This window comes from Triturus cristatus, chromosome 8 (genome assembly GCF_964204655.1).
Source record: "Triturus cristatus chromosome 8, aTriCri1.1, whole genome shotgun sequence".
In the NCBI taxonomy this organism is placed as follows: domain Eukaryota; kingdom Metazoa; phylum Chordata; class Amphibia; order Caudata; family Salamandridae; genus Triturus; species Triturus cristatus.
The window spans coordinates 455,326,560-455,614,917 of NC_140591.1; the positions used below are offsets into that span (position 1 = coordinate 455,326,560).

Here is a 288,358-nt window from a genome sequence, read left to right on the forward strand (position 1 = left end):
TAGTTCGGGCTGGACTGTTCCCTTGAGGCACAGGGTTAGACTGATTTGCATATGGCCATGTCTGAACTGGGGTGGCAGAGTGGGCTAAAGAACGGTGATGGATCAAACCCAGATCTGTTGACTGGGTGTGAGTGTTTGATTGGTTCTGATGCTCCGTCCATCACCACCCCTTTTTGTACCGCTTTGTTCGCCATCAGTTGGCAGGGTATGCTCAGACGTGAGTCCCTTGCTCACTTTGCTACTGGATTCAAGCAAGCCTGGGTGAAGACGGCTGAAATGCCAGAAACCGGTCCTAGGAAGCTTTTTTCCGGTCCAGGGAAGGCATGGCTTGGTAGTTCGGGCTGGACTGTTCCCTTGAGGCACAGGGTCAGACTGATTTGCATATGGCCATGTCTGAACTAGGGTGGCAGAGTGGGCTAAAGAACGGTGATGGATCAAACCCAGATCTGTTGACTGGGTGTGAGTGTTTGATTGGTTCTGATGCTCCGTCCATCACCACCCCGTTTTGTACCGCTTTGTTCACCATAAGTTGGCAGGGTATGCTCAGACGTGAGTCCCTTGCTCACTTTGCTACTGGATTCAAGCAAGCCTGGCTGAAGACGGCTGAAATGCCAGAAACCGGTCCTAGGAAGCTTGTTTCCGGTCCAGGGAATGCATGGCTTGGTAGTTCGGGCTGGACTGTTCCCTTGAGGCACAGGGTCAGACTGATTTGGATATGGCCATGTCTGAACTGGGGTGGCAGAGTGGGCTAAAGAACGGTGATGGATCAAACCCAGATCTGTTGACTGGGTGTGAGTGTTTGATTGGTTCTGATGCTCCGTCCATCACCACCCCTTTTTGTACGGCTTTGTTCGCCATAAATTGGCAGGGTATGCTCAGACGTGAGTCCCTTGCTCACTTTGCTACTGGATTAAAGCAAGCCTGGCTGAAGACGGCTGAAATGCCAGAAACCGGTCCTAGGAAGCTTGTTTCCGGTCCAGGGAAGGCATGGCTTGGTAGTTCGGGCTGGACTGTTCCCTTGAGGCACAGGGTCAGACTGATTTGCATATGGCCATGTCTGAACTGGGGCGGCAGAGTGGGCTAAAGAACGGTGATGGATCAAACCCAGATCTGTTGACTGGGTGTGAGTGTTTGATTGGTTCTGATGCTCCGTCCATCACCACCCCTTTTTGTACCGCTTTGTTCGCCATAAGTTGGCAGGGTATGCTCAGACGTGAGTCCCTTGCTCACTTTGCTACTGGATTCAAGCAAGCCTGGCTGAAGACGGCTGAAATGCCAGAAACCGGTCCTAGGAAGCTTGTTTCCGGTCCAGGGAAGGCATGGCTTGGTAGTTCGGGCTGGACTGTTCCCTTGCGGCACAGGGTCAGACTGATTTGCATATGGCCATGTCTGAACTGGGGCGGCAGAGTGGGCTAAAGAACGGTGATGGATCAAACCCAGATCTGTTGACTGGGTGTGAGTGTTTGATTGGTTCTGATGCTCCGTCCATCACCACCCCTTTTTGTACCGCTTTGTTCGCCATAAGTTGGCAGGGTATGCTCAGACGTGAGTCCCTTGCTCACTTTGCTACTGGATTCAAGCAAGCCTGGCTGAAGACGGCTGAAATGCCAGAAACCGGTCCTAGGAAGCTTGTTTCCGGTCCAGGGAAGGCATGGCTTGGTAGTTCGGGCTGGACTGTTCCCTTGAGGCACAGGGTCAGACTGATTTGCATATGGCCATGTCTGAACTGGGGTGGCAGAGTGGGCTAAAGAACGGTGATGGATCAAACCCAGATCTGTTGACTGGGTGTGAGTGTTTGATTGGTTCTGATGCTCTGTCCATCACCACCCCTTTTTGTACCGCTTTGTTCGCCATAAGTTGGCAGTGTATGCTCAGACGTGAGTCCGTTGCTCACTTTGCTACTGGATTCAAGCAAGCCTGGCTGAAGACGGCTGAAATGCCAGAAACCGGTCCTAGGAAGCTTGTTTCCGGTCCAGGGAAGGCATGGCTTGGTAGTTCGGGCTGGACTGTTCCCTTGAGGCACAGGGTCAGACTGATTTGCATATGGCCATGTCTGAACTGGGGTGGCAGAGTGGGCTAAAGAACGGTGATGGATCAAACCCAGATCTGTTGACTGGGTGTGAGTGTTTGATTGGTTCTGATGCTCCGTCCATCACCACCCCTTTTTGTACCGCTTTGTTCGCCATAAGTTGGCAGGGTATGCTCAGACGTGAGTCCCTTGCTCACTTTGCTACTGGATTCAAGCAAGCCTGGCTGAAGACGGCTGAAATGCCAGAAACCGGTCCTAGGAAGCTTGTTTCCGGTCCAGGGAAGGCATGGCTTGGTAGTTCGGGCTGGACTGTTCCCTTGAGGCACAGGGTCAGACTGATTTGCATATGGCCATGTCTGAACTGGGGTGGCAGAGTGGGCTAAAGAACGGTGATGGATCAAACCCAGATCTGTTGACTGGGTGTGAGTGTTTGATTGGTTCTGATGCTCCGTCCATCACCACCCCTTTTTGTACCGCTTTGCTCGCCATAAGTTGGCAGGGTATGCTCAGACGTGAGTCCGTTGCTCACTTTGCTACTGGATTCAAGCAAGCCTGGCTGAAGACGGCTGAAATGCCAGAAACCGGTCCTAGGAAGCTTGTTTCCGGTCCAGGGAAGGCATGGCTTGGTAGTTCGGGCTGGACTGTTCCCTTGAGGCACAGGGTCAGACTGATTTGCATATGGCCATGTCTGAACTGGGGTGGCAGAGTGGGCTAAAGAACGGTGATGGATCAAACCCAGATCTGTTGACTGGGTGTGAGTGTTTGATTGGTTCTGATGCTCCGTCCATCACCACCCCTTTTTGTACCGCTTTGTTCGCCATAAGTTGGCAGGGTATGCTCAGACGTGAGTCCCTTGCTCACTTTGCTACTGGATTCAAGCAAGCCTGGCTGAATACGGCTGAAATGCCAGAAACCGGTCCTAGGAAGTTTGTTTTCGGTCCAGGGAATGCATGGCTTGGTAGTTCGGGCTGGACTGTTCCCTTGAGGCACAGGGTCAGACTGATTTGCATATGGCCATGTCTGAACTGGGGTGGCAGAGTGGGCTAAAGAACGGTGATGGATCAAACCCAGATCTGTTGACTGGGTGTGAGTGTTTGATTGGTTCTGATGCTCCGTCCATCACCACCCCTTTTTGTACCGCTTTCTTCGCCATAAGTTGGCAGGGTATGCTCAGACGTGAGTCCCTTGCTCACTTTGCTACTGGATTCAAGCAAGCCTGGCTGAAGACGGCTGAAATGCCAGAAACCGGTCCTAGGAAGCTTGTTTCCGGTCCAGGGAAGGCATGGCTTGGTAGTTCGGGCTGGACTGTTCCCTTGAGGCACAGGGTCAGACTGATTTGCATATGGCCATGTCTGAACTGGGGTGGCAGAGTGGGCTAAAGAACGGTGATGGATCAAACCCAGATCTGTTGACTGGGTGTGAGTGTTTGATTGGTTCTGATGCTCCGTCCATCACCACCCCTTTTTGTACCGCTTTGTTCGCCATAAGTTGGCAGGGTATGCTGAGACGTGAGTCCCTTGCTCACTTTGCTACTGGATTCAAGCAAGCCTGGCTGAAGACGGCTGAAATGCCAGGAACCGGTCCTAGGAAGATTGTTTCCGGTCCAGGGAAGGCATGGCTTGGTAGTTCGGTCTGGACTGTTCCCTTGAGGCACAGGGTCAGACTGATTTGCATATGGCCATGTCTGAACTGGGGTGGCAGAGTGGGCTAAAGAACGGTGATGGATCAAACCCAGATCTGTTGACTGGGTGTGAGTGTTTGATTGGTTCTGATGCTCCGTCCATCACCACCCCTTTTTGTACCGCTTTGTTCGCCATAAGTTGGCAGGGTATGCTCAGACGTGAGTCCGTTGCTCACTTTGCTAGTGGATTCAAGCAAGCCTGGCTGAAGACGGCTGAAATGCCAGAAACCGGTCCTAGGAAGCTTGTTTCCGGTCCAGGGAAGGCATGGCTTGGTAGTTCGGGCTGGACTGTTCCCTTGAGGCACAGGGTCAGACTGATTTGCATATGGCCATGTCTGAACTGGGGTGGCAGAGTGGGCTAAAGAACGGTGATGGATCAAACCCAGATCTGTTGACTGGGTGTGAGTGTTTGATTGGTTCTGATGCTCCGTCCATCACCACCCCTTTTTGTACCGCTTTGTTCTCCATAAGTTGGCAGGGTATGCTCAGACGTGAGTCCCTTGCTCACATTGCTACTGGATTCAAGCAAGCCTGGCTGAATACGGCTGAAATGCCAGAAACCGGTCCTAGGAAGTTTGTTTTCGGTCCAGGGAATGCATGGCTTGGTAGTTCGGGCTGGACTGTTCCCTTGAGGCACAGGGTCAGACTGATTTGCATATGGCCATGTCTGAACTGGGGTGGCAGAGTGGGCTAAAGAACGGTGATGGATCAAACCCAGATCTGTTGACTGGGTGTGAGTGTTTGATTGGTTCTGATGCTCCGTCCATCACCACCCCTTTTTGTACCGCTTTCTTCGCCATAAGTTGGCAGGGTATGCTCAGACGTGAGTCCCTTGCTCACTTTGCTACTGGATTCAAGCAAGCCTGGCTGAAGACGGCTGAAATGCCAGAAACCGGTCCTAGGAAGCTTGTTTCCGGTCCAGGGAAGGCATGGCTTGGTAGTTCGGGCTGGACTGTTCCCTTGAGGCACAGGGTCACACTGATTTGCATATGGCCATGTCTGAACTGGGGTGGCAGAGTGGGCTAAAGAACGGTGATGGATCAAACCCAGATCTGTTGACTGGGTGTGAGTGTTTGATTGGTTCTGATGCTCCGTCCATCACCACCCCTTTTTGTACCGCTTTGTTTGCCATAAGTTGGCAGGGTATGCTCAGACGTGAGCCGCTTGCTCACTTTGCTACTGGATTCAAGCAAGCCTGGCTGAAGACGGCTGAAATGCCAGAAACCGGTCCTAGGAAGCTTGTTTCCGGTCCAGGGAAGGCATGGCTTGGTAGTTCGGGCTGGACTGTTCCCTTGAGGCACAGGGTCAGACTGATTTGCATATGGCCATGTCTGAACTGGGGTGGCAGAGTGGGCTAAAGAATGGTGATGGATCAAACCCAGATCTGTTGACTGGGTGTGAGTGTTTGATTGGTTCTGATGCTCCGTCCATCACCAACCCCTTTTTGTACCGCTTTGTTCGCCATAAGTTGGCAGGGTATGCTGAGACGTGAGTCCCTTGCTCACTTTGCTACTGGATTCAAGCAAGCCTGGCTGAAGACGGCTGAAATGCCAGAAACCGGTCCTAGGAAGCTTGTTTCCGGTCCAGGGAAGGCATGGCTTGGTAGTTCGGGCTGGACTGTTCCCTTGAGGCACAGGGTCAGACTGATTTGCATATGGCCATGTCTGAACTGGGGTGGCAGAGTGGGCTAAAGAACGGTGATGGATCAAACCCAGATCTGTTGACTGGGTGTGAGTGTTTGATTGGTTCTGATGCTCCGTCCATCACCAACCCCTTTTTGTACCGCTTTGTTCGCCATAAGTTGGCAGGGTATGCTGAGACGTGAGTCCCTTGCTCACTTTGCTACTGGATTCAAGCAAGCCTGGCTGAAGACGGCTGAAATGCCAGAAACCGGTCCTAGGAAGATTGTTTCCGGTCCAGGGAAGGCATGGCTTGGTAGTTCGGTCTGGACTGTTCCCTTGAGGCACAGGGTCAGACTGATTTGCATATGGCCATGTCTGAACTGGGGTGGCAGAGTGGGCTAAAGAACGGTGATGGATCAAGCAAGCCTGGCTGAAGACGGCTGAAATGCCAGAAACCGGTCCTAGGAAGATTGTTTCCGGTCCAGGGAAGGCATGGCTTGGTAGTTCGCGCTGGACTGTTCCCTTGAGGCACAGGGTCAGACTGATTTGCATATGGCCATGTCTGAACTGGGGTGGCAGAGTGGGCTAAAGAACGGTGATGGATCAAACCCAGATATGTTGACTGGGTGTGAGTGTTTGATTGGTTCTGATGCTCCGTCCATCACCAACCCTTTTTGTACCGCTTTGTTCGCCATAAGTTGGCAGGGTATGCTCAGACGTGAGTCCCTTGCTCACTTTGCTACTGGATTCAAGCAAGCCTGGCTGAAGACGGCTGAAATGCCAGAAACCGGTCCTAGGAAGATTGTTTCCGGTCCAGGGAAGGCATGGCTTGGTAGTTCGGGCTGGACTGTTCCCTTGAGGCACAGGGTCAGAATGATTTGCATATGGCCATGTCTGAACTGGGGTGGCAGAGTGGGCTAAAGAACGGTGATGGACCAAACCCAGATCTGTTGACTGGGTGTGAGTGTTTGATTGGTTCTGATGCTCCGTCCATCACCAACCCTTTTTGTACCGCTTTGTTCGCCATAAGTTGGCAGGGTATGCTCAGACGTAAGTCCCTTGCTCACTTTGCTACTGGATTCAAGCAAGCCTGGCTGAAGACGGCTGAAATGCCAGAAATCGGTCCTAGGAAGCTTGTTTCCGGTCCAGGGAAGGCATGGCTTGGTAGTTCGGGCTGGACTGTTCCCTTGAGGCACAGGGTCAGACTGATTTGCATATGGCCATGTCTGAACTGGGGTGGCAGAGTGGGCTAAAGAACGGTGATGGATCAAACCCAGATCTGTTGACTGGGTGTGAGTGTTTGATTGGTTCTGATGCTCCGTCCATCACCAACCCCTTTTTGTACCGCTTTGTTCGCCATAAGTTGGCAGGGTATGCTGAGACGTGAGTCCCTTGCTCACTTTGCTAGTGGATTCAAGCAAGCCTGGCTGAAGACGGCTGAAATGCCAGAAACCGGTCCTAGGAAGATTGTTTCCGGTCCAGGGAAGGCATGGCTTGGTAGTTCGGTCTGGACTGTTCCCTTGAGGCACAGGGTCAGACTGATTTGCATATGGCCATGTCTGAACTGGGGTGGCAGAGTGGGCTAAAGAACGGTGATGGATCAAGAAAGCCTGGCTGAAGACGGCTGAAATGCCAGAAACCGGTCCTAGGAAGATTGTTTCCGGTCCAGGGAAGGCATGGCTTGGTAGTTCGGGCTGGACTGTTCCCTTGAGGCACAGGGTCAGACTGATTTGCATATGGCCATGTCTGAACTGGGGTGGCAGAGTGGGCTAAAGAACGGTGATGGATCAAACCCAGATCTGTTGACTGGGTGTGAGTGTTTGATTGGTTCTGATGCTCCGTCCATCACCAACCCTTTTTGTACCGCTTTGTTCGCCATAAGTTGGCAGGGTATGCTCAGACGTGAGTCCCTTGCTCACTTTGCTACTGGATTCAAGCAAGCCTGGCTGAAGACGGCTGAAATGCCAGAAACCGGTCCTAGGAAGATTGTTTCCGGTCCAGGGAAGGCATGGCTTGGTAGTTCGGGCTGGACTGTTCCCTTGAGGCACAGGGTCAGACTGATTTGCATATGGCCATGTCTGAACTGGGGTGGCAGAGTGGGCTAAAGAACGGTGATGGATCAAACCCAGATCTGTTGACTGGGTGTGAGTGTTTGATTGGTTCTGATGCTCCGTCCATTACCAACCCTTTTTGTACCGCTTTGTTCGCCATAAGTTGGCAGGGTATGCTCAGACGTAAGTCCCTTGCTCACTTTGCTACTGGATTCAAGCAAGCCTGGCTGAAGACGGCTGAAATGCCAGAAACCGGTCCTAGGAAGCTTGTTTCCGGTCCAGGGAAGGCATGGCTTGGTAGTTCGGGCTGGACTGTTCCCTTGAGGCACAGGGTCAGACTGATTTGCATATGGCCATGTCTGAACTGGGGTGGCAGAGTGGGCTAAAGAACGGTGATGGATCAAACCCAGATCTGTTGACTGGGTGTGAGTGTTTGATTGGTTCTGATGCTCCGTCCATCACCACCCCTTTTTGTACCGCTTTGTTCGCCATAAGTTGGCAGGGTATGCTCCGACGTGAGTCCCTTGCTCACTTTGCTACTGGATTCAAGCAAGCCTGGCTGAAGATGGCTAAAATGCCAGAAACCGGTCCTAGGAAGCTTGTTTCCGGTCCAGGGAAGGCATGGCTTGGTAGTTCGGGCTGGACTGTTCCCTTGAGGCACAGGGTCAGACTGATTTGCATATGGCCATGTCTGAACTGGGGTGGCAGAGTGGGCTAAAGAACGGTGATGGATCAAACCCAGATCTGTTGACTGGGTGTGAGTGTTTGATTGGTTCTGATGCTCCGTCCATCACCACCCCTTTTTGTACCGCGTTGTTCGCCATAAGTTGGCAGGGTATGCTCAGACGTGAGTCCCTTGCTAACTTAGCTACTGGATTCAAGCAAGCCTGGCTGAAGACGGCTGAAATGCCAGAAACCGGTCCTAGGAAGCTTGTTTCCGGTCCAGGGAAGGCATGGCTTGGTAGTTCGGGCTGGACTGTTCCCTTGAGGCACAGGGTCAGACTGATTTGCATATGGCCATGTCTGAACTGGGGCGGCAGAGTGGGCTAAAGAACGGTGATGGATCAAACCCAGATCTGTTGACTGGGTGTGAGTGTTTGATTGGTTCTGATGCTCCGTCCATCACCACCCCTTTTTGAACCGCTTTGTTCGCCATAAGTTGGCAGGGTATGCTCAGACGTGAGTCCCTTGCTCACTTTGCTACTGGATTCAAGCAAGCCTGGCTGAAGACGGCTGAAATGCCAGAAACCGGTCCTAGGAAGCTTGTTTCCGGTCCAGGGAAGGCATGGCTTGGTAGTTCGGGCTGGACTGTTCCCTTGAGGCACAGGGTCAGACTGATTTGCATATGGCCATGTCTGAATTGGGGCGGCAGAGTGGGCTAAAGAACGGTGATGGATCAAACCCAGATCTGTTGACTGGGTGTGAGTGTTTGATTGGTTCTGATGCTCCGTCCATCACCACCCCTTTTTGTACCGCTTTGTTCGCCATAAGTTGGCAGGGTATGCTCAGACGTGAGTCCCTTGCTCACTTTGCTACTGGATTCAAGCAAGCCTGGCTGAAGACGGCTGAAATGCCAGAAACCGGTCCTAGGAAGCTTGTTTCCGGTCCAGGGAAGGCATGGCTTGGTAGTTCGGGCTGGACTGTTCCCTTGAGGCACAGGGTCAGACTGATTTGCATATGGCCATGTCTGAACTGGGGTGGCAGAGTGGGCTAAAGAACGGTGATGGATCAAACCCAGATCTGTTGACTGGGTGTGAGTGTTTGATTGGTTCTGATGCTCCGTCCATCACCACCCCTTTTTGTACCGCTTTGTTCGCCATAAGTTGGCAGGGTATGCTCAGACGTGAGTCCCTTGCTCACTTTGCTACTGGATTCAAGCAAGCCTGGCTGAAGACGGCTGAAATGCCAGAAACCGGTCCTAGGAAGCTTGTTTCCGGTCCAGGGAAGGCATGGCTTGGTAGTTCGGGCTGGACTGTTCCCTTGAGGCACAGGGTCAGACTGATTTGCATATGGCCATGTCTGAACTGGGGTGGCAGAGTGGGCTAAAGAACGGTGATGGATCAAACCCAGATCTGTTGACTGGGTGTGAGTGTTTGATTGGTTCTGATGCTCCGTCCATCACCACCCCTTTTTGTACCGCTTTGTTCTCCATAAGTTGGCAGGGTATGCTCAGACGTGAGTCCCTTGCTCACATTGCTACTGGATTCAAGCAAGCCTGGCTGAATACGGCTGAAATGCCAGAAACCGGTCCTAGGAAGTTTGTTTTCGGTCCAGGGAATGCATGGCTTGGTAGTTCGGGCTGGACTGTTCCCTTGAGGCACAGGGTCAGACTGATTTGCATATGGCCATGTCTGAACTGGGGTGGCAGAGTGGGCTAAAGAACGGTGATGGATCAAACCCAGATCTGTTGACTGGGTGTGAGTGTTTGATTGGTTCTGATGCTCCGTCCATCACCACCCCTTTTTGTACCGCTTTCTTCGCCATAAGTTGGCAGGGTATGCTCAGACGTGAGTCCCTTGCTCACTTTGCTACTGGATTCAAGCAAGCCTGGCTGAAGACGGCTGAAATGCCAGAAACCGGTCCTAGGAAGCTTGTTTCCGGTCCAGGGAAGGCATGGCTTGGTAGTTCGGGCTGGACTGTTCCCTTGAGGCACAGGGTCAGACTGATTTGCATATGGCCATGTCTGAACTGGGGTGGCAGAGTGGGCTAAAGAACGGTGATGGATCAAACCCAGATCTGTTGACTGGGTGTGAGTGTTTGATTGGTTCTGATGCTCCGTCCATCACCACCCCTTTTTGTACCGCTTTGTTCGCCATAAGTTGGCAGGGTATGCTGAGACGTGAGTCCCTTGCTCACTTTGCTACTGGATTCAAGCAAGCCTGGCTGAAGACGGCTGAAATGCCAGAAACCGGTCCTAGGAAGATTGTTTCCGGTCCAGGGAAGGCATGGCTTGGTAGTTCGGTCTGGACTGTTCCCTTGAGGCACAGGGTCAGACTGATTTGCATATGGCCATGTCTGAACTGGGGTGGCAGAGTGGGCTAAAGAACGGTGATGGATCAAACCCAGATCTGTTGACTGGGTGTGAGTGTTTGATTGGTTCTGATGCTCCGTCCATCACCACCCCTTTTTGTACCGCTTTGTTCTCCATAAGTTGGCAGGGTATGCTCAGACGTGAGTCCCTTGCTCACATTGCTACTGGATTCAAGCAAGCCTGGCTGAATACGGCTGAAATGCCAGAAACCGGTCCTAGGAAGTTTGTTTTCGGTCCAGGGAATGCATGGCTTGGTAGTTCGGGCTGGACTGTTCCCTTGAGGCACAGGGTCAGACTGATTTGCATATGGCCATGTCTGAACTGGGGTGGCAGAGTGGGCTAAAGAACGGTGATGGATCAAACCCAGATCTGTTGACTGGGTGTGAGTGTTTGATTGGTTCTGATGCTCCGTCCATCACCACCCCTTTTTGTACCGCTTTCTTCGCCATAAGTTGGCAGGGTATGCTCAGACGTGAGTCCCTTGCTCACTTTGCTACTGGATTCAAGCAAGCCTGGCTGAAGACGGCTGAAATGCCAGAAACCGGTCCTAGGAAGCTTGTTTCCGGTCCAGGGAAGGCATGGCTTGGTAGTTCGGGCTGGACTGTTCCCTTGAGGCACAGGGTCACACTGATTTGCATATGGCCATGTCTGAACTGGGGTGGCAGAGTGGGCTAAAGAACGGTGATGGATCAAACCCAGATCTGTTGACTGGGTGTGAGTGTTTGATTGGTTCTGATGCTCCGTCCATCACCACCCCTTTTTGTACCGCTTTGTTTGCCATAAGTTGGCAGGGTATGCTCAGACGTGAGCCGCTTGCTCACTTTGCTACTGGATTCAAGCAAGCCTGGCTGAAGACGGCTGAAATGCCAGAAACCGGTCCTAGGAAGCTTGTTTCCGGTCCAGGGAAGGCATGGCTTGGTAGTTCGGGCTGGACTGTTCCCTTGAGGCACAGGGTCAGACTGATTTGCATATGGCCATGTCTGAACTGGGGTGGCAGAGTGGGCTAAAGAATGGTGATGGATCAAACCCAGATCTGTTGACTGGGTGTGAGTGTTTGATTGGTTCTGATGCTCCGTCCATCACCAACCCCTTTTTGTACCGCTTTGTTCGCCATAAGTTGGCAGGGTATGCTGAGACGTGAGTCCCTTGCTCACTTTGCTACTGGATTCAAGCAAGCCTGGCTGAAGACGGCTGAAATGCCAGAAACCGGTCCTAGGAAGCTTGTTTCCGGTCCAGGGAAGGCATGGCTTGGTAGTTCGGGCTGGACCGTTCCCTTGAGGCACAGGGTCAGACTGATTTGCATATGGCCATGTCTGAACTGGGGTGGCAGAGTGGGCTAAAGAACGGTGATGGATCAAACCCAGATCTGTTGACTGGGTGTGAGTGTTTGATTGGTTCTGATGCTCCGTCCATCACCAACCCCTTTTTGTACCGCTTTGTTCGCCATAAGTTGGCAGGGTATGCTGAGACGTGAGTCCCTTGCTCACTTTGCTACTGGATTCAAGCAAGCCTGGCTGAAGACGGCTGAAATGCCAGAAACCGGTCCTAGGAAGATTGTTTCCGGTCCAGGGAAGGCATGGCTTGGTAGTTCGGTCTGGACTGTTCCCTTGAGGCACAGGGTCAGACTGATTTGCATATGGCCATGTCTGAACTGGGGTGGCAGAGTGGGCTAAAGAACGGTGATGGATCAAGCAAGCCTGGCTGAAGACGGCTGAAATGCCAGAAACCGGTCCTAGGAAGATTGTTTCCGGTCCAGGGAAGGCATGGCTTGGTAGTTCGCGCTGGACTGTTCCCTTGAGGCACAGGGTCAGACTGATTTGCATATGGCCATGTCTGAACTGGGGTGGCAGAGTGGGCTAAAGAACGGTGATGGATCAAACCCAGATCTGTTGACTGGGTGTGAGTGTTTGATTGGTTCTGATGCTCCGTCCATCACCAACCCTTTTTGTACCGCTTTGTTCGCCATAAGTTGGCAGGGTATGCTCAGACGTGAGTCCCTTGCTCACTTTGCTACTGGATTCAAGCAAGCCTGGCTGAAGACGGCTGAAATGCCAGAAACCGGTCCTAGGAAGATTGTTTCCGGTCCAGGGAAGGCATGGCTTGGTAGTTCGGGCTGGACTGTTCCCTTGAGGCACAGGGTCAGAATGATTTGCATATGGCCATGTCTGAACTGGGGTGGCAGAGTGGGCTAAAGAACGGTGATGGATCAAACCCAGATCTGTTGACTGGGTGTGAGTGTTTGATTGGTTCTGATGCTCCGTCCATCACCAACCCTTTTTGTACCGCTTTGTTCGCCATAAGTTGGCAGGGTATGCTCAGACGTAAGTCCCTTGCTCACTTTGCTACTGGATTCAAGCAAGCCTGGCTGAAGACGGCTGAAATGCCAGAAACCGGTCCTAGGAAGCTTGTTTCCGGTCCAGGGAAGGCATGGCTTGGTAGTTCGGGCTGGACTGTTCCCTTGAGGCACAGGGTCAGACTGATTTGCATATGGCCATGTCTGAACTGGGGTGGCAGAGTGGGCTAAAGAACGGTGATGGATCAAACCCAGATCTGTTGACTGGGTGTGAGTGTTTGATTGGTTCTGATGCTCCGTCCATCACCAACCCCTTTTTGTACCGCTTTGTTCGCCATAAGTTGGCAGGGTATGCTGAGACGTGAGTCCCTTGCTCACTTTGCTAGTGGATTCAAGCAAGCCTGGCTGAAGACGGCTGAAATGCCAGAAACCGGTCCTAGGAAGATTGTTTCCGGTCCAGGGAAGGCATGGCTTGGTAGTTCGGTCTGGACTGTTCCCTTGAGGCACAGGGTCAGACTGATTTGCATATGGCCATGTCTGAACTGGGGTGGCAGAGTGGGCTAAAGAACGGTGATGGATCAAGAAAGCCTGGCTGAAGACGGCTGAAATGCCAGAAACCGGTCCTAGGAAGATTGTTTCCGGTCCAGGGAAGGCATGGCTTGGTAGTTCGGGCTGGACTGTTCCCTTGAGGCACAGGGTCAGACTGATTTGCATATGGCCATGTCTGAACTGGGGTGGCAGAGTGGGCTAAAGAACGGTGATGGATCAAACCCAGATCTGTTGACTGGGTGTGAGTGTTTGATTGGTTCTGATGCTCCGTCCATCACCAACCCTTTTTGTACCGCTTTGTTCGCCATAAGTTGGCAGGGTATGCTCAGACGTGAGTCCCTTGCTCACTTTGCTACTGGATTCAAGCAAGCCTGGCTGAAGACGGCTGAAATGCCAGAAACCGGTCCTAGGAAGATTGTTTCCGGTCCAGGGAAGGCATGGCTTGGTAGTTCGGGCTGGACTGTTCCCTTGAGGCACAGGGTCAGACTGATTTGCATATGGCCATGTCTGAACTGGGGTTGCAGAGTGGGCTAAAGAACGGTGATGGATCAAACCCAGATCTGTTGACTGGGTGTGAGTGTTTGATTGGTTCTGATGCTCCGTCCATTACCAACCCTTTTTGTACCGCTTTGTTCGCCATAAGTTGGCAGGGTATGCTCAGACGTAAGTCCCTTGCTCACTTTGCTACTGGATTCAAGCAAGCCTGGCTGAAGACGGCTGAAATGCCAGAAACCGGTCCTAGGAAGCTTGTTTCCGGTCCAGGGAAGGCATGGCTTGGTAGTTCGGGCTGGACTGTTCCCTTGAGGCACAGGGTCAGACTGATTTGCATATGGCCATGTCTGAACTGGGGTGGCAGAGTGGGCTAAAGAACGGTGATGGATCAAACCCAGATCTGTTGACTGGGTGTGAGTGTTTGATTGGTTCTGATGCTCCGTCCATCACCACCCCTTTTTGTACCGCTTTGTTCGCCATAAGTTGGCAGGGTATGCTCCGACTTGAGTCCCTTGCTCACTTTGCTACTGGATTCAAGCAAGCCTGGCTGAAGATGGCTAAAATGCCAGAAACCGGTCCTAGGAAGCTTGTTTCCGGTCCAGGGAAGGCATGGCTTGGTAGTTCGGGCTGGACTGTTCCCTTGAGGCACAGGGTCAGACTGATTTGCATATGGCCATGTCTGAACTGGGGTGGCAGAGTGGGCTAAAGAACGGTGATGGATCAAACCCAGATCTGTTGACTGGGTGTGAGTGTTTGATTGGTTCTGATGCTCCGTCCATCACCACCCCTTTTTGTACCGCGTTGTTCGCCATAAGTTGGCAGGGTATGCTCAGACGTGAGTCCCTTGCTAACTTAGCTACTGGATTCAAGCAAGCCTGGCTGAAGACGGCTGAAATGCCAGAAACCGGTCCTAGGAAGCTTGTTTCCGGTCCAGGGAAGGCATGGCTTGGTAGTTCGGGCTGGACTGTTCCCTTGAGGCACAGGGTTACACTGATTTGCATATGGCCATGTCTGAACTGGGGTGGCAGAGTGGGCTAAAGAACGGTGATGGATCAAACCCAGATCTGTTGACTGGGTGTGAGTGTTTGATTGGTTCTGATGCTCCGTCCATCACCACCCCTTTTTGTACCGCGTTGTTCGCCATAAGTTGGCAGGGTATGCTCAGACGTGAGTCCCTTGCTCACTTTGCTACTGGATTCAAGCAAGCCTGGCTGAAGACGGCTGAAATGCCAGAAACCGGTCCTAGGAAGCTTGTTTCCGGTCCAGGGAAGGCATGGCTTGGTAGTTCGGGCTGGACTGTTCCCTTGAGGCACAGGGTCAGACTGATTTGCATATGGCCATGTCTGAACTAGGGTGGCAGAGTGGGCTAAAGAACGGTGATGGATCAAACCCAGATCTGTTGACTGGGTGTGAGTGTTTGATTGGTTCTGATGCTCCGTCCATCACCACCCCGTTTTGTACCGCTTTGTTCACCATAAGTCGGCAGGGTATGCTCAGACGTGAGTCCCTTGCTCACTTTGCTACTGGATTCAAGCAAGCCTGGCTGAAGACGGCTGAAATGCCATAAACCGGTCCTAGGAAGCTTGTTTCCGGTCCAGGGAAGGCATGGCTTGGTAGTTCGGGCTGGACTGTTCCCTTGAGGCACAGGGTCAGACTGATTTGGATATGGCCATGTCTGAACTGGGGTGGCAGAGTGGGCTAAAGAACGGTGATGGATCAAACCCAGATCTGTTGACTGGGTGTGAGTGTTTGATTGGTTCTGATGCTCCGTCCATCACCACCCCTTTTTGTACCACTTTGTTCGCCATAAGTTGGCAGGGTATGCTCAGACGTGAGTCCCTTGCTCACTTTGCTACTGGATTCAAGCAAGCCTGGCTGAAGACAGCTGAAATGCCAGAAACCGGTCCTAGGAAGCTTGTTTCCGGTCCAGGGAAGGCATGGCTTGGTAGTTCGCGCTGGACTGTTCCCTTGAGGCACAGGGTCAGACTGATTTGCATATGGCCATGTCTGAACTGGGGCGGCAGAGTGGGCTAAAGAACGGTGATGGATCAAACCCAGATCTGTTGACTGGGTGTGAGTGTTTGATTGGTTCTGATGCTCCGTCCATCACCACCCCTTTTTGTACCGCTTTGTTCGCCATAAGTTGGCAGGGTATGCTCAGACGTGAGTCCCTTGCTCACTTTGCTACTGGATTCAAGCAAGCCTGGCTGAAGACGGCTGAAATGCCAGAAACCGGTCCTAGGAAGCTTGTTTCCGGTCCAGGGAAGGCATGGCTTGGTAGTTCGGGCTGGACTGTTCCCTTGAGGCACAGGGTCAGACTGATTTGCATATGGCCATGTCTGAACTGGGGTGGCAGAGTGGGCTAAAGAACGGTGATGGATCAAACCCAGATCTGTTGACTGGGTGTGAGTGTTTGATTGGTTCTGATGCTCCGTCCATCACCACCCCTTTTTGTACCGCTTTGTTCGCCATAAGTTGGCAGGGTATGCTCAGACATGAGTCCCTTGCTCACTTTGCTACTGGATTCAAGCAAGCCTGGCTGAAGACGGCTGAAATGCCAGAAACCGGTCCTAGGAAGCTTGTTTCCGGTCCAGGGAAGGCATGGCTTGGTAGTTCGGGCTGGACTGTTCCCTTGAGGCACAGGGTCAGACTGATTTGCATATGGCCATGTCTGAACTGGGGTGGCAGAGTGGGCTAAAGAACAGTGATGGTTCAAACCCAGATCTGTTGACTGGGTGTGAGTGTTTGATTGGTTCTGATGCTCCGTCCATCACCACCCCTTTTTGTACCGCTTTGTTCGCCATAAGTTGGCAGGGTATGCTCAGACGTGAGTCCCTTGCTCACTTTGCTACTGGATTCAAGCAAGCCTGGCTGAAGACGGCTGAAATGCCAGAAACCGGTCCTAGGAAGCTTGTTTCCAGTCCAGGGAAGGCATGGCTTGGTAGTTCGGGCTGGACTGTTCCCTTGAGGCACAGGGTCAGACTGATTTGCATATGGCCATGTCTGAACTGGGGTGGCAGAGTGGGCTAAAGAACGGTGATGGATCAAACCCAGATCTGTTGACTGGGTGTGAGTGTTTGATTGGTTCTGATGCTCCGTACATCACCGCCCATTTTTGTACCGCTTTGTTTGCCATAAGTTGGCAGGGTATGCTCAGACGTGAGTCCCTTGCTCACTTTGCTACTGGATTCAAGCAAGCCTGGCTGAAGACGGCTGAAATGCCAGAAACCGGTCCTAGGAAGCTTGTTTCCGGTCCAGGGAAGGCATGGCATGGTAGTTCGGGCTGGACTGTTCCCTTGAGGCACAGGGTCAGACTGATTTGCATATGGCCATGTCTGAACTGGGGTGGCAGAGTGGGCTAAAGAACGGTGATGGATCAAACCCAGATCTGTTGACTGGGTGTGAGTGTTTGATTGGTTCTGATGCTCCGTCCATCACCACTCCTTTTTGTACCGCTTTGTTCGCCATAAGTTGGCAGGGTATGCTCAGACGTGAGTCCCTTGCTCACATTGCTACTGGATTCAAGCAAGCCTGGCTGAATATGGCTGAAATGCCAGAAACCGGTCCTAGGAAGCTTGTTTTCGGTCCAGGGAATCCATGGCTTGGTAGTTCGGGCTGGACTGTTCCCTTGAGGCACAGGGTCATACTGATTTGCATATGGCCATGTCTGAACTGGGGTGGCAGAGTGGGCTAAAGAACGGTTATAGATCAAACCCAGATCTGTTGACTGGGTGTGAGTGTTTGATTGGTTCTGATGCTCCGTCCATCACCACCCCTTTTCGTACCGCTTTGTTCGCCATAAGTTGGCAGGGTATGCTCAGACGTGAGTCCCTTGCTCACTTTGCTACTGGATTCAAGCAAGCCTGGCTGAAGACGGCTGAAATGCCAGAAACCGGTCCTAGGAAGCTTGTTTCCGGTCCAGGGAAGGCATGGCTTGGTAGTTCGGGCTGGACTGTTCCCTTGAGGCACAGGGTCAGACTGATTTGCATATGGCCATGTCTGAACTGGGGTGGCAGAGTGGGCTAAAGAACGGTGATGGATCAAACCCAGATCTGTTGACTGGGTGTGAGTGTTTGATTGGTTCTGATGCTCCGTCCATCACCAACCCCTTTTTGTACCACTTTGTTCGCCATAAGTTGGCAGGGTATGCTGAGACGGGAGTCCCTTGCTCACTTTGCTACTGGATTCAAGCAAGCCTGGCTGAAGACGGCTGAAATGCCAGAAACCGGTCCTAGGAAGCTTGTTTCCGGTCCAGGGAAGGCATGGCTTGGTAGTTCGGGCTGGACTGTTCCCTTGAGGCACAGGGTCAGACTGATTTGCATATGGCCATGTCTGAACTGGGGTGGCAGAGTGGGCTAAAGAACGGTGATGGATCAAGCAAGCCTGGCTGAAGACGGCTGAAATGCCAGAAACCGGTCCTAGGAAGATTGTTTCCGGTCCAGGGAAGGCATGGCTTGGTAGTTCGGGCTGGACTGTTCCCTTGAGGCACAGGGTCAGACTGATTTGCATATGGCCATGTCTGAACTGGGGTGGCAGAGTGGGCTAAAGAACGGTGATGGATCAAACCCAGATCTGTTGACTGGGTGTGAGTGTTTGATTGGTTCTGATGCTCCGTCCATCACCAACCCTTTTTGTACCGCTTTGTTCGCCATAAGTTGGCAGGGTATGCTCAGACGTGAGTCCCTTGCTCACTTTGCTACTGGATTCAAGCAAGCCTGGCTGAAGACGGCTGAAATGCCAGAAACCGGTCCTAGGAAGATTGTTTCCGGTCCAGGGAAGGCATGGCTTGGTAGTTCGGACTGGACTGTTCCCTTGAGGCACAGGGTCAGACTGATTTGCATATGGCCATGTCTGAACTGGGGTGGCAGAGTGGGCTAAAGAACGGTGATGGATCAAGCAAGCCTGGCTGAAGTCGGCTGAAATGCCAGAAACCGGTCCTAGGAAGATTGTTTCCGGTCCAGGGAAGGCATGGCTTGGTAGTTCGGGCTGGACTGTTCCCTTGAGGCACAGGGTCAGACTGATTTGCATATGGCCATGTCTGAACTGGGGTGGCAGAGTAGGCTAAAGAACGGTGATGGATCAAACCTAGATCTGTTGACTGGGTGTGAGTGTTTGATTGGTTCTGATGCTCCGTCCATCACCAACCCTTTTTGTACCCCTTTGTTCGCCATAAGTTGGCAGGGTATGCTCAGACATGAGTCCCTTGCTCACTTTGCTACTGGATTCAAGCAAGCCTGGCTGAAGACGGCTGAAATGCCAGAAACCGGTCCTAGGAAGCTTGTTTCCAGTCCAGGGAAGGCATGGCTTGGTAGTTCGGGCTGGACTGTTCCCTTGAGGCACAGGGTCAGACTGATTTGCATATGGCCATGTCTGAACTGGGGTGGCAGAATGGGCTAAAGAACGGTGATGGATCAAACCCAGATCTGTTGACTGGGTGTGAGTGTTTGATTGGTTCTGATGCTCCGTCCATCACCACCCCTTTTTGTACCGCTTTGTTTGCCATAAGTTGGCAGGGTATGCTCAGACGTGAGTCCCTTGCTCACTTTGCTACTGGATTCAAGCAAGCCTGGCTGAAGACGGCTGAAATGCCAGAAACCGGTCCTAGGAAGCTTGTTTCCGGTCCAGGGAAGGCATGGCATGGTAGTTCGGGCTGGACTGTTCCCTTGAGGCACAGGGTCAGACTGATTTGCATATGGCCATGTCTGAACTGGGGTGGCAGACTGGGCTAAAGAACGGTGATGGATCAAACCCAGATCTGTTGACTGGGTGTGAGTGTTTGATTGGTTCTGATGCTCCGTCCATCACCACCCCTTTTTGTACCGCTTTGTTCGCCATAAGTTGGCAGGGTATGCTCAGACGTGAGTCCCTTGCTCACATTGCTACTGGATTCAAGCAAGCCTGGCTGAATACGGCTGAAATGCCAGAAACCGGTCCTAGGAAGCTTGTTTTCGGTCCAGGGAATCCATGGCTTGGTAGTTCGGGCTGGACTTTTCCCTTGAGGCACAGGGTCAGACTGATTTGCATATGGCCATGTCTGAACTGGGGTGGCAGAGTGGGCTAAAGAACGGTTATGGATCAAACCCAGATCTGTTGACTGGGTGTGAGTGTTTGATTGGTTCTGATGCTCCGTCCATCACCACCCCTTTTTGTACCGCTTTGTTTGCCATAAGTTGGCAGGGTATGCTCAGACGTGAGCCGCTTGCTCACTTTGCTACTGGATTCAAGCAAGCCTGGCTAAAGACGGCTGAAATGCCAGAAACCGGTCCTAGGAAGCTTGTTTCCGGTCCAGGGAAGGCATGGCTTGGTAGTTCGGGCTGGACTGTTCCCTTGAGGCACAGGGTCAGACTGATTTGCATATGGCCATGTCTGAACTGGGGTGGCAGAGTGGGCTAAAGAACGGTGATGGATCAAACCCAGATCTGTTGACTGGGTGTGAGTGTTTGATTGGTTCTGATGCTCCGTCCATCACCAACCCCTTTTTGTACCACTTTGTTCGCCATAAGTTGGCAGGGTATGCTGAGACGGGAGTCCCTTGCTCACTTTGCTACTGGATTCAAGCAAGCCTGGCTGAAGACGGCTGAAATGCCAGAAACCGGTCCTAGGAAGCTTGTTTCCGGTCCAGGGAAGGCATGGCTTGGTAGTTCGGGCTGGACTGTTCCCTTGAGGCACAGGGTCAGACTGATTTGCATATGGCCATGTCTGAACTGGGGTGGCAGAGTGGGCTAAAGAACGGTGATGGATCAAGCAAGCCTGGCTGAAGACGGCTGAAATGCCAGAAACCGGTCCTAGGAAGATTGTTTCCGGTCCAGGGAAGGCATGGCTTGGTAGTTCGGGCTGGACTGTTCCCTTGAGGCACAGGGTCAGACTGATTTGCATATGGCCATGTCTGAACTGGGGTGGCAGAGTGGGCTAAAGAACGGTGATGGATCAAACCCAGATCTGTTGACTGGGTGTGAGTGTTTGATTGGTTCTGATGCTCCGTCCATCACCAACCCTTTTTGTACCGCTTTGTTCGCCATAAGTTGGCAGGGTATGCTCAGACGTGAGTCCCTTGCTCACTTTGCTACTGGATTCAAGCAAGCCTGGCTGAAGACGGCTGAAATGCCAGAAACCGGTCCTAGGAAGATTGTTTCCGGTCCAGGGAAGGCATGGCTTGGTAGTTCGGACTGGACTGTTCCCTTGAGGCACAGGGTCAGACTGATTTGCATATGGCCATGTCTGAACTGGGGTGGCAGAGTGGGCTAAAGAACGGTGATGGATCAAGCAAGCCTGGCTGAAGTCGGCTGAAATGCCAGAAACCGGTCCTAGGAAGATTGTTTCCGGTCCAGGGAAGGCATGGCTTGGTAGTTCGGGCTGGACTGTTCCCTTGAGGCACAGGGTCAGACTGATTTGCATATGGCCATGTCTGAACTGGGGTGGCAGAGTGGGCTAAAGAACGGTGATGGATCAAACCCAGATCTGTTGACTGGGTGTGAGTGTTTGATTGGTTCTGATGCTCCGTCCATCACCAACCCTTTTTGTACCGCTTTGTTCGCCATAAGTTGGCAGGGTATGCTCAGACATGAGTCCCTTGCTCACTTTGCTACTGGATTCAAGCAAGCCTGGCTGAAGACGGCTGAAATGCCAGAAACCGGTCCTAGGAAGATTGTTTCCGGTCCAGGGAAGGCATGGCTTGGTAGTTCGGGCTGGACTGTTCCCTTGAGGCACAGGGTAAGACTGATTTGCATATGGCCATGTCTGAACTGGGGTGGCAGAGTGGGCTAAAGAACGGTGATGGATCAAACCCAGATCTATTGACTGGGTGTGAGTGTTTGATTGGTTCTGATGCTCCGTCCATCACCAACCCTTTTTGTACCGCTTTGTTAGCCATAAGTTGGCAGGGTATGCTCAGACGTAAGTCCCTTGCTCACTTTGCTACTGGATTCAAGCAAGCCTGGCTGAAGACGGCTGAAATGCCAGAAACCGGTCCTAGGAAGCTTGTTTCCGGTCCAGGGAAGGCATGGCTTGGTAGTTCGGGCTGGACTGTTCCCTTGAGGCACAGGGTCAGACTGATTTGCATATGGCCATGTCTGAACTGGGGTGGCAGAGTGGGCTAAAGAACGGTGATGGATCAAACCCAGATCTGTTGACTGGGTGTGAGTGTTTGATTGGTTCTGATGCTCCGTCCATCACCACCCCTTTTTGTACCGCTTTGTTCGCCATAAGTTGGCAGGGTATGCTCCGACGTGAGTCCCTTGCTCACTTTGCTACTGGATTCAAGCAAGCCTGGCTGAGGACGGCTGAAATGCCAGAAACCGGTCCTAGGCAGCTTGTTTCCGGTCCAGGGAAGGCATGGCTTGGTAGTTCGGGCTGGACTGTTCCCTTGAGGCACAGGGTCAGACTGATTTGCATATGGCCATGTCTGAACTGGGGTGGCAGAGTGGGCTAAAGAACGGTGATGGATCAAACCCAGATCTGTTGACTGGGTGTGAGTGTTTGATTGGTTCTGATGCTCCGTCCATCACCACCCCTTTTTGTACCGCTTTGTTCGCCATAAGTTGGCAGGGTATGCTCAGACGTGAGTCCCTTGCTCACTTTGCTACTGGATTCAAGCAAGCCTGGCTGAGGACGGCTGAAATGCCAGAAACTGGTCCTAGGCAGCTTGTTTCCGGTCCAGGGAAGGCATGGCTTGGTAGTTCGGGCTGGACTGTTCCCTTGAGGCACAGGGTCAGACTGATTTGCATATGGCCATGTCTGAACTGGGGTGGCAGAGTGGGCTAAAGAACGGTGATGGATCAAACCCAGATCTGTTGACTGGGTGTGAGTGTTTGATTGGTTCTGATGCTCCGTCCATCACCACCCCTTTTTGTACCGCGTTGTTTGCCATAAGTTGGCAGGGTATGCTCAGACGTGAGTCCCTTGCTAACTTTGCTACTGGATTCAAGCAAGCCTGGCTGAAGACGGCTGAAATGCCAGAAACCGGTCCTAGGAAGCTTGTTTCCGGTCCAGGGAAGGCATGGCTTGGTAGTTCGGGCTGGACTGTTCCCTTGAGGCACAGGGTTAGACTGATTTGCATATGGCCATGTCTGAACTGGGGTGGCAGAGTGGGCTAAAGAACGGTGATGGATCAAACCCAGATCTGTTGACTGGGTGTGAGTGTTTGATTGGTTCTGATGCTCCGTCCATCACCACCCCTTTTTGTACCGCTTTGTTCGCCATCAGTTGGCAGGGTATGCTCAGACGTGAGTCCCTTGCTCACTTTGCTACTGGATTCAAGCAAGCCTGGCTGAAGACGGCTGAAATGCCAGAGACCGGTCCTAGGAAGCTTGTTTCCGGTCCAGGGAAGGCATGGCTTGGTAGTTCGGGCTGGACTGTTCCCTTGAGGCACAGGGTCAGACTGATTTGCATATGGCCATGTCTGAACTAGGGTGGCAGAGTGGGCTAAAGAACGGTGATGGATCAAACCCAGATCTGTTGACTGGGTGTGAGTGTTTGATTGGTTCTGATGCTCTGTCCATCACCACCCCGTTTTGTACCGCTTTGTTCACCATAAGTTGGCAGGGTATGCTCAGACGTGAGTCCCTTGCTCACTTTGCTACTGGATTCAAGCAAGCCTGGCTGAAGGCGGCTGAAATGCCAGAAACCGGTCCTAGGAAGCTTGATTCCGGTCCAGGGAAGGCATGGCTTGGTAGTTCGGGCTGGACTGTTCCCTTGAGGCACAGGGTCAGACTGATTTGGATATGGCCATGTCTGAACTGGGGTGGCAGAGTGGGCTAAAGAACGGTGATGGATCAAACCCAGATCTGTTGACTGGGTGTGAGTGTTTGATTGGTTCTTATGCTCCGTCCATCACCACCCCTTTTTGTACCGCTTTGTTCGCCATAAGTTGGCATGGTATGCTCGGACGTGAGTCCCTTGCTCACTTTGCTACTGGATTCAAGCAAGCCTGGCTGAAGACGGCTGAAATGCCAGAAACCGGTCCTAGGAAGCATGTTTCCGGTCCAGGGAAGGCATGGCTTGGTAGTTCGGGCTGGACTGTTCCCTTGAGGCACAAGGTCAGACTGATTTGCATATGGCCATGTCTGAACTGGGGTGGCAGAGTGGGCTAAAGAACGGTGATGGATCAAACCCAGATCTGTTGACTGGGTGTGAGTGTTTGATTGGTTCTGATGCACCGTCCATCACCACCCCTTTTTGTACCGCTTTGTTCGCCATAAGTTGGCAGGGTATGCTCAGACGTGAGTCCCTTGCTCACTTTGCTACTGGATTCAAGCAAGCCTGGCTGAAGACGGCTGAAATGCCAGAAACCGGTCCTAGGAAGCTTGTTTCCGGTCCAGGGAAGGCATGGCTCGGTAGTTCGGGCTGGACTGTTCCCTTGAGGCACAGGGTCAGACTGATTTGCATATGGCCATGTCTGAACTGGGGTGGCAGAGTGGGCTAAAGAACGGTGATGGATCAAACCCAGATCTGTTGACTGGGTGTGAGTGTTTGATTGGTTCTGATGCTCCGTCCATCACCACCCCTTTTTGTACCGCTTTGTTTGCCATAAGTTGGCAGGGTATGCTCAGACGTGAGTCCCTTGCTCACTTTGCTACTGGATTCAAGCAAGCCTGGCTGAAGACGGCTGAAATGCCAGAAACCGGTCCTAGGAAGCTTGTTTCCGGTCCAGGGAAGGCATGGCATGGTAGTTCGGGCTGGACTGTTCCCTTGAGGCACAGGGTCAGACTGATTTGCATATGGCCATGTCTGAACTGGGGTGGCAGAGTGGGCTAAAGAACGGTGATGGATCAAACCCAGATCTGTTGACTGGGTGTGAGTGTTTGATTGGTTCTGATGCTCCGTCCATCACCACCCCTTTTTGTACCGCTTTGTTTGCCATAAGTTGGCAGGGTATGCTCAGACGTGAGCCGCTTGCTCACTTTGCTACTGGATTCAAGCAAGCCTGGCTGAAGACGGCTGAAATGCCAGAAACCGGTCCTAGGAAGCTTGTTTCCGGTCCAGGGAAGGCATGGCTTGGTAGTTCGGGCTGGACTGTTCCCTTGAGGCACAGGGTCAGACTGATTTGCATATGGCCATGTCTGAACTGGGGTGGCAGAGTGGGCTAAAAAACGGTGATGGATCAAACCCAGATCTGTTGACTGGGTGTGAGTGTTTGATTGGTTCTGATGCTCCGTCCATCACCACCCCTTTTTGTACCGCTTTGTTTGCCATAAGTTGGCAGGGTATGCTCAGACGTGAGTCCCTTGCTCACTTTGCTACTGGATTCAAGCAAGCCTGGCTGAAGACGGCTGAAATGCCAGAAACTGGTCCTAGGAAGCTTGTTTCCGGTCCAGGGAAGGCATGGCTTGGTAGTTCGGGCTGGACTGTTCCCTTGAGGCACAGGGTCAGACTGATTTGCATATGGCCATGTCTGAACTGGGGTGGCAGAGTGGGCTAAAGAACGGTGATGGATCAAACCCAGATCTGTTGACTGGGTGTGAGTGTTTGATTGGTTCTGATGCTCCGTCCATCACCAACCCCTTTTTGTACCACTTTGTTCGCCATAAGTTGGCAGGGTATGCTGAGACGGGAGTCCCTTGCTCACTTTGCTACTGGATTCAAGCAAGCCTGGCTGAAGACGGCTGAAATGCCAGAAACCGGTCCTAGGAAGCTTGTTTCCGGTCCAGGGAAGGCATGGCTTGGTAGTTCGGGCTGGACTGTTCCCTTGAGGCACAGGGTCAGACTGATTTGCATATGGCCATGTCTGAACTGGGGTGGCAGAGTGGGCTAAAGAACGGTGATGGATCAAGCAAGCCTGGCTGAAGACGGCTGAAATGCCAGAAACCGGTCCTAGGAAGATTGTTTCCGGTCCAGGGAAGGCATGGCTTGGTAGTTCGGGCTGGACTGTTCCCTTGAGGCACAGGGTCAGACTGATTTGCATATGGCCATGTCTGAACTGGGGTGGCAGAGTGGGCTAAAGAACGGTGATGGATCAAACCCAGATCTGTTGACTGGGTGTGAGTGTTTGATTGGTTCTGATGCTCCGTCCATCACCAACCCTTTTTGTACCGCTTTGTTAGCCATAAGTTGGCAGGGTATGCTCAGACGTAAGTCCCTTGCTCACTTTGCTACTGGATTCAAGCAAGCCTGGCTGAAGACCGCTGAAATGCCAGAAACCGGTCCTAGGAAGCTTGTTTCCGGTCCAGGGAAGGCATGGCTTGGTAGTTCGGGCTGGACTGTTCCCTTGAGGCACAGGGTCAGACTGATTTGCATATGGCCATGTCTGAACTGGGGTGGCAGAGTGGGCTAAAGAACGGTGATGGATCAAACCCAGATCTGTTGACTGGGTGTGAGTGTTTGATTGGTTCTGATGCTCCGTCCATCACCACCCCTTTTTGTACCGCTTTGTTTGCCATAAGTTGGCAGGGTATGCTCAGACGTGAGTCCCTTGCTCACTTTGCTACTGGATTCAAGCAAGCCTGGCTGAAGACGGCTGAAATGCCAGAAACCGGTCCTAGGAAGCTTGTTTCCGGTCCAGGGAAGGCATGGCATGGTAGTTCGGGCTGGACTGTTCCCTTGAGGCACAGGGTCAGACTGATTTGCATATGGCCATGTCTGAACTGGGGTGGCAGAGTGGGCTAAAGAACGGTGATGGATCAAACCCAGATCTGTTGACTGGGTGTGAGTGTTTGATTGGTTCTGATGCTCCGTCCATCACCACCCCTTTTTGTACCGCTTTGTTTGCCATAAGTTGGCAGGGTATGCTCAGACGTGAGCCGCTTGCTCACTTTGCTACTGGATTCAAGCAAGCCTGGCTGAAGACGGCTGAAATGCCAGAAACCGGTCCTAGGAAGCTTGTTTCCGGTCCAGGGAAGGCATGGCTTGGTAGTTCGGGCTGGACTGTTCCCTTGAGGCACAGGGTCAGACTGATTTGCATATGGCCATGTCTGAACTGGGGTGGCAGAGTGGGCTAAAAAACGGTGATGGATCAAACCCAGATCTGTTGACTGGGTGTGAGTGTTTGATTGGTTCTGATGCTCCGTCCATCACCACCCCTTTTTGTACCGCTTTGTTTGCCATAAGTTGGCAGGGTATGCTCAGACGTGAGTCCCTTGCTCACTTTGCTACTGGATTCAAGCAAGCCTGGCTGAAGACGGCTGAAATGCCAGAAACTGGTCCTAGGAAGCTTGTTTCCGGTCCAGGGAAGGCATGGCTTGGTAGTTCGGGCTGGACTGTTCCCTTGAGGCACAGGGTCAGACTGATTTGCATATGGCCATGTCTGAACTGGGGTGGCAGAGTGGGCTAAAGAACGGTGATGGATCAAACCCAGATCTGTTGACTGGGTGTGAGTGTTTGATTGGTTCTGATGCTCCGTCCATCACCAACCCCTTTTTGTACCACTTTGTTCGCCATAAGTTGGCAGGGTATGCTGAGACGGGAGTCCCTTGCTCACTTTGCTACTGGATTCAAGCAAGCCTGGCTGAAGACGGCTGAAATGCCAGAAACCGGTCCTAGGAAGCTTGTTTCCGGTCCAGGGAAGGCATGGCTTGGTAGTTCGGGCTGGACTGTTCCCTTGAGGCACAGGGTCAGACTGATTTGCATATGGCCATGTCTGAACTGGGGTGGCAGAGTGGGCTAAAGAACGGTGATGGATCAAGCAAGCCTGGCTGAAGACGGCTGAAATGCCAGAAACCGGTCCTAGGAAGATTGTTTCCGGTCCAGGGAAGGCATGGCTTGGTAGTTCGGGCTGGACTGTTCCCTTGAGGCACAGGGTCAGACTGATTTGCATATGGCCATGTCTGAACTGGGGTGGCAGAGTGGGCTAAAGAACGGTGATGGATCAAACCCAGATCTGTTGACTGGGTCTGAGTGTTTGATTGGTTCTGATGCTCCGTCCATCACCAACCCTTTTTGTACCGCTTTGTTAGCCATAAGTTGGCAGGGTATGCTCAGACGTAAGTCCCTTGCTCACTTTGCTACTGGATTCAAGCAAGCCTGGCTGAAGACCGCTGAAATGCCAGAAACCGGTCCTAGGAAGCTTGTTTCCGGTCCAGGGAAGGCATGGCTTGGTAGTTCGGGCTGGACTGTTCCCTTGAGGCACAGGGTCAGACTGATTTGCATATGGCCATGTCTGAACTGGGGTGGCAGAGTGGGCTAAAGAACGGTGATGGATCAAACCCAGATCTGTTGACTGGGTGTGAGTGTTTGATTGGTTCTGATGCTCCGTCCATCACCACCCCTTTTTGTACCGCTTTGTTCGCCATAAGTTGGCAGGGTATGCTCCGACGTGAGTCCCTTGCTCACTTTGCTACTGGATTCAAGCAAGCCTGGCTGAGGACGGCTGAAATGCCAGAAACCGGTCCTAGGCAGCTTGTTTCCGGTCCAGGGAAGGCATGGCTTGGTAGTTCGGGCTAGACTGTTCCCTTGAGGCACAGGGTCAGACTGATTTGCATATGGCCATGTCTGAACTGGGGTGGCAGAGTGGGCTAAAGAACGGGGATGGATCAAACCCAGATCTGTTGACTGGGTGTGAGTGTTTGATTGGTTCTGATGCTCCGTCCATCACCACCCCTTTTTGTACCGCATTGTTCGCCATAAGTTGGCAGGGTATGCTCAGACGTGAGTCCCTTGCTAACTTTGCTACTGGATTCAAGCAAGCCTGGCTGAAGACGGCTGAAATGCCAGAAACCGGTCCTAGGAAGCTTGTTTCCGGTCCAGGGAAGGCATGGCTTGGTAGTTCGGGCTGGAATGTTCCCTTGAAGCACAGGGTTAGACTGATTTGCATATGGCCATGTCTGAACTGGGGTGGCAGAGTGGGCTAAAGAACGGTGATGGATCAAACCCAGATCTGTTGACTGGGTGTGAGTGTTTGATTGGTTCTGATGCTCCGTCCATCACCACCCCTTTTTGTACCGCTTTGTTCGCCATCAGTTGGCAGGGTATGCTCAGACGTGAGTCCCTTGCTCACTTTGCTAATGGATTCAAGCAAGCCTGGCTGAAGACGGCTGAAATGCCAGAGACCGGTCCTAGGAAGCTTATTTCCGGTCCAGGGAAGGCATGGCTTGGTAGTTCGGGCTGGACTGTTCCCTTGAGGCACAGGGTCAGACTGATTTGCATATGGCCATGTCTGAACTAGGGTGGCAGAGTGGGCTAAAGAACGGTGATGGATCAAACCCAGATCTGTTGACTGGGTGTGAGTGTTTGATTGGTTCTGATGCTCCGTCCATCACCACCCCGTTTTGTACCGCTTTGTTCACCATAAGTTGGCAGGGTATGCTCAGACGTGAGTCCCTTGCTCACTTTGCTACTGGATTCAAGCAAGCCTGGCTGAAGGCGGCTGAAATGCCAGAAACCGGTCCTAGGAAGCTTGTTTCCGGTCCAGGGAAGGCATGGCTTGGTAGTTCGGGCTGGACTGTTCCCTTGAGGCACAGGGTCAGACTGATTTGGATATGGCCATGTCTGAACTGGGGTGGCAGAGTGGGCTAAAGAACGGTGATGGATCAAACCCAGATCTGTTGACTGGGTGTGAGTGTTTGATTGGTTCTGATGCTCCGTCCATCACCACCCCTTTTTGTACCGCTTTGTTCGCCATAAGTTGGCAGGGTATGCTCAGACGTGAGTCCCTTGCTCACTTTGCTACTGGATTCAAGCAAGCCTGGCTGAAGACGGCTGAAATGCCAGAAACCGGTCCTAGGAAGCATGTTTCCGGTCCAGGGAAGGCATGGCTTGGTAGTTCGGGCTGGACTGTTCCCTTGAGGCACAGGGTCAGACTGATTTGCATATGGCCATGTCTGAACTGGGGCGGCAGAGTGGGCTAAAGAACGGTGATGGATCAAACCCAGATCTGTTGACTGGGTGTGAGTGTTTGATTGGTTCTGATGCTCCGTCCATCACCACCCTTTTTTGTACCGCTTTGTTCGCCATAAGTTGGCAGGGTATGCTCAGACGTGAGTCCCTTGCTCACTTTGCTACTGGACTCAAGCAAGCCTGGCTGAAGACGGCTGAAATACCAGAAACCGGTCCTAGGAAGCTTGTTTCCGGTCCAGGGAAGGCATGGCTTGGTAGTTCGGGCTGGACTGTTCCCTTGAGGCACAAGGTCAGACTGATTTGCATATGGCCATGTCTGAACTGGGGTGGCAGAGTGGGCTAAAGAACGGTGATGGATCAAACCCAGATCTGTTGACTGGGTGTGAGTGTTTGATTGGTTCTGATGCTCCGTCCATCACCACCCCTTTTTGTACCGCTTTGTTCGCCATAAGTTGGCAGGGTATGCTCAGACGTGAGTCCCTTGCTCACTTTGCTACTGGATTCAAGCAAGCCTGGCTGAAGACGGCTGAAATGCCAGAAACCGGTCCTAGGAAGCTTGTTTCCGGTCCAGGGAAGGCATGGCTTGGTAGTTCGGGCTGGACTGTTCCCTTGAGGCACAGGGTCAGACTGATTTGCATATGGCCATGTCTGAACTGGGGTGGCAGAGTGGGCTAAAGAACGGTGATGGATCAAACCCAGATCTGTTGACTGGGTGTGAGTGTTTGATTGGTTCTGATGCTCCGTCCATCACCACCCCTTTTTGTACCGCTTTGTTCGCCATAAGTTGGCAGGGTATGCTCAGACGTGAGTCCCTTGCTCACTTTGCTACTGGATTCAAGCAAGCCTGGCTGAAGACGGCTGAAATGCCAGAAACCGGTCCTAGGAAGCTTGTTTCCGGTCCAGGGAAGGCATGGCTTGGTAGTTCGGGCTGGACTATTCCCTTGAGGCACAGGGTCAGACTGATTTGCATATGGCCATGTCTGAACTGGGGTGGCAGAGTGGGCTAAAGAACGGTGATGGATCAAACCCAGATCTGTTGACTGGGTGTGAGTGTTTGATTGGTTCTGATGCTCCGTCCATCACCACCCCTTTTTGTACCGCTTTGTTCGCCATAAGTTGGCAGGGTATGCTCAGACGTGAGTCCCTTGCTCACTTTGCTACTGGATTCAAGCAAGCCTGGCTGAAGACGGCTGAAATGCCAGAAACCGGTCCTAGGAAGCTTGTTTCCAGTCCAGGGAAGGCATGGCTTGGTAGTTCGGGCTGGACTGTTCCCTTGAGGCACAGGGTCAGACTGATTTGCATATGGCCATGTCTGAACTGGGGTGGCAGAGTGGGCTAAAGAACGGTGATGGATCAAACCCAGATCTGTTGACTGGGTGTGAGTGTTTGATTGGTTCTGATGCTCCGTCCATCACCACCCTTTTTTGTACCGCTTTGTTTGCCATAAGTTGGCAGGGTATGCTCAGACGTGAGTCCCTTGCTCACTTTGCTACTGGATTCAAGCAAGCCTGGCTGAAGACGGCTGAAATGCCAGAAACCGGTCCTAGGAAGCTTGTTTCCGGTCCAGGGAAGGCATGGCTTGGTAGTTCGGGCTGGACTGTTCCCTTGAGGCACAGGGTCAGACTGATTTGCATATGGCCATGTCTGAACTGGGGTGGCAGAGTGGGCTAAAGAACGGTGATGGATCAAACCCAGATCTGTTGACTGGGTGTGAGTGTTTGATTGGTTCTGATGCTCCGTCCATCACCAACCCTTTTTGTACCGCTTTGTTCGCCATAAGTTGGCAGGGTATGCTCAGACGTGAGTCCCTTGCTCACTTTGCTACTGGATTCAAGCAAGCCTGGCTGAAGACGGCTGAAATGCCAGAAACCGGTCCTAGGAAGATTGTTTCCGGTCCAGGGAAGGCATGGCTTGGTAGTTCGGACTGGACTGTTCCCTTGAGGCACAGGGTCAGACTGATTTGCATATGGCCATGTGTGAACTGGGGTGGCAGAGTGGGCTAAAGAACGGTGATGGATCAAGCAAGCCTGGCTGAAGTCGGCTGAAATGCCAGAAACCGGTCCTAGGAAGATTGTTTCCGGTCCAGGGAAGGCATGGCTTGGTAGTTCGGGCTGGACTGTTCCCTTGAGGTACAGGGTCAGACTGATTTGCATATGGCCATGTCTGAACTGGGGTGGCAGAGTGGGCTAAAGAACAGTGATGGATCAAACCCAGATCTGTTGACTGGGTGTGAGTGTTTGATTGGTTCTGATGCTCCGTCCATCACCAACCCTTTTTGTACCGCTTTGTTCGCCATAAGTTGGCAGGGTATGCTCAGACATGAGTCCCTTGCTCACTTTGCTACTGGATTCAAGCAAGCCTGGCTGAAGACGGCTGAAATGCCAGAAACCGGTCCTAGGAAGATTGTTTCCGGTCCAGGGAAGGCATGGCTTGGTAGTTCGGGCTGGACTGTTCCCTTGAGGCACAGGGTCAGACTGATTTGCATATGGCCATGTCTGAACTGGGGTGGCAGAGTGGGCTAAAGAACGGTGATGGATCAAACCCAGATCTGTTGACTGGGTGTGAGTGCTTGATTGGTTCTGATGCTCCGTCCATCACCAACCCTTTTTGTACCGCTTTGTTCGCCATAAGTTGGCAGGGTATGCTCCGACGTGAGTCCCTTGCTCACTTTGCTACTGGATTCAAGCAAGCCTGGCTGAGGACGGCTGAAATGCCAGAAACCGGTCCTAGGCATCTTGTTTCCGGTCCAGGGAAGGCATGGCTTGGTAGTTCGGGCTGGACTGTTCCCTTGAGGCACAGGGTCAGACTGATTTGCATATGGCCATGTCTGAACTGGGGTGGCAGAGTGGGCTAAAGAACGGTGATGGATCAAACCCAGATCTGTTGACTGGGTGTGAGTGTTTGATTGGTTCTGATGCTCCGTCCATCACCACCCCTTTTTGTACCGCATTGTTCGCCATAAGTTGGCAGGGTATGCTCAGACGTGAGTCTCTTGCTAACTTTGCTACTGGATTCAAGCAAGCCTGGCTGAAGACGGCTGAAATGCCAGAAACCGGTCCTAGGAAGCTTGTTTCCGGTCCAGGGAAGGCATGGCTTGGTAGTTCGGGCTGGAATGTTCCCTTGAGGCACAGGGTTAGACTGATTTGCATATGGCCATGTCTGAACTGGGGTGGCAGAGTGGGCTAAAGAACGGTGATGGATCAAACCCAGATCTGTTGACTGGGTGTGAGTGTTTGATTGGTTCTGATGCTCCGTCCATCACCACCCCTTTTTGTACCGCTTTGTTCGCCATCAGTTGGCAGGGTATGCTCAGACGTGAGTCCCTTGCTCACTTTGCTAATGGATTCAAGCAAGCCTGGCTGAAGACGGCTGAAATGCCAGAGACCGGTCCTAGGAAGCTTGTTTCCGGTCCAGGGAAGGCATGGCTTGGTAGTTCGGGCTGGACTGTTCCCTTGAGGCACAGGGTCAGACTGATTTGGATATGGCCATGTCTGAACTGGGGTGGCAGAGTGGGCTAAAGAACGGTGATGGATCAAACCCAGATCTGTTGACTGGGTGTGAGTGTTTGATTGGTTCTGATGCTCCGTCCATCACCACCCCTTTTTGTACCGCTTTGTTCGCCATAAGTTGGCAGGGTATGCTCAGACGTGAGTCCCTTGCTCACTTTGCTACTGGATTCAAGCAAGCCTGGCTGAAGACGGCTGAAATGCCAGAAACCGGTCCTAGGAAGCATGTTTCCGGTCCAGGGAAGGCATGGCTTGGTAGTTCGGGCTGGACTGTTCCCTTGAGGCACAGGGTCAGACTGATTTGCATATGGCCATGTCTGAACTGGGGCGGCAGAGTGGGCTAAAGAACGGTGATGGATCAAACCCAGATCTGTTGACTGAGTGTGAGTGTTTGATTGGTTCTGATGCTCCGTCCATCACCACCCTTTTTTGTACCGCTTTGTTCGCCATAAGTTGGCAGGGTATGCTCAGACGTGAGTCCCTTGCTCACTTTGCTACTGGACTCAAGCAAGCCTGGCTGAAGACGGCTGAAATGCCAGAAACCGGTCCTAGGAAGCTTGTTTCCGGTCCAGGGAAGGCATGGCTTGGTAGTTCGGGCTGGACTGTTCCCTTGAGGCACAAGGTCAGACTGATTTGCATATGGCCATGTCTGAACTGGGGTGGCAGAGTGGGCTAAAGAACGGTGATGGATCAAACCCAGATCTGTTGACTGGGTGTGAGTGTTTGATTGGTTCTGATGCTCCGTCCATCACCACCCCTTTTTGTACCGCTTTGTTCGCCATAAGTTGGCAGGGTATGCTCAGACGTGAGTCCCTTGCTCACTTTGCTACTGGATTCAAGCAAGCCTGGCTGAAGACGGCTGAAATGCCAGAAACCGGTCCTAGGAAGCTTGTTTCCGGTCCAGGGAAGGCATGGCTTGGTAGTTCGGGCTGGACTGTTCCCTTGAGGCACAGGGTCAGACTGATTTGCATATGGCCATGTCTGAACTGGGGTGGCAGAGTGGGCTAAAGAACGGTGATGGATCAAACCCAGATCTGTTGACTGGGTGTGAGTGTTTGATTGGTTCTGATGCTCCGTCCATCACCACCCCTTTTTGTACCGCTTTGTTCGCCATAAGTTGGCAGGGTATGCTCAGACGTGAGTCCCTTGCTCACTTTGCTACTGGATTCAAGCAAGCCTGGCTGAAGACGGCTGAAATGCCAGAAACCGGTCCTAGGAAGCTTGTTTCCGGTCCAGGGAAGGCATGGCTTGGTAGTTCGGGCTGGACTATTCCCTTGAGGCACAGGGTCAGACTGATTTGCATATGGCCATGTCTGAACTGGGGTGGCAGAGTGGGCTAAAGAACGGTGATGGATCAAACCCAGATCTGTTGACTGGGTGTGAGTGTTTGATTGGTTCTGATGCTCCGTCCATCACCACCCCTTTTTGTACCGCTTTGTTCGCCATAAGTTGGCAGGGTATGCTCAGACGTGAGTCCCTTGCTCACTTTGCTACTGGATTCAAGCAAGCCTGGCTGAAGACGGCTGAAATGCCAGAAACCGGTCCTAGGAAGCTTGTTTCCAGTCCAGGGAAGGCATGGCTTGGTAGTTCGGGCTGGACTGTTCCCTTGAGGCACAGGGTCAGACTGATTTGCATATGGCCATGTCTGAACTGGGGTGGCAGAGTGGGCTAAAGAACGGTGATGGATCAAACCCAGATCTGTTGACTGGGTGTGAGTGTTTGATTGGTTCTGATGCTCCGTCCATCACCACCCCTTTTTGTACCGCTTTGTTTGCCATAAGTTGGCAGGGTATGCTCAGACGTGAGTCCCTTGCTCACTTTGCTACTGGATTCAAGCAAGCCTGGCTGAAGACGGCTGAAATGCCAGAAACCGGTCCTAGGAAGCTTGTTTCCGGTCCAGGGAAGGCATGGCTTGGTAGTTCGGGCTGGACTGTTCCCTTGAGGCACAGGGTCAGACTGATTTGCATATGGCCATGTCTGAACTGGGGTGGCAGAGTGGGCTAAAGAACGGTGATGGATCAAACCCAGATCTGTTGACTGGGTGTGAGTGTTTGATTGGTTCTGATGCTCCGTCCATCACCACCCCTTTTTGTACCGCTTTGTTTGCCATAAGTTGGCAGGGTATGCTCAGACGTGAGCCGCTTGCTCACTTTGCTACTGGATTCAAGCAAGCCTGGCTGAAGACGGCTGAAATGCCAGAAACCGGTCCTAGGAAGCTTGTTTCCGGTCCAGGGAAGGCATGGCTTGGTAGTTCGGGCTGGACTGTTCCCTTGAGGCACAGGGTCAGACTGATTTGCATATGGCCATGTCTGAACTGGGGTGGCAGAGTGGGCTAAAGAACGGTGATGGATCAAACCCAGATCTGTTGACTGGGTGTGAGTGTTTGATTGGTTCTGATGCTCCGTCCATCACCAACCCCTTTTTGTACCGCTTTGTTCGCCATAAGTTGGCAGGGTATGCTGAGACGTGAGTCCCTTGCTCACTTTGCTACTGGATTCAAGCAAGCCTGGCTGAAGACGGCTGAAATGCCAGAAACCGGTCCTAGGAAGCTTGTTTCCGGTCCAGGGAAGGCATGGCTTGGAAGTTCGGGCTGGACTGTTCCCTTGAGGCACAGGGTCAGACTGATTTGCATATGGCCATATCTGAACTGTGGTGGCAGAGTGGGCTAAAGAACGGTGATGGATCAAACCCAGATCTGTTGACTGGGTGTGAGTGTTTGATTGGTTCTGATGCTCCGTCCATCACCACCCCTTTTTGTACCGCTTTGTTCGCCATAAGTTGGCAGGGTATGCTCAGACGTGAGTCCCTTGCTCACTTTGCTACTGGATTCAAGAAAGCCTGGCTGAAGACGGCTGAAATGCCAGAAACCGGTCCTAGGAAGCTTGTTTCCGGTCCAGGGAAGGCATGGCTTGGTAGTTCGGGCTGGACTGTTCCCTTGAGGCACAGGGTCAGACTGATTTGCATATGGCCATGTCTGAACTGGGGTGGCAGAGTGGGCTAAAGAACGGTGATGGATCAAGCAAGCCTGGCTGAAGACGGCTGAAATGCCAGAAACCGGTCCTAGGAAGATTGTTTCCGGTCCAGGGAAGGCATGGCTTGGTAGTTCGGGCTGGACTGTTCCCTTGAGGCACAGGGTCAGACTGATTTGCATATGGCCATGTCTGAACTGGGGTGGCAGAGTGGGCTAAAGAACGGTGATGGATCAAACCCAGATCTGTTGACTGGGTGTGAGTGTTTGATTGGTTCTGATGCTCCGTCCATCACCACCCCTTTTTGTACCGCATTGTTCGCCATAAGTTGGCAGGGTATGCTCAGACGTGAGTCCCTTGCTAACTTTGCTACTGGATTCAAGCAAGCCTGGCTGAAGACGGCTGAAATGCCAGAAACCGGTCCTAGGAAGCTTGTTTCCGGTCCAGGGAAGGCATGGCTTGGTAGTTCGGGCTGGAATGTTCCCTTGAGGCACAGGGTTAGACTGATTTGCATATGGCCATGTCTGAACTGGGGTGGCAGAGTGGGCTAAAGAACGGTGATGGATCAAACCCAGATCTGTTGACTGGGTGTGAGTGTTTGATTGGTTCTGATGCTCCGTCCATCACCACCCCTTTTTGTACCGCTTTGTTCGCCATCAGTTGGCAGGGTATGCTCAGACGTGAGTCCCTTGCTCACTTTGCTAATGGATTCAAGCAAGCCTGGCTGAAGACGGCTGAAATGCCAGAGACCGGTCCTAGGAAGCTTGTTTCCGGTCCAGGGAAGGCATGGCTTGGTAGTTCGGGCTGGACTGTTCCCTTGAGGCACAGGGTCAGACTGATTTGCATATGGCCATGTCTGAACTAGGGTGGCAGAGTGGGCTAAAGAACGGTGATGGATCAAACCCAGATCTGTTGACTGGGTGTGAGTGTTTGATTGGTTCTGATGCTCCGTCCATCACCACCCCGTTTTGTACCGCTTTGTTCACCATAAGTTGGCAGGGTATGCTCAGACGTGAGTCCCTTGCTCACTTTGCTACTGGATTCAAGCAAGCCTGGCTGAAGGCGGCTGAAATGCCAGAAACCGGTCCTAGGAAGCTTGTTTCCGGTCCAGGGAAGGCATGGCTTGGTAGTTCGGGCTGGACTGTTCCCTTGAGGCACAGGGTCAGACTGATTTGGATATGGCCATGTCTGAACTGGGGTGGCAGAGTGGGCTAAAGAACGGTGATGGATCAAACCCAGATCTGTTGACTGGGTGTGAGTGTTTGATTGGTTCTGATGCTCCGTCCATCACCACCCCTTTTTGTACCGCTTTGTTCGCCATAAGTTGGCAGGGTATGCTCAGACGTGAGTCCCTTGCTCACTTTGCTACTGGATTCAAGCAAGCCTGGCTGAAGACGGCTGAAATGCCAGAAACCGGTCCTAGGAAGCATGTTTCCGGTCCAGGGAAGGCATGGCTTGGTAGTTCGGGCTGGACTGTTCCCTTGAGGCACAGGGTCAGACTGATTTGCATATGGCCATGTCTGAACTGGGGCGGCAGAGTGGGCTAAAGAACGGTGATGGATCAAACCCAGATCTGTTGACTGGGTGTGAGTGTTTGATTGGTTCTTATGCTCCGTCCATCACCACCCTTTTTTGTACCGCTTTGTTCGCCATAAGTTGGCAGGGTATGCTCAGACGTGAGTCCCTTGCTCACTTTGCTACTGGACTCAAGCAAGCCTGGCTGAAGACGGCTGAAATGCCAGAAACCGGTCCTAGGAAGCTTGTTTCCGGTCCAGGGAAGGCATGGCTTGGTAGTTCGGGCTGGACTGTTCCCTTGAGGCACAAGGTCAGACTGATTTGCATATGGCCATGTCTGAACTGGGGTGGCAGAGTGGGCTAAAGAACGGTGATGGATCAAACCCAGATCTGTTGACTGGGTGTGAGTGTTTGATTGGTTCTGATGCTCCGTCCATCACCACCCCTTTTTGTACCGCTTTGTTCGCCATAAGTTGGCAGGGTATGCTCAGACGTGAGTCCCTTGCTCACTTTGCTACTGGATTCAAGCAAGCCTGGCTGAAGACGGCTGAAATGCCAGAAACCGGTCCTAGGAAGCTTGTTTCCGGTCCAGGGAAGGCATGGCTTGGTAGTTCGGGCTGGACTGTTCCCTTGAGGCACAGGGTCAGACTGATTTGCATATGGCCATGTCTGAACTGGGGTGGCAGAGTGGGCTAAAGAACGGTGATGGATCAAACCCAGATCTGTTGACTGGGTTGTGACTGTTTGATTGGTTCTGATGCTCCGTCCATCACCACCCCTTTTTGTACCGCTTTGTTCGCCATAAGTTGGCAGGGTATGCTCAGACGTGAGTCCCTTGCTCACTTTGCTACTGGATTCAAGCAAGCCTGGCTGAAGACGGCTGAAATGCCAGAAACCGGTCCTAGGAAGCTTGTTTCCGGTCCAGGGAAGGCATGGCTTGGTAGTTCGGGCTGGACTATTCCCTTGAGGCACAGGGTCAGACTGATTTGCATATGGCCATGTCTGAACTGGGGTGGCAGAGTGGGCTAAAGAACGGTGATGGATCAAACCCAGATCTGTTGACTGGGTGTGAGTGTTTGATTGGTTCTGATGCTCCGTCCATCACCACCCCTTTTTGTACCGCTTTGTTCGCCATAAGTTGGCAGGGTATGCTCAGACGTGAGTCCCTTGCTCACTTTGCTACTGGATTCAAGCAAGCCTGGCTGAAGACGGCTGAAATGCCAGAAACCGGTCCTAGGAAGCTTGTTTCCAGTCCAGGGAAGGCATGGCTTGGTAGTTCGGGCTGGACTGTTCCCTTGAGGCACAGGGTCAGACTGATTTGCATATGGCCATGTCTGAACTGGGGTGGCAGAGTGGGCTAAAGAACGGTGATGGATCAAACCCAGATCTGTTGACTGGGTGTGAGTGTTTGATTGGTTCTGATGCTCCGTCCATCACCACCCCTTTTTGTACCGCTTTGTTTGCCATAAGTTGGCAGGGTATGCTCAGACGTGAGTCCTTTGCTCACTTTGCTACTGGATTCAAGCAAGCCTGGCTGAAGACGGCTGAAATGCCAGAAACCGGTCCTAGGAAGCTTGTTTCCGGTCCAGGGAAGGCATGGCTTGGTAGTTCGGGCTGGACTGTTCCCTTGAGGCACAGGGTCAGACTGATTTGCATATGGCCATGTCTGAACTGGGGTGGCAGAGTGGGCTAAAGAACGGTGATGGATCAAACCCAGATCTGTTGACTGGGTGTGAGTGTTTGATTGGTTCTGATGCTCCGTCCATCACCACCCCTTTTTGTACCGCTTTGTTTGCCATAAGTTGGCAGGGTATGCTCAGACGTGAGCCGCTTGCTCACTTTGCTACTGGATTCAAGCAAGCCTGGCTGAAGACGGCTGAAATGCCAGAAACCGGTCCTAGGAAGCTTGTTTCCGGTCCAGGGAAGGCATGGCTTGGTAGTTCGGGCTGGACTGTTCCCTTGAGGCACAGGGTCAGACTGATTTGCATATGGCCATGTCTGAACTGGGGTGGCAGAGTGGGCTAAAGAACGGTGATGGATCAAACCCAGATCTGTTGACTGGGTGTGAGTGTTTGATTGGTTCTGATGCTCCGTCCATCACCAACCCCTTTTTGTACCGCTTTGTTCGCCATAAGTTGGCAGGGTATGCTGAGACGTGAGTCCCTTGCTCACTTTGCTACTGGATTCAAGCAAGCCTGGCTGAAGACGGCTGAAATGCCAGAAACCGGTCCTAGGAAGCTTGTTTCCGGTCCAGGGAAGGCATGGCTTGGTAGTTCGGGCTGGACTGTTCCCTTGAGGCACAGGGTCAGACTGATTTGCATATGGCCATATCTGAACTGTGGTGGCAGAGTGGGCTAAAGAACGGTGATGGATCAAACCCAGATCTGTTGACTGGGTGTGAGTGTTTGATTGGTTCTGATGCTCCGTCCATCACCAACCCTTTTTGTACCGCTTTGTTCGCCATAAGTTGGCAGGGTATGCTCAGACATGAGTCCCTTGCTCACTTTGCTACTGGATTCAAGCAAGCCTGGCTGAAGACGGCTGAAATGCCAGAAACCGGTCCTAGGAAGATTGTTTCCGGTCCAGGGAAGGCATGGCTTGGTAGTTCGGGCTGGACTGTTCCCTTGAGGCACAGGGTCAGACTGATTTGCATATGGCCATGTCTGAACTGGGGTGGCAGAGTGGGCTAAAGAACGGTGATGGATCAAACCCAGATCTGTTGACTGGGTGTGAGTGCTTGATTGGTTCTGATGCTCCGTCCATCACCACCCCTTTTTGTACCGCTTTGTTCGCCATAAGTTGGCAGGGTATGCTCCGACGTGAGTCCCTTGCTCACTTTGCTACTGGATTCAAGCAAGCCTGGCTGAGGACGGCTGAAATGCCAGAAACCGGTCCTAGGCAGCTTGTTTCCGGTCCAGGGAAGGCATGGCTTGGTAGTTCGGGCTGGACTGTTCCCTTGAGGCACAGGGTCAGACTGATTTGCATATGGCCATGTCTGAACTGGGGTGGCAGAGTGGGCTAAAGAACGGTGATGGATCAAACCCAGATCTGTTGACTGGGTGTGAGTGTTTGATTGGTTCTGATGCTCCGTCCATCACCACCCCTTTTTGTACCGCATTGTTCGCCATAAGTTGGCAGGGTATGCTCAGACGTGAGTCCCTTGCTAACTTTGCTACTGGATTCAAGCAAGCCTGGCTGAAGACGGCTGAAATGCCAGAAACCGGTCCTAGGAAGCTTGTTTCCGGTCCAGGGAAGGCATGGCTTGGTAGTTCGGGCTGGAATGTTCCCTTGAGGCACAGGGTTAGACTGATTTGCATATGGCCATGTCTGAACTGGGGTGGCAGAGTGGGCTAAAGAACGGTGATGGATCAAACCCAGATCTGTTGACTGGGTGTGAGTGTTTGATTGGTTCTGATGCTCCGTCCATCACCACCCCTTTTTGTACCGCTTTGTTCGCCATCAGTTGGCAGGGTATGCTCAGACGTGAGTCCCTTGCTCACTTTGCTAATGGATTCAAGCAAGCCTGGCTGAAGACGGCTGAAATGCCAGAGACCGGTCCTAGGAAGCTTGTTTCCGGTCCAGGGAAGGCATGGCTTGGTAGTTCGGGCTGGACTGTTCCCTTGAGGCACAGGGTCAGACTGATTTGCATATGGCCATGTCTGAACTAGGGTGGCAGAGTGGGCTAAAGAACGGTGATGGATCAAACCCAGATCTGTTGACTGGGTGTGAGTGTTTGATTGGTTCTGATGCTCCGTCCATCACCACCCCGTTTTGTACCGCTTTGTTCACCATAAGTTGGCAGGGTATGCTCAGACGTGAGTCCCTTGCTCACTTTGCTACTGGATTCAAGCAAGCCTGGCTGAAGGCGGCTGAAATGCCAGAAACCGGTCCTAGGAAGCTTGTTTCCGGTCCAGGGAAGGCATGGCTTGGTAGTTCGGGCTGGACTGTTCCCTTGAGGCACAGGGTCAGACTGATTTGGATATGGCCATGTCTGAACTGGGGTGGCAGAGTGGGCTAAAGAACGGTGATGGATCAAACCCAGATCTGTTGACTGGGTGTGAGTGTTTGATTGGTTCTGATGCTCCGTCCATCACCACCCCTTTTTGTACCGCTTTGTTCGCCATAAGTTGGCAGGGTATGCTCAGACGTGAGTCCCTTGCTCACTTTGCTACTGGATTCAAGCAAGCCTGGCTGAAGACGGCTGAAATGCCAGAAACCGGTCCTAGGAAGCATGTTTCCGGTCCAGGGAAGGCATGGCTTGGTAGTTCGGGCTGGACTGTTCCCTTGAGGCACAGGGTCAGACTGATTTGCATATGGCCATGTCTGAACTGGGGTGGCAGAGTGGGCTAAAGAACGGTGATGGATCAAACCCAGATCTGTTGACTGGGTGTGAGTGTTTGATTGGTTCTGATGCTCCGTCCATCACCACCCCTTTTTGTACCGCTTTGTTTGCCATAAGTTGGCAGGGTATGCTCAGACGTGAGTCCTTTGCTCACTTTGCTACTGGATTCAAGCAAGCCTGGCTGAAGACGGCTGAAATGCCAGAAACCGGTCCTAGGAAGCTTGTTTCCGGTCCAGGGAAGGCATGGCTTGGTAGTTCGGGCTGGACTGTTCCCTTGAGGCACAGGGTCAGACTGATTTGCATATGGCCATGTCTGAACTGGGGTGGCAGAGTGGGCTAAAGAACGGTGATGGATCAAACCCAGATCTGTTGACTGGGTGTGAGTGTTTGATTGGTTCTGATGCTCCGTCCATCACCACCCCTTTTTGTACCGCTTTGTTTGCCATAAGTTGGCAGGGTATGCTCAGACGTGAGCCGCTTGCTCACTTTGCTACTGGATTCAAGCAAGCCTGGCTGAAGACGGCTGAAATGCCAGAAACCGGTCCTAGGAAGCTTGTTTCCGGTCCAGGGAAGGCATGGCTTGGTAGTTCGGGCTGGACTGTTCCCTTGAGGCACAGGGTCAGACTGATTTGCATATGGCCATGTCTGAACTGGGGTGGCAGAGTGGGCTAAAGAACGGTGATGGATCAAACCCAGATCTGTTGACTGGGTGTGAGTGTTTGATTGGTTCTGATGCTCCGTCCATCACCAACCCCTTTTTGTACCGCTTTGTTCGCCATAAGTTGGCAGGGTATGCTGAGACGTGAGTCCCTTGCTCACTTTGCTACTGGATTCAAGCAAGCCTGGCTGAAGACGGCTGAAATGCCAGAAACCGGTCCTAGGAAGCTTGTTTCCGGTCCAGGGAAGGCATGGCTTGGTAGTTCGGGCTGGACTGTTCCCTTGAGGCACAGGGTCAGACTGATTTGCATATGGCCATATCTGAACTGTGGTGGCAGAGTGGGCTAAAGAACGGTGATGGATCAAACCCAGATCTGTTGACTGGGTGTGAGTGTTTGATTGGTTCTGATGCTCCGTCCATCACCAACCCTTTTTGTACCGCTTTGTTCGCCATAAGTTGGCAGGGTATGCTCAGACATGAGTCCCTTGCTCACTTTGCTACTGGATTCAAGCAAGCCTGGCTGAAGACGGCTGAAATGCCAGAAACCGGTCCTAGGAAGATTGTTTCCGGTCCAGGGAAGGCATGGCTTGGTAGTTCGGGCTGGACTGTTCCCTTGAGGCACAGGGTCAGACTGATTTGCATATGGCCATGTCTGAACTGGGGTGGCAGAGTGGGCTAAAGAACGGTGATGGATCAAACCCAGATCTGTTGACTGGGTGTGAGTGCTTGATTGGTTCTGATGCTCCGTCCATCACCACCCCTTTTTGTACCGCTTTGTTCGCCATAAGTTGGCAGGGTATGCTCCGACGTGAGTCCCTTGCTCACTTTGCTACTGGATTCAAGCAAGCCTGGCTGAGGACGGCTGAAATGCCAGAAACCGGTCCTAGGCAGCTTGTTTCCGGTCCAGGGAAGGCATGGCTTGGTAGTTCGGGCTGGACTGTTCCCTTGAGGCACAGGGTCAGACTGATTTGCATATGGCCATGTCTGAACTGGGGTGGCAGAGTGGGCTAAAGAACGGTGATGGATCAAACCCAGATCTGTTGACTGGGTGTGAGTGTTTGATTGGTTCTGATGCTCCGTCCATCACCACCCCTTTTTGTACCGCATTGTTCGCCATAAGTTGGCAGGGTATGCTCAGACGTGAGTCCCTTGCTAACTTTGCTACTGGATTCAAGCAAGCCTGGCTGAAGACGGCTGAAATGCCAGAAACCGGTCCTAGGAAGCTTGTTTCCGGTCCAGGGAAGGCATGGCTTGGTAGTTCGGGCTGGAATGTTCCCTTGAGGCACAGGGTTAGACTGATTTGCATATGGCCATGTCTGAACTGGGGTGGCAGAGTGGGCTAAAGAACGGTGATGGATCAAACCCAGATCTGTTGACTGGGTGTGAGTGTTTGATTGGTTCTGATGCTCCGTCCATCACCACCCCTTTTTGTACCGCTTTGTTCGCCATCAGTTGGCAGGGTATGCTCAGACGTGAGTCCCTTGCTCACTTTGCTACTGGATTCAAGCAAGCCTGGCTGAAGACGGCTGAAATGCCAGAAACCGGTCCTAGGAAGCATGTTTCCGGTCCAGGGAAGGCATGGCTTGGTAGTTCGGGCTGGACTGTTCCCTTGAGGCACAGGGTCAGACTGATTTGCATATGGCCATGTCTGAACTGGGGTGGCAGAGTGGGCTAAAGAACGGTGATGGATCAAACCCAGATCTGTTGACTGGGTGTGAGTGTTTGATTGGTTCTGATGCTCCGTCCATCACCACCCCTTTTTGTACCGCATTGTTCGCCATAAGTTGGCTGGGTATGCTCAGACGTGAGTCCCTTGCTAACTTTGCTACTGGATTCAAGCAAGCCTGGCTGAAGACGGCTGAAATGCCAGAAACCGGTCCTAGGAAGCTTGTTTCCGGTCCAGGGAAGGCATGGCTTGGTAGTTCGGGCTGGAATGTTCCCTTGAGGCACAGGGTTAGACTGATTTGCATATGGCCATGTCTGAACTGGGGTGGCAGAGTGGGCTAAAGAACGGTGATGGATCAAACCCAGATCTGTTGACTGGGTGTGAGTGTTTGATTGGTTCTGATGCTCCGTCCATCACCACCCCTTTTTGTACCGCTTTGTTCGCCATCAGTTGGCAGGGTATGCTCAGACGTGAGTCCCTTGCTCACTTTGCTAATGGATTCAAGCAAGCCTGGCTGAAGACGGCTGAAATGCCAGAGACCGGTCCTAGGAAGCTTGTTTCCGGTCCAGGGAAGGCATGGCTTGGTAGTTCGGGCTGGACTGTTCCCTTGAGGCACAGGGTCAGACTGATTTGCATATGGCCATGTCTGAACTAGGGTGGCAGAGTGGGCTAAAGAACGGTGATGGATCAAACCCAGATCTGTTGACTGGGTGTGAGTGTTTGATTGGTTCTGATGCTCCGTCCATCACCACCCCGTTTTGTACCGCTTTGTTCACCATAAGTTGGCAGGGTATGCTCAGACGTGAGTCCCTTGCTCACTTTGCTACTGGATTCAAGCAAGCCTGGCTGAAGGCGGCTGAAATGCCAGAAACCGGTCCTAGGAAGCTTGTTTCCGGTCCAGGGAAGGCATGGCTTGGTAGTTCGGGCTGGACTGTTCCCTTGAGGCACAGGGTCAGACTGATTTGGATATGGCCATGTCTGAACTGGGGTGGCAGAGTGGGCTAAAGAACGGTGATGGATCAAACCCAGATCTGTTGACTGGGTGTGAGTGTTTGATTGGTTCTGATGCTCCGTCCATCACCACCCCTTTTTGTACCGCTTTGTTCGCCATAAGTTGGCAGGGTATGCTCAGACGTGAGTCCCTTGCTCACTTTGCTACTGGATTCAAGCAAGCCTGGCTGAAGACGGCTGAAATGCCAGAAACCGGTCCTAGGAAGCATGTTTCCGGTCCAGGGAAGGCATGGCTTGGTAGTTCGGGCTGGACTGTTCCCTTGAGGCACAGGGTCAGACTGATTTGCATATGGCCATGTCTGAACTGGGGCGGCAGAGTGGGCTAAAGAACGGTGATGGATCAAACCCAGATCTGTTGACTGGGTGTGAGTGTTTGATTGGTTCTGATGCTCCGTCCATCACCACCCTTTTTTGTACCGCTTTGTTCGCCATAAGTTGGCAGGGTATGCTCAGACGTGAGTCCCTTGCTCACTTTGCTACTGGACTCAAGCAAGCCTGGCTGAAGACGGCTGAAATGCCAGAAACCGGTCCTAGGAAGCTTGTTTCCGGTCCAGGGAAGGCATGGCTTGGTAGTTCGGGCTGGACTGTTCCCTTGAGGCACAAGGTCAGACTGATTTGCATATGGCCATGTCTGAACTGGGGTGGCAGAGTGGGCTAAAGAACGGTGATGGATCAAACCCAGATCTGTTGACTGGGTGTGAGTGTTTGATTGGTTCTGATGCTCCGTCCATCACCACCCCTTTTTGTACCGCTTTGTTCGCCATAAGTTGGCAGGGTATGCTCAGACGTGAGTCCCTTGCTCACTTTGCTACTGGATTCAAGCAAGCCTGGCTGAAGACGGCTGAAATGCCAGAAACCGGTCCTAGGAAGCTTGTTTCCGGTCCAGGGAAGGCATGGCTTGGTAGTTCGGGCTGGACTGTTCCCTTGAGGCACAGGGTCAGACTGATTTGCATATGGCCATGTCTGAACTGGGGTGGCAGAGTGGGCTAAAGAACGGTGATGGATCAAACCCAGATCTGTTGACTGGGTGTGAGTGTTTGATTGGTTCTGATGCTCCGTCCATCACCACCCCTTTTTGTACCGCTTTGTTCGCCATAAGTTGGCAGGGTATGCTCAGACGTGAGTCCCTTGCTCACTTTGCTACTGGATTCAAGCAAGCCTGGCTGAAGACGGCTGAAATGCCAGAAACCGGTCCTAGGAAGCTTGTTTCCGGTCCAGGGAAGGCATGGCTTGGTAGTTCGGGCTGGACTATTCCCTTGAGGCACAGGGTCAGACTGATTTGCATATGGCCATGTCTGAACTGGGGTGGCAGAGTGGGCTAAAGAACGGTGATGGATCAAACCCAGATCTGTTGACTGGGTGTGAGTGTTTGATTGGTTCTGATGCTCCGTCCATCACCACCCCTTTTTGTACCGCTTTGTTCGCCATAAGTTGGCAGGGTATGCTCAGACGTGAGTCCCTTGCTCACTTTGCTACTGGATTCAAGCAAGCCTGGCTGAAGACGGCTGAAATGCCAGAAACCGGTCCTAGGAAGCTTGTTTCCAGTCCAGGGAAGGCATGGCTTGGTAGTTCGGGCTGGACTGTTCCCTTGAGGCACAGGGTCAGACTGATTTGCATATGGCCATGTCTGAACTGGGGTGGCAGAGTGGGCTAAAGAACGGTGATGGATCAAACCCAGATCTGTTGACTGGGTGTGAGTGTTTGATTGGTTCTGATGCTCCGTCCATCACCACCCCTTTTTGTACCGCTTTGTTTGCCATAAGTTGGCAGGGTATGCTCAGACGTGAGCCGCTTGCTCACTTTGCTACTGGATTCAAGCAAGCCTGGCTGAAGACGGCTGAAATGCCAGAAACCGGTCCTAGGAAGCTTGTTTCCGGTCCAGGGAAGGCATGGCTTGGTAGTTCGGGCTGGACTGTTCCCTTGAGGCACAGGGTCAGACTGATTTGCATATGGCCATGTCTGAACTGGGGTGGCAGAGTGGGCTAAAGAACGGTGATGGATCAAACCCAGATCTGTTGACTGGGTGTGAGTGTTTGATTGGTTCTGATGCTCCGTCCATCACCAACCCCTTTTTGTACCGCTTTGTTCGCCATAAGTTGGCAGGGTATGCTGAGACGTGAGTCCCTTGCTCACTTTGCTACTGGATTCAAGCAAGCCTGGCTGAAGACGGCTGAAATGCCAGAAACCGGTCCTAGGAAGTTTGTTTCCGGTCCAGGGAAGGCATGGCTTGGTAGTTCAGGCTGGACTGTTCCCTTGAGGCACAGGGTCAGACTGATTTGCATATGGCCATATCTGAACTGTGGTGGCAGAGTGGGCTAAAGAACGGTGATGGATCAAACCCAGATCTGTTGACTGGGTGTGAGTGTTTGATTGGTTCTGATGCTCCGTCCATCACCAACCCTTTTTGTACCGCTTTGTTCGCCATAAGTTGGCAGGGTATGCTCAGACATGAGTCCCTTGCTCACTTTGCTACTGGATTCAAGCAAGCCTGGCTGAAGACGGCTGAAATGCCAGAAACCGGTCCTAGGAAGATTGTTTCCGGTCCAGGGAAGGCATGGCTTGGTAGTTCGGGCTGGACTGTTCCCTTGAGGCACAGGGTCAGACTGATTTGCATATGGCCATGTCTGAACTGGGGTGGCAGAGTGGGCTAAAGAACGGTGATGGATCAAACCCAGATCTGTTGACTGGGTGTGAGTGCTTGATTGGTTCTGATGCTCCGTCCATCACCACCCCTTTTTGTACCGCTTTGTTCGCCATAAGTTGGCAGGGTATGCTCCGACGTGAGTCCCTTGCTCACTTTGCTACTGGATTCAAGCAAGCCTGGCTGAGGACGGCTGAAATGCCAGAAACCGGTCCTAGGCAGCTTGTTTCCGGTCCAGGGAAGGCATGGCTTGGTAGTTCGGGCTGGACTGTTCCCTTGAGGCACAGGGTCAGACTGATTTGCATATGGCCATGTCTGAACTGGGGTGGCAGAGTGGGCTAAAGAACGGTGATGGATCAAACCCAGATCTGTTGACTGGGTGTGAGTGTTTGATTGGTTCTGATGCTCCGTCCATCACCACCCCTTTTTGTACCGCATTGTTCGCCATAAGTTGGCAGGGTATGCTCAGACGTGAGTCCCTTGCTAACTTTGCTACTGGATTCAAGCAAGCCTGGCTGAAGACGGCTGAAATGCCAGAAACCGGTCCTAGGAAGCTTGTTTCCGGTCCAGGGAAGGCATGGCTTGGTAGTTCGGGCTGGAATGTTCCCTTGAGGCACAGGGTTAGACTGATTTGCATATGGCCATGTCTGAACTGGGGTGGCAGAGTGGGCTAAAGAACGGTGATGGATCAAACCCAGATCTGTTGACTGGGTGTGAGTGTTTGATTGGTTCTGATGCTCCGTCCATCACCACCCCTTTTTGTACCGCTTTGTTCGCCATCAGTTGGCAGGGTATGCTCAGACGTGAGTCCCTTGCTCACTTTGCTAATGGATTCAAGCAAGCCTGGCTGAAGACGGCTGAAATGCCAGAGACCGGTCCTAGGAAGCTTGTTTCCGGTCCAGGGAAGGCATGGCTTGGTAGTTCGGGCTGGACTGTTCCCTTGAGGCACAGGGTCAGACTGATTTGCATATGGCCATGTCTGAACTAGGGTGGCAGAGTGGGCTAAAGAACGGTGATGGATCAAACCCAGATCTGTTGACTGGGTGTGAGTGTTTGATTGGTTCTGATGCTCCGTCCATCACCACCCCGTTTTGTACCGCTTTGTTCACCATAAGTTGGCAGGGTATGCTCAGACGTGAGTCCCTTGCTCACTTTGCTACTGGATTCAAGCAAGCCTGGCTGAAGGCGGCTGAAATGCCAGAAACCGGTCCTAGGAAGCTTGTTTCCGGTCCAGGGAAGGCATGGCTTGGTAGTTCGGGCTGGACTGTTCCCTTGAGGCACAGGGTCAGACTGATTTGGATATGGCCATGTCTGAACTGGGGTGGCAGAGTGGGCTAAAGAACGGTGATGGATCAAACCCAGATCTGTTGACTGGGTGTGAGTGTTTGATTGGTTCTGATGCTCCGTCCATCACCACCCCTTTTTGTACCGCTTTGTTCGCCATAAGTTGGCAGGGTATGCTCAGACGTGAGTCCCTTGCTCACTTTGCTACTGGATTCAAGCAAGCCTGGCTGAAGACGGCTGAAATGCCAGAAACCGGTCCTAGGAAGCATGTTTCCGGTCCAGGGAAGGCATGGCTTGGTAGTTCGGGCTGGACTGTTCCCTTGAGGCACAGGGTCAGACTGATTTGCATATGGCCATGTCTGAACTGGGGTGGCAGAGTGGGCTAAAGAACGGTGATGGATCAAACCCAGATCTGTTGACTGGGTGTGAGTGTTTGATTGGTTCTGATGCTCCGTCCATCACCACCCCTTTTTGTACCGCTTTGTTTGCCATAAGTTGGCAGGGTATGCTCAGACGTGAGTCCTTTGCTCACTTTGCTACTGGATTCAAGCAAGCCTGGCTGAAGACGGCTGAAATGCCAGAAACCGGTCCTAGGAAGCTTGTTTCCGGTCCAGGGAAGGCATGGCTTGGTAGTTCGGGCTGGACTGTTCCCTTGAGGCACAGGGTCAGACTGATTTGCATATGGCCATGTCTGAACTGGGGTGGCAGAGTGGGCTAAAGAACGGTGATGGATCAAACCCAGATCTGTTGACTGGGTGTGAGTGTTTGATTGGTTCTGATGCTCCGTCCATCACCACCCCTTTTTGTACCGCTTTGTTTGCCATAAGTTGGCAGGGTATGCTCAGACGTGAGCCGCTTGCTCACTTTGCTACTGGATTCAAGCAAGCCTGGCTGAAGACAGCTGAAATGCCAGAAACCGGTCCTAGGAAGCTTGTTTCCGGTCCAGGGAAGGCATGGCTTGGTAGTTCGGGCTGGACTGTTCCCTTGAGGCACAGGGTCAGACTGATTTGCATATGGCCATGTCTGAACTGGGGTGGCAGAGTGGGCTAAAGAACGGTGATGGATCAAACCCAGATCTGTTGACTGGGTGTGAGTGTTTGATTGGTTCTGATGCTCCGTCCATCACCAACCCCTTTTTGTACCGCTTTGTTCGCCATAAGTTGGCAGGGTATGCTGAGACGTGAGTCCCTTGCTCACTTTGCTACTGGATTCAAGCAAGCCTGGCTGAAGACGGCTGAAATGCCAGAAACCGGTCCTAGGAAGCTTGTTTCCGGTCCAGGGAAGGCATGGCTTGGTAGTTCGGGCTGGACTGTTCCCTTGAGGCACAGGGTCAGACTGATTTGCATATGGCCATATCTGAACTGTGGTGGCAGAGTGGGCTAAAGAACGGTGATGGATCAAACCCAGATCTGTTGACTGGGTGTGAGTGTTTGATTGGTTCTGATGCTCCGTCCATCACCAACCCTTTTTGTACCGCTTTGTTCGCCATAAGTTGGCAGGGTATGCTCAGACATGAGTCCCTTGCTCACTTTGCTACTGGATTCAAGCAAGCCTGGCTGAAGACGGCTGAAATGCCAGAAACCGGTCCTAGGAAGATTGTTTCCGGTCCAGGGAAGGCATGGCTTGGTAGTTCGGGCTGGACTGTTCCCTTGAGGCACAGGGTCAGACTGATTTGCATATGGCCATGTCTGAACTGGGGTGGCAGAGTGGGCTAAAGAACGGTGATGGATCAAACCCAGATCTGTTGACTGGGTGTGAGTGCTTGATTGGTTCTGATGCTCCGTCCATCACCACCCCTTTTTGTACCGCTTTGTTCGCCATAAGTTGGCAGGGTATGCTCCGACGTGAGTCCCTTGCTCACTTTGCTACTGGATTCAAGCAAGCCTGGCTGAGGACGGCTGAAATGCCAGAAACCGGTCCTAGGCAGCTTGTTTCCGGTCCAGGGAAGGCATGGCTTGGTAGTTCGGGCTGGACTGTTCCCTTGAGGCACAGGGTCAGACTGATTTGCATATGGCCATGTCTGAACTGGGGTGGCAGAGTGGGCTAAAGAACGGTGATGGATCAAACCCAGATCTGTTGACTGGGTGTGAGTGTTTGATTGGTTCTGATGCTCCGTCCATCACCACCCCTTTTTGTACCGCATTGTTCGCCATAAGTTGGCAGGGTATGCTCAGACGTGAGTCCCTTGCTAACTTTGCTACTGGATTCAAGCAAGCCTGGCTGAAGACGGCTGAAATGCCAGAAACCGGTCCTAGGAAGCTTGTTTCCGGTCCAGGGAAGGCATGGCTTGGTAGTTCGGGCTGGAATGTTCCCTTGAGGCACAGGGTTAGACTGATTTGCATATGGCCATGTCTGAACTGGGGTGGCAGAGTGGGCTAAAGAACGGTGATGGATCAAACCCAGATCTGTTGACTGGGTGTGAGTGTTTGATTGGTTCTGATGCTCCGTCCATCACCACCCCTTTTTGTACCGCTTTGTTCGCCATCAGTTGGCAGGGTATGCTCAGACGTGAGTCCCTTGCTCACTTTGCTACTGGATTCAAGCAAGCCTGGCTGAAGACGGCTGAAATGCCAGAAACCGGTCCTAGGAAGCATGTTTCCGGTCCAGGGAAGGCATGGCTTGGTAGTTCGGGCTGGACTGTTCCCTTGAGGCACAGGGTCAGACTGATTTGCATATGGCCATGTCTGAACTGGGGTGGCAGAGTGGGCTAAAGAACGGTGATGGATCAAACCCAGATCTGTTGACTGGGTGTGAGTGTTTGATTGGTTCTGATGCTCCGTCCATCACCACCCCTTTTTGTACCGCTTTGTTCGCCATCAGTTGGCAGGGTATGCTCAGACGTGAGTCCCTTGCTCACTTTGCTAATGGATTCAAGCAAGCCTGGCTGAAGACGGCTGAAATGCCAGAGACCGGTCCTAGGAAGCTTGTTTCCGGTCCAGGGAAGGCATGGCTTGGTAGTTCGGGCTGGACTGTTCCCTTGAGGCACAGGGTCAGACTGATTTGCATATGGCCATGTCTGAACTAGGGTGGCAGAGTGGGCTAAAGAACGGTGATGGATCAAACCCAGATCTGTTGACTGGGTGTGAGTGTTTGATTGGTTCTGATGCTCCGTCCATCACCACCCCGTTTTGTACCGCTTTGTTCACCATAAGTTGGAAGGGTATGCTCAGACGTGAGTCCCTTGCTCACTTTGCTACTGGATTCAAGCAAGCCTGGCTGAAGGCGGCTGAAATGCCAGAAACCGGTCCTAGGAAGCTTGTTTCCGGTCCAGGGAAGGCATGGCTTGGTAGTTCGGGCTGGACTGTTCCCTTGAGGCACAGGGTCAGACTGATTTGGATATGGCCATGTCTGAACTGGGGTGGCAGAGTGGGCTAAAGAACGGTGATGGATCAAACCCAGATCTGTTGACTGGGTGTGAGTGTTTGATTGGTTCTGATGCTCCGTCCATCACCACCCCTTTTTGTACCGCTTTGTTCGCCATAAGTTGGCAGGGTATGCTCAGACGTGAGTCCCTTGCTCACTTTGCTACTGGATTCAAGCAAGCCTGGCTGAAGACGGCTGAAATGCCAGAAACCGGTCCTAGGAAGCATGTTTCCGGTCCAGGGAAGGCATGGCTTGGTAGTTCGGGCTGGACTGTTCCCTTGAGGCACAGGGTCAGACTGATTTGCATATGGCCATGTCTGAACTGGGGCGGCAGAGTGGGCTAAAGAACGGTGATGGATCAAACCCAGATCTGTTGACTGGGTGTGAGTGTTTGATTGGTTCTTATGCTCCGTCCATCACCACCCTTTTTTGTACCGCTTTGTTCGCCATAAGTTGGCAGGGTATGCTCAGACGTGAGTCCCTTGCTCACTTTGCTACTGGACTCAAGCAAGCCTGGCTGAAGACGGCTGAAATGCCAGAAACCGGTCCTAGGAAGCTTGTTTCCGGTCCAGGGAAGGCATGGCTTGGTAGTTCGGGCTGGACTGTTCCCTTGAGGCACAAGGTCAGACTGATTTGCATATGGCCATGTCTGAACTGGGGTGGCAGAGTGGGCTAAAGAACGGTGATGGATCAAACCCAGATCTGTTGACTGGGTGTGAGTGTTTGATTGGTTCTGATGCTCCGTCCATCACCACCCCTTTTTGTACCGCTTTGTTCGCCATAAGTTGGCAGGGTATGCTCAGACGTGAGTCCCTTGCTCACTTTGCTACTGGATTCAAGCAAGCCTGGCTGAAGACGGCTGAAATGCCAGAAACCGGTCCTAGGAAGCTTGTTTCCGGTCCAGGGAAGGCATGGCTTGGTAGTTCGGGCTGGACTGTTCCCTTGAGGCACAGGGTCAGACTGATTTGCATATGGCCATGTCTGAACTGGGGTGGCAGAGTGGGCTAAAGAACGGTGATGGATCAAACCCAGATCTGTTGACTGGGTGTGAGTGTTTGATTGGTTCTGATGCTCCGTCCATCACCACCCCTTTTTGTACCGCTTTGTTCGCCATAAGTTGGCAGGGTATGCTCAGACGTGAGTCCCTTGCTCACTTTGCTACTGGATTCAAGCAAGCCTGGCTGAAGACGGCTGAAATGCCAGAAACCGGTCCTAGGAAGCTTGTTTCCGGTCCAGGGAAGGCATGGCTTGGTAGTTCGGGCTGGACTATTCCCTTGAGGCACAGGGTCAGACTGATTTGCATATGGCCATGTCTGAACTGGGGTGGCAGAGTGGGCTAAAGAACGGTGATGGATCAAACCCAGATCTGTTGACTGGGTGTGAGTGTTTGATTGGTTCTGATGCTCCGTCCATCACCACCCCTTTTTGTACCGCTTTGTTCGCCATAAGTTGGCAGGGTATGCTCAGACGTGAGTCCCTTGCTCACTTTGCTACTGGATTCAAGCAAGCCTGGCTGAAGACGGCTGAAATGCCAGAAACCGGTCCTAGGAAGCTTGTTTCCAGTCCAGGGAAGGCATGGCTTGGTAGTTCGGGCTGGACTGTTCCCTTGAGGCACAGGGTCAGACTGATTTGCATATGGCCATGTCTGAACTGGGGTGGCAGAGTGGGCTAAAGAACGGTGATGGATCAAACCCAGATCTGTTGACTGGGTGTGAGTGTTTGATTGGTTCTGATGCTCCGTCCATCACCACCCCTTTTTGTACCGCTTTGTTTGCCATAAGTTGGCAGGGTATGCTCAGACGTGAGTCCTTTGCTCACTTTGCTACTGGATTCAAGCAAGCCTGGCTGAAGACGGCTGAAATGCCAGAAACCGGTCCTAGGAAGCTTGTTTCCGGTCCAGGGAAGGCATGGCTTGGTAGTTCGGGCTGGACTGTTCCCTTGAGGCACAGGGTCAGACTGATTTGCATATGGCCATGTCTGAACTGGGGTGGCAGAGTGGGCTAAAGAACGGTGATGGATCAAACCCAGATCTGTTGACTGGGTGTGAGTGTTTGATTGGTTCTGATGCTCCGTCCATCACCACCCCTTTTTGTACCGCTTTGTTTGCCATAAGTTGGCAGGGTATGCTCAGACGTGAGCCGCTTGCTCACTTTGCTACTGGATTCAAGCAAGCCTGGCTGAAGACGGCTGAAATGCCAGAAACCGGTCCTAGGAAGCTTGTTTCCGGTCCAGGGAAGGCATGGCTTGGTAGTTCGGGCTGGACTGTTCCCTTGAGGCACAGGGTCAGACTGATTTGCATATGGCCATGTCTGAACTGGGGTGGCAGAGTGGGCTAAAGAACGGTGATGGATCAAACCCAGATCTGTTGACTGGGTGTGAGTGTTTGATTGGTTCTGATGCTCCGTCCATCACCAACCCCTTTTTGTACCGCTTTGTTCGCCATAAGTTGGCAGGGTATGCTGAGACGTGAGTCCCTTGCTCACTTTGCTACTGGATTCAAGCAAGCCTGGCTGAAGACGGCTGAAATGCCAGAAACCGGTCCTAGGAAGCTTGTTTCCGGTCCAGGGAAGGCATGGCTTGGTAGTTCGGGCTGGACTGTTCCCTTGAGGCACAGGGTCAGACTGATTTGCATATGGCCATATCTGAACTGTGGTGGCAGAGTGGGCTAAAGAACGGTGATGGATCAAACCCAGATCTGTTGACTGGGTGTGAGTGTTTGATTGGTTCTGATGCTCCGTCCATCACCAACCCTTTTTGTACCGCTTTGTTCGCCATAAGTTGGCAGGGTATGCTCAGACATGAGTCCCTTGCTCACTTTGCTACTGGATTCAAGCAAGCCTGGCTGAAGACGGCTGAAATGCCAGAAACCGGTCCTAGGAAGATTGTTTCCGGTCCAGGGAAGGCATGGCTTGGTAGTTCGGGCTGGACTGTTCCCTTGAGGCACAGGGTCAGACTGATTTGCATATGGCCATGTCTGAACTGGGGTGGCAGAGTGGGCTAAAGAACGGTGATGGATCAAACCCAGATCTGTTGACTGGGTGTGAGTGCTTGATTGGTTCTGATGCTCCGTCCATCACCACCCCTTTTTGTACCGCTTTGTTCGCCATAAGTTGGCAGGGTATGCTCCGACGTGAGTCCCTTGCTCACTTTGCTACTGGATTCAAGCAAGCCTGGCTGAGGACGGCTGAAATGCCAGAAACCGGTCCTAGGCAGCTTGTTTCCGGTCCAGGGAAGGCATGGCTTGGTAGTTCGGGCTGGACTGTTCCCTTGAGGCACAGGGTCAGACTGATTTGCATATGGCCATGTCTGAACTGGGGTGGCAGAGTGGGCTAAAGAACGGTGATGGATCAAACCCAGATCTGTTGACTGGGTGTGAGTGTTTGATTGGTTCTGATGCTCCGTCCATCACCACCCCTTTTTGTACCGCATTGTTCGCCATAAGTTGGCAGGGTATGCTCAGACGTGAGTCCCTTGCTAACTTTGCTACTGGATTCAAGCAAGCCTGGCTGAAGACGGCTGAAATGCCAGAAACCGGTCCTAGGAAGCTTGTTTCCGGTCCAGGGAAGGCATGGCTTGGTAGTTTGGGCTGGAATGTTCCCTTGAGGCACAGGGTTAGACTGATTTGCATATGGCCATGTCTGAACTGGGGTGGCAGAGTGGGCTAAAGAACGGTGATGGATCAAACCCAGATCTGTTGACTGGGTGTGAGTGTTTGATTGGTTCTGATGCTCCGTCCATCACCACCCCTTTTTGTACCGCTTTGTTCGCCATCAGTTGGCAGGGTATGCTCAGACGTGAGTCCCTTGCTCACTTTGCTAATGGATTCAAGCAAGCCTGGCTGAAGACGGCTGAAATGCCAGAGACCGGTCCTAGGAAGCTTGTTTCCGGTCCAGGGAAGGCATGGCTTGGTAGTTCGGGCTGGACTGTTCCCTTGAGGCACAGGGTCAGACTGATTTGCATATGGCCATGTCTGAACTAGGGTGGCAGAGTGGGCTAAAGAACGGTGATGGATCAAACCCAGATCTGTTGACTGGGTGTGAGTGTTTGATTGGTTCTGATGCTCCGTCCATCACCACCCCGTTTTGTACCGCTTTGTTCACCATAAGTTGGCAGGGTATGCTCAGACGTGAGTCCCTTGCTCACTTTGCTACTGGATTCAAGCAAGCCTGGCTGAAGGCGGCTGAAATGCCAGAAACCGGTCCTAGGAAGCTTGTTTCCGGTCCAGGGAAGGCATGGCTTGGTAGTTCGGGCTGGACTGTTCCCTTGAGGCACAGGGTCAGACTGATTTGGATATGGCCATGTCTGAACTGGGGTGGCAGAGTGGGCTAAAGAACGGTGATGGATCAAACCCAGATCTGTTGACTGGGTGTGAGTGTTTGATTGGTTCTGATGCTCCGTCCATCACCACCCCTTTTTGTACCGCTTTGTTCGCCATAAGTTGGCAGGGTATGCTCAGACGTGAGTCCCTTGCTCACTTTGCTACTGGATTCAAGCAAGCCTGGCTGAAGACGGCTGAAATGCCAGAAACCGGTCCTAGGAAGCATGTTTCCGGTCCAGGGAAGGCATGGCTTGGTAGTTCGGGCTGGACTGTTCCCTTGAGGCACAGGGTCAGACTGATTTGCATATGGCCATGTCTGAACTGGGGTGGCAGAGTGGGCTAAAGAACGGTGATGGATCAAACCCAGATCTGTTGACTGGGTGTGAGTGTTTGATTGGTTCTGATGCTCCGTCCATCACCACCCCTTTTTGTACCGCTTTGTTTGCCATAAGTTGGCAGGGTATGCTCAGACGTGAGTCCTTTGCTCACTTTGCTACTGGATTCAAGCAAGCCTGGCTGAAGACGGCTGAAATGCCAGAAACCGGTCCTAGGAAGCTTGTTTCCGGTCCAGGGAAGGCATGGCTTGGTAGTTCGGGCTGGACTGTTCCCTTGAGGCACAGGGTCAGACTGATTTGCATATGGCCATGTCTGAACTGGGGTGGCAGAGTGGGCTAAAGAACGGTGATGGATCAAACCCAGATCTGTTGACTGGGTGTGAGTGTTTGATTGGTTCTGATGCTCCGTCCATCACCACCCCTTTTTGTACCGCTTTGTTTGCCATAAGTTGGCAGGGTATGCTCAGACGTGAGCCGCTTGCTCACTTTGCTACTGGATTCAAGCAAGCCTGGCTGAAGACGGCTGAAATGCCAGAAACCGGTCCTAGGAAGCTTGTTTCCGGTCCAGGGAAGGCATGGCTTGGTAGTTCGGGCTGGACTGTTCCCTTGAGGCACAGGGTCAGACTGATTTGCATATGGCCATGTCTGAACTGGGGTGGCAGAGTGGGCTAAAGAACGGTGATGGATCAAACCCAGATCTGTTGACTGGGTGTGAGTGTTTGATTGGTTCTGATGCTCCGTCCATCACCAACCCCTTTTTGTACCGCTTTGTTCGCCATAAGTTGGCAGGGTATGCTGAGACGTGAGTCCCTTGCTCACTTTGCTACTGGATTCAAGCAAGCCTGGCTGAAGATGGCTGAAATGCCAGAAACCGGTCCTAGGAAGCTTGTTTCCGGTCCAGGGAAGGCATGGCTTGGTAGTTCGGGCTGGACTGTTCCCTTGAGGCACAGGGTCAGACTGATTTGCATATGGCCATATCTGAACTGTGGTGGCAGAGTGGGCTAAAGAACGGTGATGGATCAAACCCAGATCTGTTGACTGGGTGTGAGTGTTTGATTGGTTCTGATGCTCCGTCCATCACCAACCCTTTTTGTACCGCTTTGTTCGCCATAAGTTGGCAGGGTATGCTCAGACATGAGTCCCTTGCTCACTTTGCTACTGGATTCAAGCAAGCCTGGCTGAAGACGGCTGAAATGCCAGAAACCGGTCCTAGGAAGATTGTTTCCGGTCCAGGGAAGGCATGGCTTGGTAGTTCGGGCTGGACTGTTCCCTTGAGGCACAGGGTCAGACTGATTTGCATATGGCCATGTCTGAACTGGGGTGGCAGAGTGGGCTAAAGAACGGTGATGGATCAAACCCAGATCTGTTGACTGGGTGTGAGTGCTTGATTGGTTCTGATGCTCCGTCCATCACCACCCCTTTTTGTACCGCTTTGTTCGCCATAAGTTGGCAGGGTATGCTCCGACGTGAGTCCCTTGCTCACTTTGCTACTGGATTCAAGCAAGCCTGGCTGAGGACGGCTGAAATGCCAGAAACCGGTCCTAGGCAGCTTGTTTCCGGTCCAGGGAAGGCATGGCTTGGTAGTTCGGGCTGGACTGTTCCCTTGAGGCACAGGGTCAGACTGATTTGCATATGGCCATGTCTGAACTGGGGTGGCAGAGTGGGCTAAAGAACGGTGATGGATCAAACCCAGATCTGTTGACTGGGTGTGAGTGTTTGATTGGTTCTGATGCTCCGTCCATCACCACCCCTTTTTGTACCGCATTGTTCGCCATAAGTTGGCAGGGTATGCTCAGACGTGAGTCCCTTGCTAACTTTGCTACTGGATTCAAGCAAGCCTGGCTGAAGACGGCTGAAATGCCAGAAACCGGTCCTAGGAAGCTTGTTTCCGGTCCAGGGAAGGCATGGCTTGGTAGTTCGGGCTGGAATGTTCCCTTGAGGCACAGGGTTAGACTGATTTGCATATGGCCATGTCTGAACTGGGGTGGCAGAGTGGGCTAAAGAACGGTGATGGATCAAACCCAGATCTGTTGACTGGGTGTGAGTGTTTGATTGGTTCTGATGCTCCGTCCATCACCACCCCTTTTTGTACCGCTTTGTTCGCCATCAGTTGGCAGGGTATGCTCAGACGTGAGTCCCTTGCTCACTTTGCTACTGGATTCAAGCAAGCCTGGCTGAAGACGGCTGAAATGCCAGAAACCGGTCCTAGGAAGCATGTTTCCGGTCCAGGGAAGGCATGGCTTGGTAGTTCGGGCTGGACTGTTCCCTTGAGGCACAGGGTCAGACTGATTTGCATATGGCCATGTCTGAACTGGGGTGGCAGAGTGGGCTAAAGAACGGTGATGGATCAAACCCAGATCTGTTGACTGGGTGTGAGTGTTTGATTGGTTCTGATGCTCCGTCCATCACCACCCCTTTTTGTACCGCATTGTTCGCCATAAGTTGGCTGGGTATGCTCAGACGTGAGTCCCTTGCTAACTTTGCTACTGGATTCAAGCAAGCCTGGCTGAAGACGGCTGAAATGCCAGAAACCGGTCCTAGGAAGCTTGTTTCCGGTCCAGGGAAGGCATGGCTTGGTAGTTCGGGCTGGAATGTTCCCTTGAGGCACAGGGTTAGACTGATTTGCATATGGCCATGTCTGAACTGGGGTGGCAGAGTGGGCTAAAGAACGGTGATGGATCAAACCCAGATCTGTTGACTGGGTGTGAGTGTTTGATTGGTTCTGATGCTCCGTCCATCACCACCCCTTTTTGTACCGCTTTGTTCGCCATCAGTTGGCAGGGTATGCTCAGACGTGAGTCCCTTGCTCACTTTGCTAATGGATTCAAGCAAGCCTGGCTGAAGACGGCTGAAATGCCAGAGACCGGTCCTAGGAAGCTTGTTTCCGGTCCAGGGAAGGCATGGCTTGGTAGTTCGGGCTGGACTGTTCCCTTGAGGCACAGGGTCAGACTGATTTGCATATGGCCATGTCTGAACTAGGGTGGCAGAGTGGGCTAAAGAACGGTGATGGATCAAACCCAGATCTGTTGACTGGGTGTGAGTGTTTGATTGGTTCTGATGCTCCGTCCATCACCACCCCGTTTTGTACCGCTTTGTTCACCATAAGTTGGCAGGGTATGCTCAGACGTGAGTCCCTTGCTCACTTTGCTACTGGATTCAAGCAAGCCTGGCTGAAGGCGGCTGAAATGCCAGAAACCGGTCCTAGGAAGCTTGTTTCCGGTCCAGGGAAGGCATGGCTTGGTAGTTCGGGCTGGACTGTTCCCTTGAGGCACAGGGTCAGACTGATTTGGATATGGCCATGTCTGAACTGGGGTGGCAGAGTGGGCTAAAGAACGGTGATGGATCAAACCCAGATCTGTTGACTGGGTGTGAGTGTTTGATTGGTTCTGATGCTCCGTCCATCACCACCCCTTTTTGTACCGCTTTGTTCGCCATAAGTTGGCAGGGTATGCTCAGACGTGAGTCCCTTGCTCACTTTGCTACTGGATTCAAGCAAGCCTGGCTGAAGACGGCTGAAATGCCAGAAACCGGTCCTAGGAAGCATGTTTCCGGTCCAGGGAAGGCATGGCTTGGTAGTTCGGGCTGGACTGTTCCCTTGAGGCACAGGGTCAGACTGATTTGCATATGGCCATGTCTGAACTGGGGCGGCAGAGTGGGCTAAAGAACGGTGATGGATCAAACCCAGATCTGTTGACTGGGTGTGAGTGTTTGATTGGTTCTGATGCTCCGTCCATCACCACCCTTTTTTGTACCGCTTTGTTCGCCATAAGTTGGCAGGGTATGCTCAGACGTGAGTCCCTTGCTCACTTTGCTACTGGACTCAAGCAAGCCTGGCTGAAGACGGCTGAAATGCCAGAAACCGGTCCTAGGAAGCTTGTTTCCGGTCCAGGGAAGGCATGGCTTGGTAGTTCGGGCTGGACTGTTCCCTTGAGGCACAAGGTCAGACTGATTTGCATATGGCCATGTCTGAACTGGGGTGGCAGAGTGGGCTAAAGAACGGTGATGGATCAAACCCAGATCTGTTGACTGGGTGTGAGTGTTTGATTGGTTCTGATGCTCCGTCCATCACCACCCCTTTTTGTACCGCTTTGTTCGCCATAAGTTGGCAGGGTATGCTCAGACGTGAGTCCCTTGCTCACTTTGCTACTGGATTCAAGCAAGCATGGCTGAAGACGGCTGAAATGCCAGAAACCGGTCCTAGGAAGCTTGTTTCCGGTCCAGGGAAGGCATGGCTTGGTAGTTCGGGCTGGACTGTTCCCTTGAGGCACAGGGTCAGACTGATTTGCATATGGCCATGTCTGAACTGGGGTGGCAGAGTGGGCTAAAGAACGGTGATGGATCAAACCCAGATCTGTTGACTGGGTGTGAGTGTTTGATTGGTTCTGATGCTCCGTCCATCACCACCCCTTTTTGTACCGCTTTGTTCGCCATAAGTTGGCAGGGTATGCTCAGACGTGAGTCCCTTGCTCACTTTGCTACTGGATTCAAGCAAGCCTGGCTGAAGACGGCTGAAATGCCAGAAACCGGTCCTAGGAAGCTTGTTTCCGGTCCAGGGAAGGCATGGCTTGGTAGTTCGGGCTGGACTATTCCCTTGAGGCACAGGGTCAGACTGATTTGCATATGGCCATGTCTGAACTGGGGTGGCAGAGTGGGCTAAAGAACGGTGATGGATCAAACCCAGATCTGTTGACTGGGTGTGAGTGTTTGATTGGTTCTGATGCTCCGTCCATCACCACCCCTTTTTGTACCGCTTTGTTCGCCATAAGTTGGCAGGGTATGCTCAGACGTGAGTCCCTTGCTCACTTTGCTACTGGATTCAAGCAAGCCTGGCTGAAGACGGCTGAAATGCCAGAAACCGGTCCTAGGAAGCTTGTTTCCAGTCCAGGGAAGGCATGGCTTGGTAGTTCGGGCTGGACTGTTCCCTTGAGGCACAGGGTCAGACTGATTTGCATATGGCCATGTCTGAACTGGGGTGGCAGAGTGGGCTAAAGAACGGTGATGGATCAAACCCAGATCTGTTGACTGGGTGTGAGTGTTTGATTGGTTCTGATGCTCCGTCCATCACCACCCCTTTTTGTACCGCTTTGTTTGCCATAAGTTGGCAGGGTATGCTCAGACGTGAGCCGCTTGCTCACTTTGCTACTGGATTCAAGCAAGCCTGGCTGAAGACGGCTGAAATGCCAGAAACCGGTCCTAGGAAGCTTGTTTCCGGTCCAGGGAAGGCATGGCTTGGTAGTTCGGGCTGGACTGTTCCCTTGAGGCACAGGGTCAGACTGATTTGCATATGGCCATGTCTGAACTGGGGTGGCAGAGTGGGCTAAAGAACGGTGATGGATCAAACCCAGATCTGTTGACTGGGTGTGAGTGTTTGATTGGTTCTGATGCTCCGTCCATCACCAACCCCTTTTTGTACCGCTTTGTTCGCCATAAGTTGGCAGGGTATGCTGAGACGTGAGTCCCTTGCTCACTTTGCTACTGGATTCAAGCAAGCCTGGCTGAAGACGGCTGAAATGCCAGAAACCGGTCCTAGGAAGTTTGTTTCCGGTCCAGGGAAGGCATGGCTTGGTAGTTCGGGCTGGACTGTTCCCTTGAGGCACAGGGTCAGACTGATTTGCATATGGCCATATCTGAACTGTGGTGGCAGAGTGGGCTAAAGAACGGTGATGGATCAAACCCAGATCTGTTGACTGGGTGTGAGTGTTTGATTGGTTCTGATGCTCCGTCCATCACCAACCCTTTTTGTACCGCTTTGTTCGCCATAAGTTGGCAGGGTATGCTCAGACATGAGTCCCTTGCTCACTTTGCTACTGGATTCAAGCAAGCCTGGCTGAAGACGGCTGAAATGCCAGAAACCGGTCCTAGGAAGATTGTTTCCGGTCCAGGGAAGGCATGGCTTGGTAGTTCGGGCTGGACTGTTCCCTTGAGGCACTGGGTCAGACTGATTTGCATATGGCCATGTCTGAACTGGGGTGGCAGAGTGGGCTAAAGAACGGTGATGGATCAAACCCAGATCTGTTGACTGGGTGTGAGTGCTTGATTGGTTCTGATGCTCCGTCCATCACCACCCCTTTTTGTACCGCTTTGTTCGCCATAAGTTGGCAGGGTATGCTCCGACGTGAGTCCCTTGCTCACTTTGCTACTGGATTCAAGCAAGCCTGGCTGAGGACGGCTGAAATGCCAGAAACCGGTCCTAGGCAGCTTGTTTCCGGTCCAGGGAAGGCATGGCTTGGTAGTTCGGGCTGGACTGTTCCCTTGAGGCACAGGGTCAGACTGATTTGCATATGGCCATGTCTGAACTGGGGTGGCAGAGTGGGCTAAAGAACGGTGATGGATCAAACCCAGATCTGTTGACTGGGTGTGAGTGTTTGATTGGTTCTGATGCTCCGTCCATCACCACCCCTTTTTGTACCGCATTGTTCGCCATAAGTTGGCAGGGTATGCTCAGACGTGAGTCCCTTGCTAACTTTGCTACTGGATTCAAGCAAGCCTGGCTGAAGACGGCTGAAATGCCAGAAACCGGTCCTAGGAAGCTTGTTTCCGGTCCAGGGAAGGCATGGCTTGGTAGTTCGGGCTGGAATGTTCCCTTGAGGCACAGGGTTAGACTGATTTGCATATGGCCATGTCTGAACTGGGGTGGCAGAGTGGGCTAAAGAACGGTGATGGATCAAACCCAGATCTGTTGACTGGGTGTGAGTGTTTGATTGGTTCTGATGCTCCGTCCATCACCACCCCTTTTTGTACCGCTTTGTTCGCCATCAGTTGGCAGGGTATGCTCAGACGTGAGTCCCTTGCTCACTTTGCTAATGGATTCAAGCAAGCCTGGCTGAAGACGGCTGAAATGCCAGAGACCGGTCCTAGGAAGCTTGTTTCCGGTCCAGGGAAGGCATGGCTTGGTAGTTCGGGCTGGACTGTTCCCTTGAGGCACAGGGTCAGACTGATTTGCATATGGCCATGTCTGAACTAGGGTGGCAGAGTGGGCTAAAGAACGGTGATGGATCAAACCCAGATCTGTTGACTGGGTGTGAGTGTTTGATTGGTTCTGATGCTCCGTCCATCACCACCCCGTTTTGTACCGCTTTGTTCACCATAAGTTGGCAGGGTATGCTCAGACGTGAGTCCCTTGCTCACTTTGCTACTGGATTCAAGCAAGCCTGGCTGAAGGCGGCTGAAATGCCAGAAACCGGTCCTAGGAAGCTTGTTTCCGGTCCAGGGAAGGCATGGCTTGGTAGTTCGGGCTGGACTGTTCCCTTGAGGCACAGGGTCAGACTGATTTGGATATGGCCATGTCTGAACTGGGGTGGCAGAGTGGGCTAAAGAACGGTGATGGATCAAACCCAGATCTGTTGACTGGGTGTGAGTGTTTGATTGGTTCTGATGCTCCGTCCATCACCACCCCTTTTTGTACCGCTTTGTTCGCCATAAGTTGGCAGGGTATGCTCAGACGTGAGTCCCTTGCTCACTTTGCTACTGGATTCAAGCAAGCCTGGCTGAAGACGGCTGAAATGCCAGAAACCGGTCCTAGGAAGCATGTTTCCGGTCCAGGGAAGGCATGGCTTGGTAGTTCGGGCTGGACTGTTCCCTTGAGGCACAGGGTCAGACTGATTTGCATATGGCCATGTCTGAACTGGGGTGGCAGAGTGGGCTAAAGAACGGTGATGGATCAAACCCAGATCTGTTGACTGGGTGTGAGTGTTTGATTGGTTCTGATGCTCCGTCCATCACCACCCCTTTTTGTACCGCTTTGTTTGCCATAAGTTGGCAGGGTATGCTCAGACGTGAGTCCTTTGCTCACTTTGCTACTGGATTCAAGCAAGCCTGGCTGAAGACGGCTGAAATGCCAGAAACCGGTCCTAGGAAGCTTGTTTCCGGTCCAGGGAAGGCATGGCTTGGTAGTTCGGGCTGGACTGTTCCCTTGAGGCACAGGGTCAGACTGATTTGCATATGGCCATGTCTGAACTGGGGTGGCAGAGTGGGCTAAAGAACGGTGATGGATCAAACCCAGATCTGTTGACTGGGTGTGAGTGTTTGATTGGTTCTGATGCTCCGTCCATCACCACCCCTTTTTGTACCGCTTTGTTTGCCATAAGTTGGCAGGGTATGCTCAGACGTGAGCCGCTTGCTCACTTTGCTACTGGATTCAAGCAAGCCTGGCTGAAGACGGCTGAAATGCCAGAAACCGGTCCTAGGAAGCTTGTTTCCGGTCCAGGGAAGGCATGGCTTGGTAGTTCGGGCTGGACTGTTCCCTTGAGGCACAGGGTCAGACTGATTTGCATATGGCCATGTCTGAACTGGGGTGGCAGAGTGGGCTAAAGAACGGTGATGGATCAAACCCAGATCTGTTGACTGGGTGTGAGTGTTTGATTGGTTCTGATGCTCCGTCCATCACCAACCCCTTTTTGTACCGCTTTGTTCGCCATAACTTGGCAGGGTATGCTGAGACGTGAGTCCCTTGCTCACTTTGCTACTGGATTCAAGCAAGCCTGGCTGAAGACGGCTGAAATGCCAGAAACCGGTCCTAGGAAGCTTGTTTCCGGTCCAGGGAAGGCATGGCTTGGTAGTTCGGGCTGGACTGTTCCCTTGAGGCACAGGGTCAGACTGATTTGCATATGGCCATATCTGAACTGTGTTGGCAGAGTGGGCTAAAGAACGGTGATGGATCAAACCCAGATCTGTTGACTGGGTGTGAGTGTTTGATTGGTTCTGATGCTCCGTCCATCACCAACCCTTTTTGTACCGCTTTGTTCGCCATAAGTTGGCAGGGTATGCTCAGACATGAGTCCCTTGCTCACTTTGCTACTGGATTCAAGCAAGCCTGGCTGAAGACGGCTGAAATGCCAGAAACCGGTCCTAGGAAGATTGTTTCCGGTCCAGGGAAGGCATGGCTTGGTAGTTCGGGCTGGACTGTTCCCTTGAGGCACAGGGTCAGACTGATTTGCATATGGCCATGTCTGAACTGGGGTGGCAGAGTGGGCTAAAGAACGGTGATGGATCAAACCCAGATCTGTTGACTGGGTGTGAGTGCTTGATTGGTTCTGATGCTCCGTCCATCACCACCCCTTTTTGTACCGCTTTGTTCGCCATAAGTTGGCAGGGTATGCTCCGACGTGAGTCCCTTGCTCACTTTGCTACTGGATTCAAGCAAGCCTGGCTGAGGACGGCTGAAATGCCAGAAACCGGTCCTAGGCAGCTTGTTTCCGGTCCAGGGAAGGCATGGCTTGGTAGTTCGGGCTGGACTGTTCCCTTGAGGCACAGGGTCAGACTGATTTGCATATGGCCATGTCTGAACTGGGGTGGCAGAGTGGGCTAAAGAACGGTGATGGATCAAACCCAGATCTGTTGACTGGGTGTGAGTGTTTGATTGGTTCTGATGCTCCGTCCATCACCACCCCTTTTTGTACCGCATTGTTCGCCATAAGTTGGCAGGGTATGCTCAGACGTGAGTCCCTTGCTAACTTTGCTACTGGATTCAAGCAAGCCTGGCTGAAGACGGCTGAAATGCCAGAAACCGGTCCTAGGAAGCTTGTTTCCGGTCCAGGGAAGGCATGGCTTGGTAGTTCGGGCTGGAATGTTCCCTTGAGGCACAGGGTTAGACTGATTTGCATATGGCCATGTCTGAACTGGGGTGGCAGAGTGGGCTAAAGAACGGTGATGGATCAAACCCAGATCTGTTGACTGGGTGTGAGTGTTTGATTGGTTCTGATGCTCCGTCCATCACCACCCCTTTTTGTACCGCTTTGTTCGCCATCAGTTGGCAGGGTATGCTCAGACGTGAGTCCCTTGCTCACTTTGCTACTGGATTCAAGCAAGCCTGGCTGAAGACGGCTGAAATGCCAGAAACCGGTCCTAGGAAGCATGTTTCCGGTCCAGGGAAGGCATGGCTTGGTAGTTCGGGCTGGACTGTTCCCTTGAGGCACAGGGTCAGACTGATTTGCATATGGCCATGTCTGAAATGGGGTGGCAGAGTGGGCTAAAGAACGGTGATGGATCAAACCCAGATCTGTTGACTGGGTGTGAGTGTTTGATTGGTTCTGATGCTCCGTCCATCACCACCCCTTTTTGTACCGCTTTGTTCGCCATCAGTTGGCAGGGTATGCTCAGACGTGAGTCCCTTGCTCACTTTGCTAATGGATTCAAGCAAGCCTGGCTGAAGACGGCTGAAATGCCAGAGACCGGTCCTAGGAAGCTTGTTTCCGGTCCAGGGAAGGCATGGCTTGGTAGTTCGGGCTGGACTGTTCCCTTGAGGCACAGGGTCAGACTGATTTGCATATGGCCATGTCTGAACTAGGGTGGCAGAGTGGGCTAAAGAACGGTGATGGATCAAACCCAGATCTGTTGACTGGGTGTGAGTGTTTGATTGGTTCTGATGCTCCGTCCATCACCACCCCGTTTTGTACCGCTTTGTTCACCATAAGTTGGCAGGGTATGCTCAGACGTGAGTCCCTTGCTCACTTTGCTACTGGATTCAAGCAAGCCTGGCTGAAGGCGGCTGAAATGCCAGAAACCGGTCCTAGGAAGCTTGTTTCCGGTCCAGGGAAGGCATGGCTTGGTAGTTCGGGCTGGACTGTTCCCTTGAGGCACAGGGTCAGACTGATTTGGATATGGCCATGTCTGAACTGGGGTGGCAGAGTGGGCTAAAGAACGGTGATGGATCAAACCCAGATCTGTTGACTGGGTGTGAGTGTTTGATTGGTTCTGATGCTCCGTCCATCACCACCCCTTTTTGTACCGCTTTGTTCGCCATAAGTTGGCAGGGTATGCTCAGACGTGAGTCCCTTGCTCACTTTGCTACTGGATTCAAGCAAGCCTGGCTGAAGACGGCTGAAATGCCAGAAACCGGTCCTAGGAAGCATGTTTCCGGTCCAGGGAAGGCATGGCTTGGTAGTTCGGGCTGGACTGTTCCCTTGAGGCACAGGGTCAGACTGATTTGCATATGGCCATGTCTGAACTGGGGCGGCAGAGTGGGCTAAAGAACGGTGATGGATCAAACCCAGATCTGTTGACTGGGTGTGAGTGTTTGATTGGTTCTGATGCTCCGTCCATCACCACCCTTTTTTGTACCGCTTTGTTCGCCATAAGTTGGCAGGGTATGCTCAGACGTGAGTCCCTTGCTCACTTTGCTACTGGACTCAAGCAAGCCTGGCTGAAGACGGCTGAAATGCCAGAAACCGGTCCTAGGAAGCTTGTTTCCGGTCCAGGGAAGGCATGGCTTGGTAGTTCGGGCTGGACTGTTCCCTTGAGGCACAAGGTCAGACTGATTTGCATATGGCCATGTCTGAACTGGGGTGGCAGAGTGGGCTAAAGAACGGTGATGGATCAAACCCAGATCTGTTGACTGGGTGTGAGTGTTTGATTGGTTCTGATGCTCCGTCCATCACCACCCCTTTTTGTACCGCTTTGTTCGCCATAAGTTGGCAGGGTATGCTCAGACGTGAGTCCCTTGCTCACTTTGCTACTGGATTCAAGCAAGCCTGGCTGAAGACGGCTGAAATGCCAGAAACCGGTCCTAGGAAGCTTGTTTCCGGTCCAGGGAAGGCATGGCTTGGTAGTTCGGGCTGGACTGTTCCCTTGAGGCACAGGGTCAGACTGATTTGCATATGGCCATGTCTGAACTGGGGTGGCAGAGTGGGCTAAAGAACGGTGATGGATCAAACCCAGATCTGTTGACTGGGTGTGAGTGTTTGATTGGTTCTGATGCTCCGTCCATCACCACCCCTTTTTGTACCGCTTTGTTCGCCATAAGTTGGCAGGGTATGCTCAGACGTGAGTCCCTTGCTCACTTTGCTACTGGATTCAAGCAAGCCTGGCTGAAGACGGCTGAAATGCCAGAAACCGGTCCTAGGAAGCTTGTTTCCGGTCCAGGGAAGGCATGGCTTGGTAGTTCGGGCTGGACTATTCCCTTGAGGCACAGGGTCAGACTGATTTGCATATGGCCATGTCTGAACTGGGGTGGCAGAGTGGGCTAAAGAACGGTGATGGATCAAACCCAGATCTGTTGACTGGGTGTGAGTGTTTGATTGGTTCTGATGCTCCGTCCATCACCACCCCTTTTTGTACCGCTTTGTTCGCCATAAGTTGGCAGGGTATGCTCAGACGTGAGTCCCTTGCTCACTTTGCTACTGGATTCAAGCAAGCCTGGCTGAAGACGGCTGAAATGCCAGAAACCGGTCCTAGGAAGCTTGTTTCCAGTCCAGGGAAGGCATGGCTTGGTAGTTCGGGCTGGACTGTTCCCTTGAGGCACAGGGTCAGACTGATTTGCATATGGCCATGTCTGAACTGGGGTGGCAGAGTGGGCTAAAGAACGGTGATGGATCAAACCCAGATCTGTTGACTGGGTGTGAGTGTTTGATTGGTTCTGATGCTCCGTCCATCACCACCCCTTTTTGTACCGCTTTGTTTGCCATAAGTTGGCAGGGTATGCTCAGACGTGAGTCCCTTGCTCACTTTGCTACTGGATTCAAGCAAGCCTGGCTGAAGACGGCTGAAATGCCAGAAACCGGTCCTAGGAAGCTTGTTTCCGGTCCAGGGAAGGCATGGCTTGGTAGTTCGGGCTGGACTGTTCCCTTGAGGCACAGGGTCAGACTGATTTGCATATGGCCATGTCTGAACTGGGGTGGCAGAGTGGGCTAAAGAACGGTGATGGATCAAACCCAGATCTGTTGACTGGGTGTGAGTGTTTGATTGGTTCTGATGCTCCGTCCATCACCACCCCTTTTTGTACCGCTTTGTTTGCCATAAGTTGGCAGGGTATGCTCAGACGTGAGCCGCTTGCTCACTTTGCTACTGGATTCAAGCAAGCCTGGCTGAAGACGGCTGAAATGCCAGAAACCGGTCCTAGGAAGCTTGTTTCCGGTCCAGGGAAGGCATGGCTTGGTAGTTCGGGCTGGACTGTTCCCTTGAGGCACAGGGTCAGACTGATTTGCATATGGCCATGTCTGAACTGGGGTGGCAGAGTGGGCTAAAGAACGGTGATGGATCAAACCCAGATCTGTTGACTGGGTGTGAGTGTTTGATTGGTTCTGATGCTCCGTCCATCACCAACCCCTTTTTGTACCGCTTTGTTCGCCATAAGTTGGCAGGGTATGCTGAGACGTGAGTCCCTTGCTCACTTTGCTACTGGATTCAAGCAAGCCTGGCTGAAGACGGCTGAAATGCCAGAAACCGGTCCTAGGAAGCTTGTTTCCGGTCCAGGGAAGGCATGGCTTGGTAGTTCGGGCTGGACTGTTCCCTTGAGGCACAGGGTCAGACTGATTTGCATATGGCCATATCTGAACTGTGGTGGCAGAGTGGGCTAAAGAACGGTGATGGATCAAACCCAGATCTGTTGACTGGGTGTGAGTGTTTGATTGGTTCTGATGCTCCGTCCATCACCACCCCTTTTTGTACCGCTTTGTTCGCCATAAGTTGGCAGGGTATGCTCAGACGTGAGTCCCTTGCTCACTTTGCTACTGGATTCAAGAAAGCCTGGCTGAAGACGGCTGAAATGCCAGAAACCGGTCCTAGGAAGCTTGTTTCCGGTCCAGGGAAGGCATGGCTTGGTAGTTCGGGCTGGACTGTTCCCTTGAGGCACAGGGTCAGACTGATTTGCATATGGCCATGTCTGAACTGGGGTGGCAGAGTGGGCTAAAGAACGGTGATGGATCAAGCAAGCCTGGCTGAAGACGGCTGAAATGCCAGAAACCGGTCCTAGGAAGATTGTTTCCGGTCCAGGGAAGGCATGGCTTGGTAGTTCGGGCTGGACTGTTCCCTTGAGGCACAGGGTCAGACTGATTTGCATATGGCCATGTCTGAACTGGGGTGGCAGAGTGGGCTAAAGAACGGTGATGGATCAAACCCAGATCTGTTGACTGGGTGTGAGTGTTTGATTGGTTCTGATGCTCCGTCCATCACCACCCCTTTTTGTACCGCTCAGGATTGATAGGGCCTGCCTTAGGGGTGACTGATAGGTTTATGTGTGTGTGTATGGTGAGATATAGAAACCTATAGATCAGTGAGGAGTGCTAACACTACCCCACGCAGGCTGCAGTAGCAGGCCTGTGGTGTCAGATTTAGTCTGCTTCCCAGGGTTGGCATAATACATGCTTCGGCCCCTGGTAGGCCTGTGAAGTACCTATGCCCTTGGTACCTAGGGTACCATATACTAGGGGCTCATAAGGTACCACAGTATCCATTCACTAGTGCATCTAGTATGCACTCAAAGTTGTTTAGAGAGAACAGAGAGACTGGGGCCCTCATTAGCAGGGACCCAGCCAGACTATAGCCAGAAACCAGTGTATACATCAGAAATAAAGTGGGGGCAACATAAGTGCAGATCCTACTCTCCTACACGAGCAAACAGAGCTCTCTGCTTTAAAGTCCTGCAGACACGAGCAGCCCACTTACTTGACTCCAATTTTTGAGGTCGAAGTCTACCAGACAGTGCAGCTGTCTGGTTTGCTAAAGGCAGTTGGTGACATTCAGAAAGCTGACCGAGGAATGTATTCCACACATTGCCTAACATTGGCTTTATGGTTTGTAACTCACATTTTCTGGCTTTCTATTTGCTGGTTTTATTTGATTTAATAAACATAGTGATCCATCCACAGATAAGTATAATATGTCAGAATCTCCCACAATACATATGTATCCCACAGTGGTGGAGAGTACACATTAGTTGTTAAAATACCCCTCACACACCAAAAGGGCCCTTGGTGTCATGCTTCATCATAGGGGTCTTCCCGCCCCTCTACGGGACGGGGCGTGCTACAACCTACGTTTGCGTGGGAGCACTGATATTTATGAGACAACTATGTGTGATGCGGGGGTGTGAGAGGAAGGGTCTGGAGTGAATGGAAACGTGAATTAAAAAATACCTGGCTCTGTGGTCTAGAAAATGTTAATATACCCTTGAGCTGGTATTAATAAAAGGTGGAGGGGAGGAGGTGTGGATGCCTCAATGAGCTGTGCCTCCTATGTCTGCCGACATGTTTCGAAGCTTCCCCAAGCTTCTTCTTCAGGACCTTAAGGATCCCTTCCTAAAAACTCACTGTGTCGTGTAGTAACGTAAATATAAAGTAGAAAAGGTAGTGTGCCAGGAAGTAAGTAACCTCCTAGGGTAAGTAATGCCTAAATAGGTCTTGTGTAGTCGATAAACTTGCTGTAGAAAAAAGAAAGACCTCATGAGCCTGTAGACCGAGTGGTAGGAGTGCCTAATAGGCTATAATTCCAAGGAACAATGTCCTGCCACGATTACCAGCCCGGTCAGCTCCGTCGTTTATTTGATTTAGGCTGTCCAGCTTGATTTCATCCCTCCTCAAAACTTGTTTACTGTATTCTTCCACGAACTTGCTTTCTGTAAACAGGTCTTTAAATATTGTTCTTATCTTGTCAAGTTCATTTATTGTGTCAGCCTGACATAAGCCATACAATATACATAACAAATGTACACACTTTTAAGATTAATAGCATACATCAATATTAAAAACAGACCCTAACAGTGAGCCACACTGATGCTTAACAAATAGACAGCTTCAGAATATAAATATAAATAAACAAAAAAGTAGATTTGGTAAAACTGAGTGGACAGTAAAATGTTTAGCGCCATACAAAATACTGAAAGTGTTGCCATGTTAGGATGAAAAAATTACTAAAATGCTTGCCATAAGGTCCAACTACTAAAAAAAGTGCTAGTGCCTAGGGAATCGGACAGACTTCGGGGTATGAGATCTTGTACAACCAAATTATTGCAGCCTGCTCGATGTACATATGGGACTGGTTTGCAATATCGGTTCTGCGCCTGCAAAAATGGGTATCGGATGTTTTTTTTCTAGCACACAAGAAAAAAAATTAACTGTACTGATGTTTCAGAATATATCAGAATTAGTACAAATTAAGCACTTTTTTTGTTATTTCTGGAGTGTGGTGGAAACAAATATTTCAATACGATCAAAACATATCAATACACTTGATGATGACATTTGCACACATTATCATTTGTGTGCAGTAAAACAGTATTTCGGTGCAAACATAATGATCATTTCAATTGAAAATGTGTTTTCTGTAATGGCAGTGCGCTACCACACCATGCATACTCCATACTACTCCACTCCACTCTAACTCCATTCTACGACACTCCACTCCACACCCCTCCACTCTAAGACATTTGGCGACATGCCACACCACTCAACTCCACACCACTCCAATCTACATCACTCACTCCATGACCCAGCACGCCACTCCACGCCCCTCCACTCACCACACTCCAATCTATCCCACTTCATACCAATGTACCCCACTCTACCCCACCAACTTCGATACAATCTACCACCATACTACTTCACTCTATCCCACTCCAATCTACCCAGTTTACCCACCCCACTCTCCTCCACACCACTCCAATCTATCCCACTTCAATCTATCCCAATCAACTCCACTAAGATCCAATCTACCCAACTCTTGTACAATCTACCCCACTCGACCCCACTCTAATCTACCCCACTCCACTAAATCCAAGCCAATCAACCCCACTCCACCCCATTCTACCGCACTCCACTCAAATCTGCCCCAATCTATCCTACTACAATCTACCTCAATCCACTCCCCTCCAATGTACTCCAATGCAACCCACTAAAATTCAATCTACCCGACATCACTACGATCTACCCCACTCTACTCCGCTCCGATCTACCCCAGTCCAATTTACCCCACTCCACTCCAAACTCCCCTGCAATCTATCAAACTCCTATCCACTCTAATCTAACCCACTCCAGTCTACCACAATCTACCTAACTCCACTCCAATCTAACCCACTCCACCCCACCCTAATCTACCCCAATCTAATCCACTCCACCCTAACCCACCGCACCCTGCTGAAATCTACCTCACTTCCACTCTACTCTAAACTACCCCACTCCAATAATGGCTCTTCAATCTACCATGCTCCAATCTACCCCACTCCATTCCAATCTACTCTAACCCACCCAATCTTCCCAACTCTACTCCACCCTATTCTACTTGTAAGAAACTGGCTCTATATATACTGCACCAAAGTGAGGTATAGTGTGTATAGAGTCCAAGGGTCTCCAAAGGTTTGGCAGAGGTTAAAGTTAGATAGTACCTTACTCTCTAAAGAGGTAGTTTGGTCGCGCAGTAAGGCAGTATCAGAGGACAGTGTAAAGCATTTGATGTACACACTCAGTCAGCAAATGGTCTCACACACTTAAGAACTGAACTCTAGGCCAATTGTTTTGTATAAAAAAATATACTGTTGTTTTATTTCTAGAACCAAGCAAGCCTGGTACAGGTAAGCATATAAATACTTTGCAGTAGTAATTGACTTGTTTGAACACAGTTCAGAATTGCAGTATAACTGGTACTGGTTTTGATTACAGGTTTAAGAAAGCAGTTTGCAACACATTGCAGGTATAGTACATTCAATTGAATGGGCTTTTTAAGTATAATGCAGTTAATTACTTTTCAGATTACTTTTCTAACCACAGGACTGGATCCTAGATTCAGCCCTGGGACATTTCCTGAAAACAGGTGAGTAAATGCGTTTTGGTTAAAGGTATTATTTTTAAGGAATATTATTGTAATTTCAAAAGTTGACACTTAGAAACTTTTTCACATAGAATCACCAATGTTATCCTATGGAAGGAAATTCACTTAGCAGGTAAGCTACTTTTGCGTTACTTTTGTAATCCAGTGCTGGACTCCAAGATTCAGCACTGGGACATCTACTTAAAACAGGTAAGTAATTACGTTTTTGTAGTTTGTACGATTTTTAAAGAATATTCTTGTATTTCAAAAGTTGACACTTGGAAACTTTTTTCACATAGAATCACCAATGTTATCCTATGGGAGGAAATTCACTTAGCAGGTAAGTTATGTTATCGTTACTTTTTCTTACTCAGTGCTGGATCCTGGATTCAGCACTGGGACATTTCCTGAAAACAGTTGAGAAAATGCGTTTTGGTTAATCGGGTGATTTTTAAAGAATATTTGCAGTTTTCAAAAGTCGACACAGAGATAAAGTGTCAATGTTATCCTATGAGGAAAAATTTGTTATCGGTTTCAAGGTAAGTAATTGATCTTTTGAGTTAGGGTTCTGGGGTTAGACTCAGGGGTCTCCCAAGGTCAGTGATGCACTGTTGTTTCACCCCCAGTGGCACTAGGGCGGCCAGGTGCAGAGCTTTGAGGCCCAATGTTATCCTATGGAGGATAGAGGGGGTTCCGGTTGGTGGCTGCTGACAAGCAGGCCACAAGGTTGTGGGAGAAAAGCTCCTAGGGGTAAGCTCAGGGCACGTTGGGGACCAAGTTAGCACCAAATGGGCACCCTCAGCAGCGCTAGGGCAGCCGGGTGCAGGGTGCAGTTTTGAGGTTGGGTGCCCTGTTGACTTCAATGGAGATTCTCCGGGACAAAGAACCACTGCAGGCTCGGGGACGAAGATCTTCCAGGCGTGACCACCATTTCAAGGTAAGTTGGGATGTAGAGGAATGGTTAGGTACCACTGGGTTGGGCACACAAGGCCGTGGGGCGTTGGGTGCAGGGGTGCCTTTAGTTGTCGGATTTTCTTACCCGCTCTGGTCGCGGTAGGGGGGGTCTCCTGGATTGAGGCTGCAGACGTCGTCTGGAGGCTTGAGGCAGGTCAGGGGTCGCCAGATCTCGGGTCAGGATTACTGGGGGGACCTCCTCGTGGTGTTTGTTCACTCAAACACAGGCCGGGCTCGGCAGGTGCAGAGTGTGCTGGATTTGCGGTTTCTGGCCGGCACCAGAAGCTGCAGTTCAAACACGTCCGATGTTCACGGGAGAAACAGCTTGGAGAGTGAATGCAGGCAGGTCCTCTGGGGTTTTTGAGGTTGCTGGCCGCTGGACACGTCGGGGTTTTGCAGGAGCAGGTTCGAGGGGCAACAGGCCTGTAGGGCTGGGGCCAAGTCAGTGGGCGTCATCCTCTTGTTAGCTCTGCACGGCTTCTCGTCCTTCTTCTTCTTTTCTTGTGGTTGCTGGATCTGAGGAAGGAAGGGTCAGGGTGCCCCTAAATACTAAATTCAGGGGTGTTACAGGTAGGTAAAGGGCAGGGACCAATGGGTCCCTTCCCTGGGGTGGGTACACCCCCTATTCTGCCACTCTCCAGTGGGAGGGGGCAGGAGCCTGTCTCTGGTTGGCTGGGTCCCCCATCCTCAAGATGGCGGGGATTCGAGGTTGTGCTTCACCTCGCCTCCCCCACCTTAGGGGTGGAGTTGGCAGAGGTGGGCACACCTCCCTTCCTCACTTTGTTTTTCCCGCCGGGTCTCCCGCCCAAAGTGGGGGGTAGAACCAGTGGGGACCAGTTGCTGAGTACAGCAAGTGGTCTGGAGAAGCTCACAAAGGCAGTATGCCTTTGAAGCTTCTCCTTCGTGAACCCTGCCCATCCTGGGGGAGGAGGCTTGGCACCTCGTCCCAGGATGTGCATTGTTTCAGGCCCCCGAGAGCAGCAAGCTCTCGACCCAGGGGTCCAGAAACATGTCTGGTGGTGGCAGCCTGCGCAGCCACTCAGTCAGGTCACTGGGAAGTGGTCCAGTTTCAGGGTGCATCTCTAAGATGCCCTCTGTCGTGCATTTTACATTAAATCCCACACTGGCATCAGTGTGGGTTTAATGTGCTAAGAAGTTTGATACCAAACTTCCCAGTCTTCAGTGCAGCCATTATGGTGCTGTGGAGTTCGTAATGACAACCTCTCAGCACCATATGCTCTTAATTGCAGCACTGCACTTACAGGGCCCAGGAATAGACCTGGGCACTGTAGGGGTAGAGGGCTCATGCACCTGTACCCTCGCCACTGGCATAGGGCACCCAGCTAGAGGGGTGAATGATGTATGCCAGGGCAGTGGTTTGTGGGCATGGCACACCGGGATGTGTGCCATGTCGTCTCTTTGTTTTGTTCTGCACCCAGACACTCAGCCTGCAAAGGCAGTGTGTGTGTGCCAGGGTACAGGGCCCCTAAGGGTGGCACAATTGGTGCTGCAGCCCTTAGGAGCCTTGTCTGGTCACAGTGCCCTGGGTAAATGGGGTACCATTTACCAGGGACCTACCTGTGGCCAGAGCTGTCAGTTGGGTTTTGTTTTGGGAAAAGAACACAGGCCCTGGGGTCCTGATTGGCAGGGTTCCAGAGCACATCAAGTCAAAGTGCATCAGTAGTCTGGCAATAAAAAAAAGGGGGGGGGGTTTACTGCAACAGAAACCCACTTTCTCACACTACTCCACTCTAATCTACCCCACTTAACTCCGCTCTACCCCAATCTATGGCACTCCAATCCATCCAATCTACCCCACCCCACTCTATCCCATGCTATCACACTATTCCACTCTACCATTTCTACCCAACTCCACTACACTCCAAACTACCACATGCCACTCAAATCTACCAAATCCAGTCAAATCTAACCCACTCCAATGTACCCTACCCCACTCTATCCTAAACTACCCTACTCCAATCCACCCCATCTAATACCCTCACTCCATCTACCCCAATCTACTCCATTCCAGTCTATCCCACCCTAACCCAGTCTACCCCATCTCAATCTCTCCCACACCACTCTACCGAACTACACTCCAATCTACCCCACTACATACCAATCTACCCCACTTCACTCCAATCTACCCTACCATAATCCACGCAATCTATCCCACTCTACTCTACCCCACTCCACCCTAATCAACCCCACTCTAATCTAATCCTCTCCACTCCAGTCTACCACTCTCCCCTCCAGTCTACCCCGATCCCCTCTTCCCCAATCTACCCTACTCCACTCAAATCTACCACACTCCAGTCCAATCTAACCCACTCCACCCCCAAACTACCCTACTCCAATCTACCCCATCCAATCTTCCGCACTCCAATCTAGCCCAATCTACTCTACCCCACCATAACCTAATCTACCCCTTCAATCTACCCCACCACATCCCAAATCTACCCCAAACCCTTCTATCCAACTCCACTCCAATCTACCCCACTTCAAACTACCCCACTCCTATCACAGTCCAATCTACCCCACTTCACTCCAATCTATTTTACTATAATCCACCCAATCTTTCCCACCCTACTCTACCCCACTCTACCCCACTGAAGTCTACCCCACCCCACTCTACCTCACTCCAATCTACCCCCACTGCAATCTACCCCACTCCAATCATCCCTATTCAATCTACCCACTCCATATCAATCTACCCTACTATAACCCACCCAATCTTCCCCACTCCACCCTAATCTACCCCACTACACTCCACCCCACCCCACTCTTCCCCAATCTATCTCACTCCACTCCAGCCACTCCAATTTACCCCACTTCACTCTACTACTCCACCCCAATCTAACCCACACCACTCAAGTCTACCCCAATCTATTCTTATTTTTCCCTAATCCATTCCACTCTAATCTACCACACTCCAGTCCAATCTAACCTACCCCACCTCCAACTACCTTACTCTAATCTAACCCATCCAATCCGCCGCACTCCAATCTACTCCACTCTACCCCACACCATCCCAATCTACCCCAAACCACTCTATCCAGCTCCACTCCAATCTGCCCAACTCCTGTCACACTCCAATCTACCCCTCTCCACTCCAATCTATCCCACTGCACTCCAATCTACTTTACCATAATCCATCCAATTTATCCCACTCCAATCTACCCCACTTCCCCAATCTATCTCACTCCACTCCTGACTCCAATCCAATTTACCCCACTTCACTCTACTACCCCACCCCATCCCAATCTACCTCACACCACTCAAGTCTATCCCAATCCACTCTTCCCCAATCAACCCCACTCTAGCTAATTTACCAACTCCAGTCCAATCTAACCTTTTCCACCCCAAACTACCCTACACTAATCTACCCCATCCAATCTGCCGCACTCCAATCTAGCCCAATCTACTCCACTCCACCCTAACCCAATCTACCTCATTTAAATCTACCCATACCATCCCAATCTACCCCAAGCCACTCTATCCAACTCCACTCCAATCTACCCCACTTCAAACTACGCCACTCCTATCACACTCCAAACTATCCCACTTCACTCCAATCTACCTTACTATAATCCAACCAATCTATCCCACTTCAATCTACCCCACCCCACTCCAATCATCCCTATTCAATCTACCTCACTCCATTTCAATATACCCTAATCTAACTCACCCAATCTTCCCCACTCCACCTTAATCTACCCCACTACCCTCCAATCTTCCCCAATCGATATCACTTCACTCCAGTCTTGACTCCACTTGAATCTATCCAACTCCACTCCAATCTACCCCACCCCACTCTCTCCCATTCTATCACACCCCATTCCACTCTACCAGGTCTACCCCACTACACTTCAATCTAGCACATACCAATAAAATCTACCCTACTCCAGTCCAATGTACCCCACCGCACTCTCCAATCTACCCTAACCCACTCCACCCCAAACTATTCTAACCTAGCCCATCCAGTCCCCCACTCCAATCTTCTCCACCCTAACCCAATCGACCCACTCCACTCTACCCCACACCACTTGATCCAACTCCACTCTAGTCTACCCCACTCCACTCCAATCTTCCCTAATCCACACCAATCTACCCCACTTCACTCCAATCTACACTACCATAATCCACCCAATTTATCCCACTCCACTCTACACTCCTCCAATCTATTCCTCTCTACTCCAGTCTATCCCTCTCCGCTCCAGTCTACCCCTCTCCAACCTACCCCATTCCACTGCACTCTACTCTTCCCCAATCTACCCCACTCCAGTCCAATCTAACCCACTTCACCCCAAACTACCCTACTCCAATCTACCCCATCCAATCTGCCGCTCTCCAATCTACCCCAATATGCTCCACTCCAGTCTACCCCACCCTAACCAAATCTACCCCACCCCAAACCACTCTATTCAACTCTACTCCAAACTACCCCACTCTTATCACACTCCAAACTAGCCCACTCCATTTCAATCCACCCCACTTCACTCCAATCTGCCCTACCATATTCCACCCAATCTATCCCTCTCTAATCTACCCACCCCACTCTATCACATTCTACCACACTCCATTCCACTCTACCAAATCTACCCCACTCCATTTCACTTGAATCTAACACATACCAATCAAATCTACCCCACTTCATTCCAATCTACCCCACTCCACCCCAAACTACCCTACTCCAATATACCACATCCAATGCCCCCACTCCAATCTACTCCACTAGTTCACCCCACCCTAACCATATCGACCACACTCCAATCTACCCCACCCGATCCCAATCTACCCTACACCACTCTATCCAACTCCACTCCAGTCTAGCCCACTCCTATCACACTCCAATCTACCCCAATCACACCAAACTACCCCATTTCACTCCAATCTACCCTACCATAATCCACCCAATCTATCCCACTCCACACCACTGCACCCTAATCTACTCCACTTAAAACTACTCCTATCCTTTCCAGTCTACCCCTCTCCACTGCAAGCTACCCCAATCCACTGCACCTCACTCTTCCCCATTCTGCCTCACTCCAGTCCAATCTAACCCACTCCATCCCAAACTACCCTACTCCAATCTACCCCGTTCAATCAGCTGCACTCCAATCTACTCCACTTCAGTCTATCCCACCCTAACCCAATCTACCCAAACCACTATATCCAACTCTACTTCAAACTACTCCAGTTCAAACTACCCCACGCTTACCCTCCCCAACTACCCCACTCCACTCTAATCTACCCTACTTCACTCCAATCTACCCTACCATATTCCACCCAATCTATCCCCCTCCAATCTACCCCACTCTACTCTACCCCACTCTAACTCAATCTACCCCTCTCCACTCCAAACTTCCTCAATCCACTCCAATATAGCCCCAATCCACTTAATCTACCCTACCCCACTCCACTGTACTCCAATCTAACCCACTCCAATGTACCCCACTCTACTCCAGTCTTCCCCACTCCACTCTATCACAATCTACCCTCACTCCATTCTACTTATTATAATCCACCCAATCTAACCCACTCTGCTCTATCCGAATACACGCCAGTCTACCCCACTCCAATCTATCCCAATCCATGCCACTCTTCCCCAATCTACCTCACTCCAATCTACCCATCTACCCCATTCTCATCTATTCAAATCTACTCCACTCCAAACTACCGCACTCCACCCCAATTCAGTTCACCCCACCCCAATCTACCTCACTCATCTACTCAACTCTCCCACTCCATTCTACCCCTCTCTTCCTCATGACCCCCCTTCCTTGTCCTCCCATTTCCCTCTCACACCCTGCTGACCAGTGCTTAATTTGTGAAAAATAAGTGATGGGTCCCTCGTCAAGAGGCCACTGCAGCCTACACCCGCCCATTTCTCCTGTCAACCAACACAACTATCAACCATGAAATCCAACAAGAGTGACGATTCAGACTATTCCAAGCCCCCAAAGCTGTAGGGATGGCTTGTAAGGAAGCTAACAGCCATTTTAAGATAAATTGAATGACTATCCAACTGCGGTTGTGCTCTTCTTTATATAAGACATACAGCGCCACCTCCTATCAGACTGTCATAAGGGCAAGCGCTGACAATTAAGTGCCGAGCACCGGAAACCACCGGCTCAAATTAAGGACTATGCTGACAAACAAACGCCGCCATTCGCACCACCAACGACATGACACTAGACTCAAGTGATCTAGTCTGCTGTAATTTAATCATAATATTTGAGGGAGGAGCCGAGAAGTTTGTGCTCCGAGGCCAGTCGCCACTTAGACCGAATGACCTGTGAATAAAAACCGACCCTCTGTTACCTAATTTTGTTCACCAGCTGCAGAGTGTGCGTTAACTTTCTTTCGCCCAGGGCGCTATCCGAACAAGGGCCGGTTGGCTATAATCGTTGGACATATCAGACTTCTGGTGCCACTTCACCTGCACCACAATTTATATCGCCGCTACAGTCTGTAATGTGTAAATTATACACATAATAAATGGAAATGTAAAACTACCGAAACTGCAACATAAAAAATAAATAAGAGAAGTACAAAAAAAAATCAGCGTTCTGATAAACAGTACACAAGCAGCCATAGGCGACTGCTGCTGCGGACGCTGTCTCGGAGCTTCAGCTGCTCCACCGCCTCCTCCTGGGGCCCGCCCACTTTCGCAGAACTGGCATTTCCAGCTCTTGCTCTGTTGCTCAGTCGAGGCCATCTACAGAAACAACACAAACCCGAGCCCCTGCGGACCTACTGACAGTGCTCCTTCCGCTGCCGACATGGTGAAAGTATCCTTCAACTCGGCTCTTGGCCAGAAAGACCCGCCAAAGGAGGAGAACAGTGAGGTGCTCATCATCCCCGAGCCCAAGGTGAGCCCCCAGGAGGCAGGGGAGCTGCAGGGCAACGGAGGCAGCTGGCGGGAGGGGCAGCCTGCACTATCCCCGGATTACATGTGTGGGGGCAGGGAGGGTGTTTGAGGTCCTCGGCTATTTTTGGTTAATCCCAGAACAAGGACATATCTACAAAATGGCTGGTTTCGTTTTACCATGGCAGAGACCGGCAACGCGCTTTTCCGTCTAATTTAATCTCAGCGCGTCTTGGCAGGAATGTACCTGTCCTCACATTCCTGAGAATAGTGTGTGTTCGAGCAGAAGATCCGGCAATAGGTCCGGGGGCCCCGGGAATACCAAACCCTGTGCTTAAAATGGCTGATGCGCAGGTTCGCTTTCACTTCCGGTTTCAGCAAAAGCCAGGAGGTACTGGGGACTAGCTCCAGAGTCCAGACTCGCTCCATCCCGTTTGCCACGGCAGTGTCACTCAGAAATAAACGAACTGTCCATGTGCAGAAAGGTCCCGACTTAGAATGCGCCTCTGTTAACATGGGCAAGAAATATGTCCTACCCCCCCCCCCCCCCCCCCCCCAGGGTCCAGCATGTTATCCAGTCGTATTTTTTTCTTACAAGAAAGTAAAGGGAATCAGTGATAATGTATAGGAACATGCAAACGGTGTGGCAGAATCACTTTTATGTAGCTAAGAACAGTACAAAGCCATCATTTTTTTCTAATGACAGTGTGCACTTGTTTGACACCCTGTGCCACTCTTCTCTATGCAACACCCTCTAAGCCACTTCACATACACCAGCAACAACACTCTTTGCCACTTAACGACATTCTACTCCACTCTGATACTGTACTCCACTCTGTGCCACTCAACTCCACACCCTTCCACTCCACAACACTCTATTCCATCCGAAAAACTGTGCGTTACTCCATGATACTTAACTCCTTTCATGCCACTCAATTCTGTACGCCACTCCATAACACTCCACTTTACGACACTCCACTCTTCTTTACCTTACTAACTTTTAGCCATGCTGGCTTTGCTAATGCTTGTTTAAGGAGGCTGGCTAAGACAGCCTGCATTTCAGAGGTAATAAATGCAACTTGAGTGCCCCTCTCCATGCAATGTCTTTGTGGGAAGTAAGGGCATGCTTATTATCTCAGGCGGTCGGACTGCCATGCTCTGTTGTGAAGGTCAACAAAATGCCCGACAAGCAGTTGGCAGTCTGACCCCCCAGTGACGATATGACAGCAGTGGTGGTTGTCGGAAAGTGCTCCTTTACACTGTGGCTTGTGCTGCGGCCCAGGAAAAGGGTACTTGGATGTGAGTGCCCCCAGGGCCACTTTGCAGTGGCTCACCTGGGACAGGGGCCCTGGTTGGGTGCCCCAGGGGCGTAACACAAGCCCCCCCCGCGATGCGGGGGCCCCAAGCTCCAGGAGGCCCCCTCAGCACTGCACTCTGGCCGGAGGGTTCCTGATTGAGCCTGGAGGGGGCCCCTCTACGTACTGTGCAGGGAGGCCCCCCTCAATTTTCGTTACGCCAGTGGGGGGGCTCCCAAAGCCCCTCTCCAACAGCCTATACATGGCAGTCGGACCGCCATGTAAATACAGGCTATCATAAAGGGAAATTCTGATCCCGATGGTGATGCCTGCCTAAGCACCGCTGCCATTCAAGAGATAAGATTCCTGCTGCTGCCCAACGGGATCGTAGATCCTGTCGGAGGTGGTGGTCTTCACCCCCAATGGCTTTGGTCTGACCGACTGCATCATAATGCGGCGGTCGGACCTAAGGGCTGTCTGTCAATGGGACCCCCACCACCGATATTGTAATGAGGCCCTAAGTTTGAACTGCTGCAATTTACAGCTTGCTGTTCTCTGAAGCATGGTAACGTCATTAGTGGCCTGGAACAATTTATTACCATGTACATCATTGAATTATTACAGGGGTGTTCGGACATCAGAGTATGCCTCAAATAAGAAAATAAAGAACTACTAAGCGCCCCCACATATTTTATAAATGTAGTCTTCTTTCCCATGCTGGGGAATAACTTAATTTTCCCCTTCTTTTTAAAATGCAAACATGCTGCCACGTTGTATTAAAAAAAAGTTTGTATACATGAAATGCTGGAGGCAGCCACCTATGGAGTTTTCAAAGATGGCATCAAAGAATATGCATTCGCACCAAAGAATTTGCATTAGCCATTCAAGGTATCATCTTTATAAGATGTCATGTTCTTTTATATCTTAAAAAGTCACACTTTTGATGTGACTTAAGAGTTCAGTCTTGCTCTTGCCTGGTTTCTACTGCTTGTTTATGTTAATAAAATCTTGTGGTCACGTCATCATTATCTGTAGTATTATTTTTATTAAAATTAAGAGACAAGGCCTCTTTACCCATTTTTTCCCGGTGGTAGGAGCAAGCCTGTTGGTTATGAAATATAATTTATTTTTCTTCATAGGCAAAATAGCAAGAGATCTGTTATAATATCAACCCCAAAGGTGGCAGTTACAGAAACTGATTCCCTGCCAATAATTTGTTATGGGGCACCTCCAGAGTTCAGTAAGTTTTAAGAGTCGAAAACTGTTAAGTGGGGTAGTAATTTCCCATTCTGTGCACCTGCTATTCCAAACACATTCAAAATAAGGGGTGTATTTGCTGACTGAAATATTGGCTTGGATCTTTTTTTGTTATGAAAGAACAAGTTCAGATGTATATATGCTACTGGATGACAAGACAAGGTAATTGTTGTGATTTATTAGCAACCTGTCCTATGCCCACCTCGTGTGAGTGGCATTAACCCAACTAAGGCACAGTGCTTATTTGCTTCAGTTTACAAGGACCTATCCGAATTAGTTTTTATTGTATTTTATACTTCAGGTAGTAAAAAATGAGGCAACTGATCTCTGGTAATGTTCTGCAACTTTTATCTGCTGTCACCCAACGTTTATCTAGTAGTCATAGTTTAAAGTCCATGTGCCACGTTATTGTTTTATGATTAGGAAAAAACGATGGAAATAATGATGGTTACATACAGAGTATGAAAGTTCTGTATGTGAACTTGGTGTGTAGTTCCTGTGATGGTTAGGGGTAGGGTTTTTAGTGAAGTCAGGAAAATTGACGCTCAGACTAATGCGTGTGGTGTTTTCTATGGCCTTGTGTGGGTACGGTGCTGCCAGGTCCGGGGAATTACCCAATTCCCTACCCGCGGCTTCCAGACTGCTCCAGGGTCTCCCGCACGCCTTCCTGTACGTTTTTGCCTTGTGGATCGCCACAGCTACTCCCCTCTCAGGCTTCCCGCCACCCGTCGCCATCTGGCGATCGAACCATCCCCTACAGCAAACACTGGACGTACTCTTACTAAACTCCTGGGAGCACACTCATCCACCCGCCGTCGTGTGCACCCGCCTCGGCACGTCTCATCACTTTTACGGCCTCCAGCCCATCACACGCCCGCGGTCTGTACTACCCACCCGCATCTTCAATTGACGCGGTGCTTACACCGTGCCTGCTATCGACCCAGAGCACCATCTCATCTTCTCTTCTACTACATAGACATAGATTCCACCGCACATCCCAGACCAGGTTTGAATTCTCACCGGTTAAAAGGGGTCTGCTCTCGATACTCCTTCAAACACGATACAGCCCTGAAGAGTCACAGGACCATTCCTAGTGACGAAACACGTGTCGGCTGGTTGTTTGTATCAATACGGTCGTTGCCTCATTAAACAACTTTTCAACTTCACACTGGTGTCGAACACTGCAATTGTAGTTTGTACAAGACTTCCACAACATTGTGATATCCCCACTACATGTGCCCGGGACTGTTCTCACTGTAGCTCCTGTGATGTTTCTTAGTGTTAAATATCAAACAAGCATTGGCATAGCCAATAGGTCTCGCCTTTGGGACCTTATAAGTGTTTAGCCATGCAACAGTTGCATAACTAAATACTTATAAGGTCCCAAAAGCGAGACCTATTGGCTATGCCAATGCTTGTTTGATATTTGAAAGTGATCGCGATCAAACATCCATGCGGCCGTGAAAGTAATCGCGTTCAAGCATGGCGCGCGCGCCCGCGCACATGCACTGTAGCTTTAGGCTGGCCCGGTAGCACTTTTTGGAGCCCTCTCAAAAAGTCTCGCCAGACCAGCGCATGCGCTGGGCCAGGCGAGACCTAAAAAGACAGTAAGACACAAAATTGTTGTTAAAGTAATGGATATGCATTGCGCCCATAGTGGATCAAGCACATAATCTCCAAGAGCTGTGCACTGATTATTAATATCTTTAAAATGTATTGAGTGTCGAAAGGAAACCCTGTTTCAACTTAGGCTAATGTGAACTGGAAAACAGAGATAGTATAAGAAGCTTGTACTTAGACCAGTGGTGAGGACGATCACAAGGTTTTAGATTTTTATTAAAAATGTGGTGTAGATGAACGTAGATCCATTATTTTGTTTAAATATATATATATACATACTGATATTCTATAAATAAAACTGAAGAGGTTTTCCTTTTATATTTATTTATTTATTTATTTATTTGCACATTGATGTAGTGGGTACCGTACTCTCATAGGTGTAAGAGTGCTTAAAAGGAGGAACATTAGTTTTTACTCGAAATCAACTGATTGCACATGATGGAGTATATATTTTTTGATAGAATCAAGCTATCCGATAATTATCAACATGCAGTTCTACATACTCCAGTTTATAGTTGCAGTGGACCAGAAAAAGCACCTCGGAGGGCGACCCTTAAAAGATTGTTGTGTTTACCAAAATGCTCAGTGGTCCAAGGGATCCGTCGAATTTAATTTAACATCCTGGTATCTTATAGCTGGTATTCGTTTCCCTAGGTTTGTAAACTAATTACTTCAGAGGGATCTGCCTCCCAAAATTTCTAAGTTGTGTTGGGAGGAGTTCTCGTTAGTGAAAGGAAATGGGCCAGAGCAGTTTTCAATAGGTTTAATGAGTTTAAAATGCTGTTTACTTACTTGGGGAATTTACCCAAATGGAATCCCTTCCCCTCTAAATGCCTATTGAAGGGGTCAGCAGCCATTGTTTCCACAAATCTTGATGTCTACTACTTGTCAAAGAAGTCTTCTATTACCTTTACATGTAAATCCCTGGGGCATGTGGATCTTTTCCCATATATGTTCAGTCTGCCTGATCAGAATTACACATTAGAATAGCTCAAATTTCGACTGGGGTGTAATCATGTGCATTTTAATCAACAGTGGTTTAAAAGCTGGCAATCCTTAATGGGGAGTGTCTATGAAGTCTAAAGAAGAAGTGGTCCTTATGCTATATCTTGATAGATTGTTTGTATTTTAAAGATGTGCCAATTAGGTATTTAAAACACTTATTTATCAAATATCGGACATTGACTAGGTTGGAAGGCATTACACTTTTGTCAAATATGAATTGTTCCCATTGGGCGCAGGGTCAAGGCTGATTTGCATATGGCTGGGTCCAAACTGGAATGCCATGGTGAGCAAAAAAACGATGGATTTAGGCCCAGATCTCTGTACTGGGGTGAATGTACAACATTGTTCTTCATTCTGTCCATCAATTGTTCTTTTTGTAGCTGTAGGCCAAGCATATTTTTTACCCTACATTAAATATTAGGGATATCGTTTTGGGGGATAATTATGTTGTACCGTATTATGAAATTATAAGGTCCGGTTTTATAAAGTTCAGGATTTTATTAATTGTATTGAGTTGTATTGTGTGTTTATGTTTTAAGGACCAATGTCCTAATAAACTTTATTTTACTACCTACACTTGTTGAAGTTCCACGCACCATGTTGGGTCTCTTCAAGAACAGTGTAATATATCATTAAGGATGGTTCAGAAATAAGATTTTTGCTTTTGGGACTGAAGTGTAACATAGTTGTGATAAAGTTAATTGTAGCATGCAAACATTTAAATGCAGGATGATAGGTACCAAACAGCCTAGGTGTGTGATGGGTGTAGACCGGTGGTTCTAACCTGTGATCTGGGGGCCCCAGGGGGTCTGCAACATCAACTCAGGTTATCCACAACTGCTTAGAAAATAAAATAATATTAACAAATTAATAAAGTACATATAAATAAAGAACAATGTAAAATAAAAAAAACTTGAAAATGCTCTGTAAATGTGAAGGAATTTGAAAGTGGAGGCTAAAAAGTAAGTTGGTATCCTCGGATTGATTTGTGGGAGCAATCAGAGTTCATCAAACCAAATATAGTGTGGCTGATGGGTGGCCTCCGTTTCATTTAGAAAAGCTCCAACCTTCTCCTTAAAATAATTTTTTACATAAATGTTATATTTGTTGTGAATTTAATAAAATATTTCATAATTTATGTATTTGTTTGAATGATTATTTATGTACCTTTTGTGTATCAAATCATTGAAGGTGCTTTCACTGAGATCCCCAGATTCCAATAATGACTCTGTGGCAGTGCCCAGATTCCGATAATGATTCAGTGGGGTTCCTTGTATTCCAGTAATGATTAAGTGGGGGTCCACAGAAGTTAAACTATTAGGAACCATTGCTTTAGACGAAAACAAGGTGGTTCTTAGTATTAAAATATATATATATATATATATATATATATATATATATATATATATATATATATATATGTATATATATATATATATAGTGACTATTATATACTAATACATTTTTAGGAGAAGTGGGAGTAGCAGCTTTTAAAAATTGGGGCTAGGTGGGCTGGAAGGCCAGCAAAGCTGGGCACGTCCTTTGTGGTTTTGGAGTTCAAGTTGGAAGAGGCGTGCTTTGAGGCAGATCTGAACATGTAGTGGTAGGTGGTACCTCTAAGGTCATCTGGGAGTGTATGTGAGTTAGAAGGGTCCCAACAAGTTGAAGGAATGGCATCTGGATATGGCTCAGGGTGACTTGATGGCAGCAATCAAATATGCTAGAATCTGTTCAGTAGTTTTTTCTGTGATAAATAGCAAATACTAACTTTTGAATTTCTCATACACACTATCCGGATTTTCCTTATCAACTTCAGAACCCCTTGACCAGTCTGTGGAATGGGCGACAAAAATGTAATGAATCCAGTTTGGTGGAGATTTGTCAAACAGGCCACGAGTTCATAATAAAAAACAGAAATGGCGTCACCATCTCTATTATATCTGTAATATGAACGTGTTGATCATTCTCAGGAGAATGGAGTCTGTTACATAAGTAAAATGCCAGCTTCGTTTATCTATTGTGGGTCTGATATTTTGTTTCATGAATAAGAAATAATGATGGTTGCATACAGAGTATGCAAGTACTGTATGTGAACTTGGTGTGTAGCTCCTGTGATGTTTCTTAGTGTTGATAGTTTAACTGCTAGTTAAAAATCATATGCATCAAAGCGTAATGCGAGCTGGTTCCCAGAAACCTTCACCTCGTAGCCTAGGGGTTTTGCAGCTCTCGAATTACCATATGTAGTCTGCAGAAAGGAGAAAGTAGGTTTTCTAGTGTTTGCGTTTTCAGGATTTGTACTTTCACCCTTGAAAGCTTGGCACGACTGCAGGGAAGAGAAATTACATCCACTTTCAGCTGTGTAATTAAACTGCTATCGATTCACTGAGATAAATGACCGTGCCCATGACAATAATTAGTATTCATTCAAAATACAGTAACATTTATTTATTTTAAATATGCACACCTGACAAATGATATAAAAATGTGTTTACCTCCACGAGCGCTAGTTTGCATATCGTAGTGTGGCATGCATACCTTTGTGATTACACTCTAATTCAATCTCAAGTTGGTCTTTTGCAGCAGCATACCTTTGTGTTTTCTCATCAAATCATGCATGCTGACACTGGCGATAGTGTTTGCGGTTTTGTAAAAAGATGCGAGCAGTTACTTGTTCCGATGTTTCACAACTAAAGGCTTTCAATGTAAAATTTCGATTTTTTTTTCATGCAATCCCCCTGTTTAACTGCACAACTGAAACTGAAATATTAATACCAGGTCAAACTGAAACTACCAAGTCACTGTTGCCTGGAACTAATCAGTGAGTCGAGGACATTCAAGCCCTTTTAAAGAAGAAGCATTCATTATTCTATGAACTTGACAAGGACTATTGAGAAATGATTTTCGGATAGTGGTCCTTCCTGCTATCCTGCTTTGTGGTAGAAAAACATGTTGGAGTAACTTAGAAAATCAGGCGATCAATCTTTCCCCAGTTTGTTTGTATGAATATATGTATTTGGTATTTCTATAGCACAAACCTAGCCAAAAGGCAGCGGAGCGCTGTACGTGGCCAAAGACCAGCATAAAGTCAACTAGCAAAAAAAAATGGAGCTGGGTTGTGGGTAGTTAATGCACTGTGATGTCGTGTTCTTTAAAGAGGTGAGTTTTGAACTCTCTTTTAAATTGGAGCAGTATTGGGACATTGTTGATGGATGCACATGTGTTTTTTAGATCCTTAGGTGCATAGATGGAGAAGACCTGCTTTCTTCTTTTTTTTTTTTTTTCCTTTTTATGGTTCTTAGTCTGCAGTCTGATGGTGCCCTGGCTGCTGGTGTGCCGAGAACCACCAGAGATGGTGAACTTGTCTTCAGGATAAGCAGTGGTGCTGTTACGGATGGGTTTGTAAATGATGCAGTTGGTTTTGAAGATGATGCGGATTGACAAGGGTGCCAATGGAGTTCCTTCATAATGGAAGCGATGTGATCATATTTTTTCAGGCCCTGGATGCAATATGCTGAGGCATGTAGAAAGCACATGAGGGGTGCCAGTGTGGAGTCTGGATGGCCATAGAGGAGCACATTACCACCATGTGTACAGGGGCTTAAAAGCAGTTCTTAAGTTGCTTTCTCGAAGGAATGATTTCTCTTTCTTTAGAAGAGAGAGCTGGTATCTGGCCATCTTTCAGTTTTTGGCAATGTGTTACTTGAAGGTGAGGTTGGTGTCCATGGTAGATCCAAGTGACTTTGCATTTGGTGAGTTGGGATGCAAAGCCATCATGGTTCATGTCATTGAGGCAGGTTTCTACTATATCTTGTTGTTGTTTTTTTTTTTTTTTTTTTACAACTAACAGGAATTCCATCTTGGTTGGGCTGAGCTTCAACTGTGCATTAGGTATTTAAGTCTGTACGATGAGTAAGCTGTGTTTGAGCTGCTGAATGTCTGAAGCAGAGGAGACTTTCAAGTGTAGTTGCGTCCCAGCAGTATTGCTGACCGTTTCATTTATAGCCATGCGTGGTTTACACCTGTGAACATTGTGTCATGCCTTGATGGGACATTTTTGTTTGTCACTCTTCAGCAGGGGTGAGTAACCACGTACTAGCTGCGGCTATAAACAGTGTCTGACTATCAGTTAAGAAAGAGGCATGGTCATCAGGTATAGGGTTGCTTTATTATTCTGACCCCCTGTACCATGATAAACCAGACTAAATTGCCCCCTTTTCGCCGTCACACTTGCTATCTATGTCATTTCAGTGAGAAAACACTGCTCCTGTTCTCCAGTGGCTTGGGTCCAGATGGCTGCTGCTATCTGAACAGGATCATAAAAGTTCACGACCCTGTGTTGGATTTGTCTCTTGTCCTTTCCAGCTATGCACTTGCTCTAACCAAGATTTGAAAATCAACACCTTTGAAAAGGATGCAATTTTTAGACAAGTACACCAGAAACTTACACTTTTCTAAATTAAAGCTCATATTGCTCAAGTAATGAACATTAAGAGCTTTTGAAACCCTGTGAATCCCTAGGAAATGCCCCAGTAAAGTCAAGCGAGAGAAGAAGCAGTTCTGGCTCAAAAATGTGTCTGATTTACCAAAATGTTTGCACAAAACATGTAGCCCTTTCCATGCATTCTGCCGCACGCCTGGACCTAATGCACCACTTTCCTAAATCATAGCCTTACAGAAGGTACTGGTTGATCAAGCGTTTTGTGCCGGTGTATTAGCCTAAACAAATCGGCATAAATATAGAAAAACTATATGAGCTAAAAATCAGCTACGTTTTTGCCCAGTTAACGCTCTACAAGAAATCCATTTATGGTTCCAATCTTCTTCACATTGAAAGTCGACAACAATCTTCGGCAAGTGTGCCTTTTTTGAATAGTTTAACCCAGGAGCTAATAATTTTTGTTTCATTTTCATGTATAAGCAATTAAGTTTTTATATACCAGTTTATAATTCTGTTGGTTACTTTAAGATTTTACTGACATTTTGATTCAGTTAGTTGTATTGTCCATATTATTTTATTGTACACAAAACGTTACTAGCTTTATTTAGTCTACATTTTTTGCCAAGTGGTCTTTCACGTATTAGTATTTATACTATAACCCAATTTAACAATACACAATGCTTTTGAATTGACATTTCGTTGCTATTATTGTGATCTGCGATTTGGATACACCATACTTGGAATTTCATTTTCTATTTGAGTCTACGACTGACTTCTGATGTTAAAAAAAATAGTATATTTGCAATGCACAGACCAAATATGTTTACACTTACCACTAGCTTGTTATAGTTGATTACATATGGCGATGCGACTTGTAGTTGCTTGGAAGGTAGTTAAATGCTTTTGCCCCTACTTCCTTTATTGGTCCGATAACGGGAAATACAAAATTAAAGTGGCAAAGGATTACTATTTAAAAATATGTGGTTGTGGTAGTCCAGATATGAAGCCAAGAACTCCCAGTCACGCTAGGTTCTCGGAACTTTGCTTCAAATGTATCCCAATCAACTCTGTCAAACACAGACACACAATTTTCCCAGATTGTGAAATCCCATATGGTATGCACCAGGGAAGAAGGGACTTGAATAGCTGTGGGAACGTAGGTGAAATATCTCGAGTTGAGCACGATTAGGAGGAGTGTTTCAGTCCTGTTGCCCTACATATTCTCAACTACAGTCCACTTCTGCCAATCGAGTGAGGTCTTCTCGTACCTTTGACCTTTCCAACATCTGTAATGGTGGAATCCTTCATTTACAACATCGGCTTCTAAATATGTTTAATTTTATCTGTGAATTCCAGGATGCAGGAAAATACCTAGTTTATGCTTGATAGTGGAATGAGAAGCTGGCTTTTTCGAAACATAGTTAGCCTGAATGACACACATTGAAGAGCGCAAAGTAACGTTTCGTTTATATCTGTTGCTTGGTGACTGAAGAATTGTGGGTAATGAGAGGTTAAACTACCCCTTCCTCTCAACTCTGTCAATCATGCCCTACTCTATGGCCTATCAGTTTCCATACCTCACTACATTTGTAGAGAACGGATACTGAACTTAATATTACAAAATCTTGATTTGTCGTACAACTTTATTACAAAATGTACTGCAGTAGAAGCTTATCCCTCATCTATTGCAGAAGTTTGTTTATGTGGTCAAAAGCACGTATTTGTATACATATTCAAGGTAGTTCATCTAATAATTTGTGTGGAGAAGTGTCTGTACTTGTGTGCATTATTTTCAGGACTCAAATTCTGATGTCTTAGAGTTTATGGCGGTACATTGTGTTGGTAAGCAGTTAGAGTACATGCAGAAATTGTGATTTTTAAGCCTGCAAAAAAGAATGAAAATAATTGAATATTCTAAATGAATGTTTGTTTGAGTTGAAGACTTTTTGTCACATGATACTCGTCTTGGAATGGGTCAAGGCTTGTGGAGATCTCCCTGCAGACATTGCTGTCTCACACTGTTCTCTCTCTCTCGCATGAGCGCCATGTTATAGATAAAGGGACTTCACATTTCAGTAGTTTTCTGGTATGGTTTCAGTGGTACTTAATGACGCATCTATTACATAATACACGACGACGAAGGGAGTGGGACTGAAATACAAACGTGTGGGTTTTCACAATTGGTGCTTTGCGGGTCGGTTAGCCGTCAGCATAGGGATTTCTGTTTGCATTTTATGTTAAATAAGCATCTCTCTCGACAGTCCACGTGACTGGGTAAGTCATGCTTTTGCTATTCTTACTCCTTTACATTTCATAACATGCCTGCCTGAAAGAAGAGCAGTGTATGTTTTTATTCCCAAATGTGCGACTAATATTTCCTGTGGGAGGCCTGTTAGCTGGCAGCCAAAGGGATTCATTTTTTTCTACACTGGCTGTTCTTTCCAGCCCTATCACAGCTGATCTGTTTCCAGTTACCTATTATTCGGGGCAAGAAGTGTGGCTTGTCCCTGCTATGTGTGCTGGAGCTCATAAGGGCGTATACTGTGACGACATCCCACTGCCCCATGCTCCGGCTACAGCGGCGAGTGCAGCAGTTTTGGAATGAAGGACCATGCATGAAGACACAAAATAGTGAACAAAGGAAGACTACCAGAACGAGCCTCACTTGTTTTGCCTATGTCGGTAACTATCTGTTTTGGTCTGTTCTTAGCATATCATGTCGGAGTCCCGGGTGGCTGTTCAGGGGTGTCTAGGTGGTGGTGGGGCCTTCCTCCAGGGCTTTTCCCAAGGTCGTTTCTAAACCGCGTGGACATCCCCCTCCCAGCCCATCAGACATTTGTCCTCTTCTACCCCCTTCATGACCTACGGGAGCAGATAGCCTCATGCTCTTGCATTGTCCATCCTGGTACCTCTTCCGCCCGCCCGCCTGCTTGTATGGCTTCTGCTTCCAACCCCACTCATCGAATTCACCTCTGCTGTCGACATTTGTACCACTGGGACCCTTGCTGCCTTCCAGTTCTTAGCTATATTTCACTTGTCCAACAAGAGCACCAGGACTATGAATTCACAACCGATTATTTTCTGCTGGGAGCCCCCCATTGGACCCAAGAGGCAGGTTTCTGCTTTAAGGAGGTCTCCCCTTCTCTGTAGCCACCTCCAGAGTGGCAGCATCGACTGCCAAATACTCTGACATCCCTATACTGTTCCACAGCATATGGCAGAAATCGGTTTCCTTGGCTCTGCAATGTGGGCACTCTGCAATGGGGAGCTCATACATTTTTTGAAGTTTACTGGGGTCGAGAGATATTCTGTGGAGTATATTAAATTGAAGCAACTTAAAGTGTGCATTTCTGCAAACTTTCAGGGTGTTCTGGGGTTTCAACCTCCTATCCATAGCCTCCAGTTCCCCCTCCCAAGTCTTGCAGCCACTTTTCCATAAACCTTTCCAAGTTGCCTTCTGATATGTCTACATTGGCCATGGAAAACACTGTTACAGTCTGCTCCCTTCCCCTTTCGTCAGGATCTGTCGCAGCACCCCTCCCTTAAGCAGAACTGCCAATTAAGAAATACATTCTACACTGGGGAGGGGGCGTGGCCTTCAAGGGGAGGAGAGTTTAGTGTTGGGGACGAGCTTTGAGATATTAACCTGCTGGCTAATTTGAAGGGGTGGGGGACAAACTGAGCGGGCGGATCTTATAACCCTGCTTTGTCTGTGTAGACCCTCCTCACCTTAAAACAAGCTTCAAATGCTTGAGAGGCTGTCGCTGATGTCTTGATTAGGGTTTAAAACCCCTGCCGGATGTCTGCTGCACAAACCCACAACACAATGAGCTCTGTTCTAGGGCTTCCAGCTTACAGTGTGCATACCGTGTGATATCAACTCCTCACTGAGTGACCATGTGAAGGCTGCTGATATCGTGTGATACATGGTGGTGGTGTGTGAAATGACATGTCTGCCTACCTATCATCTATTTTATTATGTTTATTACCTTACCAGTCGTTTAAAACTGTCCTACTGGTCTCCCTCAGTTTAGACCACAACTGAGAATTCCTACCCATTACCAGCCATGAACCAGTTTCCAAGCGTGTCCAGTATTGCCGGAAACCAGGAACAAATTGACGTGCCCATTCAGTTCCTGATAGCCCTGGCAGTTCAGTCTTGGAGTCACTGGTGCATCAGCCACAGGGAATCCTCCTGCAACCCTGTTAGACCCAATAATGCCTGCCATTTTGGTTTTCATTGCAGCTGGGTTGCCCAGTTGTAAAGCTCATAATTCAGTACCCTAAGGACATCCTTCAATGGGGCAGTCAGGCTTTTTACAGTACCACCCTGTGTTCCCATAATTCCATATAAAGTCAAAGAGGATCTGATCCATCGTCTGGATCCGTCACCTTGGCAGCAGCGCTCTGTGGCCATATCAGATGCAGGAAAGGGTTGTTTCTTGTTAGCTGCTTCCCGAGAACTCTTATTGTGTTCTTCTGTGAATTACTTATTGTTATCCCTCAAATGCTGAGTGTACTACCATAAAAGCTATGACAACATCTTAGTCATTAAGAGTGTTCTTTTATATTCTGGCTATGTATACAGTCAGTCAATAACACTTTAATCAGTAATTCAAAACCACATAAAGTTGACAAACCATTAAAACCATATAAATGTATATAAAAGACACAATACATGCATAAAAATATGAAATCTAAGAACAATCACTACAAACGGAAGATATGACAGCACATTAAATAAAAGCCCCCTAGTCGCTAAATAGCTTTTTCCTAAGTCTGAGGGCCAGAAAAGAAACTTGCAACCCCAAAAGAGACCAGAGGGGAACGAAACATTTGTAAATACATCAAAGCTGGGTTCACTTGTATAAATGTATTGTCTTTTAGCAAGGGAATGGCTATTTATACATTTGCGCACACACATTATCCCTTTCCCAAATGTGCTGAAGTCACAAGCACTGGCTGTGTTACTCTGAGTAACTTAGCCTCACCTGATATCAATTTTAAACATTTCATTTCTGTGTTCCATAGGGTGATCACTAACAGTCTTGGACGTTTGTGTGATAACCCAATGAATTCTGGGCGTTGTAGTCTTAATTTACTTTATTGAGCTGATTAGAACAGCCCTCCTGTTATCAATGACTTGTAGGGGAAAAGTTTAGGAGTGGAGTCAGTGTCCATAATATCATGGAGTGAGGTTGTATCCAACCCGCTCCATGACAGAAGAAGACACAAGTCTATGTTGGTGACATTTTGACTGAACTATGACCATTATATGTGCTAAGTGAAATAATCTCCAGTCCCAGGCAGAAATTCTGCATCATCGGTTTGTTCTTTGTGTCTTAGAACTTCACTGTGCAGGCTTTACATACCTTCAAATGCCTTTCAAAGCACCTAAAACGCATATATGACGATAGGACACTTTTGCAGCACGAAAAACGAAGGAATACACCTATATTGTACGTCATAAGCAGTTTCCAAGTTCAATAAGCGAAGTATAGATGCGTAAGCAAACAAGAGGTCATCCAATTTCCAGAACCAGGGCCCAGTGTCCAGCATCCCGGACATGCCTGTTCTCTCCAGATATCCCTCAAATAAACAAATAGGCAGTTTGGCTTGCTGGTGACGACTTGCAAACCATCGTCACCCACCCTGTGTTTGGCAGGTGCAGAGTGCAAGGGACAGATTCGTCTCTACCTCGTGTGCCTCTTTTATTATTTACCGTGGAGCTAAAATTAACATTAGGCAGCTATGTAGAGGTACCGCGAGCCCCACACCCTTTAATGGTATACATTTTGCATGGCTTTACTAGAACCGAGCTCCTTCCCAAACCTTTGTCTAGGATCACCCACGCCCCTTAGAAAGAGTCGTGCTGTCCAGAGCGGTCTGTCCCGGACAGCAGCACTGTCCTGTCTCGATTGAGGTCTGGCACCAGCATCTGCAGAGCTCGTGGTCTGTCCCGGACAGCAGCACTGTCCTGTCTCGATTGAGGTCTGGCACCAGCATCTGCAGAGCTCGTTTACAATCTCCCCCTGCTCTCTTCGGGTAGGGTCTGTTCTCCACGGCTCTTCGTTAGTGTTCGTGTCTAGCTTCCTCACTAATTGTTTTAGAAAACGCTGCGCTCGTTACTTATAAAGTCATAGTGGTGATGACATAGTTCTGTTGTCTCATCGACTTTACTTTTGGATTCTGGGGTACTTGACCTCCGGTGTTCCGGGAAGAAAGGGCAAGAGTGTAAGGGTGGGCGGAATTTGCGAAATTGACTTTCGCAAATTATCGCGAAATTGCACAAAATCTCCGCGAGCATGCAAAACTTTCGCGAAGATGCAGAGATTGCTTTTCCCGCCCGTTCGCAATGTGTTTTTGCGTGCTCGCGGGGAAATATATCTCCAACTTGCCCATGCGGTCGCTAATGGGCGCGGCCATCTTGCTCGCGATGCTTATTTCCTGTTCGCGATCGCAATGACGTGTTCGCGGTCGCAAACTCTCGCGGGATAGCGCGACCGGCTACCAACAATCCAACATCTTGTGGCGCGTGTGAACGGTTAGGAAAACTCGTCGGCGAATGCAGGGACCCGGTAAGTTGCGACCGGGCGCGCGAGAATGCATTTTTAAAGCGCGAACAAGAAAAATACTTACGTTTCGCGGCAAGTTGCGAAAAGTTTTGACATTTTCGTGCTCTCCGCGGAACGCGAAAATGTCAAAATATCACAAATTACGCGAACGGAACGAAATTTACCGCCCAGGCAGTAGTGGTGTGGGTTGGGGATGCTGTAACCAGCTGTCAGAAACCCTGGATAGGACAGAGCCCCTGTCAATCATTTGTAACACTCTTTATTAACAAATCAGTCAAGAGTAATGTTCTTGCAACAACTGTCTTCTTTCAGTGTAGCTTTTAAAATTTTCTCTAGTATGCTACAACTAGGGTTCTCCATACATTACTATTAATTATAGTATTTTTTTAAGTGACTTATATTCTCTCCTATAGTTCTTTAAAGGTAAATTCAATTTGAAATTAAATCTTTATATTTTTCTGCAAATAATTAATTTTCTTTCTGTCTCGTGCTGCACCGCTCCACAAAAAGGTCTGGCTGACCCTCATGCTAAACTCGCGTGATAGCTGTTTTTTCTCTGTAGATGTAAACAGGGATTGTAGGTGTGCAGATCTCCCAGTCCGGCCATACTGGCATAGCGCTGATTCCCAACTGAATTTGACTCTTCCTCTCCCACCCTGTTTAAAGTCGGAGCCAATCAACTGCAATTCATTGCTCTCTGCACATAGAGTGTCTTGCTGGATCTATTATTAGATAAGTCTCAGCCCTGTCAACTTGCATCAGAGTAGGAACCCGGCGCAGCTGTCTGTGCTCACCTAGAGGAGACATGCTCTGCAAGGCTGGTCTTTATGTACTGGTCTTACGCAGACCCTGTTACTCTTTAGATAGTAATGCAGCCTTTATCTGTCCACCCTTTTCTACCCGCTCTTTTCTGTCCAGCCTATTTATAAAAACTCACCTGGGTTTCTAGACCCTGCCAAACGACAAAACCTTAAAAGGTTACTCAAACAAATGGGTTTTTAGTTTCTTCCTGAAAGGAAGTAGCGGTTGTATATTTCTAAAACCATGAAGCTGGATATTTTATCAAGCACTTGTGATTACTAGGAACCCCCTGTTTTCTCTCTGACATTGTTTTGGAGGAACCAAAAGACATTTACGTTCTGACCTAAGTGCTCTCTAGGAATTGTGTTTTGTAAAACCCTGTGTCTTACACTCAGGAGTAGTACTTAATAGTATTTTGTATATTAAAGTAAGGGTCTTGAATTAAATGTATGTGGCTTCTATAAGCCCATGCAATTCCTGGTATTTAGCAGAACTATGTCTTGACTTAGCGTATGTACTGTTTTTGCTGCAGCCCTAGAAGCACCTGTAGCTTGTTAACATTTGTATTAGTTGTCCCTGCCAATAATTTGTTTTCACAACCCATTTTAAAGCAGGTCACCACTCCAGCAATAGCGGGTGAATCTCAAGGGAAAATAGTAAACCAGGCAGAGTAAAGAAAATAAACTAGATGCATGCAATGACCAGATGTCCAACTCATTCGTCTACAACACTGTAGCTGATGGCAACACTAGAGATGATGATCAACATTTGCTGTTAGACATAAATGGCAGATTGGTAGCCGTTGATACTAAAATTTACATGCTATAACTCTGTATGAACCACCTCAAAGAATGACTAGATTGGAAGGTAACTAGATTAGACATGGCTGAAAGGAGAGTACCTCAGCTAGAATATACATCCTAATCCTGTGACAGAAAGATGGTGCAACTTAAAGTTCTGGAGATGACCCAAGCTAAAAATGAAGACCAGGAGTTTAGATCCAGGAGGAATGACGTGAGAATTTGGGAGTACCAAAATCTGCTCCTGTAGGGAACTTGAGTTGCTTATTGAAACCTTCCTGGTCACCCTCTTTGGCCGTGACAGGTTCTCCGTGGTCCTGGTTTTGGAGTGGGCTCACAGACCTCTGAACCTCTCCAGCCTCCTGCATCTCGACTGTTGAGTTATCGAGATAGGGATTCTGTACTGAGGAAGGCTAGGGAGAAAGATGTACTGGAACATGAGGGGATAAAGCTGTCCATCTAATAGGATTTCATACTATATGGGATTCCTTGAAGGCTTATGTAAGAGGTAAAAGCATATCTAAACAGAGAGGTGTTCAAGACCTTACAGCAGTGTTTCCCAAACTGTGGTCCGCGGACCCCCAGGGGTCCCTGACACATTCCTAGGGGGTCCGCAGGCAGCAGTTTTGAAAGCACTGCAAAGTATCTTGTTTAATTAGCAGTTTTCAAAGAACAATAAAAGTGTCAAGATAACACCAGTGATTAATATCCCTGCTGGAGAGAGATGAGAGCTTGTCCAGTGGCAGCTTTGACTTATCTAATGTAGCGCAGAGGGTTAAAATGCCTACTGCAAAGAATGTGTACCATGCATTTTAAAAAACAGTATATGCATAGGTCAGTGGGTTACTGCTTTTGTCAGAGAGATTCTTTTGTTACTGTGCAGTTCATAAGTGACAATCGTAATCTAGCACAGTGACCTATAAACTGTCATCAAACAGCTGCGTGCAAACTGCAAGTGACTTATGTTTTTTCCCAGTCTTTCATTATCCTGATGCTGCTAAAAAGGTTTATTTGGGTGGAAATACATTTTTATTGTTAAAGTCAATGCTAACCACTGTGTTATGTTCTGAATCCTGAGTTTGTGCTTCTCCAGACCAAGCACTCTTTAAAAATGCCTACCAGTATGAATGACATGTGAATTCATCACCTTGTAGTCCCCCTTGCCTTATGTAACATTTTCTATACACTGATTTACACGTATGATTCACTGTCTCTATATGTGTGTGATGTAAATTGCTCAGACATCCTACAATGGTATGAGAGATGCTATATAAAATGAAATACAGGTGACAGAGGGACTATGGGAAGATGAGAAGCACTGTTGGAGGGTGATAGTGGGGGAATCATTGAAGACCCCCCAGAAAGATTGTCGTATTCTGGTGCATGGTCAGGTCTTCATTTACTATTCTTTAAAAGCTAATACAATTCAATATATAATGATAAATGTGTCGTAGACTGCACCATTGTTTCCTAAATGTTTTGGGGGTAGAGCCTCCCAAAGCCCCATTTGTAGTGGTCAGGCTCACTCACTGCACTTGGTGTGCACCGTATGGGGACTGGGCTGCTTTGGATTTCCAGTCTGGCCCTGGGAGGAGCCTCGTACTGCGAAATAAAACCAACCATTGAAGATGACGGAGATGCAGCACCAACCTTCCCATTAACGTTTTTCGTTTTCTTGCAAATGCTTTCAATATAAAATACAACAGAAGTGGCGGAGAGCGTCGCTAGCCTCCTTGGATTAACAACACACTCCGCCACTTCAGAAACGCAGGGCTGCACCATATTTACAAGAATATGGTGCAGCCCTGCGTTGGCGCTACACTTAACAGGGAAGATTGTTTATGTACAGGAAGGTCCCCCTTTCTGCACATAAAAAATCTTGAAATGTCATTTTGTCACTTCTATGTGTGCTGCTTAATGCAGCACATATGGAAGTTACAAAATGTCTCTTTTTTTTAAAGATTGTTGATGTGCAGGAAGGGGGACCTTCCTGTACATAAACAATCTTCCCCTGTTAAGTGTAGCGCCAGCACAGTGGAAACGCAGGGCTGAACATAAATAATCAAGGCGTTTTGCAAAAACGAGGAGAAATTAAGCATTTCTCCTTATTTCGCCAAGTTAAGACCAGGTTTTCCCTGGTCTTAATTTTGGCGCTGCCACCCATTTACGCTGCCCTTGTAAATAGGGGGCCGCGTCAAAATCAATGGGTGTTGCAGGGGAAATGCCCACCGCAACACCCACTGCCCACCCCTTTCACGCTAAACATTGGGTGAAAGGGGGTATTATTTACAAGGCAGCGTTAGGCCACGTTAAGTGGCTTAACGCTGCCTTGTAAATAAGGCAAAGCCCCTATCGCCACGGGAATGTCTCAAAAAGTGATGTTCCCATGGTGATAGGGGCTTGTAAATATGCACCTAAAATCATTCGTAATTGGAGTATTTGTTTTGTATGCACACGTGTGTTAATGTTTTTCGAATTACTGTTTTAATGTTTGAAATTTAAATCCTACAAATTGCTTGGGGGTCCCCGGCTTCCAGTGGTGACTCAATGGGGGTCCTCAGGAGTCAAAAGTTTGGGAACCACTGCCTTACAGGATATTGTGTGCAGATATGGAAAATATGTATGATCCATAGAAATTGAAATCACACACACAGAGTAAGGACATACAAAACAAGATACAGGAACTAGTTGACCTTTACAATGAAGTAGCTAACCTTGAGGCCAAGCATTTACGATAATATGTGATTGTACAACACTACGAGGAGTGGATGTTCACCCGGCAGAAAACTGACCAAATTGCTAAAGCTTCAATAGGCATCACATTATATTTCAGAAGTGGTCAATGATGCAGTGTTATGGATAGAGGGTCAAAGTTTAGACGCCTTTCGTGCATACTGTCATTATCTATATGTAGCGCAGCCCAGGCTCCCTGGCCAGGGATGATACTAATAGTTGGATAGAGCCACTGTGGCTAGGTTAGACAGCTGGGAGAGGGAAACCCTATGCACTCCAATAACTGCTGCCAAAATCAAGGTAGCAGCTTAGTATAGCTAAATGGGTTTACCATATATGTCATGGCTGGTCATCACTGGCCAGTCAAGTTTTATGCCTGAGAGATCAGCGAGTCTAAATCTGCAATTGTTTGGGTGATGCGCCAGACCGATCCTGACATGTCAGTGGCAGCCGCCGTTTTGGATGCTGAAAAGGCCCTTGATTTACTATCCTGGGATTTTATATTGAAGGTGATCGAGGGGTTGAGGGGCAGCTTTGTCCAGTGGACCAGGCTGTTATACAACAATCAAACAGCTAGGGTAAGGATCAGTGGTCTTGATATTTGAGAAGATGCCCAAGGCAGCAAACACCATAATCTTTGCTATTTTTATGCAGCCCCTGGCATACATCCTCCATTGATATTATGTGTGTTGGGGTCCATACAGGCAGGTGCAGTATGTTGATTTTGTTGCTCGGTGCTAATAATTTATTGTATATCAAAAATCCTGAGGTTAACCTATCCCATGTGCTTAGGGAGATTGTGGCACAGTGGAATGCAATAGTGACATATAATTTGGAATACATCTGAGATCTTCCCTCTGACAGCCGGCACACATCAACCATCACTTGGTTTTCTATTGATGTGGGGAGAGGATCCTATTCATGTTTTTGGGGACAATGGCGACAAGACTCCCAAAGTAGTTCTACTGAAAATTATGGAAAAAGCATACTCAACAACACAAAATCAGGAAATAGATGAATCTGACTCCCTTTATCCATGGCAGATCAGATTGTTCTAATTAAAATGATGGTTCTACTGAGGCTGTTGTACCTCTTTTACAGTATCCCTCTTCTTTTGCCTGCTAATTGTTTAATCACCTTAAATCCGTATTGACCAGACTCATATGGGCGCGGAAATAATCCAAGATAAGCTGGAGGATAATAACTCTTCTATATGAGAGAGGGCTATGATGGCCTCAGATATAGAATACTATTACTACATAGCTCTGACACAACACATAAGATAATGGTTTGAATGGGTACAGGAGCCACCCCATTTTGTGATTAAAGGAGATATAGTGGATCCTTGTCCCCCTGAGGTCTAGGAACTTGGAAGATGGAGCCAGACCCTCAAGACAGACGAACGCTGTGGCCTCTACAGTCTGGGCATGGTATATACTAGTTCAATACTTTGGCGTCTGCCTGGCCTATTCACCCAAGATCTCATTATCTCATAACGTGTTGTTCCCTGCAACCAAAGCTAAATTCACAGCTAAATAGACTGTCTTAATAAAATTGGCCAGTTATACAAAGAGGGATGATCTATGTGTCCCTATCGATATTAAGGAATTGGGAGAGACCACTAGTCTGAATATTACCCTCAAAGTAAAATCTGAGTGGTGTTCGGCTGAACCCACCATATAAGATTTGTTATCAAAGGTGTCTATAGCATAGGGATTGGGAAGATGGGTGACTTGGCTATACAAGGAGATAAACCAAAAAGAAAAAACTGCACAAAGTGCTCCCCGTTGGCAGTTGGAAAAAGATCATGGCCACATTCTAACAGGTGAATAGTGGCCATTCATCTGCTAGCAACAACATACATGTCATTGAATAGTAGATACTGATTGTTACATTTTAAATGTATACATCAAATGTACTATACGCCAGCATGGCTGTACAAAGTTGGAATGAAGTCTGAGCAGAAATGTGGAAGATGTAATGCTGAAGTGGGAAATATTGTACACATCATTTTGAACAGTCTGGGTATCTCTAAATATTATTAGATTCTGCAAGGAGGACCTGGTTGGCCTTGCAACATTGAGCATATGAGCCCAGAGACAAATCTGTGAAATGATTACATTGTCCTGAACAAGAGAGGAGTCTAGCAGGCTGGTACTCGAATTGTGAAGCACAAAAAGGGAAAATGTTTATGCTCAGCAATTTATTGCCATGGTTTCTGCTAAATACTACACAGACTTGTATGATGTGAGCCCCCCCTTCGAACAGGAGTGCCTGGGCTGAAATGCTGTCAGATTTGCCGGTCATCTCTCAGATTAAAGAGTCACAAGCAGAACTGAATCGGCCACTGACCATTAAGAAACTGTTGGAAGCCCTAGCATCCACAAATAGTGCTAAGATGCTGGGCCCCAGTCATCTCCCTGCGGAGGTATTAAAAAAATTGTCATTGGTGACAATGTAGCACCTGGAAATGGCAGTGGAATATATAGTACATGTGGGGCCTCTCCCCAAAGGTCTCCCCACGGCTACCATTGTGGAAGTACTGAAGCCCCCAAAGCCCCGTCAGACAACTGCTGTTCGTATCATCCAAGTTCTCCCATTAATTAGAAACTGAAACTATAGCCAGAGCTCTGGCCAGCTGCTTAATCAAGGTAATGTCCTCCCCAATACACCTGACCAGGATGGTTTTGTGTGTGCGAGAGCAATGAGGTACAATGTAAAATGCTTACCCTTAGCTATGGCAATAGTGGCCTGCTTCCTTGAACCCACGACAATTGTGCTTGGGCGAACCTACTGACTGAGTTGGCAGTTATAACAGGCGGGTCCGGACGACCGGCGTTGGGGTCCAGCACCATTACAGTAGGCACTCTGTATTCTCCCAACTAGGGACAGGAGCCCTTTCTCTGCAGAGCGTGATGAAGGTAATGGGCTCGCAAGACAGGCTGATATTACTGGAAGGTGACCTCAATTTAGTACTTAACAACAATCTCGACCGTACAACCCAACGCTATGGACAAGGAGGTGCGCTCCTCCCAACAGGGTTTTCTTGGTTGGCAGACATAGGCCTAATGGATATCTGGAAATCCGCCTGGTCTCCCTTGATACGGCGTGACAGGCTTCGGGGACTAACAAGGGGCCCTGTGCCCCGGGACTGAGCTTGCTGTTCCCTGTGTGGCGGACTCTGTGGAAGCCGCCCCTACCCTTCTTCCTTTTGCCAGCTGCGATTTGTAGCTCCCTGGGCCAGACAGCTGTACATTGTGTCCTCTGGAGTCGCCCAGCTTTGCAGCCTCAGCTGAGGACGGGTGGAGCGCTGTCCCTGCCTCTTTTCATGGGTTCTGGAAAAGGCAAAAGGCACCAAACTCTCAAGGACATGCTCCTCAAACAGCCAGGAACCCAGCTGGGCGATCCTCCCTCAACATCAGGCACGGAAGAATCATTAGACTCTGCACACACTGATGCGCATTTCACCCACCTCTATCTTGAGGCGGGGCTGAGACAGGAGGGATTCCACAATTGGAAGAGTATGAAGTCTCCTCCTGCTGAATTGATCCCAGATTAGAAGACCATTGCCAGGGAGAGACAGGCTGTCCTTGTCACACTTGCGGGAGACCCGGCTGGGCCGACTGCACCCTAAAAATATGGAGCATCTCTTACTTCCTCATCTGCCCTGCCTCCTATCTTTCTCCTCTTTCACTTTCCTGAGGTCTGGGTGGGGAGCAGGGATCGGGGTCACTAACATTCCCCTCTCGACTACTAACCCATGGGGATTTTTCCCTTGGACACTGCCAATTTTCACTATGTTATATGGTTAATGTTTGTGTGGGCCCTTAAGGCCTTTTTGTTATTTCTTTTGGTTGGACTTTGGGACAAAGCTGACAGGTTTTCTTGACAGTCCTTCACCTATGGCAGATGTCATCGCCTCCCTATTTCAGACACATAGTGGTGGGGTAAACCGAGACAAGGCAGTTATCAACGCAACTTACTATAGGAAACCGCCATGACTAACCAGCTAGTGGCTTTCACCCTCAATGTCAAGGGCCTCAACCACTCCCTTAAACAGACATTTTTCCTCTCCTATTTAGAAAGTTCAGGGGCACATCTTTGTTTATTGTAAGAGACGCACCTTCTCCACAAGGACCAGCACAGGCTTGGATCTAAAGCCTTTCCCCACCAATACTTCTCATCCCTCCCTTCCAACTCAGCTGGGGTGGCAATCTTAATTTCCCATACTTTCAGGAGAAAGGTGGGACCCAAGCAGGCTGAAATAAAGGGCAGATTATTTGCATACTCTCTGACGTTTGGGTCCAGCACCATTACAGTGGGCACTCTATGTTCTCTCAACGAGGGACAGGAAACCTTTCTCTGCATAGCGGTGACAAAGGTAATGGGTTCGCAAAACAGGCTGGTACTACTGGGAGGTGACCTTAAAATAGTACTTAACAATGATCTCGACCGTACAACCCAATGCCATGGCCAAGCAAGTGCGCTCTCCCCAACAGGGTTATATTGGTTGGCAGACATAGGCCTAATGGATATCTGAAGATCCGCACACCCACACTCCCGGGACTTTTCATTCTACTCCCACAAGACTTATGCCAGACTCGACCATCTCTTGGGTAACTCTGGGGTGGTCTCCGTAGTGCAGTCGGTGGAGATCGAACCCCGCTCCCCATCTGACCACTCGGCCGTGAGAGTGACCCTTGCAGTCCCAGCCCGTCCCGTGGGCCTGGCAACTTAGGGACATTTTACTACAGCACCCAGAGGTTATCACCCAGATCACCAAGACGATCACGAACTACCTGATGATAAATCACACCCTGGAGATTTCAATTTCCACTTTATGGGAAGCCATGAAAGTGGTTGTTAGAGGGGAAGTGATTGCCATGGCATCTGCAGACAATAAACTCCGTAGGGATAAAAGAGATTCCCTGACCCGTCAAGTCCTGGAACTAGAGCAGATACATAAGAGGACGGGAGCACCCAGGGTCTGGATGCAGCTTGAAGTGGCCAGAGCCCAACTAGCGGGTATTGACACAGATAGAGTGGAGTATGCAGTGCTTTAGCTCCAACACCGGTCTATGTAGGTAGCGACCATTGCGGACGCCTCGTAGCCAACCGGCTGCGTATTCAACGCCAGAAAACGGGAGTTCAGAAGATATTAGACACTGAGGGTCGGGAATGAACTGATGACGTACACATCATTGAATCTTTCCGCGATTACTACCAGACACTCTATAAATCGCAGGACTTGCACCCTGAGGCAGTAACAGCGTAACTCATAGACTTAGCCACCACCACCCCTGAAGACTGACCAGGCATCCCATCTAGATCAACCGATTCGAATCAAAGAGGTGATCTCTTGCATATCCTGCCAAAAAAGTCCAAATATTCGGGCCCTTATGGCTTCCCAGCCTCCTTTTATAAGGCGTTCTGCCAAATTTTAGCACCTCTTCTCACCTGGTTGTTTAACACGATCGGAGACTCCCCTTTGCTTCTCCCTCTATGCTTAGGGTAGCAATTGATGTAATTCCTAAGACTGAAAAGGACAAACCCCCCTGCTCTTCATACAGACCGATTTCTCTCCTGAATACGGATCTTAAGCTCTTTACAGGCATCCTGGCCGCCCTCCTTAACCCTCTACTTCCGGTTCTCATTGACCTGGATCAGGCCAGATTCGTGCCCCAACTGCAGTGCAGGGATAACACTTGAAGAATCCTTCATCTTATAGATAAATCTTAGAGATTTGACCAGGAGAGATTACTCCTGGCTGTCGATGCTGAAAAAGCATTCAATAGGGGCCACTCTAGCTCACTTTGGAATAGAAGACCAGTTTGCTCGATGGATACTCAGCAGCTACACTCAACCTACATCTGTGGTTCGAGTCAATGGATGGTCGTCCACTCCATTCCCCATGAGCAGGGGAACTAGAGAAAGGTACCCGCTGTTGCCCCTATTGTTTGCCCTTTACTTGGAGCCTATGGCTCATAGAGTTCACACTAATCCTCAAATAACGGGGATTCAATTTGCAGGTGAGCAACACAACATGAGATTATACCTAGACGACGTCATGATATCTTTGGAAGAGCCCTCCATCTCCCTGCCTGTCGTCTTAGGTGAGCTTGAGGCCTTTGGCCTAGCAGCAGGCTTCAAGATAAATATTCACCAATCACAGGCTCTTAATTTGATGCACCCTGCCTCTCCAGTGGGCCCAGACATCCATTTCCTACCTAGGCCTTCAAATCACCTCACAGAACACCTTTGGAAGATGGCTAGAATTCCCTCCACACTACTTCAGAGTTTATACCATGAAAGAGTGTTTTTGTCATGTGAACTTTGCATGAGAGGTGATTAAAAAATACTGGGCCTTCATATCCCAAAGTCTGACTAGTCCTTAATCTCCCCATTGTTATGTCCCTTAAATTACCATTGTTGGGAATAATAGAGGAGGAAGGTTGTGCGAAGTTGGCCTGGTATATGCTGTCCACTAGTTAAAGTAGGCACCTTGTACCAGTCCAAAAGACCCTTATGGTGATTAGGTTAAAGATAACCTTTATGAAAGCTATCCTAGTGGTAGCTATGGAGAGCAGCCTCCAGGCTAAGTCTTAAAGGAATGTAAAGCAGCTTGTTTTATCAGATCAGAACCTACGGAGTAATCAAATGAAAGGAGAACCACACAAGTTTCATATAAAATATATATATTTATTACTAAACCCTCTCTACTAATCTCTATACAAGATTAGAGCACAAAACGCCCAATACTTAATCAATAGAATGACAGTAAATAGCACAATACACAGCGGGCTCCAGGGGGAGACCGAACCATATGCTAAAAACAAATGGTATAACAACAACGACGACGTCACTAGACACAGTGCCTAGAGCACGTAGAATCGCTGGGACCCCAAGGAACCACCTAAAGGAGTGACACCGGGAGCCCTCGGAGGACGGGTGCAGTGTGGCAACACAGGCGTGAGCTCCGTACAACTCAATGGGAAAGTCACGGTTGGAAAATTACAGTTTAAGGACACTTCAGAGAGAACTTCAAGCAAACCCTTTGAAACATAGAAGATTCTAAGGCCAGCACGCGTGTGAGTACCGAGGTACCTGTGTTACCTATCCCAGAAGAGCCTGGTGTATGGGGGTCAAGTGGTGTCAGAAACCCTTGTCATTTTTAATGGCATGGTGCGAGAAAGTGCTGCTGCCGGGAAGATGAAAAGTGTCCTGTGGAATCCAAACCTGGATCCAAGGTGAGAAGAACCTGAAAGCAGAGGGGACAGAGTCTGGGTCACTTCAGGGTGACCAGGGGGTCGATAGACGAATGCCCACCGATGTCGGGTGCTTCAGATGTGAAGATAGGATGCTTGACTCTGCAGCTACGGGGAACCAGAAGACGTCGACGATGACCAAAGTCTGGAGGTGAGCTGTCTCACGAAGGATGTCGAGTGCTGGGGGGGGGGTCATTGTCCGGATAGAACACCAACAAGCCTTGGCAACTGCAACCCACGCGTGCAGAGGAAATAAGCTTCGGTGAGGACCAGCAAGCTCCTGGGGACCCTCCAAGCTATGGGGAGTCAGGGCACGTCTGGAGCAACCAGGGACGCCCAAGGAAATTCAAAGTGACTCTCGCTAGGACCCACAGGCCAATGGACCAGGGATCGTGAAGGGACCTCCTAGCTGAATCACAAAGTACCAGCCCACAGAGCACTCGTGGAGTGGAGGCCGGAGATCTTCGGTGGAAATACTGCTTAGGGTCAGGACTACACGAAGTCCAAAGCACAGCCTCAGGGATCGCCAAAAAGCACATGCTGCTGCAAAAGTACACAGTGCACAGGGGTTTGGGTTGCACGGTCCCCACGAGGGATACTGGTCTCAGGATTGCTGGGAGAGCAGATCAACTTCAGAGACGCTCGGGAACCCACCTCCTGTGTTGCAGAAATCTTCGGAGTCCTCAGGCGCTCGGGAGATGCAAACCGGTCAGATGCGTTTAGGTGCCTGCTGCTGCAGGGGAGTAACTCCTTTGCTCCAAGGGAGATTCTTCTGTCGTCCAGCAAAGTGTAGACCGTCAAAGTACTTGGTTTATCATTTTGAATGGCCTCTCGGGTGGCACAATACATGCTTCAGCCCCTGGGAGGCCTCTGGTGTACCTATGCCCTGGGTACATGGTGTACCATATACTAGGGACTGATGAGGGTACCCCAGAATCCAATCTGGAGTGCACCTAAAGTACATGCAATTAATTTAGAGGAGAAAGCAGATACACTGGGGTCCTGAATAGCAGGTTCCCAGTCAGTCTAAGTCGAAAACAGTAATACATCGTCAAAAGTGAGGTTAACTATAAGAAGCAGATCCTACTCTCCTTCAAAAATTTCCCATGGAATGCCAGAACTCTGATTGGGCTTTAAGCCAAGCAATCCATTGCTTGGTATTGGATGACTACCACAACGACTCCTGCTCAAACGTCGCTCCTTGGAATGGACAAGTGTACAATGATGGAACAAAACCCACATATCAAGCAAGAAGCTGTCCACACAAACATCCCAAGGTTTGGGACCAACCCGTGGAAAAGCCACTTTGGCTTTGCCTTGTGAATCATGCTTGTTCTTACACCAGGAATCTGAGATGTATGTAATGTGGAGAGCTTTTTGTTTGGTCATTTGTGTCAGCGGCCTAGTCACACTTGCCCTGGGTGGTGTTGTGCCACATAATTTAGTTTGACTTGTAAGTTTGCAAATGCTGATAAAAGGAGTTTTTATATATACTGTAAGTATGTAGCGAAATACTTCTTGAGTTCTGTCATCATAGTTTTGAAAGCTGGCACCCAAATTACCTAGGAATTGGGGTTGAGGTTGAACTTGTATATTAAAAAGGAGTGTGGGCAAGCATGAGCCATGAACCTGCTCTGAAGGTCACAGTTTCTGCTGACTCCTTATCCACTACAGTTCCAAGGTGCAACCACTCTCAATGCAGCTGTCACCCCCACCACCCTAGCATGTCTTTCTAACAGTATGGGGTGGTCAGGGATGTGAGCAATGATGAACAGTCCACCAGCATGAGGAGCACCGGGTCCCTAGTATTTAGAATGTCAGACTAGACACCAATCAGTGCCAAAAGGTAACCTGACTGTCTGTCCACGTGCTCCTGAAGCTGTGAGGTGGTCACTCTCTCCAGTATCTCTAGGCGCCAATGGATGTAGGAAATGGGGTGGTAGTTGGAAGGTATCCCAATTTCTAAACCTGGTATTTTTTTAGAACAGAGTGTAAGTCAAGAATTCTTCAGGAGTGTTGGAATGATGCCTTCCCTGAATGAGCTCATTACGATTTCTATTACAAAATTGGACAGCTGCTTTAGCATTGTTATACAACCCTAGGTATTATGAATAGCGTTTCATCAAAAGAAAAGCCTCTAAAGAGGAAAGTAGTTAAGTGTTGTCCCCTACGACCTGGACTCACTAATGCCTCTTGCTTAATTTCTGTGGCTCGAATCCCACTTCTGATTTGTTTGGTTCCATCCTAGAAGTGTCCTTGGATGGTATAACACCAGTTAGGAGTAAACTTTGTGTGCTTACTCGGTGCTGTAGGGCTCACTTTTTCTTCAGAGACTGAAATAGAGCTTCTGTAGAGGTAGATGCTTACCTAATCTTCTCAGCAAAGCATTTTTTAGGACCTTGTATTGAGGACCGAGCAGGTTTTTGTGTGTATTAGATATACTGTTAGTCTTGATAAACATCTGATGCAATATTATACATGTGCTTCAGGGGTTTAACAGGCGTGTGTCTGCTTTTTTTGTGCATATGGGACACTTTGGTATTAAAGAAGGGGCTGCAGATGCTTTTGCGGCCCCTTCTGTTGCACAGGTTGAGACAACCCACATGTAGCCAAGCATGATCTCAAGGAGGTGTGGCTCCATGCAAATGAGTGCAAAACCAATTGATTGACAGAATGCTGAACAACGTCATATATTCAGCCCCAGTACAGAGATCTGTGCCTTAATCCATCGTTTTTTTGCTCCCCATGCCACTCCAGTTTAGACCAAGCCATATACAAATCAGTCTTGACCCGGTGCCCAAGGGGAACAGTCAACCTGAACTGCCGGGCCAGGTCCTCCCTGGACTGGAAACAAGCATCTTAGGACCGGTTTCAGGGTATAACCCCTCATCAGCTAGGTAGCCTGACTCCAGTGGCATGGAGAGCACGGGACCCAGGTCTGGGCATACCCGTCCCACTTGCGGTGACAAATACAAAAATAACAATTGATGGACAGAATACTGAACAATGTCATACATTCACCCCAGTACAGAGATCTGGGCCTAAATCATTTGTTTTCAGTTTCAAGTTTCAGCGCTCTGTTCATCATCTCCTTGTGTTTGCTATGTTCGCCCTAACTTGGCAGGGTATGCCCAGTCGTGGGTCCCTTGCTCACTTTGCCACTGGATTCAAGCTAACCTGGTTGATGAGGGGTGTTACCCTGAAAACGGTCCCAGGATGCTTGTTTCCTGTCCAGGGAAGACCTGGCTTGGCAGTTCGGGCTGGACTGTTCCCATGAGGCAGAGGGTGAAGACTGATTTGCATATAGCTGGGTCTGAACTGGGGTGGCACAGTGAGCTAAAGCTCGATGATGGATTCAACCCTGATCAGTGACTGGGGTTGAGTGTCTGAAAAGTTTCAGCGCTCCGTCCATCATCTCCTTCTGTTTGCGCCATGCAAACGAGGACACACTTTTCACCTGCGCCGTATTACAGACGCGGGTGCAAATGATCTGGCCGTAAGATGTGGGAAAGGGTGTCCCAATGACCCCTCCCACTAGACACATACCTTCAGGGAGCTCTCTGCTCTTCTACCTCTGTTGAAATGCAGGGGAAAGGCAGCCTTGTGGCTTCAAACAGCTGGTCCAGCTTTCACTTTGCACTGCTATCGTGGCAGGAGCGAGTGCGTGGTTGCACTGGAGATAGCGTGTTCATTGTGATGGAATGCACTGGCTTGGTCTGTGCCTGGCGCACCTAGTTAAAGGTTCACGCCGTGGCACTGTGCCTTATCAGTAATATGGGCTTAGATTGCAGGCCCGTGTGCTGTAGACTTTGCACGCAATATAGCAACCCTAGGTAAATATCTAGAAGAATCGAATAATGGGGCGCCTCGTGGGACATTTTAAACATTGACTTTACATGAGTATGATCTTGTGACCAATGCTTGTAAATAGGGACTGAGAATGTTTTACGCCTGCTTCATTTTCTGTACTGCATTTATGACAGTCGTTGCGCCCATGCTGATTCAGTCTATTACTCATTGTTTGGTGACACCCATCATTCTGTACATGTGCTTGTTTTCTTCCTGATGGCAACTCTTTTAATTGATCTTGTACATTGACGCTAGTGAAATTATCCGATTGTATCTAGTTAAACTGTTGATTTACATTGAAAATCAATACCTTGAAACATTTTCTAAATTGGTTGCACAAGATCAGCAGTTTCTGTTTTTAGAACAAATATTCTCTCCTTACGCAGTCAATTGGGCTAACATGCCACTTTTTATTTAGGTTGTTTCTAGTAAATTAAAATTAAATACAATACATTTTCACAGGCTGATTATTGGTTATTTTTGCCAGATAGGTTATTATAAAGGTATTGGTCGGATGTGATAGTATGCTGACTACTTAGTAGAATTTGGGAAGGCAGTTAGTCTTGTCCATTTCATTTACTTGGGCTCCCCTTTGTGTACAGTTTCAGCACAATAGTGTAAAAAAATTATGATAATAATAGTGCATTCCCCTGCACAAAACTCCCTCCTTTTGCTTGCACTTCTCCCACCTGTCTGCATAGCCTACACTGGCCTAAAGTCTCACTTTCTCTAGTTATTCACTAGAGGGGCGGCAGATTGAACCTTGCTCATATTTCTATATTTGAGTAGGAAAGGTGAACAGGATGAGATTTTTTTGTACGATGTGATAGACTGAAGACCTAGAGAGGACTAGCAATTCTGATAGCTCTGGTAGAAACTTCCCTAAAAAAAGACGACAAAACAAGGAGCTCCAGTTTTACAGCATTGCTTGCGATGATGTTTCCATCTGCAGAACTGTGGCTTCAAGTTCACGAAGACCCTGCTGTAGCAGTTTTTTTACTGCCCTGGAAGCGAGATAGTGTGGAGTTGCTTGTCTATCAAGTCCTCCAGAATTTCTCCACAGACTATTGGGTTTATTAAAGCTTAGTTCGTATGTTCATCAGTTTGAGGCTTACTTCCAGTGTTGTCGTTCATGTTGCCAATCCACCTATTTACTACCACTGATTTCAGCAGGACAGAAGATGGAGTGTGACCTTAGGTATGAAGTCTCTTAGTGCTCCTTGCCCGTGGCGGAGACTAGCCATTCTTCCATCTGGAGGGAACTGTCAGCCAGCTTTCATGCCCACTTCATAATCCTTTATGGCTCAAGGAACACGCTGCCATGCTAAAGACACACAACATAGTCACCAAGAGTTAACATCATTTGCCAAGGGGGCACATGCTGTAGTACTCTGTTGCATATCCTGTCTTTGCAGGTGGTGGTGTCTTACGTTCCAGAGCTAGAGGATGCATGAGTTTACAATTGCATTATCAGGTGACTCGACCAGTCGTCTCCAAGCTTGATGTGTTACATGGAAAAGTATATAGTTAAAAAATACTGCGTTAGCCTATGAACTGAAAGGAAAGCCCTCCCCATAACCCCTAGGTTAACTGTGATAGGTTTACCGAGAGGTTGACCCCTCTTGGGAGACTGTAGGGGCATATCTTTGCCAGACATTTGTAATGTGGCAAATTGGTCAACCCAAAGAACTTTGCGTCTCATTGCAACCTTTTGCCAGCAAGCTCTAGCAGGAGTTGTTGGCAAGGCAAATTTGAGCATGGCCAGGCAGTGATTTTGCAGTGGTGGTTGCTTATTGAATAAAGTAGTGTGTAGCAATCTGTTTGCTTGATTTTTTTTTTTTCTATGTTTACTCATGGAAACTATGGGGATGGTGGTTGGTCTTATATTCTCTCCGTAGGGCTATTACTTTAAGAGTGGGGCTCAGTGTAATGAGGATCACTCCATCATATAGAATTATCTGACAGTTGGCGCTTCTTGACTACACCAGAACCCTTAAGAATGCTGTACGCAAATTGGTTCCCATGGGACTCCTGCTTGCTAAGCGTTGGGTAGCAATGCGATGGCTGAGGGGCCCGCTACTTACAGTTGCGGAGTGGGAGCGAGACATGTTGTATTGCAACACCCAATCTGATGTCTACAGCGAACAGCTCCCCCCTTGTAATCGCCCTAAAAGTTTTTGGGGGCTATTTGCTCAATATCGAGCTGTTGCTCAGTCAGCAATTGAGGATCCTGATGTCTAAAGTGTGACTGCACGATCTCGCTACACTTCTTCATTGGATAGTTTTGCATATACCCTCTGACACACGGCCTCCATCTTGTCCGCAGCTCCTGGCGCCCACATTGTTCTGTCGCACTACCTCGCCATTAATGTACTGAGTGTCTGTTAATGTACTGTATGCACATTTGCTGCCATTCATATTATCATGCACCTGTGCTCTGTATTACAACCGTGACCTTGCTATTGGTTTTTTGACATTGGTGATCCATATTAATGCCTTCACTGCTTGACTTTGTAATTTTCTTTCTTGTTATGTCGGCTTTTTGTATGATTGCTTTCTTTTCATTTTCTTTTTCTCTATAACTGAATTGAAATAATAAAATACAATAATAATAATTTAAAAAAAATATCTGACAGTGCTACATTAAAACAATAACAAAGTAGTGATAGCGTCACTCTGTGCTGTGTGACATCTTAATGAGTTATTTGGTTTATGTGGTGTTTAGCGATTTGCGATATTATTACTAGAAAACTCCAGCCTTTTTTTCTACAAATTCAATGTTACAAGCTACATACCGATGACTGTGTTAAAATATTGGGAAAAAAACGGCATAAAATGTTTTTATTTCACTTTACTATCTCTCTAGTCTATATTATTGTGTTTGGTTCTTGAACGAGATGCCGCCATCGGCCTATACAGTGAAATTATAGTTTAGAAAAGGGACAGTGGAATCGACCGTGAATAAATTAAAGCTTGACGGTAAATAGAAATGCCGCTGTGGGAGTATCCTTCTTTTTCTGATTTGTGTGACTTTCTTGCTGTCATGTCTGCCGTTTCCTGTGGGTCACAAAACGCCACTCAACCACGCCTTTGAGACCCATCTGAAAGAGGAAGGGACGGCTGACCCACTTGCCATCTCCTGATATTCTTCCCACTACCTGAAGATGATGAGGGCACAAATAGGGGTATTTCACGCTATTGTGAAAGATTTTTCAAATGTTCTTTCGTATTATGTATAAGATGCAGGTCAAAGATAGACTAGATAATATAAGACATTCAAATGTAAATGATGTATAAGTCTCTTTCTCTCTAGCTGATGAGGAATGCAGCTGCAAACAATAAATATGGCATCAACAATGTAATCTCTGGTCAATATTTTTTAATTGTTATTGCCTTTTGCATGCCTTTGTATAAGGAGTGGAGTGTTTGAAAGGATAGAGAGACGTTACAAGTTAATAGAGTGACGGAGTTTTAGCAGGCTGAGGTGTGACGTGCTCGAAAAGTTAATACATTCTGATCTATCACTGGTACTCTTTAATGGAGATGCAGCACTAGCTAAAATATAGGCTGGTCAAATGGCTGCTTTATGCCTCTGGATTAGTTTGGAATTTGGAAAGCATTTCTGCTGACCTGAACTATTCCATAAAAGCTTCTTTCATGAAATAACTGCAAAATTAGCACCGGCTAATATTGGGTCTTAATGGTTGTATGTCAGAGTATCATATACAGAAATTTCGTCTGATATAAATATTGCATCCGAAATATAATTTACAAACATATCGCACTATTGGGTGTTTTCTATTCTCTAGCAACTCCAGTGGGGTAATTTTTTTGTAGATGGTGCTTAGGGCACAATGTTTATGTCAAGTAATATTCTGACAACAAGATTATGTTTTTTGGGGCTTTTTATGTGTGCAACTCTTGCTCCGTTTTTAAAAAAAGAACGCCCACATAAATGTAGAGAACGATTTATCAAAGCAATTTGTATGAGCATATTCCAGTGTGCTCCAACAGGCCTGTCAAATTGCATTTGTTGTTGTTTACCGTAAGGACTTGCAAAGCCAGTAGGACTGCCCACATTTTGTTGCTGTTCATTATTGCTTTGTAGGTTTGAAGGTTTGCCTTAAACTAAAATTGTCTTTTGAGATCAAGAGGTATGGAACCGTGGTTGTATTGATTGACAAATACACTGCGTGGTCCTCCACTGAACTTTTTCACTCCTGTTTTACAGGGATGCAACACAGGATATGTCCATCACAATAATATAGAATATGGCGATCATGCTACAGAGGAAGTTCAGCTATACAGATACATTGTTGTCAAGCTTGTTTGTGCAAGGCCAGTGACAGTTTTTTGCTTATATTGTTAAGTTGCCCCACAAAGAATGCTCCCAGTTGCTGGTGCTGGAGTTGGGTCATTTTCATACTTTGTCTGCTGTTGTGTCACATATCATCTCTCACAAGCCTATTGACGTTTTTTACCAGCGCTGACATTCTTTTTCTGTCTGTCCCTAACTCTAATGCTAGACATAGAAGAGACCCTGGTGAGCTCCCCAGAGTCTCCTCATTGCTGCTCACTGCACTTCTGTTTCTCCTTTTTGCCTCCCCCTCTCTGCCATCAATTATGAGAACTGGTCTTTACCACCTTCTCTCCGCAGCCTATTGCTTATTTGTGTATGTTTCCTTTAGATGCGTCGCTCTCTACCCTTCCACCTACCCTGGCTCTCATTCCTAGTTCTCTTTCAGTTTTCCCAGGTGTCTATGCCATGATCTTTGCAGTGAGGCATAGAAGAGTCTCTTGCAAATCCCCATTTCTCTTTTCCCTTTCTTGCTCTAATCATCAGTTTGCTATCTCCCTGCTCCTTTACTGCCCTGCCTGTCCCTGTGTTCACCTGTCTCTTAGGCATAACTTACTGCCCCGTTAGTTAATCACTTCCTCCCTCCTGCTGTTTCTCTCTGCTTTTCTTTTTCCTGTCACAACAATTGCCCTACCTATCAATGCCTCTCTCCCCCTTATCATTTAGTACAGTTATGTCAATTGTCGGCAATTTATGTAAAGGTCTGAGGCACAGGATAGAGTCGTGTGTCCCAAAGTACGGAGGCTCTTGAACAAATAAAGAACCTTCACGGGACAATATTCTGAATCAAAAACCCAAAAGATTTATTCAAAATTAAGAATAATTTTTGATGGCAATAACTAGTTAGCTAGATGTAGTTATGCATAAAAATAAAGCCAATTGCAAGAGGTCAGTAATCAGTAATGAGTAATCTTACAAGAGGACTGACGTGCTCAGTCTTAGAAAATAGATAAAGAAATAAACAGACTGTAGAAACGAGTAAAAGATATCTGGCACACATTCAAGAAAGGGTACATTATATAGTTTGAGAGAAATGAAAATGCACTCAACATAGCATGAAGCGGTATTGTAGCGCTTTATTTCACTAAAGACACCTGGCATAAACCAATCAATTTTGCAGAAATGGTGCTACATAAAATAAGTTACTTTTGTAAACGCCTAAATGATAAATATGTTAAACACCATTATCCCTACAAATAAGGGAAATGACATTGCACTATTGAAGCAAACTAAACAATAGATCATTTTAAAATGAATAAAAATACAGTTGGGACTTGGGCAGCAATAGCCTTGAATATTGCAACATACAAAAACATCTCAACATGGCTTCCTCTTAAGGCACACAGATAAACATATGAAAAAGAAAAACACAGAAGAGAAACATGTACTAAGAAACTTGTTCATGTAATTTTAAAAGCCACATTTTCCTCAACAACTTTAAAACAGATGTGAATATAAACGGGCAAAGGCCCAGTAAACTAACTTGTGGCCTAGTTATGCTAATTAAAAAACCAAAATGAACATTATTTTCAATTTAATTAAAGCCCTTTAATACATTCAGCGTTTGTCACCAGCACGTGCTGTGTGAGATATGTGTCCTGTACAACCTGTGAAACAGGTTTGCACAAGAATGTTATTAATAAGGTGCAGTGTGGTAGGTTGTATGAGCATGGTGAGGTGTGGTGGCAGTTAGGAAAGGTTGGCTGGTGAGTCTTGGGAGCAGGCAGTTTTCTTTTTGCTCATAAAGACAATGGGTCCTGCACCAAACATTATTTTTGTACTTTGGGAAGACAACGCTGAATGAGTAGAAAGGGGCAAGGGCTAAATTTTACCAGACCTGCGTGGCACTCTGGTTGAAGAACTGTGAGAGATACCTTTGTGGAATCTATAAGCTAGGAGTGGGCAGAACTCGCAGTTACATAAAAACTCGGCAGGATTCCACAGCGTCCCACAGATGGAAATTGGCACGTCGCACTGATTTGTAGTGCCAGAAGCTTGTTCCATGCTGAGAAATAAGCATGAACTGCACCACGCTGACTGCGCTGCTACAAGAGTTGGTTTTACTGCAGCTGAATAGATTTTCTACAGAAGCGTCAGCTTTCCCTACGCGAACAGTTGTGAGTGCCCACTTTGGGAAGATCTCGCCGGGCGCCCTCCTAGCACCCGAAAATCGCACTAGGGTACGCCAGTCTTCGCTAGCGCCCATCAACTTACCGCTAGTGACACGTGCTCGAGAAAAAACTCCACTACGTGGTGTCAGAGAAATTTGGCCTGAACTCCACATTGCATGCGTACTGTGGAGTGGCCAAAAATCCATGAATTCCGCCGGCGGAGTGGAGTTTATCGCCCACCCCCTACTATAAGTGAAGATTGTGGGAGCTGTGGTGAGAGAGATGCTTTGTGACGAAGTGTTAAAGAGATGTGACCGAGCATGATGGGATGTGTAGGTTGATTTTAAGAAAGGAGAACTGATTGAATCCCGGCTTTGTTGAAACACTGGGCATGTAAGTTGTTTTTAAGTAGGCGACGGCTACTTTTATTTTTTTCAGTGAGATTTTGGATGCTTGTTTGCACTTATTCAGTGAAGTTACATATTACTGCATGCTTCTCAGGAATAGCTGAGTTTAAAATCAACATTATTCAAAAAAATGAAGCTCTCTTCTAGGTCTGTGAAACTTCGCCTGTCTGCATCAGAGTCTTTGGCCTTACCCGGTAAATCGACTTGTATTGATGTGCAAAAAAATTCGATCTCTACTTCCCAAGTGTCTTCCTTGAGGAGTACACAACCTCATTTGAAGCACTGGAATTGGTCTATTTTAGTAGCATTTTTCTTTATTATTCCTTCCCTGGAGTGGATATAACCTGTCTTCTTTTGTGACTCAAAACCAGTAGTGTTGGGAGGCATATGCATGCTGAACAAAACAAACATCTAGCTGCCAGTGTACCGCATAGTCGGACACTAGACACATGAAGACCTATAACTGTAGGCCTATTTCACTGGGATGTTAGGCGTGAGGTACTTTAGCTTCCGTGTTGATGGCCGTCCGAGCACTTAACCAGATGCGTCGCACTGCAGCATTGTGCCTGCATTTCTCAGCTGAGACATTTAAAAGAAAGCCCCTATTAATGTGTTATGCCAACATCGGGGCACGTGAGATTTGTATCTGGAGCCAGAGCGACAGGAAGTAGGGAGGAGTGAATTTACTTCCTGTCTCATGGGACACGTGCCTCGCTCCATACGCGACGCGTCTATCCAATAGAAAATCTCGTTGGCTTATCGCTGCCCGACCACACTAAAAATAGAGCCCAGCGAAAGGGTTGTTACTGCGAGTGGTTTGTCATCAGAATTGACCTCGGAGGCAAGCATTTTTAACAGCTAATATTTGCTTCTGCCTTCTCAGTGGATTGTAAAAATACTAGGGTGTTTAGGATGCCCCAAGCAACATGTCCATATTGACGAACCATTTAATCTATACGTAGACGTGGCTAGTTCTTTACAATATATGGTTAGTGACAGAAAGAAAAGTTTTGTGATGGCATCATGGACTGCGGGGTCCTGAAGGAGCCAAGTTCGCCACGTCTTTGTTAGTTTTACTTCTTCAGGACAATCTCCAAACGAAAAATAGGGTGATGACCTCAGTAATAACAAGCGTTGGGTAACGCCAATGCGTCTTCCGTTTCGAGTACGAACAAAACATTTAAAAAATGCCTGCAGCAGTGCATTTTTTTTTTCGATGAACAGTTCATCAATGAGTTAAATCATTTAATGTGTTAGACTCGGGGTACATTTGAGATGTTAAATGGTCCCTGTCATCTTACTTTTGGGATGTACAATATTCCCTCGTGCATGGGCGTGCAAGCGCGCCATAGGCTGTGGAATGATAAACCAAGTAGCCAGTACCATGTGATGAGAGCATACAAGTCCTCTGAGTGGAACCAATGCTCTCTATGTATTTTAAAGAATTGGTAGCGATAGGTTATTAGCCGAGGCACTATGAAGCCAGGCTTAAAAATGGCGATTAATAGATATAAATCAGAACCCTGCCTCACTGATATGTTGAGGTAAATGCTATCGGGATGCTTCTATTAGCGTCGGTGCCTGATTTGTGGGAGACGTTTAGTTCCTTTTCATGTATTTGACATGCATGCTTACAAGAAAGGGTATGCTTTCAACAGAAATAGCGATTTATTTAATTGAAAATCCATTTTTATTTGTTTAATACCACAGTTGGTAATAAGAATGACATTTGTATCTCCTAAAAAACTGTTACCTTTGCTTACAAATGTACATCATAAACAGCTCCCACTTTAAAATGTTAGCTAAAACCCTGCAAAACGTTTGAATTGGTATTTCATGATAGATTTTTGGAGCATGTTTATCAGGTTCTTTGATAACAGAAAGTAGAATAACCGTAAATCTGAGAAATATTTAACTGTAATTTTCACAAGTATGTGTTGAATTGTGAAACGGCTCAGTTGCCTCCTAAAACATCGAGGTGATGGTGGGACATGGCAGTGTAAGGATTTGGCTATGGCAATGCCGTAGGTAGGAAACTAGGTGGATCTTACTGCGCTAGATCTACCAATGATTAACAGAACGGCAACTGCATTATACCACAACTCGCCGTGATACATGCTAGTTATGAAAGAAAGATTCTATGAGGCTGGCCCTAATGTAAAAAGGACCTGCTCTGATTTTGGGCTAATGTTTTCAAAAACCCACAGGCAAGGTACTCAACTGTTGTACTGGCGAATAGCTTCAAAAAATGCTACTCGTAACTGGGTTTTACTGTCCAATATTAAGAGAAGTTTGGCTATCAACACCACTTGAATCCCCATATGTAAGTGCTCATTGGGGAAAAAGGTGTGTGAAGGTCTGAAAGTACCTCACGTAAGCACCACCAATGGAGCTGCTGGTAGGTACTCACCGGTATGCTCACGTCTTTATCATCATTGGTAACTTTCAAGACCAAAAAAATGAAATCCGTGAAAACATGTGAAACAAGGAAAACCCAGTGCTGTGTAGAGGGATGCACCGCAAGCACTTGTCATGTGCTATCCCACTGTGAGCCCATAGTGAAAAGAAAAAGGAATTTGTCGCTTCTCCAAGCTGAAAATGAGATAGGACCCACTGGCGACAATGCCAACTTTAATAGATCCGGTGAGCCTACTCAGATTTAAAAAGAACTATAAAAACACACACAATGTTGCAAACCATTTCAGTTGGAGAAGACCAACATGTTTCATTGCCAAAGTACCTTACGGCAATTTCGTCAGTGCTCGGGGTCAGTCTTCACCACTCTAGTGTTTCATCATGAGCCTGTGGAAATAGACAGACAGGGCGCAGACAATGCCACACAATTAGGACATCTCAAGACATTTAAAATATTACCACGCATTTCAGCGTGTCATTTAAAAATTGTTCAGAAGTCATAACATATTTACCGGGTGGTTGCCCTCAATGATCCTACCGGCAACCCACCTCTTGGGGGTGCATGTGTTTCTGCAATAGTATATCACTCCACCCTTGCGTACACCCTCGGTTGCTGCTTGTCAACCTGTAAATACATTCAATATGTCAGTTGCAGGACCCACCACATGTTGCACTTAAGTTCAAAGTTTCTCTTTCTCTCGTTTCTTCCAACAAGTTTGTTTAAGGTTCCAACAAGCTCGTGGGTACGTTCAATAAAACGTAAACGTTCGAGAGTTGCTAACAGCAACAAAAGTACCCTCGTGGGACAGTTCTCCTATCTCATCGCTAGCATTCAATCCCAAATGCAGATGCACATGCAAAGTCACACGCATTCTTACCGGTACGACTCCTGTGTCTGGCTCATACTACGCGCACCATCTCAGTCCCGCTACGCTCAATTTGAAGAGCCCTCACCTCGTGCCTCTGACAGGACCACGCCTACTAGTTTCCTGTGGATGCCGGATATTTCGGTATGAGGAAATATGGGCGCCATCATTAAACGGAATCAAATTGATCAATGACCAATGAAAACATTGCTCATATGGAGGTAAAACTGTATGTGTACTCAAAATTAAATGTACACAAATTATAAAAACGGTAAACATTTACAAATAACCCCAGAACACATCGTTGGTCAGTAAAAACATTGGATATTTTGCCAGACCCGTGAGTCTTACTAAATAATTTGCTACATACTGCACCAACCAACCATATGTCTCTACATGGCACCAACCATAACTGACACCAAAGACACAAATGCACTCAGTCATGGGCTGTTTCAGGGTATGGCAGCAAGATATGGCTGGGCCCCGCCCCATCACGGGTACTTGCCCACTTTGTTCCATTCAATATAATCGTTCAGAACAACTGGGTCCGCCCGCTCTTGGAAAATCCACCGTGCCTCCTTACTGGCCAGCCTACTCTCCATGTTGTGTCCATCTACCACCACTCTTTCTAATACTGTCCATCTGACATCCCTGAAGTTATCTTGTTGTTCTTGAAAACGACGATCCAAGTGGGTGGTTAACTTCCCTGCCTTCAATGTGCTTACATGTTCTTGAATCCTTATTTTCGCTTTATGGGATGTTAGTCTGATATAGTGCAGGTCGCAGGCAGAGGTCAGTCTGTACATAACGTTGAAAGTGTTACAATTACTGAATTTATTCAGGTGCCATGTTTTACCATTGGCCAACTGCACACTTTTAGTTGTTTCTGTTAATTCACACACTGAGCACCCCCCACAAGGATAGTGTCCCGATGGGATCCCAGAGTCCTTTATCCTTTGGACCGGGCGAGTGTGGACCAGCCGATCTCGCAGGCTCGTTGCTCTTCTAAAAGCAAACTTGGGTGGTAGCATTTTAAATTCGCTTGTGCTCAGAAGTGACCAATGTTTTTTGATAATTTGGCGGATTTTCATTGACAAAGGGTCAAAAGTCGTGACCAGTGGCAAGCAATTCCCCTTCTTCCTCACACTTCTCTCCAATAGGGCAGCACAGGGGCGTTGAGAACTCTCTTGCGAGCTCTTTTCACCACCTTGGTGGGGTAAGCTCTATTCTCAAGTTTATCCATCAACTCTGTGGATTGTTCCACATACTTCAGTGTAGACGTACAGTTCCTGCGGTAACGCAGGAACTGCCGAACAGGCAGATTGTCACGTAGTGCCCTGGGATGAAACGAGCAGTGGTGTAAGTTTCTGTCAGTAGGTTTTTGATGGACAGTGGTGTAAAGTCTATTGTCCACTGCACTGATGTCCAAATCTAGGTAGGGGGCAGTATGCCCACTCATTGTCCAGGTGAATTTCAGACAAATGTCCAAACCCATTAAGCCAATTCAAAAAATGTAACTGGTCACTCTGTGGTCCAGTCCAGATACATATCACATCATCGATAAACCTCTTCCAGAGAGAGATGTTATTCTGTAAGGGGTTAGAGGTATGATAGATGAAGTTTTCCTCAAACTGGCCGACAGAAATGCAGGCCAGGCTGGGCGCAAAAGCTGCCCCCATTGATGTGCCAGCCACCTGTAAATACAACTGGTTCTTGTAGGCGAATACATTTTTGGTCAGGGTTACCTCCACACACTGCAATACAAATGACTGCGCTGTGTCATAGAACCATTCACGGGCCCCAAGCGCCTGCCCTGCTGCCACCAGCATTGCGTCTTGGGGTATGCTGGTATAAAGAGATTCAATATCTATTGTTACCAGAAACTGATGTTCAGGGTTGTATTCCAACGTATCCAGGATCTTTAAAACGTCGGCAGTATCTTGGACATAGGAGGCTTGGTTTATAACAGACTCTCTTAGAAAGAAATCCGCAAACTGGGACAACGGCTCCAAAACTGTGTGTATTCCCAATGCTATAGGATGACCTGGGGAAGGCCGCTGCACTTTATGGATTTTCGGTACAATGTAAAATGCCGGCGTCCTGGGTTTAGGATTTACAAGGAAGTCTGCTTCCTTATATGTAATCCACTTCTTTTCTTTTGCACTAGTCACCAAAGTAAGGATCAGGTCCTGGGGGTTCCCAGTTGGGTCACGTGCCAGCGGTTGATAATTCTAGCATGACCCCAGTAATCTCAAAACCTCTGCCACATAGTCCTTCGTATTCATCATCACCACCACCGCACTGCCCTTGTCGGCTGATTTTATAGTCAACAACTCATTCTCTTGTAGGGATTTGATTGCTTGCCAGTTCTCACCGCTCATGTTGTTAAAAATATGCTGACTCTCAGATTGTTCTAAAATAGCAATGTCTTGAACCACCAGTTGTTCAAAGACATGAACTTCAGGCCCTCTAGAGGAGATGGGGGTGGGCAAAATTGAGCAGGACGATGTAAATTCGGTGAAAACAATGAAGGGGGACCCTGATTCTTAACAGCGAAGAACTTTCTTAGTTTGATTTTTCTCATTAATTCAAAAAATTCCATCCTGAATTTGAAATTGTCACGTCTGGGTGTGGCTACAAACCCCAGGCCTTTATTCAAAACCTGGAGCTCCCCACTAGTCAATTGATGATCAGACAAATTAACTACTATATCACTAACAAGGGTGTTCTGCCCCTGCTGCGAGTGATCCGAGGTGAATACATCGGCCATGTTTGGTCCGTACTCTGGCGTGCCCTCCCCTTTCCTCTCTGGCCACCCCCTCTGTTGCCTCTCTGAATCTGCCTAAAAAAAGACCTCTGCAATGCCCCTAGATCTTCGTTTGATCTGTTCTGGGGATTGAATCTTACTCTATTGGATTTGACGTGGAGGGTTGTGCTCTTGCCTCTTCTTCCTCACTGCTGGTATTGTCAAAGGTCCAATTTTGGGGGTACTTCTAATCTGGCGCACCCCCCTCTCTGAAAATCCAGTTGGTATAGCTGTTCAGTACCAGGCTGATAGTATTTGTCTTTACCGTAAAGAAGTGTCCATTTGTGAGTGAACCGGTCTAAAGTCCGCTTCAAACCCTTAATCTTCTAGTTGACCATATAATTCTTGTAATCTGCTAGGTCACTTTGGATTTGTGCTAGTTGTTCCTTAGTGTCAGTGATGGTGGTTAATAATAAGAATAAGCCTGTCCCGGGTGCACTTGTTTGCGATGTAACTCCAATCCACCGGAACTGCCTATCCTCTAGGAAGATCTTAGGCTCAATCCTTACTATCAAACTTGCCGGCGCTGCACCTACTCGCAAATATTTGGTCATTTTAGCTCCATGAAGGGCAACCTGAATTTGGCGTTTTTTTGTATTCGCTTATCCCATTCCTCTCTAGCTGACACAACGTTGTGCTAGTTAATGGGGCATCTGGTAAAAAGGAGGGACCTGACAAAATGAGGGCAATCTGTTCATCAGAAAATGCTAGACAATTTCTGTCCATTATATTCCTAGTGACGTCAATCACAACTACTATCAAAGAAATTACAACTGTACAATTAATGCTAAAAAGTCCGACACTGTGGGCACTGTCTGCCTCAAGACCATTTTTTAAGAAAGCTATCACGGCTGAGCCGCCGTTCAAATTTTATATACAATATGGAGCAACAGAGGGAATTACAAAGCAGGTCGCCCTCCACTCATAACAACAATATATCAACAAGGACCTGCTCTGATTTTGGACCAATATTTTTAAAAACCCACAGGCAAGGTACTCCACTGTTATACTGACGAATAGCTTCAAAAAATGCTACTCGGAATTGGGTTTTACTGTCCAATTTTAAGAGAAGTTTGGCTATCAACCCCACTTGAATCCCCAAATGTAAGTGCACATTGGGGAAAAAGGTGTGTGAAGGTCTGAAAGTACCTCACGTAAGCACCACCAATGGAGCTGCTGGTAGGTACTCCCCAGTATGCTCATGTCTATCATTGGTAACTTTCAAGACCAAAAAAAATGAATCGGTGAAAGTGAAACCAGGAAAACCTAGTGCTGTGTAGAGGGATGCACAGCAAGTATTTGTCATGTGCTATCCCACTGTGAGCCCGTAGTGAAAGGAATTTGTTGCCTATCCAAGCTAAAAATGAGATAGGACCCACTGGCGACAATGCCAACTTTAATAGATGCTGTGAGCATATTCAGATTAAAAAAGAACTATAAAAAACACACAATGTTGCAAATCACTTTAGTTAGGGAAGGCCAATATGTTTAATTGCCAAAGTACCTTACGGCAATTTCGTCAGGGCTCGTGGTCAGTCTTCACCACACTAGTGTTTCATCATGAGCCTGGGAGAAATAGACAGACAGGGCACAGACAAATGCCACACAATTAGGACATCTCAAGACATTTAAAATATTACCACGCATTTCAGTGTGTCATTTAAAAAATTGTTCAGAATTCATAACCTATTTACCGGGTGGTTGCCCTTAATAATCCTACCGGCAACCTACCTCTTGGGGGTGCATGTGTTTCTGCATTAGAATATCACACCACCCCTGCGTACACCCAGGGTTGCTTCTTGTCAACCTGTAAATACATTAAATGTCAGTTGCAGGACACACCAGACGTTGTACTTGAAGTTCAAAGTTTCTCTCTCACTCGTTTCTTCCAACAAGTTTAAGGTTCCAACAAGCTCGTGGGTACATTCAATGAAATGTAGACGTTTGTAAGTTGCTAAGTGCAACAAAAGTACCCCCCATGGGACATTTCTTCTATCTTATCGCTCACATTCAATCCCAAATGCAGATGCACATGCAAAGTCACAGGCATTCTTACCGGTACGTCTTACCAGTATGACTCCTGCGTCTGGCTTATACTCCACGCACCATCTCAGTGCCGCTACGCTCAATTTGAAGAGCTCGCGCTTCAGACAGGATCACGCCCACTAGTTTCATATGGACGCTGGATATTCCGCTTTGAGAAAATACGGGCGCCATCTTTAAACTGTATCAAATTGATCAATGACCCAATGTAAATGTATCTTGGTTTTAGCACAAGAAGACACCTTCTTTGCCTATCTAATGTCATGCAGTAAATCGAAATGATGGTGCCATTTTTTTTCCTTTGTGGATATTTTTCATCCTTTGGATCACAGGCAGGGAATTGTTGCAAACTGTGCTCAATAGTAGAAGCCTTGGACAACTGATCTTTGAAGATCCGATTCAAAAGATGTGCCTAATTGCTCAATAAGAAAAATTTAACCACAGTAGACCAGAACCAAAATTGTATATACATGGAAATAATACATTAGATGGGATGAATATGAAAAAGTGAACCACAGTATACCAGAAACAGAATCTTATGTGAATGGGTATAATAAAATAGGAAGGGTAGGGATACAAAGCGAGAGACAGAAAGACTTGCGAACAAGTAGGTGTCTTCTCATGATTGTTGGTTCATGGTTGTCCATCTAGTGTAAGTAATCAAAGTAGTTACTTCTGGATGGGTGGGTTCCTAGTAGAGGAGGATCTTCAGCTTTTTCTTGAAAAGGGTACTGAAAGTGTTCTTCATATCTGGATTGATATGATGTTCCAACACACATCCATCAAACGCCTTCTCTTTTAGGTTTTGTGTTTGAGGAAAATGCATAATTGAATAGACTAGACCTAAGAAAGACAAAGGTCTGTGGTACCGGTATGATTTAAGTAACCTGATTTATATCTTAGTTAACAAATTCCTTTTAAATCAGGCTTATTTCCAAGTATCCTGTGTCTGCATGTCCAGTTTAATTCCAGGCATGGTTGTGTTCTGCTCAGAGCATACTGTTGACTTCCATAGTTCCTTTTGATGATTATTATATGAATATATTCAGTCAATGTCGCAGAACTTTGTGGGTGGATGGGAACAAGCCCCCCCACCCCCACCCTTCCCAAATGGTTTCAAACATGGCTTCTTTTCACTACATTGGGTGGTCTCCTTCTTTTCATTGGATACACCTCAGGGTTGGGTCACCCCTATTATCCATGAAGCAACCAATGAGTGCCATTGTAGGGACGAGAGCCTCTTTCCCGTCTGAATTTCATTTCACGAAAGGCTTTTCCCTTCTTTATTCTTGCGAGAGGCTCGGCAATTTGCTTCCCTCCTTCATGGAACTGGGTCAGTTGCATTCCTGGTGGCGGTTTACGTCAATGATTTATTGTTCAATTAGTGAGTCCAGTCTTAGATGCGCTTTACGAATTAAACAAGCAAAATCATTTTGTATCTTTGAAGCTTTGGATCCTTCAGGCAAATCTTTGAAAGTACTGTTTCTCTTTAGTAATAATAGAGTGGTTCTTAAAATCGAACACAAACCTAACATTTTGTGGCATCTGTTTCTGGCATTGTGTTGCCATATTGACTGTCACTCAGATCACACACAGTGCATTTTCCTGCTTCATCCAGTGTATCTGGCTGCTAAACTAAACCTTTCGAATACAGATTACATAACAATATGTAACCAGATTAGCAACTAAAATGTTTCAAGTGTCGTAATTCACCTTAGTAAAAATATCTACAGATCAGTAAAATGTATCTTGTGATCCTGATATTTTCCGATAATATGTGGCCCCTTTCATATAACCTATTTTCTATACTATGTTTCAAAAACATGAGACTTAATTAGGCAGCGAGAGTAGAGAGAGAAAGATCACATTGACCTATTAGTAGGTTTTCAAAACATTTCAGACAGTAAATAAGGGCCAGATTTACAACTGATTAAAATTGCTTTTTTCAAATAATTTATTTTAAATCGCTATTTGGTAATCGCTATTCTTAATGTATGAAAGTTTTATTTTGATTAGTGATTCCTGTTATGGGTTGCAAATTGACCTATCTCATGAATATTAATAAGGTAAGTCACAATTTGCAACCCATGTTGAATGACAGCCATCACAGGTGGCTTGTTGGGGTCAGCAGCAGCGGTGGCTCCTCCGCAATGGCAGAGGAGTGTCGCCACACTGCCTGGCGCAGAGCCAGCAAATGAAAAATAAAATGATGTTCTAGCATCGTTTTATTTTTCGTTTGCGAGCTCTTAGCCAGCTTGTGCAGGGAGAGGCAAGGCATGGGAGAGGAGGAGTTCTTGTGCACTCCTTATGTGCGTATTTGTTTGGCCGTGTGTCTCAGGCTGACTAAAACGCCCATGCGCATTTAGGTTCAGAAACCCCACAGCTTCCATAATCTGAGCAGAGCGTCTTTCCAGCCTACTCAGGTCAATCCCTGCTTCAGGTACTTTCTTATTTAAAATTAACACTGACCCCTGCACGATCTCCCCTCCATCCCTCCCTTGGTCCTTCCTCCCCCTCCTGCTCCCCCCACCCGCCTACCACTCGTTGTTAGTGACTGCCGCCACTGGTCAAGTAGATCACCATGTCTATGATTGCTTTTAAATAAAACATTTTTTTAAACATTCTCAAAGGGGAAGGAGTCTCTGGGGGACCCCTTCCTGTTTGCAAATGGCAAAGTATTACTGGTCTGTGACCAGAATTTTGTCACAAAACATTAATACAAACAAAAATGGATGCACTGTATGGAAGGGACACACTGAACATGCCCTTTCCAAATTGCGATTCCTTATGATTTCCTAAACCCTTTTTAGAATTTGGTAGCATGTGGTGGTCATCCCAGAATGCTAAAGCATTTGATATAGTATGGACAGAAATAAAATGGAAGGGGACCTATAAAAGTGAAACAAAAAAACTTGCCACCAGCCACACACTGTAGAGGACTTATTTTCAGATGGATGTGCACATGTAATTATGCCATTACGTGTAGAGCAATAGAGCCAATAGCAAAAATTGGCTAACTCATCGCACCGTGAAGTATGCTTTCACGGGAAATGACCGAATGTGAATGACACTTGAACAGACAGAATCAACTGACCCAAAGACCATCTATGTATGTATATGTAGGTAAAGTTTTGTTTATGGTTATTTAGGTCTTGTGTTAACCAAGGCATTTTGATTTTAGTAAAATTACAACTATAATATACTTACGTATAAATGCTTTCAGCCAGACCTCTTCATCCATTGGTCTGTTGTGCATTTATATTTTTCTTCCACCAACAGTTGCATACAACATGGAGCAGTGGGTTAGCCCACTTCAGGCCTTGGCCAACCTCACAGGAGTGACAGCATTCTGCTCTCTCAGAAGGATCACAACCACAAACAAGGTTATTTCCTTCAGCGGCAGGGTCTACTATAACGATGTGTGCTATTTGAGACCAATATACAGTATTTCATTCAGTCAGTGTTTTTTTAAATAAAACTTTATTGATGAGGGCTTGGTAGCTCCACTAGCAATGACGTTTTACAGAAAGTGTGACCAAAAAATATGCACTGACAAAGCCAAAAGGCTGGCAGCCAATGCCAGACCTATTCGCTTTGCCCGTGGTTGTTAAAATAACTACTGCAAAAACAACAGTTGATGGACAGAATGCAGAACAATGTCATACATTCACCCCAGTACAGAGACCTGGGCCTAAATCCACCGTTTTTTTTGGTCACCATGCCTTTCCAGTTTGAACCCAGCCATATGCAAATCAGTCTTGACCCTGTGCCTCATGGGAACAGTCCAGCCCGAACTGCCAAGCCAGGTCCTCCCTGGACCGGAAACAAGCATCCTAGGACCGGTTTCGGGGTTTCACCCCTCTTCAGCCAGGATAGCTTGATTTGCTCATGGCCAGGTCTAAACTGGGGTGGCATGGTGAGCAAAAGAATGATGGATTTAACCCAGATCTTTTGACTGGGGGTGAATATTTTGATTTGTTCTGCATTCCGTCCATCAATTGTGTGTCTTTCGTTAAAATAACTACTACAGCTCCTGTTTTTGTTTTTGCCTTGTTAATGATAATAATGATTATTGTATGGCATGGTGAACTGAACGTTAGCTGTTTCTAATGTGTAAACAATCAAACCTAGATAGATAGTCACCACCACCAAGTAACTCTACTCCTCATCTCATCTGCAGTTCTCACATCCCTCTTAGTTACTAATGAATTCTCAGACAAATTAATTCACTAGCACTACAAATAAAAACAAACTCCCATCACCACAACCATCTCTAAATTTTGAATGACCAACGCATTGCACTCCATAAGTACACAATCGGCATACATTTCTCTTCAACACCAGCAATCACTGTTACAATTTCAAACACAAACTTTGCCAAGCAGCATACGCGCACACTCTTGCTCATGTCGCCTCTCATCCTCCCACAAACCTACATGCTAGCACTCGATTACAGTCACACTTTGTGAAACACCCATGTGGAACAGCATACTGCAACTCATTCCCAAATCACTCGCCCTTGCCTATCATTATTTGCCAAATTTGAAGAGCTAAAGGTGTAAGAAACTCAAGTACTACCTCTGTTGCAAGCTACACAACACTTTATCAGTAACACAACAAGTCTCAACATACCCTCAACATAGCGCCAAACCACAATTGCCCCCTAGCAACTTTTCCCTAGATACACAGACTCTTACTCACCTCTTCACAATGACCCCACGAAATCTTTATTAACTATCTTTGAAACAGGACAATGACTGCCCACTGTGCAAGGATGTCTCCAGTAGTTGGTGCATGAGCTCCTCAGCTACCCAACCAATGTCATTATCCTTTAGTTCACAAGAGGAAGAACCTTCACCCATCAAGCACCACAAACATAAGGTGATCACAAAGGAATATTCAAACACTAATCTGAGTTCAATCCATTTTGCCTTTAAATGCACTGTACCCCAGCTAAATTGTATGCGGATGAACGTGCAATCCATGAGCAAGAACAACAACATTTTTGCATACTCCAAACCAGACCTACCATTCATCAAAGAGAGGGAGAGGATATGGCTCCTATGTTACATGAAGCAGTCCCATAAAGGTATCAAAGCATTACTTATCATTGTCAGTGAAAGATAGGAGGAGAATTTGTAATTATTTTTTAGAAAACAATGATAGCCACCAAAGCAACAATATTATAATACAAGGCTACAAAGCTGCCAACCTCAATCCTACATTCACTTGCATTTTCCTCCTGCTTTACAGACCCCCACCCAATAGCAGATCTTTTACAGGCCTTCTTAGATGGAATTTTGAAACAGTCGGTCATTACAGTTTATGCATCCTTGGCGAGCAAAACATCTGGTTTGACAAACTAAAAATGCCTCCACAAATGCTATTGTTTTAACTTTGCCACACACCGCTTTCTCTTGACTGTCACAGGGCTGATCTATGTAGCATGCTCGACAAAATAAAAAGCCGTGGTGCTCCCTGGTCTGTTGGACTGATTGGTACCTCATTGTGTTCTCAAACAGGATCCTTTCCTAGTTAAATAGGGATGATTTGGAAACTCATCTAGCTACAAACACACAACTGAAGGCAATAGACAAAATAAAAAAAGCTATATGACTGGTTTTCCCTATCGTTTGACAAAATAATTCTCTAAAACATCAACATAGGCCAAAAAGATAAAGAAAGCTCTGTGGATGAATGAAGGCTTAAAAAGAAAAGAGAACAAATCTCAACACTCCAGTGGAATGTCTGAAAAACAATTACCCCTTTTGGCCAAATGTGTCTACACAGGAACAACAGAATGCATAAACCATTCATAAAAAAGGCAAAGAAAGTGCCAGATTAAGCAGGATCTACAATGCCAAATACCTAACTAGAAAACTCCATAAAATGCTGTCTGAATACTGTAATCATGAAAGCAGTCCTATAACTACTTTTCACTCTCAGGATTTCTGCAATAAAGTGGGAACTTGCTAAAAAAAAACATGTCCATCTCTGTTGGCCGTTTCAGGAAATAATGATGACAGAATGTCAGGATCTTGTCACAGCTTCTGATTCCTCTCCCCAGCAAAGATTGAAGAAAACGTTATCATCCTCGCCTGCTGTACCAGCAATGAACATAATCAATGATTCTTTATCCACAGGAATCATTCCATAGAAAATAAAGCATAGGTACGGCCATTATTCAAGAACAACCTGGATCCAAAAGACCATAGTGACTATAGACTAGTTTCAAAAGGACCCTTCCTTAGTATACTAATTGAAAGAGCAGCATTGCCCCAGCTCTTTCCATTCCTAGAATACAACAGCTCACTCTCAGACTACCGAACAGCATTCCGCCAGGAAAATGCACATAATCTGCCCTACTTACCACAGCATACAAAAATGGCCTCACAGCACTACTACTTCACGATCTTCCGACCACTTTCTACAAGGTTGACCATCAAACCTAAATTCTCAGACTCAAATCGGTATTAGTGGTATAATTCTGGCTTGCATCTGCTCCTATCCTGAGGACAGGGTTAACACATATATGCTACCTTTCTCCTCGACATGTAATGAATTAAAAAGGAGGACCTCCTCGAAAGATCTGTCATCTCTCAACACCTCTACAACATATACATCAACCTATTACCAGAACTAATAGGAGCGTGTGATCATCTGCTACAGTTATGCCAACAACACACAGATAATATTCCAGTTGGAAACCACAGAGACACAGGAAACTCCAAATTCAATAACTGCCTCAAATTGAGAGACCAATGGATGACGTGGATGCTGAAAGAAATTAAGTAGATATGATAAATTTAGCCTAAATATTTCCCGCTGTTAGAGAATGAGATGCAATGTTTGCATTTAACTTTAAACATGCCTCTAACTATATTTCAACATTGTCCTACTACAGGAAATGCATGATTTCATTTTAGTTGGAAGGGTATGCTACAGGTTCAAGTGCAATGTTTGGGACTTGCTGTCACTCTCCCTCTCACTCCCAATCTTACTCTGTCAACCTTGGTTGTTTTTCAGAATTTGTAAATAAAATATAATCAAAAAGCTGCAGGCGCTATTGCAACTCTCGCTGGTAAGTGGAAGTTGGCATTGCTCATCAAGCACCTACTACTGAAGTGTTTAAGTCAGCTCCGGTAATGACAGAAATGTTGGGCAATTAATTAGTTTACTGAGGAGTCTCGTCTTGAGAGGTAAAAAATGGAATAGGCTCTGGAAAAATGTCCATTGGTGGTATAACTTTGCGCCTGATGGGCAGAAGAATACAGAAGAAGGGCACGCTGACCTATGTGCAGCACTGAACTGCATTTGCCTAGGGGTGTGCCTAGTGCAAATGTGGCCTGCCCCTTACCTATGCTGTATTGCACTTAAATATTACAGGCAGGGCAAAAGGCAGCCACTAAAGGAATTGACTTTTATTGGCTGCACTGTGGACACTTTTTCATGGTGGATGAACAAGTGTCAAAAGTGTGGCTGCCCCTGATCTTCTAGAATATGGTGAGTACCGGGGAATCCTGTTGACCTTTGTAGAAACGGACTTGAAAGGTATCTTAAATGAGGACTGGCATGTAGAGTGTAGACTTCATCATCATTCACTGGTTTCGTTCCCGCCCATTGTTCCGCCAGAGTGATGAGGGAAAATGACACGGGCACATGTGGTCTAAAAATCCCAAGGAGGTGGAGAAGAATTAATATTTGTAATACCTCTCTGCCTAAGTTTATCACGCAAACAAGGAGATTGTAAATATTATTAAACTGTATGAGATGTAGAGTAGTCCGCATGCGCTACCAAACTGGTAAAAATCATAGTATACAGACATTCTTAAAAAAGCTGTAATTAACAAGGATTGTTGAAGGTTCTTTGAAATGAAACGTAGCTCCCGGATTTAGGTGACTCAGGACTGGGGTTTTTTCTTTCATTGAATCTCTTGTGCTAGAGCGCAAACCTAAGGTCACTGGCTGAAGTGCACCGTACAATAGAAACAGTACTAATAACCATCAGTAAGGAAATAAATAATACATAGACAAAGGACTTTTCTACCCAAAAATTCTCCTCTCAAAGAGAGGTTCCATCCCACTCTCCAAAAAATAAGAGAAAAATCCCTGCCCTGCCCCAATACGCAATGCAGTCGAACAGACTATGCAGTAACAAAATCAAAGAAAGCTTATTTGTAGATGTTTGTTACAGAGCAAAAACGAAATGAACAAAAGAGTGAAGCCTTCAGATGTTTCTGAAAACAAGTAGCTACCTGCAGTTTGTACCTCTTCCACAAAAATGCGTTCAAAGAAATGGAAGCCTGTTGATAAGTTTTGGGCACGGAATCTGCAAAATAATTTTCAAGTAGTCAACATTTTACCACTGCTCGGATATATGCCTTGGATCTAAGAGGTAGCAAGTCTTAAATTTTGTCCGAGCTAGGAGAGACAGACACTACCAGATAATTTGAGCTTCATCCATAAACATGAGATTGCAGGCAAAATCCCTTAAACTCGAGACAGCAAGTCTTACAATTTGTCAGAGGTTGGAAAGACAGCAATGTAGTTTCCTGAGAATAGGGAAAAAGCTATCAAATTGTCAAAGGAGAATCCATATGGGACACCACTCTAAAAAGGATGCAAAGAAGATAGTTGCCCTGCTAGAAGAGAATTTCCACCATTGCCGTGGCGAAGCACAGAGGACTGCATAATTGTGCCAGAATCATTGAGAGGAATACTGATATGCAATAGACCGAACATTTATGTAATCCACAACATTATTTCTCTTTATTTCTTGCCACAAAACAATATGGGTTCTTATTAGTCAACGGACTGGATCTCATTTATTCAACTTCGGAAGGAGGAAGTGATGAGTAGTCCCTGCTGGTGTTTATAGGTTAAGCTTAGTGCTCTATAGTAGACACTCAGTTGACTGAGCCTTCCTAGTTAAATATGCCACTGGGCTAGGAATCCCTGATCTTGCATGTTTTTTGGCCTAACCCGCTTCATGGCCTTTTTTCAGTATTTATAAACATATATTTAGTGCATGGATTCAGAGCTTTAATATCCATCACAGGAGAATAAATAGTGTTTGCCTTGTTGAGATACCTAAATTGAACCTGATATGTAAGGGCAATTTGTTCCACTAGTAGCTACCAGACTGACTAATTCTATAGATGTGGAGCTTGAGGCCAATACTTGTGCAGTCTTTGTTTTCTGTAAAACTCAACGCTTTTATTCTCAGTTGTTAATCTTAAACTGATCTAGCACCCAAGTAGGCCTTTTTAAAATGTTTATCTTATAGGGTTTTTATGGGCACTTTTTAATGTATTATTTATGCAGTCGTTTTTAATATTATAATGTTAACCTAGCTAGGTATGTTTCTCATATAACAGTGTTTTCTACTTATTTTAGGATGTTTTAACCTGCTTAAAAAGTTGTATATAATAGCGCCATTATCTCTATCATTGTTCTTTTATTGTTTAATATTGGGCTGTACAGCGATATATAGAATGAATTGGGCATGGCACATGACACATTGGACAGACCTTTAAATGGGTATGTACTTTATGGTCATTAATGAGAATTATAATTTTTCACATAGATTTTGTTTATTTAATAATCAAATGTGTATTTTTTGTTTGTTTTAAACACGCATCCTTTGTCTTGTGATTTTTCTGTGGCTTATTTGTGGATATTTTATATATGTGTTTATATGAATGTACTTTTATGGTTATATATTTGTAACCGAAATAAAGTTATTCGAACTAAAGTGGTTATTGTCTGTAGTTTGTACAGAGAGCACTGCATTCCTGTGCTTGTAAGAGGAGTTTCAACTTGTTTCAGAAGTATTTGGAATGAATCTGCGGACAGCTTTGTGCTTCATTTCTTGGCTCGAGCAACAGGTAATTTTCACAGATCGCCTCAAGTCAAAGAGTAATACTTTGGATTGCAGTCAAAAATGGGGAATGCACAAGGCCTTTTGTTCTAGAAGGAAACTCCATGTGTCCCTGCCGTTCTCATTCCCTGATTACAAAGAGCAATGCTTATTTTTGGTAAAAATCAGGCTGCGCTAGTCATAGTGAGCTGTGGAGAGAGAGGGCAGCCCGCCCATTGACTAGCAAAGGGACAAGGACATTTTTATGCCTGCCTTTACAAAACATATGTACGCCTATGCATGCTGTAGCTGCTCTCTGGTCACGACTGGCCGCTAATGCAAAATGTGACTGCCGGCGCTTCCTGTTCCCCAGGTCCAGGGACTCGTCATCTCAGCCCTGGAAGTGTTGCTGAGAACGTTTTGCAGTCAATTGCTTCCTTCTGGGTTGTAGAATAAGTCTTACATACTACAGTGTTTCGGGCTACAGATGCTGTTCTCTTCCGCCTTATGTTTTTATACTGCACCTCATGAATAATTTAAAGAGTATTCCAGGCCCAAACATTATAAGCTCTCACAATTGAGTTCTTCTGTGTGGCATGTTGTAATTTGATTGAGCTTCACGGTCCCACCTCGCTCCTCTGGATTCTAGTTAATAGTGAGGTTCCTTTTATTTTGCCCAGAAGGATGGGTACCTCAAATAACATCCTCTCAAAGGTTCAATACGGCTTCAGACAGGGTATGGGAACGGTTGAGCAGTGTCTAACTTTGTCACTTATTGTGGGCAGATATACCAAGTCCATGAAGAGCTCTCTACATCTAACATTCATGGACTTGTCGAGTGCATTCAACACCGTCAACTGTGCCAAACTCTGGGAAATAATAAGGTACATGGGGGTGGAGGAACCCCTAGTCATTCTCCTCTGGATACTGCATTTGATACTGTGTTCTAATACTACGGAGAAGATTCAGATTGGCCCGGGAGGTGAGTGTACCCCCTCTATATTTCGACCTAGGGCATCTGGCAAGGATGCATCTTGGCTCTCTTTTTATTATTGATCTACATAAATGGTTTAGAGACCCACTTACTGCAAGAGAAGTTGGATTTACCGTGAATGGGCACTCGGCCTATCCCCCTTCTTCTTTACGCAGATCATGCAGTCATCTTAGCTAGAACAACAAAAAGTCTGCAAAAAGCTCTGGATGCCTTTCTCCAATTTATGTCCGCTATGGACTTGAAAATAAATTCTACGTAATTGTATGTGGGCCAAAAAGAACTACGTCCAAGGCTTTTTACATCCATGGGAATCTGGCAGTTAAAGTATATAACATTTGTTATTTGGGTCTTCTTTTTAACTCGCAGCTAAGTTGAGACCCACTGCTAATCTCAAAGGCTCAACAAACCAATAGAGCTATAGAATTAGGATTCTTTAGGCTCCTCGTTCATGATTGTTTGGCACTGGATAACGCTGATAGTAGTCCCTGGCTTGCATATATACGCTGCAGTTTTAAGGAGCTGAGGCTCAGTGGGCTTTTTGAAGAATCAACTTAAATACCATGTGTAGCGAAAGCCTTAGTTAAGACTGCCTACTGTGAACAGGCCCAGGACAAGCGCGTTTGCAAACAAATGCAAATTTGGAGCACATGATTTTAAATTTTGAGATACAATTTTATCTTAGTTTTATAGAAAATACTCAATACAGATTTTATTTGACAAGAATACATTTGGGTACTGTACACTTCTTAGTGGCATTTCTAGTCCATCCAAGGCGGGTGGCAGGATAACCTTCCACCATGCCCATGTGACAGTACCTCGAGTCAAAGCACTTTGCACTTTCTATTTTTTTGTGCACTTTATAAATCTGTCAGAAGAAAGTTTATGGTCCTTGTTTGGTGCTCTTTTAATTCCTATCTTGAAGGCTATAGATTTGTAACCAACTTGGAAACCCGGAAGTTGCTTAGCTGCTATAAATGTTACTAGAGAAGCTCTTTACATTAGGAAGCGATATGGTCAATAGTTCTCTTTGTGAAACTTTTAAGTGTGTGCCCAGTTATTGTGCGATGTCAGTTGATGCTGCTGTAATTGACCCATTGAATGTTTTTTAATGATGCAGGTTTTATTACTGTACGCCCATTTATTGTATGCTGTAATTGTAAGCTTCAGTAATTGATCCATTGAATATTTTCATTGATATCTGTATTATTGTATTCTTTTATGGCTGTTCAAGCCGAATGAAGATTTATTGAATGAATGAGTTATTGATAGGGGGGTATCCGAACCAATGTCTTTTCCCTAAAACGGTTTGTTGTGTAAACAGCTGAGCAAAATGACAAATTAACCCCTTCCATGCCCATGACGGAACGGTTCCGTCATGAGCATCGGTTGCGCTGTGCTCATGACGGAACCGTTCCGTCATGGCCCCGCCCGCGCTCGAACCCTTCAGCACCGCGGGGGAATTCCCGCCGCGCTGAAGGGGTTAATATGTGATTAATTTGTCCGCAAGATAGTACAGTGGGGTTTAATCCTTGCTGGAGTGAATGTGGCAGTATAATTAGCATACAGTACAGTAATTGATTACTGGATAGAGGGATTACAAGATGCTTACGTTTCATCCTTAGTTTGGTGTCATATGTTCACTTGACCAGTCCACCTCCCTACCCTTCACTTGACCTCTCAGCCTCTCTACTAGTTAATTTCCCTGAATAAACAGTTATAAGATGAATATCAGAATAGTTAAAGTAATGTGCATCAGGAAGTTCCTGAGATAATCAGTTTGGCTGATTGCAGAGTAAGGACGAAAAAGCCAAGTGAAACGTCATGCCCGTGCACACCATCCCTACATCCGTAGCTCATTACATTGGGAAATATGTAGCCTGTGCTAGAGGTACTGGGATTCACTTTACAACATTTAAAGAAGCTTTTATGGCTTCATTAAACTACTTTAGACCGCGGCATAAGTTTTGCATCAGGATTTTATTCAGGCTTTGTATATGGACTGTGAAAAAAATTAAAGAAGCATGGATTGGCAGCATGGACCTTCAACATTTCTTTGGGTAAGCAGGCAACATCTGCACTTCCTTCCATACCACCGGAACCGAGGCGATACTGCTTTCATTGTGGTTCCAGTTGGTTGGCAATTGTAACTGAAACTGAAGGAGATTAAATATGTAATAAATGTATAAATATGTTTGCAAGTAAAAACAGCTCTGCCAAGGCCGTGCATGGTTATGCTGCTCCAGTCCACGTCTTTTCTTGTAGTCTTGTTTATTCCACTATAAAACAGGACTACAAGTCCAAGAGTTCAAAGGAAAAACCTAGATAGGAGTCCTAAATCACATATTGGGAATGGGAATGTTGCCAGCTATGTAAACCATGCAGGTGTTTGGGATAAGCTGGATAGGAATGTAAAACAGTGACAGGTAAGTTTAAGATAAACTATGAGTGTATGCCCTAGAGAGTGTAAATACAAAGCGTAGTTACTATTTCATCTCAAGACAGGCATGGCCATATACTAGAGACCACAGTTAGTGCTTCACATTCATTAAGATGTATACGTCTAGACCTAACTGTCCTTCGAAAGCGACAACAGGAACTTCTAAAGGGAAAGTCAGCAGTAGTTAAACAGTTCAGAAAGGTTGGAAAATTAGCAGAGTCTTGAACCTAAAGGTGTGATAAACCTTCAGAAATTCATATGCAGTCTTGAAAGTAAACGGAAGAATACTAGTGGTGTAGTCACTCGTAAGAGACAAACAAGACTTTTACCACTCAGAAAATAGTTCCCAATAAACGTGTTTTTAGAAGACCTGTGAAGATAAGAAAAAGAAGAAGCATTCAGGGCAGATCCTTGTAGAGCATTCCAAATTCTGGGTGTTATCTGAGAAAGATCTGTTCAATGTTCTTCTTGAAAGATGGTGTTCAGATAGTTCTTTTTGTTTTTGCATTGGAAATTATGTGAACCTCCAAAAATGGATAACCTTTGAGGTAGGCATCTGGGAGTATAGAGGTTCCCATTGTGTATCAACGGGTAGAGATTTGAGTTGTGTAAGGTATAATTGTTCTTTTGATGTTGATCAGAAATCTCTGCCTCTCCAGATTCAACTAGGACACCTCAGTGAGAAAGGCCAAACTAGCAGGTAGGTGTATTATTAAAATGTTCTCTAATCTACTGCTAATTTTGTATATTGTATTGAGCGTATGGGCCTGTTTGAGAAATAATGTTCTGCTGTAAATGTGAGTAATTCAGTACAAGGAGAATGGGCAGCCTTAAAGTCACAACAGCTGTAATACAGCACATACCAATCTATCAGAAATATTGTGTTTACTAGATGCTTTTAATTACTTCAAGGTAATTATCACATTCTCTGTAATTTGTTGTTTGGCTGATGTTTGCAGCCTGACGTTCCTCAACCGTGACCAGGTCTATGAGCGGTTCAGAGTATACTAAGCGTATTTAAGGCTCACACAAGACAAGATGGACAGAGATGGTTATAAAACTTCCTTCCTAGCAGGCAATATCTTCCGCAATCGTTCAATAGAGCTGCGTGTTTGGAGGGAACCAACATAAAATAATGAGGTCATGAGTTCTTAGAAGCTTTGGTTTGGGTAATTGAGAATGCCTATACTTTAGAGCCTCTGTGCTGTACTGCTGCTCATATACCGCTTTTCCGCCCTGGAGAGTGGGCCCAACTTAGGAGGCACATTCTCTTCGCGTCACTCAACTAAACCTGTTTCCTTATAGTGTCAAGTAATGTGGGATTAATGAAATCGGGCAAGAGCAAAGATCACACCGAGGTGTAAGTCTCCTGCCTGCTATTTAGATTGACAACTTCTCATAGCTTTCACCATATATCCTACAGCTCCATAATATAGCAAGTGATAGACATGGGAGGAAATCTCCGTAATATGCAGTAGAAACGATAAATTCAGTGCACTTGTATGGTACTGGCTATCTTAGTGCGGCATAAGTAGCCTGAAGGTCGAGGGATTTCTACTGTCCATGAGAAGCGTTCAATTTTTAGCTTCAGAAACCATGAGTTGTTCTGTCGTCCTACAGGGGAGTGAAGTGGACATACCGATAGACTTCTGACGATTATTGGTAGTTTTTTTACCCCAAGAAACTGATCACTTTTACTCCAAAAAAGCGTGGGCATTGTTCACCAGTTTTATTTTGCTGTTAAGTGCTCTGCAAAAAGTTTTCCTTTCAAATATAATTTACAAAGTTGATGTTAGACTTCAAGGTTTATCTGGCTTGCTGTCTGTTTACACAGCGCATCAAGAGTTCAGATTCTTAATGTATGAAATGGGTTCACAGATCTTCTTTCTCTTTTATTTGTAGGACCCATATGAAGTGGTGCCAATTGGACAAAGAAGAGCATGGTGTTGGTGCATGTGCTTTGGACTGGCTTTTATGCTAGCCGGCGTGATACTTGGAAGTGCATACCTGTACAAATATTTCACAAAGCCGGTAGGTACCAACATTTGTATTTGTTGGGGGGGCGAAAGGAGCCAAATATCACAACTTTTTATTGCAAACTCAAATGTGTCTAAAATCCTGGCTCAGCAAACGCTATTCATATTATTTGAAGTGACTCCTTGCACAAAGCAAGGCTTTAGATTTTTTTATTCACAATTTCTTGTGCACTTCAATACATATCCTTTGCCCTTGTGCACATCACCTGAGTGTGTCACTAGGGAATCTTTCTCTTCTTCGGCTATTCATTGGCCACAGAACGCAAGTCGATCATTTTATCACACACCATAGAACCCATTTTTTTGCATGATTTCCACATTTGGTGGAGCTTGTTAATGAAGGCTGTAATTAATTACAATGTACTATAACATGATAGACGTTTAAAGCGCTCTTCTGAAATGCTATTTTCTACCCATTTTTTTGTACATTATTTTTATTTAGTCACAAAGCCAATCCCATTAAATAAAAGTGCATACAAATAAGTGCGAAGATCATAAAAACACATTTTCTATCTAAATTTATAAAATTCGGATAGTTTAACATTTACAAAGTTAATAATTGCAGTTAAAAACTATTAAATAGCAGTACAATAAAATCAAGTTTCATCCCGGATTGGGAATATACCATATCCTAAGTGCTATAATTTTTACACACCATGCTCCTTCTAGCTTAGGCAGTAGAAACGCAGTAATCAGCATATCACATGAAAGAGCAGTAACAATTTAATTTTGTTTATAACAAGCTGTCATGATGTTGAAAATCTAATCTTCGCCATCAGTTCTTAGTCTTATCTGACAGGCTCTTAAAATGTACGTTCCTAAGGAGAATTGGACTGTTGTTGACTGATTAGTTAAGTTTCCTGCTTGTCAGATGTCGTTCTGGATGCTGTCATGATTAGTGAATAGAATACAATCCCAGCTCTTCAGCAGTGACCTGCCTAGCTTTAATAATGCAAACACAATTAAATAATGGGCCGAGTGCTGAAACTTTTCAGACACTAGCCCCCAGTCCCAGATCTGGTTTTAATCCATCATCGTCCTTCTGCCCACTAAGCCACCCCAGTTTGGACCAAGCCATATGCAAATCAGTCTTGACCCTGTTCCTATTGGGAACAGTCAACCCGAACTGCCATGCCAAGTTTTCCCTGGTCTGGAAACAAGCATCCATGTTGGGTTTCCTATCTTTAATGATGGTGACGGAGATGACTCATTGTCGCCGGTAGGGGAGGTAAGCGTGTGGTAAAGGACCTTTGAGAAGGAGAGGGCAGTGAGACAAAGCATAAACAACAAGTGTACTTTTAGAGTGCACACTATGCCTCTCCACTGTATTTTTGGCTTGGCTGCTGTTTTTTCTTTTTTTAATGACAAAGTTTTAAAACAAAAATAGAACACCTTCCAACAAGAAAACCAATCTAGGTCAGCAAGGTGGAATTGCTATCAAGCAATCTACTGCTAGCACATGGTCAAATAAATTGTGACAATGTGTTACTTTTGACATCAGTATTTTTCATAGTACAGATAAGAAATGCCCTTTTTTCAGCAATCTTCTGGGTGTCTTCCATAATGCTCCTCTTTGTTGTTAGAGCTTTTACAGCTGCACTGTCAAACGTCCCTTCACATAAGCCTGCAGTGCTCATACTGTGACGCAAAAGTGGCCATGAGTCAGTAGTGGTACTGCTTTAGATTTCTCCCAAGTTGTACCTGAGCGAGGCTTCTCTCTTGTGGATATTGCTCCCAGGAGAAGGCACTGCTTGAGGTTGTGCCCTAGTGGAGCCAGTTTGTGCCAAGTGCTTGTTATGTGAGCAAATGTGTCGAGAGAGAAGAGCTTTCAGGTCCTAGTGTCTCATGGATTGCCTCCCTGCTTCTACTCATCCACAATGGCAGAAAGCAATAGATGCATACCAGGTTAATATTTGTGAGGATACTATGGAAGGTGCTTTTATAGGTATGTGACTATCTAGTCTGCTATGAATGCCCTGATCTCATCACCCTAAGTCACCTGGTAGAGGACTTCAAACAAATATCTCTGCCACTTTATATGAGTGTAATTCTACCTTAAGCAGTAGAACACACATGTTCACAGATTCTAGTGACATATTATTACGTAATCCTGGCCTCTTGATATACCTCCATAAAAAATTGTTGTCCAGAAATTTTCATTTTTTTAGCTTGGGTAGACATTGCTTACCATGGCCAAATTATTCTGGACGACTTTTTAAAAAATGGCAGATGTGTTGCAGTGATGATGTAATATTTCAGGAATGACCTATATACTTCATTTTAGTGTCAAAACAGGTTTTGGGGGCCAAGTAGTCTTCTAAAGACAGAAAATAACTCCTCCGAGCAACCCTCCTGCCATTTTCCAAAAGGGGGTTCTATAATGATGTGTTTTAGCCTTCTTATTGGTAATTTATTTTAATAATGTTTCTGGTTCAGGTTTGTCGTTGATTCAAATTTGTAAACATGAGCATAGCAGGTGGTAGCAGAGGATCTTTTCCTCCTCACAAAGTGTTGCTAACTATAAAATTTGAGGACTCCTTCAACAAAGAAAAATGTGTCATATGCCAAACTAATCTGAAAGAAAAGCTAACATCAACTGCGGGTGGACAGAAGAGAATTTGAGATGCTGCAGAAATACGGCAAGACGAAGTTAACAAGAGATTGAAACTGATGGGTGAAGATGATCAAATATTTATCATTGTAACAACAAGTGCTACAATTCGTATACAGTGGGAAAAAATAATACCAGAAATCAATGAATCACAACAAGAATCTCAGTCTTGTCAGAAAGCGACGACAACCAAACCGAATGCCCATCCACTTAGAAGATCGATGGCTACCCCTCACCCACCTCCAACAACTGATGAAAAAGCAGAGCACCTTCAATGTGTTATGTGGTTTAATCAGAACAAGGGCCAAATGGATTGACAAAAGAACAAAGTACAGAGTATGCGAGTCTCAAACGGCAAACATGTTTTTATCTGCAGCCAGTTTCTTCCAAGATTACATTTTCAGCCGAGTAGCTGATCTAAACAGCGTGGTGAATGTATTTGCAGCAGATTTGTATGCCCATCCGAACTGCAGGCGTGCATACGTTTGAAAATATGAATTAAAATATGAATGTACACTGAGCCCAGCTGCAAAGTAACCGCAAGAATTCGGTTAAGTTTGCACTCTTTGAAAAAACAAATTTAGTTTTAAAGCCACTCTTGAGTGCTGGCTATGGGTTCACATTCAGTGAGATCAGAAAAATAATGGTCAGCATTGATGAAAATGTATTTATCAATCTAACAAAAAGAATGAGCCACTTCTCCTGCCCTGAAAGATTTAGATTTTGGACGTAATGACAAATTTTGTGATGCCCCAGAACTCCGCAAACAAGAATGCCTGATGATGTCTTAACATTTTTTACATTATTGTTTAATATTAGCAAAGCAAAACTGTTAGAAACTAAAGTTCATGAGTTCGGTACAGAAGCCTACAATGTTGATGTTGGCTTTGAAGATAGGAGCGAAGAAGTGGAATACAATCCCATGAACTGACAGGCTTGTGCTGTGCACAAGTGTACTGTCTTTTCCAAATTATGTTTTATGAATTAGATCACGGCAATAAGAAAACTCCCCTACACGTGATGACTGCCCACGCAATTTATCACAAGTGCAAACGTAGAGAGCTAATCGCTTCAATGTAAAGGATTGGTGTATCAACAAGTTATGAAGACCTAGTACGGAGCAGGAATTTGTTAGCAGCTCATACTGTAAAATCTTGTGAATCCGGTGGCACACCACTTCCAAATCACTTTACCAGGAAAGGATTTACAATTGGTGCTCTTGATAATTTTGATTTTGAAGATCGCTTATTTTTGCCTGGACATCCAGCACACGATACTGCCATGGTGCTTTTTCAAGACTGTAACTGCTGGAGAACAAGCAGTGTCAGCTGTAGGCTTAACCAAACTAAGTTGCAAACTTATAACCCAACTGCCTTGCCAATGTGTGCAAAATCACTACAAGCCATCAATATGTTCCAGTCTACCAAAAAGTTTCAAAGTGGCTGAGGACATGGATCTTCTTTTACCAGATGCTTCGGTCCGCAAAGCTGATTTAACTGAATTTATCATATCGCTTATTCGGTGCGGACTTAAGGATGAAGAAAAGCCAGTTCCTTCGGGGGCTGGATTTCATGCTCTTATCTCCCAGAATACCATCCTACTGAGGAAGATTGGGTTAATACCAGTAATAGCATCTCCAGTCACAAACTATGCAACAGTATACACAGCTCTAAAACAAAAAGTTAAAAAATGTGCGTGCTTAGCTTGAAGACCGGCCTATCCTGCCAATTTTCTGTGATGCAGGTGTTTTCCGTATAGCTGACATTTTTTGGAGCAATCCAGTAGAATTTGATGATCTTTATCCTATGATGGACATTTTTCACATGAAAAAAGTTGCATTGCGGTGTGAAGGAAGTTACCTCAGTGGATGTGGCATAGACGATGCACTTATCGAGGCTGAAATCTTCTAAAGCAAAACTGTCCAGTCAGTATTGAGTGAAACTCAGTATGTTTGTTTGTTACAGGATAGTAGCGTACTAATCGCCAAAAAAGTGCTTCAACACCCCATCAGTGGTAACAAGCACTATATAAATGCAAACCTTTTCCCCTCTTCTATCCCTCCGCTATCCTTCTCAATCCAAATAACTGACTAATATCCACCACTCAAATTACTTTCATATTTCACTATACTAATTCAAGACTGATCCTTTATGGGTTCCGAAGTAGCATGCTACTCGCCGAAAAAGCAATTCGACACCTTGTCGGGGGTAGTAAGCGCTATATAAATGCAATTTCGCAGCGTGAATCTTTTCTGGATTCACTATGCTGTGCATTATTCCGCCATCTTGTGGTTGGGTCCGGAATTGTAGTATCTCTTCTCTTTTTTTGTTGTTTGTTTTTTTTAGTTAGTGGGCTTCGACATACCACCATTTGGTGTCCCTCTGTGCCATTGACGTGCTTCCTCCAGAAGCTCCCACCTTTGATGGCCATCTTCAGATTCTTTTTTTCCATCATTGGGTCTGGATCGATACAGGAGGAGCTCCAGAAGATTAGAGAGAAGAATCGACGAAAATAAACAAAATCAACAGGAGAAGAACTTCGACGTACCGGCCTTCGAGTCTGGAAACCGGGACACAGCGAAGAGGAATAAACAAATCTTCGACGTCATTCAAAGAATGCGCATACAGGGGGCTCCCTGTGCACGGTAATGGACAAGACACTATTCAAGTTCTGCGACAATTGTCACCAAGTACGCACAGAAGAATCAGCATCCAGTCTGCAACCTTTGCCTGCCGCTGGACCACCGAAGCGAAGATGGCAACGCATGCTCAGCGTTCACCCAAAAAACTTTGAGGCTAAGAGAGAGACCGAGAAGAGCAAATTACAGCATGCAGGGTCAAAGACCACCACCGTTGCTTCGAGTACTGGGCCTCTCCAGCGAAGAGGAGGACAACGTCGCCGAAGGGCCTGAAGGAGAAGAGGACGCGTATGTCCCAGTCATTGAGGTCAAAAAGAAAACTCCGAAGGAGGTAAGTGAAGCATCGACTCCCAAAAGAGCAAGCGACCCACGAAAGAGTGACTCCAAGTCCTCAAAAACAGCCTCGGCGTCGAAACATTCGACGACCGCAAGCGCGTCCAAACAAAAACAGTTCTTCGGTTCCTTAGACAAGGACTCCGAGATGGCGAATACCCAAGAAAAGACAAAGGCGTCGAAGGACAGTCACGAAAAAGACTCTTCGACATCGAAAAAAGAGAGGGTAAAACAAGCTTCAACTGCAACGTCGTCAAGCTCGAAGAGAAAAGCCAAAAATCTCGACATTGAAACACAAGCGTCCGAGTTACAAAAGAAAAAGAAGAGGCTCGAAGCCGAGACGGCGAGTATCTTGCAGCGCGAGAAAGATTTTGACAAAAAAAATGAAACTATTCAAAATTCCGCCAAAAATTTCGACCGACGCGGAAAAGGAAGGCGAGGAAATGGAGCCACGACAACGCCAGAACCGGTCGAAGAAGAGGAATACTTCTTCGAAGCCGAAGGGGAGAAAGAGGACCAAACCTATCGCGGTTTGGCAACTTCGGAGACACAAGACCGACAGTGGCAAGATCTCGACGCCGAGTCACCAGAAGAAGTGGTAGACACCCATCTTTCGAGGCCTTCTCCACCAGTTGACATTGGGATGTACAACCAAGTCACAAAGAAAGCGGCAGGCACTTATGAAGTGCAATTGGAGGAAGAAAAGCCACAATCATGTTTTCTACTTGAGACATTGCTGCCTACACCGACCAGAAGTCAATTCCTTCCAATTTTGCCAAGTGTACTGGACCAGGGTAGGCAAGCCTTTAAAGAACCTGCTACATGCAAAGCAGTGACACCAAGAGGTGAGAAATAAGTACAAACATTCCTTTAAGGGACCTATGTACATCAGGGGGTCTGTACCAGCTGATTCCATTATAACTTCAACATCTCGGAAGAGAGCTAATGTATCCACCAATGTTAGTCCACCACCAGACAAGGAGAGCAAGAGAATGGATCTCATGGGAAAAAAGGTGGAAAGAAGTGCGGCGATACAGTGGCGCATCGCAAATTCAAATGCATCAATCACCAGACATGCATATCGGCATTGGGAGGAAGTAGGTGAACTACTAAAACACCTGCCAGAACAATTCCAGAGAAGGGCAAACCACTTAGTGGAAGAGGGTAAAAACATGGCGAACACATGTTTAAAATCAGCACTAGATGCTGCAGAAACATCTAGCAGGCAGAAGATGATCGGGGTCACTGAGAGAAGACATGCCTGGCTGCGAATTCCAGGTTTCAAACCGGAAGTGCAAAATAACATACTGAACCCCCCGTTCAATGGTGAACAGCTATTCGGAACAGCTGTACACAAATCAAACCAATTGAAGAAGGAAAGCGAAACTGCAAGGTCCATGGGGGCACTACAATTCAGAGGTATGCGTAGAGGCACACCCTCACGGAGACCAACAGGTAGGGGTAACCACCAACCTGTAGCCCGAACCAAACCTTTCAGCAAGGTTACCAAGTAGTACGCCATGGACAACAACAAGGCCAACAACAGCAAAGTTGGCAAAACCAACATGGAAGGCAATCCTTTCGAGGCACCCTCGAGGAAGAGGCCAAACACAAAGAGGGGGTCCACAAACCACCTCCAAGTGGCTCCACTCAAAGGTTGGCACACCCTCAAACAACTCAGAGGGTGCAACAAAATACAAACACAAGACAATATCCTGGACCTATAAGCAAACAATTCCTCCAACATGTGACACCAGTAGGAGGCAGATTAACATACTTTCTCCAAGAGTGGGAGAAGATTACATCAGACAAATAGATGTTAAACATAATGCAATACGGCTACTGCATAGAACTTGCAAAACCACCTCCAACCAAAAAGCCAACCAACAAGATGCATTCAGCAAAAGAGCTAGCTCAATTGCTCAAAGAAACACAAGAACGTCTGAACAAGAAGGCCACACAAAAAGTACCACTCAAGGAAAGGAACAAGGCTGTTTACTCCACGTACTTCCTCACTCCAGGTAGATGGAACTGTAAGACAAATACTAGATCTAAGGTTCCTAAACAAATTCATAAAGACTCAAAAATTCAAGAGGGTATACCTCAGATACGGGCAGGAGACTACATGGCAACTATAGACTTAAAGGACGCATACTTGCACATCCCCATGAACAGAAAACACATTTATTAAGATTTGTGATCAACAGAACACACTACCAATTCAGTGTGCTAGTATTAGGACTGAAATCAGCACCAAGAGTCTAAACAAAATGCCTAGCACCAGTAGCTGCCCACCTAAGAAGGCAAGGAATTCATGTATATCCATACCTAGACGACTGGCTAGTAAGAGCAAGCTCCTACAATATCTGCAAACAACACATACAACAAGTCATTCAAACATTGGTACAACTCGGTTTCTCAATACACTGGGACAAATCGTCATCAGAACCAGAGCAAGTAAAAATGTTCTTGGGCACAGAAATCAACACAAGACTAGGGAAAGTATTCCCAAGCACAAAGAGAACATTAGCAATACTGAAGGAGACACATCTATACCACAAGGGGCAAGCTCTGACAGTGAGGACATTGGGGAAACTGCTAGGGATGATGGCTTCATGCATTCATCTAGTCCCAAACATTCGCCTGCACATGAGACCATTCCAGGAATAGCTGCAAGAACAATGGTCACAGGCAACAGGGAGTTGGGCGGATCTAGTGGTTGTCACACGAGCGGTTCATCAAGAAATAGCATGGTGGAACACAAGGAACATAACACGGGAGACTTTTCACACAACCAACTCCAACAGTGACCATCACAACAGATGCATCCCAGCAAGGATCGGGAGCAGCGCACATGGACAACCTGAAAGTAAGGGGATTGTGGGCGCCACACGATGCGGTAAAACACATCCTCTTCCTGGAGTTAAAAACAGTGTTCCTAGCCTTAAAATCCTTTCAGAAGGAGTTTTACGGCAAGAGCATGCTAATACAAACAGACAATACAACAACCATGTTTTACATAAACAAACAAGGAGGGACACAGTCCTTAGCAGTCTCAACCCTAGCCCAACAACTATGGAGATGGGCGATCCAGAGGAAGATAGACTTACTAGCAATACATCTGCCAGGGAAGGACAATGTAGAAGCAGGCAAACTTCAGCATCCCACGAGTGGGAATTAAATCAATCAGAGATCCAAAAGATATTCAGCAAATGGGGAACCCCGCAAATTGACCTATTTGCAACACCCCACATTGCAAAATGCCAACACTTCGCATCCAGGCTACCGTGCAAACGGCCCCTAGGGAATGCGCTATGGATAGACTGGTCAGGGATATTTTCTTATGCTTTTCCCCCCAATACCACTACTACACAGGTTAATCAACAAATGCAAGCTCAGCCACATGACATTAATACTCCTAGCACCCCAGTGGGCCAGACAGACTTGGTTCTCCCAGATAATGGAAATAACTCAGGGAGCAATGCACAAGCTTCCAAAAAGAAAGGACCTCTTAGCAAAGCAAAACGGAAAGGTGCTACACCCAGAACCAGAGAGCCTATGACTGGCAGCATGGCTCCTGAGGACTCAGAATTCGCTCACCTCAAGCTACCAGAGAGCACAATGGCAGTACTCAGAGAAGCGAGGAAACCTACAACAAGGAGGTGTTACACAGCCAAATGGAAAATATTTTCTCAATGGTGCCTTAAGGAAAAACTTTCAAGGAAAATCACAAGAGCATCAACAGTGCTAAAATACTTAACATATTTGCTACAAAGTAAACTAAGCTACACATCTCTAAAGGTACACTTAGTGGCTATTGTAGCGTACACAAGAGGAGAGACAGGAAAAAGTTTTTTCACATCCCACTTGGTCAAGAGATTTCTAAAAGGAGCAAAAATAATAGCACCTCCAAAGAGGATGCCACCACCTGCATTGAACCTCAATGTGGTACTTGCACAAATGATGAAAGCACCATTTGAACCACTGCATAAAGCTACGCTACATATGCTCACACTAAAGACTGCGTTTTTAGTTGATATCACATCATTACGGAGAGTAAGTGAATTGCAAGTGCTAACACTACAAGAGCCCTACTTCCAGATACATAATGACAGAATAGTCTTGAGAACTGACCCGCAATTTATGCCAAAGGTGGTATCCAAGTTCCACATAAACCAAACAATAAAAATACCAAGCTTTTTTCAAAAGCCAAAATCACAAGCCGAAAAGGCATTGCACACCCTGGACGCAAGAAGAGCGGTTATGTACTACATAGAAAGAACCAAAGAATACAGAAAAACAAAACAATTTTTTGTATCATTTGCCAACAGTTTTCTCGGAAGACCAGTGACAAAGAATACCAGTGCAAGATGTATTGCACAAGCCATACAGTTGTGCCACAAACAGGCAGGTCAAACATTGCAAGGAGCAACACATGCTCACTCAACAAGAAAGAAGGGAGCAACAGTTGCATTTCTAGCAAATACGCCTATTCAGGACATTTGCCAAGCAGCAACATGGTCTTCTATACACACGTTCACGAAGCACTACTGTGTGGATATTCTAATGAATAAAGAAGCACAAGTAGGACAAAAGGTCTTTCAACATATATTCACAAACCAACGCTCATCTTCCACCCAACCACCACAAGACTAGCAAACCGCTACAAAGTCTATGCACAGCATAGTGAATCCAAAAAAGATTCACACTGCAAAACGTATATTTTCTTACCTGTCTGTGTAGTTTTGCAGCTTGAAGAATTTTCTGGATTCACTAGCGAACCCACCCTCCTCCGCCAGAAAGATGAGACAGGAGGAGAGGAGGATATAACCAGGATGAACCAAAAAAAAGAAAAAGAATCCGAAGATGGCGACCAAAGGTGGGAGCTTTCGGAGGAAGCACATCAACGTCACAGAGGGACACCAAATAGTGGTATGTCGACGCTCACCAACTACAAACAATAAAAGAGAGAGACAAAATACTACAATTCCGGACCCAACCACTAGATGGCGGAATAATGCACAGCATAGTGAATCCAGAAAATTCTTCAAGCTGCAAAACTACACTAACCGGTAAGAAACTATACAATACAATACGCTCATCATATCATTGCGTTGGAATGCTTTCTGGAACAAGAATGACAAATTAGGTTTTTCATTTCTTACCTCCAGAACTGAACAAGGCACAGGGTGCACTTCATTCAAAAGACCTAATGCAAAGACAGGCAATGTTCAATACGCTCAGTTCAAAATCAGAAAACTAAGTTTGTAGAGTTTGTCAAAGAAAAATCAGAACTTTGCAAGTACTGGGGAAATGGGAAATGTTTTACACATGATACCTCTATTGAATAACTTGGTACATGCTGATCAGGAAGGTGATTGGGAGCTGCACGTGAAGACTGTGGAGTCACTGATTACTGTGTTTTGCTCATTCAATTGCATAAACTACCTGAGAAAGAGTTAAGAAGCTAGAGGCAGAAAAAACATACCTCTACAGAAAATTAATCCACAGACATTTTGTGGTGAAAGACAGAGAGGGAAGGTTCAGTACTATGGCTCCAGATATGAAACTGGAATAGAAGATCCAGAGATCACAGCAAAGCTCCAAGGGAATTGTTGGTCAGACATGTAAGAGCAAAGAATTTCAATTTGAAAAGGTATCCTCATTGAAAACTGCTGTTGTTTGGACTATACATCACAATTGCAAATGGTCAAGATTTCATCCATGCAAAACATATGAGAGGTCTTTCAGACTGTTCTACAGGTATCAAAGTCAATGTGCACTTTGGAAGAACTGCAAACTGTCTTTGACAGTTATCTTGAACTATCTGTCAAACAATGTGAGCGAATCGGCTGAATGTCTACAAGTGGAACAATTGACCGTGCCTGCATCAAAATGTCAACACCTATACCTGTTTAACTTGATAATTTCTTTTTCTTCACAACAAGTTTTTATTGTCAACAGCCATAGCAACCCTGGTGCAAACAGGTTTTTCAATAGCTCAATATACATAGTACCAATACTGTTGTTGACTTTTATAATCTAGACAAAAGACAATTTAAAATCTAATAATGTCAAAAATATTACCCCAACAATAAACGGCAGTGCCATATGCATAGTATAAAATCTAATAAATGCAGTTCTCAACCTAACTTGATACATTTTGGTCATCAACATTGAACAAGATGAACTTGGAGATGTTAACTCGCCAAAACATTGCTGATGCTTCAGTGAGTGCTGAATTTCTAATGATTGAAAGTAGAATGATTGTCAATGAGGAGTTGGTGCCTGCAGAGAGATATTCAAAAGGTATGGGCTATATTGTTCAAGAACTTAACAGCAAATTGGAGGAAGCTGACCGTCCTGTTGTGCCACATGCTGAATGAGCTGTTCAAAATGGTTCCAATCAAGTCATTTTATTGTCAAATGACACAGATGTTGTTATTGTGCTACTTAGATTTGTTGCAATGTTCATAAGTCAAGGATTGTCCGAGTTATGGATACATTCTGGAACAGGCGAGAAAAGACACTTAATCCTGCTTCATATTCTGTGCAAGAAATTTGACCGAGAGGTGGCCAGTGTTCTTATTAAGGCACATATTCTTACAGGAGATAACACTATGAGCAAAATTGTAACAAAGCTTGGAGCTTTAACTGCTGAACCTGTGAAGTTTCTAAAAAGATTTGCTGAGACAGATGTAGAATGCGACTTTATAGACGTAGAAAAATACCTTGTACGTGTGTGGAAAACGAGTTCTGACTGTCACACATTTGACGATCTTCGGTACAGTGAGTTCAAGAGATCAGTCCCGCTAAGTAACCTTCCCCCAAGGTCCTATTCTGTACGTGGGTCCATTAAAAGACCATTCTACTTGATCAGAATATGTGTAAATATTTTGAATCATTTATATGTGGAGAAAGATCTGTGTGAATTTGGTTGGGAAGATGTTGATGGGGTGCTAAAACCTCTGAAATTTCTAAATCTCTACCCACAGAACTTACACGTATATGTACTTGTACTTACCCTGCCGATATGCTCTTCTCAAATGCTCAACATTCTGCAAATGTACCACGAGTCATTGCCGAAACAATTAAATAAAGTGAACTGTGAAAATGTGTCTAAAACAGGAGTGATACAAATTATTTTTATTTTATATGGGGATCATAAACATTATTTGGTGTACCATTATTATTTGTCTAATTTCTATATATGTTTGTTCTGCCTTTATTACAGCCTCCATTTTGGAAAATGACAGGAGGGTTGCTCTAAGGAGTTATTTTCTGTCTTTATAAGACTACCTGACCCCCCAAATGAAGTATATAGGTCTCATAGTTCTTGAAATATTTCATCATCACTGCAACACATCTGCCATTTTCAAAAATGTTGTTCAGAAACATTCGGCCTGGATCAGCAATGTCTACCCAAGCTAAATTACTTCTCTAATGATCCAAAAACACAAATCAAAAATCAAAATCTCTGGACAACAATCTTTTTACCGTGGTACATCAGAGGGCTGGGATTATAATGTAATGTTACCAATTTCTTGGTTTCCTTAGTTGCCCCTTCTTACAAGTGCTGTTAAAGGAAGGGTGTTCAGAATAAGTTTATTATGTAGAAGGAGTAATGACTTTGGTTCCATTATTGCTAAGTAGGCTTTCTGTTTGTCAAAGTCAATTTGCAACACAAGTCTACTAGTGTTAATTGCAAGAGGATGTGCTGACTAACATTTTTCCATGGTTTCACTAAAATAAACCTTTTTGTTTGTTAGATGCCCCTTGATTTTGGCAATGCTTTCAGAGAGCAGTAGCCTATAGACCTTTAATGAAATAACCCATTTGTGATTATTTCTAGAGGTTCCTGCAATGCCTTATATTTGCTAATGATAAGGGTCCCTAATCATACTCAGTCATATCTCTTCGTAAGGCAAAGGATCATGCATTTCAGAAAGACATTAAAAGTGCATTGTTCACATAAGAAAATACACAATACCTCCAACACTAATAATAGAATTTTTAAAATTGTCTAACAATTTTATGACGATTAGTACAAGTTTCCATCAAAGTTTATTTTTTAACTTGATAACCCATAGCAACCTATTATTAACACTACAACGTTTGACAATTTTTTGTTTTGTTATTATGGTGTAAGCCACACATGTTTTCTTTGTTTACTATTCCTGATTCATCCCTTAGGACTCTCCTCATATAGGCTTTCCTCTTCCCCTTTTTAGAGAGGAAATCTCTCAGCTACTGTACTTGAGCAGAACTCGTGTTTGAGGGAGAAAAAGCCATGTATCATTAGCATACGTGTAAGACACATCTTAGATGAGGAAGATTGGGCATGCCCAACCTACATCACTGTTTCGAGGCTGCCCAGTTGTGTTCTGTTTTAGAAAGGTTCTGTGGGAAGACAAACAAGATATGGTGCTTCATCAATCAGAATCTGACAGCTTGCTTGCTGAGGAAAAGGAATAATGCAGAGATTTGTACATTTCACCCTTTACCAGGGTAACTTTACAGACCTGGTATAGCCTGGTGAGACCCAAATATCCTTACTGCGTTCCCATCTCCCATGATGCCTATTGTCGTGCTGCCCGCGTAGTGAACTGTCACGCGCTTTGAGGACTGCTATTATTGAAGGATTTGTCTTCATTTAAAAAGACTCGCTTCTATAGATGGGCTTCATACCATATGTAGGTACAGACCACCATATTGAACATTCGTGATTCACATCCTTCAATAATAGCAGTCCTTAAAGCGCGTGACGATCCACTACGCGGGCAGCACGACAGCGTCAGTCTGTCTGCTGTTGGTCATTTGGCCAACAGCAGACAGACTGACATTTGTGCTGCCCGCGTAGTGGGCTTCATACCATATGTAGGTACAGACCACCATATTGAACATTCGTGATTCACAGGTCAGCGCGACAGCACCGCTTGTGATTAACACCAACTCCAGAGTTCCTCATCACCATCTTCATACACGTCTCTGTGTATCATCAACACCGTAACAGTGCTCAGCTACCCATAGAGTGCCAGCCTTCACTCTCACGTGGGTACCCGGCTGGGTGTCCTTGTGAGTATCTAGTTTTCCTTTTCCTCCTTCACCCACTGTTGGCACGTACACCTCACGTGGCTGTGCATTCTACACGTCAGATGTCCCTAAATCCACAAGTCCTGATGAGACCCTAGATCATGTATATGGTCGAAACGTTGTCGACAACAAAAGAAAGCGAAGCATTAACAGCGCATATTATTGTATATAGCTGCTGTATGTTATGTATTGAGTTGCTAAATCGTCGACTTTTTTGAATACCTTGGAAACATTGTAAAATACTGTCACAATTATATCACCAATATTTTAGGTTCCTGTTTTTCACTGGGGACACTACGCACATTTTTCTTTTTCATTGTATATAGAATTTTGTTTGTAAAATATGATTCTATCAAACTAAAACCGTAGGTGTATGTGGTTTCTTCGCCCTCTGACATCATTTGAACCCTTCCATTGCGATTGTGCACCTTATTATCTATATTGATTCTATTATTCCACAGGAACCACTGTTTCTGAGAATAATTTACCCACCCAGGTTCCTTAGTGATTTGGGTTCCCTTGTCCTTTTTAGGTCTCGGTTGAGAAGGCTGCGCTTGCGCAGTCTCGCTCCGAGATTTAATGTTTTCCAGAAGAGGGGCTTGAACCCGCCCCTCTTCTCCCCTCTTCTCCATTGGCTGGCCTCTTAAATGCTGGTCCGCCATTGGAGAAGAGCTTTGTCTCTCCAAAGAAGCCCCGTCTTTTTCAGATTCGGGGGCGTGTTTTTTACTTTCTTTCTCTCCTCTGGAATGTAAACATTCCAGCCAATGGCAAGAGGAGAGAAAGAAAAACACGCCCCCGAATTCGAAAATGCCGCTGCGTTTCTCCGAGGCATTTCTGCTTGACCTCGGAGAAAGGCGGTGGTGTTCATGGCGTCATATGGCGTATAATGAGGCTTGTTATGTTGTGGTTCGTGTCTTTTGCTTTCCCCAGAGTCCTTCGTTTATACATATCCTTCATGTTTTGCTTTGCCCATGTCCCTCGGTGTTGCTGTGCCTGAACATGTTTTTTGCTGTTCTTCGAGTCTGTGTCTATTTACCGTTCCTATGCGTTTATTTTTTCCATGCCTGGGTTAATTTGTGTCGTTTTCCATCTTTTTGAGTGAGTGAGTGTGCGAATGCATCCACCGGGAATTGAAATCCTGACTGGGCCTCTCCGCCGCTCATCCTTCCGGGCTCTGGGTAGCAATGAAGTTCTATAGCGCTGTGAGGTCCCAACGCTCTTTATATGGTTTACACATACACCAATTGGGTAGTAAGTAGCGGCGTGGAACATTTTTATTACGTGTATGTGAAGTTGCATTTCGGAAAAGTTGACTGGCCCTTTTTAGGTCTCGGCTAGCGTAGGTGGCTCTGTGTGGGTGGCTCTGTGTGTGTGGGTGGCTTTGTGTGTGGCTCTGTGTGTGGGTGCAAATGCAATAGGTCTCGCATTTGAGAGAGATTAAGCTATTGACATTGTAAATAACAATGCCGTTTCTTTAAATGTTTTAAAAACAAAAACATAAACAAAAATAATGTCATGAGCAATGCCAATAGCTCTAACTTTAACAATGCCGAGACCGTTGCATTGTAAATGCTTGTGCTCGATAGGCAGAAATCCAGCATCTTCTAGGGATTCCACTAATGAAATCGTACGCACTACACTCAATCAAAGGGAAAAATCTCCCACCTACTACTTGCCGTTAAATAGACTATATTGGAAGTATGGGGAAGCACAGTGTTACAAACCCTAGAACTATGGCTTTAGAGACTCCGGCATCCACTTACCCACGAATGTATAGCATATGAACTTAAAGAAGAGTCTCCTAGATTCATCAGAATGTGGGATCCAGTTCTTCTATATTTGAATGAGAAGAAAGGCATGTACAGCCCCACCAAGCTTAATGCCCTAGGTCTGCTGGATAATGAGAAGTGTATGTTGACGAATTTCCATGCATAAATGAGGATGAGGTGGGGGTGGCGTGTGTGATTAAAAACAGACCTATATTAAGCTGAGGTCTTAAGTGAGGGGCAGGTGCGGGTTTCAGAGTGGGGTGGTTGGTTAGAATGGGGAGGTTTCATACTAAATTGGCTATGCCTGTCTCAAATTATGTAACTGTAAAACTAAGTAAAAACTATTGAAACCTAAATATTAATACCTAGGTGCGCGACTCTTTCCTAATTCGACCATTTTCATTTTGTTAACAGTGATCGTAAGGCTGTTTTTAAATGAATACTGCACCATAGTGGATATCATTGTTTGGAACCTGCTTGGTGCTTTGCAACACTAGCATCATAATATCGGTATACAGTAAAAAGGGTATAATGCTTTACAATAGTATGGTGTGAAAGAAGTATACAGGGTGTTGCAGGAATAACTACTGTGTGCAGAATAAAAAAGAAGGGTGTTAAACAAACCCTTACTTATGACCACACGCTACAGGAAATCGTTGGACGTAGTCCGTGCTAGTGGCATATGTACACGTAGTTTTAGAGAAATTGAAGCTTCACACTAAGCAGCCACGGACACCCTTAGTAGAAGTTGTGGAACCCCAGGGGTCTTCAGACCACAGATTAAGAACCACTGTCCTATTTGATATATACACTGCTAACATCTGACACTCTCTTACAGAGAATGAGGCATAATCGCATCGCCAGATTTTCTGTTCTGGAAAAACACTTATTATCCTGCCAAGATTCAAGGAGCTTTAGGGCCAAATTCATGTCCCCACAGTTTGTTGTACTCTGCTTCTAGGGGCACTGATAAGCGAATACCCCTGACGATCCTACAAACCATTAGATACTTCCTTTACCAGAATACCATTGTAAGGTTGAGGTCACGCTAAAATAACTGATCTACACATGTTGACTGTCTGCTAGGCCAGCCTTGCATCTGTTAATTCAGACAGAAAATTCAAGCTATGCACTAAATCTTCCCCCACGGGATCCCGATCTGTCCCATACAGGACTGTCTGCGCTGTACTAAGCTACAGGCTTAACTGTGGGCTCCGACCACACTTTTCCACAAGATCCCTTGGATGTCCCATTGTCTCAATCATCCATGCCCTTAATTGCTAAGTCCCTTCCCTAACTAAATGGTGCTGGTTGCCGAGAATATCCTTCTGAATGTTTGGACACTGAGGAAGAACAATTGGAGAATCTGAAAAGTTCCAAAAGAACTGGAAATCAGACTGCCCCTTCAGCACTGCTGTCACTAGCACCAGTTATGCCTTTTGTCTTCTGATCTGTGCTGTAAGTCTTGTAATCATCAGAAATGGGGGAAACGCATATCTAAGATAAGACCTCAATCTTGGAGCAATGCATCCTTGCCCCCAATACAGGATCAGGTCTCCAACTGTACAACTGAAGGAGCTGGTGATCCAGCTGAGACACAAATTGATCCATCTATCATGGACGCCACTCGTTCATTATGCTCTGAATTGCTCCAGTTTTCAGTTTTTGTGCTGAAATCCTTCAGGTGGCTGGAGTTCCAATCTGTAATCTAATTCCTCTTCTTTGGCAGATATTCTGTAGTGATGGATATCCTTCTGTCTAGGCAGAAGTGCCAAAAGTGTTTTCGATCTTATACGCCCTAGTTTGTTTCTTTATCGGACTGCTGATACATTGTCCATTACAAAGGAATCGAGCAAGAGATTTTTTCCTTTGTCAAGCACTTCACGGCAAACAATTCCTCTAGAAGCTCCAGACAATTTTATATGCATTTCCTTTTCTTGTTCTGAAATGTCTCCACATTGAGATCCCCTTCTTCATGGGAAGTTTCTGCGTATCTTGGACCCAATCTATGACAAAACCCAGGTAAACCATTCTTTTGAATGGGGTCAGTTCTGATTATTGTACATTGATGATAAATCCCAGATCTCGTAGCAGATCCATTCTCATGTCCCACTTTTTTCAGCAGATGTATGGAGTTTTGATTTGTTAGAAGAATGGTCTAAATAGACAATACATTTGACACCCCTTACTCTTAGAAGTTGTATAGTTGGCTTCAGCACCTTTGTGAAGCGCCATAGTGTGGAGGAGAGGACAAAGGGTAATGCTCTTAACTCATACACCTTTTATCTACACGCAAACTTGAGAACCCTTCTGTGGAGTGCAAAAATATGGATTGTCAGGTTGCAGCTTACAGATCTAAAGTGACCAACCAATCATCTGGTAACCGAATGTCCCTTAAGAGATACATGCCTTCAGTTTTGAAATGCGGGTAAACCAACTATTTGTTGAATTCTTTCAGGCTGATCGCTGGGCAATGACCTTGGTCCTTCTTTGCCATTAGAAAAAGATTGCTGAGGAATCCATTTGAGTAGAATAATGCATGAATTACCCCTGTCCAATACCTTAAGTACCTCTCGGTCTACCAGGAATGTCTCTATCTCTGAGAAGGAAAGGAGAACAGATTTCATCCTCTGAAATTGGGTTTCATAGAATTCTATCCTGAAACCGGACACCATATGTAGAACCTATGCACCCTCCATTTGTGCAACAAGAACCGTAGCCTCCCCCCTACTTTGGTTTAGGGAAAAGGATACTCCTTACCTTCGGTTCTTCCTGGTGCATTAGTTCCACCCTGGAAGGCTCCTCTGCTTCTATGACCTCTGCCAGCTCCTTGGATTTGGAAAAACCCTTTTTCTTTTGATCGTGCCACTGTAATAGTTTTCTACCTTGTTCTCTTTGGGATGCTGGAGAGTATGGATGACTGGTTGAGCATGATCTGCCTTTACCGGCCCCTATAAAAACTTTCTGGCCAAAACCTCTCCACGTAATTGTTGTGAGTTATCCAGTGATGAAACTATGGTGACAAACTTGGTAAGCTCTTAAAGTGACCCGAAGAAAACTTCTGCTACCAGATCTGCCTCTATGATGGCTTGTTCGCCCAACTTGGCGTTGATGTTTATCAGGGGAAGGTGTTGCCTCACTGTGGATAGGGTGCAGTTGGTGTTTTCAAGGAAACACACTGCCCTTTGAGCCCATCAGGCCAGAGTATCTGGAGATATAAAGTTGCCAGTGCCTCTAGCTTCCTCAGCTATATTCAATATTTTTGTTAAGGGCCCCACCATATCTAGAGTTTATCCTTGCATGCTCTCCAGGAGGGATCAATCTTTTTCTTTGGTTCCGTTACAAATTTAGTTATGAATTTGGTAATTTTACCATCAATCTCCAGGGTTGTTGCTACCTTGCCCTGTAATCATGGCCTCGGACATTCCGCTTTTAGGCGTCCTCTTAAGTCTGGGGCTTCCTGATACTGCTGCTCTCATAATGAGCTACCTTGTCCGCCGGTGTACCAGTTGAATTGCCTTCCACCTTGGGTCATTTGGTGCACTCTGGTCGCCATGGTCGATTAGGATCTGGCTCCTCGTCTTAGTCATCCTCCTGGTCAAGTTGCTCTTCTTCTTCCCCATTCTCGAGGTCACCCTTGGGTGAGGAAAATTCCCATTCTTTCTGGGGGTATTGCCTGGGTGGTCTTCGGCCTGCATCAGTGAGAGGGTCTTACGCTTTTGGCTTTTGCCTTATTTAAAACTTAAGTTCTCTCTGAGGTTCAGAGAGTTGAGAAGGCCCAATGTCTTCCCCATAGGAGGTGCGTGCAGCATCTAGCCACCGGCACATGGAGTTGCCTGCCCAAGGGTTCCAGGGCCAACGATATGCATATGCAATATTGTATATATGCTATATACATTAATAGCATCCATTCTCAATAGGGAGAAGAATTTGTTTCTCAAATACCTCCTCCTGCATTTCTTCCCTACGTGCATCTGCTATGGTGCTTAGGCGAGGTTAATGTTACATACTGGCCTATGCTGTGCACTGGTAGAACTTCTGCACCATCATTCCACAAGAAGGTATGGCCTTAGGTTCCAAGTGGGGTAACGCATCCTTAAAAGGAAAAGCTCTTGGATATAAAGGGCAATCTATGAGAGCCCTGCAAGGCTTTAGACCCTGTAGCGCTTTCACGCAGCTCAAGTGAAGAAGATGTTAGTAAATCCTTGCAAACCTAATCAATAGCCTTTGGCTTGTTAAGTAAATCCTTGCAATCCTAATTTATAGCCTGAGGCTAGTTCAGTTATTTTCTGTGTTTACAATAGAATATATAAATGTTTAGCTCTCGCCTACGCAACGCGCTTGCGCTGCATAGGGGGAACCTCTTGGAATCGATCCGCTTTTTTTCCCCAAAAACGTGCACGTGTTGCATTGCTTTAATTCACAACGCGTGCACGTTTGGCGATTCCCTTGCGGGAGCGAGCTTTGAAACCATCTGTTTGTAATTAACAGATGGCTTCTGGTCCATCCCGCAAGGGAAACAGGCGCAGGCCCCCTCCTTTCTCCCCTCCCCCTGCTGCCGCCTCCAGGCCTCGTCAATCTTTTTTTTTTTTTTTTTAAACTTTTAGAGCGAGGCCCGCGCACTTGTTTTTGAAAGTGTGGTCACCTCTTATTGATGCGGAGATGTGTCTTAAGGGTGGAAAATGCTCTTTACTTTAAATCACGTTAATGAGACTAAATGCACCATAAACACCAGTCATATTTATGACACTGAGCAGGTGGTCTGTCGAGTCTTATTTCTATGTCCTTCTTTCATGTGTGCAATTCGTTATGTCTGTAGCTCTGGTGTTTCGACAGCATTCCTTAAACTTCACACCAGGCAGGAGTCTCCTTGATTAAGCGCTGATCGCATCAACCACAGAAGGTGTGGATTTTCCTGTACTCCAGATCCTTGAGTGGGTACTCAAAATGGGGGTCAAAAACAAGCATTGCACAGGAGGCAATGTGAGGGTGAGAGAGCGCCATGGGCTGTGCCCCCTTAAATTACACTGGCCAGTGACGGTACTAGAAAGGCGTGCTGAAATACATGAGGATCGTAACGTGTATCGTCACACCGACCTCGAATGCCTTAAACCTGTGGCCCAGGTGTGCCGCCTAACGCCTTTGCAAGCGCATGTGCATTGCTCGTGATGACGGTGGGTTAAGGTGTGCAGCTAATATCCCAGCCATCTCCTGTACATTAAACCAATGACGGCCGGGGGCTGAGGTGTGGCACGATATCCTAAGCTGATAGGGTGGAGGTGTAGTTGAGGTCAGCCTGTTCCGCTATTGCACCAGCTGCCTATCCTGGGAATGCACCACTGTGACTTGGACACCGGGCTGCCGCCAGGCCCCGGGGTGCCGAGCTCCCCTCACTCATGCCGGATACCCAGCTCCGGCCAAGGATCGGTAGGGATCCAGCTCTCTGCACTGCAAGAGGAGCTGAGGCAGCCAGGTTCACCACTCGGCCCCTCAGGAGTCACAGGCCCCACAGCAGGCGCTGTATTTAAGAGTAGCCACAGCTGCATGTTCCAGTGTCCGTTCAAAATATAAAAGTGCTCCACATGCAGCAGAAATTGTTGACTGAATAATACACGTCACAGCCACTGTTGCCCTTGCTCCAAAATGTACTTCTAATCACGGAAGCTGTGTTTGAAGGTTCACCAATGACTGCTTGTGAACTTGAATCATATCCAAAAAAAAGCCTCAAGTCTAACCCTATGCCAGGGTCACTATAAACTACTCTTTGACAGCAACTAGAAACATACAAAAAATTTACAAAAATCATAGACTTGCATTTTCAAAGGCGTCCAATAATCACAGGCATATTTGTCCTGTTTGGGGCTCATCCTTGTCGAGTAGCTATCATGTACAAAACCCTCCCTCACACGGTAACTGTTCACTGTGTTTATACACATAAAATATTTTTAAAATACAAATTTCAACATACACTTTCATAACACAAGGTCTCTAATTGTATTGTTTCTACAACATCCGATGACACCGCAAGCATTACAACCAATTAATAAAGGAAAATAAAACACGTGTGCACAGACCACACATTTAGCAGCACCTGACAACTCTGTGAATGCCTGGGGCTATGGGCATTTTATCCAATTGTCTCTCGCAGGGCGGAGGCCTGCTGCCCATTCGGATAACAGCAGTATGTTCCCCACGAAACTGTATCCTACTATCGAGGACCTCTGGCCTTTTCTGGAAGTGCCTGAGCTGCGACGCCCCCTTCACTGTGCCCCACCTCTTGATTTAAGGCTAGTAAGCGATTTCGGAGGCATCACCACCGCTGCGTGCTAGTAAGCGGCTGAAATGCACACAAAAAACAATGACAAAGCTCATGGGTCTGGCGTCTGGACCCAGCTTTTTAGTGTTGCCTAAGCTTGTTATGGCATATTTTTTGTCGGGGAAGCTGCATGTCGATTGATCTAAAAATTAAGACACTTGGCTAAAAGCAAAAACAGGCTTTTGATCCCAAAGAACATGCATTCGATAGTCCTCCAACACTTAAGGGAACGGCTCTGTAAGTGGAAGTGCGCCTGGTGAAAGGGCAGACTGGTCACTCACATTCAGGGTTGGATTGGGATTAGAAATCAGCCGGGGCACGCAAACAAAAAAGTGGCCCATATTTGCATATTGATTTTCCTCAAAACAATGATTCATCGAAGTTTTATAAACACCATAAAACAAGTGAGGCCACTTCTACTCAGCCCCCCTGCCCCCGCTCAGTATGCACACATTAATTGGCTGGTCCAGCGAGAGAAAGGGAGTGACACCTCTGCCGGTCGATAAAAGGGAGGTAATGGACGCCCATCTGCCTCCAGAAAGGCCCGTCATCGCCCCACTGGGCTGGTGGCCACATCTGAACACACCAGACACAGCCCAAAGCGGCCCCCAGGCTGCCAAAAAAGCAGCCCACAGCCGGAACTTCGATACCGGCCCCCTGGCCATTGCCCGCCTTACCAATCCAAACCTGCTCAAGGTGAAGTTAGCCAGTGGCTGAACTGGGCTGACCCACTGCCCCATGTTGGCTCCTGTAGTGGGCAGAAGTAAAGGCCAATCTTTCAATAGCATTTGGATGTCTTAAGTGTCAATGCGTTAAAACGATCAAATGGAGAATGCAAAATAATGTGCCACATCATTTACTTTCAAGTAAGAAGTGGCTTCATAATTTACTCTTTCTTGCCTCATAAATTAGTTAATCTGCTACATAACTTGCTCCTCCAATGCAGATATTTCCAGTGGCCCTGTTTAGGATTACCCGCCCATGAAAAGAAACAGTATCAGGTGTCCACGTTTCTGGCTTAAGACCCAATGGATGAGCAACCAGATAACAACCTTAACAAGACTGCAAAAAAACCGACAACACTGCCTAAATCATTACATTATTCTCTAAATGGTCCTTCGAAGTAGTAATTCAAATAATATCTGTATCCTAACCAGTTTGCCAAAGATTACAGCGGTAAACACAAAAGTCCTTGCAAGCCTCCTGAAATAGCACCAACATGCCCCGGTTATACTGACTGACATCCTGGCTTTTCACTGGCATACCTTGAAAAATGTGAGCCCACTGGAGGTGCTCTGTGAACCTTTCTGATGTTCAACTGTAGTGTTCGGTTCACTAGAGGCCCAACTCATAGTTGAAGGTGGCTACTGCACACTCAAACCGGACTACGGAAAGACTGATGGTTGGTACCTGCTGATTATATATCGTGGATACTGTGTGTATGTATGTCTATATACATATATATATATATCAACAACAGCTGCTCATCGCCATAAAGAGGTTATTCGTTAGCAAAGCAGACACGGACCCAAAATAATGTGCTTTTAAGATTGTATTGTGGAGTCGGCCATTACACGTTTCAGTCCGAAGCGGACCTTGATCACATGACAGCGCTGATAGTGTTAGCAGACCATTTAAAGTGCTACATATTATCACGTGATGGGTGAACGACAATGGAACAAGAAGGAATAACTTTTCAGTCTAAGTCACATTAATAGAAATTATAACAATAAATGCATATATGGCATGTAATATCAACTCTCTCAGTTAAACAAAACCTCCTATAAAATCCTCTTAAATAATTAAATGGAAAATTTAGGTTAAAATTAACATATAGAAAACTTTAGCTATCAAGCATATAATTAATATATATGTAATATAATACAAAAAGCAACAGATATAAAATGCTCTTAAGTATTTTTTAAAAACATGTTTCCTAAAAACAAGGCATATTTTAATTATTTAAGAGGATTTTATAGGAAGTTTTGTTTAACTGAGAGAGTTGATATTACCTGCCTTATATGCATTTATTGTTATAATTTCTATTAATGTGACTTAGACTGAAAAGTTATTCCTTCAGTGAATTGAATAGTATGTTTTCTTGTTCCATTGCCGTTCATTTAAAGTGCTACATGTTATCACGTGATGGGTGGTCTGCTAACACTATCCGCGCTGTCATGTGATCAAGGTTCGCTTCGGACTGAAACGCGTAATGGCCGACACCACAATACAATCTTAAAAGCACATTATTTGGGTCCGTGTCTGCTTTGCTAACGAATAACCTCTTTATGGCGAAGAGCAGCTGTTGTTGATATTTCCACCTGGCGAGGCTTTGGCCAGGCCAACACGGACCCCCAATCATTCTGTGGCGACCTGTCAACAAAGCTACCACTTTCGTGTCTACGACCGGAAGCAACTTATATATATATATATATATTTTTTTCAAAACAAAGCATCCTGCATTCGAAAGTGCACTCCAGAACAGATAATTAAAGGGCAGCTGGCTTTCTTCCTTCGTTTCACATTAAAAAGCCTTACGCGTTTCGAAGTATGAACTTCTTGATCACAGGCAAACTTCTAATGTGGCGCAGCAGATAACGAGAACACTCCCCTTTTCCTCTTGCATTTTATTCAAATTGCCCTCCAGTGGGCCTGTTCGTAAAACACTGTTGTGATGCATTATGGGGTGTATAGTACATGGTGTCTCATTCATTATTACCCTCGTGGGTTCTGCACTCGCAAAAGTCCATTAATCAATAATTTTCATTACCCTTCAGTGGATTTTAGAAGGACGAAGGCCAGATTTTATGCCAATCCATTCTCCCACATGCAGACTTCGACCAGTTCTGTGTCTGCGTGGCCCCTTTCACATCTCCGGGTGGTGCTCTTTCACGGCTGGACAGCCGCAATTAATTTTCAAAACAAAGCATCCTGCATTCGAAAGTGCACTCCAGAACAGATAATTAAAGTGCAGCTGGCTTTCTTCCTTCGTTTCACATTAAAAAGCCTTACGCGTTTCGAAGTATGAACTTCTTGATCACAGGCAAACTTCTAATGTGGCGCAGCAGATAACGAGAACACTCGGCTGTCCAGCCGTGAAAGAGCACCACCCGGAGATGTGAAAGGGGCCACGCAGACACAGAACTGGTCGAAGTCTGCATGTGGGAGAATGGATTGGCATAAAATCTGGCCTTCGTCCTTCTAAAATCCACTGAAGGGTAATGAAAATTATTGATTAATGGACTTTTGCGAGTGCAGAACCCACGAGGGTAATAATGAATGAGACACCATGTACTATACACCCCATAATGCATCACAATAGTGTTTTACGAACAGGCCCACTGGAGGGCAATTTGAATAAAATGCAAGAGGAAAAGGGGAGTGTTCTCGTTATCTGCTGCGCCACATTAGAAGTTTGCCTGTGATCAAGAAGTTCATACTTCGAAACGCGTAAGGCTTTTTAATGTGAAACGAAGGAAGAAAGCCAGCTGCCCTTTAATTATCTGTTCTGGAGTGCACTTTCGAATGCAGGATGCTTTGTTTTGAAAATTAATTGCGGCTGTCCAGCCGTGAAAGAGCACCACCCGGAGATGTGAAAGGGGCCACGCAGACACAGAACTGGTCGAAGTCTGCATGTGGGAGAATGGATTGGCATAAAATCTGGCCTTCGTCCTTCTAAAATCCACTGAAGGGTAATGAAAATTATTGATTAATGGACTTTTGCGAGTGCAGAACCCACGAGGGTAATAATGAATGAGACACCATGTACTATACACCCCATAATGCATCACAATAGTGTTTTACGAACAGGCCCACTGGAGGGCAATTTGAATAAAATGCAAGAGGAAAAGGGGAGTGTTCTCGTTATCTGCTGCGCCACATTAGAAGTTTGCCTGTGATCAAGAAGTTCATACTTCGAAACGCGTAAGGCTTTTTAATGTGAAACGAAGGAAGAAAGCCAGCTGCCTTTTAATTATCTGTTCTGGAGTGCACTTTCGAATGCAGGATGCTTTGTTTTGAAAATTAATTGCGGCTGTCCAGCCGTGAAAGAGCACCACCCGGAGATGTGAAAGGGGCCACGCAGACACAGAACTGGTCGAAGTCTGCATGTGGGAGAATGGATTGGCATAAAATCTGGCCTTCGTCCTTCTAAAATCCACTGAAGGGTAATGAAAATTATTGATTAATGGACTTTTGCGAGTGCAGAACCCACGAGGGTAATAATGAATGAGACACCATGTACTATACACCCCATAATGCATCACAATAGTGTTTTACGAACAGGCCCACTGGAGGGCAATTTGAATAAAATGCAAGAGGAAAAGGGGAGTGTTCTCGTTATCTGCTGCGCCACATTAGAAGTTTGCCTGTGATCAAGAAGTTCATACTTCGAAACACGTAAGGCTTTTTAATGTGAAACGAAGGAAGAAAGCCAGCTGCCTTTTAATTATCTGTTCTGGAGTGCACTTTCGAATGCAGGATGCTTTGTTTTGAATATATATATATATATATATATATATATATATATATATATATATATATATATATATATATATATAATATTATCTACTGGCAGTCGCCAGTAGATAGTTATAGTTAGGACCGTGTTTCCATAGGAAATCCGCAACATTCTATTTGGAATAACTTTGGCGCCGGTTGACGAATCCTCGCGAAAGTTTCAAAATAGGTGGGGCGCTCCGCTCCGCTCCTACCCTGAAAGTCTCGGGGGGATTCGTCAAGCGGGGGCTGAGAAAAAAGGGGTGTCCCAAAACGCGTTTTCCCCATGCAATTTTCCATAGGGACCTTTAGTCCAAGGTACAGCCCGAACGGCTGAACAGAATTACTTGAAATTTGGCAGAGAGGTAGTCCTCAGCTCAGGGATGTGCCTTTTGCATATATGGAGTCAATCTGTTCAGTAGTTCCTGAGAAAATCAAAAGTAAAATCATATATATGTGGGCGGAGCCTAACCACACATCTCATCCTGAGATCTGATTGGCTGTCAGCACTTCATCCAAGAAGTGTTGGCAGCCATCTTGGGACCAATATACATGATAGCAGCTCATTAAAAAGCATTGCAGTTAATAGAAGGTTTTAAGACTTTAGTTACATTATAAATCATTTGTTGATGGTATCATACTCATTTTAGGAATTGTGGTATGTTCTAAGGTGATTTCACCATGTGAAAAAGCCTTCTGCTGGGATATCATGATTGAGAGAAAAATATTGTCTCATGCTTTTCCCACAGAGGTTTGGAAGGTGATCTATAAGCTAAACTGAGAGCTTATTTTCTGTAAATTCACATTATCTTTCTCAGTCATGTGAGAATGAAGTCTGACATTCTCAGTAAAACATGTACATCCAACAAGGGCAGAGACTGTCAGTTGATTCCTTTGTGTTCTACTGCAGCTTCCCAGAGTGTTCCAAAGAACAACTAGAGCGCTAACAGTCCTACTTATGATAAACGTATGGCACACCTGAAGCCATCTTGCTTGGATTAAAGTGGTAACTCTTAAAACATTTAATTTAAAAAGGAACAAAGTGAGGGGATTCATTTTTCCATAACAAGTATGATTAGTGCTGCAGAAAGAAAAACTAGGGCACATTTTGACTTCTGAAATCCTCTTTTATTTCATTAAAAAATTCTGACATGCAGACTGAAACATGCACTTTCAATACCAGCAGCAGTTTTCCCTGGTGAGCAGTAGCTTTACTACAGTGATCTAATGAGCAAAAAGAGTGCTAACATTCTGAATTTATGGCAAATGTGTGACACATCTGAATGCCTTCTTGATGGAATCAAAGTAAAAAGCTGAAAGTATTTCCTACTGAGGAGACTGCAGTAAATGAGGAAATTAGGAAACTTCATAACAAATAAGTCTTCCAAGATGCCCACCAGAGACAAAAGAGCCCAAATGTAGCCCCAAATCACCCAGATGTAGCCCAAATATAGCCCAATGACAGAAGTGTGCAAAACACTTATTATTTTGTGTTTTTGCAGTGTTATATAGTGCAGACTTGTCAGGTATTGGAGTGCTTTACATGAGCATTGGTTACATCACACAAGAACAAATTAATTTTGGTTGTAGACATGGGGAGACTAAGTGATTTGACCAGAATCACAGAATGTCGAGCTGAAGGAGAAACTCCAACCTGGTTCCCCAGTTGCAAAGTCTGCAGTTCTGGAAGTAACACCACATCCTCTCCCCTAAGTGCAACATTTAATCAAGTGGTCAACTGGATAAAAAAACCTAAAGATAACAAATAATTTAAAAGTGATTTGTCGCTATTTGAAAACTCAGAAAATATGTCCTTATTTTAGTCTTTTAGAGCACTAACCATAATTTTGATGCCAATAAGACCCTCTCAAATATGTAATTTCTAAAGGAAATGCTCTAGGTATTACAGTTTTGATTACATCAAGATGACGTCAGGCGTTCCACACTTTTGTAATAAATATAGAATTTTAGCAATCTAGTTGTTCATTAGGATACTGTTGAGAGGCAGAGGCCAGGGGCACGGACTCTGAAAATTGAAGGCAGGTAGGAGGGTGCAAAGGCAACAATTTAACCACACTGAGCAGGCAGGAAGGGCCGTGGCAGCACAACAGACTATGGAGGGCAGTGGAAAGGGGGGCAGGGGCAACAAACCAACAATACAGGACTTGCAAGAGAGGCTGTGGCAATGTAATAGACCATTGTGGGCAGAAGGAAGAGGCAATGGTAGTACAACCATACATGCCAACAGACCCGATTCAGCCAGGAAACGTCCAATGTTTTTAAGCTCAAATGGGCTTTATTTGATCTGTCTCCTGTCTACAATCTCCTCTTTTTCAATGTAACTCAAAGGGGAAAATCAATACCCCAGTTTTTTTTCAAAATCTCCCTCTTACCAAGTTCAAAATGTTCGCAAGTATGGTACATTGGATCATGGAAGGAAATGGGTTAGGGACATTGACTTGGATAACAGAGGACAAGAGGGACATGGAGAGGTGCACCAAACTGACCCTGCAGGGAAGGCATCAGGGTTTGCAGCAGCACAATACACCACACAGGGCATGCGGAACGGGAGTGCAGCACAACAATCCATAGAAAGCAAGAGGGAGGGGACAGGACCATGCACATGGACAACAGAGAACAGAGGGGCAAGAGGCAATGGTAGCTAGCTGACCATAATGGACAGACAGGAGAGAAAGCTGCAGCATAACAGACCATAAAGGGCAGGAGGGACGGATCAGGGGCATTACAATGGAACCGACAAGCCAGGAGGGAGAGAGTAGGGGTCTGCACATGTAAACAGAGGGCTGGGGGCAAAGGGGCAGGGCAGGAGCAGCAAGATAGCCATGGAGGTCAGGCAGGATGGGCACTAGAAGCAAGACACACCATGAAGAGCAACAGTGAGACTGTGATGGCATACACACAGACCATGGAGGGAAGGTGGGAGGGGGTCAGGGGCAGCTAACTGACCACACAGGGAAGGTGGGAGGGGCCATGGCAGCACAGAATACCATGCATGGCAAGTGGGAGGGTTAGTGGCAGCACAATGGCTATGATGGGCAAGAAGGAGGGTGCAGGGGCATGCACAAAGGAAGATGGAGGATAGAAGGGAGGGTCAGGACCTGTGCACAGACAAAGTTCAGGGGAAGGGGCCTCACAACAGACCGCACAGGGCAGGCAGGAGGAGCAGTTGCAGCACAACAGACCAGGAAGGGCAGAAGGGTGAGGCAGTACAATGGACCATGTAGGACAGGAGGAAGAGGATAGGGGCATGGCATGTGGACAGACAGGGTGGAGGTGGCAGGGACAGGTTACAGTCATCTGACAATGCTAGGCAGGTGGGAGGGGAGTGGCAGCTCAACAGAACACTCAGAGTAGATTGGAGTGGCAGGTCCATGGAACATGGTGGGCAAAAAGGATGGAGCAGGGGCATGCACAAAGACATCGGAGGGCAGGGGGAAGGAGAATAGGGGCAGCAAGCTAAGCACAGAGTTTAAGCAGGAGGTCAATGATGGGGCATAGAATTGGACAATGGAGGGCAGGAGGAGGGGACTGGTACATCATACTAAATTGAGGGCAGTGGCAGCACATCAGACCATGCATGGCAGGAGGGAGGAGGCTAGTCCATGGATTCACACAACAGAGGATAGGGAGGAGGGGGATGGGGCAGCAAGCTAACTGTTCAGAGAAGGCGGGTATTAGGAACTTTATTGTTTTTAAAACGTGTGTCTGTGCGAACTGCTTAAAATATGAACAAGTATGCAGCATAATCTCACTTTTATTCAGGAAGAAGAGGACGTTTGTGACTGTGACTCCGGGCTTACTTGGCAGAAACACCCCCTGACCCTCCACCCCCTATCGCAAAATGTAATGCCCGTGAAAAGGGTAGGTGAACACAGTGTTATATAGAACATAGTCCTGAGAGCACGATTGAAAATGAAAACTAGATATAGTGTATGGTATAAACTATGCACCAAAAAGTGTGATATAAGATGAACCGGGCGTGAAATATAATATGCAATACATTGTGCGCAATGACAGATTCATTGGAGAGCGCGAGATAGCACAGGCACTAGCGCGTGCTATGCGATGTGCGCCTTGGAGTGTAATATGCACAGGGCAGTGTTGTGTAACCTAACTAGTCTCTAAAGTTGTAATATAAAATTTGTGCTGGGGAGTGTAACGTTGCATATGCACTGTGACAAAGATATGGATCCCAGATTGTAATATGTATGGCATAGCACTGTGCGTTATAACATAGGCATCGAGGAAGGCACGTTAGATGGGGCAATATAACCCGTGCGAAGACAAGTGTGGCATGACATATTCACGGGGTGGTGTTACAGTGCACATGGGCTAGAGAGTGTCATAGCATATGCACTAGCTGGTGGAATACAACACAGAGGTGTGTGGCACTCGGCAGGCAATGGTTGGTGTAACACAGCATTGGGCTCTGCCAGAAGCGCGCTGTGACTCTCAAGTGATGTTCGTCCCCTTTCCAGAGAGTAAAATAAAAAGTATTACACATCCGGCAGTGGATGTGTGTTTTATTAACCGTGAGGGGGGTTTCTTACATAGTTTTGGTCGAATTTTTGTCGAATCCCCTTTGAATGGCTTGGTGTGCATGTGTATTAAATGTGCCCGTCAATAGCTACCCATGTTTGTATAAATAAACGACAAGGGTGTCTACTGGGATTAGTCACGGTAGGGCATCAGACATGTCAGAGCTTCACTAGTGGTGTAAATACATTCCACGTGGATTCATTGTATGCATAGTCGCCTTTTAATGAATATCACTCAAATCGTCATGGTGATAGGTATGTACGGTTTGTCCAGCATGTCCTAGGTGTCTATAAATATATATATTTTTAAAAATAATAAAAAACAGTGGCCGGCCCCGGGGATTGGGGTAAAAAAATATAATTAGGAGACAGGCCATGGGGGATGGGGTCATCAGGGCCAATAAATTAGAATAAGAAGGGGAACCACACAGCCCCCCTTCTTAAAAAATTAAAATAAATAAAAGACTGGCATCGTGCCGGAGGCCACGCCCCCTCCTTGCAGCACTCTGCAAACGCGCCCCTGGCGAGTTGTAAGTTGGGGAATTAATTCCTCTTCAATACTGAGGGTCCCTGAGGGCCAACTAGCCCAACAGGCATCTCCAGTATGCCCCAGGGAGCTGCGCTGCAGACAGGTGTTCTGAGGCCAAGCCCCTTTTTACACCTCTCTGCAACGCAGCTCTGTGGCGCTTACTGGAGGTACCTAGTGGTCTAGTTTGACCCTAGGGACCCTTAGGATTCAAGGGGACTTAATCTCTCAACTTAGAACAGCCACAGGGCGCGTTTACATAGTGGTGAAGGGAGGGGACGGGGCCTGAGGTGACGTGTGCAAACACGCACTATGGCACGTTTTAAATTGGGGATATAATTTCCCTTCAATACTGAGGGCCCCTGGGGGCTAACTAGCCCACCAAGTGCTTCCAGTAAGCGCCTCTGAGCTGCATTGCAGAGAGGTGGTCCAGGCTGTGCCACTTTTTACACCTCTCTGCAACGCAGCTCTGTGGCACTTACTGGAGGTACCTAGTGGGCTAGTTGGACCCTAGGGACCCTCAGGATTCAAATGAACTTAATCTCCCAACTAAAAACGGACACAGGGCGTGTTTACACAGTGGTGAAGGGAGGGGACGGGGCCTGAGTTAACGTGTGCAAAAACGCCCTGTGGCCTGTTTTAAGAGGTAGTTTTAATCCCCCTGCCCTATTATATACTAGGGGCTTACAGAGGAGGTCATGCTAATCACAGGGGGACCCCAACGCATAATGTTCCCTAGTGTATGTAGGTGTTTTCACTGTATTCTAAGTGTCTTTTAACATAGCACTGGCTCTAGGACTGGCTAGTCAGACTCAGTTACCACCAGTATCCGTCTGAAAAAGTTGAGGGTACAGGATGATTTTGCAACAAGGATTCTTTCTGCTCTTCTTTTTGTTCTTTCTGCACGTTATCCTTCTTCCTGCACTTTTCTTCGTCTTTGAGGACTTCTGTTGCTTCTTTCTGCACTTCTTTTTTTTCTTTCTGTGCATTTTTTCTTCTTTCTTCACATGTCCCATCTCTGTAGGCATAGTTAGAAATTAGCTTTTAAAAAACCTTTGAAATTCACAGAATAAACCATAGGTTTCAGGCACGTTATAGTTAGGAATTAGCATTTAAAAAACATCAGAAATTCACTGAAAAAACCATAGGTTTCAGGGGTGTTCTAGTTAGCTGGACTTTTCACTTGTACAAAACCATTGAAATTCCCCCGTTATAGTTAGTTCAGCTAACTATAACTCGCGCGACCGCAATGCACTGCTGATGATGTCACATATTACATCACTCATGACATGGTCAGTGACATCACTCATGACATCACTGATGACATCTCAAATGACATCACTGATGACATCACTGATGACATCATCCTTGTGATAGTGGCAGACCTCCTTTCACCCTAATATAACCTTTGATACACACATTCAAAAATAGAGACTAAAATTTTCAAAACAATGGACATACCAATACCAGTTCCAACAACCTCTTCAGTAATTCTAAGATCCACATACACATCCACTCATTCACCAACAGTCCTATACAGTCACTCATACATGTACTCACTCATCATATGTACTCACACACCTATACATCCTGTTACACAATGCCACTCATCCATAGAGTTACTCACACACATAGTCACTCATGCTAATAAAGGATCAAACATACATTTACTTGCATATACTGTCATACACACACCACCACACTTACTTCTACGGAAACTTACACAAACTTAGTCTTTTAAACAATCACTTCTAGAAACACATACTTATTCATACTGGAACTCTTTCAATCTCTCACTCTCACATATACTCACTTATATACACCAATAGTCACATATACTAGTTTAAAACATATGTAGTTACTCATAAAGACACTATTGAGACAGTCATTCACTCACTAACACACCCATACACACACTCATCCACCCATACAGTCCTGCACACATGCTGTCTTCAACACATACAAACAGTGAGTCACTCATTCATGCACCTATGCACTACGCAATACCCCCCACCGAACCATGCAGACACTCAGACTGATACTCAAAAAACCAACTAATAACCTATATAGACACCCATGTAGCTACTCACCAACCCATGCAGCCACTTATACACAAAGTGAGAGACTGATACAGATATTTACATATTTAAACATTACTCACTAAGCCATGTATTCACTATGATACACTTCATCAGTCAGTTACACAATCAATTTTTCAAAAACAAATCATCCATTTAGACACTTATATACCCATTTATTCTTCCATCGACCTTGAGATATACATATATAAAACATATTTAATTTTCAGAAAAACAGACATTCACTGGATGATGTAATCAGTGATGTCATCAGTTTTGTCATTTGAGATGTCATCAGTGATGTCATGAGTGATGTCAGTGACCATGTCATGAGTGATGTAATATGTGACGTCATCAGCAGTGCATTGCGGGCGCGCGAGTTATAGTTAGCTGAACTAACTATAACGGGGGAATTTCAATGGTTTTGTACAAGTGAAAAGTCCAGCTAACTATAACACCCCTGAAACCTATGGTTTTTTCAGTGAATATATATGTGTATGTTATATATATATATATATATATATATATATATATATATATATATATATATATATATATATATAATCTTTTTTAATTATTATGTTTTTTCTGTTGTCCTGCAAGTCTTTCCATAGACAATCCATTACCATAATATTTACTTCACTATGTACAGCTGTATGAACTGTGAGGGTTGTAGGTGTGTGTATGTTTGTTAGAATCGATGGCAAGTTTACTTTGTCACAGGGAAATTCTTTGCAGAATGAATTGTATCTTGGGGAGGATCACTTTAGTTTGTCTAGTCACCTATTTAACCATTACACAATGAAACACATATTGAGCCATAGGAAGGTCGCAATCAGGCGAATATGGATGATTTGGATTGTATCTAGGATTAAAACCTACATCTAACAAGATACACGATTAGTAGTGTATCCACCAGACTGCATCACAACCTTCTTTTGGATTTATTTGGTCTTTCTCTAGTGACAGTCTGCTGTGCTCTGGTCCTGCAGCTTGTGCGGACAGAAAAATGTATAGAAACTTATGCCCAGGTCTGTTGTCTTTACTGGAAGGGAGCGTTGCTTAAGTAATGGCATATAAAAATTAAATATATGCACAGTCATTCAGTTGAGTGCAATTTCTATTCTACCTTGCAACTTGAGATTTGTATAGCTCTTAAATCCCTGGTGGTACAGCACCCAGGATAATGTGCTGCATGGCTAAACACTTATAAGGTCCCAAAGGCGAGACCTATTGGCTATGCCATTGCTTGTTTTTAAAGCAGCCTTTTGAGAGTTGGCAGTGCTACAGGTTGGTGAATCTTCCTCTCGTCTATTCTTGAAGGGAAACCAGTGAGATGCAAGAACACGTGTCGCCTGACCGCGCAGTTCCCCTAGCAGTGCAGAAGCACCACTGCTCTCTGGCTCCTCTAACCTGTCCCGTGGAAAGTCTCTGTAGTCTGTTTGTAGCGGTGTGTTGCTCCAGTCACTCAACCTCCACTGCAGGAGACTCAATTGCAACCCTCCCACCCGCTGTGACTTTTATTATCACTGGCTAACTGACTGATGGACTCCCTATATAAAGGAATAAAATCAATCAACGCAATCCATGTAACTTGCGCTCTGTCTTGACATAAAATAAACTACAGAGCATTGCTACAACATATACTATCATAAAACAGTCACCAAGGAGATATATATATTAAATCAGAGATAGATCTTGATAGTATGCGGTCAGCTGAGTAAGCAGAGGTTGTGCTTAAAGTAGTGTATGCTGCTAATTTGTAAAATTATTTAAATGTTTTATTTTCTCAGTAAAGATTGTGCCGCCTCATCAGAAAATGTATAAATGTATTACCTTCTAAAACTATTCAAGCATGTGTATTGGTGAACACTTCGGCCCAGTTCACAAAGAGCCTCCGCAGTTGAGGCAGAGTCTCCGCAGTTGTGGCAGAATCGCCACAATGTGAACTCTCAATCCAGAATTCTGCCACTAATGTGAAGCCTCCGCCAACACTAGGGAAGCTGTTTGTGAATCCGGCCCTTTCTGTTAGACTTTACATGAATTAATGAATGACAGCATTTAGCGCACACAGCTACTCAAAATTGAGTGTCCCAGCACTGGCCCAAGAAGTAATGGCGAAGAGGGGAAAAAAAGGAGAGGGCGTATAATTGGCGGAACAAATTGTATTTTATGTGTTTGCGGAAGGCCGATTCAGTTTCTATGCTTCTGAACTGAAGAGGGAGGCTGTTCCAGATTTTGGCAGTACATGCTAGGAAGGAGGTCCCACCATGTCTAGTTTTTTTTGAAGCGGGGGATTGCAGTGAGGTGGGCCTTATTAGAATGTAGATTTCTACTGGGCTAGTACTCAGATTCTTTTGTTCAGATAGCCGGGGCCGGCGTTGTTCAGGGCCCAGTGTTCTAAAGAGAGTGCTTTTAAAGGTGATCCTTTTGGCTGACTGAGAGCCAGTGCAGTTTGGCGAGGAACGGTGATTTGGGGGTGCCTTTTCGCAAATTGAAGAAAAGGCGCGCTGACATGTTTTGGACCACTTGCATTCGCCGGATAAGGTATGCAGCTAGACCCAAATACAAGGCGTACGCTTAGTCCAGCCTGGAGAAAATCGTGGCTCCAACTACAGTTTTGTGGGCCTCCCTGGGAGAAGAGGAAGGAATTTCTTGAAATCCTTGAGTACCTGTAAACCGTTTCTGGCGACTGAGTAGATCTGGGTCTTGAAAGAGATCATTGTCATAGGTGACTTCCAGGTTCCTGGCTTCCAAAGTGGGCGGAGTGGGTGTAGGTCTGTCCTTGGGCCAGGTGCCGGCCCAACCCAGATTAGGGTTAGACCCTAACAGTATGATTTCTGCTTTATCCGATTTGCATTGTAGTTGGCTTTCTATGAACCAAGGTACGATTGCTCTCAGGCACTTTGAGAAGGATGCTCTGCTGGTGTCTAAGTTTGCCTCGTATGAGACCATCTGCGTGTTGTCGGCATAGGAGAGTATTGTGATGCCGAACGACTCTACCATGGTGGCCATTGGGGACATGTAAACATTAGATAATGTTGGGCTGAGCCAGGAGCATTGGGGTACCCCACATTTACAAGGTTTGGCCTTGGAGAAGTGAGGTTTCGTCCAGCCTGATTGTTCTCGCTCAGAGAAGAACAGGGTCAGCCAATCTAACACCACTCCCGTGACACCACAGTTTGATATGCATTGTAGAAGGTTGTCATGGGGACAGTGTCAAAAGCCGCCAACAGGTCTAACAAGATGAGTGCAGCATTGCGTCCGAGATCTAGGAACTTTTTTAGCGACTCGAGGCTGTGTCGTGATCGAAAACCTGATTGGGTGGGGGCAGAAGGTGGTTGGATACATGAGGCAGGGTCCAGCTTAATCGTGACTGAAAGAGACGCGGCTAAATAAATAAATGCTAGTAAGGCATAAATGCCAGTTAAACTGTCGGTGAATAGAGTGGCAATTTATATTGTTGGCCGTATGGTAGGACATTTTTCAGGAAACATATAACCCTGCGATTGTTGTGTGAACTACCAGGACAGTGTTAACACTTTGCCTCATTCCCAGGTTGTTGATTGCTTATTTTAAAAAGTGTTCCTGTGACATGTGAACTGTAAACATTATTCAGTTCATCTTTTTGATAGTAATAGTACTCTGTGACAGGGATATGTTCTGTTTTCTGGATGTTTTTTCTCCTTATTAATCTGTGTGTTTTTCTTTTTAGCACGATTCTTATTTCTGCGGTCTGAACTACATTGAGGACGACATGATCTTGACGAAGCCATATGCAGACCCCTCAACTGCTCGCTACCGCTCCATTGAGGAAAATATTCAGATTCTGGAAGACGAGGGCCTGGAATTTATCAGTGTTCCTGTGCCAGATTTCGCCAGTAGTGATCCTGCTGACATTGTGCATGACTTCCACAGAGTAGGATGAACTTTTTTCTTATCATCAACATTGTTTATGACTTCCAAAAAGTAATAACACCTTTTTTATCATCACTAACAAACCTGAATCTTTAGCATACTGTGAAAGAGTTTTTAAATTTAAAATGTAAAGTAAAATCCCACAGGCTTCTTTATTCACTAAGTACACAATGTTTAAATTGGGACGTAAATGATAGCCTGTGTGAGTATCTTTTTTGTGGCGCCTCAAGTGCAAGTTTAGCAGATTGTGAATTTGAACGTTTTGAAACCCGGAATGACTAGATTTTTCTTTTTTTTCTATCCATGCAAAACACTGAATCATTTATGAGGCTATATCAATAAGCCTTCGTCTTACTCCTAGTCGTTCTCCTTAGGGCACCTTAAATTAATCCAACCATTATTTCCCCCAAATAGATGGAATGCAGATTTTTCTGTAATCTTTTTCAGTCTGGTGACATAATCTGTCTAACATTGACAGCAGTTTATTCGCTGTCTCTGCAGGATCCCTAATATATAATAATATGTCATCCGCATATAGTGAAATAACGTATCTCAACCTGAGGAGCTCCTGGAGGGGAACCTCCTACGAGCGATCTCTGCTGTCAAGTCACCGATGCACTTCTGGCAGATCCTGCCCTTAATGGTCATGGGTCACATAGCCCTACTCAAAATGGTGGAGCTGCCTCAGCTTTTGTACCAACCTGCTCCTATATATTCGACCCTCTCCCCCGTTTTTCGTTCTTTCGAAAACACCATATGGGAGTTTATTTGGCACGGCTCACGGTGCCTCGTTGCGCAATCCAAGCTGTACATACGGACCGGGAGGGGGAATAGCAGGGCCCAACATGGAGCACTATCACCTGGCGGCACAACTACAATGCGTGACCAGATGGGCTGGTGGATGAGATCTGGAAGACACTGCCACACACTTGCCACCATGGACGCATTCCTACATCCTCAGGCAGTTTCATCCCAGAAGGCGGGAAGCAATGCCCATCCACCTGATGCTGGATGTAGCCCCCAGGTGCTTCCTGTGGGGCGTGGAACTCACAGGTGTTACAGTCCCTTACGCACCTGCGCTGCCTTTGCAGGGCACGCCAAGGGGCTGGCGGGCCATCACCGGGGCTCTCCATTTGAAGTCAGTCAGGTCTACAGACGTTAGGGTATCTTCATCACGACGACCAGCTGGCACCGTTTGATGTCCTTGTGGCTGAGGACAGACTACCACAAGGCCAGTTTCTCCTGCACACCGCGTTGCTCACAGGGCTGCGGACGATGGTGATCACCAGGTGCTGGAAGCCACCTGCGGTGGCTTGGCTCCATTCACTGATAAATTGGATGCAGGTGAAGAGTGCCGCTGTTCGTCACGAAGACACCCTGGGACTACGGAAACTGCCGATGGCTACTGCATGGGACACAATCCTCCAGGAGCACCCCGGCACATGGCAGTCGGACGATGACTCTCAGGTGCCAACTGTGGGCCCGGAGATGGCACCTGCAGAAATCTGTGATGAGATGTTGTGGGGGCGCTCCTGGGACCTAGCTAGTAGGCAGCCGGACTGCCCCTCATCCTTTGCACCCCTTACGTGCAACCAGGTAACATATCCTTCATCGGAACAGGCAGATACCTACATCCAACACACTATTGGTGACACAGCAGCGGAGACCTGAGTGGGTAAGTTTACTGGTTCACATTCCGACCCCATCTCCTTTTCCCACCTTCCTAACCTCCCTTAGCCCTCCCTCACATCAGCCCAGCATAACTTACACAGACATGGGAGCCATTGACATTTGGCGTAGTAACTGTTCCCGTATGCCATATATCACCCGTAGTCAGGGCTCCTGCAGAGCAGGCCAGGGGTAAAACTGTTGTATGTAATGTGAAATGTTACTTCGCTGTGTATTTGCTCTATTATCTGAATCTTTAAATTTACTTATGATTGACGTAAATGCATGTAAGATACTTGTTACTAAACCAGAAAACCATAAAGAAATTTGAACAAAACAAAATAGAGTGAAATAACGTGTCTTTCGCCTTGCATTATGTCCCATCCCAATAATGTGTTGCAGACTTGATGCACCAGAGATTCTGTTGACAGTGCAAATGTCAATGGTAATAAAGGGCATCCCTGCCTGTGTCCCCTCTTTAATTGCCATTGTGCAGATAAAGTTAGATATGGCAAGAGCCATAGTAAAGGCTGAGTATAAAGCAGTCCTATCCAACTCATGACATTTGTGCTAAAGTTCATACATTCTAGTACTTCAAACAATTAGCCCCACAGCACAGTATGGAATGATTTCTCAGCATTTAAGGAAGCCAGCACTAAGTCCTCTTCGGCATGTTTGGCCTCCGCCATTACACCTGCCAGTTTGCATCGATTTAATGCAGGCCTTCTAATTGATCAGAAAAAACACTGATCTTTGTGCACCAGTATCGATATAACTGACATAAATCAGTTGATTCATGTTTTTTCTAATGTAGTTGCATCAGTGTTGATCATGGATAACGGGTGATGAGCTCTGAGTTCAAGGGCATCTTTGTTGGGCTTGAGGACCATCATTATAATAGCTTTTCACATTTATGGAGGTAAACTTATCATTTATAACATTTTTCTAGCACTGGTAACGTTTTTCAGGGAGCTGAATCTCTCCCAGGCACCTTTCCCATTGTTAGATTTTCAAATGCCTCCATTACATTTTCCTAATCGAATGGTTTGTCCAATATTTCCCTTTTGATTTACAGTCTTGCCAATGACATGCTGTATAATTCCCTCCTAACTTAATTTTGGTGCACTATGTTGCGATGTTTTTTATAGCTCTTTATGGTATGCCATAAACAGTTTGCGTATACCTCTCTGTCATACTATTTTAACACCCCTGACTTGAGTTAATGTGTGTGTGGGGGGGATTCTCACCTAATCAACCAAGGTATGAGTCTTTTTGCTCTCTCAAGACTCCAGGGCAGTCATTGCCATTAATATTAAATGCTGCAATCATACCAATGCTTTAATTCGCATAGTAAGTTACTCCTTCCCTCGGTTGTTCTCTTCCTTGTTGTGTATCTGCAAAGTAATTACCTGCTCCAGTAAGGCAGTCCTTTCGTCAACCTTAATGATGCCTTTTTTGCAGTTCCAGTTATTTTCCCCAGTGCATGTCTTCTGATGAACAATTTCTTGGCTTCCCATAACATTTCCCCTACTGCTATCTGGTCTATCAGGGTGTCAGTCACCAGTCTCCATGTTAGTACACGTGACCAGTGATGCTGGTTGTTTCTTAACCCCTCACCTCTTCATTGACATTGCCCTATCCCTCCCTTCTCAATTTCCCTTCACCTGTTCCTTTTCATGGGTGGCATTGCTTTCTTTCTCACCTAAATTCTCAAGTTATGAATACAACAGTCCCTTTCAGGGGAAAAAACAACACTACTTCAATCTTATTTGCTGTTATTTGAATTTCTGTTTCTATTTTTGCTATCTTGATAAAGACCGCCCTAGCTGTCTGTCAGAGGCAGCTTTGTATACAATGCTATCCAGAGCCAATCCTTGCTCAGGATGAGATGGCTTTGGCATCAGTCTCAGTTGCCTTGCTCTTATTTGTATCTTTTCCTGCTTTTTGTGGTTGACCTTCCACATAAGTTTTCGGGGAGGTTCTCCCCTCCAGTCCCCCCCCCCCCCCCCCGTAAGCTTTGTTAGGGTTTACGTGTTTGGGGAATACATTTGTGAGGCTCCTTTCCCCCATGCTGTTTTCTCGTAAAACTGTTTTCTGTCATATGTATGATTGTGGCTAGGATTCTGTTTCTTCCCCTTCTTCTTCTTAAAAATGCGCCCTGGCTTTTTCCAGATTTCTCATAAATCCGAATATAATAATTGTAAGAAAACATTTACAATGCCTGGAAAGATCCAGCAATTTCAATCTTAAAAGGTGTGGGATAAACAAGGGGGACCAATAATACAGAGTTACCTTTCCTTCATCCAGTTTAACAATGAATGTGGTTCTGTATTAAGCAAAGTGAGCGATCTTTGATAGTCCATACACAATAGGGCAACTAGGCAAAGAGAAACAAAACCAGGAGGAAAAAAACACTTTAAAGTCCCACTAAAACATCCAAAGATTTTTTTAACAGATGCCTCACCCACTAAATAGTGGCATGCTCCCTCATTAGCACCTATCCACACCCTGGTAGGTTGGTACCGCCAGATCGGACTCTACCAAACTTGGGAGCTCTTATATAAAGTATGGCAGGATAGAACAGGGTTTCAGGAAGGTGAGAATGCCTTGTGGCTTACCCAAAAATAATTCATTTTTATTTTTAGGGTACTGTGGACATGAATAAAAAGGACAGGGTTTTAATTGAGGATTAGTGTCTCAATAGCACCTGTTTTTTGCCAACATGTTTCAGCCTTCGCCAAGAGCCCATCCAGGTCTTGGGCCTTCGTCAGGGCTGTATGTCTGTCCCTGCCTACCTATACATGGACTCCATGCACATTTATGAAGCCTATGGCTCTCACCTGAAAATGAAACTTCTAATTCAAAAGTACCCTATAATTGTGCGGTTCAAGGATCATGTGTGCCTGGTGGGAAGTGCCATCATGTAGTCAAACATTTGTCAAGGATTGGTTACTGCTGCTATCACCTACAGCCGCCGCTCTGACTGCAGCTTAACCGATAGTCTCAGGATAGTAGAAAACACGGGTTGGTGGTTCAGTGGACTAGTGCATGCACTCCAGGGATCTAGGTTTGATCTCATGGTCAAAGGTTTGAATCCCAGCAGGTCCACTCAGCCTTTTATCCTTCTGAGGCCGATAAAATAAGTACCCTTGAATTGGTTAACAATAAACCTCTATCATTTCAGTGCCACGAGCTCAACACACATAGTTTAGTTTCACCTGTGCCGGTAAAAAGGCTGAATTGGGTATAGCCTGCAAGCTTCATTGTGGTAGGATTGTATAAATAATCAAAACTTACTTAAGTGGTTGTGTGTTTATTCAAACATTTATAGAAATTTCTGATGTCCTAAACTCTTTATCATAGCTGTATATTGTAGGGACCTGTGTATGTTATATATTAATAAAAAGCATTGTGCTATAAAAAAAAGTATGAGCAATGCATTTTGAAGAAAACAATGATTTCTCATTCTTCCTTTCAGAAACTAACAGCCTATCTGGACCTCACTTTGAATAAGTGCTACGTGATTCCTTTGAATACTTCTATTGTTATGCCACCTAAGGATTTTTTGGAATTGCTCATCAACATTAAGGTATGATAAGACATTGTTGTTAGTATTAAAACACTCTGCACAGATGTCTTGTATTTTTCCTGCAGAAGTAGATATTTAATCGTGCGTGGTAGACATGATCCTAACTTAAAGAGCTTTGCCATATTTTTCTTTTGCTCTGTTTAAGGAACCTCCAAGATATTATTTCGTGTACTGCTTCCTGCAAGTGCTGGGTGTAGCTTTGAAAGGACTTAAATTCTGTAAAATAAATGAATGTGTTGTTCCATAACAAAATATACTAAGCACTCCAAATCAGTGTAAATAAACTGCCATAGTGCAAGTGGTAAAGAACCTGCAAGGCCTAAGCAGTCCACTCCTGTCACATCTCTTGGGTGAAGGTCTGCAATTAATTGGAGTAATTGATTAATTTGGTCAATAGGACGGACAACTAAATAGTGTTCTTGGCAGATATCTTCACCATTATATTTTTTAATGTTAACCATTATAAATTTGATAAAACAGTTTGTATACTTCACAGAACTACGGTGTAGCACATCAAACAATGCAAACTGTCGCAATCAGAATTGTAAACAATGGCGGCCCCCAGTGATTTGCTATGCGATCAGTATGCCTGACTCCTCAGTCCCATCAAACCTCAGTTTTTGCACTCAGATCTTTACCGTGTTCCACCCGAACCTGGACTAGGTTTTGGAGCTCTAGTTCGTCTGCTCTTGAACCATGCCTCTGGATATGCCTCTGACTTCATATCTGAACTCATCTTTAACTGTTACTTACTTCATCACTCTCACTCTGCCTTAAGCTCCCCATTTGGTTATCCTTGGCCACAGCTCTGTTCCCCACTCTGAGCGTTGGCTTTGGTTGTTCTTAGTACTCAAGTCTGATCTTCAGCCTTTTCTGTACTCTGCTTCCCACTGAAACTCTTAATGTGCCCCTTCCCAGGCTCTGACTGTTATCTCCTCTTTCCCATGTTGATGGTTCTGATCATTTCTTTGTCCCTGCCTATCTGCCCCTCTGTACCTTGCTGGTCTTGGTTGTCTTTTTTTTGTCCCAGTCAGTCACGTCATGTTCCCAGTTCCAAGCCTTAACAAAGTTGCTTTTAGCCCCTCTGTGTGCTTTCATGGACCTAATGCGCTTTAGCCTTTATTTCTGATCCATTCAGTCAGAGGTGCACATCAAGGAGAATTTGAAAAGAAAGACCATTTTGAACTAAATGGGCTCTAAGGTATAATGATTGATCTGATTCTTTGTATGCTCTAAGACAACATAAATCTAAAGAAAGCAAGAGTCCGCCGTATTGGTAGTCAAACAGTGCTGCATTGGTGAAACTGGAGCTCCGATTGAGGATATTAACAAAAGACGAGTAAAGTTACAAGGGGAGGCACATCAAACCAAATGTTTTCCTGATTATTGGTGGTCTTGTGACACAACAATCTTTGTAGTCCTGATGGCCATCATTTAGCAGGGAGACCCATCTGTTAGACCAAAACGTATATGAAATAGTCTCCCACAGAAGCATTTTGAATTGTAGTCTATGGTACTGTTAGGTGCAGGTTTCATATTTAGATAAGACGTACAATGGACATACATACCCCTTAAACTGTGCAAAATAACAAGGATTGTTATTTCTTTATCAAGTTCAGAAACTATGCGACTCATGCAATTTGTGCCAGTAAAGTGTAATGCGCTCCTTAGAACAGCCGTGCACTTGACATCTTTCACTGTTGCTATAGTTCTGCTGGTGGAGGCTGCATATGTAGGTTGCTGTAGTCCTAAGGAACTGCTGCACTCGTGGCAGATAAATGGAAATTTGAAGCATGTTTAGGATCAAAGGATTTTCACTTAAATAGGGACTGGAACCGATTTTGAATGAAAAAAACGGAAAGAAAACAACACAGAATGGAGGACTTTTCTATGCACAAAGCGAGCACTGGTTTGAAGTTGCCAGAGACGGAGCAGGAAGATGTGAGGGTGAGCACTGGTCTTGCTGCACACGCTGAGCTGGACAGTACTTAAATGGCTAAACTCAAAGCACTTTTGTAGAACTTCATGCCCACAGAAATAAGATTTGCATTCCTGAGCTCCCTACAAAAATGGAAACTAGCCCCATGACACCTTTTAATGAGAACCTGAGAATATCTATCTGCCTGATGCACACGAGTCCCTGGGGGCTGGTCGTTTTCCTTGTGGATTCCTCTGGGCCGACAATCCTCAAGATTCTCAACTATGGAGATGGGGGCACCATTCAGAGAGCTGAAAGAGAAATCATTGTGGCCATTTTGAATAATCACGGCAATACCTTTTATTTAGATTTCACTGGCTGTCCAAAGAGTAGAAAACAGTTACTGCAAAGACAGCATATTAAATATGCTTTGATACACCCAGCCAACTTGAAGATAATCCTAAATGAAACCTGCATCAGGCAGCCCGGAGGCTCCCAAGGCTTATCAAGTCAGCTTAATGTTAAACAGATTCAGCATGGAAGTAGCAGAGATGTGGTGTAACACCGTCAGGCTTGGGGTTATGGCACAGCCAAGAAGGATTCCCTAGAATATTTTTTAAAAATTTTTATTTTAAGACAGTGAATATTACAGAGAGACTTGCAGTGTAGTATGACATGCTTGCTTCCATCAGAGAGAAAGAATCTGGTCTGCTTCACAGCTGTTGGTGTAGCGCAAGTAAACCGCTCCAGACAGCGCTGAAGAAAGCCATAGTGCAGTGTCCTGTGCTGCGGCTGAAAGGTCAGGTGGATTCAGTACTCCCAGCTGGTTATAATCAAGTACCCTGAAGAAGGCCTTCTTTGAGGTCTGTCAGTGCCTTTTGAGCACTGTGGTGGGCTGATAGCCACTGGTCAACCTGGTAGGATGTATTTTGTCTCTACAAAGAATGTATATGTTTTGAATAGGCAAGAAGTTTGGGAGTTCAATCGATGTCCGAATTTTAACTCGAAAAAATTAAGTTGGCCTGTTTGGTGTTCTTGCAGGGTCAAGAATGCTTTTGAGAAACTCTGATAGTGCGTTAGCCCTCTAATAGTTCTGACACCTTTTTGTTGTTCCCATGATTATTGAAGATTAGGGAGCACTCTTTGAATTGCCAAATGCCTGAGATAATCTTTTATATGCATTTGATAACATTTTAGACGTCTTCTGATCTAGACTTACTATATGTCTGTGAACAGCTTGTTCATGCTGTTTTTAGCATTTTTTGCAGGTTGTTACACTTTTCTATTCCATTAAAGAATGGGTTGTGGTAGTTTGGAATCACAGAGAAGGAGAATTTGGGTCTCCAAGATTAGACACCAACAAAAACATTAGTATAACCATGACACAGCGCCACCAAAATATCACTACTGTTGATACCATTCAACACCTGAAGCTGGATGTTGTCTTCCTCCAGAGGGATACACTTCCTCCCTAAAGACACAGAGGAACTGAGAACTATATGTTTGCACAATATTGTGCTCCTTCAAAAATGAAGGTGGTGGATACCTTAGTCGACAACAGAGTATGATTCTCCCTCATCTCCTCCAAAGCAGAGAAGAATGGCAAGTGGCTCTTACTCAATGAAGTCCTGCCAGGGTGTCTGATTTGTCTGGTAGCAGTTTAAGCTTCTAATCAAGATCTATAGGACTTGAAAAAACACCATCTCAACCCTAATATCAATGGCCTTGTGTCCCCAGAATGCGGGTGGTGTTTGGAATCTAATATTAGATAGTCAACTAGATAAAACAAGCCTGGAACATTGGCCAAGAGTTGTCTTTTCCAAGAAGGGGTAAGATTGACTTAGAGAAATGTGCATTAGTGGCTTGTGAATAATATCCCATTCCCGTGCTAAGGATTACTCCCACTTTTCAGTAGTTCACAGTTCATGCTTGAGAATTGATATCCTACTATTAGATAATCAGTTGACCTCCGACATCAAAGAGGGAGTAATCTCCCTCTACGATCACAGCCCTGGAAAATATTTGTTGGAATGGTCAGGAAAGAAGGAATGTAGGAACCAATATGGAGATTGGATATAGGACTTTTAGGGACCGAAAGCTAGTAATGCAGTCATTTCACTATAAATAAATTCATCTGCTTGAACGACACCGATGATTGTTCTCACCATACATTATTGAATACAAAAAGCAGTAGTTTGGGGCACCTGCACAGCGGAGGCAGCTGGAATTAGGAAAACGGAGATAGCCATGCAGTTCCTAGAGAACGAGAAAAGAGTTAGAATCTCAACACAGAACCACAGATTCCCAAATGATATGGCGCAAGCGAAACTGGGACAACTACGACTATTAGCATTAAAAAAGGAAAATATAAACTAGCCTAGATTAAACAATGCTACTCTGTGTGTAGTAACAAGGCAGGAAGGATGTTAACCACTAACTTAAGACTTAAACCGGAACAAAACACTATCCTGGGATTCTGTGATGGGGCTGAGCTTTGAGCACTGATCATCGAGATATACTCGATACCTTATCTGAATTTTACCAGGATCCTTATGTGGCAGAGGTGGTAAACCGCCCTTTTGTGAAAACGTCTCTTACAGACTGACCCCTGGATGTGCCTCCATTAAACAAAGAGAAACATTAGGGCAGCTAATGTCACAAGAGATCATTGAAGCAATTAAAGCTATGTGAGTGAACTTGGCCACAGGACCTGATGGGTATCCACAAAATGTTTATAAGGAATGCTGGCCCCAGCCCTTACTCCCTCCTTCTTAAAATAGTTAGTCATTTATTGGACATGGGGACTTCTTTGATTGAAGCAAAAAAATTCAGTTATCCTCAATACTGGAATGATTAAGTCAAAACGACCTCGTCGATGGGCATCAAGTGGGAGGCTTTGAAGGTGTATCTCTAGTAGGGCGGTAGTTGGTGCCCAGCTCTTCTAGGAAGTTCAGTGGCAAGAGGCGGTGTTGGATGGTCTTTCAGGTGAGCTGGAACCCTTTGCTTGCATGATCCACCGGGAAATACATTATCAGGGCCTACACATTGCCTCTCTTTCTTTATGTTCAGACAAAATGTTGCTGTACCTTAGGGGATCGGGACTCTGACCTCTTGAGAGCGGTATCTGCCTTGTCGGGTTTTGGGACCCATTGGGGACTCAAGGTAAATTGGGCTAAATCCTGTGTTTATCCTTGCCTCGCCCTCCCAAATAACAGAAAATACAGCTGTCCCACATGGAGGCACAAACATGGCGAAGCAATAAAAACACCACCAGGAAGGGAATTTCACTCTTAAACAAGCATTTGCAATGCAATAGGTCTCGCATTCACACGATTTTCATCTATTGGCATTGTATATGACAATGCCTTCTATTTATGTTTTGGGATTTAAAACATAAATACAAGGCATTGTTATTTACAATACTAATAGCTTAAAAAAATACAATGAACCTCACCTCTATACCAACAGAAAGGGCGCTTTAGATATATCAGGTGAAAGAGCAAACACCCCGAATTGCCACCATGTACCATTCATTGCAAACTTGCCCAGCCACCATTTACCTTCCCTTAAACCCATTACGTTACGTGCACTGACAGTTATTATCATACATGTTCATCTAATATTCTACATGAAATACTAGCATTCGCCTTTCCTTTTACCCACATTGTTACCTACGCAAAACTGTCAGTTTTACCTTGGCTGTAACTCAATATGCTACACCCACAAAACTCCCAACACTTACCGAGGCACGCGACTTCACATGCACAGAGTACTGGTGGAAGTATTACGCTGGGCGCTGGCAGATATTCCACATGCACTCCGCACACGGTATATACAGAACACCTAACTGCGCCCACTACACTGTATGAGCCGACACTGGCGTCCTTTCAGGCACAGTACCGAACACAGCCATGCAAACCACCGGTATATTACATGTATCGAGCTTTCCCCTCACAAATGTGCCTCAGTGGACCACATCCACTGATTCACACATTTCAGTGGCTGGATGGCGTACACCGTCACATTACACACCACCCAGTAGCTGTGCACGGGCATCGGTTGTTTCACCCAGTAAAACGTATGAGCATAGCACCTGCACGTTGCATGCATAAGGTGCGTCTGCCATCGAGTTACACAGAATATATTCATACTACGGGACAAGCAAAGATCATACTTTCCATAACACCACAGGACTGCGCTACTTTCCTGAGATCTTTCTCCCAGTACTGGGCAGAAACCTAATTAACTGCCAATTTAAAATGCAAACTTTACGGGAGAGCCCCGCACATGCGTAATTTTCTGCAATAGTGGGTTGTTCTCGATGCGGAAGAATGGCCGGGTGAGAAGCGATGCACCCACGTAACACACAGTGCATACTGAACCCGACCTGTCCCCCAGTGCAGAGCTGGCGCCGTGTGCCCCTGAGACCCACAGGTGGTGGGAGGGCTGCGAGGGTGCACAGTAACTCGTGTTCTGCTCCAGAGACAGTGAGGGCAGCTTGCACGGGTCTCCCCCCCCCCCCCCCCCCCCTGCACAGACCATCACATCACACCGGCATAACTGCCGTGCACGAACTGCGGCACGTGCACCTCCAGCTCCTCTAAATTGTGCCACATCCGGAGAGGTACAGGGATCAACAATCCAAGGCACGAGCTTGCAGCCAGGGGTGCTCCTTCACGCAGACAACTGAACTGCCCCCACGAGATCTGCAAGTGTCCCGGCAGAACACGGAGGAAGGATCCCACAGTCCAAGCTGTACACGTGAACAATCCCGGTTAATGCTCGTCGATAGTCCAGCTAGGTAGGTACCTGGGCGTGCTGCGCATCCTGCTGCTGCTCCCACTGCAGGCAGCTCATGGATGGCGCTCTCTGCCCGACCTCCGTGCACTGCCTCGCTCCTGACGTCCCTTACAAGTGTGTTGCGCTCAGAATACGACCCGGTGCACAGAAAGCCAACTAGGAATACGCGATGGACAGAGCAGAGCTCGACGTGACGACGTACACACCAAGGAAACCGGTTCCGTCACAACACGCCTCCTCGCGCCTCCTTTAGATAAGAAATACCTTCAAGACAGCCGTCAGGCACACGATCCAGTCCGGATGGGCCGTCCTAAAAGGAGACAGGGCAGTAACAAAAAAGCCTCATTTTCAATCGGAGGCCACCGTTTAGCATAAACGATGACGCCAGCCAATGAAAATAATGGCCGGGGCTTCAAGTGCCCTTCTGAAATCTCCTCTACCACAATATGTCTCGCAGAGCAAGCAGCGCATGCGCGCCTCAACTCTAGGCGAGACCTAAAAATGAGACACATCAAAATACTGTTTTCAGAATATATATATATATATATATATATATATATATATATATATATATATATATATATATATATATATACACACACACAATAATATCACACTTATAAGTAGGCAAATGCAACTGTTAAATGCATAGAATAAAATACGTGAAACATAATACAAGCAGATCATAATATGATGGACGTCCACTGCAAGAAATCGGAAAGATATATACACTAAATACATCAGTTGATTACAACCACTGAAGACTTGAATGTGCACACAGACACACTCACACATCACAATGAAAACACCTCAGATCATTATAACCACACTGGGACCTTGAATGTACACACTTACATGTCACAAAGTCAATACTCAAAGATTAAACACCTCACGCGCTGCAAACACTGCATCTTACCCTACTCCAGACTGGGGAATACACAGCCGGGTTAAGAGCCTCAGCAAACCAGGTTCTGCCACTGAAGTAGACGCGTCCGTCCCCATTCTTTATAATCTCAAAGCACACTAGAAGTTTCTGAGAGGCCCTCCTCTGCACCAAGGAAACTCACTGGAGTTGGCCACTCTCCATGCAGGCATTCCAAAGGCAAATGAGTTCTCATGTTCCCTCTGCGTTCCCACATGTTCCAGCCTCTTATCTAAACGAAGCTTACAAAAGTACAGAAACAATCTCTAAAAACAAAACAACCTTCAACGTGACTAGCCTAAACAACTTGAGCAATCTTGGGTCCTGCCTGTGTGCGCAAAAGCTCAAGCTAGACAGAGTCAGAATTCAAGATGGCATGAGGACATGTCAAAGCCAATATTAAGAACTTCATAATACTTCCCAATGTACAATTCAATGCAATTTTGTGCACCACTACACACTTCATCTCCCAATGTACAACATAATGCACATTTGAGCACCACTGCTTATAAGACTGCACTCCAAGACCAAGAAGTACATTCCACACCTCTCGCTCTCTCATGCTTTCAAATGCACATCCCACATATTCTGTTCCTGGCAAGGCTGTTCTACTCTGTGGAAGCTCTCCCACTCTAAAACTACAAGATTACACAAAAGAAATCTTCAAGGAAACATGCACATGCAGGAAAAATTATGTTGTACATTCAGGCTAGGATAAAGTAAAACACAAAAAGTCAATTAAAATAATGGTAGTCAAAGGTCATCACGTTGTCCCAATATATGGGAGCGTATCTGGCACTACATTCCACCCCATGACCTTTCACTATCACAACATACATATCTAAAGTCAACGTTTAAAGTCAAAGCACGAATATAAATGAAGCACACATTGACACAGTGACATTATAAAAGCATGTAACATATAAATTATCATCTAAAATAGATCATGTATATGTGATAACTTAGCTACTGAAATAAATGTATGATGAATATACAAATAGAGTCAAACATTAACTCATTGATGCTCCTAGTGTTATAAATGGCTAATTCCAGAACTTCTACTATTGAAGCAGCCAAACTTATATATTTTGCTTAAAATAAAGGAATCTCAAAATCTTCTTCATCAAACTGAACATCTTCTCCTGCTTTGAAATTATATCTCTTTTCTTTTATCTTTTGATATCAGGATCAGTTTACTTTCATTGACATAAAAAGCACATTCAAAACCCGTCTTTGCTAGGTACGTTCATCTGGTTGATTCAGCCAAAGGATGTCAGCAACGGTGTCGGTCTGCGCTGTCAGGTGGTCACTTCTTGGTTGAGGGGGTCCCACACCCTCACGGCCCCACTCGACAGGGGCACCAACATGTCACAGTATGATCTAAAAAGAAACAAGCATCACTCTTCTTGCAAAAAACATTTTTCAAAAAGCAAACATTCTCCTTTTTCTGTTTTGGGTCTGATAGCAAAGTTTTATCTTTTCTGTCTGCACGGTTCTCTGCTTGTTCTGGGGAATTATCTGAGAATTCTACCCACTCTTTGGCCTCTGAATTCTTGGTAGGTAGAGTCAAACTCTCCTTTCCCTTGCTCAGTAAGAAGGGCTGGGGCAGTTCCCTTTCTGACTTGCTCTCCACACACTGCTGAATAAGTACATCCTTGATCATTTGGTATGAGCCCAAGGCAATCCATCTGTCCTATCTGCACTGGTAATTTTCATTTCTCCAACTGACCCCCTCACCATCTGCGGAACTGGTCTGTGCTGTGCATGCTGAGAAATAGGAATCACAATTCTAAGTATGTCTAGGTAAATATGCATTCCTTCATTCTCTTCCCACCTGTTAGTATCGTCTTTCTATCCTAGGTGCTCACACTTAGTCATGCCCACCAAATCAGAATCGTGCGTCACCTCCTTGGTCTCCAAGATTTTATCCCTTTCATCTGTAAGGAAATTGAAATGTATGTCTAGTAAATGTATAGGACAATGAGCGTCCACATGATACACAGTAGCTTCACTTTGCGGTCACACTTCCCAAACCTCTTGCCACAACTCCTTGTGCCACTTCACGGGGGAATCCTGTGTCTCAAGCACCTCAAACGCCACCCCTGGATTTTCTACTAGGACCTGCACCAGCTGTTCATGCAAAACTGCAGTTTCTGCCCGTTCTACTCTATGAAAGCTCCCGCACTCTAAAACTACAAGGTTACATGAAATAAATCTTCAAGGAATCGTGCACATGCAGGAAAAATGATGTCGTACATTCAGGCTAGGATAAAGTAAAACACCAAAAGTCAATTAAAATAATGGTAGTCAAAGGTCATCACGTGGTCCCGATATATAGGAGTGCCTATGGCACTACAGGCAAATGCCCCGACGCGTGGCCTTATCCCCTCTGCTCCAACGCTGCATTTGGAGCAGGATACTGTACGGTATCTAGGAGTGGCTGTTTACCATTCCCTGGATTTGCTGTATGCCTGAAATCTCGGCCGTGAGTTAGCTGTGTTGCGGTGCTGTGTTGCCTTCTGGTCCACCCTGCCTCTATCAGTGAATGGCCGTGTGGCCGTATCCAAAATGATCATACTACCACGTCTTCTTTATCTATTTGCTGCCCTCCCATTGGAGTTACCTCTTCAACTCTTTAAGGAACTAGACGGTTTGCTTCTCTCACTTTACTGGGGCTTCTCATGACTTAAGGTGGCCCTCTGGAAATTGCGCTTGCTAGTGTCTAGTGGTGTCTAAGCTGCACCTGACCTAGAGTTATGTTAGATAGTGGCGCAGCTCCAGTGGGTGGCTCTCTTTGTGGGATGATGTGGGAGTTACCATGTGTGGCTCCCTCTCCAACGATTTCCTCCTGGGTTTCTTGCTAAAGCCTACACCTGCTTCCAGGGTACGGATCTCGAACGTGCTGGTTAGGGCAGCACGTTTTGTGTGGGTTTGCGCTTTACGCCGTACCTGATCACCGACCACATACACCCATGAACTCCCTCTTTTTGATTGACATTGGAGCAGTCCTGGGGGGTGGGTGGGTCTCGGTGAATGGCCGGCGGCTGGAATTGAATTGTCCTGGGAGATTTTTTTGCAGGGGGTGAACTATACCCTTTTCGGACCTCCAGGAGTCTCATGATATCCCAGTGGGTCATTTAATTCTACATGGAACCTTGACTCACAAGATACTGTAATGGTGGGGTACCTCACCGAACTAAAGTGGTTATGCTGCTGTATTGGGTCCTGCTGGAGGGGGCGCGACTGGATCTTTCGACTCTCAGGAAACGGTGGCTGGCGGACCTCGGATGCCTCTCTCGGATTTCTCCTGGAAGAAGATATTAGACTCTAGCCCTAAGTTGTCTCATAATGCCCGTTTCAAACTCCTTCATTGATTTTGTTTTATTTATTTATTTATTTACCACGGGCATAACAGACTCCCAGACGCATATGATACATATATAGTATGTTCCCAGCTGCGACCTCAGGGTGCCCCCTGTGTGCTGGTGAGGACGCAGACTTTTCTATATAAAGGTCTGGTCCTGTCCGATTCTGTTACTGTATTGGACGACGGTCCTCCAGGTAGTTTGGGGGGCCACGGATCGGGAATTCCCCTTGAGCCCATCGTTATGTCTGCTGGGCCTCCATGACCGATCGACGGCTAGGAAGGTCGCTGATATATTTCTGGATCTGGCCTTGATGCAGACAACTGACTATGAGTTGTAGGTCCAGCAGGGGACTCGATATATATTGCAGGTTGTCGGTACTGCAGTGGCGGGTGGACTGCAAGCAGGAGCTGATCCGCCGGGAGGAGGCTCGGGGAGTTCAAAGTATTCCGATATACCGTTTGGTTGGCCTGTCCGGGTATGGACTAAGGGGGGGTGAGTATTAGTGGCTGGTTCTTCTTCATCGGATAGCCCTGATCTGGCATCGGACACTGGCGCACTGAGCCATGCCTTCAGTGGCACCCTCTGTAATCCCCCAGATCACTCTTATTTTTAGGTCTCGCGCCTAGCGGTGTACTGCGTAGCAGTGCTCGTGCAGTGCGAGACATTTAGTAGGTGAAAAACGGGGAATCGAAGCTGACCTAGGAATCGCACTCGCTCGTGCCTGTGCGATTCCTTTTGTGCTACGTGATTGGCCTTTGCGTGTGTCTTTTTATAAAAGACTGCACGCAATTGGCCAAAGGCGGGCGCATTGCTCCGCCCATGACCTATTGGTGTCTATTACGCGCTTGGTGCGCGTAATAGACACCAATAGGCCATGGCTCGCAGTAGCGCGTGTGCGCGCGCACCACTCGTGAGCGTCTTTGTATTTTTTCAAGCGGAAGTGAAAGCGAACGCATTCCCTACCGCTTGTTACCTCTGGAGTCGACTGAAGGCAGCAGTCGACTTGACCACTGGAAGAGTCTGCACATCCCCTTGCAGTGAAGCCATTTGTAATGTTAAGGCCCGCAGCTTCACCCTTTAGCATTATAAAGGCCACCTCATTAGCAGACACACACACACACATACGGCATTGTCTCATGCAGGAATGGGGACAGCGGCTAGAGCTGCTCCATGGATGTAAATTTAAATCGCTCTTCTAAAGAAAATATATGTATTGAGTTAACAAAGCTCGCCACGGCCTTCTGACCAAGATATACAGGGCACCAAATAAAGCCCGTTTGAAATGTTATTTTTAAGGTTTTTCCTTATGGTCACAAACTAGTCTTTTATGTGTATGTCGAAGCAGGGTTCCGCAAACTAAGGTGAACTACACCGTCCATCTTGGTAAACTTGTCAGATGACGGAAGCCTAAAAAAGTCAAAATTGTATTTTCTCAGAGGGGCACAAACAGCCTGTCTAGGTGTTACCGATACTATCAGGGTAGCATCTCTCTTCTGAGCGTTACTCCTTCAAAGCAGAACAAATACATTAGGGAACAAAAACCAGTCATGGGTTGTCTTTTCTGTTTTGTTTGAGCAGTGGGGGTAGACTGGGGGGGAATTTCCAGTGAAAGAAGATACGTCTTTTTCCTGCCACGCATGCCATATAAACCCAGGACCTGCTACTGCACCACACCGCGAGTTGTTCAGAGCAGTCGGGCCACACAATGTGGGCCAGTTAAACGAGAGTGTAAACGTTTTTATTGAGCATCACGTTTGTTATTGCATGCGTTTCTTGCCAAAACGCCTTATTCTGTGGCAAGCTGGCCCCTGTAAAGCATGCGCTGTGATGCCTGCAGCGGCTGGGGCTGGATTGAATGGCTTTGCGGCCTTTGCATCTGAATCCTTTTCATCATGCAAATGCAGTTATGCCAGACCACCTTGCATTTCAGAACTGTCAATCAGACTCCATCAATCAGCGTTGTGTACAGAACTGTTTGATTGTGCTGCAGAGCTTGCAGAGAAATTTCCCAACGATTGATACAGTATGGCGGTAAAAGGACAATCCTGGCTTCCTGGTACTTTGATGTAGTTAGCGTAGGTTGTACCTAATGGGAAGCACTTGCGTAAAATAGGACTTAATACATGTAGAGCTGTATGATAAAGGCAGGCTTATTTTTGTATTCATCTACTGTGCGTATGAGGAATGGGTCTGCGGCTTCTTCATTTTCCACTAAAATGACTATGGCAGACTATACCTTTCCTTCATATTATGGTATCTTGAGCGCAGTTATTGTTGGTAAAGGGCCAAGTGCATTAAAAAGAAAACAGCATTGAAAATGCAATAGGTCTTGCCTTTGATTAAGTTAAAGCCATTTGCTTTGCTAATGGTATTGTATAGCAAAGCAAATGGCTTTAACTTAATGAAAGGCGAGACCTATTGCATGTTTAATGCTTGTTCTTTTCTTCTTGTTGCCTTACCTATTCTTATTATCGTGGGGCGAGGGGGGATCTGGGGGCCTGCATGGAGAAAGTTTGCTCGCGGGAGATGGCTCTACTTATCCATCTTGGTCTAGTGCTCATCCTACCCTTTTGTTGTCTGGGACCTCTTATGAGTAACTGTGCTGCCTTACGAGAGATTGTTGAGTCTGTTCTTGCCTCTAACCTGTACAGTTACTGTATTACCTGATCGTGAATGTCCTGCCTCTACGGTACACCTGCCGGCACTGTTTAAGTTTTCTGGAAGTATTACTTTGTTGTGATTCACTATAAAATCAATAAGAACATTGCAGGGGTGCAAATCCAAGTAACACCAGTATCCAACTTTTGAAAGAAAGAGGTCCACAGGAGCATATTTCTGAGAAGGATTGTATATTGAGCAGTAATTGAATTAAAATAGCGTGTATATGGTGGAAAGATATTAATATTGAATAGTAAGTACAGGTGTGAAAGTATAGAATAAGGCCAGTTTAAAACATCTTGTCATTTTATGTTTTTGTTAACAAATATGAAATAAATTATTTGACACCTTTCTGACACTGCTCAGGAGTCACCCTAATCACTTAATGATGTTTTCTCTTTTGATACTTTTTGGTTGTTTTATTTTCCTTTATCTGTTCTTATGCACAAAAAGTATTTTTTTGTTTTGAGATCTGCAATTATGAATGTTGTGTTGACTCTTGTTTTTCGATACAGGCTGGAACGTACTTGCCACAGTCGTACTTGATTCATGAACAGATGGTTGTGACAGATCGTATTGAAAACTTGCATCATATGGGGGCTTTCATCGAACGCCTGTGTGGGGACAAAGAAACTTACAAACTGCAGCGTAGAGACACTATTCGAGGTATATGACTTTTATCAATTTATTTTTAGCTTGAATTGTATTGAGAATGTCTCGCTGCGGTGCCATAAGGTACGCAGAGATGTTCTGTAACTTCTGAGAAATTCTTTATTTCTGTTAACCTTTTAGTATGTCAGCTGATGAAATGCTAGCGTACATTTTCATACCTGGCTAAAATATCAGCATGCCCTATATCTGCATAGCTTGACAGCAATTAGTATATTAATTTATGGGTTTTATTTAAGTTTTGATTTTGACACCAAAAGGACTGCTGTAATGGCTACTTCCTGTGCTCTGTCAATGCAGTCTGGCCAGTTGTCAGTGTAATGTCACTATAGTAAGTGATGGCCCTCCAGTAAATGTAGTGCTCATTGTGCTGGCTCTGTTTGGTACCGTGTATTACAAGTACAAAGGCTCAAACCAGAAGGACTGGGCACCAGCCACCAGCTCTAAATCAGTGTTGGCCTTTCCAGGAGCATGTTTCACTCCCAGATTATGAGCTGCTAAATGATGTTAAACGCTCCATGTATTGAAGTTATCTTTTTTTTGTTAAATAATTTTTATTGAAGATAAAGGACACGGGAATACAAATATACTTAGTCTAGTTCGATATAAATATAAGTATACAAGTAGAGATAAATAGTAACTGTAAAGTAGGTGATGTATAGAGGCAAGGTTACAAAGTATTACAACTCTTATATTAATGTTCTGAGACCATGCCTACCAAAAAATGTATAATAAAAATGGGCAGAGCCTTATATTGGCATATAAAGAACCTGTGTAAAAACCAGACTGAGCATAATAAATAGGAGGATAATGAAAAATATTTTTGAAAAAAGAATAAAAGAAAGGGAAAAGAAAAAGAGAAACAGAGAAGGAAGAAAAAGAAAAGAAAAAGAGAGAAAAGGAGAAGAAAGAAAGAGTAGAGAATAGAAAACTATTGAGGGAGAAAAGAATGATAAAGATTTAAGATTACGATGATAGAAAGGTAGTAAAAGGTAGCCATAATAGATCAGATTTAACAAAGCAAAAAAACAGATGAGGACGAGCACACTCAGGTGAAAAATAACTGTTCATCCTGATGTTTAAAAAAAAAAGTTATTGATTTTATTTATCATAGGTGCATTCCACAGTTAACGCTTCACGCAACAAATGTATTTATATATCCAAAAAAGTCCGAGATATTTCAGTTCGTGTAGGGCATGCTTTCTCCTTAACTGCCTGATCCATCCCAACCCAAAACCGAACCTCCAAATGTGTGTGGTTTTCTTTTGCTGACCTGTCTCACACTCATCATATCAGACCTCAAAATTTCTTCGATGGATCCTAAAGTTTTTAAATTTCGTTGGGCAGCCTTGGGTTGCATAGCCACCTTCTCGGCTTTTATACAGCCGTCCATATGCTGTGCTTCCACCTCACCTTGGTGCCGTGTCCTTTCTGGTTACTATCGTGGCCAGGTAGCTAACTATGTGAGTATATTGTGGCGTCTCTCCATACTACTGTCACCAGGTGTGTCTGCTGGTTGGAAGCTATCCGAGTTACTCCAGTGTTTTGATCCCTGACCTATTCCAGAAGGTCTGGATCGGGGGCATTCCCAAAATGTGTGCAAGACTGTCTGTGTCTGATGGCATGCCCAGGGGCAATTATTGTCATTATTCATTCCAGACTGCATTTCTATATTGTATGTGCGGTGTGAATTATTGAATCAGTCTCAATTTGTCATATTGCTACTTCCCGTGATTACATGCATTTCTCCGCCCAGTCGCTATCGTCTAATGGTCCAATATCCTTGCAAAATTCAATCTTAGTGTCATTAGTGCCACTAGTGATTTATTTATTCGTTTTCTATATAAGCAGCAGAGAGGATAGTACTCTGTACCTGAGTGGGGATTAATCTTCTATATCCTGAAATGCGGTGCCAGCCACATTCAAATGTACAATTAAAAGATTTGATAAAATACGTGGTCTTTTTCACACTAATGTCAAGAGCAACGTTTGTGCTACACTTATTTCCCACATCAGTGAAACCACTGAGAGAATGTTTTTTCTACGAATCAATGAGCCTGTACTTGTCCTCCTTGAAGGATATCCGTTCTGACATTTGTAAGACACTTTTATCCGTCTGCTTCAGGAAACCATGATTGCCTAATTGTTCTAAATGCAATGTGCCCCTATTGAGAATCTTTAAATACATTTAAGAAAAAATGGGCGGGAGTGTGAAGACAAAGAAGCTTCTTAGCCAGCTGAATGGAAAAATTCCATTTTGTCAAACAGTAATCCGTGTTCTTGCAATTGAACGTAATGGACTTTGGCATTCTAACCTCTTGCGTATCTGACATGATATGTGTCATTTCTTGGACTAAATACTTTGTTTTTTTGTCACTGCTAAATTTGTGTGTCATTTTGTGCTTTAACGATGCTTTACCTACATTTCTATAATATTACTGCATGTGTTTTCTCCCTACAGGAATTCAGAAGCGATCTGCTGCTAACTGCCATAAGATTCGTCACTTTGAGAGCACATTTGTTGTGGAGACTGAAATTTGCGAGCAGTAATGATGGCTGTCACTAATGCTCAGAGAAGCCTGACTCGGTGTAATAGTATAAAGTAGCTTTACTCCACCCTTTCTGTTGTGTGCAGTGTTTTAACCTTAATTTTTGTTCTCGATGAATATGCTTAAATCTTGGTAAAGCGTTTCTAAACATCAGCTAGGTATAGCATAGGAATAGGCAGGTTTGAGCACATTTTTCACACTATATAACGCATGGTGTCCATTTTTATACACATACTTCAAATGTAGCTGTATTAAGTCATAATTACTATCTTTAATGTATCGCACTGAAAGTATATCTATCTCTGCCATGCATAGCTTAGAAAACCTATGTTACTGATGTGATCTTTGCTGGATGCGCATGAGCAGTGCTGTTTGCTCCTTTGCATTACATTGCATCAGCAACGTGATTGCGATTTGCACCTCCTCTGAAACCTTTATGTCAAGAAACTGAAAACTGCAAATGCTTTATTGCAGAGAAAGGTATGCATTAACGAAATGCAAAAATAATTATCTATGATTGTATTATGTTCTGCTGTGTAAATTGTTATCTTGCAAACTGCTCCTAGGAAAAATGATTTAACTCCACAGCCTAAAAAGTGCAAACTGTTCATAGAATTTTGTAGTTTTTACCTTATGGGTTTTAATTACCTACATGTTTTAATACGCACGTTCTTTACTGCGACCGCACTGTCTTTCAGATGAAGAGGTAAAAGATAAAGAATTTAAGCAGTAACTTGAGTTACTAATTTGTATATAATCAGTGTACATGTAAACAAATACAAATCCTAAATAACCTGTGTCTAAAAGCGTTGGTCTTTTCTTTTGTTTACTGTCTTAAATGTTGGCTTCCAGAATGAGATACTGATATAAGACATTTACAGCGCTGAGCATTATTTCCTTTATTTAGAAAATTAGATCAGTGAGTACATTTCTCTTTGTTCTCTTCATCAGTATATATTTCCACATAAATAATACACAGTAAGACCCTTTTTCCTAAGCTATTAAAGAGCTTTCATTGGCATGCAATTGGTACAGCACGTTTTCCACCTTCTCTTCTAAAGCACCACATCCCAGCTCTGGATCTTATAAAGACTGACTACCCTTCCACCCCCCACCCCTCCCCCCAACACATTCATCTGGTAAGATTCTGTGAAAAAACAAGGAAGACATGACAAGTCAATTATGAGCCGAGCCTTGGATCTGTGCTGCATTCTAAGCTCAGTACTCCTTAATTTCACCTACATTGCGTAGTAGGTGTGAGGTTTAGGGGAGTTATCCAAATGCAAAAACATTTCATGTCCTTTACTGAGTGTCAGCAAAAAAACATTTAAGAGCATGCTTCACGGATGAAGTCAGTTCATTGTCCTCAGCTCATATCAATGACATTGATCAAATATTTTATTCCAGAATAAAGAAGGCAATGATTGGGATATATTTTGAGTCTGCACACTCCAAAGAAGCTCTTTAAAGATCCACGTAATTTCCCATCCCATCCTATCGCTCATCCTCAGCTTGAACCAACCTCTGGAAAATTGTTTACACTCTCTCTCCCTCTCTCTAGACCTGCTCGGAGAATTCTGCAATATAAAACCGTTTGGCCCCCTTCCTCCCAACATTGAGATGTCAATCTCTCGCCTGACCATTCATGCTGCATCCTTGACAACCATTTATAGCAGTTATAGTGGTATACACTGGGGGGTAGCTGTTCCTAAGGTCTCAAGAGAGTGGCAACCAAACTCTGGTTGGTAGAGAGGAATAATTGAAAGTGGTCAATCACAAAGAGGTTGGGTTTCTAAATAGTGATGGGGGAATCCCTCCTTTTGGATATAGTGCCCTCACACACCCTTGCGAGTGTCATGCTTCATCATCGGGCGTTGTTCCTCGTGGGGGTGGCGCTGCTGACCCCCACGGGCCCCGCGAGAGCGCTCTTTGGCAGAGATCTTTTAAGGAGACGCCGCAGTTGTGCATGTGGGTGTGTGGGCCTAGGGAGATAAGTGCGTGAGTGAATTAAAATTACAAGACGGTACCTGGAACTAATGTTTAATCGAGGGTCCGAATGGTAAGGTTAAAAGTAGGTGTGGACCCTGGAGCCCCTCTCAGGAACAAATATAGAGGGCGGATATGTGACTGGCCGCTGCTCTCAGAATCAGTGCACGAGTGAATTAACAAAAAAATAATAGGTCAACATGTTTCACGCTTCTTATTGGTCCTTAAGGGATCCATTGGCAATTTGTCAGGACCGAGAGGGTAAGTGAAAATAGAAGAACAGGGTTCAGGAAAAGAAAGCCCTGTATACCTGTGGTACCTAGATTATGAGGTGTATATGCGTCCTCGCGCAGATAAGAACTCTCTGTGGGTTCCTACCCCCAACCCCTTATTAAGGAAAGCATGCTTCGTCGGCGCGCACTCGGCGAGAGGCAGAGTTCATTAGCTCGCCTCTTCCTTGTCATTCACCTACCCCTCCGTAGCAGTTGGATTAGAGTCACCTCACCCCATTAGGGCCGATAGTATAGCCTCCTGGGTGATACCAGAGGGCGAGCTAATTTTACAGACTAACACTAGGGCGGTAAAAACAATTTAGATGGTCAGGGACCCCTCGAATACCTGAAAAATGTCTCTAAAAATACAAAAATGTGTAAGCAGCAAGCTAATACTCATGGTTTTACAGCACGCAGAACGCTCGGTAACCTACCCTGTCTCTGCCACTTTGGAGTTGGAGAACTGGGAAGGTGAGCTTAGCAGGCTGATGGGCTGTCTAATGTCCGCTGACTGTCATTCCCCACCACCGGCGGCTTGCTAATGATCATGAACAAGTATTTAACTCTCCTTGCCTACCCAGTTCTCCACCTCTGGGCACCCAACACTACAGAAAACGTAGGCCAAGCGCCACAGCTTAAATTGACAGGAAGATGACAAGATGAGGAGCCACAGGACCAGGAGAGGAATGCGGTCAGAACAGAGGAGGAGAGCGTGAACAGAGGAGTCCCTAGAAAATCCTGAACCACAACAGTCGTTAGCAGACCAGAAGTAGAGTATCACCAGAGACCATGCTATCAGTCGGAGCGCCTTCCAACCGCAAAGCAGACTGGGCAGTGCCAGGCTCTAGTCACATTCCTGGAGGAATAACTACAGCAACTTTCTGATAATTAAATACAACTAACTACCAGCTTGTCCCAAAGTAGGTGGTTTCTTACTCCCAGCCCTGCTATTGGATTGCAGACGTTTACTCCAGGAGAAGATCCAGCCTCTTTCTTCACTTTGCCATCTTAAGGATTTCAGGGGCCTTGGGCAAGACATATTTTGGGGACCCCTGTTTGGAACAATTTTAAATTAATTACACATTTTTAACTAATTGAAGTCCTCATAAAGCGAAACAATACTGAGTTATACATTGCACTTTTCAAGAAATGAGGCATGCAAAAACAGCTAAAAGCACATCCTGGCCTCCATCCACCAGCCAAATCTTGCCAGAAGGAAATTTAAACCAGCATTGATGAAACCATTAACATTTTGGTGGGTGCTGATCTCTATGCTGCGAGGCATTGCAGTTCTGGCAGCTTCGAACTCTTTGGCTTGATTGATTTCACCTGGTGGAGTGGCATGGTAGAGCGGTGCTGCAACGGTGTATGGCCCTTCCCTGCTACTGTTCCCGTACCTGCGGCCTCCCTGCCGGTGGACTGAGTGGCCCAGCATCTGACGGGTGGGTGGCTGCCATTGCCTTTTGCTACCTTGGTCTTCCAGGCCCGGTCCCAGCCCTGTCCTTTGCTGGGTGATTCCGTCATGCGGTAACGGGCAGCAGCAGGAAGGAGCCCATCAAGGAGTGATCTTCCAGACACTGCCGGCAGGTACTGTTCTTCAACAATTGCCAGAGAGACCTCATGAGTGACAAAAAGCACAGATGATAAAAAATTAACATTTAACGAATCCGTGCCCATGCACATGGTGCTCTTGAGAGAAGACGCCTGAAAATAATCAATATCTCATGTTGGGTCAAAACCATTTAGAGCCAAGTGCATCGCAAATTAAAATTCTACAGAAGTAGTGGAAAACTGTATTGTCATTACACTGACCTATAAATCAAGAGATTAGTATGACATCCTCAGCAGAGGAAATCTCCTCAAAGCAATTTGATCTATCCCCGGTTTAGGGAATGCGTCAACCAAAGATCTGTTAAGAGTGGGCTTTGGGCAGTTTGCCTGAGAATGAGGCAACTCAAAGTTTTTGGGTCAATAAAACATTGACCGATTAGTATTATGTGTCTCAAAGAGAGATTGTTCAACTAGAGTATACTTATATCTAAGGCAAGCCTAGAGTCCTACCCAACCATCCTGCTTGACCACAATGAAGCAAAGGCAAGGCAGATTCTACAAATGCATAAACCAGTGCTTAGATTTGTTTGTGGTCCCACCTCAAGCAATCTCGGACACAAACAATTACTGCCAATAAGAATAGACCTGCCAATAACCCTAACAACGTGCAATTTGGCACCACTGGATGTGCACCAAAAATCTGATACTACATGGTCATGGTTGCCTCCAACCCCACAGGAAACCTCAAGTACTTTTCTATAGGAATCAATTCTGGGTGCATTAGCCTTGGGCAACAAATCCTTTACCGTAGCAAGTTGGAACACAGCTGGTTTAAATCCTAAATGGGTAGACAAAGATTGAGCATTATTTATAGAGCAACATATATCTGTATGTTTTGTACTTGAAACTTGGGCCCTCGAGGATGTAGAACTTGACGCTGTTTTTGCATATAGCATTAGAGCAACAAAACATAGAAAAGGCAGGGCCAAAGAACTATCTGGGTTTCAACCAAGCTTTTTTCCAGGATCGAGTTGAGCATATTTGAAATTAGTAATAATATTCAATATCTATAGCTAAAAAGGATAGGCTGGCCAATGATATTTTTAATTTAGACATTCCTCCAGGGAATGTGGATATTACTCTTGGTCTGTTGAAAACCCTTGAGCCAAGCATCAATCTTATAAAAAAAAAAACGCAAGGATGCCTATATTTATGAACCATCCCGGCAAATCGGCTCCCTATAATTTTTGTTTGTGGCAATTTTGATGTAAAACCTCACCCCATGATGATAGATCGGCATTTGCTGAACGAAGACACAGCCTGGGAAATTCCCTGGCCACTTATAAATAGCTGCAGTAAACCAATAAAGGTGAGCCATTCACTATTTTATTAGCTTCGGCTGGCCTTCATTCAGCTAATGGCCGCACCCAGTCGTATACTCCAGCAAATAATACAAATAGGTTGGGGAGTTACGAAAGTCTAATAGACTATGTACCAGCAGCGGCCAGCACGGATCTGAGGTAGGGGGTACTGGGGCATTAGGACGCAGAGGAAGCAGGCAGCAAAAAATAAATACATACATTCTCGCCGAGTCTCTCCTCCATAGTCCTTCGTCACTGACCTGACCAACAGGAAGCACACAGAGGCTCCCAGTCAGCCAATCACAACGCTGCCTTAGCAGCCGTGTTTCGACGTTCAGACGCTGACTGGAAGCATGGGTGTGTTCTCAATGCAGCCTGTAATGCAGCCTGCATGGAGAATATGCGAAGTGCGCAAGACTGTTTTGGGCCGGCCAAGCGGTCTTTGCTCACTTAGGAGGGTGCTACCACTCCTCCCCTGCCCCACCACGCAAAGCTGCGGAAGTAGAAGAAAATAAAATGAGTTATTTTATTTTCTCTTTGTTTCACTGCTAAAAAGCAGTGGGGCGACGCTCCTCCGCCTGAGCGGAGGAGCTGCCCCTGCTATGTACTCCTAGATCTAGAGGCTTTGCTCCTAGTATAGGACATGAAAGTGGAACAAAGACTTTAGAGTGATTACGATCCATTATTATTAACATTATTCACTCCATTTAGCAGCTCACTGGTTGCACTTAGCCAACTTAATACTGAAGTGGCTATTTGACATTGACAACAAGCAGATACATTTAGCCAGGCACCATGTATTCCAGGAAATATTAAGTGGGTCCATCTTTACTTCAACTGATTACAGGCAAATGACACAGTGTATAGAAACAGCATCCATTTATTTGAAACTCTGTTAAAAACAAAATGTTAATTCATAGTTGCCATCAACAAAAACCAGTGCTACGCTTACAAGCCATTCAAATTTGAGTAGTTTTACTTCCAATGCTACGAGCTAGAGTGGGCTTTATCAAGTGCATCGAAAAGTACACATTCTAAGAAGGCAGTTGGGGAACTTTTAAATAAGGAGTACAAGTAACTAATCTGGTTTAAAAAGCATCCGCTGCAATGCCATGCATGGTCAGCACTTTAGGTAACAATTCAAAATAAAACCCAATAAACTTTTAGAATCCAGTGAGATGCAACTGCGAGGGCCAAGCCAAAAATTGGAATTAAACATCCGCCCAGCAGACTGACTACAGCGCTTTTCTACAATTCACAAGATCCCCTCCACTGTGAATCTCACGGCTGAGGATAATAAAAATCTGATAAATTCAACAGAAAACAAACTCTTAGTTGCGCCAACATCTTGCAAACTATCCACTCTCCAGCTTGCTTAATTCACAGAGCAAAAAGCAATTTTTAGTCAAAAACATAGGAAGGCCCGGGCCCGGATACAGTGACTTCAGTTCTATATTGGAACAATGCTTCTGAATGGGCCTCTGCTCTAACCTCTGCTTTCAACGCAGTTTGGGCCCAAGAGGAGATTCCTGCTTCATGGAAAAGAGCAATTATAGTTCTGTTGCACAAGGTAGCTAGGTAGGTAGAAAACAAGTTTATTTGGACAATTGTCCATAAAACATTCTACACACAAGAAAGGGCCAAGAGGGACTATCTCTTCGCGGTACTGGTCCGTGTGGGGATAGGCCCCCGGTTGTTGGGTTGGATTTGACTACTGTATACCATGCCCACAGCCCACGTATCAGTAAATAACCATTGTTCGACTTCCTTTTCCCTCGGCCGTGGCACGAGACCGGGCTGTGCCCTGTCGCCGCTCCTTTTTGCCTTGGCACTTGAGCCACTCGCGGTCTGGATCCGGAACGACCCAGAAATTAGGGGCCTTAAATGGACAGCAGATCATGAAGACCGTATCTCTCTATATGCGGACGATATCTTGTTGTACCTGGCCTCCCCGGGGCGTTCTATCTGTCGGGTATTGCATACTTTTCACATATTTGGGGCCCACTCTGGGTACCAGATTAACTGGTCCAAATCCCAGATGTACCACCTCTGGGGTGACCCGCCGCTGAGCCCTAGGGGTTATAATATACCGATAGCGCCACAGGGTTTCCAATATCTGGGTATTTTTATAACATTGGACTCAGCACTATTTTATGAGCGGAACCTTGAGGGCCCACTACAGCGGTTTAAGTCCGATGTGGTCCATTGGAAAACACTGCCCCTTACACTCCTGGGCCGGGCAGCCCTTTTCAAGATGCTAGCCCTCCCCCGTTTTCTCTATGCCTCTCATAACACGCCTATTAAGATCCCAGAAGCCTACTTCCTAAAGATCGACGCAACTTTGCGTGGGTTACTGTGGGATACCGGGCCGCCGCGCATTGCAATGCAAAAACTAACTATGGGCTGGTATGACGGAGGGATTGGACTGCCGGATTTATGCCTTTATTACCAGGCAACACAACTGATCGCGATAAACCAGTGGGTGTTTGGATCCCACGATGACCCGAGCTTCCGAACGGACCGTTGGCTCATGGGGAAAGGAGGATATAACAGGGCACTGTACTCAAACCCGAAGAAACTAGGCCTGACTGGCCCCACGGCCAGAACGGTGGAAACCTGGCACCGGCTCCAGAAGCGAATGGGATGGTCTGGGCGGCTGACTAAGGCCACTCCACTCTGGGAACCAGAATGTCTGGGGCAGCTGAGTACCTGCGCGGGGTTGGATAAATGGGATCTTATTGGCATCTCAACGTTGGGGGACGTATGGGTTAAAGGCAGGAGGGCGTCCTTCACAGAGCTTCAACTTAAAGTACCAGCTTGCACCTTCTGAGCATTATCGCTATCTACAAATTAGCCATGCTATAGACTGCGCCCTGGCCCCTGGGACGGCCCTTCCAGACTACTCACCTTTGGAAGACAGATTGTTGCAAGACCCAATGGATCGTAGAGCCATTTCCTTAACATATAAAAAGTTAATTAATAATCGCGCTGATACAATGCAGAAAATACGGGCCAGGTGGGAAAATGAGGTGGGTGAAATGCCGGACGAGGACTGGAGGGATGCGCTAGTCTCCCCTATGGAGGTGGCGATACCACTGCGGCTCCGCCTGGTTCAGCTCAAAGTTCTGCATCAGGTGTATTTTGATGCAACCCTGCTGTGTAAACTGGGTAGGCGTCCAGATGTGCTCTGCCTTCGTAACTGTCATCATGTAGGTACATTTACGCATATCCTGTGGGCCTGCCCCCCCATACAGCAATATTGGACAGAAATCACCCATCAGATGGCGCGCGCCATCGGTAAGTCAGTTGCTCCCTCCCCCCAGCTTTGCCTCCTTAACGTGTGGGACGATACGGACCTTACCCAAGCGGAGCAGGAGTGGGCGGCGCTGGGTTGGGTCATAGCCAAAAGGAATATTGGCCAGAAATGGGGGGCAGCCGCCGTGCCATCGTTGCGCACATGGGCCCAGGATATGGATTTAGCGATGGTAGCGGAGAAAACGGTCTATAAGAGTCGCGGATGCCCCAAAAAATGGGACCACAAATGGGGACGATGGAACAAATATCGGGGGGACATTTGCATTTCTCCCACAATAGAACTCCGACGAGAGAGACAGGCCATATTGGACGACTTGGGGGTGGGAGCACTGACCGGAACTCATGGGGAAACCTAGCCTAAACTGCGTGTGTTGAAGCCTCCCTGGCCCTAAACTGTTCCGGGAACCACCTATACAATGTTGTAAAACTGATTTTGTTTCTGCGCTAAATGCCCTTGATGTAATGCTTGTGGTCTCCAATGCCATAATCTGTATCCAAGCTAAATGGGTGCTATGTGAATGTCATGATTGATGTACTTGCTGCGGATTTCGCTGTTAATAAAATGTTATTTAAAAAAAAAAAAGAATGGGCCAAGAAATGATCCAGCAAATTCCAATCCCTTCCTCACTGCTGGACAGGGTAGGAAACATCTTTGGCAAACTGGTCCTAACTAGGTTGCAAAATTGGATCACTGATGCTCCGATCTAAACCATCCTCCACGCTGGATTTAGAAGAGGTCAGGAAACTATTGACCAAGGAATGAGGTTAGACTTTATTTACTGTAAATATGTTCTATTAAAAAATCATTACTTAATATGGTCTTTATCAATCAGAAAAACGCATTTGATTCAGTAGATACAACGACAACGGATTTTTTTTTAATTTTAATTCTTTTTATTAACAATGCTCATGAGACCATACAGTACAAAAACAGTGTTTACATACCACATGGGAGATAATACAAGTGTTAACAAGAAAATACTAGTCAGGGAACCACAGGGACAATCGGCAATCCCCAACACTACTACCCCTCCATGAGTGCTCCAGGTTCTCTGTATTTCCGCCAGGGCGCCCACACTTTCTTCCACTTTTTAGTACACCCCATACTTTTATATACAGTTTCTTCAGCCCTTTGGCACCAATCGAGGTCCCGCCTCCATTCCTTCCTCTGCGGGGGTGTCTGCGCCCTTGCGATATTTCGTTTCGCTACTCCCGCAGCCAGGGCCAACCATATTTCCACATACCTCGACCCATCAGTGTACCCTTTAATCATCCATAAAAGCCACTTCGGCTCCATCGGGACCGTCTTCCCCACTACCCTAGACATGGTGTCAGTGACCTTCGTCCAGAAGGGAATGATCTTCGGACACTCCCATAGGATCTGAAAGAAGGTGCCCTCCTGTTGACAACCCCTTACGCATGACGCCGATTGGCTCTTTCCCCATGCATAAAGGTGTGTACGAGGGTAGTAAGTACGGTGAAGGATTTTGAACTGCACCAGCCTGAACCTCGAACGGATTGCAATCTCTCTAGGATCCTGCAGCGCATCTTGTCAGTCTTCATCGTCTAGACTTCCAAGATCCGTGGCCCAAGCTGTTTGAAGTTTGACCAAGGGGGTAAGATATATTATTTATTAATTTACGACAAATTGTTGATGTGGGTTTCTCCGTTACGGGGTCAAGCAACAACCTGTCTTCCATTGGGGAGTATTCCGGAATGGATGTACCACACCGTATATGGGATCGTAGGGCATGTAGGAGTCGTATGTGGTGATATCTCTGTGAGTGATGTAAGTTGTATTCCCTTTGGAGGTACTCAAAGGAGCAGGGGGAATCCCCTTTCCAGACATCCCCTAGATAGTCAGTGCCAATCAACTGCCACCCCTTAAATCCCGTTAAAGCGGTCACCTCTCGCAGCTGCTCACCCTGCCACAGTGGTGTTCTCCCGGTCAATGTGCCCGCCCAACCTAAACATGTATTTGCCTCTCTCCGACACTGCAGCACTACCTTAGTGTGTTCTGGCCATGCCGTCTGCTGTGTCTGTACATAAAGAAGCAGTTCACAATTGCCCCTCGGCATAGCCATCCCATCTATCCTGTAGGCAGGTTCGCTACTGTCCATGTACAAGCAGTCATTTATCACCTGCAGCTGCGAAGCCCAGTAATATAGTTTAACATCTGGGAGCGCCACTCCTCCATCGTGTAGCTTGTGCAACGCAATCCTAAGGGACCCACCGTCCCACAGCAAGGTCCGCACCGCCTGCAAGATTCGTTTAAACATGCTTGGGGGACAGGGTATGGTGTATTCTGAAAAATGTATAGGAGTCTCGACAATATAAGCATCTTAAACAGAGCCGCTCTACCCATGAGAGAGAGTGGAAGGATACGCCAGTGACCGACATTGGCGCTCAGGCGAGCCAACTGGGTCTTGAGATTTCTATCAAAAAACTCCTTGTCACGCGTGACATAGACTCCTAAGTATTTAAACCCTTCGATAACCACTGGGGCCGAACAGCGAGAGGGGATCCGAGGAGGAGAGCCCGACTGGAAAAATCTCAGATTTCGACCAGTTGATGGTATAGCCAGAATAGCTGCCAAACAGCTCGAAAAGGTGTAGCACTTGGTATAGAATGATATCGTTGGCGTATAGGGATAAACGCTCTTCCCACCCTTCAGTCGCTGCCAGGCCCCAAATCGAGGGGTCCCTCCTGATCCAGTGGTTCCAATGAGAGTGCAAATAGGTGGGGAGATAGGGGGCATCCCTGCTTGGTTCCTCTCCGCAGGGGGAAAGCCCTTGATACTGCCCCATTGGCTAGGGCCATCAGTTGTTTGTAAAGGTGCCGCACCCAACTGCAGAAGTTCAGACCGAATCCCAACTTCTGAATTACCATGAACAAATAAGGCCATTCGATGCTGTCAAAGGCCATCGAGGCGTCCAGCGCCATCATTGCCGTTTGAGTATCCCCAACATCCTCGGTCATGTATAGCATCCCATATAGGCGCCATAGATTATGACGGGTGCTTCTATGGGCATAAACCCAGATTGGTCTACATGTACTAACTCCGTAATAACCGTCAGCAACCGATCCGCCAGGACTTTGGCGAGAACCTTGGCCTTTACATATAGTAGAGATATCGGTCGGTACGAAGCGCACTGATCCGCCGGCTTCCATGCTTTATGAATCACTTCAATCATGGCTTCTCTCTGATCAGGGGGGAGCCTCCCGGACTTGCACGCCTCATTAAACATCTGGAGACGGGGGCAGTTACGCTCGTGGCCTGTCTTTTATAGATCTCTAGTGGAAGTCCGTTAGGCCCTGATGCTTTCCCCGGCTGCAGGGAATTTGGAGCATTACCGATCTCCTTCGTAGTAAAGTCCGCTTCAAGCCGTTCACTCATGTCTTCAGATAACGTGGGAAGTGCGAAGTCCCGCAGGTATTCCGCACAATCATTTTCGGTCCTAGTGCATACTGGAGAGTACACTTGCTCAAAATGTGCCGCAAAGGCCTCTGCTATGTTTGTTTGTCGAGCAGAGAGAGCCCGTTGCATCCCTCACCTCGGACACCCATGAGCGATCCATATCACAGCGTTTCAACCATGCTAGTAATTTCAATGCCTTATCAACCACATCATAAATCCGGTGTTGCGTGGCCAGCGCATAGGCGCGTGCCTCACTCTCAGCCAGGGACCTAAGATCTTTTTGTTTCAGTGTCAATCTGTGACGGATTTCCACAGAGGAGGCAGTTGCACTATCACTCTCCAGCTGCTCAATTTCTCGCTCCAACAGCCGGATCTGGAGAGACTCCTCCTTTTTCTGCGCCCCAATTAGCGACTGAGCTAGACCCCGCAGCACCGTCTTATAGACCTCCCACAGAGTAATATGTGACCCCACTGACCCCTGATTCTCCTCAAAGTACAGCTTGGACCCCTCACGCAGTTTCTCCCCTATTGTCGGATCCCGAAGGCGCCAGGGATCTATCCTCGGGAAGATCACCCTGTTTACGACCAGACCTCTGAGGGTGGCACAAACGGAGGAATGATCCGAGTTCCCCTGTGCCATATGTTTAGTGTCACTGAAGTCTCCTATTTGATCAGTGCGGGTGAAGAAGTGATCGATCCTGGAGAACGACCCATGTCGTGCCGAGTGAAACGTGTACTGTCTGAGTGAGGGGTTATGTCCCAGAGCCATGACGAAGTCTGCCAGACCCCGTTCCCCTTGTCTGCCCGTCTGGGTACTGGAACGGTCCGGTTCCGGATTCATGACTGCGTTTGTGTCCCTGCCAATAAGGAGTACTCCCGAGGGGAGATTTGTCAGGATCAAACTCAACTTTGGGAAGCACGTGGAGTGTAGGCAAGGGGGTATATAGCATGAGCAAAATACCAAGAAGCGCCCCTCCCATATACCCGCCACTGCAGTAAAGCAGCCTGCATCGTCTGCCCACGTGCCAGAGATAACAAGGGGTAGGGTATTACGTACCAGGATCCCCACCCCTCATGACCTGGAAGTGAACCCCGAGTGAGATGCCATTTTATAACCAAAATGATCTAGGGCTTTACACCTATTCCCCCGCAGGTGTGATTCTTGGATCAGGACTACATCAGGGGGAATGCCTTTTTAGATGTTGTAGTACTAGTGTGCGTTTAATTTTCTTACCCAGCCCATTGACGTTCCAGGTCCATACCTGTATCCTAGCTGGATCACCCATCATCGCAGAACCATGTCCACACTTTCAGATAAACACTCATCCCTGCCGTGTCCCCAGGATCAATCCCAGAGCAGTGATGGAGATTGTGGTCTCAAGCAAACTTCCCCACCCCCCAGAACAAGACAATCCAAAAGCCCAACTCCCCCCTCCCTGCCGCCCTGCTGGGTGAGACCCCAAACACCCACCATTCAAACTTGCAGAGTGCCTGTCGCCCCTATGAATCTAGAAAAAACATTTGTGAGGAGTCGTGAACTTAGTCAGCAGGAAGAATGAAATATCTGCTAACGAAGGGTACATACCCACACTGTGAATTTTACATTAGCACCCCCTGTACCAACCCAATTGTAAGGCCGCCGGCCCTCACCAACCAAATGCCCCATCTTTCACCGCCCACCTCCCCACATTTAGGAACCTGTAGGAAGGGCTCACTGGAGGCCAACCGGTGAACCCAGCAATGTTCGAACTGTGTCAGGATCACTTAACTGTCCGCTGCTCTTGCCTCTGGCCACCAGTAGCCCGTCCCTCTTCGAGCTCAGCGTCCTTTTCATTGCGGTTTGACACTGGGCATTGCTGTCCTCCCTGACCAACAGTTCTCCAACTCTCCAACGAATCACTGGCCTCTTCGGGCGCGTCGAAGAAATACACTTTTCCTCCATCCAGGATTTTGAGTCTGGCCGGGAAGAGCATCATGTACTTCACTCCCTGGTCCCTTAGGGCCTTCTTCACTCCATCAAAGGAGCGCCATTGTCGCTGGACCCGGAGCGTGAAGTCTGGAAAGAAACGGATGGTAGCATTCTCCAGCGGAAGATCTGCATGCATACGTGCAGCCTGCAGGATAGCATCCCTATCTCTAAAATTCAGGATACAGGTGATGATCATGCGGGGACCCCCAATGCCCTGTGAGCCCGTTATACGGAGAAAAAGTTCGGTAGGCGTTTGGGCTTCAGATGGTTCAGCACCAGATCCTCTATGAACCAGTCTATTGATGGCCCTTCCATCCCCTCCGGTACCCCCACTATGCGTATATTATTACACCGAGCTCGTCCTTCTTGAGCCTCCAGCCGCGCATAAATATCCGCTTGATTTTTCGTGAGGGTAGCAACTTGTTCTTCCAGTTTCTTGGTCTAAAGGCCCACGATCCCATTCTCGGCCGCAGAAACCTTCTGGGACATTCTCCTGAAGTCCGCACGTAGGAGGTTTACTTCCTCAGTCACAGAGTCGAATTGAGGCTCCAGGGTACCCCGGAAATCCCTGATGGCCCTCATGATGTCTTACAAGGAGGGGTCTGGGCCACTGTCTTCGGGGCCGTCCTGTGGGCCACCACCCATCGCCCCCTTGTCTCGTCCCATAACAATAGTATATTTGTCGATTTGGTTGGTCTGACTAGGGCCTACTGACTTATTCCGGCCCATGACGGAGAGAGAATGGTGTCACAACAGCTGAAAGGGCCTTGTCGGGGTTTGTAGGGACTATGTACGCCATGCCGTGGGCTACCCCCCAGGGCGACCAGGCCACAGCTTGGACCAGGTGTGTTGCTTTACACTGTAGGCTGCGGCTTCTCCCACCTTGTGCCAGTCCAAGGGCATCTCACAGTGTCCCAAGGAAGGGGTTCGTACAGCAGCGGGGCCCACTACCGCAGCTCCAGGTCACAGTCCAGGAAAGGGTCCGGGCAGATCGGCAGACTGTTGTGTCTGCACCCAGCAGACTGATCAGTGCAGCTTAAGCAACTCTGGTCGTATCTTCACAACACTCCCATGGCGGGAGGGTGCATGCTCCTCTCTCCAGAGCCCTTGATGCACTGTAAGAGGCTGGCTTGCCCCTCCAGCATCACCGTTTCAACACAGGGGCGGCCACTGCCTCTTAGTCCCCCATATGGCCGATGGGGGAGGGGTCATGCACCGCCTCAGTCTCGCTTGTATCCCCAGGGAGCACAAGGCTGCAGGCTGGAGCCGCTGACGCCGGTGTGATGGCCGCTCCCGCAATCACTCTGCACACTTTACTGGGAGAGACTCTGGATCCACCGGATCTCCCTGCCTCCATTGTAAAAGATGGCGGCCGCAACTCGGGCCACGCAATACCCGGGCACCACGTAGACCAGTGCATCTCTGCTGACTTCTCCACAGCCCTCTCGCCTCTAGTAACGCCCGGGGGGGGGGGGGGGGGGGGGGAGTCTGCTCCAGCTCTGCTGCACGCCACTGGCGGTGAAGGAAGGGTCGGCGGCCGCCACTCACAGGTCCCAGGCAGGCGTCATCTTAGCCTCTCACAGCCGCAGACCTCCGCTTGCCGTTTCTGCACCTACGGCTCCGCTACACAGCCGCCACTCGCCGCCTCAGATCGCCGCCACACTCTGGTTCCGTTTGATCCCCTTGGGTGCTCTTGAGGTACACAAATTATGCTGGATATGTGGGTTCACTCACGGACTGCTAATGCAGCGCGATTTGGACGCAGCCATCTTCCACGGCTGCAAGCCACGCCCCCTATTTGGAAATTTTTGAAAGATTACAGTCTCCCCGGAAAACTACTCAACTTCCTGATTCTGCTACATAGCGGTAACATGGCTAAAGTAAGATATGGATCTAAAGGGTAATGTACAACAGAATGTCCTCTAAATACTGGAGTCAGGCAAGTCTGCGTACTCGCACCTGTATTGTTCAATCTTTTCATAAATTATGTGGGCAAAGCCTTGTCTGCCTTAAACTTGGATACACCGTTATTTGGTGGAGACCCAATTCCTATACTGTTATTTGCTGATGATGCTGTTCTGTTGGCCCTTATGGAAGTGGCCATGTACAAATTTCTAGCCGGCTTTGAAACATTTTGCACCCAAAGGAAGTTGACGATCAGCTTCAGCAAAACCAAGTTTATGATATTAAGGTAGAGAGCTCCCCTGAAGTCAACATTCAAAATCTATAGCACTGGAATAGAAAGTCAACTACTGAAACTATTTTGGTCTTCAACTTGGTGCCAATTTTCTATGGACTGATCAAATAACAAAAAGTAATTTGGCCATAAGCCAACAGGCTAGTGCTGTACTATGCTTCTCTAGGAAATGCATCAGGAAGCTAATTGCTCCAGCTCTTACTGTATACAAAATGAAACGCATGTCAACTAGTTTCTAGGGTGCTGAGATTTGGGGGTACAAGAAGTTCCCAGGTCTATAAGTAACATAAAACAAATTCCTACGGTGTATGTTTCACCTTTGTCCAAGATCCCCAGTGCCCATACTTTCAGCAGAATTAGGCATGCACAAAATTGACGATGTAATAGCTCTCAAACCTGTTTGTAGAATGTGTTGCGCGTGAGTGATCATGGAAGTGAAGATACTTTGTCATCGCAAGCATGATCATGCGTGCTGTTTTCTTTTAAAGATTTTGTGTTTGCCATGAGCCTCACGGCGATGTTAGTTCATCATGGTTTCCACGGCCGTATCGGCAGATGCGGTTGTGGTTTCATGGAGGACGGATCATGACCGGAGGGCTCCTGCTTATTTAAGAATAAATGCCTAAAATCTCACAACGTTTTTGGCGATTTCTTCCACACATTACATTTGTCGACGAGCTGCAGAAAGCAGGAGCTCGCCGCACTTTTTACCATTTTTCAACACAGACCTGCCACCTTCCTTTGATCTTTCAAGGTCCCCCCACTGCTGTTTAAAGGTCTCGAATGACTTGCACGGACAAGCGGAACTCGACGTAGCAATCGTGAGTTCGCTTTCAAGTTTCTACTTCCCCACCTGCGAAGCCCATACCTCAGGTCTGACGTCCTCATCAATACGTGGCGGCCATTTTTAATTGGTCAAGCCGACGTCTAGCGTCATCTCAACGTGGCGCCATTTTGGTTTGATCACACCAAGGTTTAGTATCATCTCAACGTGGCGGCCATTTTGGATTTGTCAGCCTCACGTCAAGCGTCATTCCGACGCGGAGGCCATTGTGGATTGGCTTTCCAGTGCTGATTTCTGGTGGTCATCTCGCCTTGGGCTTAAAAAAAATTTGTGGCAGACATTTTGAATTGGGAAAGAATTCAAGTTTATAAACCACATTTTTAAAAGTTAAAGATTTATATTTACATTAAAGTGAAAATCCTGCTTTGTGGAGCATGTCAAACTTTCAACAATTCGTACAGATTCAACCTTTTCGTCAGAATCCTGGTAAACCTACTCAGTCTTGGGAAAATGGCACAATTATTTTGAAAATGTTCTCGTTGCAATTTATGCTGATAAATTCAACGCAAAAAGAAAAAAGGCCATTTTATATAGCAATCTCGGTAGTGAGGGATGACAAGTTTTCGATAGTCTTCCTCCAGTCTCTTCAGCAGGGCAAGGCGAAGGTTGGAATGAATATCTAGAATCTATAACTAGACTAAAGAACAAATTAACAGAACAACCAAGCTTGTTACTAGAAAGATTTAATTTCACCAAAAGAAAACAATCGATGGATGGATCAGTGGAAGAATACATCTCGGCCCTTAGGATTTTGGCAACAAAATGTAATTTTGGATTATCTGTTGAAACTTCGATCAGAGATCAGTTTGTATTTGGGTACAAATTAAAAAAGATGCATGAACGCCTTCTTTCTTTCAGAGATCCTACCCTTATAGAAGTGTTTGACATGGCAAAAGCAATCAAACGTTCCATTTTCTCTACTAAGTGTATTTCTTCTGATATTGTGTGTCAACCTGTAGCTCTGTTCAAGTTCCTGACTCCATTAACGCTTTATCTTTCAGGTCTAAGGGTAACAAGTTTATGGGCAAAAAGAATACTTTTTGTTACAGAGGTGGGTCTATGACTCACCTGAGCAATAACCCTCTTTGCCCTGCCACTGATAAGAAATGCACCAAGTGTCATAAAATGGGTCATGCAGGAGTGCTGGGAATGTTGCCAGGGTTGGCTGTATTGATATTTCATCCATTTCTGAGGATTGTTCTCAGGATTTATCTAGACTTTTACTCGCCCTTAAAGTTGATATAATTGATGCTACTCCAATTAAGGGTCCCATCTGTGATGTTTACATTGGTGACATAAAACTTGATATGATGGCAGACTCGGGTGCTCCCACCACTATAATTTCAGATACCCTGTACGATCAAGTTTGGTCGACTTCTAAACCATTGGATATTCCGGATTTCTTTCCCAAAGCTTATGGTGATAAAGACATTGATATGGTTGGCTTCTTTTTGGAGAAAGTAAAGTGTTTAGGCATAGAAGCCTATACCAAGATTTATGTGGCTATGAAAGGCAAATTAATTCTGGGGTGGCAAGATCTTGCAAAATAGGGCTTGAGGTTAGTTCCTGGATCACCAAATCCTGTCAAGGTATGTGATATCAACTTGGCCTCTACACAAGATTCTGAAAGTGAGCTTCTTGCTGAAATGTAAAACATTTCCAGAGGTGTTCTCCAATAGAATTGGTATGATTGATAAGTTTGAGCATAGAATTAAATTTTAAAAAATGCTGTTCAAGTCTCTCACAAACTCAGATCTGTTCTTTTATTGGTTAGATCTGAACTTAAAACCTTACTGGATACCCTGGTGAGAGATAGGTAATCACGCAGACTGACTCATCTGAATGGGTCAGTCCCATTGTCATAATTCAAAAAAAGGATGGTAATACTAGGCTATGTGCTGACTTACGCACTTTAAACAAGAATATTGTTAATCATTGTCATCCTCTGCCCAAAGTTAGTGATGTACTGTCAAACATTAATGGAGCCAGGTTTTTCTCGCTCTTGGACCTTCGCTCTGCCTATCACCAGATCCCACTCACTGCAGAGTCCCAAGATCTCACAGCATTTTTTACTCTCTTTGGGGCTTATAAATTCATGAGACTTGCCTTTGGACAGGCTTCTGCAGCGAGTGTGTTCCACAAATTCATGGACATCATATTAGTTGGAATCCCGGGAACACAGGCGTATCAGGACGATGTCCTTATTTTTTCTAACACAGGAGAAGAGCACAAGTTCATTTTGTCAAAAGTTCTAAAAGTATTTTGAAAGGTGGGCATAACTCTTAAACCTGACAAATGCAAAATGTGCAAAACGGAACTAGACTATCTTGGAAACAGTGTTTCTGATACAGGAATACATCCAACGTTTTCTTTAGTAAAGGCAATGCAAGATGTTCCTCCTCCCAATGACAAAGATTCTCTCAGAACTTTTTGGGGGATGAGTGAATATTATGCCACATTTATTCAAGCTTATTCCATCATTGTTCAACCACTCAGAAATATGTTAAAAATAAATGTTCATTTTACCTGGAATGATGTTGCTGCGCACGCTTTTAGCACTGTGAGAAATGTCATCACTAATTCACCAGCTTTGTCAGCATTTAAACCAGGTGCAAGATGTTTGGTGACTGTAGATGCCAGTCAAAGGAGCATAAGTGCACTGCTTTCACAGGCCTACAATAATAATGAATACACTGTTGCTTTTGCTTTAAGGTCTTTAAAATTATCAGAATCTCTGTATAGTACCATTGAAAGAGAGGGTTTGGCCTGTTCTTGGGCCATTGAGAAATTCAAGACGTACCTCTGGGGAATGTATTTTACTCTGTTTACGGACCACAAACCACTTATTCATCTTCTCAATAGGGATGGATCAGGTAGAGCTTCCTCTAGATTGGTTAGGCTATTGTCTTGTTTACACAATTATGACTTTAAGATTGAATTATTCCGGGAAGCAGGAATTCTAGAGCTGACTTCTTGTGAAGAATGCCTATCCAAGATGATTGTACAGGTGAAGAAAACAAAGAAGTTGAGTCCATTATTGCCTCTTTGGATTACATTTTAAGTACACATAATTTGGTGTCTCGTGATGAATGGATGACTGCTGTTGCAGAAGATAATACTGTGTCTCAAGTTATGAAATTTGTTACTCAAGGTTGGCCCAAAGAGAGGTGTCTTCCTTCACCTATTAGACCGCTTTCTCAAGTCTCTAGTGAACTCTCTATAGTGAATGGTTTACTGTTTCATAATGACTTAGCTGTTCCCCCAATGTCAATTACGTCTAAATTATTCCAAGCAGCTCACTCTGGTCATTTATGAGTGGGAGCCACCTCCAAAAACTTAAACAATATTTTTGGTGGCCCTCGATGGATTCTAAAGTCGCTGCTTGGGTGTCATCCTGCAGTGCATGTTTACTGTCTGACAAACATTGGCTCACTCATAATACCCCGTTACATGAATTAGCCTTGCCAGAAGAATCTTGGTCCAAAGTGGCTGTTGATTTTTCTGGTCCGTTCCATCTATTATCATCTGATAAAAGGTTTTTAGTAGTTTTGATTTAAAAAAAAAAAAAAAAAATCCTAACGCAAACACTGCGTCAGTGAATACATTTTTGAGCAGCATATTTGATTGCGAAGGGCCTCCAAGGGAGCTTGTAACAGACAATGGCACACACTTTGCTTCAACACAAATGAAGGATTTTGTTGCAAAACATCACATTATACATTTTAAGTTAGCGTTATATTCCCCGACATCAAATGGTCTAGTTGAAAGGGTGAATACATTTTTGAAAGAGGGAGTGCAAACTGCTTTGGCCACTGGAGCCCCAGTGGAAGTCTTTCTGAAAGAAAGATTTTGGAATTATCACCTTAACACACACTCCCCTACAGGTGTGTCTCTATTTTTCTTGTTGAGAAAGGGAAATCCCGGGTCGGAACTTTGTCCAGATTGGTTAAAGGACACAATCATTGCTTTTGTACCATTTCTGAGTTAGTCAAAGAAAGAGTGAAAGAGGCCAAACAAAACAAAAATCACATTATGATGCATCCCATGCCACAAAATGTGTTGATTTTCAAGAGCAAGATTGGGTTCTGGTTAAACAACCACACAAATTCAAGAAGGTAGAATCCATATACTTGAGTCCAATTATACTAGAAAAGGTCTCAAAAGGTGCCGTGTATTTACAAGTCACGGGGTGGTGGCGTAAAAGAGATCTGGTTAAATTGTCTCATAAGCAAGTTTGTGACATTTGTAAGCACATAAGGAGTGAATCTGAAAGCTAGTTTGATGTGGAAGGCGATGTCTTATCTGAAAACATGCTTCCATCTCTGTTTCCGGCAAATTTGCCCAATGATGATTTTGCAAATGAAGATGTTACTGATGCTGTACATGATGAGGTTTCTTATCAGTGTTATGACTGTGTTTAGTACTTCTGACATAGGTGGACAAATTGAAACCAGATCTGTATGCAATGCTTCTATGCCTACTAGATTTAAGGACTTCTGTGTACATTAAAATGTGTTGTTGTTATAAAAAGGAAGATGATGTAGAATGTGTTGCCCATGAGTGATCATGTGAGTGATGATGCTTTGTGATCGCGAGCATGATCACGCTTGCTATTTTCTTTTAAAGATGTTGTGTTTGCCATGAGCCTCACAGCCGTGTTCATTCACCATTGTTTTCACGGCTGTATCAGCAGATGCGGTTGTGGTTTAATGGAGGTCAGATCGTGGCTGGAGGGCTCCTGCTTATTTAAGAATAGACGCCTAAAATCTCACCACGTTATTGGCGATTTCTTCCACACTTTACAATGTTATATATATATTGGATTAATTTGTGAACAAACTCAAGTTTATTAATCTTTTGGAAAGTTTTACAGGAAATTTGAGGGAACAGCTAGCACTTACTGCTACCTTATTTCAAGCATGTAGCTAAAGTACTCGGGAAATTAGGTTTCCAGGACCCTTTGACTGATGCGGAGTCGATGAGCAATGGAACTCTTCAATCAAGAAAGGAACAGTATTGGGGCTTTGGACAAAAGAGGAATGGTGAACATGAAGGCAAATATGGTCACATTTCATTAAGATAAAATCTGGCCCATCATACGAGTCATATCTGGACCATATATTTCCGGAGGTTAAAAGATCCTTATATGTGAAATTTTGTCCAGGAACTCTTACCGTCCTATTCTTGGTAAAATTAGTTTCAAAGCCTCGGCCACTCTCAACCTGTGCAATTCTGCAGTAGGAGGGGTGGAATCTGTTATACACTTTATGTTGCTTTGTGAAAAGACTATTTCTTTGAGAAGATTTTACCTACGGACATTGTTTATTGAGCATAATATAAGATGTTGCTTGGAGTCATTGCTCCTTTGCTATTGTGTTGCTTCAAAGACATTTACATGCCTGTTTGTCTTATATCTTGGCAGCATGGAAAATTACGAGAGCCATAAATGTATAGTTTTAGGGATAGTTAGAGTAAACTAAAGTTACCTCACCAACTGTAAGTTGTGGAATTAAAAGAAAAAAAGAAATTCTTGTTAATTTGGATAGATTTTTAAGTTAATTTGATAATATTTTAATTTGTTTGGCTTTTAAGCTGACACAATAAAGAGACTTTAAGGTTTTCTTTTTGCGCTTGGATCTAGATTTTTGTTTACATAGCACCAAATATTTTCTGTGACATTCAGTGTCTAGCCAGATTCCTAATCTCATTGGATGGGAAAATGATGAGGATGACTTGATGGATGTTAAGTGCATAATATTAAAATAAGATAAATGCACCTAGCACTTGAAATTGTTGCAATAATTGCCAGATATTTGTGATCACCTATAAATACCTAGTCACAACTGTCATCCTTGCTGCGAGAAAACAAAAGTCAGAGCACTACCTCAAGGACTTTAAATATTCCAATGGCAAAACTTGGTATTTTTTGCTTAGTTCCATTTTCCTGCCTTGTTCCTCCTCACTTCTAAGTGTACACTAGACAGTGACCACCAGTTCTGCTGCGGAAGAGAGAAGGGGGCAGGAGAAGGAGAAAGACGTAAAGTAAATGATACAGTGAGAAAGGTAAAGTAGAGACAGATGATAGGCAGCAATAGAGATGAGATTGGTAAAGCAGAGGGAAACATATAAAGTAAAGATAGTAAAGTCTGGTAGCTAAAAAGACTGATACAGGGAGGTATAAAGAGGAAGAGGTAGGCAGGGAAAGAGCTAGATATGGCTTTAGAGTGAGGTAAAAAGAGCTAGGTATAAGGAGAAGGAAACCTGGAGAGTGGAGTGAGGTACACCGATGGGTGAGTTATAGAGAGGCAAGGTTATGTTATGTTAATTCGGATCTTTTATAGTGCACGGCTACTCCGAAAAGTGTCCCGGCGCTTTAGCAAAAACCCGAGAAGTGAGGCCAGGGCAGATGGAAGTGGACAGAGGGTTACTGGGCAAAGAGCCAAGATTTCAGCTCCTTCCTGAAAGTCAATAAATTATTGATCTTCCTCAAGGAGACAGGCAAAGAATTCCAGCATTTAGGTGTCAGAAAGCGAAAGGAGCGGCCTCCAATTCTAGTCAATCTAATTGAAGGGACAGAAGCCATGGACAGAAATGAAGATCTCAAAGTTCTGCTAGGAACATAAAAAGCCAAGCGCTTCCTGATGTATTTGGGCCCTACCTGATGGAGTGCCTTAAAGGCAAGAGTTAATGCCTTAAAGGTAACCCTTTTAGACATAGGGAGCCAATGCAGATTTTTTAGTAGGTCAGAAGCTCTAGCTCTCCGCTGAAGACCATAAATGGCTCTAGCAGCGGAATTCTGCACAATCTGCAGACGTGAAAGAAGAAATTTTGGCAGTCCCAGATAGGCTCTCGCCTTGATTATGCGAATGTGCTCTATCAGGGCCAGCACAATAATCTTTCTATGCTGCAGAGACAGCAGCGGAAGAAACTTGCGCAGCATCTTTAAGATGCCAAAACATTTTCCCGCAAGCCCGAGGATCTGAGATCGGAAAGAAAGACCATCATCAATCAGAACACCAAGATTTTTAGCTTTGGATGAGACATCTGCCGGTGGAAACATATCAGGAGGCCACCAAGCCTTCCATCTAGGGTCAGGGGAACACCCAAAAAAGAGCAGTTCCGATTTATCGGAGTTACATTTAAGACTGTGCCGTTGAAACCAGTCAAAAACAGCCCCCAAACAATGTCTGATCCGAAGGCCGTCAAAGTCAGAGCCCTTAGCACAAGTAAAGAGAAGCTGGGTGTCATCAGCATAGGATATAATCTGGGCTCCAAACGATTCCACCACTGCCGCCAGAGGAGCCATATAGATATTCATCATCATAAGCTTTTATTCGATATGCAAGATATCTTATAAGCACAATTAGAATACAATCATTACAGTGTACAAAAAAGCATTGCTACAAGAAGCCAGTATAAAATTCATTAAAAAAGATAAAAGGACATGAATTGCCCGTTACTAAATTAGCTAAAAAAGGAATTAAACAGCTACTGACAATCTCTTACAACGAATAAGCCAAAACTGCTTTAAAAATTTTGCTGTTCCACACACTATAGGGGGGGAAGTGTCCGTGATTAGGATACGCAAGGCTACTAGGTGGCTACGTGTGCCCATATTTCGACAAAGAGGTTTCAACCAGAAACTCCTAGGCCTTGCATAATCCGGGCATTCAAATAGGACATGCGCAATGGACTCAACCCTACTCAGGCAACATGCACAGTTTGCAGAAGTACGGGCCGCTGATGTCCAATTCGATACCACAGCACCTAGGGGAAGGGATCCAACTCTAAATTTAAAATAAAGGGCTCGGTCAAAGGGGAGGGTGATCAGGTCCAGGTAGGGTTCAAAAGCCACAATGTCTTTGATTTGTAAAAAGGCGACAGTGGACTTGCAGTGGTTAGGGTTTGTAATTAGACGCTCCGCAGTCCATTTCCAGTAAAGCGCCTTGACAACTTCTTTTGGAGGGGCTGAACGTGATGACCAACAGTCTCCTAGACCGATCTTCTCCAGAAGCTTTTTAGTTTCTCTTAACCATCTTATCTTAGCCCAACCCCCCAGACTCATTATTTCCCCCAGGGCATCAGCATAGGATTTTAGTTCTTCACCCCTCCAGATTCGTGTCCATAGCAGGAGCGGGCGAAGCTGGGCCTGATCTTTGATGTTTTTACAACCCGTGTCCAACCACACTGGTACAGATGGTGTGCTCAGTGGAATGGAGATAATGGATTTCAGTAGCTTGCTCTCCGCTGTCACTAGGGCGTCCAATCGACAGTGGCCCCACAGTTCTGCCCCATACAAGGCTGATGTCACTACTTTGGCCTTGTAGATATCGATTACTGGGGTAAGTGATCTCCTAGGTGAGGCCCTGAACTCCCTCATGAGAGCTCCTCCTACTCTCCTATGGTTGAGGACCATTTTGTCAATATGATTTGCCCAAGACATCCTATCCGTAATCCGAATACCGAGGTAATCGAATTCGGCTACTTTCTCTAAGGGAATCGAGTTAAGTGTAGGTGGACGGCCCAGTTTCTTAGGAGGATTTAGGACTAGGTATTTTGTTTTGTCCACATTTATTATTAAGCCTTTTGCAGCACAGAACTCCTGGAATCGCGTTAGCAATTTCTGGAGGCCTTGTGGGGTCTTCGAGATCAGGAGCGTGTCATCCGCAAAAAGCAGGGTAGGGATACGGACTCCTCCGAGACAGGGGGCGTCGGCTGGTTCTTGTTGAAGATGTTTTACCACCCCATTCACATATAGTGAAAATAGGGTGGGTGCCATGACACAGCCCTGTCTTACGCCCCTGGACACTGGTATCTTCTCAGTGAGCTCTCCATTTTTACCCCAACGGACCTGTGCAAAGGTATGGGCATGAAGGCTAATGAGAAGGGACAAGATGTAAGGGGGTAATCCCAACTCATAAAGCACCCTCCAGAGCTCTTCCCGGGGGACTAGGTCAAAGGCAGTCTTCAGGTCTATAAAGGCCAAATAAAGACTACCCTTGCCTAGTTCCACCACCTTCCACCCCAATAGTGCCAGCCTAAACACCTGCTCTATTGTCCCCATACCAGCCCGAAAACCTGCCTGAAAGTCTGATAGGATTTTATTCTCCTCCACCCAATGGAGAATCCTTCCAAGGATAGCTTTACCAGCTATCTTTTGGGTGGAGTCTATCAGACTTATAGGGCGATAGTTCCCCGGTGTTTCCCTACACCCTTTTTTATAAATCGGGACCACCACCGCCCCTTTCCAGGATTCTGGCACAGCCCCTCCCATCATGATATCGTTTAGGAGAGCTGCTATGACCCTTGCCCATTCCGCTGGGTATGTCCTCATAAGGTCCCCCGGAAGGCCGTCTGGGCCCGCTGCCTTGCGAGGCGCTACCCACCCTATAACCCCCTCAATCTCTAAGGGAGTGAAGAGATCATAGGCATGAGGTTCAATTGCTCGTGTAAGGTCCATCCCCACGTTCAGTTCCCCATCTGGGGGGAGGTATAGGGTCCCAAAGTGTTTTACCCAGCTTTGAGGCGGGATGTTGCAGGGTCTCACAGATGCATCGGGTTTATTCCGTGTGCTTATGAGATTCCAAAAGGCCCTTGAATCCCTGATTTTACTAGCCTGGAGCAGGTCTTCCCAGAATTTGTCTTCCCACTCCTTCCTGGCAAATTTAAGGGACTTATTATAGGTCTTCCTTGCTTCCTGTATCACACTACGGGACTTGAGTTTAACCGCCTCAACTAACTTGGCCTTGTGAACCCTACATGTTTGGGTATACCAACCATCAACTGGTTTTTTAAATTTTTTGTTGCCCGACTTGTTAGGGTATAAGGTAAACACATTAGTTAAGGCTTCTACCAGGGAGACAAAAAGCCCACTCGCTCTACCCACCCCTTCTAAGGAGGTTCCGAGGGTTGTTACCGCATGGTTTAAATGGGATTGAATTTCCCCTACCTTTACCTCGGATAAAACCAATTTCGCCCATTTTATTCGTCTACCACAAGGGGAGACTTCAGACTCATCCGGGGGTGCGGCTACCAGGTTAATGTTGTCCTTCCTTAAGGGGCGCCACCACTGGACCATACTTAAGGAGAGTGAATTGTGGTCACTTTCAGTCGAGGGGACCACCTGCATGTCCCTTACATAAGACCATAAGTATACATCTATTAGGAAATAATCTAGCCTAGAGGTGTGTCCTGGTCTATTGTACGTGTGGGCACCCCCCCTATCCGAGGATGTCCTCCCATTAGCTGCCCTTAAGTTGAATTCGAGGCTCAGGGAGTATATCTGGAGCGCCACTTCTGTCCACCTTCTGATCGGTGGGATTTCCAGTACCGGGATCCCCAACCTGGTATCCTCCTCGTCTTGGTCGAGGGAGACGTCCGAGCCCAAGGGCTCGAACGTACAGTTCATATCACCTGCAACCAATGTACGAGTCTTATATGGAGTATTATTTAGCAAGGTCTCGAGGAGAGATATTACAGGAGACTTTCTCCCGCCCTTGGTTCCCCGGGCATAAACATTAAAAACATTTAAGACAATTCTTCCCCTTTGATCTATTAGGGTGATGTTTTGTATGTCAGGGGAACCTGTGGGAGACTCCACTACTCTGCAGTCTAGAGAGGCCGCGACCCAGATGAGAAGGCCACCCGAAGGTCGCCCTCTCCCTGTTTCCGAGACTTGCACAGGGGAGGAATAGGAAGGAAAACCCACCCTATGGACCGGCGCCAAGCTCCATGTCTCTTGGAAAAGGCACAGGGAGTGCTCATCAGCCCAAGCAGTAAAGTCCGGTAGAGGCAGTTTTCTTGCAATCCCTGCGACATTCCAGCTGAAAACCTTAAAGACTAGGTCCGTCACAGCTGAAGTGTCGCTGGGCGCCAGAATGCCCCTGTCTATGGACCTCCTCGGAGGTATCTGAGGGGGAACAGGGATCTTGTGGGGTGGCTATAGAGACTCCTATCTCACTTGCAAGGTTTGCCTGGGTGGGTGATACTCCTGCTGGCTCTACTCTACTCCCAGTTTCCAGTCAGCAAGGCCCTGGTGCCCACAATTGGTTCTCCCTAGTACCCCCCGAGACCCCAGCCCAGTTTTGACCAAAAATGGGGGAACTTAAACTTCCTCCAGTTGGGCTAACAATTTGCCTGGGGTAAAAATAAGAAAGATCTACCACTTTAACCCCCGGAGCCCCCATACTTTTAATAGGAGTGCAAATCGATGGTACTACTCTTGGGTCTTGGAAATTTATGATTATGCAGTCCCCCTCCTGCGTTTTTTTTCCCCTGCCCTAACCAACCCACTCTGCGGACACTTAGAATAATACCATCCACACCCAACGGGATTGGCTTGTTTGCCTTCAGCCAGTGGATACACTTGTTCTTGAGTGATTGGTGGTTTTCCAACTGGCCTTCCTTTAAAGGGGGCACATTAACCATGACAGCAACAAAAGGTTGACAGTCTGGTGGGAGGTTTACTGGGGGGATCCGTCGTACTGGATTACTGGGGGCCGATGAGGGGGTAGATGGGGCAGTAGGTTGAGATACAGACCTAGGGGCTTTCCCTGTCGCTAACCCGTTGGATTTGCTGCGTGCCCCAGGTTTTTGGGAGTCTTCCGTTTTGCCACTAACTATCTGTGGCTGCTTTTGTGGAAGAAACTTAGGCTTATTTTTGTCAGGCTCTAAGTGTGTTGATGGACCCTTATGTTTTGGCCCTGCTTTGGGACGGGGAGGAGATTTAAGAGCTGGTATTAATGGACTATTAGGAACAACTTTGTTTAGACATATTGGGGGCTTAGGGACTCTCTGAGATGGTGGTTCATTCCCCTTTGCGCCTAAGTCCTTATTTTCAGTCACTCTGGTTATTTGTTTAAATGTTGTTTTGAGTGAGTGAAACCCGTCAAGGGTTAATTGCTCTAATTTGTCTATCCCTAGACCCTTGACTTGTGTTAGTAACGGTTTCAAGAGGCTGTATACCTTCTCAAAGATATTTTCAACTGTTACTGAGTCAGAGAGCTTTGAGACCTTGGCGGTGTTAGCGTCTGGGTGTAGCCCCTTGGGAGAGATCAGAACATCCCCTTCTATGTCAATTTCATTCACTATAGGCATACCCCTTATGGTTCTCGTACCGGATCCAGAAGGCTTTCTTACTCTTTGGTAAAGAGCGGCCTGTCTCACTAGCCAACCCTTTTTGCGTTTTCGTGGCTTTCTGCTTAAGGGCCTAATCTCCTGCCTAGTATCGGGAGTTTGGGTGTTAGGGGAAGCCCTAACTGACTCCCCTTCTGATATAACTATGGAGGGAGTGAGCGGTTTTGGGGGCTCAGGATCACTGATGACTTCGCTTGGGAGATTAGGTGATAATGGTGTGGACAGCTTACTAAGGCCACCGTCTTCCACTATAACTATAGGGAGAAGAGCGGCCAGCTTTTCCAGCCTACCTATATTTTGCTCTATACCAGCCAACTGGGGGGGGTCTGTGAAAACACCAGGCAAACTAGGTGGGGAAACAGATTGAACCCGGACACTGGCCGGTGTAAGCGACTGAGCGGCGACCCCCAAGGATGAACGTCTTGAGGGGAGGTAAACCTCAGATAAACGCCGCTCAGACATAGCAATCTCCTTTTCAATCACCGCCGTCACCCTGGTGATAAAGCGGTCCATAGTTCCTATAACAGGGCTTGCGGCATTTGTCCCCCTTTCGCCTTCACTCCTAAGAAGCTTTCCAGAACGAGTAGACATGGTTTCGGGAAACAGAACAGGGACACACACCGGGCGTATGTACTCACTGTTGATAGAGAGGAAAGGGACGTGGCCCAGCCCAGCCTTGACAGCCCCTGACTGCCCGCCCTTTGCTCGGGCTTCGCTCGTCGTCCCGCTCGCGTCCCGCAGAGCGCCTGACAGAGCGTTAAATCAGAGAGTGTTGCAGGCGGGGGGCGTGGCTGGTGGTGGGTGCGTCCGCCTGTGAGAGCAGGGACTCCTGGATCTTCGAGTCCCTGATATTAAAAAGCGTGGGGCTTAAGATGGAACCCTGAGGTACCCCAATCTCCAGGGGCGGCATCTCGGCGGAAAAAGGTGGGGCCCAGACCGTTTGCCGGCGGCCGGTCAGAAAAGACTTAAACCAGTTCAACACCGTACCCCGCAGACCAATCTCCTGGAGTCTTAAGAGGAGACCGTCGTGGGGGACGGTGTCAAAGGCCGCCGACAGATCCAACATTACTAGGATGGCCTTTCCTCCGGTGTCAAGTACATCCCTGATGGCATCAGTGATTTCAAGAAGAGCGGTCTCCATGCTCATATTCGCACGAAAGCCCGATTGAGTATCGTGCAAGATATTATTGCTCTCAGTAAAGATGGAAAGGGAGGCATGCACATGCTTCTCAACAACCTTTGCCAGAGCAGGGAGGAGGGAGATAGGCCTGTAATTGGAATGAATTAGTGGGTCCAGATTATGCTTCTTGACTAACGGCAGGATCAGAGCGTGTTTCCAAGTTTGGGGGACAACTCCTGTGCTCAGGGACATATTGAGCACCGGGTTAAGCAAGGGGTTTAAGGCAGGTGCTACTCGCCCAAGACATTTCGCAGGGCAAGGGTCCTGCGGGGAGCCGGATTTCAACTGAGTGAGGAGATCAAGTGAGGCGGAAAAAGATAGAGGTGAAAATTCAGAGAGAGAAGGACCTTCAGCCACCCCAGATGGAAGCAGGGCCAGCCTGGTCTCAGGTGTCGACACGGGAGACATAGGGGAAAAAGTATCCTGAATGGTTTTAATTTTAGTGGTAAAGAAGATTGCGAGCTGATCAACCCAGATTTCAGTATGGGAATGAGAGGTAAGATCGAAGTAGGGGAGACGAACTCCTTTACAATGCGAAAAATTTCTTTACTAGTATTCTCAGCATCGTCAATCCTCCTTTCAAAATAGGCTTTTTTTTCAGCCATAATGTGGCTGTGATAAAGCCTAATAGCTGCCTTATATTTAGTTTTGTCCACAGGATCATAAAGGCGACGCCATGCCCTTTCGGCTTTCTTGCACTCTCGTCGCATCTCACTAAGAGAGGGAGTAAACCAAGGGGCAGAAGCGCGCTGGCAGAATTTGCTGGACATTTTCCCCGGAGCTAGCTCCTCAAATCTATCTACAAGCCACCTCTGTAGCAAATCCAGATCCTTCTCTAAACTACCGGATAGCTGACAAGGATAGAGAGACAGAGCATGCGTCAGCATTTCACAGGACACCCGTTGAAAAGCCCGTGTCGTCCCTCCCAAGGCCTCCATCGGTCTAATGGCAGTCTTAGTGGTACTGAGGATATGAAAATGTATTAAGTAGTGGTCGGACCACAATACCGGGGCAGGGGGAAGCGTGTTAATCATTGTGGTGGAAAAAACTTGGTCTAAGGTATGACCCTTGTTGTGTGTGGGGGAAAAGATGTACGGTGATAAACCCAGAGGGGCTGTGATATCCAACAGTTTTACAACATCTGAATCACTGCGCATATCCATGTGGAGATTAAAATCTCCCAGCAGTATGCAGTGTTCGGATTTTAAACAGAGTACAGAAAGTACAGCCTGCAATTCCTCAAAAAAAAGACCTAACGGTCCCGGAGCTCTATATATTAAAAGGCCAACACAGGCCTGGTGAGGGGACAAAGGAAGAGTGAAACCGAGGGACTCACATCCCGTGATATTTTCAGTCGGAAAAGTCGTACAAGGAAAACGCTTGTTAACCACCATAGCCACCCCACCACCTCTGCCAGCAGCCCTGTCTGACCTGATGATGGTATAGTCAATAGGGACAGCATTAGCCAGATCAGGGCCAGAGCTCTCCCCCAGCCAGGTCTCTGTTAAAAAGAGACAGAGCGGTGTAGACTCAGATAGCAGATTGTAGATATCCAAAGAGTGTCTGCTAAGAGACCTGGTATTAAGGAGAGAGCATGGGTGGCGTGTGGGCAAAATTTCGGGGGTAACTGCGTTGAGTCCATTCAGACGCCATCCACATCCGGGGCAGCTCCTCTTAAGTGTCCGGCTACCAGGAAAGACGCAGCGGCAGTTAGCCGCCTTGCCACGCAATGAGAGGAGTTCCGCAGAGGAATAGAGATGCATGATGTCAGGAGGCAGAATACACCCACAGAGAAGATATATGCCTCAGTCCGCAACCGTCCGCACTCTGGGACGCTGACGGGCGCAGACGGGCTTTCCTTAGGCGCTCCTTCGGCGCGAAAGAGGCGCGCCCACCACGCGCATCCGCTGCGCGGAAGACACAACCACCTCTAACTTATAGTCGTGCCGGGTGTGTGGAAGGAGAGCCGCAACGCTGGTCTGCCGACCGGCGTGCAAAGACTCCTCCCAAGATGGCCCCCGTTTCTATCCTAGGTAGCAAGAGAGTTGAGGTTGCGAGGGATAGAGAGAGCTGTGGAGGTAAATAGGTAGAAAAATGAAGCACACATGGTCCAGTGAGGCATGCAAAGTAGATTGTGTGGTAGTGATGGGTGTAAGAGAGCAATCAAGTAAGCAAACACCCAACGAGCATTATATAACTCAATCACAATAAACTTACACAATAGGACAATTGGCTTTGTAACATCATATCATAGTCCAGAATCGCCAAAACAAGGCATTCATCCAGACGGTACCTTCATAGTTGCAGCAACGAGGCCAAACATGTTAATTGTATCACTCAATCTCACTGTCTCTCTGCCACTTCACCCCCCCCCCCCCCCCCCTTTCCGGCAGCTCACTAGATAAGCAGATCTTGTAGCCCATTTCTACCTGTAGGTAAGAAAAGCTTAGGTTAAGAAAACAAGCATTGGTAAATGAATTGGGTTTCGCATATAGGATTAATAATAAAGTAAGAGGTGTGGGAACAGTTGAAGCGAGTGGGGGTGTGTGAGAAGTTGGCCTGGTATATGATGTTCACTAGTTGAAGTGACCACCTTGTACCATGCCAAGCAACCCTTATGGTGTGGTTGTAAGTCAACCTTTTCGGACTAGCTGCCCTAGTGGTAGCGTAGGCTAAGCAGTCTTTAAGGCTAAACTCGTTAAAGCGTGTTAAGCAGGCTGTTTTACCAAATGCAACCCCCCTTTATACCAATGATAGGACACCACACAGATATATATTGAAAATATATATGTATTTATTTCTCAAAGTCTCCCCTAGACTCTTTATGAGCACAGGAGCACAAATCGTTAAACAAGACAACGTTATAATATACAGAAGTTGCACTTTATATGGATGGGCCCTGGTGGCCACTCAAACCATATACTAAAATAGTGGTATAAGTACCACGAACAGGAAAGGGAAAAGGCCTAGGGCCTCTAGAATCGCTGGGCCTACAAGGAGCTAACTTCAGTTAGTGACCAGGAGGTCCACGGGTCGCGTGTGCAGTGAGGAAAGCTACACGCGAGCTCCCATAGGCTTTCAATGGGTGCGTAAAAGTTACAAAGTTACTGCAGAAAGGGTCTTCTGGATGGACTACGATCTTAAGATTCAAAACACAGACACTAGAGATGTTTCTCTACACTTGGGCACCGGAGTGCCAGCTTTACCTCACCCACAGGAAGCGGGTGCATAGGTCTCGAAGTGCGTCGGGTTTCTTCTATCGATTCAATGGAGCCTGATGACAAAGATGCTGCAGGCGGTCGGTCCAGAAGAGCTGCGTTGGATCCAAGGGTGGATCGGAGTTGAAGAAGACCTGAAAGCAGAGGGGACAGTGTTCACAGTCACTAGCCAGTGACCAGCGTGGCACCAGGTAGGTACCAGGCGATGTCGGGTGCAAACAGGCAAAGAGGTGTAGCTTGTCTCCGCAGCCACGTGGTCCCTGAAGGTCGACGACGTCCAGGAGTCGAGTCACGAGCTGTCCCACGCAGGCTCTCGCTGTCGGCGGTGTCGGCGACTCGAAAGAAGCAAACAAGCCTTGGCAAAGGCAGGAGTCGTGGAAGTTCAAGAAAGCTGATTATTCTAACCAGCAAGGTCAGAGGGGCTGCTCTTTTGGAGAGCAGCTAGGGCCAGTCTGGGGCAACCAGACCAGCGTCGTTGATTTCAAGTTTCGTCGCCAAAATGGCCACTAGCCAACGGGCCAGGGACCGGGCAGGCGCGTCGAGATGCAAAGTGCAGAGGGGCCCCACGCAGATCGTGGAGATGCTGGAGGGCTCACCTTTGGTGCAGATGCTGCTCGGTGGTTGGGCTTCTCAGGACCCAAAGCACAACTCGGAGGGAGCCTCTGTTGCTGCGCTTGCAGCTTGTCGTCGGTCTTTCAAGATGGCTGGCTCCACGTGTCTCGGTGCCTCCACGGGTTCCTTCTTTTCAGGGACTGTGTATCGGGCGGTGAGAGGTCTGGAGGTCCAGGTCTTGTCGGGCTCTGGGCTCGGGCTCCGGCAGGAGGCGGCGGCAAAGCAGACGTTCAATAGCTGGTTGGTGCTTGCGTTAGCAAGATGGTCACTCCCTGACCATAGGGGAGATTTCCTTCAGTCCTCTGTGCAGCAGAGCGTCGAAGTTCCCGTCTTCTTCTTGTTGTTAAGTTGATTCCAGGATGTCTGAAGTCTTAGGACACAGCTCCTACCTTTAAGCGGATTCTAGGGGCCGGACTACCTGCTAGGTCCCTCCCTAAGGGTGGGACCAGGAAGGGGGGTGGTTACACCCCCAATCCTTTGTCCAGCTCGCCCCAGGTCCGGGGCTGGTGTGCCCCAGGACCGGATTGAACTGGCAAATGCACCGAGGCTCCTTGTGAGCCTCAGGCATGTCTGGTTTCTTTCAAGCCCTACCTGACCAATACACAAAATCCTGTCTGGGGTGGTGCTCGCACCTCCCCTGGCAGGAAACCCTTTGTCCACGTCTCCCAAGCTGGAAGGACTCCCAGCAGCAGGAGGGCAGACTTGTGTCTGTGGTGGCAGCATCCATTTTGTGGAGCTGAGGCTATGTCTGATTTTACCCGGGTTTCAGGTACTGTACATGTCGTGTCCCTCTAGAAGGGTGGAATGCTAACCCCGTCACCAGAATTGGCGAGGGGTTAGTATTCCAATTCGTATGACACCTTACTCGACATCTTTTGATAAAGCCAAACCAAAGATAGCATTTAACCGCGTGGTTCGACGGAAGAACACAGAGAGTCCGCCTACCACCGTACAAGTCAGAGGCCTCCGAAGTCACCTGCGGCGTCCCTCAAGGACCATCTCTGAGCCCCACCCTCTTCAACGTCTACATGAGCCCCCTCGCGGCCATCGTACGCAAACACAACCTCAGCATAATCTCCTACGCCGACGACACCCAACTGATCCTCTCCCTGACCAACGACCCCGCCGCCGCCAGATCCAACCTGCACGAAGGGATGAAAGAGGTAGCCGAGTGGATGACGACCAGCCGCCTGAAACTGAACTCGGACAAGACGGAGGTCCTCATCCTGGGCTCCTCACCCTCCGCCTGGGACGACTCCTGGTGGCCTCCCGCCCTGGGCACCGCACCCAAACCGACAGACCATGCACGCAACCTGGGCTTCCTCCTGGACTCCTCCCTCTCCATGACCAGGCAAGTCAACAACGTCTCCTCGGCGTGCTTCAACATCCTACGCATGCTACGGAAGATCTTCTGGTGGATCCCCACCGAGACCAGGAAGACCGTCACCCAGGCCCTCGTCACCAGCCGACTGGACTACGGCAACGCCCTCTACGCCGGTACCACCGCCAAGCTCCAGAAGAGACTCCAGCGGATCCAGAACGCCTCAGCCAGACTCATCCTCGACATCCCACGAACCAGCCACATCTCCGGACATCTGAGAGACCTTCACTGGCTCCCCGTCAACAAAAGAATCACCTTCCGCCTCCTCACCCACGCACACAAAGCCCTACACGACCAAGGCCCGAGCTACCTCAACAGCCGAGTCAACTTCCACGCTCCCAAACGCCACCTCCGTTCAGCCAACCACGCCCTCGCCGCCGTCCCCCGCATCCGAAGAGCGACTACAGGAGGAAGGTCCTTCTCCTACCTGGCCGCCAAGACCTGGAACTCCCTCCCTACCGACCTGCGCCTGACCCAAGACCACCTCTCCTTCAGGAAGAAGCTGAAGACCTGGCTGTTCGAGCAGTAGCGGCACCCCCCCTCCCCCCCACCCCCCCCCCCCAGCGCCTTGAGACCCTACGGGTATGTAGCGCGCTTTACAAGTGTCACTGATTGATTGATTGATTGACTTAAGAGTATATGGTATGACGATATCTGGAAAAGGTAGAAGGAAGTTGTTCCGACCACTGCAGACAGGCTCAGCTCATGCCAGAGCACCATCTCACATGGAACCAAGCACTCTGCCTTCAGGATTGTCAAGGCCTGCCATAGGAGTGACTGATAGGTTAACATGTGTCCCATTTAAGGTTAGGTATAGGTATACTACACCTAAGTAAGATGTGGTTACACCAGCTTACCCCAGCTGAGTGATCAGCCAGTTGTGTCAAATTTGTTAGGCCAGGCCAGGGGTGGCACAATACATGCTTCAGCCCCTGGTAGGCCTTAGATACACCAATGCCCTGGGTACCTAGTGTACACTGGTACAGGGGCTCACAGGGTGATCCAATTCCAATTGGTTATGCACCTAGGGTGCATAGTGTCAATTTAGTTAGAGAGAACAGCAGGCTGGGGGTCTGATTAGCAGGCCCTCAGCCTCAATATGTCAAAGACCAGTGAAGCAAAAAGCAAAAATTTGGGGTGACCATAGGATAGCAGACCCTACTCTCCTACAGGGTGCACCAGGTAATGAAGTCCACGCTGAACGAACAGGAACTCTGACGAGATTTGTCGTTTACGGGCATGATGATGCCCTGGGAATTCCCATTTCATCCGGCGCAATAAGCTGGAGAAACTACACTGACTGTCGTGGAAAAAGAAATTAGATGATACTGTTTTTTAAGCCCTGATGAAGTTCCTACTGATGGAACTAAACACATTGGCTGAGCTGTATGTGCTATTGAAAAAAAGAAAAGAATAAGTACAAATGAAGGTTTTGAAACTACAAGAGTGTTTGGACTTCATTACCTGGCTCACCACCACTCGCTTCATCAATTAAGGATCTGAAACCCAGAGCCATGAATAGAGAAAAGGTACCCCCTAATGTAATTTAAGGTCCTAGAGGAGGGGGAAGAACAGAGCAAAGCAATTACAGAACCTCTATCTGACCTGTATTTCTTTACTGTCTCATACTCAATATGCTGGGCCCCTTTCTACAAAATAGAACAGTTATTATGAAGAAATCTTGAATTAGATGCATCCATTTTGTAAAAAAACATGATTTTATTTTTTTATTTTTTACTCATTTTCTAAGTTCATACACTTTTTTTGAATTAAATGTTCATAATAAAGTTTGAAGAATCAATAAATCAACTTAGTATGTCTATTAGAAAAATGCAAGATTATACATTATTCTTATGAATAAATCATACCCCTACATACTCAACCATTAAAAACAACATATTCACTCCATAACATACCAATCATTCATCCTGTCACCCACAAGTGTAAAATTTTAAAAAAACTCGTATAGCACATGAAAGGGAACCGTACATGAAATGTTTCAACAAACAATTTTATATTGAAAACATGTGTTGAAATGTCCAACTTTATCAAAATTAGACAAGCACTATTTCTCTTCTTTGTTGTCTGTTCTAGAAATTATGGTCTGCTTTTTTTTCCTTTCGATTTTTTTCAGTCAAACGGTTCCTTAGCGTCAATGATCGGTGGAAAGAGAAAAATTTAAACCACCTTCTTCAGGACCAAAATTTATACAGTGCTAATGTAGAGTAGGACGGGGAATTATCTGGTAATCGTTGTAGTTGTTCTGTGCGTAGATTAGTTCAAATCGTAGGCCACTGTTTGAACATCATGTATGCTTCTTCTTTTCATATTCAAATATGGATAAAAACGAGACGTATAGCCACTTAGTTCGTGGGCGCGCTGCCCTCAGGCATGCTTTCTATGGGCATGGGGTAGCCAGTAGGTTTGATTCAGGATATTGAGAAATAGGCCCCCCAATATTATAAAGTGCCTCTGATTTCCGATATTCTTGGGTAAGGTGATATCCAAACAGTCCGTGAGATCGAAACTGGCGGAATACACCAGTTTTTCTACAGGTCAGATAGAGGTTCTGTAATTGCTTTGCTCTGAAACCCAGAGGTACCGCACAACGGCTGGTGCTGGCGAGTCAGTGTGCAGGACTTGATACTAACGAAGCGTGAGGTGCAGATCTAGAAGTCCGCCGTTGGGTTCTCGCTTATAGAGGTGTGGGGACAGTGTACGAGTGCAGGGAGAAAGGAGGTAGTGCTCTTTGTGCAGGGTGAGTGATGAATGAATGAAGGTTTAGAAGTGTCAGAGTGCAGGGTGAAAGTGCCTCAGGTCATAGTAATTGATGAGTGTTCAGTACAGAATGAGAATTGTGTGAATGTACATGGTGAAAGATGTTACCCTGTACAAGGTAAGAGATGGTCAAGTGTAGGGTGAACGGAATCTCAATAGTATAAGTGCAGGATGAGTGGTTTGAGCTCAGGGTAAGAGAAATGTGAGTGCTGGGTGAGAGGTATGTCAATGGTGTGTGAGTGCAGAGTCAGCACTGTGTGAGTGGTGTGAGAGCAGTATGACTGCTAGCGCAATGTCAGGGTAACTGTCCAGAGTAAATGGTGGGTGAGTGGGCAGAGTAGCTGAAAGGTAGTGCAACCAAAAAAACAATCCAGTATATAAACCGCTGTTTATGAACGTGTAATCAAAACGTGAACAATCACTATATGTTACTGAATCGCAACGGTATAAAATGAGGCAAAGCCGTGCTGTGTTATAATATTGCAGTAAGCATTATGCAGTAATATCTTGATTAGATATAAAAACGTTGGGTCATAACACGAGGAAAAGACGTGCTCCTTGATAAAACCTTACTAGGTGAATTGTATATAGTGATAGTTTTAAGGTGTTACCTCTTAAGCCGCTAGACATGCATAAATCACCTCTTTGCAAAAAAAGTGCCTTAATTGAATGATACATCGCCACAGTAGAAAAAAAGAGGAAGGAGAGGTGTTACAACGTAGGGAAATAAGTCACTAATAACTCAACGGTCAAAAAGGCACTTACTCATTTGTGCTGGACCCAAGTAGCCTGCATCAGTCCTCCCAGTATGTGGCGCAGCGGCCAGAGCTGCTGACTTAGAGAGGTGGGAATCCCGGTTCGAGTCTCGGCAGCGCAACATCCTGTGATTCTGGGCAAATCACTTTATCTCTCCCAAGTTGCTCTACAAAAATCTACTGTAAGACAAAAAAGAAGAAAGAGGCAAAACTTTATGAAACTAGCATTTACAATGCAATGGTCTCAGCATTGGTAAAGTTAGAGCTATTGGCATTGCTCATGACATTATTTTTGTTTATGTGTTTGTTTTTAAAACATTTAAAGAAACGGCATTGTCATGAGCAATGCCAATAGCTCTAACTTTAACAATGCCGAGACCGTTGCATTGTAAATGCTTGTTCTTGTTTCTGTTTTTAAAACATTTAAAGAAACGGCATTATTTACAATGTCAATAGCTTAATCACTCTCAAAAGCGAGATTTATTATGCGAGCATTATTTGGGAAGTTTGGCAAATCCATAATTATGAGGAAAACGCTGCAGCATCGCAAAATGCCAGTGGCCAGACTAATATGCATGATTAGTATTTGGATCCCATGCCCATTCCTTCTTTGTCCTCTCTGCTGAAACTGCTGTCTGAAGTGTCAAATTTTATTAATACTAAACAAAAATCGCACTACCGTGCCAGGGCCAGACTTGGCGTTGATAATAATTGTTTGAAAAGGGAACTTTGAAAGGATACGAACTTGACCAATTCTGGTTTCAAAATATAAGAGAACACTGTAGAGGCATGCGTCTACCGACTGTTATATATAATTTGGGATATATTTCTTAATCTGTCGAGTTCAGCCACTGCATGATTATATTGTTGTCTCTTTTTGAAACTCAGGAGCAGTAACATTGTCGTGGTGTCACTAGGGCTTCAAGTGGATGCTTTTTCAATATTATATACAAGCCACAGTTACTGCTAATTTATCTTATGCAACTAACAACGATTGACAAAGCCAATAGTCCTAACTTGTTGTAGGTATCATGTTACTTGTTGTATCATTATGCCTGGATGCAATGACAAAAGAGACAGCAAAATACAAGTCGTATAGACCCCGCGCAACACCGCCCCCCACCCCCACCCTTTTTTTTTTATCCCACTTAAAGCCCCGGGTAGGATACTCAACAACAGGGCCGAACTGGAACCCCAAAGTAGGCCTGGCAATTATGTCGGACCAGCTGGAGGGTCATGGGGGAGGTTAACTGTGAAGCACTTTTGCTACAGGAAACGCCCGATGCCCGGGCAAGCCAGCCCGGCCCTGCTCCACAACCCCGTTCTCTCCCGCATTTACCTGTGATCAGGCGCGCAACACCCATTGAACTCAAAGGGCTTCAGCCCCCCTTGTCGTGTGTGGCAGCCCGGGATGAGAACGCTCCCCGGCCAGACACAAAGCGGCGCCTGAGCACTTCACAGGTCTTTAAAAAGACCATTTGCATGTTAATGAGGCCTCGCTGTTGCTTCACCCCTTGTAAGAACCCCCGCAGCTCCACTCTGCCTAGATTCAGCCCCCCCCACCCCCGAAATCAGCGCCACTCTGCCTACTGTTTAAAGATTCCGCCCCCCCCCCCCGAACATTAACTAGCAAGTGATTTCGCTGTTCGCTTTTTCACAAGCTCTGAACTTTGGCAGTGATGTTTCCCCTTGATAGAGAAGTTTCAGTTTGTGTATTTGGATTCCATGCCCATTCCTTCTTTGTCCTCTCTGCTGAAACTGCTCTCTGAAGTGTCAAATTTTCTTAATACTAAACAAAAATCGCACTACCGTGCCAGGGCCAGACTTTGCGTTGATAATGATTGTTTGAAAAGGGAACTTTGATATAGATTATAGCTGCTGTACTCGATTGTTATGCTGTCTGTGAGCGGGTGTTAAACACTTTTGCCCGAGGACGCTGGCTCTTTCATTGAGCGACATCTTCTCAGGTAGCGGGGCCAAATGCGACAGCTTAAAGATCGGCGCAGCGAGAAGAGACTCGAAATTTGCCTTTATTAGCTTGGATTCCATCTGCGGTTTGAATTCTTTTTTTGCCGAAAGCCATCCGGCCCACTTCTTTCGTCATGCGCTTGTCTTGAGGCGCCACCCTCCCCTCCCCTCCCCTAGCACCAGTGGTTTACTGCTCTGTGATAGACATCTTTACTGCGGCTATCTGAAGTTCACTTTGAATAAGCAAGGGTGAGGCCGCCGTCCAGCCCTCACCTGGACGGTTCATCTTCCCCTTCAAATAACACCCTCTTCGTGAGCTTACGGGGCTGTGCCAGTGAGGTGGGTGCAACTTTAGTTTTTCGAGGGGACTGCTCGGGGATTGGTTTGATCGTATCATCTGCTTCCCGGGTGTGCCTATCGGCTCCCCTCCTCAGTGGGGGTAGATCTCGCTTGGTCCGCCACAGGTCTCACGGTTCAGTAGCAGCGATCGTCTGACTTTTTCCACATTGCTCCCCTTTGAGTAAAAATAATGCACAGGACATTTCGCTCCCCTCACCAAACCGATGTAACTCACTGAAATACTTTTTAAAAAAAAACTTTATCAGTTGTCACATCACAGACATGAGCAAACATCAAAAGAAAAATCATTTAAGTAGTAATATAGAGTACACGCCTGAAGACTATTACCACAGGATCCCGAACGTTACAATAGTGAAGTAACTTTACATGTCAGACTTTCAGGCTGTACACATTGTGCGAAGCGGCGCCTCCCGCTGATGGGCCATTAACACTGATTCATGGCAGCAGCTGGGGGAACGGAGACACCAACGGCATTCAAACTTTTTAGGACAGGGGGAGGAGACCAGAGCAGCAGCCGGACACGGGAGCATGAGGCAGCCGAGAGGAAGCAGCTGGGGGAACTGGACACGGGAGCACGAGGCAGCCGAGAGCAGGGGAGAGGAAGCAGCTGGGGGAACTGGACACGGGAGCACGAGGCAGCCGAGAGCAGGGGAGAGGAAGCAGCTGGGGGAACTGGACACGGGAGCACGAGGCAGCCGAGAGCAGGGGAGAGGAAGCAGCTGGGGGAACTGGACACGGGAGCACGAGGCAGCCGAGAGCAGGGGAGAGGAAGCAGCTGGGGGAACGGAGACACCAACGGCATTCAAACTTTTTAGGACAGGGGGAGGAGACCAGAGCAGCAGCCGGACGCAGGGGGAGCGGACGAGCACACCACCGCCTTTCTCCGAGGCAGAGCAGAGCAGAAATGCCTCGGAGAAAGGCAGCGTCGTTTTCGGATTCGGGGGCGTGTTTTGCTGTTGTCTCCTCCCTGAGACTTTTCGCAAAAACCATGCCCCCCGATCCGAAAAGGACGGGGCCTGATCGGAGTGACTGACCTCTTCTCCAGTGGCTGGCCAGCATTTACGAGGCCAGCCAATGGAGAACAGGGGAGAAGAGGGGCTGGATCAAGCCCCTGTTCTCCAAGTCATTAAATCTCCGACTTCCGGTTCTGCCTTTCGGCAGACCGGTAGTCCTCGACCTAAAAATAGTTCCACCAAAGTGGATGTTGACAGTATTTCAGCTATGTGAAACTGATAGGAGAAGCAGACTAGGAACATGGACTGGTAAATGCAGGAAAATATGCTACAGCCAATAGAAATGTAGGTAAACTAAGTGGCATGCACAGGAACCAATAAAAAGCCAGGAAAAAGAGGTTGCGGGATGTAAGCAGCAAAAAGAGGCAGGATGTAAGTAATAGATTTCACAAGCTCAGCGCTGTGCAGGCGAAATCTAAAAAGGATATAATTCACGTCTCTTGGACTTCCCCTGCGTTTGTAGGCTGTCCAGGACTGTCTTTCTCTCTTGGGCCATCGTAGATGGTCCTGTTTTGGAGGCTTGGGCAACTGGACCACTCTTCTTCAACAATCAGGACTTATAAAGTGCACCAATTCACACGTGAGGGTCTCGACGCTTAAGTTGCTAGCTGCTTCGCCGAGAAAGCAGTGAAACATTAAGCAAAAGCAGGAGAAATCACTCAGAAAAATGGGGAAGATGAAGGAGAAAACATTGAAAAACAAGGCAAAAGTAGGAGAAAGCATTCCGAAAAACAGGGGCCATGGACAGAGAAAGCAGTAAAAAACGAGGTAAAAGCAGGATGAAGCACTCAGAAAAACAAAGGAGCGGAAGGAGAAGGCAGTAACAAACGAGGCAAAAGATGAAGGAAGAAAAAACAGGGTAAAAGGAAGGAGAAATCTGTAAAAACTAGGCAATAGCAGGAAAAAGCACTCATAAAAATGGGGAGGAAGCAGAGCGGGGCAGCATCACAGGAGAGCAAGGCCTGGGGCATGCTTAATGGGGATGCACTGCGGCCTCCATTAAGTAGGTCCTGGGTGGAGGGAGGGGCACTGGGAGGTGGTGGGCGGGGCTAGGCTGGAAAACAGGTGACAGCCAGGAACACAAATGAGGAAAAAAACAAAGATAAGCAATGGAAAACAAGGGAAAAGTAGGTGGAAGCACTCAGAAAAACGGGGAGGAAGCAGAGCCACACAGCAGCATGGGAGAGCTGGGCTGGGCTGGCGTGGGGCTTCATCTCTTGGTGTGGTTGTCGGGGGACTCTTGTCATTTTCTTTTTTTTAAGTGTGTCTTCAGTCCAGAGGCCCAGCAGCAAGAACCCCCTCCTTGAATGACTGTATTTAATGAAGGCGATCTTGCCATGTGACGATAAATCTAAATAGATGACCTCAACCATATTTAATGTCTCACTTGGAAAGAAAGTCAGTAACCAGCCTGAAGTCCCTGCACCTCTGAAGAGTAATTGCAGAGAGATTTGAAATAGACATGTCTGGTGTCCTTGGAATTCTAGTGGTTCTTTGTCCCGGGCAGATTTGAGGATATCCTCTTCAGTGGTGAAGTGGCAGAGGCACACTAGTATGTCCAGTGCTCTGGGACATGATGCATCTGGGCAACCAAATTTATGCATTCTATCGATTTAAATGTCTGCACCATTATTGTTGGCTTGAATTTGGTGGAAGAGTTTTTGGACATATTGAGTAGGATTCGGACCCTCTGTGTTTTATGGGAGTACCCCAATGCAGATATTTTGTCTCCTGAAGCGGTTCTTAAATTCTTCCATATATGTATGGAGATCTTTGTGCTGGTGTTTTAATACCAGGACTTCTTGTTTTAACATTAGTGCAACTTCTCTTGGGTCCCTGACATTTTCCCGCGCAGAGACTCTGTTACTGATATCTGTTAGATCCTGTTTGATCTCCCGCAGTTATTTTGTCAAGTCTTGTTTCATTGCCTGAATGTCCACTCAAAGGACGCCAAATAGTTTTTCTATAAATGTTTTATTCAGGGGCTCCCCGTCTGTTGTTGAGGCTGTGCAGTTCCCCCACATATCTTTAGGGTGTGGTTCCGACTTTGACAGTGTGTACTTTGTCAGCATGTCCCTGATATTAGCTAACTTTTTTGATTTTGCAGCCGCCATGATGGGGGGTCTATTGTGAGGGCAGTTACCAGCTGCTGGCACGATTGTAGTTGATCTACCATGGTATATTGATCCTGCACCTTTACCCTGACACGTTTTTGGCTATTTTGAAGGGGTCGCTAACAGATGTTCAGAATATATGCACTGAAGCACTGTATCAGACGTTGCTCATGTCCATCCAACCTCATCAGAAGTGTGTTGTCTGCACTTGAAATGCCTTATTAAGCATTTGATGACTGCTGAAGTCTCTTGCAGGGCCACCCACACCGCAGGGTACTCTTCTTGTCACTGCCATCCCAAAGTTTCAGGGCTGGCCTCACCTTAGTGCACGAGGTGCCTCTCAAATAAGGCCAGATTCTCTGTTACATGTTATCTGAGTGTTGTGGAGTGGGCGCTGTGAGCAGCCGAGAAGGTCATCTTCCTCTCCCACTGCCGCCATGCTTGTACTTAGATCAAACTGGGGCCACCTGTCTCAGAGCTATTTCTCCGGTCTTCCACTCTGGCGCATTGATGCTCTCTCTTTGCACAACCCCAGGGGTTAGGCCTCCAACACCCAGTGCCTATGCTATGGACGAGTTCCCATGCACCCAGCCTTTCCACGGATCTTCCATCTTTGGAAGCACCCTCTCTCTCTCCTTGCACCATCAAAGGGGGTTTCCCTGGCGACCTCTCTGCCTTGTTCCAGTTGCCTGTCAAAGACAGCTGCTCCTCCATTGCCGTAGCTCTGGTGTTGTAGTACAGGCTTAGGGGGTGACCGGAGTTTCCACCCTCTCTCTTCCTGGCATGTACGCCAGGCTGGCTGGGCTTACCATTCACAGAGCCATGTCTTTGGTCTTTTGTCTCTGGGCTCCCCCCACCGCCCCCCTCCCTCCCCCTTTCTCATGGGCTGTCTAGGAAGCTGGCTCTCTATATAGTACACTAAACAGAAGTATACTCTGCAGAGTCTAGTGAATCTCCAATTGGTTGACAGAGGCAAAAGTAGATAATACTAATGCTCTATTTGTGGTAGCATGGGCGAGCAGTTAGGCTTATCAGAGGGTAGTGCCAAGCCTTTGTTGAACTCACAGAGGCAATAAATGAGACACACATTCAAAGAATAAATCTAAGACCAATTTAGAAAAAAACAGTTCTTTTTATATATATTTTTGAACCAAGAACTATGTTCAAAGGTAAGTACAGTATTTCTTATGAATTTTTCAAAGATAAGCAAATAGTTCAAAGTTGTGAGCAATCACATGCTATACAGTCCTATGGAGGAATAAGCAGGTAGGTAAAGCACACAGCACAGACAGTTGTAGTGGTTCACATTCCGGGTTTAGAGTGGCAGGAAGCCAAAATTCTACCTACAGTTCTTCGAGTGTGTCCCAAATTCTGCCGAGAGCAGGGAGTTGGTTAAGTTGGTTGCTGGTGCGCTACAGAGAAGAGGGGCCATCTAAAGACAGGTTGCAAAAGGGGACTTGCGAGCAAGTCTGAGAGCTCCCAAACAAGCACTATGGTCGCAAAGGCCTTAGGGTCTGGGAGCTCAGCCGGTTCGTCGTTACCATGGCCGGGCGGGCTGGGTGCAGAGCAAGTAGGTTAGCTGGCCCCGGTGCGTAAAGGTGCTCCTCACCATCAGGGGCCAACAACTGGCAAGGGCAAATTCAGGACTGCTGGGCCACTCTCGAAGTGGGTCTCAGGGGTCTTAATGTCACTCAGCAGCTGCTGGGTTCTGGTACAGTTGAAGTCCCGACTGAGATCTTCGTTGTCGGTCTTGGTTGCAGGGTGCTGGCACTACGGGGTTTGGTACTGTACGGCTCCGGCCAGTCCTGGTGCCTCCACACTCGGTGGGGAGACAGATCTGACCTTCCAGAGCACGAGTACCTCTTCCTGGTTGGTTGCTGCCCTGGTCAGGCCAGGGATCTGCAAGTCGGTGGACCAGAATCTGCTGTTTCAATACCTGCGGTCTGCAGGGGAGTAGCTCCTCTACTACAAGAGAGTTCTTGGGCAATTTGCGAAGGCTGGTAATCCTCTGGGGTTCTTAGAGGCCACACAGCAGCAGGACGAGACAGTTCACCTCAATTGTCGAGTCTTGAAGTGGCAGACAGGGGTTTGCGCCAAATCTCAATTGCAGGCACCTAGTTCTCGGGTTCAGCAGCTCTTCTTTGTCCTCTTCGTCTTTAGGTCCATCAAATCTGAAGTTCAGGGTTCAGGAGTGCCACCTAAATACTTTATGGGGCATTAAGGGGAGTACCGGCTAGTAGCCAATGGGCTGCCTACCTGTAGGGCAACTACACCCTCTATATGACCACTTCCTCTGGGAAGTGGGCATAAACCTGACCCTAATAGCCTAATTCTCTCCAAAACAAGATGGAGAATTCTAAAAAGTGGGGTCCACATCAGCTGCCCCACCCTAGGAGTGATGCTGGCTGAATGTAGGCACACCTCCTAATCTAACTAATTTTCCCGCCTGTCATGCCGCCAAAAAGTCAGGTCATGACAGGGGGGGGTTGGGCACCTCCACTATCTGGAGAGGCCTAGGGTCGCATATCAAAGGAGACAGGGCCTTTGAAGTTTCCCGCACTGGAATTTCCATCCTGCTTGGAGGAGGTGTGAACACATCTGCCCAAAGCAAGCTTTGTTCCTGTCCTCCGAGAGCGAAGGCTGTCACCTCAGGAGGTCAGAAACCTGACTATATTGGCTGGCTGGTCGAGACCAGACAGCCAACACACTAGTAGTTGGTAGGTTGCCCTCAGTGTGCATTTATTTAAAAATCCAGCACTGGCAACAGTGTGGGTTTATTGGTACACCTTGGGGTACAGGGAAGCCATCATGTAGCTGTGGATCAAATAATGACAAGTTTCTAGCCCATGTACTCGTTAGGACTTCCCAGTGCACTGGTAATATCTATGGGTGAACCTAGATACCATCGGAACATATCCACTCTTGCAGATATGCCCTTACATGGGTATAGTGCACCCTGCCTTAGGGCTGTAAGGCCTGCCATAAGGGTGTCTTCCCTATGCTACATTTAGTGCTTGCAGGCATGGCACACAGTGATGTATAAAATAAAAAATGCAAGTGTGACCATTCACCTGCCCTTTCCCGCACAGCCTGGGGTGCAAATACTGTATTTGCTCAAATTAACAATACATTAAGTCAATACTCTTCCAAAGGTCAAAACATGCTATTCACACATTGTCTATAGACACTTCTCATTTATTACGGATGCTTTACCGTAATACTCTTGTCTTTCAACATGTATTTAACAGAAATATATGATCATTTCAGACATTATATACATTACATTCACAAAAAAGAAATAGACTTTGATGTTCTTTTCCCAATGCATTTCGGGATAATCCTATCCCATCGTCGGGGGAAACTGAAAATCAAAATCGGCAGGTGAATGGTCACACTTGAATTTTTTATTTTGTTCACACAGAGGCTGGCAACCTCTTTCCTACCCAGCATGCTACACCATTACATACAGAGAACACAAGAGCCAAAACAGTTTACACACAGATAGGTGTGCACGGTCCCACCCACAAGAATTTCACACAGTGATGTATGCCATGTCGACTCTTCGATTTTCTCTGCAGCAAGACACGCAGGCTGCAATGGCATGAGCTTGGTGAAGCTCATGCCTTAGGGTGGCACAATTTGTGCTGCAACCCTTAGGGGCCTTTTTTAGATCCAGTGTCCTAGGTACCAAGTGTACCATTTACTCAGGACTAACAAGGGATCCCAAAGGGTTTGTCAATTGTGGAACAATCGTACAGTTTAGGGAAAGAACTCTGGTGCCGGGGACCTGGTTAGCAGGAACCCAGCACACTCTCAGTCAAAATTGCACCAGATACCAGGCAAAAAGTGGGGGGTAACCATGTCAAAAAGGGGCACTTTCCTACCTGCTGTCTCACACCTTGCAGTTGGCACTAGTCAACTTTTGTGGCACCTTCGGCATGAAATCCCCAGCTATATTACTTAATTCAAAGGTGGCTGTCCGCCAGAAGTCTTTCTCGCTCCCAGATCCTTTGATCAGTGCCATCTGCCATTTTGTTTAGTACAGGTGCATCGTAGCTTGCAGTAGGCGTGTCCCAGCTGGGCTCCGGTTACAATTGTGAGGCTGCTATATCCGCCGCCACTTCCCCCATGATTCACCTTGCTTTGTGGTCACACAGCCTTTTAGTACGACTTTTAGAAGCTTTTTCGGACAGCAGTGAACAGCATCCTACCCATCTGCCATCTTGTCCACACTTCCCTGCTCCCTTTAAAACTAGGTCCTGTCCTCCCCGGGAACGAGAGATCTGTTATGGTATCAGTTGAGGTGGATTTTCTGAGTGCTAGCCATCCTCCCTTCTGCAACTGCCAATCCCACTAGGTTGGCTCCCTATCCAACCTTTATCCATCGCCACACCTTTCATGGGTGCCAACCGGCAGCAGGTCACCGCCCCAGGTAAGCTCCTGGTGTATACCATGACTTCAATATGATGTTGTCTTTCTATTCTTTTTTCTTTCCTTGTTTGGGTTGCTGTCAGTTCTTACCTTGTGACAGGGCTGAAAGGAGTTTTGAAAAGAGAGGTATGGACAAGTGCAGATTGTAGGTACACAGACATGCAGAAAGAGGGACGGATAAAGAATGAGTGGTAAGGTATTGCTGAGTGGTGAAGACTTAAAAATAGATAAAGCTGAAAAAGAGATGTAGAAGTAATATAGAGATATGACACAGGGGCAGTCACAGAGAATGGGTGTCAACAGAAGAAGTGAAGAAGAGAGTAGGGCAGGGATTTAGTCATTGGACATGTATAGAGAGATTACATACAACATGATAGAGAGGAAAAGAGTGAGAGTAAGTCGCTAAAAGTGAGTAGAAAATGGAATGGTAAAGGGGTAAGGCAGGCAGGACGCCAAAAGTTAATGGGAGGGAGAGAGAGGGAAATAGGGATGAGCAAGATGGGGAGAGATGACTGACCAAACAGTAAATAAGGCAGATAGAAAGGTAGAGAGTGGTGAGATAGGAACAGGTAGAAAAAGTCAGTAGTAGAGGTAAGCAGAGGGCGAGTAGTTAACATAGAGCAACAGAGTGTGCTTTGACTATTCTGATCACTTTGCCAGAGGGGACTTTGGAAGGTGGGGGCTCTGGGCAATTGCTCATTTTGACCATGCCTTAAAACAGCTATGACGACATCACATAGATTCAAAGGATAACATTGGCCATTTCAGGAGTAACGTTAACCTCACTGACCTTGCAATTCTTGGAGATTTTTATTTCCATCTAGACAATCACTTTGCTACTGACTCCGCCCTTCTTATTGATCTTATGGTTGATGCCGGCCTGACTCCACTAGTTAAGGACCTAGACATACAGCAGGTCACCTACCTGTGGATTTTTTTCTGACAACCCCCATCTACAAATAGTACCTTCACTTTCTCTCAATTGGTCTGACCATAGTGCAGTAATGTATCAGCTTAGTTGGGAAATGAAAGACCTAGAGAATACCCTCCCCAAACCAACGAGGAGCCAACACCCCTGGCATAAGCTCAATACTGTTATTCAAACTTTAATTCAAACACAACCAATGGTCACAGATAGACTTAAATGGCAGCAATTATAATCAATGGCTTGATAGGGCTGATTCCTCTTGAAGTTCTCCATAGTCATACAGTTATCTCCACTGAACCTTGTTTTACCAATAACCGTAGGCTCCAAAAACAAAAATGCCACAGGCTTGGAAGAAAATGGAGGACTAAATATGATCCCATACAAAAGGAAACTTATAAGCAATCCATTAAAACCTATAATATAATGATACATGAGGAAAAAGTGCTCTACTTCACTTATAAAATTGACTCAACCAAAAATTCCTCTAAAGAACTTTTAACGACTATTAAGAAACTGGTGAAACTGCCAGAAAATAAAAATAACATGTTTAGCCAAGAGTTTGGCCACTTTCTTTCAAGACCTGGTTAAGGCAGTTGATGATTCCTTTTTAGCCAGCGCTAACCCATCTCAGTCAGTAGATGATGATGCCCAAACAACTAATCATAGCTTGGTTTGTAATTCCACTGGAGGATTTCCCCCATGATTTGGCACTAGATAGTGCGGTCTCCTCACATATTACCATAGATCCTTATTGTACAGCTATTTAAAGCCCTTCAGGGAAGAAGCCTTCCCTATTTCTTACCTCTTTCGCCCCTCTGTTTGTTCCGGGGCCCTTAATGACCCCTGCCCCCCTAAGATAGTGCAGCCAGTTCCTGAAACAAAATGCACATTTCTTACAGACATCTTTAACAAGATTTTCAGGACCGGCTACTTTCTAATAAAATGGAATAAGGCATAAATGTTCCCAAAGCACCATCTGGACCCTACAGACTGTAATAACTACCAGCTCATTTCACGGCTCCCATTTCCGGCGAGAATTGCCGAAAAAGCAGTTAATCTAGAGAGTATTTCCTTCATCAATGAAGTTAACTTGTTAGATGCGACCCAGTTTGGCTTTAGAAGCCATCACAGCACGGAATTAGCGCTCATTACGGTCTCTGAGGAAATCAGACAGACCCTGGATGCTGGAGGGAATGCTGCATGGCCAACCAGCCCTTGCTTATTGACCACCTCACATCTTTATATATTAGGGGCAATGTGCTCTCCTGCTTCAAATCTTTTTTGTCTGGACGTGATCAGATAGTGGCTGTAGAGGGTTTCATTTCACCTCCTTTCTCTCTGCCTTGTGGAGTCCCACAGGGCTCGGCTCTGAGCCCTACTTTATTTAAATCCTATGGCTTTGAGCTTGTGTCCTACGCAGATGACATCCAACTTGTGGTGTCGGTGGCCCGCAACCCAGAGGTTACTGCCACAAGATTGTATAACTGTATCCTACCTATAGGGAGATGGATGAGTAATAGCTGCTTGAAATTAAACTCCTCCAAAACTATTGGGAAGGAATTCCTCCTTTTCGTCTCCGAGATGGTGGCCTCAGGAACATGGCACCCTTCCTGCCCCAGTCGCAAAGGTTAAAAACCTCGGAGTTCTTTTTGACAACAAACGAGGGCCAGATTAATCACATTTACACTAAACCCACTTAGGAAAGTTCTCCCTTTATTCCATCGCAACCGCAGAAAACTGTGGTGTCCTGCCTCATTGTATCAAAACTAGACTATTGTAATGCTCTTTTCATGAACATCCAGAAAAGATTTTTGAAGAAGTTACAGACCATTCAGACACAGCAGCCAGGCTGCTGCTGGGTATGCCTACTGCCATACTCCCCTCAGCGCCTTGAGACCCTCACGGGCAAGTAGCGCGCTTACAATCCCCTGATTGATTGAAATACAAATCTGTATCGCAAACTCTAGCCCAGTTGCATTGGCTTCCTATTAGGAAGTGCATCGATTTCAAGGCATTATGTATTGCTTTTACATCCTTGCACAATATAGGCCCTGAATACCTTAAACAAATATTATACTGCAGCTAGGCCTCTTCGATCTACCTCCTCGAATAATACAGTGATACAGGTTTAAAAGATCATCTTGGGGTGGCAGACGTTTTGTAGCCTGTACTGCCACACTGTGGAACTCCTTGCTCCTCAACCCTAAAAGAAACACTGACTGCTGGCCTTCAGAAAGGCACTAAAAACATGGCTCTTTAACCAGTAAAATGTTACTTATTTGTAATTATCCTTTAAGAAGTTTATCTGTTTCTTCTTTTTGCTAGCGCCTAGACACCTTCGGGTAGCAGAACGCTTTATAGATATTTTTTTAATTTCATTTCGTTTTCATCTTCTGAGCTCAAGGAGGAAGAGGCAGAACCATCCCCATCATTACTGCCTGAGCTACCTGCTCCATGCGGCATTGGTGTCGGCTATTCAACGTCGGTGGAAGGGTGGGTTATCGGAGCCGCAGACATCTATGGCTTGCCAATACCTGGTGCTGGCGGCGGGCACCATTAAAGCGGTCACGTGTTTATATCGGCGAATGACTTGCGAACGGCTGGTCCCCCTCGACAGGTTAAAACGGCGTTGGGAGGAGGATACCGATAGGGACATACCAGATAAAGTGTGGGCTGACTTGCTCGAGCGCCCTTGGAAATGTTCTAGAAATGCTCGTTTCCAACAGATCCAATTTTTTATTTTACACCGGGCTTATCTTACCCCAGTTAAGATGCAACGCTACTTTCACACACTCACGGCGCCCTGTCCCCGATGCCGAGTAGAGGGAGCTGACTTCTGCCATATGCTATGGAGCTGCCCTCAGATTAGGGCTTACTGGTGGGAGGTGTGGTCGTTACTCTGCACTATTACGGACAGGGAGATCGAATTTGGTATGAGTCCGTGCTTATTGCACTGGTTCCCTCACACTTCCAAGAATAAAATAACCAGTAAATTCATGGACCTAGGACTGGTTTTGGCCAAGCGGGAAATTACTGCTAATTGGAAGTTGCAGCGGGGTCTGAGATTGCAGAAGTGGAGGGCGGAGTTTATTCGGTGGGCAGATTGTGAAGCGGTCGTTCGGGTACAGTTGGCTACCCGTGCTCATAGTGATAGGGCGTTGGAATCTGCCCGTGCCTGGGGTACACTGGCGGAACTTTTGAAGTCTGCCGACACTGATACGGACGCGGCCTCTGAAACGGAGGTGGTGCAGGACCTGCCCTCCCCTGAGTCTAGTTAGCAGAGCGCTGAGGGATAAGACACTATCACACATGGGTTGTCTGTGGTCCTGTGTTAGGAGAGTCTATGGTGTAGAGTAAAAGACATGAGTGCCTTGATATGTATCCAGACAATAAGTCATGCCGGAGGGGGTGTGGGTAGGGGGTGGTGGATGAGGGGAGGGGTTGTAACGCGGGGCAGTTGTTAGTTTTTGGATTAGTTGTATCGATTACACCACGGAGCCTTTGAGTGGAGTCTCTGCGACTTATATGATTACAGTCTGCCAGCATGTGGACATTGGACGGTGGATTTACAAGGGACTACTCCGTAAGGGTCGCAGGGGGAGCGATAAATCAGTTAGTATACCATTGGGTAACAGCGGGGATGACAGTGCAACGGAAGCTGTGCCGAAGTTTGTCTCATGTAAGTGCTTGCTTTTGATTGTATTATTATTGAATGATACAAAATGCTAATAAACATATTTTATCAGTACGGCCTGAACCATCTGACAAATTGAACTGTTGGTGCAGGACAAAGGCTGCTGCAGTAGCCAGTGCATCTTCTTTAGCTTCCTGTGCGTCTTGGAGCATGGATGTTTGAGCCAATTTGGGTGAGTCGTTTCCCCTGAATTTCTGCTGCCAGCCCCTCTTCCTTTTCTTCTGTTGCTCCCATTGCTCAGGAATTATTGTACCTCCAACTAGGCTATTTTGTTCAGTCAATGCCCAGGCTACATCAGAGTTGGTAGAGAACGCCTTTTCCCCCAGCATGATTTTCTTCAACCTGAGATAAAAAAGCAGGTCATATTGCAGCCTTAGATCACGCAATTTCTTCTTTACTGAGTGAATGAAAATATGTGATGCTGTACTGAAAGGGTATAGTCAGGAAAAAATAGATTTTTTGACTTCATCCAGCCCAGCCTTCCTCGCTACTTACAAAATAATGTTTTTGACTTGGTAGTGAAGTTATTTGGCCACCATAGGCCTAGAGGGGTGCCATGCGGAGGGTGTTACACTGGTATCTGATGTGCTCTTTCAATCAAGCAGCAGAATCGGAGATCCACTTATCAAGTAAGGCGGTGCATCCTCATCCTCCATGCCTAATGGCATGCTCACTATATGAATGTTACTGCGTCTAGATGTATCGTCCTCCCTCGCCTCCAGAAAGCGCACTGGTCTGTAGGGTCTTCGATCTGCTGCAGCATCCCCGAGATTTGAGGATGGAGCTCCTGCAGACTCAGTCATAGATCTATTGCCACCATGTCAGTTTTTACTTCTAGCGAATCGCATAAGGTTGAGGTTGCATTTAAGACTATAGCTTATCTGTAGGTTCCACCTCACCCTATGTCCCCATTGTCGAAGGAGCTATTGCAGAGTGCTGAGAGTCTTGAATAGCATTTTTTATTGACAAATCACTAACCATGCAGAATTAGGTTAGTGCAGTATGTGGGAGAAGCTTTGCCACATTAAAACTACTAAGAAGACTGTTCTTATGGATCCCCCTGGAGTGCAGAAAAACCATTATCCAGGCACTGCTTATAAGCAGACTGGACTATGGGAATGCACTCTATGTGGGCATGGCAGACTATCTCTTTTCACGTCTGCAGGTGATCCAGAATGCGGCTGCCAAGCTGGTGTGCAGCAAAAGCAGGTACAGCTCAGCCTCTGAATGTTTGAGGGAGCTCCATTGGCTGCCTGTTCCTCGAAGAACAAAATTCAAGCTCCGTGGTCATGCTCACAAGGCTTTATACCATCATGGACCTAGAGTCCTGCAAAATTAAATGGAATTCTATTATCCAAATTGGAACCTAAGGTCATGCAATCAGGCACGGGCAAAAACAAAACGCATTAAGAAGGCCAGAGCAGGGGGGCGCTCTTTCTCTCATCTGGCAGTTACTCATTGGAACGAACTCCCTCTGGAAATTTGTCTTACCGATGACTCGATGTCATTCAGAAAAAAGCTAAAACCCCATTTGTTCCCTAGGGTTTAATTAAAAAAATAGAGTTTGAATGCTACCGTTGTCTCATTTCAGGTGTTTGCTTTCCTAGCGCCGTGATATCCTCGGATCCTCGCTTACAAATAAATAAATAAATAGCAATGAAGAGGGCATCTTGGCAAGTTTGGTGTGCATCATGACTGCAACCCATTGGAGCATACAATGCAGCAACAGGAAGATTCCAATGAGGTGAATACTGCCACAATCTGGACATCAGATATCCCCAGGAGTGAGATCCAGGAGGGAAGCCATCCCTGCCCCGCCTGTGCAACAATTAAGCCTGGGCGGAGAAGACCAGGTGGTGGATTTTACTCGCTTGCACTCGCCAACTTGGCTTTGATGAACGCGAGCGAGGAAAAAACTCTGCTCTACTGCGCAAAGCAGAGTTTTTTGGAACTCCGCGAGCTCTGCGTAACGCGGATTGCGGAAATCTCTGCAAACTCCACAAGCGGAGAGGAGTTCACCACTCAGATGTAGCAACAATCCGTGCAATGTGGTCATCAATGCACAAGCAGTCACCTCCTGTTAGATACCGAAGACACCATAGCATATGAGATGTCGGGGAGTCAAGAGCCACTCCAGGCAATCTTCTTTGTGCCAACGTCCACTCATCTCTCCTCAGTGAATGTATCTGTCACTAGTACAAGATTGCTGTAGTTGAGGCAAACACAACGCTAGTGCAGGCAAGCAGTGTAGCCATAGCAGCTCAGAACAATAGAGGTGTGCACGTTTAATGGATCTGTGAGCTCAGCCCCCTTGACAAGTGATGAAAAGAAAAATAACAAGCATTGGCACAGCCAATAGGTCTCGCCTATGCAAGAGCTTTTGACTTTGGAAATGTATTTTTGCCATGTTGTACACAAGTGTGGCTGCTGTTCAACATGGCTAAAAGTTAGTAGCGTGGAGTGTCATAGAGTGGAGTGGGGGAGCAGAGTGTTGTCGAGTGGATTTGTTGGAGTAGAGTGTCGTTGAGTGGAGATTGGTGAGTAGAGTGTCGTAGAGTAAAGGGAAGTAGAGTTCAGTGGCAGAGAGTGTCGTTGAGTGCAGTGTTGTGGACTGGGCTGGAATAGGATGGAGTGGGTTGGAGTGAATTGAGGTAGTGGGTGGACTAAAATAGAGTAGAGTGGGATGGATTTAATTAGGGTGCAGTGGGGTGGAGTGAGTGGGGTGGATTGGAGTGGATGGACTGGAGGGGTGAATTGAATTGAATTGGAGTGGAGTGGTGTCATGTACCATCTGGCGAGCGCAGGCGGAGAAACGGGGCCGATCGCTCGCCGCCAAGAACTACACTTCCCAGAAGGCCTAGCGCGTCCCGCGAGGCTACGCGACTAAAAAGCATAAAACAGGAAGTCTGCTTCGGAAATTCGTTTGTGGAGTTGAGCTCGCGTCCGATCCAGGTCCCAGTTCCAGTACTGCTGGTACGGTAAGGGGGCTTGCACCGACTGTAGATCGTGTTTTTGGGAGCATACGCTCGTGCGGAGGCTGGCTGGAGACCTTTTTGGTTCTATCTCTATTAGCCCAGTGGATTTAATCGGCCTGCATTTTTCGGCAGGCGGAGAGAGTGAGGCACTCGCTCTGGATTTGATCGGCCTGCATTGTCGGCCGGCGGGGGGGCGTACAGTCTGTAATAGGTCAAGGGGGCCCCACAGTTACTCTAAGTTCTGTCATTTACGACAGGATACCACAGACCTTGGAAGACTCCACGTGTAGTGATCTACACTGCCTACATTGTATTATATACATATGGTTCAGCTACCGATGACAGTAGCACACGAGGGGAAGAGCGTGGCGAATGTATGATGGGGGCTTACAGTGAATGTGACGTAACAGTTTACAGTAATGTCTAATGGTGTTTCTTCGACTCTATCTTAACAGGGGTTATTACGAGTAGTAGAAGGCTACGCTCTACCCCTGTGATGCACGGTGGAGTCTTGAGGAGGGTAGGTGCTGGTTCATCCTTCGGGGCCTGAGTAACCGAGAATAGGATTGTGCCTGTGGGTTGATCATTGTTTATTTCTCGTTACTGCAGAAAAAACCCCCACCCCAAGCAAAGGTCGCCCACGACACAGCCAACCCTCCACTTTATTTTACAGCCGCCATCTTTGAATGGATGATTCTTTTCCTTTACAGGTATAGGGGTTTATAGAATCGAGCAGGCCGAGAACAAGGGTGTCTGTTTCTTATGTGTGTTTAAAGTGATCCTTACCCGGGTATGTTCTGTTCTTTCTCTTTTCAGATCTCCCTCCCTGGCGTACCCTTCCTTTCCTTCCCCCACTTGATCCTTCCGCTGACCTGTGCCATTACGGCAACTAGGCTTGGTTAGATCAAGAGGTGGACCCCTCAATCATCAATCCGATCCTGAGGACTGGTCGTCGTTACAGATGGAATGAAATGGGGGGGAGGTGGATTGGATTAGAGTCAATTGGAGTAGGGCAGATTGGAGTGGGGAGGATTAGATTGAAATGGGGTGAGTGGATTGAATTAGAGTAATAGGACTGGGGTGGGGTGGATTGTATTGGGGTGGGGTGAATTGGGGTGGGGTTGTCTGGAGTAGGGTGGATTAGATTGGACTCGATTGGATTGGACTGCAGTGGGTGTATTGTATTGTAGTGGGATGGATTGCACTGGATTGGAGTGGAGTGGAGTGGGGTGGATTAGAATGGACCAGATCGGATTGGACTGCAGCGGGTGGATTGTATTGTAGTGGGATGGATTGTACTGGATTGGAGTGGGGTGGATTGGATTTGAGTAGGGTGGATTGCACTAAAGCGGGGTGGATTGGACTAGAGTTTGGTGGGTTGGATTGGAGTGGGTAGGGGTGGATTGGAGTGGGGTGGGCTGGATGAATTAGAGGGGATTAAGGTGTTTGGAGTGGGGTGGATTGGACTGGAGTGGATTAAGGTAGAATGGGCTGGGATGGATTGGAGTGGTGTGGGTGCATTGGAGTGGTTTGGGTTGCCGTGGATGGAATGGATTTGAGTGGGTGGATTGGAATGGAGTGGGCTGAGTAGGGACTGGGTTGTGTTAGATCGGAGTGGGTTGGATAGTGGTTGATTGGGTTCCAATGGATTGGATTGGAGTGGGGTGGATCGGAATGTGCTGGAATGGATTTCAGTGGGTGGACTGGGTTGGAATGGATTGAGCTGGGTAATAATGGAATGGGTTGTATTGGATTGGAGTGTGTTGGATTGGTGTGGGGTGGATTGGATTGGATTGGTGTGGGTGGATTGGAGTGTGGTGGGATGTGGTGGATTGGAGTGCGCTGAATCGAGGTGGGGTGGATTGGATTACATTGGAGTGGGGTGGATTGGAGGGGGGAAGATTGTTTTGGATTGGAGTGGGACAGATTGGAGCAGGGCAGATTGTTTTTTATTGGAGTGGGACTTTCTGGAGTAAGGCAAAGTGCTTTGGATTGCAGTGGGGCAGATTGTTTTGGATTGAGTGGGGCAGATTGAAGTGGGTCAGATTGTTTTGTATTGGAGTGGGGCAAATTGTTTTGGATCGCAATGGGGCAGATTGGACTGGGGTGGATAGGAGTGGGACAGATTGTTTTGGATTGGAGTAGGGCAGATTGTTTTGGATTGGAGTCGAGCAGATTAGAGTGGGACTGAGTGTTCTGGATTGGAGTGGAGCAGTTTGTGTTGGATTGGAGTGGGGCAGGTTGTTTTGGACTGGAGTGGGGCAGGTTGTTTTGGACTGGAGTGGGGCAGGTTGTTTTGGACTGGAGTGGGGCAGGTTGTTTTGGACTGGAGTGGGGCAGGTTGTTTTGGACTGGAGTGGGGCAGATTGTTTTGGACTGGAGTGGGGCAGATTGTTGTGGATTGGAGTGGGCAGATTGTTGTGGAAAGATTGCTTTGGATTGGAATAGGGCAGATTGTTTTTGATTAGATTGGGAAAGATTGTTTTGGATTGGAGTGTGGCAGATTGTTTTGGATTGGAGTGGGGCAGATTGTTTTGATTTGGGCTGGGGCAGATTGTTTTGGGTTGGAATGGGGTGAATTGTGGTGAGGTGGACTGGATTAGAATGGGGTGGCCTGTAGTGGGGCAGATTGTTTTGGTTGGAGTGGGGCAGGATATTTTGGATTGAAGTGAGGAAAATTCTTTTGGTTTGGAGTGGAGCAGATTGTTTTGGGTTGGAGTGGTGCTGATTGTTTTGGATTGGAGTGGGGCAGATTGTTTTGGATTGGAGTGGGGCAGATTGGAGTGGGGAGGATTGGATTGGGGCAGATTGCTTTGGATTGGAGTAGGGCAGATTGGAGTGGTGGGGATTGGTGTGGGGCAGATTGTTTTGGATTGGAGTGGGGAAGATTGTTTTGGATTGGAATGGGGTGGATTTTGGTGTCCTAGATTGGGGAAAAGTGGGGTGGATTGTGGTGGATTGGAGTGTGGGGACTTGGGTTTGAGTGAATTAGATTAGAGTGGGGTGCATTGTAGTGGGATGGATTGAGTGGTGCGGATTGGAGTGGGGCAGATTGTTTTTTATTGGAGTGGGGGAGATTGAAGTAGGGCATATTGTTTTGTATTGGAGGGGGGCAGATAGGAGTGGGGTGGGTTGGGAGGATTAGAGTGTGGTGGATTGGAGCGGATTGGATTAGTAAGAGTGGTTTGGTTGAAGTGGGGTGGATTGGATTGGTCTGGGTGGATTGGATTGAGTGAGGTGGGTTGTTGTGCAGTCAGGTGGGGTGGATTGGTGTGGAGTAAGGTGGCATGGATTGGAGTGGGGCGGATTGTTTTGGAGTGGGGTGGATTGGGGTGTACTGCATGATTATGTGTTAAAATATAATTTTGGAAAGTACATATAAGAAAGAAACAATGTAACTTTTCAATATTTAGAACAAGATAATCATCATCTTTTGAGAACAGTGCCCATGAGCAAAAACAAAACAAAACATGAGTGCAAAGTGAGAAAAGAAGACTTTGCATAGTAAAAGAAAATAGTAACCATAAAAAAATAAAACATTGCAATTTTGTTTGTCCTGCTAAGTATGTTTTTGCCAGTCACACGCCTTCTGTTTGCAGGCCACTATAAGTTAAAAAAGAACAAAATAGTACCTCAATTAAGTTGAATCAATCAGTACTTGGTCATTGCTCCACAGAGAGGAACAGAAATGATGCTGATTGTTTTGGATTGGAGTGAGGCACATTGTTTTGGACTGGAGTGACAAATTATGAGGCTGCAAAGAAGAGTGCCATGCAAGCCAACAAATGGTAAGTGACAGGCGGGCTCCAAGCCCTTTTTGTTAACAACGGTGTCACATCTTTTACTAGGCCAGCCCATCTTGCTATCAGCCAGCTTCTAATGAGCACTGTTTATGACACACTGTAGATTTGAGATCACACTGCAACAATCTTATAAGGAAGCACACGAAACATGGAATTGTTCAGGTCTGTAATAGCATTAAATACATGCTTACTATTTGATCTGGGTATTAGAAGCACCTCACGACGCGATACTGTTGCTTCAGAGAGCTGAGTTAAACCTCAAAACAATGACGGATGGAGGTCAGTTTGAATCCGGTTTCAGTTGCCTGAGATAGATACCCTGTCACATTCCTCGGTCTTGCCCCATGGCTGTACCCTCCGTCGAAACATCGTGGGAGCAGTTTGGTTTGTATTGCCTTCTGACCGGGCCATTCAAAAACTGAATAACACCTCTAATGCAATCCGCAGTCACATCTGTCCAAAACAATCCTTCAAAGTCATACCTCTTTAATGCACTGCCACACAGTACTGTATAGCGCCAACAATGATCCTTCAACACACCCAACAAACTGCTAGCTCACATGGCGATCAAGATCATTGGTTTAATTAAAGTACCTCATATACTCATGGCTCCCACTTTTCCAGCAAACATAATCCTGGTTTTAGGAAGCACCATGGGCATTCTGCATCCCTGAATAACTCCTGGATCTCCTAAAGGTGGCATCGGGTGCCCCAGGTCACCCTCACTGTCACCTTCCATCGTATACTTCAGCAGCGTATTAGCGAGGCGGGTGGGAGGTACAGGGAGGTAGGGAAGTACACACATCTGCTGAAAAAGATACACTCTGGTTGAGTGCTTACACTTGAAGAAAAAAGTAACACTTTAAAAAATGAGCAGTAGAAGGATACAAGTAATGCATCCATGCTCCTGGAGAGGGATAAACACACGAAGAGGAAGGACGCCTACTGCAGCTAACCAATAAAAAGCAAAGAAATGAGAAAGAACCAACTAATGGGTAAGTAACAAGTGGGCTCTAAGCCCACTGTAATATAACAATAGTCTTGAAGAGACAGTGCATGCGCTGTTTAGCTGATACCTAAAAAACTAACTAGCTCACCGGCATACCTCATCTTTAGAAATGAGATGCACCCCTCACTAGCCACTAGCCTCCAGAGCCATGTCCTCAGTATATCCAGACGGCAACATGAATCAGTGGAAACTAGTCTTGTCAGTATGCTTCGGGGTAATTATGATACAATGAAATCAGGTGATCACCAGCGTGTTCCTTTGCATAACAGTAGTTAGGGCAGGGGTTAACAACAACATCCATATATACCTGTGAGTAATTGGGTCCTATGTGATGCTAGATGCTCCTCGGGATACTTACTGCAAACCAGGGGGAGGGGACTAGGTCCATTAGCTCTCCCCTTGCTTTTGTTTTTGAATCCGCACTTAGGCCATGAGCCGGGACCCCAAATTCAGGTCATTGGTACCACTCAAGGGGGGGTGAGTTCTAACATGATTTTTTTGCAAGGTAGGGATGCCTAGAGATGGAAAATATGTGATAGCAAGTCATCACTCCTTGCCTTTTGTTTGATATTATTGGATTAGCAACCATAGCCAAAACAATGTTTTTCATATTTTGGATAAATAGCATACAAATTCATCATAGTATGTGGGGGGAAAATCTAATTCCACCACATTGGTTAAATTCAATATTATTTAAAAGTAATTATGATTATTAATTGTAATAATAACAATATAGTCCTTAAAATAATAACAAAACATTTTCATTGTATTCCTCATATATTGATATAGATGATATGCATCATTTTCACTTATAATTTCAAATATTAATAGTTGTTACATCTTACATAGGCAATGTATATCACGAGTGAACATTTTTATCATTCACATTCGTAGTCATCTTCTGAATAGGTGTCATCATTCTCTGCGATGGGAAGTCTGCACGTCACTACACTTGAGGTCATTTAGACAGCGGACGCATGTTGGCAGTTTGCAGTTCCTAATGCAGTTGCAGGCTAGTAGATCTAACACAGCCTGAGGTGCTGGCTGCCCCTCTATCCAGTCCACTAACAGTTGCTCTGCTCCCTCGTGTTTTTCCAACTTCCACCCTCTCCCATTTGGACTAGGTGTCTGTGGATCACTCGGAAGACATCTCTTGCTTATAGTGGCTTGATAATTTGCCTGTTCTGCATGTTTCTTCAGACAGTCCCTGCAAGGTGGCAGCTGATGACTGTCTATCTCACCCTTCTTTGCGCAAAATAGGTGATATCTCCAGTCATTCACGTGATGAACCGAAGAGTTTGGTGTATGTCTGTTGGCAGATAAGATTTTGAATACAGTTACTTTCCTTTTCCCACAATTGCGCTTACTGTGTCACATCCAGTAAACGTATGGAGACCTATTATAGTTTGACAAGCATTTTCACCAAGAGTTTAAAGCCATTTTCCCCAATTTCAAGGACTCGCATGCGTATTTTAGTACCACATTTCAGAAATAATTTAGCCATGAGTCTGTCGTGGAATCCCAAACACATAAGAAGCACATCGGTATCATATGTGCTTATCATTACTGCCTCATAACCCCCATTAGCAGCATATGCAGCATGCAGCAACTAACAACCATCTGCTTCTTTATGTGTACTGCTGAGATTGGGCACTTTGTGGCTTCCTTCAGATGTGATTTTGTAGCATTTATCTTCATAGTTCACAAACAGTGTTTTATTCTCAAGTTTTACAAAATCATCTGGTTTCATCCATTTGTTACAAGAAATGCGATGAGTTGTTTTATTCCTTACGTGGCTTAGAAATTTCCTCCACTGTCTAATAATCTGAGAACATGAGATGCTATGTAATTGGTGACCGAGTTATTCCCCTCTGGTTGTCCTTTTGCTGTACTTAATCGACGTCTCATTGTACATATCAAACACAACATCTATTCTTTGACTACTATTTCCTTCCCGCAAAGCCATGGGCAAGACAGACATAGCCACCTAACCAAAATTTGATTAATTTCCTTATACTTTCAAGAACCATACCATCAATCAGCATGGCTGAATTTCCAGGTATTTCCTTAGCAGGGGTAATGCTTTTCTGCAAGTATGTTGCTAAAATAGCTTTGTTTGCCTTTCGCAACAGACCTTCTAGAGTTGCTAAAGCCCATGGTAAAGGTCCTAAGGGATGAGAGAGTACATCCGCCAATTGAAGGTTCCGATTCTATGCTGTCACAATGATTCAACCAAATAGTGCTTTGTCTGCTTTCATGATGATTGTCCTGCCATTGCTGTTCACTGCCTTCTTCTTAGACATGTTAGTGAAGGTTTTTAGTATGTTTATTTTCATTGGGTCATGAAACGTCTTCATAGGTGGATTATTCTCAAGTCACTCAAATTTGAAGTCTGTATAGCACTGTTCACCCATTTCATGCACCTTCATTATGTCAGATACTATGTCTTGCAATGCCCTTTTTGCCAAGGAGAAACTAATGAGATCATGTGGCCTAGCAAATGGGTTTATCCAGCTTTAAACCACACTAACAGCTCTCAAAACAGTATCTTCGTCTTTTTTAATTTGTGACTTATGTTGGTCTGCGTGGGTAAGATCTGATCTGTTGTTACAAACCATTTCCCTTATCTGACCCAAAAAAAGGCACTTCTATGTTCAACCATCATATAATATCTTTTCACAGCACCTGCCTAGAGGTTAATCCTTGTCATATCACCTGGAGTCTGTGTGTCTTTGCTGACTGTTACCTCTATCGCTTGATCGACCGGAATTCTCCAAACAGATTAACATCTGACAGTTGAACTGAAAAGCATCCGCTGATGAAGTTGTGGTGCATCGCTGGATATTTCACTGTAAGCCACGCCAGTCATTGAAACCAACTACATGCTGAAATGGAGCACTGTAAATAGAAATCACCTTAGTGTTGCACGGCTTATAATAAGATATCACTCAGACAAAAACCTCGGCTCAGACTTTTCTTGTTCCACCTATAAGGAGGTCAAAATGCTTTGGTACAGCACGCAGCCCCAAGAGGAATCAATGAAGTGTTGTACCATACACAATACATCAGCAATATAAATAATATACGTATACTGGGACACCGTGAGAGTCTGTATCACCCCCCTCTTGGGACCTCATGGACTGCTAAAAACAAATTCCTTCACAACAAGAAATGTAACAACTTATAGGATATTTTAGTTGACACTTATAACAGTTGTTATACTTGTAAAACGTTTTTCCATTGATCAAGTCATTATCCTTTATTTCTGTGTGGAACTTTTTTTGCTTAAGTAAGTATGTCTGATTAGTGTCTCTCTACTAAAGGTTGTGTGCTGAGATATAAATTGGTTATTTAATTTACATAAAAGAAAAGTGTTTACACATTGATTACATGATGTGTGTTAATACTGAAATGATATGCTTGCATAGCTGGCTAGTGGGGGCTTTCTCTTGTGTATGATATCCCGGTAGTAGGTAGGCCACGACTACCAGGTGGAAGCCACACACCTCACCAGGCCACTCCGCCATCAGCAGCGTCTCTCAATTGATACGGATGCCTCCCGGGCCAGCAAGGGGGAGCAGTGGCGTAACGAAAGTTTAAGGGGCCCACCAGCAATGTACACGGAGGGGCCCCCGCTCCAGATTTTATCTGGTGCGATCAGGGCTGAGTACTGTGCTGAGGGGGGCCCCTACAACCACCGCCCCCAACGCGGGGGATGCGGGGGCCTGTGTTATGCCCCTGAGGGAGAGGAACACAGTGCAAGACAGCGTCGTTTAATGTCAGGATGGTGATTTGGACATTTATCGCCGCTAGGGCCCAGGGCCGGAGCTCCTCTACGTTATGTCTGCCATCCTCGATCATCTCCTAGTGGTGCAACAAAAGCCCCCAGAGCCCCCACGGTGCGGTAGGGGAGGGCCTGAGGGGCCCCCTTAGACACTGGCAGGTTCCTGGCCTGAGAGCGCCGAACTGGTTCCGGAACATTGGGGGCCCCCTGTATGTACTATGCAGGGGGGCCCCCTCAAGTTTCATTACGCCACTGCCATTTCTCAGTACTTACTTCTGTTTCTTAGTATTGAGGGTATTTACCAGTCCATTCAGCTTCCTCTCCTTGAAGCTGAATGGACCCCTTTGTCAGGACTGGTCTGGGAACAACAGTGAGGCGTACACGGGCCAAGTTTTGAGGCATGCAATTATCACCTTCCTAATAGACTCCTCTATTGCTAGGAATGTGAAGGACAGGTTCTTCCATAGACATGAAGACTGAAGAGTGTGGTGGGTCAGTCGGTGGCGTCCAGGATGCACTGAAGGTAGGATTGACTTTCAGCTGGAACCTGGCCAGGGCCCAACCAAGATGTAATGTGGGGCAGAGAGGTGCTTTTCTGGGTAGCTTAAGAAGCTACTAGAGAGTGAACAAGTTGCCGTGCAATTGCTTGGTTGGATGGTTTTAATTTTGTACAGTTAAACACCGCTTATTTGTCGTACACAGTGGTTTGGTTTTGTCTTCCCCCTCAATGTCCTCCTTCTTGCCCGATTCTTCCAGATCTCATGAGCATCTTGTTGTCCACACGTGTTGCTATTCTGAAATTACTGCTACTCCAATTCTAGACTTCACCTTTCTGCAGACATGCTGGGTACTCATCAAACTCTGTTTCAGGTCTTTCTGAGCTGAAAGGGGATTCCCTAGTACTGCCTCAGTTATTAGCAGCACGAACCCTGAGAAACCTGGTAAGTCCAAATCCAGGAATAAAAGGATGCAATATAGGGCCATAGAGATAAGGTAATGTTTATTGTTTGCAATGTGTTACTGCAGGAGACATTGCATTACACCTTTTGAGGGGGCTGCAAACAGCCTGTAACTCCTAAACTCTAGTGATGATATCTGTTGATTTATCCCTGTCTAGATAATGTGGAGCTGTGTTTGGTCTCTCTCTCTTGTCCCTACTGCAATTTTTCCTATGGTGGGTATATGGTTTAGTTAAGAGTTACCATACTTCCTCCTGAGGTTACTCTTCTGTGCAAATATTAGGAAATTTGCAACAGCTGGTGATGATTAAATTAAGCCCACCCATGTAACTTCAAAATAGTATGCACGCACAATGATTGGTATTTTACAGTCATATATTAATTATACATTATTTATCTAGAAAGCATATGTATAAGAATGATTGTAATAATTATAAACATCTCAGCAAATAATATGCAAATCAGAGCAAATGTTAGATAGGCCACATTAATATTTTATAACACATCCTTAACCTATTAGTCTATTCCCTACCCAAAATGTGTTAAATGTTGTAAGCCATCCAACCTATATAATACTAAACTCATATTATGCCATTCTATATATAGCGTATCCTCATACCTTATGTTGTCATTGGGTCAGGAATTGGAACTCAGTTATTCAGTATCTCTGTTCAACAACTAGTCCATATGTCTATAATTGCAAACTGTATTTATATTGCGCTTACTATCCCTGACAAGGCGGTGAGTGTCAGACTACCCCAGAATCTAAGTATAGAGGTAACTAGGTAATAGGTTATAAATAAGTGCTCCTATTTCCTAGTAGGACTTGTTGTGTTAAGGGAGTTAGGTTTGTGCTCTTGAGATCCCATGCATTTACTCTGGTGTTTTGGATAGGGGGAGATTTATTGAAGTTGATGAATAAAGGGAGTATGTGAGATGTTACTGGGAGTGGTGGATCTGTGTGCATATTAGTGGGATGAATTAGATAGAAACGAAGAGAGAAGAGTCTGGAAAGCATGTTTGTAAGTATAAAGTAGAAAGGTTTGGGATGAGTCAGAGAGTGGAGGGACAAGGACGAGGTGTAATGTTTATGATTATATATGTTAATTATATTGATTATATATATTAAATTAAAAATAAATCTACACATGTATATTGACATTCACACACAACTAAATATATGCACACATTTCTATAAATATATACAGACACACATTCACATGATAGTCATATCTCTAAACAAGTCAATCCTTTCACTGCTTCAGTACAGTATCTACTTTTATTGCCAATTATGTATTGCTGTGCTACAAAAATGTGCAAGCAATGCAAGGGGCAGCTCCTCCGCTATGGCGGAGGAGCATCGCCCCACTGCTTTCAGGCAGAGCGAGATGCAGAAACATAAAATGATAATAACTTTCAGTTATTCTTATTTTAGGTTTGTGCTGCTTTGCAGGCAGGTGGGTGGGCAGGGCTGCTTTGCTCTCGGAGCAGGGCAGGGGAGGAGTGGTTTGCCGGCCTTCTCGGGCCACTCAAACTAGTCATGCCCCAATTCCCTGGCTGAGCTTTCATCCAGGATGCTCAGACCAGCGTTGTGATTGGTCAAGGAGCCTCAGTGCTTAACAATCACAGCGCTGCATTGCAGTGTTGTGATTGGTCAGTGGGGCCTGCTTCCTGTTCCTCGAGTTCCAGGACAGCAGGAGCAGAGCCACGGGACACGGCGGCAAGGTAAGTTATTTTTTTTTTATATGCGCACTCCCTCCTGAATTCTTGACCACCCAGCCCCTGTGTGACCCCCCCCCAGCGCCTCACCCGCACCCACGAGCCATGTCGGCCGCCACTGAACAGTGACCTTCTGTAGAAGCATAACTCAGCTACTGAAGATGATGTTACTCTTTCCTCCTTCCAAGGTGGATCTCTAGGTCATCTTTTCTTGCATCTGTGATTACACCACGTGCACCAGAGAAATCGAAAGTTTGCCTTCTCTGCCCTGTTAATTTGAATAGTATCTATTCTCACGTTCTCTAATATCAAAAGCTGTCATATTTACATACAATCATGTGTTGTATGTAACTTACATTATCATATGAAATCCCTTCCACACATGGTATTCCCTTTACCCACGTCACACGTGAAGTCACTGCTATGATTTCACTCCTGAATACTGCCCTTAACATATCACATACCACGTCCTTCTCTATACCCCGTTCACTTGTGCAGCTATGCCGTTTGTTATGCATCCTGTTTATCCTGTCATTCATTGTTAACTCACCTAATCTCTCCAATTCTAGGATTGTGATGCCCTCGGTGGTAAGTACATCTTTACCCATACTAGGAGATCAGCAAAGTGACTGACCCAGCCTCTGAACTCACGTTTCACAACAGTCAGGAGTAGGATACATTTGGCCTTTTCAGAGAATAACACCTGTGTACATAAGAAAATGTATTGCCACTAAGATGGGTATTGGTCGCCCCATTTACCAATCAAGCCAAGATCTTTAACTGCTTCATTAAACCCCATGATGTTACTTTGGTTGAAGTTTGCTTTCCTTCTGTCACAATCTGCTGCTGGGATTTAAGTAAAGTTCCCCTAAAGTATAATCGCCTTTCCCCCTACTCGTGAGAGTTCTCACAAACCCTATCAAAAATGAATCTTGGTTGTGATTAGGAACATAGATGGACACATATCTACATTGCACTTCTCCAATCATAACTTTCTGTATGTTGTACTTACCCTCTTTTTTTTTTTATCATCAAACTGATCTTGTAGGTAGAGGGGCAGATATCTATGAATAAGTACTGCCACTCAACAAATATGTTTAGCCAATGCATACAACTGGGTCGGGTAAAAACCCACTAGTTGTTCTGTGTGTATTTTCAGAGAGGTGTGTTTCCAGGATCAATTCTATTTTGTATTTTTATTTTTGAAAAAAGTGGAGTATTTTTCACCTTTTATATTTAGTGATAATAGGTTAACTCCATTATCCAAGTATTTAATCTGTTTTAGTTTCCCTTCCACTCCCATGTCACACATTCAGCATTCCATCCTACTCCCTGTAACATCTCCCCCTTGTCCCCCTGATCTCATTCCCATCAGCCCACCTTTATGATCTCCACCTCACTATATTTACTTCTCTGGATTGTGCAGCTGTGCCTCAGACACTCTCCCCGACGTAGCCCAACTCCCAGAACAAAAAACATGAAACTCAGTTTGTTTTCTGCCTGATCATCCGCATGTCTACCTTTGAGGTAGATGTCGTCTGTTCTTATCTTTCGAGGAACATGTGAAAGTGTCAGTGACATCGATAGACACCTAAGTCTGGGACAAGTGCCTTGTTATCTATATTTCAAGGTCAGATAACGGAAATAACATACACAATGTAGTCTGAATTGATATATTTTGACCATACTGGTTTATACTAATATGTCTTAAGACTAGCATATTGATGCATACAGGTTATGTCAGAAATTCCCTATGTAAAATAAGATCGACGGGCAACAGCATAAAAGGCTTATCAAGTGGCCAATGAGGTAAATAGGTCCTTCACCAAGGTTATCGTACAAGATACTGCCAGACATCCTGACAGAGACCTCCAGATTGCCGTATTGCTGCAGCATCAGGTTCTATGCTGACAGCTGATACCGAGCCAAGTCTGAGAGGAGAAGAGTTGAGCCCTCAGATGTTTGTTTTCCTACTGATATAACTTTAGATGCAAGTTAAGCTACTCCATACTCACACAGTATAGCACATGGAAGTAGTCTTCAGGGTGTTAGGTTGCTGTAAGGAAATGCCTCTTTTTGCATGTTTACCCCCCATTTTTTGACTGGTGCTGCTGGTTTTTCGACTGAGAGTGAACTGAGGCCTGCTAACCAGACCTCAGAGCCAGTGTTCTAACCCATTTTTAAAGTGTATGTCGATTTGGCTATAGCAAATTGGCAGGTACTGACTTAATTAAAAGTTCCTACCTTATGGTACCCAGGGTACCAAGGGCATGTAAGTATTGATATATTCACCCAGGGATGCAGCACTGATTGTTCTGCCCTGTTGGTGACAAAGTACAAAATGGCTCCCAGCATGCTACTGCATACTGGAAGGGCAGTGGTTACACTGCCAGCTTGACTTTACCATTTAAACTACTGGCAAATCCACCTATGTTTATATATGTCTTAGCAGCAACATCTCCAAATTGTTGTTTTGCTGGGGAAAGGTTAGTAGCCCCATTGGCTAGTACAGGGTAGCCGACTGGCACCCTAGCCTGGCTAACGTCTGAATGGGACTACCTAACTGGGTTTCAAATTAATAGATGCATTAAATCGGACCTGATGCCCAGGTCGAATTTAATGTCACTATTAAAGTAATGCAACTTTTAGAAAGTTGTCACTCTGTGACCCAGCTGGTCCAGTTGCCTGAAATGGGCATGGGCCAACAGACCACTTTCTGATCCCCTGGGGAGTCATGTGAACGACTCCCAGGCTTAGGAACAATAGCAGCACATGAAAGGGCGAGGTGTTAACTCCCCTTAGCAGTAAGCCACTCAGGGTGTTAGCCCAAAATGTGAGTTTCAAAGGGAAGCCTCCTTTGGTGAGCAAATGGCAATAAAACTTCCAAGAAGCTGCCCTTTCTCCAGGTAAACAGGCTGGAGACAGGGCCAGAGAGGGAATACCAATGCCCAAACTGGTTTTCCTGTGGGCGTATAGCCCCCAGGAAGCCACACCTCTAGGGTGGGCTACCAAGCTCCTCACAGTCGAGGGGAGGTTCAGACATCTTGAGGGAGGCAAGAATAGTGCACCATGGGATTGCCAAATTCCACACTTTGCCAGACATTTGTCACTCAGAGGGAGGGGACCTAGTAGCTAATTGGCTAGTGACTGCATGGTCCTCTCAAGGCACTTTCCTGGGATAAATATGGCACCTCAAATCACCAGGAACTGGAACATGGACAAAAGAAGGACTGCCCTGCTGCCCTTGAACCCACACAAAGAAGGAGAGGATGCATTATCTGCTGGTCTGCACCTGCTGCTCTTTGGACTAGCAAAGTTGGAAGTATGCCTGTGGCTTCTGACTTGGGGAAAAGTCATGCCCCAGCCCCAAGCCAAAACAGTGACTCCAAGGATCAGTTGACAGGAGCCCTCTTTTTATTGTTCTTCAGCTGATTCCCTGGAACCAGCTCCATAGACAAAAGATCTGAAGAAGCCTGCAGAAGTGGAGATCAAGGAGAAACTCATCAGGGAGAAATCCCTGTGTATCAGGCTGATGGACCTTTGACGTTAGATAACAATTAACCAGGAGCTGCACAACAATTAAATAAAAAGTTATCTCAATTTCAATTATTATTTTCAGTTAGTGACGAAAGTTGGGATGAGTTCAAAAGCTTTATTTATCACTCTTTTTAGTTAGCATAAACGTTATTGAATTTAGCATGTGATATCATCAATATCAATCTTTATTATTAAATCACAATAAACAATACAGCAGAATGAATGCATTAAGCGTGTTCCCTGAATTAAGGAATCACTTTAGTAAGACTGAGGATGGTTTGGGGAAGAATGAGAAAAAGTTGTCAGTCAGAACCCATAAAGAGCTCCAACAGAGAGGTTAAAGAACAGAGCTTCAGAATCAAATATCAGTTATCAATCAAAGCCGAACTTCCCATAAAGAGAGGTTCAAAAACTCAATAGAGTCTAAGAGCAGCATAGATTTGGGCAGGGAAAGTGAATGAAGGGTAATGAATCTCCCACTCTAGGAACATGGACTTACACAGACATTACAATCTAAAAGTCTTGCAACTTGTTTCTTCTGCTTCCTCCAAACAACCAATCAGCTTTTGATGTCTTCATAGGAATAGAAATACTTCATCATCTTCTAACCAAATTACAATGGTCCACAGACAGCAATGTTCAAGTAAAACGTTTCATCGAATACAAAGTTAACTTTCATACAGGTTCACATCATTCATCTACCTTTAGAAAATGCTACTTCAAGTTTAGGCTTCTGTAATACTTCTCTGAAACATAAACTAATTATGTATTGCCTCTACTAGGTCTTTGTCTGATTAAAAACATTTATTATCAAAATTGTACAAATACACGGAGCTCCCATCATTGACTCTGCTTGACAAATCTTCAGTTCATGGTTAAGTTTTTACATAATTTTATTAAATCACAAGCTACCTATTTATGCAATGTACTAAGCTTTTGTATGCTTTGAAACATTTTGCAGAGTTAAACTAAAACAGTTTAATACATTATTGTATTCTATGAAAAATATGCACATGGGAAGATTAAAACTAACTTCTTTTATTAAATCATTACTTTTATATCATATTAGCTTGTCGGAAATTAAACATTTCATATTCTTAATCTAGGTCAGTTCACAAGGATAATGCTGGCTCAACTGTTCAAGCCTAATACATGTGAAGGCAGCCTCCTGCATTTCTTTGAATTTAAAAGTATTATTTTTATGTCTAAGGCCTCTATGTTATTTTGCACATTATTAAATTAGTTCTCAGTATTTCAAAATGCATCAGCAACCTCTCCCCTCCGATGGTTTCTAACCATTACAAATTCTTCACAAATGAATCATCAGAGTGTACTCTCATCTTCAGTTGATTCTTTTCGCTTTCTTTTAAAACTCTCAGATTCCATCAGCCTTTTAGATTCTCTATTGATGTGATCATTATATTCTAATTCTCTCTTTGTCTGAACAGTTCTGTCTTTTCTTCAGAATAATTTTATAGCCTTGTAAACTCCTAATGCGATCAGGAAACAAACACCCCAAATATTAATATAGGTACTAGTGTTGTTTTTAAAATTTCTTGTTCAGTTCTAGTAAACCAATTGCCAATTGCAGAAACTTCTTTGCCAAAACTTTCTAAAACACTAGTAGATTCTACTTCAGGATTCAGATCAGCAATTATTTTGGGTGTATTCTAAAATGTTTTTACTCTTGTCTGGAATATAAGTGCAGCAATGCTGAACTTTCCGCATCTTGCAGACTTTGCCTTTTTCAGCAAGTAAAATATCTAATGCTACTTGATTTTGTAAACCCATTGATCTAATTGCTACTGATTCTGTGTTAACCACTAATAAAACTCCAGAAGTACTGGTTGATAGTTTGTCCACTACTATTGAAAGCTTTCTAATATTTTCTTCATTTAAAATCACTACTACAGAGGGAAGAATTTCACCAAAAATCTCCCACTAATTGTGTTCATTCACTAATTCTACGTGTGTGGCTATATGATGGTATAATTGTCAACACAGCTATACTATTAAAATGATAAATCTTTTGAAAAAGCACAGCTAAATACCAAATACCCTTCCAATCTGCAGCTAATCTGAAATTCGCATCTTGTCCACATATCAAATAAACTCCTGGAATAACTGGTTCTTCCTCTTGTAAAATTTGCCATGAAACTCCTAATAATTCAAATGTGTGTTCACAATTACTATATCCTACAGGGCTGTTTTCTGTTTAATTTCAGTTTTGGATAAATAATTTTCATCCTTTTTCCAAACATTTTTCAAAACATCTTCATCGCTATTTTTACTGTGTGCGATGTGTTATATCCTTTCTTCTAGCATCATGATAAATGTCTTTTCTAGTTGTCACGTTAAACATGTCAAATAATTTTCATATGCCTTAAAATGTGTATAGGAAGAAACGGTCTAAACTAATGCCAAGCTGTTTCCATTTCTCTTGTGGATGTCAATTCATGCTCTTCTGCTGTGAAGGTACCCCTTGCCCTTGAAAGAATAATGTTAAAGTTAGAATAGTAGTATTCAAAGTGGTAATGACAATAAACTAAGCTAAGCAACATACTACATGTAAAAGCATACAACAGAGGAATGTGATGGTTTGTCACTTCAAAACATAAATGAAACCCTCGGTCTAAAAGAAGGAAATGAGAACTATTGCTGATGGAGTATCCCTTTTATAGGACGGTTCCCCTCACTCATCCGAAAGTGGCATGCATCATCATAGGGCAACCTCTTCTCACTCTGACCTAGTCAGAGTGCCGGCTACAACCCCCTCTCTGATGTTTCCTTTCAGTTTGAAAGAGATATACTGTATACCCTATGTGAGGAAGGTATGGTGACACAGAGAAAACTATGAATGTGACTTAAAACTAGTTCCGAGGTATGCAGAAAGTTTATTCACGCATTCTCTGACCAGGATTAAAAAAATTCAGACAGAGTGAAATTAGATCTGTCCAAAAGAGCATAAATAGTCATAGGTCAACATGTTTCATCCTAATGCCCTCATAGGAGGTGCAGCAGCTTTCCTCAGGACCTCATGTTCATTACTACCAGTGTAGATAACAGATTAATAAAAAAAGAAGTAAATATTCAAAACCAGTGTTTGGAATTTTGGAATAATTTCAATCAGTGATCCACTAGTTAGTGCTACCTATAAAAGAAAATAAGAATAGCAATATTCAATCATATGCAACATAAATATATCTTAGCACTTCCTCCATAGAAGAAGAAGGTAAGTGCGCACACACATAGCAATCCTTTGTGTCTAAAGCGTGTGTGTATTCTTGAATTAATCTAGAATAAACATTTGTTGTGTAATCTTCTTTTATGCAATCTACAAAAGAAGCTTCCAGTTTATCCTCATCTAATACATGTGCAGATGTCATATTAGTAAATGCAAATGTAGATTCCTCTTTCTCTGGTGTAAAGTATATCACTATCAATAATGCTATGGCCGCGAATACTACTACACCCTTTAGCGGACTTGCACCCAAGCAAAACCTTCATCTCCTACGAGCAGACTTGCAACTGTATTGGGCTGTGTCAGGGCCAGTTTCTCCAGTATGCCGGATTCTCAGACTTTGCTATGGCGACATGGCTCACATATCCAAATGTCACACCAACACACTGGACATAATGCTTACCAGCAGCTCCGGTCGTCGGCTTATTTCTCTCCTGTATAGTTCCATGAGGGCTGATGTGGCAGGTCCTCCACCTAGGGCCCGGTCAGCATTGGACAGGGACTTGACGGATCCCCTGCCTGAGTCAAAGTGGAAAGCGATAAGCACACTCACATGTACAGTGTCCTGAAAAGAGAGCTCCAAGTTGATACATTCAACTACTTACATCGCACATATATGACCCCGATGAGCCTGTGCCGCATTGACCCGGATCGCTCTGATGTGTGCCCTCGGTGCGGTGCTGCGGGGGGAGATTTTCTACATCTGGCATGGGCCTGCCCCAAGGTACACTGATTCTGGACCCGGGTGATGGAGTGGGTGAAAAGTGGGGTATGATTTAGGGTACAGACAACCCTGCTGCACTGTTTACTCAGACATGTTACGAAGCCCAAGAAACGCAAGATGGAGTATAAACTATTGCAACTCCTCTTGGTCCTAGCTAAGTGCAGGGTGACAATAACTTGGATGGGGAAGTGTTCTCCCTCTCTGGATGACTGGATGAGAGACGTGCGTGAGTGGTCTCTGGTGGAGGAGGCCCATATGAAAACTAGTAGGCAGGATGAGAAGCTAGAAGAGGATCTCAGGACTTGGAGGGAGTTATGTCACATGTTTTTAAACCCTGAGGTGTACCTGAGTGATCAGCATGACTCGGATGCTAGTGGATGTCCAACTGAAGAGGATGCATGTTGATATTATGAAGTTCACATGACAAGCTCATTGTTGGATAACTGTTAAAGCTGACAGTGATCATGTACTGTTTATACATCTTTGCATTTTGTCATGGATCTCACCCGAACGCAATATTTAAAATTATGTGAATATGTTGGTTTTATTAATTGTAAAAATAAAAATAAAAAATTCTGATTTTTAAATGGAACACCCATAATAATCTTGCATCTAGCTCTGGTTAGAAACATGTTTGTCTAAAGTGAGATCTTTTCAAACAGAAAGTGTAGCAGCAAAAATGTCAATAGTTTGTTTTTAAGTTTAAGTTTATTGAGAAAAAGTTATTAAAACATAAGAGAACTTCATATACTATACAATATAACATAATCAGCTTAAATTACAGCAAGATCAATTTAAGAAAAGAGAGATAACAAAAGAAAAACATGGAGGAAGAGATCGGGAAGGAAAAAGGGGGAAGAGGGGGGAGGAGAGGTCAAAAATAGAAATAACACCTGAGTTCAAACTTTATAGGCATGAAAAAGAACACTTAAAATATAAAGTAAATGTAATTAACAATATAACAAAAGGAGTAATCATAAATCCATATTCTGATTTAAGTAAAAGACCAACGGTTGCCTCAAAGAGGTTTCTGGACATCGTCGGAAGTGTTAGCAGGAGTAGAGTTGGTAGATGCAGCGAGTGTGAGATAAGAGGATAATGGTAGCCATAAAAGATCTCTTTAATGGAAAGTGATATGGGAGTAACATAACTAGTGTCCAGTCTATGGTGAAAACAAACAGCATTCCACCATGCTTGAAATGTGACTTTATCTGCCTGTTTCCAATTGGAAGTTATCAGGTGGAAAGCAATTGCTAATAATGAATCAACTAATTTGGGGTTAGGAGATGTAGCAGACCATGAAGGTGATAGTGAACCTAAGAAAATGCTGATAAATGAGAAAGGAATTTGAGTATGAAAGATTTTATTAATTTGGGACCAAATTAATAACCAGAAACGAGAAATGGGAGGACAGGTAAAAAGCCTATGTTTTAAGTCAGCCAATAAACAAGGGCAGGACCAGCAAGCAGAGGGAGAGTCTGGAGAAATAGAAGCTAGCTTAGCAGGAGTGAATAAAATACGTTTATAAATAAAATAAAGGGTTTGAGAAGTGTTAGCAGCTCTGGAGGTCTTGTGAATCTTTAGCCATAATTTATCCCAAAGGCAGATAGGCCAACTCTCGTCCAAATCCTCCTCCCAAGCCAATTCAACCCTCCCCTTGCTTCTAAAAGAAGAAAAATATAGACACTTGTATAAAGAAGATGCTGATGCGATGGATGAAAGTAAAGGAAAAATAGTGGAACACTTAGATGGAGGAGTGGGAAGAGACGGCAAGGAGAGAAGATATCGGGAAAGAGAAGAACACAATAAAGCATATTTATCTTTACAGGAGGATGGCAAAGAGAATTTTGACTGTAGATCAAAAAAAGAAATAGGAATGTCATTGATTAGCAATTGGGAGAACCAGAACAATCCTTTGAGTCTCCATGTTTTCCAATAAAAGGAGCGATTATTGATGCGTAGCAAATTATTATGCCAAATGGGCTGTTGATCCAAAGAAGACAGCGAGGGATAAGAAGAAGAGGTGCAAGTATTTTACGAGTATGAGAGATGACTGGTGAGTGAAAAAGAGAGATGTTGTTTGTGATGGCAAGAGATTCCTTGAATTCAAAAGGAGATAGAAAATGTTTTTCTATGTTTAACCAAATAGGAGGATGAATCTGTTGTTCATCTGAAAGCCAACAAGAAGATTGCTTTAAAGAAAAAGCAAGATGATATGATTTAAAATCAGGAAATTTAAGGCCCCCAGAAGATTTATCTGCTTTTAAAGCAGACAGAGCAATTCAATAGGGCTTATTCTTCCAAAGAAATTTGGACGAAAAGAGAATCAATTTTTTTTAAGTAAAAAACAGGAATATGAACCGGAATCATGGAAAGGAGATAAAGAATCAAAGGAGCGAGCATCATCTTGATGGAGTCTAAACGCCCCCACCAAGAGAGAAAAAGTGGGTGCCAACGATCAATAGAATCAGATAAAGTTTTAATCATATTATCAAAGTTTATTTTTAAAGTTTCAGGAATGTTAGAAGAAAACCACACGCCTAGATATTTAATCTTAGAGATTTGCCAGGAAAAACCTGTTTGTATGAAATCATGTTTAAGACATAAAACATTTAAAGGCAGGACTAAACATTTGTCAGCGTTAAGGCGATACCCAGATAATTGAGAGAAAGAGTCCACCAGAGATAAAAAAAGAAGGAATGGCGGTGGAAGGGTTGGAACAGTAGAAGAGAATATCATCTGCATAGACGGATAATTTAATATGAGAAGAATCAAGTTGAAAGCCAGTGATCTTTTCCTCTAATCTAATTTTAGTTAAAAAGGGCTCTAAAGCTATTATGAATAAAAGGGGGGAAAGAGGGCAACCTTGACGCACTCCTCTAGAAAGTAAGAAATAATCCGAAACCTTTCCATTTACAAAAATCGAAGCTTTGGGACCTGAGTATAAAATAGAAATAAGAGATATTAACTTAGGAGGGAATCCTATCCATTTTAGTGATTGAAACATAAAGTCCCAACCTATTCTGTTGAACGCCTTTTCCGCGTCTAATGCTATAGTGGCAATGGGATAATCAAGAGAAGAAGCCTTACTAAGGATATTAAAAAACACTCTGGAATTATCAGATGACAAACGACCCTTTACAAAACCTGATTGTTCCCGGCCAATAAGAGTGGGTAAAACAGGATCTATGCGAAGCGCGAGAATTTTTGCAAAGATTTTATAGTCCAAATTAACTAAAGAAATTGGCCTGTAATTTTTACAAAGAGAAGGGTCTTTATTTTCTTTAGGTATTAAACATATTATGGCTTCTTGAAAGGTTCCAGCCGAGGATCTATTAGAGATAAACGTATTGTAAAGTGATAGGAGGTGTGGGAGTAAACGATTCGCAAAATGTGCGTAAAATTCAATGGTAAAGCCATCAGGACCTGGAGCTTTCCCTCTTTTCAATATCGAAATAGTGCAAGTAATTTCAGATAAAGTGATATCAGCCTCTAATGAAGAAAAGTCGATGTCACGAGAAGAAGGGGGTTCGATGGACTGAAAATAAGTAGACATATCTGTCTGATTTGGTTGATTTTCAGGGGTATATCATTTTTTATAAAAAGAGACAAATTCATTCAAAATATCGTTGTTTTTGAAGAAAGATAAACCTGCCTCATTCCGATTAGATTCTATTTTAGTCCGTTCACGTCTGATTTTCAAATAATTAGCTAAGAGCTTCCCCATCCTATTTTGGCCTCCATAGTATCGAACGCTGCTTTTTAAAAGATAAGAGGAAGCTACTTCCGTGGACAATTTATTAAACGTAAATGTTGCATCAATTAGGTTTTTTAAAGCGGATTCGGAATTCGAATGATAATAGGCGTATTCAAGTTTTTTGATTTTAGCAAGTAATTGGGAGTTTTTATGTTCAAAAGCTTTTTACTTTTGAAAAACAAAATTATGATAAAGCCTCTGGCAGCAGCTTTAAAAGAGTCCCAAATCATTACCTGAGACGAATCCAAGGTAGAGTTAAGAGAAAAGAATTCAGAAGCAAAAGAGGAGAATTGGCTTGTGAAATTAGGATCCGATAATAACACGTTATTAAAACGCCACCTTCCTGTATGAGGGATAAAAGGGAGCAAGTCAAAATCAACTAAAACTGGAGCATGGTCTGATATTAAAATAGAACCAATCAGAGTGAGAAACTTGTTGAGTTAGAAATTTACTAAGGAAAAGATAGTCTATACGAGATTGTGAGTGATGTGGAGGAGAGTAGAAGCTGTATTCACGGGTAACAAAGGATTTACGATGTATGGAGGAAGTAAACTGAGTGTGCATCTTTGTATTGGAGAATTTAACCGAAGAATGTCTGTCTAATATGGGATCAAACACTTGATTACAATCTCCGCCAAAAATAATATAATCCTCATCAAACAAAAGAAGTTTATCAGAGACATGTATCCAAAAAGCATTATCTACATTGACTGGTGCATATACATTAAATAGAACTAGAGGTATTTGATTTATAAGGATTTTAACAATTACCCAACGTCCATCTAAATCAGTTTCTTGGTGTACAACTGTAATCTGGTACTTCTTATGACATAAGATGGAAACTCCATTTTTCTTACCTAAAGCGGGAGAAGAAAAAACATTGCCTACCCAACCACGTTTCAATTTAGAAGCTTCGCTATCAGATAAATGTGTTTCTTGAATTAGAGCAATGTCAGCATTAAATCCAGCTAAATGTGTTAATACCCGTTGTCTTTTAATGGGATTATTGACTCCTTTAACATTCCAAGTTACAACTCTAAAGATAAATCATCAAGTAAAACATGAACCGTTAATATAAAAATAGAATAAAGGTTAGAACTTGCATTACAAAAGAGATTGAAATTGAGGAAAAGAAAATCAAGGAAGAAACTCAGGAAGGACTGAAGGAAGAAGATAAACATAAAAGGAATGTTGTAAAGTATAGCTAAGTGAGAGGAGAAGGAAAAGGAGGAGAGAAAGAGAGAATGAAAAGGGAGAAAAGCCAGATGAGGGTGAGAGAAACACAAAACAAAAATGCAATACAAATCGAACAGTTGACCATAAAATAGAGTGTGAAAAGGACATACCACAAAAAGACAATGAGACTGGGGATGGTGGAGCCACATGAGGAAGGTAGCACACCGGACTGGAAACTCCATCAGGACGCGGAAAAGGGAGAGTGACTTCCAGACATATATGACGAAAACATACATCAAGGGAGCACGTAACAGCATCTAAAAGAGGCCAAAAAGAAAAAAACTATTAACCGCATAAACTCACAACAGAGCAAAATACAGCAGACAGGATAGGGTAACATATTTCAAGACATAAAAAGAAAGGGTATGTAAGTACACAGAATAGTTATGCTCGAGGGATGTCCATAGAATCATCTCTACAAGAGTTCAGAAATTGTTGAAGCATCGCCGGGTCTTCATAGCTCGTCGTTTTATTATTGTAAGTCACCTTAAAGAGGCAAGGGTGGAACAAGCCATAACGAGCATTCAGAGAGCGAAGAGCAGGTCTCATATCCAGGAATTTCTTCCGACGGTCAGCAGTAACTTTGGCGTAGTCTTGTGCAAAGAAGAGATTGGCACCATTCCAAGTAATCTTCCCTTTCTGTTTGGCAGCCTGAAGAACTTTAAGTAGGTCGGTATACTCTAGAAAGTACAGGATAATTCCTCTAGGTTTTGTTGAAGAAGAAGAGGCAGTGGAAGAACGAGAAATAGAGCCTAAACGATGAGCTTGTTGAATATTTAAAGTTAGAGAGCTTTGGAGATCAAGAAGCGTGGGCAAAAAGGATTGAAAAAAGGATATAGGCTTTGATCCCTCAAGGCCTTCCGCAAGTCTGTAAATGCGTAGGTTGTTACGTCTATTTCGATTTTCTAAATATTCGACTTGTTGCTTAAGGTTTTGAATTCCCCTATGTAGGCATGGAACTTGTTCTGTAACTATTTGAACTGAAGCCACTCTTCTCTCCAAATCCTCTACTTTCTGTTCAGTGTGTGACCAGTTATCCTCGAGACTTTGGAGGCGAGAATTTGTTTCTGTCATGTAGGGCTTGAGAGTGCGAATTTCCTCCAGTAAAAGTTCCATGGAGATAGAAGAGGGAGTGTTAGTAGGAGAGGGAGGATTTGTCTTCACTCGCTTCCCTGGTGTAGAGATAGAGGACGAGGATATTTTTGGTGAGATTTTAGAGCTTTTGCGTGAAGTTTGAGGAGAGGATGATTTAGCAGCAGGGGAATCATTAGGTGCTTCTACTGTGCAGTCTTGTAATACACTGAAAGGGTTAATATCTTCAAACGGCACTGTAGTCGCATTGGGTGGCTGAGGAGCATTGCGAGTCTGCCGTGTCAACGCCATTGAAAACTTGAGAGGCGCGAAAAATTAGGAATAAAATGATGGTGGAAAGTTAATACGGGAAACGCTGAGTTGAAATTCTTGTGAGTGGCAAACAGAAATCAGCGCAACAATAAAAAGGGACCGACGACAGACAGCATATGAAGAGAGCGACCAAGCTCTAGCAGTATTTTAAAGAAAAAGATACTGCCTCAAGATATTATATATTATACGGCATGAAATGGCTGAATAAACCAGGAATCGTGAGATAAAAAAAAAAAAACAGAATGCCAAGTATTTGCCAATCGCTCTCTGAAAAGGCAAAAAGTTTAAGAAACTGCAAAAAATATTTTCCGCTCCGCTGCACGCTTTATAATGTTCACTTTATGAAGCAAAAACATTTATTGAGCCTCCAACATGACCTCGGACGAAAACATAAAATCCATGAGGTTGCAGACATCACAAGATGGCGGACGGTCTGTGAGGGGCAGACATCAGATGAAATTTTTCATTGTTGAAACACAAAAAAAAATCCTCTTGCCCCACTCTTTATAGTGATGGTTCCTGCCTTGGAAATAAAGATGAAAAAGCAGCGCCCCGAGGAAGAAAAAGCGCGAGGCACATGAGCTGTATAATACTTCAGAAATGAAAAAGCTGCAAAATGGCGGCCGTTTTTGATGTCCGCTCTGCTAGCGGTAAGAATGAAGAAAAGCAGCCTTTTCCGCTCACCTCGTCATCTCATCTTCTAAATATCGAAGGAGCAGTCATTCTGCCAATTTCTGAGCGCATTTCCAACGACGAGTGCTCGCGTGAGACGCCTGGAGGCTCCCGTTGCGTTTACGATCCGACGGAGCTCCTCACGACGGCGGCCATCTTCTTCGGCGCCTATCCACGCCCCCCAATAGTTTGTTTTTAAAGTTAGCTTTTGCCCAAGCAGTCTTTAAAAAAGCATTTTCTTTTCTTTTGCAGTTAGTTCTTACAGCTTTATTGACCACAATTTGTGTGTAGTCATCCCTAGCCCTACTCTGCCTTCTTCTGAAATGTTATCCCTACACCTCTACCACAGCCATGGGCCTAGAGAAATGTTCTTAATTCTTTATATTTAGCAATTTATCAGTTTTGTCAATTGCACTTTTTACTCAATAGGTTTTAAAGACACCTTTTTGTTTCTTACAGAAATCTCTATCAAAACCTTTTTTAAATTACAGACTCAATATGACATCAAGGTGGTTGATACAGCTCTGTACTCAAATCAAACAAATCTGATATTGGGATATTTAGCACGTGATTCATTTAGGAAGTCCACTCAGGTGAAGAATACCTCTGACAAAGCACACTTGCTCTTTTTGATCTCCTGTTTTGTCTGTTGATCATCTCCTTCTGTGTCACTTATACCACTTATACCGCTTGACTCTGTCTCCTCAGCAATCTTGGACTATCCTGTGCCTGCCATTTGGCTTCTGTACACCCATGATTGGCAATTTATATGGACATCCAATTATCTCTCTCAGGATCCCTTTCCTCAACATAGCCTCAATTATTAGTGTTATTCCTGCCACTGTCTCTGGGGTCAAGTGGTATGGTGGTGTTCTTGGAAATACAGCATTTGGTTTAACTGTAATATGGACTGGTTCTACACCTTTAAATAGTCCGATATCGTTTCCTGTAAAATCCTATACTTCATGATTCACAGTCTCTCTAAAATCAGAGAGAAATTCTTCTTCTCTTCTCATTGGGTACAATCCTACATCCTCTTGTTGGATTAATTTAAACTCCAAGTCATCAGCATGTATCTGAATGCAACTCCATTTGGGGTACAATAGATTGTGCAATTTAACTTACATAACAAATCTAATTCTAGCAGATT

At 46.0% G+C, this 288,358-nt stretch overlaps 1 protein-coding gene and 1 pseudogene across 1 annotated transcript; both read left to right on the plus strand.

Annotated features, from left to right (window-relative positions):
• The first annotated feature begins 82,176 nt into the window (after positions 1-82,176).
• On the plus strand, positions 82,177-205,714 carry ITM2B (integral membrane protein 2B). Its single transcript, XM_085621883.1, has 6 exons — positions 82,177-82,464; positions 144,296-144,424; positions 182,565-182,768; positions 187,914-188,024; positions 202,206-202,356; positions 204,821-205,714. Exons 1-6 carry the CDS (start codon positions 82,375-82,377, stop codon positions 204,907-204,909), a joined length of 774 nt encoding a protein of 257 aa, XP_085478009.1. The 5' UTR covers positions 82,177-82,374; the 3' UTR covers positions 204,910-205,714.
• An 81,438-nt stretch (positions 205,715-287,152) lies between these two features.
• The window catches only part of LOC146802316 (uncharacterized), a 17,842-nt pseudogene continuing 16,636 nt past the window's right edge, over positions 287,153-288,358 (plus strand).

What these genes read in the sequence shown, in the direction of transcription:
- ITM2B (XM_085621883.1), top strand. Translation starts at nt 82,375, where the DNA reads ATGGTGAAAGTATCCTTCAACTCGGCTCTTGGCCAGAAAGACCCGCCA. An exon ending in ACAAATATTTCACAAAGCCG is followed by an intron (nt 144,425 to 182,564) that starts GTAGGTACCAAC and finishes TTTTCTTTTTAG; the next exon opens with CACGATTCTTATTTCTGCGG. An exon ending in GCGTAGAGACACTATTCGAG is followed by an intron (nt 202,357 to 204,820) that starts GTATATGACTTT and finishes TTCTCCCTACAG; the next exon opens with GAATTCAGAAGCGATCTGCT.